We start from the raw sequence: 242,564 nt of genomic DNA on the forward strand, positions 1-242,564 counted from the left end.
TCCCTAGTACGACAATAATTTTCCCAACCGATTCCATACTTCCCCTATTTCTATCTTCGTGCCTCCATTTTGAAATTAACACACTTGGATATAACTTTTCCTTATTCTTGACAGATATACAATCTCTACAGAAAAAATTCCCTAGTACAAAAATAATTTCCCCAATCAATCCCATACTTCTCTAGTTTCCATCTTCACCATTTCAAAATTGTCACACTTGGGTTTATCTTTTCCCTATTCTTTCAACTGCAAATAACTAAGACAGGTATCCAATCCCTACGGAAAAAAATTCCCTAGTACAACAATAATTTCCCCAACCAGTCCCATACTTCCCCTATTTCCATCTTCGTGCCACCATTTCAAAATTGTGTCACACTTGGGTTTATCTTTTCCCTATTCTTTCAACTGCAAACAACCAAGACAAGTATACAATCCCTAAGGAAAAAATTCCCTAGTACAACATTAATTTCCTCAAATTTCCATCTTCGTACCACCATTTCTAGATTGTCACACTTGGGTTTACCTTCTCCCTATTCTTTCAACTGTAAACAATCAAGACAGGTATACAATCCCTACGGGAAAAAATTCCCTAGTACAACAATAATTTCCCCAACCGATCCCATACTTCCACAATTTCCATCATTACACCCCCCATTTTAAAATTCACCCACTTACTTTTAACCTTTCCCTATTCGATCGTGAAACAACATACCCAAACACAAAATCCCTACGAAAAAAAATCCCCCAGTACGACTCTAGCAAAAAATTCACCCGTTTTACATTAACTCCCCCAACCGATCCCATACTTCCCTTATCTCCATCCTCGTTCTTTCTCTATTCAATCGTGAAACAACATACCCAAACACAAAATCCCTACGAAAAAAAATCCCCCAGTACATTACTTCGCTATGTTCGACTCTCGCGAAAAATCCCCCCGCGTTAAACGTTACCTCCCCCAACCGGTCTCATACTTCCCCTATTCCAAATTTCGCGGCACAGTTTCAAACCCCCTCCCCTCTAACTCCCATAAACGATCTTCCGGTTAATTCCTCCAAGCGATCTGATCGCGAACGCTTCCCGGTTCTTCCCACGGTCGAGATCGAACGCCGCCGCGCGGACACGGAACAGCTAACGACGATCGAAGCCGCGGTACCCGTCGACGTGTCGCGTAATTTCGTTTAACGAGCTGGATCAGCCGTCTACGATGTGCGTGGGGCGTGAGAGGAGATAAGTAGCAGAGAGAAGAGGAACCGAGTCACAGTAGTGCCCCTCTCCACTGTCTACCGGGACTAATCCCGTACAATCCGTGACCGAGTAACTATCGTGGTGCTGGTTGTGCCCTCGCATCGGTGTCCTTTGTTTTCCCTTCTCAGGTCGGTCATTTCCAGGATAAATGTTCCAGTAGGTGGACGGGTCGCAGACGCGTCCGGTTTCGGGGACGACCTGGCTCGCGAGAGCCAGCCTGGGCCCAGCTTGCTCAGCCCGGTGACCTTAAATCACGATTTTTCGGTGGGGCTCGTGAAAGAGGGGCCCGAACCGACCAAGACGACGAACAAGACGAAGAAGACGACGTAGAAGCGAGACAGAAGTGTGTCGTGCGAGTCGACCGGGTCCAGTCGAGGGTTGTTTCTCTACCCGACGTCCTCACCGATAAGATAGACGTCCCCCTCTCCTCTACGAAGACTGGACAGGGAATATCCGGTGCCCAGTTTCTGGGCCCTGACAGTTTTGTACCTAGTCGCGCGGCAACAGATAGTCCGTTCGAGGGGAGCTGTACGGGGATGGAGGAGGGTTTAGGACACCGAAATCCTCCGCTCGGGACAGGGTGGTCCCCAGGTTTCCATGAAACCGTCCGTAGGATCGGGGTACGAGTCGCGGCGGGGCACGGACCGCTCGTATCTCGTTTGCGGAAGCCACGCGATACTTTGCGGTGTTGGGGCTTTTCATTAGAACCAGGAAACTGTAGATAAAGGAATGTGTAAACTCGTGGGCCCTATTGATCGAGAGGACCGTTCGACGACTGCCTCCCCTCTACAAACTCCCTCTTGTTTCGTCCTCATCTCCACAGAACCTCACGGTGGGCTTTCGCGCACCGGGAGCGAGCCACGGGGCGCACGATTTGAATACGTGGGCAGCGAACCACCGGTTTGACGTAATTGACAGTTTCTCTATCGATAAGGCTCGATCTCGTTTGTCTCGTTTTTCATCACCCTAACCCCGCTATGGTACGTTCGACGTAGCTGGAGATTTTCTCATTACCTCGTTACCTAATTCGTGCGTTCGTTCCGCGAACTTCGGCTATCCGGGATCTCGCTAATGGCGGATCTCGCGATCTTGTTAGCTTTGCCCAGCACGGCAGCTCTAGTTTTAGGTTACCACGAACTTTTTCCCCTACGATATCCCAACGACCAATGGCCGACTGCTACGCGGACCACTAATTTCAGGTCGGTGCGGAGACCGGTGTTCTTTTTCTTTCTTTCTTTTTTTTCTTTATTAATGTCCGACGAATGAAAATAAACAGGGAAATTATTCGCTCGCGATGTTCACGGAGCTTCATTTTTAAGTTGGATCGATAACGTTGACGAGCATGGTTCTATTCCGCGAATAAACGACGAATGGATACTTTGCACGACCGTTCGTCCGCGATGTTTTAGGTTAGTCACATTTTTAGGTTAGCTCGAGACAGAGACGCGCGAAATTTCGTTCGATCGAACGAAAACTCTGTTGAACTATATTATTTGCTGTTTTCTGGAGCTCTGTTTTAGGTCGACCCAGAAACGGACTGAATTTTATTCAATTAAACCAAGGAAATCTTTCTGTAATTATTAGGTTATTCGGAAAGTCACTTCGTTTCCCAAAATGGAGAGTGTATGATTTAATAAAATGTTTATACACTCTAAACAAAATCGTGTTTCAATTTCACCAAAAAAAAAGAAACTAAATGACTTTTCGACAATAGTTATTTGCAATATTTACTGGATCCTCGATCACTGAATTATTTATTCGTTCAACGTGTAATAGGTTGTTCGATAAGTTTCGTCGTTGGGTAAAACTTATCGAGCAACCTAGTATTATACTGTTCGATAAGTTTTATCGAACGACGAAACATATTGAACAACCTAGTATTATCAAATACCGCGAAATATAATTCGAATAGTTTCATCGAACGACGAAACATATTGAACAACATAGTATTATCAAATACAATGAAATATAATTCGAATAGTTTCATCGAACGACGAAACATATTGAACAACCTAGTATTATCAAATACAATGAAATATAATTCGAATAGTTTTATCGAACGACGAAACATATTAGTATTATCAAGTTAGAAACAATCTAGTATTATCAAATACCGTGAAATATAATTCGAATAGTTTTATCGAACAACGAAACAAATTGAACAACCTAGTATTATCAAATACCGTGAAATATAATTCGAATAGTTTTATCGAACGACGAAACATATTGAACAATCTAATATTATCAAATACCGTGAAATATAATTCGAATAATTTCATCGAACAACGAAACATATTCAACAACCTAGTATTATCAAATACCGCGAAATATAATTCGAATAGTTTCATCGAACGACGAAACATATTGAACAACCTAGTATTATAAAATACCGTGAAATATAATTCGAAGAAAATTTTGCATCGAGAGTTGCATCCGGATAAGAACATTCCCCGTTTCCATGTTGCACCATCTTCGTAGCTAGTTGTCGTGTATAATATTTATCTTCACTGTTGCATTTCCTATATTTACAACGTATATTTCGCGCCTCGTGCATCACAACAACCACATTTCCGTTACAAACGTCGTTATTCGGCCACGAGTACGTTTAGAAAAGTCCCAAGTAAAAATGTCATTCAAATCAATCATTAACCAAAGAACTGTCTCGAGCGTTTAAATTAACCCAAACGGTTCGAAATCGTGCAAATAACAAACTGTTCAGAGAAAGTGTCGTGAAATCGATCCCGAGAACGGGTCGAGAAGGTATTATCGACGTCTAGCTCGAGCTCGATGCAGTGAACGACGTCGTTCGATGCACTTCCTCACTGCACCGCGAGTCAGGTTTTTTTCAGGTTACGAATAATATTGCATTAATTCGTACGGACAAAAAAGACTACACCGTGAGCACGAGTTCCATCTTCCTATCTCTCGGGAGCTACGGTTTACCTTCGAGCTTAATTTTACCATATTAATGTACCTTTACCTCCGTGTTCCTTTCTGCCCCGGTAGCCGTTCTTTATACTCGTCTTCCATTATTTTCGCGTTGGTTACGATAACAGACCTCACCACCGGGCTGTTTCTTTTATTATTTCAATCCAACCCGGTACAATAACAAGACGAATCTTCGACGTAGGTAACCTTTTCGTCTAATTTTCTACGCTCGACGGGGGTGACGATTCGTTCGCGAAATGGCCCCCGGATAAGTGAGAGATTCCTCGTAAAAGAATCCAAGGTTCACCCTACGTGTCTGTATTAACACGGAAGAACAGCGAGAGCTCTGTATCCAGAACGAAAATCAATTATCGATTTCGAAGACGACCTGTCCCTCGATCAAACCGAGAGAATCTCATCCTCTTCAGAAACAGGGTGGACATCTATCGTCCGCGAGCGATAACGAGTTTATTTGACAAGAAACCGAGCGGTGTCGCGTTCTTCTCGAACGATTTTCGTTCGCGTCGCGATCTTGTTAACGGAATAAAAATCTCCAGTGGTTTCTCTAAACGCTCGCTATCTCCGTGGCGTTACGTTCTCATGGATTCCGTTTTCGTCCGGTTGAACGAAATTGGGTATAACGAACAAGTATTTCTGGTCCCCGGCCGACTTATCGTAATATATTAAGGCCATTTAGATACCGTTATCCTTGACTCTGTCACCCTGTTAACCGAATGAAAGAGGAGACTCGCGGTGTCTCACGATTCGTCGCGAGGAGACGCACGAAGATTCAAGAGTGTCCTCTCGCGAAAGTTCTTCGCGAGTAACAGCTGTTTCCTTCTGGTCGCTCACCCCGGTTACAAGAGCGGCCTCGGTGAGATCGAGGATCGCGGGGCGTAACGAACGCGAATCGTATCGAGCGTTTCTCTGGAAGGGGCGAGAATTAATTAAAATATCCACGAGAATCCACGCACGGATAACCGGACGTTGTATCGCATCGATTGGTAACAGGCATGTTTACCAAGCGTCGATGCAAGGAAATATGTTTCTTATCTGCCGTCAAATGCCGCGACGCGCTATCTTTTGTTTTCGTAATGGAATACTTTCCGTTGCGGCACGAATTATTACGCTATCGTTTGTTTTTAAACGACGTTGAAACGCGCACTGTGCAATCAAAACTTTCAATGTCTTCGTGCCGGGCGTACACCGATCGATGGGAATCGATTATCGTCGATTATCGTTTTCAGTCTTCTTCGAACCGAACAACGGATCAGTGGGACGAACACGGTAATGCTGGGGATCATTCCTAATTGGGAATTCAATTTTACCGATACTCGAGATTATTGGTACAAAGTTTTCGATACGATGTCCTCTGGTAAGATTCATGTACCGTGCGTGTATCGTTTGACAGCGAATGGGACAGCGAAGGACCAAGTGATGTGGTTTATTCTCTGAGTCATTGGCTAGTGTTGGTTTGAGTTCCTCCACAAATAATACGCTAATTACTACAACTACTACTTTAATTACACCTGCTATTACTTTAGTTTGACCTACTACTTTAATTAGTGCAACTGCTATTTTAATTACTACTCTACTTTAACTACTATAATTGTTACTTTAGTTCCTGTAGCTACTACCTTAATTACACCTACTACTTTAATTGCACCTACTACTTTAATTGGTACAACTATTATTTTAATTACTACACCTACCACTTTAGTTACTACAACTGCTATTTTAGCTCCTATAGCTACTACTTTAATTACACCTACTACTTTAATTGCACCTACTACTTTAATTGGTACAACCACTATTTTAATTACTACATTTACTACCTTAGCTATTACAACTGCTACCTTAGTTCCTATAGCTACTACCTTAATTACACCTACTACTTTAATTGCACCTACTACTTTAATTGCGCCTACTACTTTAATTGCACCTACTACTTTAATTGCGCCTACTACTTTAATTGCACCTACTACTTTAATTGAGCCTACTACTTTAATTGCACCTACTACTTTAATTGGTACAACTACTATTTCAATTACTACACCTACTACTTTAGCTATTACAATTTCTATTTTAGTTCCTATAGCTACTACTTTAATCACACCTACTACTCTAATTAGAACACTACTACTTCGGTTACATCTTCTACTTCAGTTACACCAACTACATTAATTGCTACACTAGTACTTCGATTACACCTACTACTTTAATTAATACAATTACTATTTTAATTACACCACCAACTACTTTAACTACTACAACTGCTACTTTAGTTCCTACAGCTACTACTTTAGCTACTACAACTGCTAATTTAGTTTCTACAGCTACTACTTTAGCTACTACAACTGCTAATTTAGTTTCTACAGCTACTACTTTAGCTACTACAACTGCTACTTTAGTTCCCACAGCCACTACTTCAGTTACACCTACCACTTCAATCACTACGCTACCACTTTGATTGCACTTATGTACTACTTAACCTATTACTTAACCTACTACAGCTGCTACTTAAGTTCCCACAGCTGCTAGTATATTTCCCCCAGCTACTACTTTAATCACTACAGCTACTATGCTACTCACCACAGCTAGAAATAACAGGAAATAATCCGATCCGCATTCCTTCCGCGTGTCATCGAACGACACACGCACTGTACATACGAATCTAGTAGAACACCATCCAAAGAACACTTGTTGCCCCACGGAAGACTCTCTCCTATAACCAGAAGCCCGATTCAACTCTCCGTTCGATCCTACTCGAGATCCCGTGTCGCGAACGCGAAGGTTTATCGGTTCCGTGTCGAACGGTCGCCGAATCTGCGACGAACAAGGTGGCCATTGTCGAGACAAAAGGCAACGGCGCGTCCCCCGAGGGTCGACGAAAGAGATTCGATAATCGAGACGAAAAATCGTCGGCTGCGGGGCGCGCCGGAAGACCTCCCGCGTCCTGGCCCGGGCCACGAGCTTTCCGACGAGTCACCGCGGACGGACCGACCGTGTAATTTAATTTAAGTTACGAGCGCCGATAACGCCGGGGCCACAAATCAATTAGAGTGGTCCGTTCTTTCGGGGTGATAGTGATAGCGGCGGCGCAGACCGAGCTGTAAACATCTTTACTGCCAGATAAGTATGCGAGCGTCCCTGCGATGTTCCCTCGCCACGCGGCCTGACTCTCTTCCCCTCTTATCTGACCACCATTTTGTACTCTCGATTATTTCGCTCATTGGATTATTACCTTCGTGCGCCGCGGACCGATCGCGGGGAGTCTGCCATCTGCTATCGTTCCCGAGTCATCGAATCGTGCCGGAAGCTCGGCGGAAATTTTATCATCTTCGCGGAAATGTTCAAGTATTTGGGAAACGTGTCAAGTTTTTGGGAAAAATTAGAAGTAAAGAATGACAGGGTAGAGCAAAGGTCTGGAAAATTTCATAGAGTCCACGGAAGGTGGTAAATTTGTGACTGGAAAATATTCGCAAAGATTCCCGCGTAGGTGCGTATACAAGTGCCTTTAATTGACCGAGTTTTATCTAGGTCAGAAGCATCAGATTCTCAAAAGGAACTGAAAGTAGAGTGTAATAGGATCGAACAACGTCTAAAAAATTTCATAAAGTCCAAGTAAGCTGGAAAATTTGTAACTAAAATATATTTGCAAAGATTCCCGCGTAGGTGCGTGTACAAGTGCCCTTAATTGACCATATTTCCTCCAGATCAGAAGCATCAGATTCTCAAAAGGAACTGAAAATAGAGGATAATCGGATAGAACAAGGTCTAAAAAATTTCATAGAGTCCAAGTAAGCTGGAAAATTTATAACCAAAAAATATTCGCAAAGATTCCCGCGTAGATGCGTGTACAAGTGCCCTTAATTAACCATATTTCCTATAGATCAGAAGCATCAAATTCTCAGAAGGAACTGAAAGTAGAGTGTAATAGGATAGAACAAGGTCTAAAAAATTTCATAGAGTCCAAGTAATCTGGAAAATTTATAACCAAAAAACTATTTGCAAAGATTTCCGCATAGTTGCATGTACAGTGCCCTTAATTGCCCGTGTTTTCTCGAGGTCAGAAGCAAAGTAAGTTCGTAGAATTTGCCAGGAGACGATCGGTGTGGTGTTCGGTCGCTGAACGAAGCGATAGACGGACGGGTAACCTCGAGCCAGAGTCGAATACGACACTGTCGTCGAACAGGGAACCTGCCTAAATGGAACTGGACATTCCAGCGCAGCGTGAGTCGACTCGGTCTCGTCCTGGACCGCGCACCCGCTGCTCCATCGGCCTTCTCCCGTTCATTCGGGCCGACTCCTAGACAACGCCGCGCCGTCGGGGGTGTCCTCCTGACCACGTCGATTCTCTCTTCCTCGATGACTCCATCCGGCTCCGCCAGGACGACCGCTAGGCTCCTCTCTAACCGGTTCCGATGCACATGCTTCGGTATTAATTGCCCGGTACACCGGTTACAGGGGATTGCGTCGTCGGTCCGCGGAAACTCGTGGCGCGGACCGATGGTTAGGTGGATTGGATTTGAAAGGGATCGATGTATTCGAACGCCTGAATGCTTCGCGAGTCTTGGAACACCTAGGGCACCTAGAACATCTGGAATACCACGGCGCACCCAGGACACCTGGAACGCACGGTATATCCTCTGGACACCTAGGATACGTAGAATATCTGGAATATCTGGAACACCTAAAATACACGAAGGACGAATACCTGGCGCACCTGGAGCACCTAAGATACTAGAAGTGAGGAGTGTCGTTCAACTTTCATCGAGGACGCAATCGCTCCAAAGTGGTTCAAATAGCCTAGACGTGGTATTCTAATCACGATCGTGATGTGACGCAGCTTCGAAGTGCAAAATTTTTACATCGTTGTTGAGTAAGATCATCTACAAAGAGCATCGTTCAGGAGTATCGTTCAATTTCTCTCAGCGACGCAATTATTCCCGATATCTTCGTGGCATCGTTGTTAATATTATCCGTGGACTAGTCGGAGTCAGTCGAACAATAATCGCACGCTCGAGAAGAGACAGGTTTGAGCGAAAAGTGGCGTCGCGTTTCGCGAAACGAGCCGCGGGTGTCACGAGATCCGCGTCGGTTCTTTTCAGGAATGGGGGCCGCGTATCGGAATCAAAAATCTGTAAGCCAGGTATGCAAAACGTGTGCGTGATTAAAGTGAGTCGCGCACTGGTTCGAATCGGGCCGGATTTGATCGGATTGGATCGGATCAGATCGGATCAGACATTGTATCGCAGAACTAGTTGCGCACTGGTGCGAATCGGATCGAATCGGACGTCGGTACCGTGCACACTGCGTCGGACAAGTAATACCGAATAGATTGTCGCTGGTTGGGTGCAGCGCTCGTAGAAAAAGAAGCGATCGATCTGTCGTTTCTTTCGCGAGCGGCGAAAATTTTCAACCGCGCCGCGAGTAACGGCGGTAGCTGAAACTAGTTAAGACGTTCAACGCAGCCCCGGGAGAACCGGAACTACGAGAATACCTTGGTAGTCGAGCACTCGGGAACTTTTAGAACACCTGCAACGTTCTGGATGAATTTTAATACTCGTCGGTACCCAGTGAGCGTAGAACGCTTGGAACTGTTGGAGCTTTCAGAATTAGGGACACCTAGGACACGTGGAACGGTTGGACATTTTCGAACGCGAGACACTTCGGTGGGATAGGATACACTGGAACGCTTGTAACTTTCAGAGTATTTGGAGTGTTGGATATTTGGAAGTGTTGGAGTATCTGGGATACGTGCAATGCTTGAACATGTTGGATGTTTTTAGCTGGGTAGTTCCTTTTAGGCCTTTTAGAACACATAAACCGTTTGAGATTCTTGAGATGCCTGAGATAGTTGAGATACTTAAAATATTTAAGATATCTAAGATATTATAACCTTAGTAACATTTGAAACACCTAGGATACCTATAACATCTATAACCCCTGGAACATCTGGAACACTTTGAACATTTAGAACATGTAGCACACCTAGAGTACTTAGAAGACCTAGAACACCTAGAACACCTAGAACACTTAGAACATGTAGCACACCTAGAGTACTTAGAAGACCTAGAACACCTAGAACATCTGGAACATCTGGAACATCTAAGAACAGAACACATAGCATACCTAGATTACCTAGAACATCTAGAACACCTAGAACAACTAGACCACTTAGAACACTTAGAACATTTAGAACACCTAGAATACCTAGAACACCTAGAACACCTAGAACACCTAGAACACCTAGAACACCTAGAACACCTAGAATACCTAGAACACCTAGATAACCTAAAACACCTAGAACACCTAGAACATCTAGAACACCTAGAACACCTAGAACACCTAGAATACCTAGAACACCTAAAACACTTAGAACACTTAGAACACTTGGAACATTTAGAACACCTAGATAACCTAAAACACCTAGAACACCTAGAACACCTAGAACACCTAGAACACCTAGAACATTTAGAACACCTAGAACATTTAGAACACCTAGAACACTTAGAACACTTAAAACACTTAGAACACCTAGAACATTTAGAACACGTAGCATACCTAGATTCCTTAGAAGACCTAGAACACCTAGAATATCTAGAACAACTAGAACAATTAGAACACCTAGAACACTTAGTACACTTAGTATACTTAGTACACTTAGAACACCTAGAATACTTAGAAGACCCAGAACACCCAGAACAACTAAAATACCTCTAATACCTAGAACACGTAACATACCTACGATTGTGAGAAGACCTAGAACACTCGGAATATCCAAGATACCTAAAACACGTGGAACACCCAGAACATCAACAGTGAACATCGATCCATCGATTTTTTTCACTCGTCGATACCTCGTAGGGAACAATCATAAAGGCGCGGACGGCCCTCGAACGAGAAGAGCTCGCGGCAGAGACGAACCGAAGTACCAAGAACAAGACGAACAAGAAGAACAAGAAGAAGAAGAAGAAGATGAAGAAGAAGAAGAAGAAGAAGAAGCAAAGGCATAGGAAGAAAATGGTGGTCGGCCCCGAGGGGTGTCCGCGCTCCGATGAAATAGTGTCCGTAATCCGGCGTAAGTTAGCGCGGAGCGATGTCCCACGGCGAGGAAGACGAGGCCCAACGTGCTGCTCTTCATGGTCCTCGCGGGCTGCGTGCGCTCGTGAATACTCGCTTCGTCTCCGACGCGGGGCCGTGGCTCGCGGGAAGTAGCGATGGAAATAAAACGCTTCGAGACACCGAGCTTTCACGGCGGGAAATTTCGAGCGAACCGAACGCGTACAATGTTGAAAAAAAAAAAAACAGAGATCATGCTGAACGTTTACCTCGTCAGACTTTATATCCGTGCTTCATCTGTCGTTGTTTTCCCTATTAGAACCTTACGAATATATTAAATCGAACTCGACGAGTTTTAGTTGTGTATTTATTAATTCTTTTTATTTTATGCATAGATGAACTCGATCGTCCGATAGTACCATCAGATGCTCAGGATGCATGTAAGTGCAATTGTTTAGCCTCTGTCTATGAGAATGCACTTTGTACGCCAAGGACCTGTTCAGCCCTTGACCCAGACATCGTTCTTTGGAAAGTGAAATAGCAGTGGACGACCTTTACTTTCAAATTTTACTTTCTGATCAAAATTCATCGATGATGATATTTATATATGTAAATGAATACTATTCCACAGAATATAATCGACAGACGACAAACGTACCTTTGAGTTAATAAACGATAGCGATTTAGAGTGTTTCAAGTGTTGTTTAATTAGACCTTTCTTTGATTACTTTCCTAACTCGTTTCCTTCTGGTTCTATTCCTCGAAGAAGAAACAATTTTCAATCGTGAAATTTCTCAGGAAGGTGTAACCGAAAAGGAAAATGGCGGGGAATGACCGAGATCGATTTTGTTTAATTTTAAGTAACTTATTTTTAGTAAATCCCACGTAGAAAAGTCCAAGACCAAAAGTAGTACGTGTATAATACATGATTTTAGGAACGTGTAATAATGATTGGTCGACCTTCGCTGATAACGTACATAAATATTAACTACCGATGACGTAACTGCATCGTAACCTTTTCGAGGTCTTCCTGTTTAAAATTAAATCGATCTTGAAAAATAAACGATAACAAGTACATAAAAACGATTGCATTTTTTCACCTAGGTTAAACACCCGTATCTACACATTCGGATGGTAGCGTTATCATAATTAGTACGCATAATCGTGCGACGAATTTCTTATTAGTGAACACATAGGGAAGTACGTGTGGAAAATGCACTTTCTCGGCCGGAATGTTATGCAATAACGTCGCGCAAAAAATCGCGCAGCCGTGTACGTTACAGGCATCGTTAATTTGAATAGATAACTGAATAAATAAAACATGTGTCACAATGGACGGTTCGAACACAGTACGAAAAAGGAAGAGCCGCTATCTCCGCGATACATCGAGTTTTGTTTTCCAGAATTCATGTACATATATTTACCGTGCGAAACGGTAATAGACTTTACAAATAAGCAGGACTTAACAAAACAGTCCTTGATTACAATGACAGGCGACAGTTATCTGGCAAAACAGCTCGGTTGCGCGTGGACATATTGGAACTGACTTTTACCAGTTCGAACATTTTCAGTTTTCCTATTGCACTTCACAAATGCTGCCAAAACGTCCAATCCGATCGACTCGTGAATTTTTTAAACAAAAATCATCACAAAGCAACGACCGAGTCACCAGCAGGTCAACTTTTGTCAAAATTTCCATGGAATCAACTCTGGTTCCCATAGAGGTGCACAGGACCTCGATAATTGCGACTACGACAAAACCTCGATAATTGTAAACTTCGTCTCTCTTCGAAGAACTCCCAAAGATACTCATTTCGAATGAAGTTATTACAATCATACATCTTCTTGCTCCTCGATTAAACCAATCCCAACAAATACTCCAATATTCTCACTCCTCGATTAAAGTCACCGCAACAAATACTCTATATCTCACTCATCCGTGAAACTTATCGCAACAAACGTTTTAGTTTCCTTAAATTCTCATTAAAGTTCTCGCAACAAATGCTTCCATGCCCCCTTTACCCTTCCCACTGTACCTCAAAAAGCACGAGTCCCCCCTCGATCGTCCCTCGACCCACTCCCTCACCCGTAGACCTCGAATCTTACTCACTCCGATGTAGGTTAAATTCTCAGACGAACAACGAGCAGTCCGCTCGCGGGAACAGCGCGTTTTCGTAGGTACGAGCGGTCCCATAGGGCCCCGCGGGAGAAATGGGTGGGGAGGGACCGTGGCGCATACGCAGGGCACCGCGAACGATGCATCACGACTGCACCCCACGCGGTGCATCCCGGTATATTAGTCACCGGGAACGGGCACCAACTGCCGGGGCCAAATTGAGTCTTTGCCATAAAGTAAGCCGTAAAAGGGGTTGCAGTCGCGGGGGGACGCACCGTTCAGGAGGAAGGCGAGCCTCTGCCGCGAAGAAAGAAGATGGCCCTCGATGGTGCTGTACGGGCCCGAGGGCCCAGAGAGAAACAGAGAAAGAGAGAGAGAGAGAGAGAGAGAGAGAGAGAGAGAGAGAGAGAGAGAGAGAGAGAGAGAGAGAGAGAGACGAACGGCGAGCCAAGGTGGAACGCGCGGACATTCAAATTTATGGTAATGTTCGACCGCTCCGCACGGGGTTATCGATACGGTCCTCCTTTGGTCCGTTCTTATTCCTATTATTAATATCGCTATCGTTGCCATATTCGCGTCCCCGTGCTCGGCCCGAGTCGCGGTCCGTGGCGGCTGGGCCCAGCCTCGCGGACCCCGGGCGAGGAACGTTTCTTTGAAGAACGACTCTCGATGGTAACCTTTGTTTTCACGGGGGACAGGGTTTCTTTTGTTCCGTCCCTTAAATTAGTCTCCACTCCCCCCCCCCCCAACCCGCCCTCTCCCTAAGATATCTCGATTTGTAGACGGGTTTTTATTTTCCAGGTACGGTACGAGGTTGTTCGGCGTTCTCGATCTCGGGTATATAGAGACCCACGCCGACGTTCACGTGGTTCGCGATTTGGAGGTTAAGAGCGACCGAATTGTCGGGTATGGTGGCGCGCCCCTTCCATGGCGGTCCGGAGATTCGATCGAGTGTTGCAGAAGGGTACCTCGTGTCTCTGGTTACGGGTGATCCTTTTTTTTATATCGGAGAAATTAGGAGGGAAAATTCAAAGGAGGGACGAGGACTCTTGACTTTCGAGGGTTCTTGTGTTAGAGGGTACAAGCGAGAACATAGGAGGGGGGTAGAAATGTGTCGAATGTATGAAACTTCAGGGTTTTTGAGTTTGTAATGGGATGGGGTGACCTAGAGGATGCCGGAGCACTCGGTTGTAGGTATTTTGATCACTTTAGTTAGGGATTAGTAATGTGTTGGGGGAGTGGGTCGAAAGAGACCCGGGGAACACATTGGGGTTACGATAGATATTCTGCATACACTTGAAGTATCTTATCTCGAAACCCAAGGGTTGTAGGTTTCAATGAGTATGTTGATAATAATGTCAAGATTCAGATAACCGATATGCCCTTCTTCTAAAGAGGATATCCCATACACGGTGCACTCGAGAATATAGAGAGCCCTTTTGAAGGGTTCTATCTCGTAATTGAGGCATCCTAAGGTTCAACTGGTGTCTCTTAGTATCTTGAAATTAATGAATCAAAATTCAGATAACCGGTACGCTCTGCTTCTCAAAAAGAAGTCACGCACACAGTGCACTCGAGAATGTACGAAATCCTTTCGAAGAGTCGTATCTCAAAACCTAGGGATTCTAAGTTTCAAATGGTATCTTCTAGTATCTTAAAAATAATGAATCAAAATTTAAGGAATCCATATGCGTTTTTCCAGAAAAAGAAATTCCCGTATAGAGCATATATAGAGCGTCAAGGCTCTAGAAATCACCCTTATAGTGTCTCATCTCGAAAACTAAAGATTCTAAGTTTCGACAAGTATCTTCTAATACCATAAAAATAATGCCTCAAAATTCAACTAACCCATATGCTTTTCTCTAGAGAAAGAAATCCCACGCATAGAGCACTCAAGACTCTAGAAAACTCTCCCAAATAGAGCACTGAAAACTCTAGAAAACTCCCACGAATAGAGCACACAAGACTCTAGAAAACTCGTGCTGATAGAGCACTGAAGACTCTACAAAACACCCTCGAATAGAGCACACAAAATTCTAGAAAACTTCTGCGAATAGATCACTGAAGACTCTAGAAAACACCCTCGAATAGAGCCCACAAAATTCTAGAAAATTCCTGCGAATAGAGCACTCAAGACTCTAGAAAACCCGAATAGAGCACTGAAGACTCCAGAAAACCCATATAGAATACTGAAGACTCTAGAAAACCCGAATAGAGCACTCAATACTCTAGAAAACTCTCCCGAATATAGCACACAAGACTCTACAAACCCGAATAGAGCACCGAAGACTCTAGAAAACCTCCCCCGGAACAATCCGATCCCCGAATCCGAAGTATCCTAATCCAAAGTTTTTCATCCGAGTATCGTTCCCGGTTTCTCGGAAATCGAGTCACCGAGTCGTTCGGTTCCTCGTCGCTCCGTAGCGTTCGAACGTGGCTCCATACCAGGGCTACGACGTCTGTAGGGTAATAAAACCGTAGCCCCGGGCGCGAGGGTGTACGCGGGAGAGACCCCTCGGGCGCTTAATTCGCGGGGCAACAACGGCCGTTTCCAAGGCACGCGCGGCGCGCGCGTTAAATCATCGCAATACGTCGCGCCGTTTCCCTCGGGGAGCGTGTGCATATTCATCGGTAGGAAACGGACGGGGCACGCCGCGCCGCACCGCCGGGGCCCCTTAGGTGTGTATCGGGAACGGTTAACCGCGGCGGTTGCACACCGGTACGAGAGGTTTCCGCGCACCCGCGGAGCCTCGCGACACGTTCAACAGCCGGCTGCGAGATCTCATATTTCTTTGCGAATGATATAGGGCCGCCGTTGTACGACCGGGTTCTCGTAAACTTGGCCCCGGACTAGCGCGCATCTGCCTCGCCGACGCGGAGCCCGACGCGTAGGGGGCGCCACTGCGCCGCGCGGGAAACACACGCGCGCGCGAGCGAGCCGGTCAGCCACGGAAGAAGAAAAAAAGGGAACAGAGGAACGGGGAGAGGTCGCGCGACTTTACAGTCAACCCGGTGAGGGTGGATCCTTTGTCTTAGCGGATCATCACGACCCTTTCTCGACCAATTTACAGTTGCTGAGTGTCTCGTGACGGAGCTCTCGGTTCGAGCTTTGTGAACTTTCGCGGTCTTTCGGGAAAGTATAAGAGTTTTGTGAAAGTCGGTGCCTGGGTGTCGTTCGAGAAACGATTACCGAATGCATGGTTCTTACGAGGCTAGTAGAATTCCGTCCACTTGGTTTCCGAGAGAGTTGCTCGACCAGCGATTACCAAATGCAGTCGTCGCGAGTGCTGGACGTTCGGCAGTGGTCGATCGTCAGTGGGGATTGTGTTGACGATATCTCTTCGGGGACCACCGCGAATATAGCTGTGGAGACTCTAGAAAACTTCCGCGAATAGAGCGCACAAGACACTAGAAAATTCCCCCGAATGGAGCACTCCAAACTCTAGAAAATCCGAATATAGCACATAAGACTCTAGAAAACTCCTGCGAATGGAGCACTGGAGACTCTAGAAAGTCCGAATAGAGCACTGAAGACTCTAGAAAACTCCCTCGAATAGAACACTCAAGACTTTAGGAAACTCCCTCGAATAGAGCACTGAAGATTCTAGAAAACTCCCTCGAATAGAGCACTCAAGACTAGAAAACTCCCTCGAGTAGAGCACTCAAGACTCTAAAAAATTCCAATAGAGCACTGAAGACTCTAGAAAACTCCCTCGAATAGAGCATTCAAGACTTTAGAAAACTCTCTCGAGTAGAGCACACAAGACTCTAGAAAACTCCCTCGAGTAGAGAAAACAGGACTCTAGAAAACTCCCTCGAATAGAGCACCCAAAACTCTAGAAAACTCCCTCGAGTAGAGAAAACAGGACTCTAGAAAACTCCCTCGAATGGAGCACACAAGACTCTAGAAAACTCCCGCGAATAGAGCACTGAAGACTCTAGAAAACTCCCCCGAATAGAGTACACAAGACTCTAGAAAATCCGAATAGAGCACTGAAGACTCTAGAAAACCGAGATCAATGGAGGTTACTAGGAAGAAACAAGAGGTCACGATGAGTGTCCTTCGATGCCAGGTATACGCTAGAGTATCTATTTTCTAAACGCAACGAACGAAAGATAGTTTCTGAACGTTTCTCGGGACACTTTCTCCCAGGAAGTACACCTATGCTTTACTTACACCCTTGTACGATTCCCAAAAAAATCGATTCAACTCGCGTAGGTACAGACCTCACTATTCTATCTGTACAACACGCTGTGGAACCAATCGACAGATTCTGTTTAGATCGCAATCGGTACACTTACCCGTGACGTTTCAGCGTCGAAAATTCTCCTTACGGGATCACCTGGAACACCTCTTGCAACTGACAGGGTAGACACGCAAGAAAAAAAGACTTTTTCTTTCAGAGAAACCACCGTTCTCTATTCTTGGACGCGCAGATCAAGATGGCGGTCGGAGGCCAAATACATTTGCAATTTTTTTCGTTTCTACTTTGGAACGATTTCGTACCGCGCATAAATCGCCACAAAGTAGACAATTCAGTATTTTTTTTTTTAGAGAAAGAGAGTGGGGGCCCCCCCGAAGGAGAGCTTTCTCCGAACGACGCGCGACAAGCGGCGAAGTGATTTATACGTCACGACGCGGGCGAACCTCGAATCTTCGTGGGAAGTTTTCGCGCATAAATCCGATCCGTAAATAATGCCACGGGCGATCAAAACGAATCGTGCGTGAAGCAACGCCGAACGAGCGCCCCTCGACTGTTTTCAACCGGGACGGGCGCCGCGACGCGATAAACCGGCGCAAAATTGCCCCGTAATGAATTTGCGACGTCGATAATTGCCCGCCGCTCCCGTACTCGCCCATCGATTACTCGTAATTACTCGAGATCGATGTTCGCGATCTTATCGAGGGGGGATGAACGCCCCGCGAACCGTCCCGTACGATTTCCATACACGGGGTGCCATTGGAACCAAACTGGTAAATTTTGTCCAGGTATTTCCGGGGATTGTTGCAATTGAAATTTTCTCTCGATTGTTTTCTTAATCAATTAACGTGCATGGTTATCTTTCATTGTATTGTAAAGGTTGTATCTTGTCAGTGAAATATTAGGAGAAATTATTGTAAATTTCTGAAGGTACTGTAATAATCATTGTACAGTAGATTTTTAAAGGTTGGTGAAGTATTAAGAGAAATTATTGTGGATTTCTGAAGATACTGTAATAATCATTGTACAGTAAATTTTTAAAGGTCGGTGAAATATTAGGAGAAATTATTGTAGATTTCTGAAGGTACTGTAATAATCATTGTACAGTAGATTTTTAAAGGTTGGTGAAGTATTAAGAGAAATTATTGTGGATTTCTGAAGATACTGTAATAATCATTGTACAGTAGATTTTTAAAGGTCGGTGAAATATTAAGATAAATTATTGTAGATTTCTGAAAGTACTGTAACGATAATTGTACAGTAGATTTTTAAAGGTTGTGAAATATTAAGAGAAATTATTGTAGATTTCTGAAAGTACTGTAACGATAATTGTACAGTAGATTTTTAAAGGTTGTGAAATATTAAGAGAAATTATTGTAGATTTCTGAAAGTACTGTAACGATAATTGTACAGTAGATTTTTGAAGGTTGTGAAATATTAAGAGAAATTATTGTAGATTTCTGAAGGTACTGTAACGATTATTGTAAAGTATTATACATTTCTAAAGGTGGTTGAGATTGTTTTCTTCGTCAGTTGTATAATGGTTAGAATTATTGGTGTAAATGATGGGAGGATTTTTGGATATTTTTCACCTTGTCGTCGAATTATCATGTAATTTTTTTTTTAATATTCTTTCAACAGTTGGTACGAGTGATGAAAGAATCGTAGAACATAGTGTGTACACAGTGGGCTGATGGAAAGAGTTATGGGGAGTTCGATCAGGAGAGATTATTTCGGGGTCGTTTCCATGGTGTTTGTCCTTTGACTCGATTAACGATGCACTTAGGGGTGTGTTTAAAGATTGTGCAGTTGATATTAAATATTAGGGAACTGTTGTCAACGATCTATATTCCTTGAACATAGAAACTATTGTACAAAGATGAGGCTTTTGAACAATTTTGCGTAGATTGTTGTGAAAACAATTTCGAATGATCATCGTCGAAAGTCGAGTAAACGAAGACGAATACACAGTGTATATACCACTTTATGTTTGGAACACCCTGTATATAGTGACATCGCGTAAACATTAAATATCAACCGATAATTTCGACAAAATTTAATCTTGCAACGAACCGTTGTAAAAACAGGGGATGACGATGACCTCGAAGGGTGTCGAGACCCTGAAAATGATTCTGGCATTAATTAACACCTCAGTGATAACTTCTGTACCCAAAGACTCGATATTTTAAACAAAAAGTCTAAAAAACATTAAAAAGAGATTTTTAACCTCTCGAGGATTGAAATTACAAAATTATCGACTCCCTTCGAAACCAGAGATCGAAATTTATAGAGCACCCGTTCAAGAATGGTAAAAGATAGTCGTGACACGACCCTAGGTTATTGTCCAACTCCGAACAGACTCGTACTATCACCATTGTCACGCAAAATAATCATCAATGGGTCCTTCAAAAAAAAAAAACTACCAAATTGTCCAAAGAGTCTATACAATACCGACCCAACATGAATTTACGTTTTTTATTCATCGACTGTACGAACGAACAATTTCTAAACATTCTCGACTCTCGTACCGTTCACGAATAAAAGCGCATTCCCATTGACCACGTGTCTTTGTCATTCCACGTAGTTAATCCGCTGAAAGAAATCTTTGTACGATTCGGTGTACCCGAAAATATCGCGCGAACGTTCGTGCACAGATTACCTAATGCGATCGTGTACCGAAAAAGGACGAACGAGAGAGAGAAAGAAGCCACGAAATAAAACGAGGATACACGGCAGTTAATTGCGCGTCCGTCGCGCCTCGACGTCTCCGAAAGGGGGGAGGCTTGTTTCCGTTGGTCGCGAGACACGGGGGGGAGAACTCGCGATCCATTGTCCTCCACGCTTATTTTCGTTGGAACTCCGCCCACCGCGAAAAGTGCCATTGTTCGAATATTCAAAACGCGGACGTTCCCATTGTGGAATGTCGAAGAGGCCGCGAGACGCGGTTTCGGTGTTTCGCGGCGCGCGTGCCTCGACTGGCGATTCGCTCGCTCGCTCGCGCGAGAAATATTCCTCCTTAACGTCCGCACGGTCCCGACTACTCCCCTCGTAGGTCCCGATTATGCGAATTTGGTCGAGTAACCGAATTCTGGTCCGTTACGGCGCTGAGATTACGTCCAGGTGAGCTATTTTTTAAATTTGGGGATTTATATCGAGGAGGGTGACTATGGGAAGTAGAGTTAACCTGGAATTCGACGGTCGATGAAATTGTTTTTCTTTTTTAATTGAATTGAATTTTATCGTGAATGATTGATTTTCATCGTGGAAAGATTCTTATTTCTGTTTTACACGTCCAGGTGCGCCATTTTTGAAATTCGTGTACTTATATCGAGGAGCGTGGCGTGTCGATATCTGCGCAAGGAGATTATGGGAAGTAAAGTTAACCTGGAATTCAACAATCGATGAAATTGTTTTTCTTTTTTAATTGAATTGAATAATTTTCATCGTGGAAAGATCCTTAGTTTTGTTTTACTCGTTCAGGTGCGCCATTTTTGAAATTTGTGTACTTATATCGAGGAGCGCGGCGTATTGATATCTGCGCAGGGTGATTGTGGAAAATTAACCTCAAATTCGATGGTCGATGAAATTGTTTTTCTTTTTTAATTGAATTGAATGATTTTCATCGTGGAAAGATTCTTATTTTTGTTTTACAGGTCCAGGTGCGCCATTTTTGAAATTCGTGTATTTATATCGAGGAGCGTCATGTATCGATATCTGCGCAGGGTAATTATGGGAAACAGAGTGGGTTAACCTCAAAATAGACAGTCGATGAAATTGTAGAAAACTTGTTGACCTCTAGAACTCTTCCAGACCTGTGAAGTGTAATTGTTTCTTTCTTTTTTTAATTGAATTGAATAATTTTCATCGTGGAAAGACTCTTATTGCTGTTCTATAGGTCCAGATGCGCAATTTTTGAAATTCGTGTATTTATATCGAGGAGCGTCGTGTATCGATATCTGCGCAGGGTGATTATGGGAAGCAGAGTGGGTTAACCTCAAAATAGACAGTTGATGAAATTGTAGAAAACTTGTAGACCTGCGAAGTGTAATATATTTCTTTTTAATTCAATTGAATAATTTTCATCGTGGAAATCTGTGCAGAGTGATTATAGGAAGTAGGGATAACCTCAAATTCGATGGTCGATGAAATTGTAGAAAACTCGTAGACCTCTAGAACTCTTCCTGACCTGCGAAGTGCAATTGTTTTTCTTCTTTTTTTTTTCTTAATGGAATTGAATGATCTCCATCATGGAAATATTCTCATTTCTGTTTCATACGGTTTCTAGAGTCTCTATATATAATTAGAGGCGGTGCACTGTACAATGGGACTATCGAGGGGACGATTGCTCGGCAACGAGCAAAGCTGGAAGCGGAAGGAACGGGTTAGAGGTCTCCTCTCGTCGGTTACCTCGATAATTGCACGGATCTCGATACTCGCATCGTCGGTCTCGTTTACCGTGGAATTATCGAGGCTCCGCGCTTCGAAATGCGCGACGACTCATGAAAATTGAACGTGGTATCGTTTGTTTTGTTTCTCTCTTTAATTGCTACAGCGACGATCGAAGTAAATTGGCGGACGAAAGGGGACGCGATACGTCCCGATAAGACTAGGGCTTGCAAAGAATAAAAATAAAATGAAAAATGAAAACGTACAACGTAATAGTCTCCTTTTTAATATAATGAATAATGGTAGTAGACAATAATAATAATATAATAATAATAATAATAATAATAATAATAATAATAATATAATAATAATAATAATATGATGTCGACAATAATAATAAAATTAATATAATAATAATAATAATAATAATAATAATAATAATAATAATAATAGATATATTCTGTCTATATTCACATTCAGAACTATGTACAGTTTAATTAATTTACAATTGAATTCGTACGAACAACCAAATAGAACCTATTAATCATAGTATGTATATATTTATATATTTATATTTATATATCTATATACCTAGTACCTGTATTATGTATATTCACAACAAATAGTTCTCTCTCTTTCTCACGAGGGTGCGATCGTGTACACGAAACTCTCCGCGTGCTCGTTTTCGTTTACCCTTGTGTGCTCGATATATACCGTTTTCTTTTTTTTTTTTCCTTTTTAAATGTTTCTCGCGTTTTGTCGTTTACCTATCGCACCGATCCGCGAGGAAGGTATACGGCTCCGACCCTCGTGTCCCTCGGGGGCTACGCATCGATTATTTACAAAACCGTTATCGAGTCTAGAATTAATTTCTATACGATATTATGTGTCAACGAGTGCACGAGCATCGAGCGTCCTCGTCGTTGGTAAGTGCACCGAGACACCATTAACATCCGCAATATGCCTTTCGCGCAATCCACTTCCTGCTCGCTTCCCGGTCCGTCTCTCACGCACTCTTTCGCATTTTTTTATTTTTTTTATTAACCTTGCCCATTATCACAGATATAAATAAATGTACTCTTTACAAAACAATGTACAATTTCTCTCTCTCTCTCTCTCCCTCTCTAGCACTCATCCCCATTCTCTCCTTAACCTTTACGCTCACCGATGCGTCACCACTCCCCTCCCTCGCTGAACGACGACGCGCGCGCGCACACTCGCTCGCATATGCCAAAGTACAAAATGATAGTCGATTTAGTTTATTATTTTTCGTAATTTTCTTCTTTTTTTTTTCTTTTTCTTCACTTTCTCTCGCTCGTTCGATCACCACGCATTCACACGCACACACACACACACGCACACACGTGCACACATTCTCTCTCTTTCTCTCTTGCCGACACACGAAAAGAACCCACCCAGACCCGATCGTTCGCGACCAAGCGCGGTATCCGCGAACCGGCTTCTCGAAAGGAGGGACGATTCACACGATATACACATAATATATAAAAAAATATCAACAATCTCGAGCACCGCGCGCTCGCACTTCGTTCGCTCCCGGAGCGACGCGACCGGGGCCAATACCGACGCGACCCGAGAAACGTCGAGTCCGCTCCGCGCCTGCGCGCCTCGAAAGCAACGATCGCGCGAGACCCGGCCGATCAACGAACACATACGTCTAAACAATATATTGCACAGAGATGATTGAAAGTAACGAGGATCGAGTACGATGCTAATTGATGGTAGATCGCGTATCGGGCGGTCGACGAGTTCTCGGCGCGCCGCGGTGCACGGAGAGAGTCCAGGAAACCGGAAGTTATTCGTGGATCGCGAGAGTGCACCGCGCGAGAAACGACGAAAATTTTACTCGTAATTGGTTCGCCGTTCCGTTTCGGCGCACTTCCGTGGATCTGGTGTATCTCGTTGGTGGTCGTTCGCTGCGCGCGATTATTAATTCGTTCCCTCGATATTCATCGCGCGAGTTCGGCCACGCCACCGCGAGGGGCGCCACCGTCGAGACGGTCGCCATCTTGACGTACCACGGGACGCTGGAAAGACCTCGATCGAGTCAAATTGCGAATCGAATACATCGACGAAAAAGTCGCGACCGGGGAAAAAAAATTACTCAACGTTGTCCACGTACCCCCGGAATCCTCAATTGGTCTTTCCAGCCCCCAGGTGTACAACGAGGACGATCCAGGGCCCCCGAACAGTGTCGAATTCTCCGACGTGCGATCCACGGGGACGAGCGCGTGTTCGTGTACACGTTAAACGTTCCGTTCGGATAATTAAAGGGTTAGCGGTAGTTTAACGATAGAGTTACTCCTCCGTAGCGCCTACGCGATCCTCAACGACCCCTCGTGTACGGGGGTCCGGAGGACTCGAAGAACTACCCTGCGGTTCGTTCCGTGTCCTCGGGTTCTTGGGTCGTTCTGGAAGGTTCTCGCTAGTTTGCACGTTGCCCGTGGAGTCCGCGGGGTTCTTGGCCCCCCATCGGCCCCCCTCCCGAAACCGACATAGGTAACACGGAACCGGGAGACGCGTCCCCCGAACGGTTCGTCCTTCTCGTAGGTATACGTATATACAAAACGAGGAACGTTTGACTCGAGGGGGCCAGGGGGGCAGGGTGAGGGGGGCTTAAAATCGAGATAAACCCCCGAGTCTACCAACCCTATCTCTCTCTCTGCTATTTACAGAATCGAAGACGCCGTGAAAAATCTCCATCGTTTCGTGAGAAAATCGCAAGGGGGTCCAGGAAAAATGGTGGCAACGTTGTATCACTCCGTTCGGTGTTCCAAGATGGTGAAAAGTAGCACGGTGAACGCGAAAGACGAACACCGAGCCAGGTTACGGTGTCTCGTTCGGGATCGCGAGGTCTCTCCGCCCCACGCTCCCCGCCTCCACCCACCCCACCCCCCACTCCCCCTCTGTCCCCTTCCACCGCGGTTCGGTGAATTTCTCGCCATCCCTGGGACGCGAGAGACGCGATTCGAGGCACGTCCTCTCGGAAGTCTGCTCCCGCTTCCCGTAGTTCTTCCTCCCCTACGTACTCGTGCGTAAGCAGGCACTTCGACGTAATTCCCCTAATTCCTAAATCTCCTCTAAGCCGCCTTCCACTTGCACTCGCTCGCTCGCTAGCTCGCTCCAGTGTACGTCTCTCTCGTGTACGTCTTTCGCGGGGCCAGGAAGCGGAGACGATTTATGTATCCGACGAGTCATCCCCCGGGATTCTTTGCCTCCCCTTTGCGCGTTCCCAAGCTGTCTCGCGTCATCCTTTCTTCGCGCGTCTGGTCTCCCGGTCTGCTGCTTTACTTTTCTCGTTCGTTTCCTCCGCTCCTCGTCCCGCGTCCTCATCCATGACGAATCCCAGGATCCATGCTCGGGAGAGCGTATTTACAGTCCGGTACGTGGGCCCTCGCGTCCTTCGGTCCTGGAACAGAGAAACGGGAAGCGATTTAGCCTTCGATGCGCCGTCATGGCTACCCTAACTCGATACCCGACCATTACTCGGGGGGCCGGGATTGCGACCAACACGCACACGCGAGTCGACAAGGTGCGTCGTTCGAGGGTCGGCCGTAGCCTACCGAAGGGTGGCGCGCGTGTCACGGGAAGGTGAGCCACGGGACATCCGCTTCGTGAGGGGTGGGGAGGTATCGGGAACTGGAAGTGGAATTTGTTGCTCGACCCTTTCGACGTCTGGTGAGTGTACTCTGCTAATCGCACGGGTCTTTCGTGTCGATGTGCTAGACCGCAATTGGTACGCGTGTTAGCAGCTACTGTGACCGATGTGGATCTGAGGGTACACTGTTCGGACGCTGATACGTGCCACGAGGATTCGAGACGTGGAGTGTCCGTGTACGATACACACTCGTCGATAGGGTACATAGGGTCGGAATGGGATGTAACTTCTTGGGAAGAAGTTAGAGCGCTTGATGATTCAAGAACCTTGGGATTCTCGAGGATTGCGCGCAAATCGGAAGCTTTGTTCATGAGAGGTTGGGACATGGAGAGTATGCTTCCGAAAGACTGAACGTTGATTTTGTCAATTTCGTCATCGACTTTCGGTACATTCTTTCCAAAGATCAACTAATTGGAGAGGAAATCACTTTCCTTTGCAAACCCACATGCCTCTACAATTTTGTGTCACCAGGAAGATTACCGTAGAATTTTCCCCCTTAAAGAAAAAAAATCCTTGAAAATAGCCCTTATCTTCCCACTCAATGTTTCCGAATGGAAACAAAGATTCCTCAATGGTTCCTCTGAATATTTCCCAAAAATCGAACTCTTTTCAAAAGTTCACCTCTTCGAGACGTTTCTCGAACGGTTCTTCACTTCGTACTCCACTAGCGTACAATCATCCTTGATTCTCTTTCATCGGGGCTCGGGACTCCGATCGGTTCGAGAGAGAGAGAAGAAGATCTCGAAACGTTCTGGGGCGATCCCGTTAATAATAACAACAACGACGAAGAAGCGCCACGACGAACCGGTACGCGGTCGAGCGCCGCACTGACGTTCCATTTGCAGCGCAGAGGCGTCGTGTAGCGGCGCACGGGAGAAGGCAGAAACGGGTATCAGGCGTGCCGATCGCGGTGGTACGCGCGCACAGGACTTGTCTACCAGGTGAGACACGGTAATCGCGTATCGATAGCCAGCCACGACGTATACAGCTCCGATCCACCGCAACGCCGACGTATATAGCTCCCCGCTAATAGTTAACTATGATCTTACAAGCCGTTTACATCCAGTCGATCTGGCCGCAGTTGCGAAAACCGGCGGAGGCTGCCTACGGCGCGTTCCCGTTGACCAGTCCACCCCTCGACTCGTCGCTACGTTTCAACCGGCGCTGATCGAACGATGAGAACGACGATTAAGAATATTTTTCACGGTACGAGGCGAGACCGCGCTCGAATTCTTCCATTAGCGAAGCGCGTATGACGAGGCCTTGAACGCGGAGGCTATTACTCCGAAGAAACAGTCCTTATGGAAGTGGTTGACGCGTTGGACTCTGTGAGGGTTTGAACAGTGAGGCTGTTGCTCTAGAGAACGATTACTCCGCGTAGGTACCGACGCGGGGACTGCTGGATTAGAGAAGGATTGGTTACAGAGCACCCATTGTACTTCGAATGTGGAGACTACTTGCCTAGGGAAAGTGTGCTCTAGTTGCAGAGGATCTTTGCAATTTAAGCATAGGTGCTACTAGACTAGATAAAGACTACTAGCCTAGAGAAAGAGTGCTCTAGTTGCAGAGGACTCTTTGCAATTTAAATACAGGTGCTACTAGCCTAGAGAAAGAATACTAGCCTGGAGAAAGACTACTCTACACGTGTATGGCATAATGATTGTTGAACGCGGATACTACTTGCCTAGAGAAAGAGTGCTTTAGTTGCAGAGGACTCTTTGCAATTTAAATATAGGTGTTACTAGCCTAGAGAAAGAATACTAGCCTGGAGAAAGACTACTCTATACGTGTAGGGCATAATGATCGTTGAATGCTAGCCTAGAGAAAGAGTACTCTAGTTGCAGAGGACTCTTTGCAATTTAAATATAGGTGCTAGTAGCCTAGAGAAAGACTATTAGCCTAGAGAAAGACTACTCTATACGTGTAGTGCATAATGATCGTTGAATGCGGAGACTACTAGCCTAGAGAAAGAGTGCTCTATTTGCAGAGGACTCTTTGCACTTTAAACGCAGATATTACTATTCTAGAGAAAGACTACTTTATACGTGTAGGGCTTGAGGCTCGTTGAACGTAGACTACTAGTTTAAAGAAATACTATTCTATACGTGTAGAGCCTGACACCCGTTGAAGGCGGAGACTACTAGCCTAGAGAAGAAGAAGAGTGCTCTAGTTGCAGACGACTCTTTGCACTTTAAACGTAGATACTACTATTTTAGAGAAAGACTACTCTATACGTGTAGAGTCGGACGATCGTTGAACGCAAACTACTAGCCTAGAGAAAGAGTGCTCTATTTGCAAAGGACTCCTTGCACTTTAAACACAGAGGCTGCTAACCTACAGATTAATTACTCTACTTGTGTAGGACCTGTTGTACTTTGAACACGGAGGTTACCCTTGAGAAAGACTACTCTACTTCCAGAGGACACTGCACTTTAAGTACAAACACTACTACTCTAGAGAAAGACTACTCTACATGTATAGAGCCAGGCACTGATTAAACGCAAAGACTACTAGCCTAAAAGAAACATTACTTTCCAATTGGTTACCGCGCAAGACCCTATGCACATTAAACACACAGACTATCATCCTCCACTAAACTTACTCCACATGCGCAGGATCCATTGCACCTTGAACACAGAGGCTATTGCTCTAGAAAATACTTATTCTCGACGTACCCAAGGTATCTCAAACACGGGGACTACTGTCCCACAGAAAGATTTCTTTATACCTGGTAGACACGTAGAACCCACTACACCTCGATCACGGATACTACCATCCCAAAGAGCTATACACAAGCGAACCCCATCCACCTAACTCACTCCTCCAGAGAAATGTTATTTCGTAACTGATGGAAAAGTATTATTATTACTTTGTGGCTAGTAAACGACCAGTAGACACCATCGATTCTCGGTGAACCGTTCCACCGATGAACGAGGTCTCAAAAACTAGTAAACCCTGCCGCGAAGTATTCACTCCCCTTTGGTAACGAACCGGACACCGTAGATTCGTCGCAAAATTCTCCGCAAAGAAACGAACGTTCCACCGTATCGGTAACACGTTCGGACGGGCTCGGTGGCTCGCGATTCGCAATTTTTAGCGGCGAGTTGCCAAGATGGTCGAGGTAGCAATGTTCACCGAGGGAAGAAACGACGTCGTTGCAACGAAAAATCGACCCCGGTACGGGAATAACTCGCCACGGTGGATCTCTCTCCCTATTCGGGCGATTCGCGGCTACGGGGCAGGTGTACAGGAAGAGTCGTCGCGCGTTTCCACGTAACGCGCGTAATTCCAGGGAACGAGTCTCGCCGGGGGCCCCCTCCCCCCGACCCTCGGGTCTCTGGAAGCACCCGGGGTACACGTATACACGTATATCACGAAAACCGTTGCGCACTCGCCGTGCGCGAAACCCCCGTACGAACGGCGGCCATTTATCGAGCGATTAGGGCCGGCCTCTAAAATCGTTCTCGGGTCCTGACGATTAGACGGGCCCCAACGATAACGACGACAATCGCCCCGGCTCGCAATTATACGCGTCGCTCGGACCAACCGGTTCCCGAGTCCGCTACCAACGTGGAGACAGGCGAAAAATAACCGTAAGACGGCGTTCGTAAACTCGTAACTGGACCATTAACCGAGCGGTTACGTCGCCACCGCGCTGAATCGACTTCGCCTGTATAAGCTGTATAAGCGGCTATCGTTGCGCGATTACCGTGTCTCAGCCGGTGCACGACCGAGTGTTGCATTTTCACGTGGCATCGACACGGCACCGATACTGCACCTACCCGCTCGGTCGATCGTTTATTCCGTGAAACGGAGACTTTACTCACGGGGCACCGAGCGCACAAACGCGGACCGTGTCTCGGTGGAGGAGATATCGTGTTAAATACCCGTTAGAGACGATCAGTTCGCCGATGGATCAAACCGGTGTTATTGGGAGTGGTGGGTGTTTCTTGTGGATTGACTTGCGTCGTCGAGTAACGAGTTTTTTTGGTATTTAGGGGAATTTTGGTGGAACGAGAAAGTGTAGTGTTGGATACCGGTACGAAATGATTGGGGTATTTGTAGATTACTCATAGAGACATGAGTTTTAGGTATTTATGGAAAATGTTGAGTATCGAGAAAGTGTTGTAATGTTGGATACCGGTACGAAATGATTGGGGTATTTGTAGATTGCCCATTGAGAATCGAGTGTTAGGTATTTACGGAAATTAAAGAGTACTGAGAAAGTGATTTAGTGTTGGATACCCAAACGAAATGATTGGTGTATTTATAGTTTGCCCATTGAGAAACGAGTGTTAGGTATTTATGGAAAATTTCTGAGTACCGAGACGGTGTTGTAGTGTTGGATACCGGTACAAAATGATTGATGTATCTGTGGATTACTCATAGAGAAACGAGTTTTAGGTATTTATGGAAAATGTTGAGTACCGAGATGGTGTTTAGTGTTGGATACCGGTACGTAAAGATTGGTGTATTTATAGATTGTCCATTCAGAACCGAGTGTTAGGTATTTACGAAAATGTGGGAATACCGAGGAAGTGTTGTAGTATTGGATACCGGTACAAAATGATTGATGTATCTGTAGATTACTCATTGAGGACCGAGTTTTTGGTATTTACAGAAATTAAAGTGTACTGAGAAAGTGATTTAGTGTTGGATACTCGAACGAAAAGATTGGTGTATTTATAGATTGCCCATTGAGAACCGAGACTTAGATATTTACAAAAATTTTGGAGTATCCAATTGTTGTAGTGTTGGATACCCCTATTAAATGAATAGTGTATCTATAGATTGCCCATTGAGAACCGAGTTTTGAGTATTTATAGAAATTTGAAAGTACTCAATCGTTGTAGTGTTGGATATCCGTACGAAATAATTAATGTATCTATAGATTTTCCATTGAGAACCGAGTTTCTGGTATTTACAGAAATGAAAGAGTACTGAGAAAGTGATTTAGTGTTGGATACTCGAACGAAAAGATTGATTTTTTTACAGATTGCCCATTGAGAACCGAGACTTAGATATTTACAACAATTTTTGAGAATCCAATTGTTGTAGTGTTGGATACCCCTATTAAATGAATAGTGTATCTATAAATTGCCCATTGAGAACCTAGTTTCAAGTATTTACAGAAATTTTTGAGTATCCAATTACTGTAGTGTTGGATACCCGTTGGAGAACCAAGACTTAGGTATCTACAAAAATTTTTGAGTAACCAATTGTTATAGTGTTGGATACCCCTATTAAATGAATAGTGTATTTATAGATTGCCCATTGGGAACCTAGTTTCAGGTACTTACAGAAATTGTTGAGTATTCAATTATTCTAGTGTTGGATACCCATATGAAATGAACAGTGTACCTATAAATTGGGAGCCTTGTTCTAGGTATTTACGGAAATTTAAATCACCGAGAAGACGATACAGAATTGAATACCTATACTAAACGATTAACTCTATCTTAAATTACTCAACAGTTAACAATCTCCGCGTTTCAGGTATTCCTAGTTATTCAGACCTACAGTGCGTTCGAAAAGTTTCTATGGGCGATACACGAGGCACAGTGAAAAACTCTTCTATGAAACAGTGTCGTACAATGTTGTACAATGTCGAAGTAAATCAATCGTATCGACGATTTATAGTCCACCTAGTCTATTTATTCCAAGTCTATTCGTAACGGTGTATGTTCCTGGAAACGACGGTCTCTCGAATGGTGAAAACACGAATTTTATCAATAACCGAGGTGTTACCGGTTGTTGTGTACGAAAGCAACCGTGTTCACGGTTAAGGACGCGAGTCTCAATCGTTATCGTTGCCTCGATATTTCTCAAGAATTGTCTGCCCTATTTTCCCTCGCTATTCTCGAGGTTCCACCTATGTCGAACATCGGTGCAAAAATCACGCAAATTCACACGGAAGCCAAGCAAACACCGGAGTGTTTTCTCTGTGATGAAAGAAATAGAGATCGAAACGATCGAAAGAAATTTCGGATTGAAAATTTATTTATTTACCGGGCTCGTTTACCGTAAGCCCGTTGAATTCCACGCCGAAGGCGCACGAACGAATGGTCGAATGACTCACTGAGCTACAAACGGTTACCATCGAGCCGTTACATGTGTCACCATTGCGGCGAACCGCGGTTTTATATCACGCAACTGCACAAACGATCACGGTGTATCTGGGCACCGTGATCAAAATCGACGCGCGTTTCACCGCGACAGACACGATCGCGGCCGGCGTAGTCACAGAAATTATTTCAGATCGGGTCGATGTCTTCGGATCTCGAAACGACCGGACAACGTCCTAATTCTAATCGAATTGTTACCAACGGAACGCACTTTTCCCTGTAAAACATTACTCGAGTGTGATACGTATTTACATTCAACGACCACCGTCCGGTGCGTGCCTGTTTCCGCCTAAAAGTGCAACGCTGTCGCCGTGCTCCAAACATCGAGAACCGTACGAGGTGTCCCGAAGATCGAATTACACGAGTTCGCGTCGAAGATCGAGAAGAATCCGAAGCCCTCCGAAGATCGAAGCGTTCGAGTTACTACGAAGATCGAAGGGTTCGAGTTGCTCCGAAGATCGAGATATTCAAACCACTCGGGGGAAATATTCGAGAAGCACTCGAATCGGTTCCAGGATTCGAGTATTCGAAGCACCACGAACATCGACACGTATTCGAATCGCTACCAGTTGTGAAATACTCGAGTCGTTCCAAAGGTCGAAGTATTCGAATCAGTTTGAATAGTCAAGTGTTCGAATTTCTCTGAAGATCCAGGTATTCGAATCGCTGCGAGTTGTGAAATACTTGAGTCGTTTCGAAGGTCGAAGTATTCGAATCAGTTTGAATAGTGAAGTGTTCGAATTTCTCTGAAGATACGAGTATTCGAGTTACTTTGAATTATGAAATATTCGAGTTGCTCCAATGGTCGAAGTATTCGAATCACTCTGAATAGTGAAGTATTCGAGTTTCTCTGAAGATCCAAGTATTCGAATTGCTACGAATTATGAAATACTCGAGTCGTTTCAAAGTCGTAGTATTCGAATCGCTCTGAATAGTGAAGTATTCGAATTTCTCCGAAGATCAAAGTCTTTGAGTTGCTTTGAATTATGAAATACTCGAGTTATTCCAAAGGTCGAATTATTCGAAACACTCTGAACAATGAAGTATTCGAATTTCTCTGAAGATCAAAGTATTCGAGTTGCTCTAAATAGTGAAATATTCGAATTTCTCTGAAGATCGAAGTATTCAAGTTGCTTTGAATCACTAAATATTCAATCTACTCCGAATATCGAAGTATTCGAATCGCTCTGAACAGTGAAGTATTCGAATTTGTCTAAAGATCAAAGTATTCGAGTTGCTCTAAATAGTGAAGTGTTCGAATTTCTCTAAAGATCGAAGTATTTGAGTTGCTTTGAATTACGAAATATTCGAATTTCTCTGAAGATCAAAGTCTTTGAGTTGCTTTGAATTATGAAATGCTGGAGTTATTCCAAAGGTCGAAGTATTCGAATCACTCTGAACAATGAAGTATTCGAATTTCTCCGAAGATCAAAGTATTCGAGTTGCTCTAAATAGTGAAATATTCGAATATCTCTGAAGATCGAAGTATTCGAGTTGCTTTGAATCACAAAATATTCAATCTACTCCGAATATCGAAGTATTCGAATCGCTCTGAACAGTGAACTATTCGAATTGCTTTGAATCACGAAATATTCAAGTTACTCCAAAGTTCAAAGTATTCGAATCGCTCTAAACATCGATGTATTCGAACTTCTCCGAAGTTCAAAGTACTCGAATCCTCTGATTCGCTATATTTCAAAGAGAAGTGTCCACAATTCGTACACACGCGAGGTTCGTCGAGCTTGCAAAAAAAGAGAAGCACCACGATTCGCGAGTAACGGAGCAAACTTCCACGGAGACGTTATCGATCGGTTAGGAAAGCGAGCTGGCCGCTGAGCGTGCGTCGATCTCCGATAATTAAAAATTATAGCGAGCGTCTCTGGCGCTGATCGTCGAGATTAATTAAGCCCGGAGACGAAACCGAAAAAACGGTCCGTGGTTGCGCAACGTTTCCACGAACGAACTTCTCCTCCGCTCGGCTCCCTCCGAGGCGAATTTGCATACGTAACGACAGCTCCGAAAGTACATTCCGAGCGTGGCTCGTTCGAAGCTCCGAAAATCGGCCGAGCATCCGATATTATCGGCTGGAACCAGCTCGTCTCGTTCTCCGAAGATCTCGCGGGATCGAACGTACTTACTCTCGATCGCGATCGATCGATCGATCGATCGTCCGCGGAACGCCGCCGCGCGTTACGCGCGCGATTACGTCTTCTCCGCCCGCTCCGAGCGAGTGAACACACGTCGAAGCGCATTCCACTGGCATCGTGGTCTTCCATCGATACGATTTTTGGTCCACGAGATAAACGAGTAATCGACGCTCCCGATATTCTAATTAAATTACCGTGCCGCATCCTCCGCGAGCTCGGTTGCTTCTCGAGGAGATTTTACTCGTCTCCGAGAACGCGTTTATCGAAGCGATGTGGATGCACCGAACGGGGAGGATTGGAGCGGAGATCTTCGGTCCAATGGAGAGTTAACCGATCGCAATGGCGTAGCTAACTACTTTTTAGTATCTTACGTAAAAATAGTGGCGGAGTAATCGCGACAACGAAATAAATATTCCCGAATATTTTATATACTGCTCTTGTACGATTCAAAAGAGCTCATTGTCACGTAGATGTAGTATTATCAGTGATATTGAACTAATCAAAATTCAAGTATTCGTATTGCTCCGAAGGTCGAAGTATTTGAGTTGCTTCGAAAGTCGACGAGTATTCGAATTGCACCAAATATCGACAAGTATTCGTATTGCTCCGAAGATCGAAGTATTCGAGTTGCTGCGAAAGTCGACAAGTATTCGAATTGCACTAAATATCGACAAGTATTCGTATTGCTCCGAAGATCGAAGTATTCGAGTTGCTTCGAAAGTCGACAAGTATTCGAATTGCACCAAATATTGACAAGTATTCGAATTGCTTCGGAAATCGAAATGTTCGAGTTGCTTTGAAAGTCGACAAGTATTTGAATTGCACCAAATATCTACAAGTATTCGTATTGCTCCAAAGATCGAAGTATTCGAATTGCTTCGAAACTCAACAAGTATTCGAATTGCTCCGAATGTAGAAATATTCGAGTTGCTTCGAAAGTCGACGAGTATTCGAATTGCACCAAATATTGACAAGTATTCGAATTGCTTCGGAAATCGAAATGTTCGAGTTGCTTTGAAAGTCGACAAGTATTTGAATTGCACCAAATATCTACAAGTATTCGTATTGCTCCAAAGATCGAAGTATTCGAATTGCTTCGAAACTCAACAAGTATTCGAATTGCTCCGAATGTAGAAATATTCGAGTTGCTTCGAAAGTCGACGAGTATTCGAATTGCACCAAATATCGACAAGTATTCGTATTGCTCCGAAGATCGAAGTATTCGAATTGCTTCGAAAGTTGACGAGTATTCGAATTGCTCCGAAGGTCGAAGTATTCGAGTTGTTGCGAAAGTCGACAAGTATTTGAATTGCACCAAATATCGACAACTATTCGTATTGCTCCGGAAATCGAAGTATTCAAGTTGCTTATAAAGTCGACAAGTATTCGAATTGCACCAAATATTGATAAGTATTCGTATTGCTCCAAAGGTCGAAATATTCGAGTTGCTTCGAAACTCAACAAGTATTCGAATTGTACTAAATTTTGACAAGTATTCGAATTGCACCAAATTTTGACAAGTATTCAAATAGCTCTGGACTCGAAGTATTCGAGTTGCTTCGAAAATCGACAAGTATTTGAATTGCTCCGAAGATCGAATTATTCGAATTTCTTCGAAAGACAAATGTTCAATTTACTCCGAAAAACAAAGTATTCGAAGCTTCGGAGTAAAGACCGTGCAATGTAGAGTCAACCGATCGCAATGGCGTAGGTAACCACATTTCACTACCTTACGAAAAGTTACTATAGTATCGAAGTGATCGCGACAACGAAATAAATCGTCGCGAACATTATCTTACACACTGCTCTTGTACGATTCAAAAGGGGTCATCGTCCCGTGAATAAAGTACCATCAATAATATTGAACAAATCACCGTGGAAGATTTCCAAATAAATCTCCCGCCAATACAACGGAAGAGAAAAAGTTTTGAATATATTATTTTACCCGTGTGAGGAGGAGAGAAAAAAAAAGAAGATATTCGAGCAGAAGGTTCGATAGCGAGTTCGTGCCACGGTGTTTCGGAGTTTGGTCGCTTTCACGCAGCACAAGGTTGGAGCCGAGATCGTAATCTACGTACGTCGGAATACGCATTAACGTCCTCTGCTGCGAGACACGAGAGAGAAGGCAGGCTTTCGTGCGAAAAAGCCTCGGTGACCTTGCAAATTCAACGAAATACAAGGGAAGGAAATTTATCGTCGAATTATTCACCATTTCGAACCGTTCGAATTACGTACCGAACATTATTTTCTCTTCTTTTCCTTTTCCTTAGAAATAGTGATAATCGAGCGTCCGGTTTCTGGTTACGTTCGGGACAATTAGGTCACGTTTCTCGGTGGGTAGCTACGCGCGCGAAGATTGTCCTTAGACCGACCTGTCGAACATCGGGTATTCCCCTGGTCACAGCGATAAAAGACGTCATAAACGCGTTTCTTTTTTTTTTTTTTTTATTTTTCGTTTCGTGGACACACGTGCCGATGGAAAGATTCCAAACGCGTACAAGATTACTCGATGTCGCTCGCGCGGGATAGTAAAATTTATGCGGTGGTAGATCGACAACGAACATTGAGAATGTCGATGTTGGTTAAGGTCGAGTTTTCGTCTCTTTGCGAGATTCCACGGGCCTCAGACTTCTTCTAACGTGGAACTACGAGAGGTAACTCGCTATCGAATCTTCTGCTCGAATATCTTTTTTTCCTGTAATTCCAACAGGGTAGAAATTTGACCATTCACATCGAGTGAGAGAATTTCGAGACAACAAGCAGAGTTGGAGGAATATTATATATTCGTTAGAACGCGTCTAACTTTTCTCTTGGTTTTTCACCGTACTCTCGTTGCATTGTTTCCAAGATCGGGTTAATAGCGCATAATACCACGCCTTTGTACCCGTACTCTTTTATTTCCATGAGCTAACTTTTTATTCCAATTTTCTTTCCTCTCTGTATCGTGTTTTCTCCTTTTAACGGGTCGAGCGTCGGAATATTCCGGCGAAATGTACAAACTTTAAAAATCGTTGAGAATTTTAATAACGCGCGGTTCGATTATTTTTCTATAAATACATTCAAATCGCAGAACAATTCTAAAATTCACACTTCACAGTTGTGAAGCTCAATTCAAAGTTGGGATATTCGAAAAGAAACAATTTTCTCGTAAAATTTCAAAATACTTCTTCCTCGATTGTGTTCTTCTTTTCAAAACGTGCATTTCGTTCATTGTATACTTTCGAGATTATTAACAAATGCTTTTCGCATACTTTTCGACTCGATTTGTTACACAAATACACCGACGAACCTCTCGTTGGATTACGTTGCTCTCGATGCAACGAAGACGTATTTTTCCATATACTTTCGAAAAAGTTTAATCGTTTATCGACGCGTTTAAAATTTCCCCCTTTTTTTCGCGACTCGTACACGATATTGCATAACTAGAAATCGGGCAGAAAATTAATAAATAATAATTTCCTAAATATCTTGGTTTCTCTTTTCGCTGCAACGAACCTATTCGTAAAATACAAGGAAAATATTATACTTTGAAATCTGTTTATCGCGTGGTTTCGTCACGGGTCAGTAATGACCCTGCCCCGATCTCCACTAGGATCGTTCTTCGAGGGTCGATTGTCACGCGTGACGAAGAGATAATTGGACTAATTATACAATAATATTAATTATACAATGATAATTCTACAATAATAATTTTATAATAAACCTATATTTCCTCTCTACGATAAACCTATTCATAAACTACAAAGAAAGAATTGCGCTTCGAAATCTGTCTATCCTGTGATTCTGTCACGGGTCAGAAATGACCCTGCCCTGATCTCCACTAGGATCGTTCTTCGAGGGTCAATTGTTACGTGCGACGGAAAAGGGACAATTGGACCAATTATACAATAACATTAATTACACAATAATATTAATTCTACAATAATAATTCTACAATAAACCTATATTTCTCCTCTACGACAAACCTATTCATAAACTGCAAGGAAAGAATTGCGCTTCGAAATCTGTCCTTGCCGTAATTCTGTCATGGGTCAGAAATGACCCGGTCTCAGTCTTCACCAGGTCCGTTCTTCAAGTGTCAATTGTCACGCGCGACGAAAAAGGGATAATTGGACCAATCATACAATAATATTAATCATACAATGATAATTGTACAATGAAATTATACAATAACAATTCTACAATAAACCTATATTTCTCCTCTACGACAAACCTATTCACAAACTGCAAGGAAAGAATTACACTTCGAAATCTGTTTATGGCGTGATTCTGTCACGGGTCAGAAATGACCCGGTCCCTGTCCCCACCAGGTCCGTTCTTCAAAGTTCGATTGTTACGCGCGACGAAAAAGAGATGATTCGACCAATTATACAATAACATTAATTATACAATGATAATTCTACAATGATAATTATACAATGATAATTCTACAATAATAATTCTACAATAAACCTATTTTTTCCTGTACGACAAACCTATTCACAAACAGCAATGAAAGAATTGGGCTTCGAAATCTCTCCGTCCCGTGATTCCGTCACGGGTCAGAAACGACCCGGGCCCCTGTCCCCACCAACTCCGTTCCCCGAGCATCGATCGTCGCGCGCGCGACGAAAACTGGATAATTGTACACCCGTTGTCGAAACGTGCGTCGACGTTGTCGCGGAATCGACGCGTTTACACGTCGCGCGGGTTATCGATACGCGATTACCGTGTCTCACCTAGGTAACAAGTCCGCGCGGTGTACGTGCCAGGAGCGATCTGAACGACCGATAGTGGCACCGGCTACCCTGCCACCGTTCCTCCGCGAAGATTCTACGCTCCGGATGGAATGCACGGCTCGCTGGTGATACTCGAAACGGGAATGATACCGGGAATCGGCGCCGCGAGCTCGTCGCGCGGATTCTTTCTCTTCGATTTAGTAGAAAGTCCTCGGGAAGCTGACGTCGAGCATCCGCCGGATAATTGAATATTCTTATCTCGGCGGTCGGATCGGCGAAATTATTATAACGACTCGGCCCCGAACTGTTCGGAATTACACGAAGCCGCGGAGACTGACTTTCACGATTCGCCATCGACGACGACGAAGACGACGAAGACGACGAAGACGACGATGATGATGATGATACTATATTCTTCTTCCTTTTTGGATTCCTCGGTGTGTACGCTTTCGCGGGACGAAGAGCAACGGAGGACGGTTGTCCAACTCGCGGTGACTTTGGTACGGTTTTCAGCGGTTTGTACACGCTCTACTAAACGGCAACAATTGGATCGATCGAGATTACAAGTTGGAAAAATTACAGAGAGAGAGAGATGGAGAAATATAGAGCTCCTTTCGATTTAGAAGATACACGACGATGCTGTGCATACACGCTCGTGAAGCGGTATCTTAAAAGGTGCACGTCCAGAGAGGCTCGATTCGCGTGAAACGTTTCAGTAGATTTCGATCGCTAGTCGTTTCGCTCCGGAGCGGAGCGTAAACGTTGTGTATTCCTTCACCGCGATAAATTGATCCATTACCGCTCCTCGAACGATCTTATCCTCGTGTCGCGTTTTCCGTTCATCCGTCACCGAATTTTCACCAACAGTGAAAAATTCAGTTCACCAACCGACTGGAAAAATTCACCTAGTTTCGTCGAACGAACGTTTCTTTCCACCTCGTACGAACGGACAAACGGTGAAAACGTATTTAGACACGTTTCTTGTTTGTTACTTTTAATTTTGCACGGTGTGTACACGTCGAGACGATGAACGGTGAAAGAGGAGGAAAATTGGAACCGGGACATTGCATACTCGAGCACGACTGTCTAATTAAACGGGATTCAACTTTCGTTCCAACGTGGAAAATATCGGCTCAACCGGGGTAATGTGTAAAAATAAAGCTTCAGGGTTGCGAGAATACGGGTACACCGGACGATATTCAGAAATTTCTAAAGGAAACCGAACTACGGTTGCCAGGCGGCAGAGAAAAACAACGAACAGAGATAATCGAGGAAATCTACGAAGCGAGCGAAACGCAACTGCATCGATTTTAATATTCCCAACAAATGGAACGGTCGAAGAAATCTCTTGCATTCCTACGTATTCAAACGAACTTTAATTACTACTCTACGTCGACATTGACATTAAGTAACATTAGAACCAAAGGGTTCGATATAATCCAGTTTGATTTAATTTTAAACCTCTTTTTAAGATTGCTCAATATTCATATCTCGAAACAGAGACCCGATTCGCGAATAAATTCCCCTTCCACTTTCGTAGATACTCGTACGCTCAATTTCAGCCAAACGACGCATCGAATACAATTACCCGAGCGTGGAAACAATTACCCCGATTCCGACATCGAAATATTAATAATCCATCGCAGTGTCGTGATTTCTGGTCCGGGAGGCGGCACATATTCGAACAAGACTCCGTGTAACCATTTGTTCGACGTTTCAACGGGCGTAACGGTTGTCCGACGAATATTTCAAAACGTTCATGGGCGATCCGTTGGCCCCGCGGTACGCGGTGGGTAGGGGAGGTGAAGCGCGACGGGGGCGAGGCGAGACTAGGCGAGGCGAGGCGAGGCGCGCCTCTTTATTATTTCGTGGTTCGTTCCTCGTGGCGCGGGGAGCTGCGCGCGCAACTTCGCGGCACGGTACGACGAGTCGCGACGAGACGCGACCCGACCCGACGCGACGCGAAACCGGATGACGAATGCCGCGCGATTACGCGAGAGACAAGTCGTTTCGAGAGTTCTCGGCGCGGTGCGCCCGCGTCGCGCGGGCCCGCTCGCTTTCTCGCGCGACGATAACACAGCCCCGCGAGCCGAGAGATACCATTTTCGCGCGCCTTTCCAACAACGACCCCGTTCCGTGTCCCGTACACTTTTCGAATTTCCCTACGGTGATTTCGGAACTGTGGAAGATACCCGTATACCGCGGTCTCCGCGCCGTGCCGGCCCCGCTGGTAATTGCGTTTATCGATTTAATTTCAATTCCTCGAGCGCGCACGGCCACGGTATCACGTCCCGCGGACGTGGCGCCTCGCCGCGCTACTCACCGGCTCGGGAGCGTCGCGTGCCGGCGACGTGCAACGCCTTAAGTCGGTTTTTTCTTTTTTCGGTATCGCCGCGATCTCGCGACCGAATTACAGAGAAATATTTTTCGTATGCGTTTCGTTGATTTTTGTACCCAGCGCGAGATACTTCGTGATTGTTGTCGAGAAGTATCGAGCACGGATTGAAAGGTAGTTTAGGGAAAGATCACGTTTGGGAGACCGAATAAACATTGAACGAAGGGGTAACTGCTCTAGGGAGAGATTACTCCACTTGCGTAGGACATAGGTACTTTAAACGTGTAGGTTATTAACCTAGAGAAAGGTCACTCGCACAGAACCTATTACTCTTTAATTAGAGATACTACTATCTTGGGAGACTACTCTACGTGTGTAAAGTTCTATGCACGTTGAACATAGAGCCTACTTGCCTAGAAAATGGTACTTCGTAATTGATTAGTGAGTAGGGTTACTCTATACAAAGATTACTCTACGTGGGTGAGACCAAATACGTGTTGAACAGGGGGGCTACTACCCTAGAGAAAAATTCCTCCACTTGCATAGGATTTATTGTACTTTAAACAAATGATTTATTAGTACTATTGTACTAGAGAAAGGTTAGTTGTACAGAACTCATTACTCTTTAAAGACAGATACTACTATACTAGAAGAAGACTACTCTACAAGTATAGCATCTTGCGCATGTAACTTAATAGTGAGTAAGACTACTTAGTAATTGAGTAGTGAGTAAGACTATTTCGTAATTGAGTAGTGAGTAAGGCTACGTCGTAATTGAGTAGTGAGTAAGGTCACTTCGTAATTGAGTAGCGAGTAAGGCTACTTCGTAATTGAGTAGTGAGTAAGGCTACTTTATAATTGAGTAGTGAGTAAAGCTACTCTACACAAAGATTACTCTATGTCTGTAAAATCCAAAGCAAGTTGAACACAATGCCTACTAGACTAGAAAATTGTATTTCGTAATTGATTAGTGAGTAAGGTTACTCTATACAAAAATTACTCTATGTTTATGAGACCAAATGCACGTTAAACGCGGAGGCTGCTACTACCCTAGAGAAAGATTACTTGTACAGGACCCATTGCATTTTAAATACAAGTACTACTATCCTAAAAGAGGACTACTCTACACGTGTACCACTCGGCGCATGTAATTGAATAGTGAGTAAGGCTACTCTATACAAAGATTACTCTACTTGCATAGAACTCATTGTACTTTAAACATGGAGGTTAATACTTTAGAAAATGATTACTTGCACAGAATCCATTGCTCTTTAAGCACAAATACTATTGTTCTAGAATACTACTCTACGTGTGAAAATAGTACTTAGTAATTGATTAGTGAGTGAAACTACTCTACACAAAAATTACTCTACATGTGTAAAGTCCAAAGCACGTTGAACACAGAGCCTACTAGAAAATAGTACTTCGTAATTGATTAGTGAATAGCACCCAGCGCATGTAATTGAATAGTGAGTAAGGCTACTTAGTAATTGAATTACTTCATAATTGAATAGTGAGTAAAGCTACTCTAGACAAAGATTACTCCACTAGCATAGAACCCATTCTACTTTGAACACAGAGGTTACCAATAAGTAGTTCAATAATTTTTCTCCTTCGATGAAACTTATCCTACCAACCTAGTACTGCACTCTTCAATAAATTTCATCAAACGACAAAACTTATTAAACAACCTCGTACCTTACAAAAATACTACTTAATCGATTAATAAAGCCCGATGAACCTTACACACGAAGACACTACAGAAAGATTACTCTACATTCAAGAAATCCGTTGCATCTTGAACACGAATGATAATACTCTAGAAAACAATTACGTACATTCCATAATCGCATTCACTCCTCAAGAGATCGTTGTCGAAAAGTATCGAGTACGGATTAAAAGCCGAGTAGTTGACCGACAATGGTGTAACAACGAGACAAGAAAAACAGAGAGAGAGAGAAAGACATAAGCGACACACTCGAGGAATTATATATACTCCGTTTCCTCGATTCGTTGGTGATCGTTATCGAGGTGTATCGCGGATTAGAAGCCGAGCGGAGTAATTGATCGACGCGTCGATCGCGGAGCAACCGGACGAGAGCCAACCAGGTACAAGATATAACTCTACCCGCGGAATTGTACTCCGTTTTCTCGCATCGATCCGAGATCGTTATCGCGGACCATCGACGCACCTACGAGATCCCCGGATCGGAGATCAAAAGCCGAGCCAAGTGGTTGACCGACACGTCGATCGGTGAACAATGAGGCGAGAAGGTACCGGACACCGGTTACGTGTAACATTGTCTATTAGAGTTCAATGGTACCGATGAAATACGAGGTGTAATTATTTCGAATTGTAATCACTTTGCACGAGTGTTCGACGATCGTTCTCCCCATTGTGTTCACCACCAGGGAGAAAATATTCGAACGTAACGATGAAAAGTTGATTGTTCGAATCGCACCTGTCCTTACCACGGCGAAGTTCGTTTATAAGTACCTTTCCTCGGGTCCTTTTCGACCCATCTTCGAAACGCGCACACTTTTTACTTGGCTAATTTCAATACGCGAGATTCAATCTTCGTAATTTTTCGATTCTCTCGTACTATCATAAAACGAAGAAATCAGTTGTTCAGTTGTTCAGTTCCCGGATAAGTTCAACGTTCAATGCGTTAATACGATACTTGTGCAATTTGCTAAAAGAATCTTTACGGTGGTATTTTAATTTCAATATCCGTGGCAACGTTCATCACACCATTAATACTCATCACACTATCTCGTTTCGTTACGTTCTTCCTCGAAATGTGAAAAATGAAGCCGGTAAACGTTAGAGTGTCACTTGCGTTTAACGTGCACGGTTACAGGGTAATAACCGATCCTTCTAACGGTAGAAATTAGAACCGTTCGTTGAGAAGTATCCCATTCGTGGCGTCTCTACTTTATACGCACGAACGGAGCATTAACGAGATTTGAAGTTTCTCGTACGCGTGGAATGACAGTTTCCGCGCGTGTGTTCGCGCCTACGACGATGAAAGATTTCCCGAAGTGTGAACGAGGCTGATTCTCATCGCGTACAGTGTCGAATTCGAGCGTCGAACGGGACGATAGCTCGAGAGGTTCGGTCGGAGCGGAGCGGAGATTAACAACGCGTTTCGTAACGTTGGTTTTCGTGTATCCGTCGTAGATAACGGATAAACGGGTCTCTCGCGCGTCCTCGAATCGTATTAAAAGCTTTGCAATTACGAGGACCGATAACCGGACGCGAGCGAGCGAACACGCTCGACGATTCGTCCGAGTGAAATTCGTTCTTAGAAAGGTGGACGTGAAAGCCGAAATTTCGTGCAGTCGTATATAAGTTTCTCGCTCGATTCGCGGGCATGGACGTATTCATGAATATTCCGCGATCCTGGACGAGAGCGTCCAGTTTGAATAAACGAACGACGCTCGGAGGAGGTACATCGTGTCCGGTGTCCGATGAATTTCGTACAAAGGGAAAACACACGATGGGGGTGACTCTACGGAACGATCAAAAGGACGGTGTCCCCGAGAAATAATGACACGAAGATTTATCGCGGCGAACACGACACTTTGGTACGCGAACCGGCACAGAAGTACAATCGAGATAGAATTTACGAGCCGAATAATGCAATAGAGAGGAAAAGTTTCCAATTTAGAAAGTTCGTCGAGTCTCTTTCGGTCGTTTGTTTAACGGCCGTGCGGCTAGACTCGTGGATTAACTGAACAATGGTCAGCGAGGGATAGATATCTGTTACAAAAAGTTCGTCGAATCGCGTATTTTTCCTCATAGTTTACCGTTTAACGAGCTCGTGAGTTAAGTTACCCCGTTATAAGTTCCATTGTGTACACTGATGTTATTTTAACGTCGATTATCGCGTTCGAGGACCACGGAGAAGGTTCTCTATTTCTTGCAGAAAGTACATCGAATCTCATATTTAACCACAAACGATTTTGCAAGTTGTGTACCCCGTTAAAAGTCTCACCGTGTACAGTAATGTCATCCCAACGTTGATTATCGCGTTCCAGGACCCTGAAGAAGGTTCTCTATTTTTTACAGAGAGCCTGTCGAGTTTCACATTTAATCTCCATTGTTACAATTATCCTCCAACGATTTTGCAAGTTGTGTACCCCGTTAAAAGTCTCACTGTGTACACTAACATCATTCGAAAGTCAATTATAACATCAAGGACTCCGGAGAAGGTTCTCTATTTCTTACGGAAAGCCCGTCAAATTTCACATTTACTCTCCAACGATTTTGCAAGTTGTGTACCCCGTTAAAAGTCTCACCGTGTACACGAACATCGCCCAAAAGTCGATTATCGCGTTCAAAGACCCCAGAAATGTTCTCTATTTCTTACAGAAAGTTCCAATCGCCATATTTGCCCTCCAACGATCTCGCAAGTTAAGCGTACCCCGTTAAAAGTCTCAGCGTGTACGCTAATGTCGTTCGAACGTCAATTATAACATCAAGGACTCCGGAGAAGGTTTTCTATTTCTTACAGAAAGTCCATCGAATTTCATATCTACCCTCCAACGATTTTGCAAGTTGTGTACCCCGTTAGAAGTCTCACCGTGTACACTAACATCGCCCGAACGTCGATCATCGCGTTCAAAGACCCCAGAAATGTTCTCTATTTCTTACAGAAAGTCCCAATCGCCATATTTGCCCTCGAACGATCTCGCAAGTTAAGCGTACCCCGTTAAAAGTCTCAGCGTGTACGCTAATGTCGTTCGAACGACGATTATCGGGTTCGAGGAACCCGGAGAAGGTACGCGAACACACCTCGTTCCTTTTCGATCGTCCCGAATGGACTCCTACGCGTCTCTCCGGCTTCGGAGCCGCTGGTACACCTCCGGTGATTTGAATACCGATTTCCGCGCAAGCAATGTCGCCGAGCACTCCGCCGCGGAAACGCGTCCTCCTCGACGAGTTATTTTTTTTTTTTTTCTCTCCACCGAGTATTCTCGCGCGTCGAAACGCGTCTCCACTACCTCCCCGTTAGGGGATCGTCGGGATAAGTCCGGATTAAGATCTCACGAGAGCGTTCTCCTCTCTCCGCGGAGGCTCGACGCTCGTGACGGTAATTTACGCGTAATCGCGACGATGATCTGGGGGCCCCGGGTGACGCGACCGGCGTATACAACGTGACGTCGTAATTTAACGCGAACGGGGAAGGTCACAGCGGGGGGAGGGGGGACGTTATAGGGAGCGAGGGACTGAGAGAGACTCGGTGAGACGGAGAGAGAAATGGAGAGCTGAGAGTTATTATAGAAGAGAGAGAGAGAGAGAGAAATATAGAGACAGAGAGAGAGAAAAATATAGAGACAGAGAGAGAGAGAAAAATATAGAGACGGAGAGATATTACAGAGAGAGAGAGAGAGGGAGATATTACAGAAGAGAGAAAGAGGGGAAAATAGAGAGACAGAAAGTTATTATAGAAGAGAAAGAGTGAGAAAAAAATAGAGAGATATTACAGAGAGAAAGAAATAGAGAGAGAGGGAGATATTACAGAGAGAGAGAGAGAGAGAGAGAGAGAGAGAGAGAGAGAAATAGAGAGAGGGAGATATTACAGAAGAGAGAAAGAGGGGAAAATAGAGAGACAGAAAGTTATTATAGAAGAGAAAGAGTAAGAGAGAAAAATAGAGAGACAGAGAGATATTACAGAGAGAGAAATAGAGAGAGAGAAACAGAAAAAGAAATATTACAGTGAGATAGGAGGACAGGGAGAGAAAAGGAGAGACATTACAGAGAGAAAGAAATAAGAAGAGGGAGAAAAAGAAAGAGAAATATTACAGAGAGATAGGAAGATAGAGAAAGAAAGACGGAGAATTGCAAAGAATGAGAGAGATAGAATTGGTATACACGATGAGACTTTTAACGGGGTACACTTGCGAGATCGTTGGAGGGTAATTATGACAATTGGGACTTTCTGTAAGAAATAGAGAAAAACAAAGAGATATTATAGTGAGAGAGAGAAAAATAGAAAGACAGAGGGATAGATAGAATTAGTATATACGATGAGACTTTTAACGGGGTAAACTTGAAAGATCGTTGGATGGTAATTATGACAATTAGGATTTTCTGTAAGAAATAGAGAAAAACAAAGAGATATTATAGCAAGAGAGAGGGGTATTACAGAGAGATAGAGTTAGTATACACGATGAGACTTTTAACGGGGTACACTTGAAAGATCGTTGGAGAGTAATTATGACAATTGGGACTTTCTGTAAGAAATAGAGAAAAACAAAGAGATATTATAGCAAGAGAGACGGGTATTACAGAGAGAGATAGAATTAGTATACACGATGAGACTTTTAACGGGGTACACTTGAAAGATCGTTCGAGGATAAATATGACGATAGGACTTTCTGTAAGAAATAGAGAAAAACAAAGAGATATTATAGCAAGAGAGAGATTACACAGAGAGAGAGAAAAATAGAAAGACAGAGAGGTATTACAGAGAGATAGGGAGACAGAGAGAGAAAGAGAGAGGCATTACAATGAAAAAAGAGAGAAGAAGAGAGGTATCACAACGAAAAAGAGAGAGAGAGAGAAAGAAAAAGGCATTACAACGAAAGAAAGAAAGAAAGAGAGAGAGGCATTAGAATGAAAAAAAGAGAGAAAGAGAGAGAGGCATCACAATGAAAAAAGGAGAGAAAGAGAGAGGCATTACAGTGAAAAAAAGAGAGAAAGAGGGAGAGAGAGACCCCGTGAAATCGACACGTGCGCCAGTGGAACGCGTCGACCGCGACGACACCCTGGAGAAACGAGAGACGAGCGGGACGATCTTAGGGAGTAGATAACGCCGCGCGGATTTCAATTCCTCGCGCGCGTTAACGCGACTACACCGCGAGACAAACACGGTGTTTAATGGAAACCCGCCCGTGGCAATTACCGCGCCCCGTGCGTTATCTCGCACGACGAGTCTCCGCTCTCTTTCTCTATCCGCGCGCCCCGTCTCGAGAACGCGAGCGCACGCTAGTTCGTTCGTTCGCTCGCTCACACGCTAGCGGGACCAAGCATGGAAATTATAAAGATCGAACCTATCGTCGCGGTCCCGAGCCAAATTGGCGGGCGGCGCGTCGCGATTTAATAATTATGCGCCGCGATTTAATAATTATACGCCGCGGCGGACGCGGCCGTGTTTTTCCGCGAGATTTCCTATCTGTCCTGCGCTGATAACTCGTGGACGAGACCACGGCACCGTGATACGCTCCTCGTTATTTAATTGTATAATTATAATACGCGGGCCCCGTTGATGGCTGTATCAAGCCAACCACTGGCAACGGTGTTTTTTCCTCGTTTTTTTTCCAACGAGATTCGTCGCGCGATTAACTCTTACCGAGGTACGACGCGCGGGGTAATTAGAAATTATCCCGATAAGCGGAGGAATAAAAAACACCCATAAAGAAACTCATCGGGCCGTTGAGATTTTTCCGGAGGAGTCCCTTTTCCGCCTCTTTCCTCCTCCTCCTCTTACTCCTCCTCCTTTTTCTTCTACAAGCGTTGCGTTAGGTTCGCGCGCGACGTGGGTGCGACCGAGTCGTGTCGTTTCCACGCCCGCGAAAATCGAGGGAAAATCCCGCGCACGGAGAGGAAAAATAGTTACGCTCGCGTAGTTTCAGTTCGAACCAGGAAGGGAACCTCGGAATAATCCTCGAGAGGAACGAGAAACACCAGCTCGTGGAAAATATTTGCTACCTGTTCACCGAAACGATTCGTACCGAATATTAGATTGTTCGAATAGTAGTTTCATTCTCCAAAATGGAGAATGTATAATTTAATCAAATATTTACACGCTCTAAAAAAAATCGTGTTTCATTTTCACAAAAAAAAAAATAAAATGACTTCAATTTCCACGTTAATTGTTCGTTATGCGACGACTAACGCGTCAAGATCTTTCGTAAAATACCTACGAGTATACTCTAACGAGAAATTTTCAAAGAATATTTAAACAAACTTCAGTTCCACCAATGATCTCCGTACCTGAATCAACTGCGTTGTACAGGGTGTTCCATGGAATATCGGTAACGAGATTCCGAGAATAAAATGTTTACGCAGACCTCGGTCGCGTTTAACCTCGTTCGATCGTCGTTCTGGTATAAATCACACGCGTATCTCCCAGCAGGAGGTGTGGTTAAAAAATTTCGAATCCCCGATGTACGATCACGTCGGTGGTAATCGCGCGCGAGATACGAAGTATCGGTTGTAAACGTCCGTGTAGATTTGCTCGCGATACCTCGTCTCGAGGACAAGAATTATTAAAACGAGCGTAATCCGCGAGACAGTGCGTATACGAGCACCGTATTACTATTTTCGCGCGAAGTTAGAGGAAGGCGGTGGCATTAGCTTAGCCAGTGACGTTCTTCCCGCGGTGAACGCGCGTCACTTGTCGTTACTTGTCACAGCTCGAGCCCGAGGAATCGTAATCGCCTCGTCAGCTGCGTCACTTTCCCGTTGAACGGCCACCGTGATTACTCTTACATACCATACAATGTTGCTCACCGTTCGTTATCGATACCTGCCCATCGATGCGTCCTTAAGATGCGCGAATGACACCCTAAACGTCCATAAATTAGGCGCACGCGCATTGGATCGACTTTCGAAGGCAATTTTCTCGAAAACGAAGCACTCGACGCGATTCTCCTCTTCTATGTTTTCGTCTCGTTTCGAGTCACAGAATCACCATTCTACATCCCTTTCGTAACCCTTTGATTCGCGATGTGTATAAGGGTCTTTCTTTATAGTGTAACGGAGAACTTGGAACAACAGAAAGACTTTTCTACCACTTCGATTAGCACTCTTTTCACGGAAAATCCGCGAAGAGGTCAGTGATCGGGTACTGGTAACCTCGGTCGCGAACTTCCTTCTCGCGTCGATAAAATTCGAAGAGTAACACGTTACGAACGTCCCGATGGTAGAATAAGCTCGGCGGTGTTTCGTCCAAAGGAGATACGGAGGAGTCTCCACGGTTTTGGCAAGTTCTCCGGTTACCCAGGTAGCGACGAGGCCGGCGGCCATCCGAGGACGTAAATCCGGGCTACCGTTTCGGCCGTGAAGATCGCACGATCTGCGGCCGCGGTTGTAATAAAGCCGAGGCCACGATCGCGTATCGAGCGGAGGAGGATCCATCCTGGACAGAAATGAGGGTCGAGGACAAAGAAGAAGGACGCCTCGGACGGCCGCGTGAAACGCTCGGGAATTCCAGAAACGCGGTATCGTCGCCGCGACGCGACGCGGCGCGGGAGACCCGCGTCGTATTCGGGACTCACGCGAGCGAACTAGGGCCCGAGGACCACGGGGACGACGGACGGAGGGCCAGAGTGACACATCGAGAGAGACAGAGAGAGAGAGAGTGTTTGTGACACCAAGAAAGTGTGTATGTGTGACACGAAGAGAGGGAGAGAGTTTGTGTAATGTATATGAGGAGAAAGAGTGTGTATGACACCAAGAAAGAGAGTTTATGTGAGACCAAGAAAGAAAGAGAGTGTGTGTGACACCAAGAACGAGAGTGTGAGACCAAAAAAGAAAGAGAGTGTGCGTGACACCAAGAAAGAAAGAGATTGCGTGTGACACCAAGAAAGAAAGAGAGTAGGTGTGACACCAAGAAAGAAAGAGAGTAGTTGTGACACCAAGAAAGAAAGAGTGTGACACCAAGAAATAGAGTAAGTGTGACACTAAGAAAGAAAGAGAGTAGGTGTGACACCAAGAAAGAGAGTAGGTGTGACACCAAGAAAGAAAGAGAGTAGGTGTGACACCAAGAAAGAGAGTAGGTGTGACACCAAGAGAGAAAGAGAGTGACACCAAGAAAGAAAGAGAGTGACACCAAGAAAGAGAGTGTATGTGACACCAAGAAAGAGAGTGTATGTGACACCAAGAAAGAGAGTGTATGTGACACCAAGAAAGAGAGTGTATGTGACACCAAGAAAGAAAGAGTGTGACCCCAAGAAAGAAAGAGAGTGACACCAAGAAAGAAAAAGAGTAGGTGTGACACCAAGAAAGAAAGAAAGTAGGTGTGATAACAAGAAAGAAAGAGAGTAGGTGTGACACCAAGAAAGAAAAAGAGTAGGTGTGACACCAAGAAAGAAAGAGTCTGACACCAAGAAAGAAAGAGAGTAGGTGTGACACCAAGAAAGAAAGAGAGTAAGTGTGACACCAAGAGATAGAGGTAGAGTTTAAGAAAGAGTGTGACCCATCGAGAGGAGAGATTTTGTACAACATATGAAGAAACAAAAAGAGAGAATGCGTGTGCGTGACACCAAGAAAAAAGATATAGAAAGAGTCAGCGTGACATCAAGAAAGGGAGAATGTGCGCGACACCAAGAAAAGGAGAGTGTTTGTGGTACTCGAACAGACGTACAAAATGTGTGTGACGTGGCAAGAGAGAAAAATAACGTCACATCAAAGAAGAGTGTACATTGTGCCAAGAGAGAGTGTACGACACACCGAGAAAAAAAGAAAAATAATGTGTACGACGTATCACGAAAAACAGAAAGAAGAACCGTGTTCCGACATCGGGAGAGAAAGTGTGCTCGCACCAAGAAAACACAAAGGGATACTGGCCGGGTGACGCGTCGAGCGAGGAAGAATGCGCGCGACGCGTCGAGAGAAAGAGAAATGACACGTGTGTATACCCCGAGACACCAAGAAAACACAAAGAGAGACTCACCGGACGACGCGTCTAGAGAAAGAGAGAGGGAGAGAGAGAATGCTCGCGACGCGTCGCGAAAAAGAGAAATAACAACACGTGTACACACGAGACGCCGCGAGAGGACCGCGCGCCAAGAGACAGAGAGATATTGCGCGCGATACACCGCGAGAAGCGCTAAAAATTGCTCGCGACGCGCCAAGGGACAGCGAAAAGGTAAAAGGAAGAATCGGGACGTCCCTCGAGTATTAATCGAGAGGACACGCTCGAATCCTCCCGCGATCGCGAAGCGTATAGTGAACGATCGGTCCGCGTCGCGGGGCGGATTCGACGCTCGCGAATTTTACTCGGATGCCGCGAGATCTTGTAAATATCCTATCCGCGAGCAGGAAGGTTAAACGGACGAATCGGGCCGAGTGGGCCGTACCCGGACCCGGGAGTTCACCACCCGGGCTAATGGCAATTAAATATCCCCGCGCTAATTGGCAATTATAGGGCCACCGTTGGGCGTCCGAGGGTGTGTCGTCCTCTCTCTCTCTCTCTCATTGGTTCGCTCCCCCTGAACGGAGTCATCGTGGTCGTCGTGGTCGCTCGCGCAACGAGATTCCCCTTCGATCTCTCTCGCTGCGCGCCGTGAGCCTCGAACTCGAGTGAAAACGAACACAACCCGCGAAAAAACGAGCAACTCCCGCAGGTAGGTGCAACAAGAGGCGCTCTCGCGCGATTTGGAGCTTATTCGTATACCTGGGCTCCCTGTACCCGAGAGGCTGACCGGTGGACACGTGAAAAAGAGAGAGAGAGAGGGAGAGAGATGAAGAAAGAGAGAGAGAACGTTGAAAGAGGAGAGGGGAGAGACGGGCCATGGGCCCCGGGTCCCGGACCCCGGGGCGGCCGATCGAGATGGTCCAGGAGGGAGAGCTCGGGGTCCAGGAGGCGCGAGCGAGTCGGGGCCCCGGTGAGCAGCGTTATAAGCGTCCAGGCCACGAGGCCCCAAAGGTCCCTCGGTACGCGCGCCCGCGGGACGAGGAGCGAGGGAAGAGGGCCGAGGTGACGACAGCGAAAACTAGTTTATTTGGGACGCGGCTATAAATTAGGATCAGATCGCCGCGCGATAAGAGTACCGGCTAACACCCGGTTCCCTTCGAAAGGATCCCTCTTCTCTCTCGTCTCCGTTGCTCGAACCCTCCCACCACCCTCTCTTTCTCTCTCTCTCTTTATTTCGACTTCTTTCGGCCGACGATGCCACGAGGAGAGGAGACAACGAGGAACGGGTGTCCTCCTCGTCTCACCCACGGTCCGGGTCTCTCGTTCCGGCTGGCTCGTCGTCTCTATCCGAGCGAATAATTCCGGAATGTTGGTTCTTTTGTGCGAAATAAGTGATCTGACGCTAATTAGGGCGTCGGGATACAGAAACGGCGGTAAACTCGCCGCGAGATACCCACAGACGAGTATACAACTGCCTGAAGGGTACTCGTCTCTGTCCATTTCTTCTCTGATAAACGCCGCGTGTACGTTTCTTCTCGATCGTCGATTCCTCGATATCGATAAATATCAAAGGGTAGGAGGGATACCAGTTTCAGGGGGGACCTTCTTCGTTCACCGACGAGACCGCTCCACCGAAACGAAGATTCCGCCCGAAAAATAATTCGAGTCTCGTCGCGCGGTTCGATATCGTCGCCGCGGGATGAAAAGCTCGCAAATTTCGCGAACGGAACGACGCGAGCTCGAAAATTCACCGTTTACGGAGCCGATGTTCCCCGGCGACTGAATTATTAAACCGTCGATGAACACGCTCGGAATGTTCCTCGCGAAATAATATAATCGACCGATCTCCTCGAACGGAGATTCGTATCTATAACGGCGTGTTTTTTCGAAAAACTGGTCCCGGCTTGTTTACACCGTCGAGGAATCAGATAACCTTGAATGGCGCGATACCTTCGAGATGCGCGACGAAAGGAACGAGAGAGAGTGAGTGAGAAAAATCGGAGTAGAAAAGCCCTGGAGATGAATCTGGCGAATCGTTTGTAAGGAAACGAGGGAACAACCGTTTCGAGATCCCTCCCCCTCCCCCCTGACTCGTCCCCCCGCCATTCGTTCGCGATGTTTCTCTTTCTCGCTCGCTCGAGTCGTAACCGTGAATGGAACCAAGTCCCTGGCATTCTGAAGGCGATTTAACGATCGCTCGACTACCACGGATAACCACTTTTCTATCTTCTCGTCGAGTTTTCTTTCCGTTCGAGCACTCGATTAGCGAGTGACGCGCGGAATCGATATTGCCCGCGGAAATGACGCTGAGTCTGGCTCGACGATACCAGCCGCCGAGCTGCACCGGCGAATCGGAAACGTCGCTGTAATTTCGGTGAAAGGTCTACCCGGAGAGTGTAGAGTGTAGCGTTGCAACTGACGTCACTGTTCGGTGGAACGTGTAGCAGCAGTGTACAAATTCGACAGGTGTGCATTGTCCTTGTTCGAGGAATTCTAGGTTGTAGGAGTGTCGGAGTGATGAGGCTAACTATGATACCCAAAGTATCCAAGTTGAATCGAGACACTAGGTTTCTAATTTTGTAGTATAGTCTCGTGAAGGAGTGTAGTGTTGCAACTGACGTCACTGTTAAGCGGAACGTGTAGCAGCAGTGTACAAATTCGACAGGTGTGCATTGTCCTTGTTCGAGGAATTCTAGGTTCTAGGAGTGTCGGAGTGATGAGGCTAACTATGATACTCAAAGTATCCAAGTTGAATCGAGACACTAGGTTCCTAATTTTGTAGTATACTCTCGTGTAGGATGTACCTAATTTTATTTTTTAGCGCAGGGTAGTCTATTCCAGGGTAATTCAAAAGATGATAAACTTTGGGAGACCTGCATCGAGGAATTGTAGACTCTAGGGTTAACTAAGCTGAGTCGAGGCACTGAGTTCCTAACTTTGTAGTATAGTCTCGTGTAGGATGTACCTAATTTCGTTTTCTAGCCCAGGGTAGTCTGTTCTAGGGTAATCCAAAAGATGATAAACTTTGGGAGACCTTCACCGAGAAATTCTAAGTTTTAGGCTTATCCAAGCAATAGATCTGATGACGATACCCAAAGTACCCAAGCTGAGTTGAGACACTAGGTTCCTATCTTCACAATATAGTCTCGTATAGGATGTACCTAATTTCATTTTTTAGCCCAGGGTAGTTTATTCCAGGGTAATTCAGAAGATGATAAACTTTGGGAGACCTTCATCGAGGAATTTTAGGCTCTAGGGTTAATTAAGCTGAGACGAGGCACTAGGTTCCTAACTTTGTAATATAGTCTGGAGTAGGATGTACCTAATTTCGTTTTTTAGCGCAGGGTAGTCTATTCCAGGGTAATTCAGAAGATGATAAACTTTGGGAGACCTACATCGAGGAATTCTAGGCTCTAGGCTTAACTAAGCTGAGACGAGGCACTAGGTTCCTAACTTTGTAATATAGTCTGGAGTAGGATGTACCTAATTTCGTTTTTTAGCGCAGGGTAATCCTTTCCAATGTAATCCAAAAGATGATAAACTTTGAGAGACCTAGAGGAATTGTAGGCTCTAGACCTATCCAAGCAATAAATCTGATGACGATACCCAAAGTACCCAAGTTAAATCGATACACTAGGTTCCCAACATTATAATACAGTCTCGTGTATGATGTACCTAATTTCATTTCTTAATCCAGAGTACCCCAAAGCACGTAAAACTTCGAGAGACCCTAGAGGAATTCTAGGCTCTAGGCCTATCCAAGCGACGAGTCCAACGACACCCAAAGCATCCAAGTCGGTTCTTAGCTTTGAACAGGGTCCAACTCAGGTTGCATCGCAAGCCTAATTTCACTTTTTAGCGTACGATAATCCAGTCTAATCCAGAAGACGTGAAACTTCCAGAGACACGGTTCGACGATGTTCCAGGCACCCCAGCTCGCCCTAGATATCCCAACTCCCCCAAGCATCCTAAGTTCTCCGACTTTCTTGGAACCAGCTACGTCAAACGAAACATCTGCCGAAACGAACCAACGACACAGTATCCGAGCAAAGACGAAATGAATCGCTGGAGGTCGTCTACCGGTTCATCGCGGAGTCTCTTCTCGCGAAACTGACGACGCAGAGACACCTCGACCGAACTTTGAACGTCATTCGCACCCGGAGAATCCTCCGAGTTACCTACCCCGCGAAAGTCCCTCGAAAACGCGAACATATTCGAACCGAGCGAGATCTCGCCACCGTTGCACCGATCCTCGAGAAACTTTCATCCTCGAGTTGGGTTTTTACCCGGTCGGAGTAGTCTTCTCCCCTCGAGTAACGTCCCTGGCGTCGTTCTCGAGCCGCGTCGTCGTCTCGTCCCGTTGGCGAGAGTACGCTCCGCGTCGTCGAACGCGACAGGTTCAGGCGTGTCCGAGGAGCTCGCTCACGGTGCTACGAAGGCGATCCCGGGAAGCCAGCGGTGCCCGTGAGCGCGAGAAAGACGCTGCCAGGCCAGCGGTGATTCCATTCACCGATCGAAATCTCCGTCCATTTGTCACTGTCAAAGAAGGTGGCGATAGCCTCTCCTCTCGCCCGTTCCCTCGCGTCCCTCCACGGCACCGTCCTCTCGCTCGCTCCCGTCCGACGCGGACTGCCCACACGCTACTCGATACACGTATGCCATTATTATTTCAACGCGAGTCCAACGGGCCTAACGACCAATCGACACGTCGGATATTAATTTCTTATCGATTTCCCCGCGGTGGAGACCGACCGATCTCCGGGGTACCAGAAACCTCATCCCCACTCACCCTCCCCGCTGGTCGATTCGCGGGACGATTACGCGCTCGTGTACACTCTCCCCTCTGCTACCTACGTGTTACTTTTCCAACGTCTCGCGGAATGAATTACGACGATCGGTTACCAGCGGTCGCGCGATTAGCGTTCGCGCTGTAATCCCGATTTGTCATCCCCGTTGAACGCCGCGGTGCTCCTTTTGTCACACGAGGGATGATTCCAACGGGGACTTGGACGGTTCTTGGGAGTACGGTCGAAGAAAGACTGGTGGGGGGAGGAGGAGGGGAAAAAAGAAAGAAATATGGGGGATTTCGATTCGACGAACCGAAACCGGTCGAACCCGAAGGCAGCTTCCACTCACCTCGAGAGACGGTGATCCGACGTTGATCCAGCGCGCCTTAAACGGGCGACACGAACCCGCTACCCATGGACTGCGACCTGGAACGAGCAGTTTCGAGCGTTATCGTCGTTGACTCGCCGCTACAAGGACGAGTGTGCCCGATCGCGTTCGCGAGTTCCGAACCCTTTATCGAGGTAGGCCTTAACGAGCGACCGATCGTTAGGGTATTGAGTTTCTTTAGAAAAGTTTCGGTTCGTAGGCTCGAATCGATATTAGAATCTTTCCGATCGAATTTTTCCCGAGGCCCTCGAACGATTAAAGGGTTTGGAGAAACACTGTTTGCGAAGGATCTGTCGTTTTCAATATAGTTGGAGTGGTACGTGCGCGGGAAGAAGGCTAGTGTTCGCTTCTTTCGGTTTACTGTCTACTAGTTCCTCTAGGTATCCTTGCACGAGGATCAATAGAGACAAGACGTGCAGTAGAGGAACTAGTACTAGACCCGATGGTAGAGGAACCCCAACAGACCATCAACAAGAGGATGTAGGCACTCAGCCTTCTTCTGGTGGCACGGACAGTAGTTTCACAGGAGAAAAAGTATTCTCAAGGTGCGCTCTTTCTGCGAAAGGAGACACCGAGTCTCTAATACGTGTATACTACGAGGATCGAGGCGTTAGAGTGCGGGAGAAAGTCACTGATAAAGAATCTTCCAAAGTGGAAGATTCAGAGTGTTTCGGTGTGCACGTATAAGGTACTTGAAATTTTTCCGTGTACGCGAATTTACCATTCACCTGCCTCTAGAGTATAGAGTTCTACCTATCCCGTGAATATAGAGGTCCATTGCCTCTCGAATATAGAGATTCACCTGCCTCTAGAATATAGAGATACACCTGCCTCTAGAATATAGAGATTCAGCTGCTTCTAGAATATAGAGCTCACTGATTGTCGAATATAGAGATTTACCTGGCTCTAGAATATAGAGATTTACCTGGCTCGAGAATATAGAAATTTACCTAGCCCTCGAATATAGAGATTTACTGACTCTCGAATATAGATATTCACCTGCCCCTAGAATATAGAGGTCTATCTAGTCCGCGAATATAGAGTTTCACCTGCCTCTGGAATATAGAGAAATCTACTCAGCTTTCGAATATAGAGCTTCACCTGCCTCTGGAATATAGAGAAATCTACTGGAATATAGAGATTCACCTGTCCCTAGAATATAGAGATTCACCTGCCCCTGGAATATAGAGATTCACCTGCCTCTATAATATAGAAATCTATCTAGCCCTCGAATATAGAGGTTCACTGACTCTCGAATATAGAAATCTATCTATCCCTCGAATATAGAGGTTCACTGACTCTCGAATATAGAAATCTATCTATCCCTCGAATATAGAGGTTCACTGACTCGAATATAAAGATTCACTTGCCTCTAGAATATAGAGATTCATCTGTCTCTCGAATATAAAGATCTACCTAGCTCTCGAATATAGAGATTCACCAGTCCGTAGAATACAGAGATCTACCTACCCCTTGTAGAACGGTTTGAACGCGGTGGTGGCCTCCGTGGGCGGCAGACTGGCAGTGGTCTGATGCTGATGCAGTATGGAGTTCTGTCCCGCGGGTGAGAAGTCCTTGTGCGGTGACGCCTGCAGCCTGGAGCCGAACGAGGAACCGCTGCTGGCCGATCCGGAGCTGGTCGATAGGTAACCCGCGGCCGGATGACTGGCCCCGTACGGATTCGGATTACCGTTGCTCGTCGCGTTGCCGTTGCCACCAGTGCAGTAGCCGGCCGGTGGTCCCTGGATCACTCCGTTCGGTGTAGCCACCTTCATGTTGGGCGGTGTCTGGGGTGGAGTGTCCGTACCAACCTCGGGAAACCCCGCCGCCGCGGAGGACGAAGCGCTCGAGCTCGAGCCGGACGAGGAGTTAGGATTGTAATGAAGCTGACCGCCCGAAGACGACGAGAGGAAACCTCCGTACCTCGTGGCAGCGCTCGAGTAAGGCGCGGTCGCTGCCGCGGATGGGCTCATCGAGGCGGACGAGGGCAACGCGAACGAGCCCAGGTTACCACCGCCACCACCGCCCCCGCCGCTTCCACCACCTCCGCCACCGCCACCGGTACCCAGCCAAGGCTGCTGGGAGTGATGATGGTGGCCCTGGTTGGACAGGTGATGCTGGTGCTGCTGTTGGGCGTAGTGCTGCTGATGGTGGAGATGATGGTACTGTTGATGATGCGGATGTGTGGGCGGCGGTGGTGTCTTGCAAGCTGCGGTGTCCGCCAACGACCAGATCTTCGGTTTCGTGGCGGGTATGGGGACACCGGCCGCACTGCAATCGGACTTGATGCCCTCGTCCTTCAGGTGGTCCTCACCGGCGTACCCTTGATGATGATGGTGGTGGTGCTGCATCGCGTGGTGAAAGGGATGCTCGCCTCGTCGGGGGTCCTCCTCGAGATCCAGGTCGTCCTCGTCGTCCAGGTCCTTGTCGTGCTGCAAGTGCTCCGCTTTCACGTGCCTCATCGGCTCTGCAAACAGAACCGTCCGCCCGTCAATTTAGCAAATTGCCCCATGCGCTCCACCACGAGGGAAACGAGAGGAAGTGAACCTTCCACCGACTATTCTGCCCGCGGAATATCTACCACCCCTGCGGATCGAATCAAAGGGAACGTCTAATAGCTCGTGAAACCTCCTCTCTCTCTCTCTCTCTTTCTCTCTCTCCCTCTGTCTCCAGCAGCCCCCGGAGAGCGTAACGCCGCTGGAAAACGTTTTTCCTCGGTCGGGGGCTAAATAGAAAATTCGGGCACGCTCGAAACGACCGTATCGCGTTACTCCCGTGCCCCTCGGCGCACTTCTCGTTACTCGATCCCGGGAGATAGACGTCGGAATTAATGGTTTACAATCCCTGGTGCGAAAGCGAGATCCACGCGCGAGGATCCGTGGGTCCAGCGCGCGCAGGGGTCGTCGACGCCCGGAGAAAAGAGTCTCTCTCTATCTATCTATCTCTCTCGCTCTCCTTGGTCTCTCCCTCGCGCAGTTAAGCCGTAAGGGATGCTGTGAAAAAAAAGGGAGCGAAGCCTTCAACCACTTTGAGGCGCGAGAGATTTTAGCTCCCCCTCGAGGCAGAGAACGCGGGATAAGGGAGCCAGAGGGGGTAAGCGGGAGAAGCTCTGTATCCTTTCTCCCTTTCCTTCCATCTGTCCTCGTCTCCCTCTGCTCTCTCTCTTTCTCTCTCTCTCTCACTCACTCTCTCTCCGGGATCGTCCCGAGCGTCTGCCAGCCAGCCAGCCAGCCAACCAGCCGACCGTCGAGTCGAGCCAGCCAGTCAGTCGGGGGTGAGAATTTCATTAAGAGGTTCGAACGAGTCGGCGGAGGGTTTGCTCGATGGGTCGTCGAGCGATAATTCCCGAGCCAGAAGGGGCCGCTACCACCCCCGCGATGAACGGAGAGAAACGAAACGGGATGGACCGGCGAACGGGACGGGGAAGATACGGGGAAACGGAGAGTTTAGGTTTAGGGTGCGCGCAACCCCCTTATAAAGGGAACCTTATGGCCCAACTAAATAGATACCACCGTCGGAGTCCACAAGTGGCTCTTTAACTTTTGACCCCCTTTTATCGGACGTTAATCTCGTAATCTTCGCGCCATCCGGGGTTTCCGTGTCTCGAATCCGTGCGCGGACACGGTCACCGCCAATTGCGCGGATTACCTTCGAATATTTTCCTAGTTGCCCGCCCGCGGCAAACGGGACGGGAGATCCGTCCATTTCGGATGAGAAACACCCAACCTTCGCGTTCCTGTCTCGTACCGTGACGGAGGAGCCCCATGTGTCCCGGGACGACGGTCACCGCGATGGAAAAAAAAAAAAAGAAAAAAAGCGTACGAGGCCCGCTCGTCGAGTATATCTTACGAGCGGACGGTTCGTGCAACCCTCTTGCGCGCACTCGTGGCCGCTCGAAGTGACCTCCTCCCTTCGGAGCTCGACATGGGAATTCATGAGGGTTCGGTAAGCTCTTGAATTCGGTAAACCTACGGCGAGCTCCGCTACTGCCTTATTCAAAGCACCGCCGTGGAAGATATATTTAATAACCACCCCTACCGGACCGCGTCGAGCGGGACTCGACGCGCGCTCGAATATTTCCCTGGATTCGAAGCTGGTACGCGGAAACGTTTCCTCTAGATCGAAATTTCCCGGACACTCGCTCGACCTTGAACACTTGTTCGCGTTCACGCGTCTGTTCACCGAATTGAAAAGTAACGAGTGAATTGACGCTGCTTGTAGTTGCTCGGAAAAGAAATTCGTCTTTCAATTAACCTTTAATTCGAGTGGACAGTTTCTGGGAAAGGTTATTGTAGAACTACGAAATGAAAGTATAACTTTCTACTGGAAAGTATCAAAATCTCAATTTAGTTATTTAACCCCTAATTCCCATTTCATTCAATAAATTGATATATTTGGTTAAGAAAATTTAATTAATTAATAAATAATTCTTCTCTCGACTATCATTAGAGTTATAAAAATATAAATACTATGAAATATATATACTATGAATAATTAAATAATTGTAGTATATAAATTATTTATGTAATATAAATGATTAAATAATGATTAATCTACAAATGATTGTAGTCCGTAAATCATTTATATAGTATAGATAATTATTATATATATATATAAATAAATGATTATATTTTAATAAATTATTTATATATAAGAACAAGTTGCCCTTGACACCTCCTACAGCTTTGAAAACTAAAAATGCCCCTCGAAATCACGAGAGACACATTTCGTCCTTTTCCTTAGACCAGTTGCCTACCAATACTAACAAAAGATACTAGTTTACCTTTTCAACATTTTCAATCGTCCTCTGAACCTACCATCGAACACGAATCGTTATAGTAATATATTAACTTACTCGAAAAGTCATTTCGTCTTTTTCAGTGAAAATGAAACACGATTTTTGTAGAGTGTACAAACATTTTATTAAATTATATATTCTCCATTTTGGAAAACGAAATGACTTTACGAACAACCCAATATTAAAACTCGTAATCGTTCTCTTGAATCAGTTCAGTATATCTCAAATTCATTCTCTTGAATCAGTACAGTAAATCTCAAATTCATTCTCTTGAATCGTTACAGTATATCTCAAATTCATTCTCTTGAATCGTTACAGTATATCTCAAATTCATTCTCTTGAATCGTTACATGAAAATACGTTAAATAAATCTACCAAGCCGCGCAAAACACGCATAATCGTAAAATTTCCACCTATGAACGTGAGTAGACTTTCCAATCACTTCTCATAGCTCACGAATCAAGTACCCACAGCTCCCAAAAACTTCAACAACCACTCCTCTGGACTCTAAAATACTCCAAGACTCTAAAAGACTCCAAGACTCTAAAAGACTCTAAGGCTCTAAAAGACTCCAAGACTCTAAAAGACTCTAAGACTCTAAAAGACTCTAAGACTCTAAGACTCTAAAAGACTCTAAGACTCTAAAAGACTCTAAGATTCTAAAAGACTCTAAGACTCTAAAATACTCCAAGACTCTAAAAGACTCTAAGACTCTAAAAGACTCTAAGACTCTAAAAGACTCTAAGACTCTAAAAGACTCTAAGACTCTAAAAGACTCTAAGACTCTAAAAGACTCTAAGACTCTAAAAGACTCTAAGACTCTAAAAGACTCTAAACATTGCTCCGGGAGGCAAATCGACGAACGATCGGGGCAATCATCTCAAAAGTTTTCGTCACGATCGAATAAGACCCGGAAAGTTACCCGCTGCGACCCGCTCGAGCGCAATCTCTCGTCTCGGAGCGTTACACGTTGCGTAACCCGTCAGTGGGCCGCTCCTCTTTGTATTAAAGCTCCTCTTGTAATAAATTCGCTCACGGCACATCCGAACGGTCGAAAATCCCCGTGTCATAGCCGCGATAAAGCCCGTGGCGATCGTCCACGAACGCTCGACTCGGCACCGCTCGTGTCCCCGTTTCCAAGATGTCTCCCGATGCCGCGAGAACACCGCCCGGCCCGAATATTCCACGCGCGATCGCAAATCACTCGACGCCTCGGTGGCGGCGCAACCGACGGGAATGGAAAACAAATCGGTTCCCTATGGTCACTCTCTCTCTCACTCTCACATTGAACGCGTCCAATAGACGGATTTTCGGAGGGCTTATTTCCGAGGCCCTTTAAAATTACGAGGCATCGCGGGACACGCGCGTGACGCGGCACCCGGACGCAACACCTAAATGTCCCGGAATCGAGAGGGTGGCGGAGGACAAGAGTGAGAGAGAAAGAGAGAAAGAGAGAGAGAGAGAGAACGGAGAGACGGAGACGAGCGATATTGGCCAATGTGCGGTGGGGTAATGGTGGCCATAGGAGGGTCCGTACCATTCGTCTCGCCGCGGGCGCCGATACATCACCGTACCTCGAACCACCGGCTCTCTCTGCCGTGTATCTATGTATATATGTATATACACATCCACCTGGGGTATGTACGTGCACACATAGAGACATTTGTATGTACATAGGTGCACGTGTGCGTGTACGGTCCTCGGACGGCTACTCGGCCAGACCTAACCCTCTGGCTCTCTCGTCCACAGAGACACGCTCAGGGAGACGAACGCGTACCGATACACCACGAGTGAACGTCACCACCGCGCCAAAGTCCCGGTGAGTGCGAGCGCGCGGGCACCAACACGCGCGAAACGGCCCGCCCGGTCCACCGGGGGACCAAACCGAAGGCCATTAATCTCTTCGCGCGGCAACCCGCAACCCGTCACTGTGTTTACCCACATGTGAACCATTATGTCCGCCTCCGCGATATAGACCCCGACACACGCAGCCACGGTTTCGCAGCGAATTTCTAACTCGCCGTTTCCGGCCGTTGGGCAAAATGCCTGAATAAGTAGCCCATCGAGCGGCCGTCCGCCGATGGTGGAACGACCGCGAACCGAGTATTGGGGTGGGTAGAGGTGGAACGACGACGACGACGACGAAATTGAGAGATGGTAATCGAATTTAGCCGAGATCCCCGGGAAAGAGTGCAACCGAGGCATTCTCGATTTTACGTGGAACGCGACTTTACGAGTCGCGAACCCGAGTGCTCGTTGAGGAAAGGGATTTACGAGAGGGATGACGCGGTTGTGGGGGAAATAGAAGGGCGGTTGACGATGACGCTGTGACGGTGGAAGCGTGGAGAATTTTAGGATGTGGAGACGTTAAATGGAATATCGAGGAGAACTCAACGATGACGCAATGATGAGGGACACGAGGGGAAATTTTGGGATGGGGAGAGTACGATAAAGGCGAGGAGAAGTTTACGATGACGTCGTGATGAAGGAATTGAGGAGAACTCGACGATGACGCGGTGATAAGGGACACGAGGGGAAATTTTGGGATGTGGAGACTGCGATATAGGCGAGGAGAACTCTACGATGACGTAGTGATGAGAGAATTGAGGAGAACTCGACGATGACGCGGTGACGGTGGAAACGTGGAGAATTTTAGGATGTGGAGACGATGGAAATCGATGGAATATCGAGGAGAACTCAACGATGACGCGGTGATGAGGGACACGAGGAGAAATTTTAGGATGGGGAGACTGCAATAGAGTCGAGGAGAACTCTATGATGACGCCGTGATGAAGGAATTGAGGAGAACTCGACGATAATGCGGTGACGGTGGAAGCGTGGAGAATTTTAGGATGCGGAGACGACGATGGAGTATCGAGGGGAACTCAACGATGACGCTGTGATGAAGGATACGAGGAGAAATTTTAGGATGTGGAGACTGCAATAAACGTGAGGAGAACTCTACGATGATGCCGTGACGATGAGGGAATTGAGGAAAATTTTACGACGTGAAGACCACGATAGAATCGAGGAGAACTCTATGATGACGCGGTGACGAGAGAACTGAGGAGAACTCTATGATGATGCGGTGACGAAGGAACTGAGAAGAACTCGACCATGACGCGGTGATGAGGGAATTGAGGACAATTTCACGACGTGAAGACCACGATAGAGTCGAGGAGAACTCCACGATGACGCAGTGATGAGAGAATTGAGGAGAACTCGACCATGACGCAGTGATAAGGAAATTAAGAACTAGATGATGAGCCAGTAACGATGGAAATGAGAAGAATTTCACGTCGTGGAGACGACAATAGAGTCGAGGAGAACTCTACGATGACGCGATGACGATGGAATTGAGAAGAACTCGATAATGACGCCGTGACGAGAGAATTGTAGAAAACTCAACAATGACGCGATCACAATGACCATAAAGAGAATTCGACAATGTGGAAATGATAATGGAATTGAGAAGAACTCGATCATGACGCAGTGATGGTGGAAACGAGGAGAAATCGATAATGGAATTGAGGAGAACTCAACAACGTTGAGATGACAATGAAACTGAAGAGAACGATGACGCGATAACGATGCTAGTGAAGAAAATTTGACGACGTGGAAATGACGCTATAGTCGAGGAGAACTCTACGATGACGCAATGACAATGGAATTGAGAAGAACTCGACAATGATACGGTAACACTGGAATTGAAAAGAACTCAACGATGATACGGTAACACTGGAATTGAAAAGAACTCAACGATGATACAGTAACGATGGAATTGAAAAGAACTCGACAATCAAATGACGAAATCGAGAAGAACTCGACGATGACGCAGTGATGGTGGAATCGAGAACTGAAAGATGTCGAGGTACCAGCAAAATCGAGAAGAACTCGACAACGTTGAGATGATAGTGCAGTCCAGGAGAACTCGACAGTGACACGGTGATGGAATCATGAAGAACTTAACAATGACGCAGTGACGAAATCGAGGGAACTCGACGAAGTCGAAGTGACTGGCGACTGATTTTACCAGAAAGAATATTCAAGGAACGAGAAACGATTTGCAATCGAGTGGATCTGTAACGATGTTATTTCTCCAGGGAATACTCGTAGTGTGACTTTACTATCGTTAGGGTTGTTCCAGGATCCCTCGATCTTTTGTACATACACTCCCCATAAACACAGAGCTATCTTATATTTTTTACAAAGATGTAACAATCGTTCTCACCGTAAAATTTATATATTTATCATTCAAAAGAATATATTTTCCCACCAGAGAGTTCATTTTTCGTAAATTCTCGATTTACATAAAATACACGTTATGGTACCCAAACTAAAATTCGATCCTCGATACCCCCTCTCGTTCCAAGTCCCCGTGCAATCGATTATGGCAATTTTTTCATACACACGTACATTCAACGATAAGACGTAACTATCAATCGTTCTCACCTAGAGCTAAACCACAACGAACCGGTTCAGTTTGTTTGTACACGAAACAAAATTTACGTAATAACGGGTGGTACAACTTTTCTTAAAGTCGAAGCAATTACAATCGACCGACTGGGGAACTTTCTCGTCGATTTCCTCGTTATTTGTTCCTATTATGTCCCCCCGGCGTACAAGACGATAAAAATTCCTCCGTACCGAAGCTACACGCCGTTCTATCCGCGCGGAATCCGTTTTTCTCGCGAGGAGAATGCCAGCGAACGTTTTCGTCCTTGATTTCCGGAATTGGTTCCGTTTCGACGAAGAAACCGCCGCGTGGATCACGCAATCGGAAAGAGAACTCTGGCACCGTGAGCTTCGATGTTTATCCCATCGAGCATCGTGTTCAACGCGTTGCACGTGGCGAACAATTCATCGATATTCCGCGATCGTATACGCTCGTCAACATCGTTGGTAGAAACAAAAAAAAAAAAAGAAAAAAAATACCGAAGAGATCGCGTCATTCGCGAGGATCCGCGTGTCCAGTCCTATTCCACAAGTTGATTTCCACGCTGAGCGCGTGAGATGACTCGAGCCTCGTTGCTCGGTTCTGAAACCTCAGGTGTGTCGAACGTAGCGTGCGTGTACACTGGCGAAACAATGGAGAAAAGTTCCTCTTATTCATCACGGAATCCCACGAGACAAAGGCAATATTCCGATTAGGTTATCCGTCTGGATCCAGATGAGCGAGATTACCTCGCCAAGCTTTAAGATAACACCGTGGCCGAAGGAACGTGTAAACTAACTCGCGAGACGATCCACGAACGATTGTTCGTACTTTTAATCGTGAAATTCCGCGTAACGAAAGTAACTGTTACGATTACGAAACTCGCGTGGACCTAGGTACTCGAGACGACTCCTATGTTGATTATTGGCACGGTGAATCTCTGGAAGTGTGTGTAACGAGACATTTCAAACAATGGACATCACATTCGATGAAAAATAATATTTCGGTATGACGAGATTCGTGTTTAATTAAAAAAACAGTGTTCGTCTCAACGCCAGGTGAGCTACAATTGTACTCGTCGGACTGGTATCGGTCGAAGCGACGCGTAAACTCGCGAAACGATACAGAAATAATCCCCCGCTAATCGCGAAATCCCGCACACGATGAACCTACTGTTCCCACTTTCGTTCTTTCCACTAAATCCACTCCAGCTCTGCCCGAGCGCCGGTAAAACTCGCGAAACAGTTCCCTCCTCGGTCTCACGTTTCTCCTCGGGTACGAGAGAGAAAGAAAACATTCCAACTTCCACCTTTCTTCGAGTTCGCGTGGCTGGAGCACTTAATGAAAGGTTCAATCACGAGCTAGGTGGAATCTATACGTAGTTCACTTTTAGAAGACACGTTTGCACTCCAAGTTTGTACAGGGTGTCCCGAGCGTCACCGGTCGATTTGAATTTCGCGCTATTTTTAAAATCTTTAACCGATCGACCCGAAATTTGATACACATCGTCTGAATAGATGGAAAATTAATCGTGGGAAAGTACACGGTGAAAGAACGTGTGAATATTGTTCAAACGTATTACAAAGAATCGTGTCTTTAACGCTAAGGATTCGGGAAGTTTGTAAAACTTCGTGAAAGATTTTGGGAAAAGATCGGTTATTTGTGAAAAAGCCGAAGCTGCCATTTGGAAGATATCTCATTCTAATATTAACTCCCAAGTTTCTACTTTTGAATAAATTAAGAAACATCAAGATTACTCAAACTGTTTGAGTATCATTCAAAAACCAAACCGACCGGTGATGATTGGGACAATCTACACAAAAGAAAAAGAACGAAACAGATTCGCGCGATATTAATCACACTATAAACGCGTCAATAACATCCATACGCGTCGCGATTATGACAATCCGGAGTAATCACTCACCGTATGATTCTTAAGCTCGCTCTCGATCGCCATGTAGGCTCTCCTCAAAACTTAAACCGAGCACCTTCATCGAGCACCTCGGTGCTCGATGAAGACGCGCCGGTTCTACCAAAGAGATATTTATTGCAAATCGCGGAAAGAGTTGTAGCGCGTCTCGCAAGAGGAATCGGCGCTCCACGGTTCCCCCAACAGCCCCTCCCCCCGAACTGTTTATATGCTCGACGAGAATCTCGCGGCCGATCTACTTGAGCGGTGCGCGATCCATGTAGGGTGAGGTCGTACGGTTCGGCTTATTGCGAGCGGAACGGATGCTTGCGCAATATCAGAAACGCCGACCGATGGGTAGTCGATATCGGGGAAACTGGTCACGCGAGGCGTACACGCTACCGGCATTCCGAGCCGAGGAGACCGGTATGTTTTCGCGGGCGAGTTCACCCTCGTCGGCACGAGTAATTCAGAGGTATTGCACGCCGCGTCGACGACTTCCATTCGAGACCGTCGGTAATTGGCCTCTAATGGCAAGGGTGGAGGGAGGAGGAGGGTGGAGGGAGGGAGGGTGCCGTTCGCGGAGATTCGACGAGGTTATTCCAAGTATTCTCGCGACGGAGAACGCACGAACGACGCACGCGTACTGTTGGCGCGCGAGAAGTTGGTCGGCGCACCGCGAGCCAAGACGGTGATAGGGTGGGGGGTCGTCCACTCGCGGCGCTCCACGCGAACACGGTCACCCGATTGGTCGACGGGTACACCGCGCGACGACCCGTCACGCGTACCCGGACTCGTTGCATCTCGCTTCGTCCCGTTCCGTTTCGTTCGCGATACTCGTCACACGGGGGACTCGCGCGCGCGCAAAATTTGATCGGTAGCGACAATGTACAGTGAGCGATCGCTGTGAATTGTTCGAGAATTGTATTTCAAGCGAATGGAACTGAAAATGCGCTTGAGTTCAATTAAAGTTTCTGTGATGAAATATATAGATATTGATATTTGCAGTGGGTGATTACCGCGAATTGTTCGAGAATTGTATTTCAAGCGAATGGAATTGAATATGTGCTTGAGTTCAATTAAAGTTTCTGTGATGAAATATATAGGGGTTGATATGCAGTGGGTGATTGCTGTGAATTGTTTGAAAATAGTATTTGAAGCGCATGGAATTGAAAATGCGTTTGAATTCAATTAAAGTTGCTGTGATGAAAAATATAGGTATTGATATGCAGTGGGTGATTGCCGCGAATTGTTTGAGAATAGTATTTCAAGCGAATGGAATTGAAAATGGACTTGATTTGAAATCAAAATATTATAATTGAAAAGTAAACGTTACTACTTTGTTGTATTACCTTTCTCGTCTATAATTGTCAGAACGTATCTTAAAATACTACTTGAAGTGAATAAAATTGAAAATGTACTTGATTTAAATTACAGTTTTTATAATAAAAAAAAATGTGTCAATGGTTTGTTTATTACCTTTCTCGTCTGTAATTGTCAGAATGTATCTTAAAATACTACTTGAAGTGAATGGAATTGAAAATGTACTTGATTTAAATTGAAGTTTTTATAATAAAAAGAAATGTGTCAATAGTTTGTTGTATTACCTTTCTCGTCTATAATTGTCAGAATGTATCTTGAAATACTACTTGAAGCGAATGTAATTGAAAATGCACTTGATTCGAAATGAAAATATTATAATTAAAAAATAAGTGTTACTACTTTGTTGTACTACCTTTCTCGTTTATAATTGTCCAAACGTATCTTGAAATACTACTTGAAGCGAGTGAAATTAAAAATACACTTGATTTGAATTAAAGTTTCCACAATAAAAAAAACTAACTGTCAATACTTTGAAATATTACAATTCTCGTTAATAATTGTCCGAATGTGTTTTCTATAATTTTGATACTTTTTAAGAGTGTTTTTATATTTCTGGATCGTGATACCACATAGATGAAACTCTCTCAAGTGATGTTTATTGCACGTGTACACAAATCGTGTTAAGATCAAAAATTGCATTGTAAAAGTTTCAAGATAGTTGTACACAAGAATACATTTTGCAAAAAACAAAGAATCGTTTCAATAGCATTTTCAGTTCCATTACTGACCAAACTCTACGTACCTCTATCTCTATCTCTTTCAAAGTCACTCTAATAATTCGATCACCCATTAGAAGGGGTTCGCGTGACGCGATTGGACGATTCCCCTCCCCTGTGCAGCTTACAGGACACCGGACAGCTTCTCGCGCGCCAACAGTACACGTCGTTCGACGAACGAATTTTCCTGCTCGGTTTTGCGTGGAAAATGTGAAGCAACTGCGCGATAATATTGACCGTGTGGGCGTGGATGAGAAGCGACAGTGACGTAGTTTCTTGGAACAACGATTCTCTCTTCTTCCTCTCGAGTGTTTGTGTTCCACGTTTCTCGACACCGTGACGCGATCGGAAGGGTCTGTATGGGAATCGTGGAACGATGAACCAGTGCACGTGACATCGATTAAGTTCTCTTTCTCCCTTACTTTGTTTCCACAGTCAATTATTTTAGCTACAGTCGCTATCCATCTGAACACGTGCGGACTCGTTGTACGTCAACTTTTCGGTATCTGCTAAATATTTATTACGAAGTAAAAAAACGTCAACAGAAACAACACGTACAGACACAGGAATCGTCGCGACGGAATGCTGTGTCTCTCCATGTTCAACAAGAGAAAGTCAAGTCTTGCGAAACAGTGTATATTTGTAGCACAGTTTGCAACAATTCTTTCAACGGTTGGAAATAGTACAGAATGGTCATTGACGGTATCGAAATACCTACGGAGAGAATTGAACAAAGCTTCCAGCAAATCCGTGCTGTATCCGAGAGAAATGGAGAATGTGAGACACCGTGGATGGTGAAACGTCTACAGGCTTAGGTTCGAGTGCAGGGAGGTAATGTCACCTCTTTCGAAGGTGAGTAGACAGTGTGTCGAGGAACACTAGTTGTAGGTCGAAAACAAGGTCGAATTCGTGTAAACTTCTTTTATTGTTTTCACTTAATCTATCCAGGTGTGTTTACACGTGCACGTGTGTCCATCTGTCTTGTAATAACACGACAGGCAGCTGCCAAGAATATTTTGCAAATTGGACCATCATTCAGTCGATCGCCACTCGGAAACATCGATGACATTGATAATTATCTATGTACAATAATACGTGAAACTCGCCATCCTCTCCATTCGGACTATTTAATATTATGGTAAGTCCGTGAGAGCAATTATTACAAAGGACACTGCTCATCCGTGAAACAATACGCTCGGTACCCTTATCACGATGAATAAACGTGTTGCGAAATCACTTGGCAATTTGCACTGTTCTCTGTCTCCAAACGTGGAATCGAAATAGAATTCAACGCAGAAGACTCGTCGTTTCCTCACGAGAAGTTAAAATTGATTCTTTGGCATCAATCCTTCGATCGGTATCGATAGATATTCGGTTGGTCAATCGCGTGCGTCAAACGCCTATAGGCGTTCAGTAAGCGTGCACAATAGATACACGAGAAGGTTTCCCGCACGGAGGGAACGGTTCGAGTCAAAGTATTCATCGAAGGTTAGTTTCGAAGGGTTAGAGGTACTTCTATTTCTTGAAACTTTACACAACACATCTACGTGTTACCGTTGAGGTATCAACAGCTGGATTTACGTTGAATAATGTGAAATCATCGACTTTTTAATTGATCAACGACCATTCGAACGGAGAATGCTCTCGAAAATGGAACAAAAGCGACAAATGAAACATTCAGCGCGAAAAAGTAAGGAAGGGGGACGATGGAAGAGATTCACGATGGAATACTCGAAAAAGGTGTTACTCACCGTTTTCCTCGAGGCCTCTCCTCGCCTCCTCGCCGACCCTGTCCCCTTGATTGTCCCCCGCGAGATCGTCCTTTTCCTTGTTATCCTCCGAATCCGTGAGAACCGCGTCGTCGTCGTCGTCGGTCTTGTTCTTTGGCTCCCAGGTCATCTTGTTCTCCTTCTTAAGACGCCTCCGCGCGTTGGCGAACCAAGTGGAGACCTGCGTCAGCGTCATCTTCGTGATAATGGCCAGCATGATCTTCTCGCCCTTCGTAGGGTAGGGGTTCTTCTTGTGCTCGTTCAGCCAGGCCTTCAAGGTCGCCGTGGACTCCCTCGTCGCGTTCTTCCGCCGCGCGGCCAGGTCGTATCCGGCACCGTATCTGAAAATATCCGATCTTTATTCCACTTTGTTCCGTTGCTCGTCGAAATCGCGACTTTACGTCGTTCTCGAGTCACGAACTATAATATACCTGTCAACTATTCGATCTCAGTTCGAATTTTTCGAGAAGGGGAGTTTCTTTGTTCGAAAACAATTGTACGTCGTTCTCGAGTTACAAACTATAATATACCTGTCAATTATTCGATCTCAGTTCGAATTTTTCAAGAAGGGGAGTTTCTTTGTTCGAAAACAATTGTACGTCGTTCTCGAGTTACAAACTATAATATACCTGTCAATTATTCGATCGTAGTTCGAATTTTTCGAGATGAAAGTTTCTATGTTCGAAAACGATTGTACTTTGTTTTCGAGTAACAAATCATGATACACCTATTCGATCGTAGATGAATTTCGAATTTTTCGAAATGAAAGTTTCTATGTTCGAAAACGATTGTACTTTGTTCTCGAGTAACAAATCGTAATACATCTCTGAACTATTCGATCATAATTTGAATTTTTCGAGATGAAAGTTTCTTTGTACGAAAACGATTGTATGTCGTTCTCGAGTTACAAATTATACCTGTCAACTATTCGATCGTAGACGAAGTTCGAATTTTTCGAGATGAAAGTTTCTTTATTCGAAACGATTGTATTTTGTTCTCGAGTTACAAACTATAATACACCTCTCAACTATTCGATCATAATTTGAATTTTTCGAGATGAAAGTTTCTTTGTACGAAAACGATTGTACTTTGTTCTCGAGTTAGAAATCATAATACACCTGTCAACTATTCAATCGTAGACGAAGTTTGAATTTTTCAAGATGAAAGTTTCTTCGTTCGAAAACGATTGTACGTCGTTCTCGAGTTATAAATTATAATACATCTGTCAACTATTCAATCGTAGACAAAATTCGAATTTTTCGAGATGAAAGTTTCTTTATTCGAAAACGATTGTACGTCGTTCTCGAGTTATAAATTATAATACATCTGTCAACTATTCAATCGTAGACAAAATTCGAATTTTTCGAGATGAAAGTTTCTTTATTCGACAACAATTGTACTTTGTTCTCGAGTTACAAATCATAATACACCTCTCGACTATTCGATGGTAGACGAAGTTCAAATTTTTCGAGATGAAAATTTCAACAATTGTACTTTGTTCTCGAGTTACAAATCATAAGGTACTTCTCGACTATTCGATGGTAGACGAAATTTGAATTGATCTAAATGAAAGTTTCTCTGTTCGAAAACCAGATTTACTAGGTTAACGAATCAATTAATATTTACTTTGCAATAGATTTCATTTTCTTATTTTACGATAGATCTCATTTTCTCATTTTGCAATAGATTTCATTTTCTTTCCACGTGTGCTCCTTTCTGTGTCACAACCGAGAAAGTGTCTCGTACCCTGTACACCAATGAGTTAATATTGTATTGGTAGTTTATATACATATTCTTTTGTGCTTCATCTTGTGTATACCATCCAATGGATTGGTATTCTACTGAAAATTTATATATATTCTTTTGTGCTTCGTTACGGTGCGATAAGTCGTCGAAACAAAGGGTACTTTCAGGGATTTCAAGGGCTTTGAAAAATATCGGAAAAGGCGAGTGGTCGCGTGGACTTCCGGAATATTTGGACGAGGTGCTCCGATCGACGCGTGGAATCAAAATTACTACTATCTATTATTACTATTATTACTACTTGTACTTTTCGAAAATTTTCAGTAATGTAATTTATCCTCGACCGAATTCAAAAATCACCCCTTGATTTTTATTCGAAAGTTTCTCTACCTCTTCAACAGGAATACCCGAAAAATCGTTTCGGTGTGTTTACACAGCTCGAGAATCGAGTATCATAATATTGTACAAACTTTCCTCTTACTAATTTCACCTAGCGAAACAATGTACAACGTACCGATCCACGAACAATCATTCTCTTATCGCGATACTCTCTCACTCGAGACAAGATCGGTTCACCCTGTTTACGAGATCAGTGTATCACGATAGAATAATTTACACTGTACGTGAAATATATAGTGTATCTCACATTCGAGATACTCGGTAGCGACCACGAGCCAGACGGTTCGAGACGCGAGTAAAAGTAGCGAATCCCCGACGCTAACGTTAAGATCGAGCGCGATTGTATCATAAATAAATATTAATAATTACATCGGTAGAATTTCCCCGAGTAGGAAGCGTGTTACACCTCCGAACGTTTAATCATTTCGCAGATCCTTGTTTACAAAGGGTTATTACCCGTAAAATAAAGCGATTACGATTCCAACCACGAGTGTGTTCCCCGTTTCGTAGTTTCTTGTTTACAAAGAGTTATTATCCGTAAAACGAAGCGTTATAATTAGTAATCTTAGAGCAGAGCTGCCGTGAGTAAACGCGAGGCTACTGCAAAACCAAGAGTGACAAGATATATATATATATATATATATATATATATATATATATATATATATAAATGTTAGTGGACAATTGTTGTGCAAAATGGTCCAGGTAAAATCTCAGGTAAAAATTCCTCGAATTGTCACTCGTGGTTCCGCAGAGTTACGAAATCGTTAGGTACTCGAACGAACGAAGACACTCGACTCGTCCCGATACGAAATCCCATCATCGTCGTTCTCGTCGTCGTCCTCGTCGTCGTCGTCGTCGACGTCATCGTCCCCCGGCTCGAAAAGCGTAATCATTGTTCAACATTTGTCGAGCCGAGGCACTCCGGCTCGAAAAGTGGTATCCTGGCGTGGAGGGTGCGAATTCCCCGCAGATTCTCGCGAGTCCGAAGTGGTTGCGCGCGAGAGACCCCGAGCTTCCTAGATTCGTTCGGCCGCCCTCCGGCCTCTCCTTGTCGGAGCATCGAACCCTCCGGGACAGGGGGCGACATCCTACTGGGTCGAGGGTGATACTCCGGCAAATATATACGGAGAATAAACCCCCAGCGGCGGCGTGATTCCATCGAGCAACCCCGGCACTCACTCGCCGTAATGGCGATTCGATCGATCCCCTCTTCGCTCTATGTGTACGTATACTACTCTCTCTCTCTCTGTGTGTGCTTGTGTTCTTCGCGCTCCCTCCGTGGTCCGCGCGAGGGTGTTATAGGTATGTACTATTATATACCGGAGCCTAAAATACCTATCGACGATCCATCGGTGGTGGTTGGGCGTCGTTGGCGACGCTGGTGGTGTACCCCCGTGTTACCAACGACGTTGTACCCGAACCGTGACGCGGACCTGACGCGCACCGATATTCGGGGATCGGTGTCGCGGTGATCGCGACAGGAGGGGGAAGAACGACGTCCAATGAGAATCGTTTCGGGACGGTTTCACGCTGGATACGAGTACCCGTGGAACGGTACGTACCGGAGACGATGGTCGTCCGCGCGACAAGTTTCCGCGAACGGGTTCCATACGACACGGAAACGAATAATGTCGTGGGATGCGTTCATGGAGCGATGGTGTTGGGTATATAAGTGAGATTTTTCATGGATAGGAGGAATTAGGGGACGAAGTCCTCGAAATCAGAGGGGACTTATGATACAAATGCACGAAGTCTGCATTTTCGATGATACTTGGAACTTTGCGCGAGATTCTTCGATAAGTTGAGGAATTTGCGAGAATGTTTCCAGAGCTTTGAGAAAGGTGTGTAAAATTTTTGTATCGCTTCTTTCCGCTCTTAGGAAATTCGTGTGAAATTTTCACTGCCCCGAGAAGTCGGGGTGAAGTTCTTCATCCCCCTGAGAAGAACGCGTGAAAATTTTAAAGCTTTAGGAAATTCGTGTGACATTTCTGGAGCTTTAAGAAATTCGTGTGAAATTTTTGAAGTTTGTAGGAACTCTGTGAAGATTTTTGAAGCTTCCAGGAACTCTGTGAAGAATTTCAAAGCTTCCAAGAACTCCGTGAAGATTTTCAAAGCTTCTAAGAATTTCGTGAAGATTTTCAAAGCTTTCTAGAACTCCGTGAAGATTTTCAAAGCTTCCAAGAACTCCGTGAAGATTTTCAAACCTTTTAAGAACTCCACGTGAAATTTTTGAAGCTTCCAAGAACTCCGTGAAGATTTTCAAACCTTTTAAGAACTCCACGTGAAATTTTTGAAGCTTCCAAGAACTCCGTGAAGATTTTCAAAGCTTTCAAGAACTCCGCGTGAAATTTTTGTAGCTTCCAACAACTCCGTGAAGATTTTCAAAGCTTCCAAGAACTCCGTGAAGATTTTCAAAGCTTCCAAGAACTTCGTGAAGATTTTTAAAGCTTCCAAGAACTCTGTGAAGAATTTCAAAGCTTCCAAGAACTCCGTGAAGATTTTTAAAGCTTCCAGGAACTCCGTCAAGATTTTCGAAGCTTCCAAGAACTCCACGTGAAATTTTTGAGGCTCCCAAGAACTCCGTGAAGATTTTCAAAGCTTTCAAGAACTCCGTGTGAAATTTTTGAGGCTCCCAAGAACTCCGTGAAGATTTTCAAAGCCTCCAAGAACTCCGTGAAGATTTTCAAAGCTTTCAAGAACTCCGCCTGAAATTTTTGACGCTTCTAAGAACTCCGTGAAAATTTTCAAAGCTTTCAAGAACTCCGTGAAGATTTTCAAAGCTTCCAAGAACTCTGCGTGAAATTTTTGAAGCTCCCACGCACTCCGTATAAAATTTTTGAAGCTCCAAGGACTCCACGTGACATTCTTCATCCCCCCAAAGAGTCCGCGTAAAATTTTTAAATCCTTGAGAAATTCATGCGAAATTTCTGAAGCTTCCAAGCACTCAACGTAAAATTTTCAAAGCTCCGAGAACTCCGCGTGAAATTTTCGAACGCCCCAAGAAACTCATGTGAAACTTTTCATCCCCCCAACAATACTGCGTAAAATTATTCAACTCAAAGACTACAATGTACAATCCACCCTGGAATTTCAATTTCTACTGCACACTCTGCATTTCGAAATGTTATTATACATCTTCACGATAAAGTAAATTTTAAAAATTAATTAAAAAATCGACCCATCGTCATTTCGGATCATTGTAATCCTTGTATCAGTGATTTCAAGAATTGTGAAAAAACAACGTAAAATCAAATTCGCGTTCTACGAGGGTCAATCGTGATACGTGACAAACGAGCAATACAACTAGAAGAATCTCTCGTTCTCGTTGAAATTAATATTCACTGGTTTGGTAAAGCCAACCCTCGAAGACTCCGTTTCGAGCCGACGCTCGGTATACGTTCGTCGATACGACTCTCCGAAAGTTGCTTTTTACTTAAAAATAGGTTTACGACCGCAATTTCGTACAATCCGGGGAGGACTTTTTTTCCGTTACTTTTATTGCAAGAGAGGTTTCACGGTCCGAGTTGTTCTCGCGCAGGTATAAACCGCGTTCGAAAAATAGTCGTTTCGGTGGTATCTTCGTCGCGAGGTTGAAACATCAAAATTTCAAAACTGTTTTTTTCGCGACGCGGGACGAAGCTTCTCGAAAACGGAAGTTTGGAAAAAATTGGAATAATTTTCATCATATAAAAGCATTATTTGCCTGTGTGAATACGAGCGAAGTATTCCGAGAAGGGTCGAAAGGGCCTGAATAATTAAAATGCTTCTTCTCCGAAAAGGAGCACTTGTTGTCTACATAAATCTTAACAAACCGTTCAACTATTGATTGATCGTTTTTACAACGCTTCAATTTTTATAACGTTTCAATTTTTATAACGTTTCAATTTTTACAACGCTTCAATTTTTATAACGTTTTAATTTTTATAACGCTTCAATTTTTATAACGCTTGATATTTATAATGCTTCATTTTCACAATGCTGCATATTTACAACGCTTCAATTTTTATAACGCTTCAATTTTTATAAGGCTTCAATTTTTATAAGGCTTCAATTTTTATAAGGCTTCAATTTTTATAACGCTTCAATTTTTATAACGCTTCATTTTTAGAACGCTACATTTTTACAACGCTTCAATTTTTATAACGCTTCAATTTTACAACGCTTCAATTTTTGTAACGCTTCAATTTTTATAAAGCTTTATTTTTAGAACGCTTCAGTTTTTATAACGCTTCAATTTTTATAACGCTTCATTTTTACAACGCGTCATTTTTAGAACGCTTCAATTTTTATAACTCTTCAATTTTACAACGCTTCAATTTTTGCAACGCTTCAATTTTTGTAATGCTTCAGTTTTATAACCCTTCAATTTTACAACGCTTCAGTTTTATAACCCTTCAATTTTACAACGCTTCAATTTTTACAACGCTTCTTTTTATAACGCTTCAATTTTTATAACGCTTCAATTTTTACAACGCTTCAATTTTTATAACGCTTCGTAATTTTCACAACGCTTCATTTCTACAACTCTTCATTTTTACAACGCTTCAATTCTTATAACGCTTCGTAATTTCCTTCATTCCCAACAAGAGTTCGTCCGGGTCGGAAAAGACCCGACCGCGACAAAGTCCGAAGTTCCCCGTAACTCCGTCGATAAATAACACCAGCCGAGGTTGAATAATGGGAAGTTTACCACGGGAAGATTATAAGTGACGTTTCCTCGAGACACGGTATACGCGAGCGAACAAAGCGGAACGTTGCACGGTTATTTTATCGGGCGCCGTAAATCCGTGGAGGAAACGAATTCGCCGATTCGGCGTTCGCGATAAATAAAAGCTCCACGAAAGAGAAACACACGTGCGCGCGCGCGTGCATACACACACGTCTATACACACACACACACACACACATACGCACACGTGGACCGTACAAATAGAGAATGAGAAAGAGACACTCCCGATGTACCGTCGAAAATTTTACGGCCGGTTTCTGGCTCTCGTGCGCGGGAATCTATCGTGTTTTACGTCCTCGCCGGACGAGATCATCAACGTTGGAGAGGATCCTTTTTACGCGGGCACCGAGTTTATTCGAATGGAGACGTTTTCCGCTTCTAAATCGCGCTTTACGATCGCGCGGGCCCATCCGACCCGATACCGTTCGGCGAGCGCGACAAATGGCCCGATGAAATCTTCCGTCTCGGGGCTATAAGTTTAGACGCGATCTAATCTCGGCGTTTCACCGTCCACGGAACGACCGCCGCTGTCCCCGAAAATATTGCCCGACGTTGCGTCGACAATGCCGCTCAATTTGGAACCTCGAGGACTACTCGAGCGAGCCGCGAACATCCTCGTCCCTCGGTCCTCGTAACTCCTCGGCTAAACGTTTTCCTTTATCTCGACTCTTAAAAATATATATATATATATACACACACGTGCCAACAACGGTCCACGTATCGATGCATACCTATGCACATACCTGTGTACGTGTGTATATAAATCGAAGAAGCCTTGGGAGCCCAGACTGCGAATTAGATTCGAGGAAGAAACGATATCAAAAAGGGGGGAAGAGAACCCGGAGGTAAATCGCGGGAAAAGCGAAACGATTAGGGCTGCTCCGCCTCTCGCTACGTGGAACCTTGAATCGCGTAATTCCCCCTTTTTCGAGTCCACCCCCTCGTTGGAATCGCTCCTTTTCCCTTTCTCTCTCTCTCTTTCTCTTTCCATCTCTCTTTCTATCTATCTTTCTATCTATCTTTCTCTCTATCTATCTGTCTATCTTTCTCTCTCTTGTTGCTCCGTATCCAAGACAGCAGATGACCGCGTCGACGCGAACGAAGAAGCCAGCGATCCCGAGGATCCGGACTCCTGGAACTTCGAGGACGTTTCACCCTCTATTAAACTCCCTCGGACAAGGGAAAGGCGGCTGCCGAGACTCTCTCGCGTCTCGCCAATAAAATCTGTCTCTTTTTTCTCTCCTCCTTGCCTCTTTTCTTATTTCTTTCCTGGGTTTCTTTTCTTTCTTTTTTTTTGGTTTCATCGGTGGAAACGTACGATCGATTCGACGATCGATCGGGGGTGACTTTGGAGACGAATTTTTCACGGAAAGATTCGAGGGTGCAGCGCGCGGGAGTTTTGCGAAGTCAGCGTGTCTCGATTGATTAATCGAGTAGGTTTGAGACTTGGCCATTTTTAGATACATTGTTACGTACACTGTTAGCTGGAAATTTGGTTTTCGTAGTTGGTACGTGTTTTGAAATGATTGGAATTTTCGTTTTGTGTACTTCTTTCGGTTTTTTTTTGTAGAAATAGTAGGTTGTTCGATAAGTTTTGTCGGGTTTTTCTATTGTAAAAAATATTATGACACTTCAACTTTGAATAAGTGTAAATATATGTTCAAGAAACGGTAGTATCATGTTTAACAAAATTAAACGACGAATCTAATAGCCCCGTTTCTTATCGAACGATCAAACTTATCGAGACAAACTTATTATTTCTATTGTAATTTCTACAGTAGTTGAATGACTCGTGAGTGAATGCTGTAGGATAGACAGATACGATTGACTATTTAAATTAACCATACGAATAAAAATTCCACGTTAATAAAATTAAAATATCCGATTGAGGGTACGACGCGTACCACTGACTATCTTAATCCTTTTCTTTATAATTCGTTCAAAATAAACGTACCGCTTAGAAATTTCTACGAAAAGAACTAAATTATGGAGAACTTATTCCCAAAAGTAGAAAGACGAGAAAAAGTATGAAAATTACACCAACTATAATTTCATTTCCACTCAATACTCCAGATCAGTCAAAATTTATTTCTAAAAGTACAAAGACCAGAAAAATTATGAAAATTACTCCAAGTGAAATAATTCCATTTGTAATTCTAATACTCCAACTCGGTGAAAATTTATTTTCAAAAATACAAAGACAAGAAAAACTTACATCAAGAAAATCACACCAAGTGGAACTATAATTTCATTTTCACTCTTAATACCCCAACCCAGTAAAATTCCTGTGGTAATGTCATTTATTTCCAAAAATACAAACACCAAAAAAACCATGAAAATTACTCCAAATTAAATAATTCCATTTATGTTCCTACTACTCCAACTCGGTAAAAATTGATTCCCAAAAGTACAAATACGAGAGAAACTATAAAAATGACACCAAGTGAAACTATACTTTCATTTTCACTCTTAGTACTCCAAAATTTATTCCCTCCAAAAATACAAAGACCAATGAAACCATCGAAATAGTCCCAAGTGTAACTCTATAATTCAATTTCCACTCTAAATACCCCAACCCAGTAAAATTCCTGTGATAATGTCATTTATTTCCAAAAATACAAAGGCCAGAAGAACCATGAAAATTACTCCAAATTAAATAATTCCATTTATGTTCCTACTACTCCAACTCGGTAAAAATTGATTCCCAAAAGTACAAATACGAGAGAAACTATAAAAATGACACCAAGTGAAACTATACTTTCATTTTCACTCTTAGTACTCCAAAATTTATTCCCTCTAAAAATACAAGGGACTACAATATAGTCTCAAGTATAACTCTATAATTCCATTTCCACTCTAAACACCCCAACCCACTCAAAATCAATTCCCAAAAACCCAAAGACCAGAAAAATGATAAAAATCACCCCAATGGAACCACTATAATTCCATTTCCACTCTCGATACTCGAACCCAACGTACTCGTACTTCTCCATCGAGATCTCCGTACCCCGTAACACGTCACTCCTCTCCCGTTATCCAAGATCGAAACGTGAAATCGATCCATGGTAAACGTGCTCTCTTCCCGTAATAATTTCCCGTCCTCTATGGGCGTTATCAACCCCCACGGGTTCGATACCGGCTTGGTAATCCGTCAAACGAGCAGACGCGAGTTCGACGGCCATCAGGCCGGGCAAAACTGTTTCCCGTCTCTGTGGAACTCGCTCGTCCCGTTCGTCCCGGCAATATATCAAAATCACGTGCACTCTTTGATCCGATCAAACAGACGGTGCGAACGAACGAACGAACGAACGAGCGAGCTCGATATAAAGTTGTAAGTTCGACTTTTCGAAAACGAAACAACAACTCGTTCCACGAATGCTTCGGAAGTTAGAAATTGACAGGGAGGCCGTTGCGCGCCTCCAGATTTAATCGACGCCACCCCCGAGGGGTGGTTCCCCCCCCACCTTCATTGATATGCGCAATTTCGACCGCCTCCCACGCGCGGAGACCCCGCTGCCGCGCAATTATCCGCGCGCGCGTACACACACACGTGTGCGCCTCTCTCTCGCGACGGTTTCACGCACACAACGGAGAGACGAACGAGCACGATTTACATACTAAGTGCGACGTTGCGTGCCGCCGGAGAATCGCTCGGATGTATCGACGCCGATCGTCCCGTAGAGACGTACGAGCGTCTCTCGGCCGTGCAACTCGATGCAATGCAGATGCAACTCGTGAAACGGTACGAGAGCGGTGAAGCCAACGGGGCTACGAAAGCTCGCATCCAAACGCTTAGATCACAACGACGGAGATCCGTTCGTAAAACTCCGCGACACCGGTCTTATCGTTTCTTCCGTCGCGATCCGTGCGCGTACTCGCGATGTCCCGGGGCCCGGATCGCGAGGAATCCAGGCTGCGTGGGTTCGACTCGTGACCGCTCGTCTCGATCGACGGTGAACCGCGATACTTCTTCTCGTGATTTAACATTCTCGTTGAGCATTTCTAACATCAGGCTTATTGGGAGATTTTTGAAGAATTTTTCTATTTTCCAATTTTCCAGTTTTCCAATCTTCCAATTTTCCAATTTTCCAATTTTCCAATTTTCCAATTTCCAAACTTCCAATTTTCTAAACTTTTCAATTTCCCAATTTTTCCAATTTTCCAAACTTTACAATTTCCAAACTTTACAATTTCCAAACTTTACAATTTCCAAACTTTACAATTTCCAAACTTTACAATTTCCAAACTTCCAATTTTCTAAACTTTACAATTTTCCAAACTTCCAATTTTCCAGACTTTCCAATTTTCCAAACTTCCAATTTTCCAAACACTCCAACTTTCCAATTTTATCAAACTTTCCAATTTTCTAAACTTTCCAAGTTTCCAAACTTTCCCATTTTCCAAACTTCCAATTTTCCAGACTTTCCAATTTTCCAAACTTTACAATTTTCCAAACTTCCAATCTTTCAAACTTTCCAATTTTCTAAACTTTCCAATTTTCTAAACTTTTAATTTTCCAAACTTTTAATTTTCCAAACTTTCAAATTTCCAAACTTTTAATTTTCCAAACTTTCAAATTTCCAAACTTTCAAATTTTCCAAACTTTACAATTTCCCAAACTTTACAATTTTCTAAATTTTCCAATTTTCCAAACTTTCCAATTTTCCAAACTTTCCAATTTCCCAAACTTCTAATTTTCCAAACTTTCCAATTTTCCAAACTTCCAATTTTCCAAACTTTCCAATTTTCCAAACTTCACAATTTTCTAAATTTTCAAATTTTCCAAATTTCCAATTTTCACCCTTTCCCGCTTTCCAATTTTCCAATTTTTTCAATTTTCCAACCTTTTCAATTTTTCCAATTTTCCAACTTTTCCAATTTCCCAAATTTTTCCAAATTGGAAAATCTACCAAATTTCTTTGAAAATCGGAAAGTTTCACGAATAGTTACACTTTAGGCGGAAGGGAAGTGAGAAAATGGCGTTTGACGCTGTTTCGAGCTTCCGGGGACACGACGGAGGATATTTTCGTATTTTTTTCGAGAAGCGGTGCAGGAAGAGAAACGATAGAGTTATGGGCCGCGAGCGAGTGACGCGTTTCGTCGACGAGGATTTCGAAGCGTACGGTTAACTTCCTTGGGGTTACTCTTGCATTCGAAACACTGCAATGGAGAATAAGTATTCACAGGTCTCCAGATACGATCTTTATAAAATTAATGAACGTTTCGTATATTTTCGGAAAGAATAATTCGTTCCTATGACGAGGTTAGAAATAACAATCTCCCGGAAAATTAACAGACATGATAAATCGATGCGAGTATCTGCAAAGAAAATACTTCTTCTTAAAATTTAATGGGTAAAAGAGCAGACTCTAGTCTCCAAATACCTGAAGATTGAAAACAGCTGAAATCGATACGACAATCTATCTTTATTTAAAATTCCCCCCTGAAATTCAAAAGAATAAAAAAGTACCACGATCTAAGAAAATCTTCCTGAAATTAATTCTCCAACAGTGAAAATCCCAAATGAAATTTTCCCTTCGTCGAAGCGAAAATTCCTCCCTGAAATTCCAAGGGGTTGAAAGAGTGCATTGGTTGCACTCTCGCTTCGCCCCGAATTGCAATTTTCCTCTCGGTTCGTGTTCCCTGTCGGAGCGCGACGCGACTCCGTGATAAAATCGGGTAAAATGGTCGACGAGCGATCGACGATTCGATGGATCGACGAATGGTTCACCCTGCCGTGGGAATTACTCCGTGAGCGGAAGCCCGGTGAAATATTTTTCACTCTGCTCGTCCCCCGAATATTCCGTTCGGCGAGTCGTCGCGATTCCATCCACCCCCGGTCGTCCCGTCGGCGGCGTCGGGGACGAAAATGTACGCAAATTTCGAAACGCGAAACACGGACGGGGTGGACGACGAGAAGGGCGGGGAAAATAGTGGAGAAAAGAGAGGATCGTCGAATATCTCCGTAGTGGAGGTAATAACGACGACCACGCGGGCCAAGGAAAGGGGGTGGGGCCGGGGACGGGGAGCCGCGTAATACTAGACACCGGGGCCACTCGAGCGACTCATTAGGGGCTTTGCATATGGTGGCGTCAACCTCGAAAGGTTAACCAATATTGGCAGAACGCGCGTAATTACGTCCTCCGGCCTCGTATAGCCGTGTATATAGCTCCGATAGTTACGCCCGGTCCCGGATGTGCAAACGCTTCGTACCTACCTACCTACCTACCAACCGACCAACCTACCAACCGACCAACCAGCCAACCTACCTTGCTCGCACCGCGCAACCTACCGCCGCGTCTGCTCCGCCGTTGCATCCCGACCCGACCGACGACCCGCCCCCTCCGTGTAACCGCGACTCCCGCGTTAGACGACGACGACGACGACGACGACGACGACGACGACGACGACGACGACGAGCCACCTCTCTTATCTAATCCGACGCCGTTTGCCCCTTTTTCTCCTTTTTCGCGAGTACGCGCAGCCAAGTCGCCCGTTTCGCACACCGTGTCGGGACGTACGGACAGGATTCCTGATCCGAAGGAACCAAGACCACGATTACGGAACAGGGTCTCCACGTTGCACGGATCGTACGTACGTTTGGGAATTATCGGAACGATTTGCGGTGTTTTCAACGGTTGGTTAGTCGATTGGTATTCGGGTGGATGAAATTGCGGAGGACGATTATGAGAATGTAGACTTTTCACCGAGATGGAGTAACGATGCACGAATGCGGTGTGGGTATTGGTTTCTTGGAGGAATGTGTGAGTGGGTTTTTATGGGGGATACTGGTGTATTGTAGAAAGATTGTTGTGGGTAGGTATGGAAGAGGTTGGTGTATTGTGGAAAATTTGGGTGGGTATCTGTGGACGAGACTAGTGTATTGTAGAAAATTTGGGTGGGTATTTATGGACGATACTAGTGTATTGTAGAAAGGGTGAGTAGGTAGGTACGGACGATACTAGTGTATTATGGAAAAATACGATTGGGTATGTGTACAAGATGTTAGTGTACCATAGAAAATGTAGGTGGGTATGTATGGACGATACTAGTGTATTGTAGAAAGATTGTTGTGGGTATGTGTGGAAGATGTTAGTATATTGTGGAAAATTTGGGCGGGTATGTGTGGACGAGACTAGTGTATTGTAGAAAATTTTGGTAGGTATTTATGGATGATACTAGTGTACTGTAGAAAGGGTGAGTAGGTAGGTACGGACGATACTAGTGTATTATAGAAGAATATGAGTGTGTATGTGTACAAGATGTTAGTGTACCATAGAAAATGTGGGTGGGTATGTATGGACGATACTAGTGTATTGTAGAGAAGTGCGAGTGGATATATATGGAAGATACTAGTGTATTGTAGAAAAGTGTGAGTGGATATGTATGGACGATACTAGTGTATTGTAAAAAAGTGTGAGTAGGTAAGTACGGACGATTACTAGTGTATTATGGAAAAATACGAGTGGGTATGTATACAAGATGTTAGTGTATCATAGAAAATGTGAGTGGTTATGTATGGACGATACTAGTGTATTGTAAAAAAATGTGAGTAGATATGTGTGGACGATGCTAGTGTATTGTAAAAAATGCGAGTGGGTATGTATAGAAGATGTTAGTGTACCATAGAAAATGTGAGTAGACATGTATGGAAGATACTAGTGTATTGTAGAAAAGTGTGAGTAGGTAGGTACGAATGATACTAGTGTATTGTAGACAAATGTGAGGGGATATGTATGGACAATACTAGCGTATTGTGAAAAAAATGTGAATAGATATGTGAGGACGATGGTAATGTATTGTAAAAAAAATGCGAGTAGGTATGTACAAAAGATGTTAGTGTACCATAGAAAATGTGGGTGGGTATGTATGGACGATACTAGTGTATTGTAGAGAACTGTGAGTAGGTAGGTACGAACGATACTAGTGCATTGTAGAAAAGTGTGAGTAGGTAGGTACGAACGATACTAGTGTATTGTAGAAAAGTGTGAGTAGGTAGGCACGAATGATACTAGTGTATTGTAGAAAAACACGAGTGGATGTGAATAGACGATACTAGTATATTTTACCAAAATGTGAGCCTGTACAAACGATACTAATACATTGTAGGAAACTGTAAATGGGCACGCACATACGATACTAGTATATTACACCAAAAATGTGAGCTTGTACAAACGATACTAGTACATTGTAGGAAACTGAAAATGGACACGCACGGACGATACTAGTATATTATACCAAAATGTGAGCATGTACAAACGATACTAGTACATTGTAGAAAACTGTAAATAGACACACATAAACGATACTATTATATTATACAAAACAGTGAATGGGTACGTAAGGACGCTACTAGTACGTTATAGAAAACTGTAAATGGGTACGTATGAACGATACTAGTACACTACAGAAAAATCCGAGCAGATATGTACGACACTACTACATTATATAAAAATGCAAATGTATGTACACAAGGTGTTAGTACACGCTAAACAAATATGTAAAAATACTCCTTCAAACCCAGACCTACGATTCCTCCGGTATTGTGTTCACCCGACGAACGTATGCAAATGTACGTGGGTGTGGTCTACGATGGCGTACGAAATCAGCTCCGTGGATAGTTTCAAAATACCAAGTTGTTTAAAAACATCGGATTGGCCACAAGAAAATCACTCCCGACCGCGCAGATGGAGAACCTATCAAGGTCGCCGGTACCCGAAGGGACGATCGAGGATTCGTTGTACGCTCTTACGAGTGTAACGGTGGGGGTTTCCACGTGGAGGAAATTACCTAACCGATCGTTAATTTTACCATTGTGTAGACAACTCGAGGCTTCTCCGCTTTGTTATACAAATTACGAAAGAAACCCGTTTCTATTACGAAAGCTCGCTATTTGTGTTTTCGCGTCGGTATCGATCAAACCGTGAATTGTGCTCAGACGTGTGCCACGAGACGAACAAAATGGATATTTGTCGTCTCTCACGGTACCGTGGATACCATAACCGATGCCTATTGTGCCTAATGGACGACGAGAGACTCGATAAAGACGCGATATATCGCGATAAAGATCAATGTACCAAGGATGAGTTCACAAAATATCCTTGATGGTGAACTGTGGAGAAGCTTGGGGCACAAGTGAACGAATATTGGGTGGATTTTTAACGAAAATTTCAAATATCCATAATCGATGGAACTGTTGCTATTTGGATAACAACCCTGATCTTGGATCTCGACCATTATCCACTGTATCTAATGAGACAACTCGAGACTCGTTAAAAGAGCTGAAGTTTTGGCTTCCTAAAATCCTAGACAGAGTTTGCAATACCCGACAGACGACTAACACGTGCATTTTTCAAGTGAAAAATGTTAACGGAAGTCTTACCAATTGGTCGACCAATTTTAGCGACCTCGAATCTTACCCATTACCCAATCTGTCTAATAGGATAATACGAAGCCTCGATAAAAAAAAAGACAGAATACTGGTGTCTTAGTATCCCACACGGTAGTATAATTGTACACCGGGTGCATTTCTAACGAAAACTTGAAAATTAGAAACTTTTCGCTATCTGATTCACCGTCACCTTACAACAAACCTCGACCATTATCCTGTATAATTTTTCCAACGAATGACTCGATGGAGAAAGTTACAACACGTAAAGCAATTTCCACAAAAAGTACAGTGTACTCTGTGAATATATGCTAATACAGCCTATGATAGAGTTTAAAATATAGAAACGCTCGTACACAATCTCAACTAAAAGTAAAAATACCAAAAATCGAACAAAATGTTACCAATTGCTATCCAAATTTCAAATCTCAATAATCGAAGAAACTGGACAAAAAATGAGCGATCGAGTGACTTGTTCGGTAGGTAGTTAGGCTCCACGAGCGTGTCTATTTTTAACGAAAGCTCGGAGTAGCGAAAATTAGCGGGAGGGACCGTGACAAATTTCTTTTTTAGGGACGACGAATCACGGATCGCTGGAATCGCAAGATGGCCAAGCCAGGAATCGACCTCGACCGTTAGCCAGGTCCAAGGGTACCGGGTTTACGACCGTGCCTGCCGAAACTCCAAGACAATACACCTTCCGCGTGTTTTAGTTCTAATTACGCGGCCTTTGCGAGACCTACCTGACCCGAGGAACCGATAGCATTGTTTTTTTTCTTCCACCGAGATCGGAAGCGAAGATAAAACCTCGACGCTGAGAGGTTCCGACGATTTTCACCCGGTGATTGTTATCTAGTTGTTATCCGTTTCGTCGCGAACCACGGACTTCCGTATCGGTCCACAAGACGAATTTTCGCGCACGAAACGAACCATCGACGTGCACCTAATATTCTGTGCACCGGATATTCCCAAACAACCGTTCCTCGATCTCCATCGGGGCTACCGATCGCAGAGGATCTCGTTGAAGCAACAAGGATCCTCGTTGCAACGCTATTTTCCACCGACCGGGATATTCGAGAGGTTATCGCGTGGGAAAGTGGCTCAAGGAGACCTTGGAAAATCGATCGACGAGTTTCAGATCGTCCTGGATGAGAATCGAGTCGCATTCCTGCGCGTCGAACCCGCTTGAATCGCCTCCTGGTTCGTTTAGTGTGTAACGGATCAAATATTCTCACGCGCGAGACGTTACTCGTGCTTTTTGTTGTGTGTTACTTTTTAACGAGAGTCCTCGGGGTACGCGGTTTTTTCTAGGATTAAAGCAATTATTATAAACGGTGCTCCCGTATTTACTTCGATCATCTTACTAGGGGCCATGGAGATGAAGAAAAACACGTGGTCCCGTGCGAGCGGGTGATTTTTTCTACCTGAAGACTCCAAGCGTGCACGAGCGGAATAACGCTTCGAGAATCAACATTCTCGCACTGGCTGAGTATACTTGTAATTATTTTGCGCTACGAGCATCTCTAACCCTTTCCACGGGACGAGATGTACGTCTAATATGAATTATTATTTATATTTGCATTATAAACACATGAGAATATTCAACGAATTGATTACTAAAGATTTGTTTCAGAGAGAGAAGTATTTGCAATTGTTGATTAACGTTAGAGTGCACGATACACTATTGAAGAAACAGTGAATCAGCAGAAAGGTCAATCGTTGCGATATCAGCTGTTCACGGGAGAGGCGACGCGTGGGTCAGAACGGACCCGTACCTTAGGAAGATTCTACCATTTTGTCGCGCACTTCTCGATCGCTCGAACGATCCAGCGACGGTGTGATCGAACGATGCGTGAGTTTCCCCGGGTCAGAGATGACCCAGACGTGGCAGGGTTAAAAGTAACGAGAGAACGACGCTCGAGCTTTACGGAGCGATCGTATCGCCGAAGTCGGCGTCTTTTCCGGTCAAATTCTACGCGGACGAGTGAAAGTCTCTCGTCAAGATCGTTCACCTCGGTTGTCGATATTACGAGAGCCTGTCGAACGTCTTAAAACAAACACAACCGATTACCGGAATATCGAGATCGGTACTATTGGGTGCTGGTAAATTGGCGAGTCGAAGGAATGCAGTTGGATGCACTTTTATCGGGGAGACTCTGAACAGTTACGATTTTCCAGAAACTAACGTTTTTGGAGTCTGTTGTACTTTGGTGCTTCGTGGTAAGAAATTAGAGCAGTAGAATTTTTCTTGGTCACGTGACGACACGTTTGTTATTTTATCGATTATTTATAGTACCTAGAGCGACGTGGAGTAGCTTTGAAAAACGAAAGGAACGGTAATTTAATTTGTACTTTTTTTCTAAGGCTACGACGATACTCGGTGCATCGGAAACTAGAGCACCAGAACCCTTCATTCGCCCTTGCGAGGTCACGTTTACTATCTTAGTTTTCTATAGCACCTATGGTGCTATATTAATAGTGCTGATCTATATAGCAACCAATCTGAAACAATTTTTATTCTTTTCTCATGCTACTCCGACGCTCTATCTGCGCTTCTAAAACTAGAGCAATAGAAAACCTAACCCCTGTGACGTCTGCCATCTTATCAACTGTTTATAGTATCCAGAATCCCTGATTTTAATTTTAATTTTTTTCGTACACTACTCTGAAAATTCTTTTCGTAATTCTTTCGCTCAACGCTTCGAAAACTAGAGCACTACAAACCCTTCTAACCCCTGTGACGTCTACCACGCCTTCTCATCAACCTATAACCCTTGATTTTAATTTTCATTCTATTCTCACACTACTCTAACGCTCTATCTTCGAAAACTAGAGCACCAGAAACCCTTCTAACCCCTGTGACGTCTCCCACGTCATCTTATCAACTCTCTATAGCACCTATAACCCCTGATTTTAATTTTCATTCTTTTCTCACACTACTCTAATGCTCTATCTTCGAAAACTAGAGCACTAGAAACCCTTCTAACTCCTGTGACGTCTCCCACATCTTCTCAACTCTCTATAGCACCTATGACCCCTAATTTTAATTTTCATTCTTTTCTCACACTACTCTGACGCTCTATCTTCGAAAACTAGAGCACCAGAAACCCTTCTAACCCCTGGGACGTCTGCCACGCTATCTTACCAACTCTCTATAGCACCTATAACCCCTGATTTTAATTTTCATTCTTTTTTCAGGCTACACTGACGCTCTATCTTCGAAAACTAGAGCACCAGAAACTCTTCTAACCCTTGTGACGTCTCCCACATCTTCTCAACTCTCTATAGCACCTATAACCCCTGATTTTAATATTCATTCTTTTCTCACACTACTCTAACGCTCTATCTTCGAAAACTAGAGCACCAGAAACCCTTCTAACCCCTGTGACGTCTTCCACGTCATCTTATCAATTCTCTATAGCACCTATAACCCCTGATTTTAATATTCATTCTTTCCTTACACTACTCTAACGCTCTATCTTCGAAAACTAGAGCAGCAGAAACCCTTCTAACCCCTGTGACGTCACCCACGCCATCTTAGAAACTCTCCGCGCGGTGCACCGACGGCGAAAGTCTCCCGACGGAACGCCGCGGTGCCGATTTTCCACGACGCGATCGTGTCCCGTCGTCGACGACGAGTAACTACGCGTCGTAAAAATCTCGCCGCGGGCGAAACGACCATTAGCGTCGATTTCGGTTTTTGTCGTCGTCGCGTCGTCGTCGATCAACCGTGGCTCGCGGATACGCGAGATTTTTCTCGTCGATACCGATACCGATCGACCCGATCGGGGAAAAATCGCGGCGGCAACCGGTCCTAGGGGAAAAAGCTCACGAGCGCGGTTTCGCCTATCCGTAGCGGACGTCTGTATCCGACGGCGAGATAAAAAGCGGTATCTCCGCGTTTGGCTCGGAATTGAGTTAGCTCGAGCCACGGTTCCGTTCGATCGCGTCGAGTTTCATCGTTTAACGACCGAAGAGGGAACACGGAGTCGATCGCGAGCCGATTTTCACCGCGCGGCGACATTTTCACCGCGTGCCCCCGATTTTTCCACGCCTGGAACACCGACCACGCGACGATTAGCCACACCACCTCGTTATAAATATTCATCGAGGAGCTTGAAAGCGAGGAGCCACGATCACCGACGTGGAGGGTCGGGAATTTCCCGAAGAAGACCCACGCTTCGCGAACGATTCTTTATTCAACATCTGCGGGTACTTTCGAGCCGTTACGAGAGAAAATGAGCAACGAGCAGGGGTAGGGGGGTGAAGGGTGTCATCTTCGCGAAAAATAGCGCGGAGAAGCGAAAGAACTCGCGGTGTCCGCTCGTTTCGAGGACGAAGATTATTCAGAGTGTCTTAAAAGCGGGGTGATCTTTCCAAACAGACAGGACGAAGTTTGTCGTATCATTGTTTTCTTGAAAACGGGGTGAAGTAGGTCGATCTTTTCAAAAGACACAATGAAGTTTGTCGTATTACTGTTTTCTTGGAAGTGGGGTGAACTAGGTCGATCTTTTAAAAGAGACACGAACGAAGATTGTCGTATTACTGTTTTCTTGAAAACGGGGTGGACTCGGTCGATCTTTCCAAAGAGACACGACGAAGTTTGTCGTATTACTCTTTTCTTGAAAACGGGGTGAACTAGGTCGATCTTTCCAAAGAGTCACAACGAAGTTTATCGTATCACCGTTTTCTTGAAAACGGGGTGAACTAGGTCGATCTTTCCAAAGAGACACGACGAAGTTTGTCGTATTACTCTTTTCTTGAAAACGGGGTGAACTAGGTCGATCTTTCCAAAGAGACACAATGAAGTTTATCTTATCATTGTTTTCTTAAAAGCGGGGTGAACTCTTCTCAAAGAGACACGACGAAGTTTGTCGTATTACTGTTTATCGAGTTTCGTTGCATTATCGAACAATACAGTCGCATCGACAAATCAATTCGTATCGTACAAAATGGCGAGCGTCTTTGTACCAACCTGTACACTTCGTTACAAATTACACCGTGTAAGTTACACACCCAGCAATTCGTTACTCGAAGAAGCTACCAAACGGAACGTTCCCGAGTAAAAACCAAGTACACCATCATGTCGACTTTAAACGTCGTTGAAAATTACATCGAACGGGATCGTTCGAGCGAAAGTCTGCTCGTCGTTCCGCGCGTTTACGACGAAACGAATCCCGTATTTCTGTCGATGGTTTCCTTCTCGATCCACTCGCGAACGAACGACCAGCTCCGTGGCAACGTTCTCCAAATTTCCACATCGTTGAAGAAATGAAAATCCAGACCCTGAAGAAACACAAATCCAGCCCTGAAGAAACGCAAATCCAGCTCTGAAGAAACGAAAATTCGTCCCTGAAGAAAAGAAAATTCAGCCCTGAAGAAACGTAAATCCAGTCCTGAAGAAACGAAAATTGAGCCCCAATGAAATGAAAATTCGTCCCTGAAGAAACAAAAATCCGTCCTTGAAGAATTGCAAATCCAACTAGACTTTCTTCGTTCTGAAGAAACGAAAATTCAGCCTTGAAGGAACAAAAATTCAGTCTTGAAGAAACAGAAATTCTTCCCTGTGAAACGAAAATTCAGCCTCGAAGAAACGAAAATTCGTCCCTGAAGAAACGAAAATTCAGCCTTGAAGAAATGCAAATCCAGTTCTGAAGAAACGAAAATCCAGTCTTGAAGAAACGAAAATTCAGCCCTGAAGGAACAAAAATTCATCCCTGAAGAAATGCAAATCTAGTTCTGAAGAAACGAAAATCCAATCCTGAAGAAACGAAAATTGAGCCCTGAAGAAACAAAACTTCGTCCCTGAAGAAATGCAAATCTAGTTCTGAAGAAACGAAAATCCAATCCTGAAGAAACGAAAATCCAATCCTGAAGAAACGAAAATTGAGCCCTGAAGAAACAAAAATTCGTCCCTGAAGAAATGTAAATCTAGTTCTGAAGAAACGAAAATTCAGCCTTGAAGAAACAAAAATTCGTCCCTGAAGAAACGAAAATCAAGTCCTGAAGAAACAAAAATCTGTCCCTGAAGAAACGAAAATCCAGTGCTGAAAGGAAAACGAGGAGTATCGTAACTCTGACGCGACGATTCCGAAAACAGCTCTCGGTTTCCTCGTTTCCCGTAATCGGGACGGCCTACAGGTTGCCGATCGAGTCGGCTGGAGTTTCGAGCCGGTCGAGACCGGCGATTTCAGCCCCCTTGATGCTCGTCCGCTCCGAAAAGCCTAGCACCGAAGAACAATAGGTCGGCCCGTCGACGAGGAGAGCGTCCGCGGAGCCGCGAGACAAATACACGGGCAAGGGGGGTAGCGACGACAGAGGGAGACGAGAGGGCCGTCGTATTATTAAGCGAGTAAATTAATAGAGGCCTCCGGAATGGAGAGGACGAGTAACGGAGGAGGGTCGCGAATTCCACGATAAACAATGCCTACTAACGCGGTACGGGGGAGTTTTGCGCGCACACACGGCCGTGGATACGCTCGGGGTGTGGAAGGTGGAGAGGAATCAAACTACGTCGGTGGGAGCGTGTACGCGCGTTCGTGTGGACACGAGGGTTGCCGAGCAAAGTAAGTAAAGCACCTGTGGGAGCTGGCTCGCGTTCGAGGGGTGGAAGGAGGTCGCTGGGCGTCCGAGGTGGAGGAAGGCCGAACGCGAGCAAGAGGAGGCAATTGGAGAGAGAGAGAAAGAAAGAAAGAAAGAGAGAGAAGCGTTGCACAGGAGAGTGTAACAGAGCAAACTACCCAGAGAGTGAAAGAGAAAGATAGAGAGAGAGATAGAATAGAGAGTAGAGAGGCCTGGCTGGCGAACAGGCGAGCCAACCCCGGGAGGAAGCCAATCGATAAACTCGCTCGCTCGCTCTCCTACGGAGAGAGACCTACTGCTCTCCCTACGCGAGCGATGCGACTATATATACCAGACCAACCTGGAAGCCTCCATTACGTACGCCCACTCGGCTGCCTACAGCCATTTTGTAACCGTTCGCCGTGCACGGTTTCTCTCCGATCACTCGCTCGCGTTCGCTGGCTCACGCTCGCGTTCGTTGCCTCTCGCTCGCTCTCATCCCCCTCGTGGTCCACGGGTCGAGGAAGAGGGACAGGGGGCTCCCCCACCCCATCCTCCTTCGCGCTACGTGGCCGCGATCAAAGGAATCCGACGAGATCGGAGAGAGTACCCCGGACTCGATATCGGATTCCATCGTTCGCGATTTTTATCTTCGCTCGAGCGGGCCTCCGCTCCGCCTAATTATCGATTCGAATTACGGAATCTTTCCCCGAACGTGAAACGCGATATGAAAATACGACGGGCTCGTCGTACCGTGAGGGGTACTTTCCAAGGAGTAAGTGGGGGGTGAAGAGGCGAAAAAAAAGACGAGATTTAGATTTACGAGCGACGAAGAGGAATCGAGGGCCCCGCGGAACCAAGTGTTTCCAATTACGACCGGCGTCGAAATCCAACGTCGATGTCTCATTTTGTCAACGGCACGCGACACATGGTCCTCCGAAATAGACCTCTTTCCCACGGAAACTCCCCGACCGGCGCGAGTTTCGACCCGCGCGAGTTTCGAACGAGTATCGTTCCCTTTCTCGAGCTCGTTTCGACGAGTACCGTTTCGTACGCGCTGGAAAGTTGCAAGTTGAACGAAATGCGGGTCGGTGCGACCGCGGTGAACCAACACGGAAGCACACTGACGCGGATTTCCGCCGATTGACCGAATTGCTCCGATTCATCGAACGCCATCGGTTTCAAGAGTCTTGAAAGCGGGGACAAATCGGATTCGATCGGTTAAAATTCGTAAAATCGATGAATTTTTCTCTCGATCGATCGAATGGTTCTCGTAAGTGTTCGAAGTGTCTCGCGCATGTTTCGAGGTAAACGTTGACCCCGGATATAGCGACACTCTCGAAGTACACGTTCCCCGGATACAGCGATCGACTCTAGTTAATTTTCACTTCCTGAGATGTGAGATGCAGAGATTGTGTTCCCTACCGTCGCTCACTCTTCTTCTCTGATTGTTTAATCGTAGAAAAACACACTTCTGTAAGGAGACACAAGTCCCTTTGTGTCAAAGGGACAGAATATTCCCCGGATACAGCGACACGGTCGACTCTACTTAACCCTTTGAACTCGAGAAGAGACACTCGGTCACCACTCAATTCAGTGTACTTCTTCCAATTGGGGCAAATTTTGTGACTTGAAATTCAAATTGGAAATTAGGTGTTACACTGTTTTAAGGTGTAAACACATGTATGTCAAGTATTGAAATAAAAATATTCCATTCGGTATTAATTTTTCGATTTGAAAGATTTCATCGAGGCGCCAGTTTCAGGTAGAGAAAACGCTTCGAGTGCAAAGGGTTCATTTTTGTCTCTTCAGAAGTGAAACACAGAGGTTACGTTCCCTACCGTCGCTCACTCTTCTCTTGTCCTTGTTTAATTATAGTAAAACACACTTCTGTAAAGAGACAAAGGAACAGAATATTCCCTTTCGTTCAGTTCGAAGTTCAGTGATAAGTTTCTTCTCTTAGTCTCGTGTAAGACTCATGGTGAATAAATCGTGTCAAACGTAGAAACAAGTAAATCCACGTTTACAAGTTCAGTTATATTCTCTTGAAAATAATAAAAAGTCCTCACTTGTCTTCGAAAGGAAAATTTAACATTCTCGAAGACACTAAGGGTCGTAATCATCGATCATGACCCGTGTTATCCAAACTTGAATCCTAGAGCTTAACTATAATTAATTCTAAGAATCGACAGCCCCAAAATTACTTAGAACCGACCGTTCCCCGGATAAAGCGACTCTTTCGAGGTAACAGTTAACCGGGTAACTCGTCCAACGTTTCACAAAGACCCTGTACGCGTCCATTACGGTCGATTTCTCCCTTTTAATTTTAATTTCTCGCTCGATGAACGATCCGTTCAGTCCCCAACGACGTATTTTGATCTATCGCTGTTGTATCTCGCGATAGAGAGGCGCGTCCACGGCCACGTCGACCGAAATAAATTCCTCGAGTCGTAAATTCACTAGTCGGTGGTTTTTCGTCCGCGGCGGTGCCATTATTAATCAAAACAGTCGGATCGCCGAACGAAAATACGCGCCGCGTCGGGAATACCGGTAGAAAATCACTTACGGACGATAGAATGTTTACGGGATCGGAGTGTCGTCGTAAGCGACGACCTCCTCGCGCCGTCGATATATATTTCCCCGCGTGGAAACCCCCATACCCCGCCCCCTTCTGCCCCTCTTCTTCTTCTTCCTTACGCGAGACGAAGCACGAGGGTCCTCGGCGTTGACAGCACCCTCGTAACTCTTATCCAACGCCGGGAAGAACGAGTATCCGGTTTGCTCGTCACCCTTCTTACGGATTAATTGTCGCCCACCTTGACTGAACGAGCGTCACACGTTGCACAGTTTCCAGGCACGATGACGACGAACGGAGATTAAACGGACGCGCGCGACGATCACCAACCAACCGGCGATTTCGTGTTTCGTCCAACGAGCGCCATCTAACGACGAAATATCTCGTCGAGTGGCGCGAGATCGTCAATCCGAGGTTTGCTTCGTTTAGTTTCGTAACTTGTGACGGAGGATTCACTTCGATGGGTGAAATTTTCTCGGTGTTAATGCACAGAACTTTGGAATTGAAAATGCAGTGCGGAAGAACCTGACACTCGTGGTTTTTTGGATTAGGTATCTCGAAAACTGGTCTTTGGAGTCGTAGGGTCCTTCCATTTGGGGATTCAATTTATCTCGCGACACAGTGTAACTTGTGTATAGTTAAGGTACTGTGAGTAGTTGGAAAGATGTTATTTGAGTCAAGGAGACGTAGTACTATGTGTAAGAGTATTCAGAACTTAATTTCTAGACTCGTAGAATTCTTCCATTCGGACATTCAATTTATCTCGTGACACTGTAACTAGTGTATAGTTAAGGTACTGTGAGTAATTGAAAAGATGTCATTTGAGTCAAGGAGACGTAGTACTATGTGTAAGAGTATTCAGAACTTAATTTCTAGACTCGTAGAATTCTTCTATTCGGAGATTCAATTTATCTCGTGACACAGTGTAACTTGTGCACACCTAAACTACTGTGGAAAGTTGAGAAAATGTCATTCGAATCAAGGGGAGTGTAGTACCACGTGTAAGAGTATTCAGAACTTAATTTCTAGACTCGTAGAATTCTTCCATTCAGAGATTCAATTCATCTCATGACACAGTGTAACTTGTGCACACCTAAGCTACTGTGAGCAGTTGGAAAGATGTCACTCGACTCAAGGGGAGTGTAGTACCACGTGTAAAAGTATCCAGGATCTGATTTCTACACTTGGACAATTTATCTCGCGACACAGTGCAACTAGTGCACACCTAAGCTACTGTCTGAACCTGGAAAGATGTCACTCGACTCAAAGGAAACGTAGTTTCCCCATGCAAAGCGCAAACATCGAAAAATTTCTACACAGACCGTCCAAGACCCTCTAAAACCCTCTAAAACACTTAGCTCCCATCAGATGACATCTTTCCATCTCTTCTCACTACATTACGAGACATCGTGGAACCATTTGATCGTGAACGTCTCTCCTGAACCTGGAAAGATGTCACTCGACTCAAAAGAAACGTAGTTCCCCCGTGCAAAGCGCATATATCGAAAAATTTCTACACAGACCGTCCAAGACCCTCTAAAACCCTCTAAAACCCTCTAAAACACTTAGCTCCCATCAGATGACATCTTTCCATCTCTTCTCACTACATTACGAGACATCGTGGAACCATTTGATCGTGAACGTCTCTCCTGAACCTGGAAAGATGTCACTCGACTCAAAGGAAACGTAGTTCCCCCGTGCAAAGCGCATATATCGAAAAATTTCTACACTGACCCTCTAAAACCCTCTAAAACCCTCTAAAACCCTCTAACACCCTCTAAACCCCTCTAAAACCCTCTAAAACCCTCTAACACCCTCTAAACCCCTCTAAAACCCTCTAAAACACTCAATTCCCGTCAGATGACATCTTTCCATCTCCTCTCACTACATCGAGAGACACCGTGGAACCACTCGATCGTGAACGTCTCTCTTTGCACCTCGTTTCGACGAGTTGGTCCCACAGTGAAATTCTCACCTAAAATTACGCTCTCCTCTCTCTCTCTCTCTCTCTCTCTCTCTCTCTCTCTCTCTCTCTCTTTCGCGAGATATTACGTATTCGCGATAACGATAACCGTTTCTGGCGGTTGATACGCGTAGGTACGTAGAGATCAAGTCTCCTGTTCCAATGGCGGCAACCGGCGCGTGGTAGGGGCACGCGGTGCTCGGGCGGTGGTTTAATCTAATGGAGCCTCGAGACCATGAAACTCGGTGATAAACTCACCCGTAGGCGGCCAGGGTTGGATCGTAGGGGTAGTAACCCGTGGCAGCAGGTTGAAGGGCGGCCGTGCCCCATGCAGCGCCCATATCCGCCGTCATGCCCATCCCCGTCGTGTCCTTCAATCCGTACGGATTTCCCTGCAACGGAATCGTGCGATTGATTATTACCAGGAACTCGACTGTCCAAAAATATTAATATTTTCCTATCGATCGTGTCAACACCTGAACAATCCCCGTACGAGCGTTCATGTCGAATGTTCGTTTAGTTAACACGAGGTACAACGTCTCGAAGGTGCGCGTAAAAATGCGAGTGTCGCGATATTCGATAACACCTCGTCGTCGAACTTCGTTCCAGATATAAATCCAATAACAAGCTGCATTCCTTTGGCTTTTTATAGCGTATCGGATCGGTGGTACGCAGACTCGTGCGACCTGTGCGTAAACGAGTCAAAGGTGTCGATCGTTTCTCGAAAATAATTTTTACCCGCGAGATCGAGACCCAACGCGATTCAAACGATCCTGATACGTAGCACCGTTGTCGTTCAATGTACAAGTGTTCACGCTAAACGATTCTTTGTTGCATCAGTCGAACGTGACACACTGTTCGGTGTTCGAACGCACGGTTCCGACGTTCCGGTTACGTTCGAGATCGTGTTCTCGGTCGAAAATATTTTCCCAACGTTTCGGTTCTTTTATTCGCGACACTCGGATCGTTTACAGCGAACCGGACGAGACACCTGTCCAAGATTCTTCGACGGTCTACAAATTTATTCCGAGTAAAAAAGAAACGTCCGCTCGCGGGACGTTGTCCGGGCAATAAAGCGCGTTCGCTCCTCGTAAATAATTCCGTGTGAAATAAAACACGAGCGATCTCGCGCGAGTTCGCGGGACCGTGTTCGCGCGTGTTGCGCAAGCAGGTGTTATTGTCACGCGACGACACTGTTCGCAAAATGTAAAACGGGAGGAGAACGCGCGCCTAAGACGCGCGCACGACCAGCGACCAAACAAATCGAGACACGCGTCCTTCGGGTGGTTCTCATTTTTGCGAACCACCGACCGGAAAAAATACTCGAGACTTTGGAACGGAGCTGATTGGTTTTGTTCGCGAGAGTGTTTCCATGATCGCTTCGACGACGCGTCTTTCGTTAACAAAAGGGACTGGCACGGTTTGTGGAGCCGCGTTGAAACCGTGTGCAGAAAGACGTAACAATATGCGAGGGTTTGCCAAACATTTCGACCATCCACGTTACAAAATTTATCGTGCACTAGGAATTGAGAATTTTGTACAGTACTCGATAAAAGTAATCTCGACCTCTTCGTTAATTGTCAAGTGTGTCGGGAAACGTAACATTTTCATTGTGACGATGTTTTAACACTTATCGTACACTAGGAATTGAGAATTTTGTCTAGTACTCGATAAAAGTAATCTCGACTTCTTTGTTAATTGTTACGTGCGTCGAAAAATGCAACATTTTCATCGTAACGATGTTTTAACACTTATCGTACATTAGGAATGGAGAATTTTGTCCAGTACCCGATAAAAGTAATCTCGACCTATTCGTTAATTGTTAAGTGTGTCGAAAAACGCAAGAATTTCATCGCAACGATGTTCCAAAACTTATAATTCACTACATATTGAAAATTTTGTCCAATACTCGATAAAAGTAATCTCGACCTCTTCGTTAATTTGTTAAATGCGTCGAAAAACACAACAATATCTGGAGTTTGCTAAAAATTTCGACCACCCATGTTCCAAAATTTATCGTACACTACGAATCGTCGAAAATTTTGTACAATACTCGATAAAAGTAATCTCGATCTCTTCGTTAATTGTTAAGTGTGACGAGAAACGCAACATTTCCATCGTAACGATGTTTTAAAACTTATCGTGCATTACGAATTGAAAATTTTGTCCAATATTCGATAAAAGTAATCTCGACCTATTCGTTAATTGTCAAGTGCGACGAAAAACGCAACACTTTCATCGCAACGCTGTTCCAAAACTTATTGAGCATTACGAATTCAAAATTTTGTTCAATATTCGATAAAAGTAATCTCGATCTCTTCGTTAATTGTTAAGTGCGACGAAAAACGCAACACTTTCATCGCAACGCTGTTCCAAAACTTATCGGTACTGCTAGCGCAGAGTCATCGGAAGTTTTTCCTGATAATCGATAAAACTAATCCCGGGGCGTGCACCGATTGATAAATCGACGTGTCCGTTTCCTCCTTCCAGCCATCTGATCTCCATTTTCTCCTCGCCCCGTGTGGAAACAATATTATACCACGGAAGACGCAACAATTTGCAAAATTCGTCGGAAATTTCGCGTCTCGATGTCCCAGAACTTATCTATACGCTTCTACGTGTATACATTCACCGAAAGTTTTCCCCAATTATGGCTGAAAGTAATCCCAAAGAGTACACCGATCGATAAATCAATGTACAGTGTCTTGCTTTCCCGTTCCTCCAACCTCGAACCCTATTCTCCTCAACCCTTGTCAAAACAAGTCTACCATTTGCCAACGATTTCGCCTCTCGATGACCCAAAAGCTTCTCGCTGAACTTCTGGCACAAAATTACCGAAAATTTGTCTCAATTATCGACACAAGTAATCTCAAGGTGTCTTTCTCGTTCCTTCGACCTGACCTTCGTCCTCTGGATGCATATCAGAAACAATCCAAAGATGCACCGACGCGTAAAATTCGTCAAAAAACGTTCCACCTTAATGTCTCAAAACCGATACACTTCTGCCACCGCGAAATCGTTGAAACTTTTTCCCAGTTATCGATAAGAGTAATCGAAGTTGTACACCGATTGATAAATCGCTCTCTCTCGTCTCTCGAACCTGACCCCTATTCTCCGCTCGATTCGAGCCGGGCTACTCACGGTCGTGACGCAATTTATGCAAATGTCCCGGGCCGAAATAAAATCGACCGATCCATCATCCGAACACGAGCGAGCGATCCGCGCGTATTCACCGCAACGAGGTCAGGAACGCGGGTTCGATCGACCCGTTGGATCGAGCCACGTACGCCCACGAATCGGCGTCGCGACGTTCCTTCGAAGCTTTACTCGAGCGTGACGCGCTACGGGAATCCAGGAACGGTTATCTCCGTGAAATCGCGAATTTCACCGTCCTTTCACCCGCTCCGTGGAAAAGGGGAGAGTCTCGATGGGGTGAAAGAGAGCAAAACGTCCTCGACTTTAACCAGTGCGGCGCACGAGCGGTGTCTCGGTCCCGATACGCGCGCGAGCCATCGAAAAATGAGCCGAATCCCGTGCGCGCAAGGAGTGGGGGAACAACGAGCGCGCGCAGTTGTGGGCGTGCCGCGGAACGAAGTGGGGGCGTACTGTGCTACGGAGTGGGGACGTACCGTGCACCGGAGTGGGAGTAGTAACGGGTGTTCTTATTGCAGTTACACAGAAGCATATGTTACACCTTTTCCAACGCTTTGCGAAAGTCTTCGTAGTGATGCATCGACCACGATCAACGTAACCGGTAAAAATGAACCCAATCGTGAAGTTTGAGAGGGCACCGAGCGACAGAGTGAAGAGAGGATTATTCGACGGAGTCAGAGTAATAACGGGTGTCTCTACTTTAATTAAGTATACCGATACAATTATCTACACCCGTTATTTCTCTCTTTTGACGAAGCTCTTCGTAACCTCGACACCTCGAAAATTAAATCGAATTAAAAGTATCGGAAAAAGATAGCGTAAACGGAGTGGGAGTAATAACGGGTGTAACTAATCTATAAGATACAACGGTACGTATTTCGCGTTCACCGCTCACGCTGTCTTCTCCCGTACCTCGCACAAGGGATTCGGCTTATTTCTTCGGTTACGGTGATCGGTGCTTCGAGATGTCGCTACGAAGAGCTTCGTGGAGACGCTGGAAGCATTGCGAGTGCCCTCGACGATATGGAGAGAGAAAGACGACGAGGGAGGGAAGAGGCCGCGAGACGGCGGCGTGTTCGGTGGCTAATGGTAGCACAATGGGATATTATTAGAGCGAAGGCTTAGAGAGGCGTTTGGCGCCAGGAAGTTTCGCGTTACAGCGATCGGGCCGTCGACTCTCGTCGTCCTGGTTCCCCGACTCTTAATTCCCCAGGGGCCCATCCCCTCGTTTCGATTTCCGAATCCGCCGCCGCCGCGGCTACCCTCCTCGCCACGATGTTTCTTTCCCTGCCGTTTCTTTTTTATTCCGCAGCGTGCAGAGAGCGAGAAAGAGAGAAAGAGAACGAACGAGAGAGAGAGAGAGAGAGAGTCAGCGCACGGTCCTTTTCCCTCCGGTCGATCTCGTCCCCCTCGAGTACCCTTTCCACAGAAGCGACTTTAATGGCTGAACCGCGGGTGGTCCAGCGTCGACGCCTCGGACTATTGTTACGACTGCAGAACGCGCGGCTCGGTCAGCGTCCGATTATACCAGCGAGCGCGCGCCCCGAGAATCTTCCGAAACGCGACACTCGACGAACCTTGACGAACGTTTCACCTCGACAACGGTCTCCAGGACACTTTTCGAAGGATTTGGACGTTGAATTTTTCAGGTAAGGGGTGTTATGGCCAACGAGGAAGCAAAACCTTGAAAATTGTTCGAATACTGACGCTTTAACGAGTGCTGATGATCTTACTGTAAGTTGTAGTGTAACGACAGTTGCTAAATTGAACCCTGTCGAAGGTTTGACCTCGACACTGGTCCCAAGGATACTTTGGAAAGATTTGGACGTTGAATTTTTCAGGTAAGGAGTGTTATGGCCAACCAGGAAGCAAAACCTCGAAAGTTGTCCGAATACTGACGCTTTAACGAGTGCTGATGATCTTACTGTAAGTTTTAGTGTAACGACAGTTGTTAAATTGAACCCTGTCGAAAGTTTAACCTCGACACTCGTCCCAAGGATACTTTCGAAGGATTTGGACGTTGAATTTTTCAGGTAAGAAATGTTATAGCCAACGAGGAAGCAAAACTTCGAAAGTTATTCGAATACCGACGCTTTAAGGAGTTCTGGTGGTCTTCCTGTGGATTTCAGTGTGTTGCCAATTGAACCCTGTTGAAGGTTTGATCTTGATACTAGTCCCAAGAACACTTTTCAAGGATTTGGACGTTGAATTTTTCAGATAAGAGATGTTATAGCCAACGAGGAAGGAAAACCTTGAAAATTGTTCGAATACAATAGCTAAATTGAACCCTGTCAAAGGTTTAACCTCGATACCGATACTGAGGACACTTTCAAAGGCCTTGGACGATGGATTTTTCGGGTAACGGACAAACGAGGTAGCGAAACCTCGAAAGTTGCCCGAATACCGACGCTTTAACGAGTTCTGATGATCTTACTGTAAGTTTCAGTGTAACGACAGTTGTTAAATTGCACCCTGTCGAAAGTTTAACCTCGACACTGGTCCCGAGGACACTTTCGAAGTATTTTTCGAGTAACGGGCGAACGAGAAAGCGAAACCTCGAAAGTTGTCCGAACATCGACGCTTTAACGAGTTCTGATGATCTTCCTGCGAGTTGCAGTGTAACGACAGTCGTTGAATTGTTTTACGATTCGAGATCATCAATTTTGCATAGTTTCTCTTTCAATTAAATATACACACGGAATAATTAACAATTAACGATTGCAACGATACGAACGATTTCATGTAGCCGTTCATGGAGAACGTTTAAACGAGAAACAGGAACTGTTTAAACGGTCGAGAGTATCTCAGAGACGGTTAGAGTTTAACTATTTAAACGAATATCGACCGTCTAACGCGCGGTGAGATTCAGGAATAGAATATAATTTCCCATGTGACATGCAGAAGGACAGAAATTTCGTCGATATACACAGCGACAAATCCACGTTTGGAAACGGTAAGAGTTAATTATTCACGAACCGTCTAATATGTAAACAAGCGTAACATCGAGCGCGGGAAACCTCGAAAAATGACAAACTGTAAAAATCTATGGATAAAAGAGAAAAAAAAATCGACGAAACGTATCAGAAATAATACAACGAAGAAATCTATAACTTAATAAACTCGTACACCGCGGTGAGATAATCGTCAACGAAATCACGCGTGCGCGCGCGGGCGCGCACGCGTGACAATTCCGAGGGTAGGTGGTAGAATTTTTTCCGAGGCGGCCGAGTTCTCGAAGGGGTATTTAAATTTCAGTGTAGCAGATCGTCGGCGTTGCGCGACGATATCGTAAAATTCAACGATAACGGCGCGGACGCGACATTTGTCGCGATCGGATGGCCGGCAATTTACAGATTGAAATTCGCGTAAATTGCAGCGACGCTATCTCGTCGCGTTTCCCTCTCTTGTCGTGACCCGCGAGTCACCCGTTTCGGATCGGAAACGATGCCGCGGCCGATTATATCGGCGGGGCACGTGCACGCGCGGCGTGTATCGCCGCGTCGCTCTGCTTTTGCGCCCGACACGCACACCGCCACGACCGGCTCGCAAAATTATTAAAACGAGGGGACCGTTACCGCGCGTCAATTCGATTAACGACGGATTCCCGTACCCGTGTAAACGCTTCTCGGTTTTCTCGTACGAATCGAGCGAATTCGACTCCGCGATCGTTATTTCGCACGAAAGGGTGCGAAACGCCTGTGTGATTATCACTGACACGAGAAAAGGGGTAGGACGACACAGCCGGCGAACGATCGTACAATTCGTGCACGATTCGCGTGTACGTTTCGTTTCCGCGTACTCGCTGCGGAGTAACTACGGCGCCCGAGTACAGGCAAAATCAATTGGCCGCTCGGGGTCGGTGATGCACTACCCCCACTCTCGTCGCGCGAGCTCGCGTTCTCGAGTCGAAAGAGTTGAAGAATGAAAGTATTATCATCGAGAACACTTTTCAAGAATGAGAAACGAGCGAGAGTCGTCTACAAATGTTAGTAAAAGGAAAGAGCGTACAATTGTGTAAAGAAATTCTGTTGTACAGATAATTCTTTACAGAAGAATATTTATTCCCTTCGCTTCGGAATTCGGCGCCCGAGTTGTGGCAAAATTAATTGGCCGCTCGAGGTCGGTGAAGTACTCCCCCCACTCTGGTCTTCGGTTACCCCCACCCTCGATGCATAAACTCGCGAGCTCGCGTTCTCCGCGAGAACGAAGAGAACATCAACTTCCGAACGCTATATAATCTAACAAGTTTGTATTCTCGACTCGAAAGAGTTAAAATATCGGTTCACAAGGGAGATTATTTTCATATAAAACACTTCTCGAGAGTGAGAAACGAGCGAGAGACGTCCACAAACGTTAGTAAAAAGAAAGAGCGTACACTTATGCAATGAGATTCCGTGGTACGCGTGATTCGTCGCGGTAGAATATTTATTCCGTTTGTTTCTCGGTTCGCGTTCGACGTCGTGGAAAAAACTCGGCGCCCGAGTCGAGGCAAAATCAATTGGCCGCTCGAGGTCGGTGAGCTACTCCCCCCACTACGATGTTCGGTTACCCCCACCCTCGACGCTCGAGCTCGCACTCTCTACTCGACGAAGGGATACAGACAGGACGAAATCTATTCACCGTTGGCGTTCGAGTTGAAAGAAATTGAAACATTCCGCGCGCTCGATATTTCTTCTCACGCGTAGCGGAGACATCGTTCCGATTGGAAACGCCCGTAAATGGAGAAACGAAGCGGAAGACAGCGGTGTACGAATGACTGGTTTAAAAATACCCAAGTTCCCTCGAGAGCCGTCTCCTCGCGCCCGATTAGTATGCGCGTCGAAAAGTTTTCGAAACGGTCGTCGGGACGAGGAAAAACGAGCCCGAGGTAGTAGGAAATTGTTCGAACGTAAAACGAGAAACGTCGCGTTAAATCTTTCGAAGGATACTACAAGTTCGAAGCTCTAGCGGCAGTTGTTCCGTGATAATTTAATTAACCCTCTGCGCCCGAGAGGCGGCTCTCGCCCACCGTTAGAGTCGATGCTGTAACTCGTGTGATTCTCGGTTATCGATAGGTCGAACGCGGCGAGTCGACAATTTTCGATTTCTTCGAAATTCGAAACACCTCTACCGATACAACCACCTGAACATGTTTCTAAAATGTGTTTCTATTTACGTTCAAAATCTCACGCAACGAAATGATTTCGAGTGAGTTTCGAAGTCACGCGTCGCAAATTGCGTAAAATCGTCTCGAGTTGCCGATAGGCCTCAACGTAAAAGGTCTCGAGTGCAAAGGGTTAACGGCACAAACGGAGACGATGGGAGTATCGACGAAACGATGACGAAGCCATAGAGAGCTTTCAACAGCGTACAGCTTTCGAACAACGAACGCCCGCGTGCGAGAACTGGCGCGCTTCCCTCGCAAGATGACGAGAATCGTCGTCGAGGAGAGAACCGTCCGCTCGAGGAGATCGTGCACCAACTTGCGTCCTTTTTCTCTTCTCTTTTTCCCTCTTTTTTTATACGTTCCCCCTTTGTTGAACAAGGACCACCGTGCTCGCCTTAAAGAGCCCCGGTTTTTATTGGTCCCTTTATCGTTCTCCCCGGTTCTCGCGCCACCCACTTCATTCAATGCTAATCCGATTCTTATTATATTATAATGCTCGTCGAAACGACGCCGCGCCGCTCGGATCGTCGGAAGCACGTGCTTCCTGGTTAACGATCCGCCGGTCCACGAAGGGAAGAACGAGGCGCCGCGGTTCGAGGGCGGGAGGGAGAAGGGATTCGCGCGATCGCTATGAGAGGAGTGGAGGGGGTGGGGGGAGGGGGTTGAGAAAACTTCCAGAGGCGCAACGGTTGCGCCGCGACGCCGTGGGCTCTCTCTCTCTCTCTCTGGGTGCTGTTGGTGACCTTATTCGAGTCGCCTCATTATGTAAGAATTTTGTTACGCGCGCGTCGCTGCCAACGGAATCGTGCAAGCGGGGAAAAAGAGTACTCGAGTACCCGATTCCAGTCTCGAACCGTATATCCCCTCGAGACTTCCCCCTTTCGCGACCTTAAGCCGCGTTTACACCTGCGCGACCAACGGAACAACGCGCTCGAGGTCGCCGAACGAACCTAAGAATCACACGAACGAGTGAATTTCATCCGAACGTCGAGTCACGATTTTTGAATAATCATACGTTTTCGGAAATTTCGATAGGAACGTTCGTATGTCACGTGTCTACAGATATTTTAAGCGACGACGAGTAGGATACCGGTAATCGATAGTTCGGGAGGCGACCGACGCTTGCAGCGGCCGTCGGCGGGCACACGTGGGTCAATATAGACCCGTATCTACCTTTCACTATTTTATCATCGCCTTGTCAGAGAGAAACAGTCGCTCAATGTACTCGTCGCGATTCGAAGAAAATAGACGGGGAGTTTTCAGAGCGTGGGTCAATATAGACCCGTATCTACCTTTCACTATTTTATCGTCACCTTGTCAGAGAGAAACAGTCGATCTAAGTACTCGTCGCGACTCGAGGAAAATGAACGTAGAGTTTTCAGAGCGTGGGTCAATATAGACCCGTATCTACGTTTCACCATTTTATCATCGTCTTATCAGAGAGAAACAGTCGCTCGAAGTACTCGTCGCGATTCGAGGAAAATAAACGGGGAGTTTTCAGAGCGTGAGTCAACATAGACCCGTATCTAGCTTTCACTATTTTATCGTCACCTTGTCAGAGAGAAACAGTCGATCTAAGTACTCGTCGCGACTCGAGGAAAATGGACGTGGAGTTTTCGGAGCGTGGGTCTATTTTGACCCACGCTTGGCGAAGAGTCACGCGCGTAAACGACGAATCATTCTACGGTTCACCGAAAATATACCGTACGAAGTATTTTCTCGAGAGTGTTGAATTTATCCACTCCGGTATAATTGTTACAATATTTACAGTAACATCGTACCGTCTCGATTAGGTGTTAATTGGCAAAGTGTATGGAAAATCGACGGATTAACCGTGATCTCGATACCTCTCGATATTTCCTATCTCGTACGTACAGAATTGCTCGAGACTCGTCGATACCTAATCGCTCCCGTCGCTACTTTCGATTACGCGCTGCTCTCGAGACGTTAACCACGATTAGATCGAGTTCAGCGCGGGAAAACGAATCGTACGATCGCGGAGGCGGTATCGGTGAATCCTCCGCGTTCGTGGATTCTTTTTTTCCGACAAACCTGATACTCGAAACGCGACTACAGGACTTTAAATCGGTTCCTAGACCCGCGAGTTCTCGGCCAGCCATTGATTCCTACTTATACATACGTCCTAACGCTGAACGATCCTATGTCTATGACAGGGACGTCTGTGAGTCCATTAGCAGGCACTTCTCTCTCAACCTAACGTTCTTCTTCCCCCCTGGTTCCTTTCCTTTCCCCGAAACTATCCGCAGCCAACCAGAGAATGTATAAAAATTTCTTTCGACTCGATCGCAAAGTGACGAGACTCGTGAAAACTGTTAGGAGACGATTAAAAAAATTTAACCTGGTCGATCGATTGCGAGAAAGGAACAAAAGTATGTAAATCGTGCCTGGAAAAGGGTCAAGGCGAACGTTTCACAGAACGCAAGGCGAACACCTGCGAGAGGCAGAAGTGCCTCGAATTCGTTTCTTATCGAACGTGACAACATATTATTTCACTCCGCGACCAATACACACGTATCTCGGCAACGATAAGATTAAGTTATATTCGATTCGCGTTACTAATAACACCCTCCACGATAAGATTAGTTCCCGCGCGAAGCAACGCGCGAGCAACGACTATTTTCGCGCGATAACGCAGCTTCGTGACTCCGTTCCGCTGTTCAGGGTTGACGAAGGAACGGTTCGCGGTTACGGGACCGCGTGGTGACCTTGGAAGTAGCCCCCTTTTGTTTTGTTGGTCGCTGACAATGTCGTTCAAATTCTCAGTCAAGTAAGACAATTGCAAAAAGTGTTCTTTTATGTTTCTCTCGGTATTTGTGACTCTGATCGCGACCTTGAAATAAGGAACCCCCTGTCTCCCTGTGTAAAAAATTATTTTGGGATAAAGTACTTCGTAGATGGAGGCCTTAAAGTTCAAAATTGCAGGGAACTCCTCCTCGAGTCGATCTTCCACACTTAGTAAATAAAATTTTGAACTCTGGAGTCGTGCGGTGACCTTGGAAGTAGCCTCCTTTTGTTTTGTTCGTCGCTGACAATGTCGTTCGAATTCTAAGTCAAGTAAGAAAATTACAAAAAGTGTTCTTCTGTGTTTCTCTCAGTATTTGTGACTCTGATCGCGACCTTGAGATTGCGAGCCCCCCGTCACCCTGTGTAAAAAATTATTTTGGGATAAAATACCCCATGGGTGGAGGCGTTAAAGTTCAAGATCAGGGGAACCCCTCTACGAGTAAACTATCGACACTTAGTAACCAAAATTTTTAATTCTGAACTCGCCCGGTGATCTTGGAAGTAGCCCCCCTTTTTGTAACCCCCTGGCAACGACTTTAATTTTCAATTCCAGCAGGTAAATGAGCAAGAAGATAACGAAAGATAACGATACAAAATTATTTCACTATAAGGTCCCCCCGTAGGTGGAAGAATTAAAGTTCAAAGCCAAGGGGGCCCAGTTCGATCCGAAATCTACGATTTCGACACAAGTACTCCTCCTGTGCGTCGATAATCTTCTTAGCGAAAAAGTTTCATAATCTAAAATCACGTGATGCCCCCCTTCCTCTAACCCCCACCATCGACAATTTTTTGATCTAAGCAAACACTCGTCGACCCCCTCCCCCACTTAAAAACAATTTTACAGCGAAGCATATCGTTCATGGGAACGTCGAAGTTCGAAGTCAAGGGGAACTAACTCAACCCGGAATCCATGGTCCCAATACGGAGAACTCCCCCCCCCCCCCCCATGTGCGTCTCGCGGTGTCCCTACAGACCCCCCTCCTTCGAGCCAATCCGAGTGGGGGTGGAACGGTGAACTCGTCAAAATTCTCAAAATTCCCGTTGACCAGTCGCTTATGACATTCCGAGGGGGGCAGGGAGGGGGTGGAGGAGGGAGGTTCGGCGTCACGCGGAGGCTGAGAGATCGTCGCGTGCACGAAATTGCACGACGCCGACTGAAATTCCACGAAGGACTGGCCAGAGCGGCCAGAGGGGGCTGGCTTGCAATTTATCGCGATAAAGGTGCAAAGCTATGACGTTCGACGCATCGTCTCACGACAAATGGCATTCCAGGAGTGTCGATCGGTCGACCACGGTCGACTAATAACGCCAACTAGCGAGATAGAGGACCGATCGAGCATTTTTCGCGCGACTTCTCGAGGACGACCCGGTGAATTCGTCGATGGTATCGACCCATCGAAAAACGGACACAGTGTGTGCGTATATGTGTGTCTTTTCTTCGATTCGATCGAGCTTCTCTCCAATTAAGATCTTCGCGAGGAGAGACTCTCGTGCAAGGAGAAAGTGACGCGTCGCGCGAGTCAGCGCCGAATATTTTGGCCGCTCACGGTCACCGACGATCCCCACTACACCGAACACGTCCTAAGTTTCGAAGTAATTATATCACGAGATGGATAACACGCTACTGTGTCGGAGATCTTCTCCTTGATCTCGAACTTTAACAGTTTAATCGATTACTTTGTTGCAAATCATTTGTTTTTTCTAAATTAACTTCCTTCCCCTTGAACTCGAAACTCTTCCATAGACGTGATCTCGAACTTTAACGGTTCCATCGATTACTTTGTTGCAAATCATTTGTTTTTTAAATTAACTTCGTTCCCCTTAAACTCGAAACTCTTCCATAGACGAGATACTCCGTAATAGAATAATTTTTCCACGGGTTCTCATAATCGAAAGCACGAACTCCAAATTGAACTCGTCCCCCTTGACTTTGAACATCCTTCCACCGACGTACATTGTTGCAAAATAATCTTTCACATGGAAGATTCTCGCAAATACGTAAACACGTGCCGCGAGAAAGTATAATAATCCGCGACCGCGCACAGGCCGGCGACCTTGAGCAGCCAATACATTTGGCGCTCACCCGAGCAAGTACCCAAGCCGCTTGAATCGACCCTACCGCTGCTCTCGTACATCCACCCTGAACACTGCACACTATCTAATCGAATTTACCCTAAAACCAACGTTACTCTAGCGTCTACTCGAGTCAACTCCTACTTCTCAAACAATTTCAACCGTCCAATACCATTCTTCGCGGGAAGTTCAAATCTTCCGCACCTTTCGTTTCGACGAAAAAGCAAACACTCCCGAAACCGAGCAATCCCTTCAAGGGTGGTATCCACGTTGAATGTTTCACGTTTACCGGTGCGTTTACGCGCGGATTACCATCCGGCGTGGTCAACGAGCATTACCGGGAGACTCGGTGGCCAGACGGCAGAACGATCCTCGTGGAAGCAAAGAAAAAAAAAAGAAAAACGAATAAAGATCGGTGGCCGCGACGCGGGCGTGTATTTACCCGCGGCGCGGTTTACATACATTAAGTCCGTCGGGCCGAGCGTTCGCGCGGTACGCGCGTTACGCCGAACCGAAGCGTGCAAGGCACATTGTATCGCATGCGAGCCGCGCGTAACTGCCAATTATAAGAGCGTAAACGCTCCGCGATTACGAGCGCTACGTGTGTTACGCTTATCAATGGGCCGTAAACTAACGCATTTCGCGATATCGCGGATCGGAATGCCTCGGCCGACTCTTTCGTACCGGCGGCGGAGTCATGCGAGCGGCCCCGCGAGCGTTACGAGCGGACACGCTCGCGCCTCTCTCAACGTGGCGCGGATTATTAAGCGCCTTCGTTTATTGAACGGATCGCCTGAAATCCCGGCAAGCCTTGTAAACGAGATAACTCGCCCCGAAACGCTCCGGGACGCGCGTAACCGCGATACGCGACGATTCGAGGAGCGAGCGTGCGAACAGATTCCGCTCCGTTTTCACCGCTTGCGATAGTTTTTGTACATCCCTTATTGGAAATTCTCCTCGATCGTTTTTTTATTCTTCTCGATGAGAAAAATACACGAATTTTGGTTACTGGGTTTGAGGTCAACATTGGAAGATGGAATACTAATAATAATATACTGATAGAGTTTTGTAGATTATTATTCGATAGATTGAGGAACAAGAGGAATTTTTGAGATTGATTGTTGGGTGTAGAATAAAATTAGTTATTAGGATAAAAATCTGATGTGGAATTTTAAATAAATTTCTTTGTCAATGGAGTTGATACTAGTGGAAATGGTTGGTAAATTTAGTGTCGAAGGCTCTGTCGAGGGGATCAAGTTGAATCCATTTTGCTTCAGTTAAGAAATTCATGATTGCTGTTTTTACTAGTGTTTTGTGGGAAATAATTTTTATATTGTGTTTTACAGAAAGTAATTTTAAAATTTGTCAATTTTCATGTTACTTCGAAAGAAGCTGAACGATCAGGGGGAATTTTTCTCTAGAAATTGCTTCAGAATTATCGTACAAATCTTTTTTCGAAATCGCTTCAGAGTTATCATACAATTCTTCTCAAAATCTCTTAAGAAATATCGTACAATTCTTCTTGAAATCGTTTCAGAAATATCGTACAATTCTTCTCTCAAAATTGCTTCAGAAATATCGTACAATTCTTCTCAAAATCGCTTCAGAAATATCGTACAATTCTTCTTAAAATTGCTTCAGAAATATCGTACAATTCTTCTCGAAGTCGCTTCAGAAATATCGTACAATTCTTCTCGAAATCTCTTCAGAAATATCGTACAATTCTTCTCTCGAAATCGCTTCAGAGTTATCATACAATTCCTCTCTTGAAATCGTTTCAGAAATATCGTACAATTCTTCTCGAAATCGCTTCAGAGTTATCGTACAATTCTTCTCTCAAAATTACTTCAGAAATATCGTACAATTCTTCTCGAAATAGTTTCAAAAATATCGTACAATCCTTCTCAAAATTACTTCAGAAATATCGTACAATTCTTCTCTCAAAATCGCTTCAGAAATATCGTACAATTCTTCTCTCGAAATCGTTTCAGAAATATCGTACAATTCTTCTCGAAATCGTTTCAGAAATATCGTACAATTCTTCTCGAAATCACTTCAGAAATATCGTACAATTCTTCTCGAAATCGTTTCAGAAATATCGTACAATTCTTCTCGAAATCGCTTCAGAGTTATCATACAATTCTCGAAATCGCTTTAGAGCTATCGTACAATTCTGCTCGAAATTGTTTCAGAGCAATCATACAATTTTTCTCTCGAAATCGTTTCAGAAATATCATACAATTCTTCTCGAAATCGTTTCAGAGTTATCATACAATTCTTCTCTCGAAATCACTTTAGAGTTATTGTACAATTATTCTCGAAATTGTTTCAGAGCAATCATACAATTTTTCTCTCGAAATCGTTTCAGAAATATCATACAATTCTTCTCGAAATCGTTTCAGAAATATCATACAATTCTTCTCTCGAAATCACTTTAGAGTTATTGTACAATTATTCTCGAAATCGCTTTAGAGTTATTGTACAATTCTTCTCTCAAAATCTCTTAAGAAATATCGTACAATTCTTCTCGAAATTGCTTCAGAAATATTGTACAATTCTTCTCTCGAAATCGCTTCAGAGTTATCGTACAATTCTTCTCTCGATATCGCTTCAGAGCTATCATACAATTCTTCTCGAAATCGTTTCAGAAATATCGTACAATTTTTCTCGAAATCATTTCAGGAATATCGTACAATTCTTCTCAAAATCGTTTCAGAAATATCGTACAATTCTTCTCAAAATCGCTTCAGAAATATCGTACAATTCTTCTCAAAATCTCTTAAGAGCAATCGTACAATTCTTCTCTGGAAATCATTTCAGTCCTAGCGTAAAATTTTCTCAGCGAATCGAACGTACATAGCACCGGTGTAATTTTTCCTGAAAATCGATCCGTAGCTCTCGAATCCAGCGGTACAGAATTTCACGTTCCGCGAGAGCAGTTTTGGGCCCACGTCCGCCGCCGAGATCGCCGTGTATCGGTAAGAGGCGGTCACAGGGGGCCCGGAGGGGGCCCGAGTTACACGGTTCGCGGGCAAAAAAAGAAAAAAAAAAAAAAGGTTCGAGCAACATCGATCCGTATCGCGGAGAGTACAAGCGCGCTCCTTTCTACTTTCGCAAAAGAAAACGCAAAACCGTCGCGAGGTACCGAGAGTCGTTAATTGCGATTCGGTGAGATGAAAAAAATTATTCTCGCGAATACGAGGACGCGAACCTCGAACCCTGGTATCGATCTAGCGACTTCGTTTGTTCGAAATTTCGTTTCTCGAAATTTTCCGCTTTTCCGTGCGTTTCGTCGCTTGGTACACGCGTCTCGTTTGTCGAGCTCGCGCGGCTCGATCGTTCTCGATTTGGAGAAATCGGAACGCTCTCTTTCCGCGTCGTTTATCGCGAGCGACACGTTCCTCGATGGATTTTATCTCCGTACATCGTTTATCGGCCGCAACGTTACCCGCGCGGCGATTTTTCCGCTCGGTTCGCGCGCACTATGCCGGTGGAACACGGTTCGCAAAAATCTCCGGTAACGCTTCGCGGAATTTTTCCAAACGCGATCGTATGCGTTTTCATCGGGTCTAATCGGCCGTGACCGACGAACGCGCCGATTTATGAATGGCATTATCGTGGCACGCTGACATAATACGCGTACCGCGTGTCGCGAAATATCGCGGGAGCAATTAAACATCGTGCGTCGAAACGCGGCGTTGGCACCGCGAAACCAACTGCAAAATAGCAGAAATTGAGCCGGCCATTAAATCTGCATTCCTTCCGCGCCGTGTTCACGGTGTTCACGGTGTACGTGCCGATAAAACCGTCGATCTGAATTGATTCGTCGAATCGATGTGTTACGCGTCGAGAATTGTGGGGATCCCGAACGGGGGAAATTGTAGGGGAATTTTTGAATGATCGAGATTTGGGACTGAGTGGGACGAAATTTGGAATCGAGATCAGGGTAGTTGTGTTAATGAGGAATTTTGTTGGGAGTTAAATTGAGGGGAAGGTGGTAAGGTTGACTGTCTTTAATGTTTGTTTTCTAGAAAATGGGACTCAATGGGACTTATTTGGTAGAATTCTGATTTTATGTGTAGAATTATTAATAGGAAAAGAGGTGGTACGGTTGACAGTAACACTATGTGTTGTTTCTTTGAAAATTGGGACTCATCCAGGGATTGGAAGGGCCTTAATTTTATATATTAGATGATTGGTAGGAAAAGAGGTGGTACTGTCGACTCTTCCCAAATTTTTCAGTTCTAAAAATTGGAACTCATCCGAAGATTGGAGAAGTCCCAATTTTATGTGTGAGATAATTAATAGAAAAAGAGGTGGTACGGTTGATTGTATCACTATGTGTTGTTTCTTTGAAAATTGGGACTCATCGAGAGATTGGAAGGGCCCCAATTTTATGTATTAGATAATTAATAGAGAAAATGGTGGTAGGGTTAATTCTTTCCAACTTCTTCAGCTCTAAAAGTTGGGACTCATCCAAAGATTGGAAAAGTCCCAATTTTTTGTCTGAGATAATTAATAGAAAAAGAGGTGGTACGGTCGACAATACCATTATGTATTGTCTCTTTAAAAATTGGGACTCATCCAGGGATTGGAAGGCCCCCAATTTTATGTATTAGATGATTAATAGAAAAAATGGTGGTATGATTGACTCTCTCCAACTTTTTCATCTCTAAAAGATGGGACCCATCTAAGAATTGTAAGAGTCCCAAAATTTTATATATCGGATAAGTAACAGAAAAGAAGATGATCGACTTTCCCTAAATATTGCCTCTCTAAGAATTGGGACCTATCCAGGGATTGGAAGGGCCCCAATTTTATATACTAAATGATAATTTAAAAAAAAACGTGGTACGTTTAACTTTATCTAACATTAGTCTCTCAAAAATTAGAACTCCTCCAAGAAGAGTAGTCCCAAATTTAGAGACCAGAAAATTAACAGAAAGAAGAATCGACTCTTCCTAACTTTTGCATATCTAAAAATAGGACCCATCCAAGCATTGGAAGAGTCCCAATTTTAAACATTTGATAATTAATAGAAAAGAAGATCTTACGATCGACTCTCCCTAAATATTACCTCTCTAAAAACGGGGACCCATCCAAGCATTGGAAGAGTCCCAATTTTAAACATTTGATAATTAATAGAAAAGAAGATCTTACGATCGACTCTCCCTAAATATTACCTCTCTAAAAACTGGGACCCATCCAAGCATTGGAAGAGTCCCAATTTTAAACATTTGATAATTAATAGAAAAGAAGATCTTACGATCGACTCTCCTTAAATGTTACCTCTCTAAAAACAGGGACCCACCCAAACATCGCAACAGTCCCAAAATTGCATAATTCGACATTAACAGAGAAAAATATGACACGATCTCACTCTCCCCAACTTTTGCCACTCCAAAAAAAAATCCAGGGCTTCCCCAGGCGGGAAATTTATCCCCCCCACCAGTTTGTTTTTCCGTGCTCGTTACACTTCTCGACAAGGACACCTCAACGCGCAAGTAGTGGGGAGTACGTCACTCGTTAAAGAGCACCCCTTCCACGTATTAGCTCTCGATCGCGCGATCTCTGGAACAACAAGCTCGCTATCGCGTCGTCTCACCGCGATCTAATCGGGCCAGTTCCTCGAAAAATGACGCTCCACAGATTTTTCGAAGGGTACGCGCTCGAAAATCACGAATCGTTGTTCGTTTCCAATGACAACGAGCCGCGATAACGCTCGACACCGATGTATCTCACGTTATCTCACGCTCTGCCGCGACGATTGCGCGGCAACGTCAATAGCCTCGTTCGCGGAAGGTGAAACGTGCCCTCTCGAAGAAACTGTAACGACGCGAGCGTATTATCGCGCCGATCGATCCAGAGACCGATAACGTTCCGCGCTGGAAAATTCGAATCGACGCGACGTTATGGAAAAAAAAGAAAAGAAAAAATAAATCGAAGAAAAAGAAACTCGAGGGACTCGTGACGCGAACGAGGTGACAAAATGGTCCGTTATCGAGGTGGGGACGACGATATCGTCTCGTTGCGTTCATTTGTCGACGTTCTACAATTTTGGCCAATCGTGAGCCCCGAGTTATCGTCAGTCTCGCGTCGATTGGTCCTCGTGGACGATTTCGCGAGAGTAGCCGGTGGAGGGGGTGGTGTACGCTCTGGAAATTCGTCGCGAATACCGCGCGATACTCGCTCGAACTCTGCTCGCCTCGCGTCGACCACCTTGTCCTATTTATTAGCACGTTAATCGAATCTTAGCGGGGAAGACCGACGCGATAAGACGTTGGATATTTCGTTATTGGAGCGTCTGGTTCCTCAGTCGAAAGCTCGTGAAATTAATCGAGTTTTCTATGAAAATTGCTTAGGGACGATTGGTACCTATTCTTGGCGAATTCGAAGAGAATTACGAAGAGAAGATTACTAAGAGAATTATGAAGAGAATTACGAAGAGAGAATTACGAAGAGAGAATTACTAAGAGAGAATTACGAAGAGAGAATTACGAAAAGAGAATTACAAAGAGAGAATCACGAAGAGAGAATTATGAAGAGAGAATTACAAAGAGAGAATTACGAAAAGAGAATTACAAAGAGAGAATCACGAAGAGAGAATTATGAAGAGAAAATTACGATGAGAGAATTACGAAGAGAGAATTACGATGAGAGAATTACGAAGAGAGAATTACAAAGAGAGAATTACGATGAGAAGATTATTAAGAGAGAATTACGAAGAGAGAATTACGAAGAGAGAATTACGAAGAGAGAATTACGAAGAGAGAATTACGAAGAGAGAATTACTGAGAGAATTACAAAGAGAGAATTACTGAGAGAATTACTGAGAGAATTACTGAGAGAATTACAAAGAGAGAATTACTGACGAATTACAAAGAGAGAATTACTGAGAGAAAATTACAAAGAGAGAATTACTGAGAGAATTACGAAGAGAGAATTACGAAGAGAGAATTACGAAGAGAGAATTACGAAGAGAGAATTACGAAGAGAGAATTATATGAGAGAATTACGAAGAGAGAATTATATGAGAGAATTACGAAGAGAGAATTACAAAGAGAGAATTGTAAAGAGAAAATTACGAAGAGAATTACAAAGAGAATTACGAAGAGAAGATTACTGAGAGAATTTAGGAGGAGCAATGTTTGGAAGAAGAGTGTACTCTGAAAAAAAGAGTGTATTCTGGAAAAAAGAGTGTACTCTGGTAAAAAGATTGTACTCTGGAAAAAAGAGTAGACTCGAGTAACGTACCGTGAGAAATGTAAAATTAACGATAATTAGTCACTGGTAACTGTTAGGTACATATTACAGAACTTGTGTAGACGAAGCGTGTGGTTCTCGTACGGTAATTTAGTCCGTAGGAATACCTTGTATTCCGTAGCGGGGTCAATTGTAAAATAAAAGTTGGTAAAACCTTATCAGTTCCACTCCGTGGTAACTGTGGTGTAATATCATACTTCGACACGAGATGTTCGTGGTGTAATACACACTTACGGTTTTTCCGTTGCTCGAGACACTCTACGACTCTAATACACCGAAGTGTTTTTTTTTTTATTTTTTTCAAACTTTACATTCGCGTTCGTTGCCACTTATCGCAAAATTCGGATTGTTATAATACACACGAGCCTAGAAACACGTCGAGTTTCCTTCTGATGGATGAGTATCGCCCTACATGGTACACTGTTTTATTTATTTATTTATTCATGGGCAATGAACCTATCGATTTACAAAGAAAAGTAAATATAGTGTGTAAAGTAAAGGAAAAGATTGCTAAAGATTGTTTCACCGACAAATTTAGCGAAAGATACTTTAAAAAAGTCGAGAGGTACAGAGTATTTATTAATTCCTTGTTCTACTATTTAAATTTTGATAACGAGTGTTATAAACAATGTCAAGGTCGCAACTGAACGCTAAATTTTCTTTTTAAGAATATTATACACGAATTTCTTTTTAATATTTCCGAGAAAATATACCTAAACGTATAAGTATGGGGAAAATTCACCCTTCCTTATCACAAGTCTCACAAAATATTGTAGAGACTTTGTTAACCAAAGTGCAAATGTGAGAATCAGAATGAAGGAAACTCTTTCGAACGAAAGAATTAAATGTGAATAAACAAGAAAGATCTCGAGAGAGATCAAATTTACACAATTTAAAAACTTCACATAGCCAATTTTCCAATTTACGATTTTGAGCAAAAAAAAAATAAGTCGACAATAGTTCTACTAGATTGCTCCATAACTTGGCTACAGTCGCGATTAGCAACCATAAGTGTATCTAGTTTATAAGATACATAAATCTGAAGTAACTATTGGGTTGTTCGAAAAGTCATTTCGTTTTCCAAGATAAAGAATATATAATTTAATAAAATCTTCCTACGCTCTAAAGAAAATTGTATCTCATTTTCACCACAAAAAAAAACCAAATGACTTTCCTAATAAATTGTCCTCTCTCGATTAACCGTTTATACACAATTTATTCAAACAACGTTGTAACCAACAAACCAGCTCCGAAACATCATCCGTCCTTATTTTCCATCTGGAAGACATTTCTCGTCTGAAAATGAGTTCTCCATGGACGAAAGACAACATCAAAAAAATTCCATCCTGGAGCCAGGATTTCCAAACTGCAAAATCTATAATTTAATAAAATGTTTCTACGCTCTAAAAAAAATCGTATCTCATTTTCAAAAAAAAAAAAAAACGAAATGACTTTCCTAATATCTCCCACTCTTCTTAATTTCCCATTCTTTCCATTAACCGTTTATACACAATTAATTCAAACAACATTGTAACCATTCGAGACGTCATCAGTCCTTATTTTCCATCTCGAAGACATTTCTCGTCTGGAAATGAGTTCTCCATGAACGAAAGACAACATTAAAAAAATTCCGTCCCGGAGCCAGGATTTCCAAACTGCAAAATCTATAATTTAATAAAATGTTTCTACGCTCTAAAAAAAATCGTATCTCATTTTCACCAAAAAAAAAAAAAAAGAAAACGAAATGACTTTCCTAATATATTGCACTCTCTCGATTAACCATTTATACACAATTTATTCAAACAACATTGTAACCATCCAAGACGTCATCAGTCCTTATTTTCCATCTCGAAGACATTTCTCGTCTGGAAATGAGTTCACCATGAACGAAAGACAACCTTAAAAAAATTCCATCTCGAAGCCAGGATTCGAAACCGCGCGCGGACGAGCGGATCGCCGCGGAACTTCAGGAACTTGAGCGTCTTGGCACGATCCGATCGGTCGTATCCGGAGCCGTTTCGACGGGCTAGATCGCCAGATCGCCGAAAACCGACCAATTAGTATAATTACGCCGATAAATTCAAATTTAATTGGCTCCGCTTCCTTCCCGCCGACTGAGAAGGTCCGCGGCGAATTCTCGTACAGGGTACGCAACCCGTTGGCCAATAATAACGCGGCTCGCTTCGTCTCTGCATTCTCGTGCAAGAAAACAACAAAAAAAAAAAAGAATCTTACATTTGTAATTACACCGATCATCGATGACGAACATCCCCCGAGACAACCCACGTAAGTTTGCACATTCGATGACAAACATCACCGTATCCAACCCAGTCAGATTTACGTACAATAGAATTCGCGCGAGCGTTGCACGGTTGCGATTCTCACCGTGGAAAAAATCCCGCGAATCGACCTTTCGCCACGGTACGGGATTAATGCACTCACGGGTGCAACGAGAAAACGTCGCGAAAGGGAATAAACGCGGAATTTAATTACCGATCGTCTCTCTCTCTTCTTTCCCGTACTGGTCCCCGCTAGCGAGAACTCACGGGGTCGAAGTCGCTTCGAGTCGCTCGGCAACATCTGGTGAAACCCATATGTATGTATATTTGTGTGTACGTGTGTGTTTCTGTATGTGTATGTATGTGTATGTATGTGTATGTATGCGTATGTATGCGTATGTATGCGTATGTATGCGTATGTATGCGCATGTATGTGTATGTGCGCGTGTGTTTCCCGAGCGAGCTTTTTATCGTTTCTACCTCCCGGTGGTGAGTATCCACGCTCGAGCGCGGATAGAAATTGGCCCGAAACCGCGATACGATCGAACGTCTATTTCTACACGTCCACGTCAACCGGGTTTTATCAACGTATCGTCGATGTGTCCGCGATTAGGGAACGCGTTCCTCCGCGCGCGATTCCGGTGGTGGCCCGAACGCGGTGTCCCCGAGGAGACTCGCGTTCGTTGGCTGCGAAACGCTCGCGAGATCGGGTGGAAATTTGTATCGTGAGAGATCGGTGGTGGGGGGTGTTCAGTTTTCGCGAGGTGAGAGCGAAACGCGTGCGTTGATGGGGGTTTTACGCGGAACGCGTGTCTCGTGGAGGAGTTATCGGTGATGGTGGATTCTGCGTACGATACGGAACTGTCGTACGTAGAATTGTGGTGGGACTGTGTCTCGATTATCGCCTCGTGGTATCGATTGTACCGATACCGAGAATTGGACGAATTTGGACGGACCCTCGAGAAATTAGGAAATTAGGATGAGTTTAATGTTTGAGTCTTGGACGATTTCGTGGAGTAGGCGCAACGTTGGAGAATTCTACCCTTGTGAACTATGTTTGGGGTATAGTTCTATTGGAGAATTTATCGCTGGGAAGAACTATCGAGGTGGTAGGGATTATTTGTTATTTAGAGGAGACGTTACTGATTATTTGGGGGGTTATTCTAGAGTAGAAGTCAGAGAGGGGGAAATTGTCGGTGAGATGTTCTACTGGCAAGTTTGAGACGATGTTACCAAGAGTTTGAGAGAGTTTTTTTAGGTAGAATGTGGGGAATTATTGATGATAGATTCTACTGGTAATTTTGAGAAGAAGTTACCAAGAGTTTGGGAGATTTTTTTTAGGTAGAATGTGGGGAATCATTGATGATAGATTCTACTGGAAATTTTGAGACGAAGTTACCACCAATTTTGGGATATTTTTCTACTGTAGAATCCATCAATGAGAAGAACTATCACGATAATAGATTCTATTGATAATTTCGAGAAAAAGTTATCACCAATTTGGGAGATTTTTCTAAGGTAGAATGTGGGGAATCATTGATGATAGATTCTACTGGTAATTTTGAGAAGAAGTTACCAACAATTTAGTGATTTTTCTAAGGTAGAATGTGGGGAATCATTGATGATAGATTCTACTAACAATTTTGAGATGAAGTTACCAACAATTTGGGAGATTATTCTACTGTAGAATCTATCAATGAGAAGAACTATCACGATAATAGATTCTATTGATAATTTTGAGACAAAGTTACCACCAATTTGAGATATTTTTCTACTGTAGAATCTATCAATGAGAGGAACTATCACGATGATAGATTCTACTATTTCAAGAAGAAATTACCACTAATTTGGGATACTATTCTAGTGTAGAATGAGGGGAACCATCGATGATAGATTCTACTGATAATTTCCAGGCCCAGTTATCACCAATTTGGGATATTTTTCTACTGTAGAATCTATCAATGGGAAAAACTATCACAATGATAAATTCTACTGGAAATTTTGAGACGAATACACCAATTTGGGATACTACTGCAGTGTAGAATGAAAGGGACCATCAATGATAGATTCTACTGATAATTTCCAGGCCCAGTTACCACCAATTTGGGATATTTTTCTACTGTAGAATCTATCAATGGGAATAACTACCACGATGATAGATTCTACTATTTCAAGAAGAAATTACCACTAATTTGGAATATTATTCCAGTGTAGAATGAGAGGAACCATCGATGATAGATTCTACTGATAATTTCCAGATCCAATTACCACCAATTTGGGATATTTTTCTATTGTAGAATCTATCAATGGCAGGAACTATCACGATGATAAATTCTACAGACAATTTCAAGAAGAAATTACCACCAATTTTGGGATATTTTTCTATTGTACAATCCATCAATGGGAAGAATTATCACATTGATAGATTCTACTGACAATTTCGAGACGAAATCGTCCCAATTGGTATTACTGGAAGATATAAGGCGTTTGAAACGATTGGTAGTCAAATTGAAAAATTGAAAAATTCTCCCCTACCTTCTCCGTTCGGAGTATTATTGTGCATTGTATGTGTAATCGTCGACACAACGATTTCCCAAGATTCTACGAACAATTTCGAGACGAAATGCGCGTTATCGCGATTCGTATCGGTCATCGAGATACGTCGCGTTCGAGACAATTTCAAGAGCATTGGGACGTCTTCGAATAAACAACGTAGAAAAATTCTCCCTTACGATCTCCGTTTATACTACCGGAAAAAAATTGTCAATATTCTCATAGTAGATTTCACGAACAATTTGAAAAAGAAATTACACTATCATAGATAAAACAACGTAGGAAAATTCTTCCTTACGATCTACGTTCATAATACCAAAAAAAAGTGGTCGATATATCGATAGTAGATTTTATGAACAATTTGAAAAAAAGTTACACTATCATAGATAAAACAAAGTAGGAAAATTCTTCCTTACGATCTACGTTCATAATACCAAAAAAAAGTGGTTGATATTTCGATAGTAGATTTTATGAACAATTTGAAAAAAAATACACTATCATAGATAACATAAAGTAGGAAAATTCTTCCTTACGATCTATGTTTGTCCTACCGGAAAAAATGGTCGATATTCACATAGTAGATTTTACAAAAAATTAAAAAAAAAATTCACACTACCATAAAACAAAGTAGGAAAATTCTTCCTTAGTATCTACGTTTGTACTACCAGAAAATATTATCAATATTCCCATAGTAGATTTGACGAAAAATTAAAAAAAAGAAATTACACTACTATAGATAAAACAAAGTAGAAAAATTCTTCCTTCGTATCTACGTTTGTACTACCAGAAAATATTATCAATATTCCCATAGTAGATTTTACGAAAAATTGAAAAAAAAAAATTCACACTACCATAGATAAAACAACGTAAAAAAGTCCTCCCACCACAGCTTAGAATACTACTCTCCATCGATATCCTAATAGTACACCAACCAAACAATTCTCCCAAAGAAATTCCAATAAATCTCGTCTCGGATACTCCACAGCTGTTCGCCACAGAACGAATATTCGATACCTCGATAATAGATTCAACGGACAATTCTCGAGTCAAACAGTACATTATCGCGGTTACTATCGTTCACGTAGATACACAAAATTTTAAGAGCTCTCGAGCCAGCTCTAGGTACACTCCCCCCTCGAACACCTCCTAACGAATAAACAGAATCGGTAAATTCCGTTCGTCGATAACACCGGTTCCCTTCTTCCATCCTCGCCCCTCGCGCTATATCTATCGATGCAATTTCAATGTGGCCCCTTAAAAAAAAAAAAAACTCAATCACCCTCGTCTTGAACGACTCTCAACACGTTCGCGCGTGCGATTCGAGCGTACCACGTTCCATCGTCTCCGCGACATTATTATTAGCCGATTTTTCGTTAGCGGGGGCGTGTACGAATCCAATGTCTGACGCGGGTTTCGCAAGATTCTCGAGTGTTCGCGATCGTTGAATATCGCGAACAACAGAGAGAGAAAGATATACATATATATATTCTCTATCCTGAAATATAACCGCGAATCCATCACGTAGTCCTCGTTAGAGGCAACGAAGACGACGCGTCTTCCGCGAACCGAAACTTAAACGAGATTATCGCTCCGCTCTCGACAGCCGGCCGTGAATAATTCGACGCGGGCTGCGACGCGAAGCGTGATGAAGAGAAAGAGGAGAGAAGAGGTACTACACACGCGGCGAGAGACGCGCGGACACTCGCGCGTAGAACCGAGGACGATCGCGCTCGAGCTTCCAACTCTTCGTCGTCTTCGTCGTCTTCGTCTTCGTGGTCGTCATCCTCGCGCGGATCTCCCATCGTCGAGATTCCGAGCTAATTCGTGGCAAGACCGCGCGCTAATCCGTCTTGAGTTAAGGCCGCGCGGGCAATAATCGTCCGGCACGCCTAGCTGGACGGGCCGATCAATCTGCGGCCACGAGCGTATTTTACGCGCGAAACGTTACAAAGCGTCGCGCGGGACCACTAATACGCGTCTAACCCGCCGAGGCTCAAAAGAGACCGAGCTAATAAACCGTTTAATGATTGGCGTTTATAAATACGCTCGTGCCGTAACTCTTCCGATTAGTCGTGGGACGTGTAATTTGCGTTATTTATCGTCGAGGTTCTGGCCACCGAATCCTCTCTCCTCTCGCCAGTTCCCGACCGATTTCACCGTTTTGGGGTATCAGGGTTGGAAAAATATCCAGGAGGATTTCTCGATAGTGTTTTCTACGTCGAGCGTTCAAGAGGACACTGAGTGTATTCGTGGAAGGGAAAAAAAAGAGACGATTACGCGAGACGATTACGCGAGACGATGTTTGTCCGCGCTTGTTTACCCGCGCGAAGACGAATCGACGTTGGCAACAGCGTGACGATTGCGTTCGTTGCTTTCTAGCCCGTCGGGGCAAAAAGTTTCGCGGGCAAGGGTCGAGACCGCGGGCGAAAGGAATTACTATAAATAACGTGACATTAACCGGGATTAAATTGCGAACGATATTAAATACGTAGAGCGGTAATTGACGTTGTACGTGTACGTTCGAGTTTCATCGTGCACGGCACGTTCGATTACTTTTGCGATTCAACGGGCTGGTGGGTGGTAGGTGAGTTCGTTTCGTTTGCCAAAATTGAGGATATATGATTTAAGGAAGTGTTTGTACACTGTAAAAAAATTGTGGTTCATTTTCACCAAGAGTACACGAAATTACTTTCCGAGCAATCCAATACTTTGGATTTAGTTTCGTTGAGTTTGGATGGAGAATTTTGTGACAATAAGGGAATATTCTGTGAAAGTATGTTTCTTTTTTCTTTTGAAGAAGTTTGCATTTTTAGAGATACTGATCGTGATTGACGATGATCTATATGAAATAATAAGGTGATAATTGGAGTTGGATGAACGTAGATTTCTATGTGTCTGGAGGAGGACACTTTTTCTTTGGATTTGATTTTATTGAGTTTAGAATTGAGAATTTTGTGACAATAAGTGAGTATTCTATGAAGGTATGTATCTTTTTTTTTTTTTTGAAGAAGAAATTTGCATTTTTAGAGATACTGATCGTGACTGACGATGATCTATATGAAGTAATAAGCTGATAATTGGAGTTGGAGGAACGTAGATTTCTATGTGTCTGGAGAAGGACACTTTTTCTTTGGATTTGCTTTCATTGAGTTTGAAACAGATCCCACAGGGAACTTTTTTTATTCTAGTATAATAGTAAAGGTATCTTTCGATCTACTTTCATCGATTTTGGAACACTATGCATTATACTCATTGTGTAGATCACTTTCTTCGAGGAACAATCTTTACACGAACCATAATTAAAGACGTTCGATACGAAATAATTTATAGGGTGATAACTGACATTGGACGAACGTAGATTTCGTCGTACCTGTAAAAAGACACTTTCTCGATTTACTGTACTTCTTGGATTTGCTTTCGTTGAGTTTGAAACGGAGCCTAAAAGGAACTCTTTATTCTAATGCAGTAATAGCAATATCTTTCGATCTACTTTCATCGATTTTGGAACACTGTGCGTTATACCAATTGTGTAGATGACTTTCTTCAAGGAACAATCTTTACGCGACACGAACCATAATTAAAGACGTTCGATACGAAATAATTTGTAGGTTGATAACTGAGATTGGACGAACGTAGATTTCGTCGTGCCTGGAGGGAACCTATTTTCTTTCAATTACACTTCCTTTGATCTACTTTCATCGATTTTGGAACACTGTGAGCGTTACTAATTGCGTGGATCGCTTTCTTCGAGGAACAATTTTTACATACTTTCGCAACATGAACCGTAATTAAAGATCAAACAATCTTTAGACTAATAATTGCGATTGGCCGAGCGTAGATTGCATCGTACTGCATTTCTCCAATGCACTTCTCCGGACCTACTCCAATTCAAAACGTTGCATCCGTGTTGCTAATACGTTACTTCCTTCGTACTTACTCCACGAAAATAACACATTTCCCGTCATTCATACTCGACATCACCCGAGATAAAACCCCACTAAACAACAATAAAATTTACAAACAATAATCGCCTTTGGGCGAAGCACGAATGACTGCACCGTACCAGAGGAAATGCTTCGCGCCTTGATTTTCAAACACTGGGTAGGTCCACGTTGCAAACGCACTTACCTTGTTACCAAACAAGAACTCTCGTTACCTTCTCGCCAAAAATACTCAGCTCGGTGAAAATAGCGAATTTTCACGTTCGATCGCAACGAGATCCGACACCGTGTAAAGCTGTGTTCCCATGGGAGGAAACCGAAAGAGACGTCGAAGCTCGCCAATGGCGACACGGAAGGTTCGCGATCTTTAATTTCGTCAGCTTGCCGAAGGTGAAACGACGCGTTGCTCCCGGTTGCGCGTAAACACCAACAACTTATCGCTCATGAATTATGCATTGACGGTGTTGCGCGAAAAACTCGTCCATTAACGTCCTCGGGACAATTACGCGCGACCTTCCGCGGTAACCGGAGCGTAACGAGGAAATAGACTCACCAGAGGAGGATAGAACGCGGAGCTGTCCATGCTGATGCTGGGGTAGGGCCCCTGGTCGGTGGTGGACGGCGTCGGGGTGGGGTAAGAGGAGTAGGAGGTCGCCGTGGGCGCTAGCCTCGGGTAAGCGCCCAAAGCGAGCCTCGCCGCGCTGTCGTACTGACAGCTGCAGACCGTCTGCCCGGTCACGGGGTCCGTCATCATTGGCCTGCCGTTCTCGCAGCAACCGGGGCCCGTGGTGCCACCGACGGGGGTGCTCGCCCCACCGCTGGCCGCCGCGGCCCCTGTCGTCGTCGCCGTCGACGACGGTGACAACGCGCCCGGGCTCAAGGCGCCGCCCGACGACATCGCCGGCGACGTCGCCGTCGTCGGTTGTCCACCGCTCACCAGCAGCTGAAAATTGTGGAAATTGTACCGTTAGTATACTGTGATGCTGTACGTGAGGATTTGGTCTTGGAATCTTTTTTTCATTTGGTAACCAGCAATGGATAGATTCATTTCTATGCGTTGCTTTTTTGAGGGATATTAACGTTTGGAGCAATTGTCGATTAATACGGTGTTCGAGTTCTCGTGTTAGTATACTATAAAGCTGTTTATGAGAATCTGTTCCTGGAATTTTTTTTAATTTGGTAACCAGCAATGGATAGATTCATTTCTATGCGTTGCTTTTTTGAGGGATATTAACGTTTGGAGCAATTGTCGATTAACACGGTGTTCGAGTTCTCGTGTTAGTTCACTGTGAAGCTGTTTATGAGAATCTGTTCCTGGAATTTTTTTAAATTTGGTAACCAGCAATGGATAGATTCATTTCTGTGCGTTGCTTTTTCAAGGGATGGAGTAATTGTCGATTAATACGGTGTTCAAGTTCTCGCGTTAGTACACTATGAAGCTGTTTATGAGAATCTGTTCCTGGAATTTCTTTTAATTTAGTAACCAGCAATGGATAAATGATTTCCCATCCATTGCTCGTTGGAGAAATATTAACGTTTGAAGCAATTGTCGATTAACACGGTATTCAAGTTCTCGGGTTAGTCTACTACAGAGTTGTCCATGATAATCTGTTATAGGAATTTTTTAAAATTTGGTAACCAGCAATGGATAAATGTCTTCCCATCCATTGCTTGTTAAAGCAATATTAACGTTTGAAGCAATTGTCGATTAACACGGTGTTCAAGTTCTCGCGTTAGTACACTATGAAAACTGTCCATGAGAATCTGTTCTTGGAATTCTTTTAAATTTAGTAACCAGCAATGGATAAGTAATTTTCCATCCGTTGCTCGTTGGAGAAATATTAACGTTTGGACCAAGATCCGCTAATATGGTATTTAAATTCTCGCGTCAATTCACTATGAAGCTATCCGTAGTAACCAGTTGAAGGAATTTTTTAATATTTAGTAACCAGCAATGGATAGATAACTTCCTATGCGTTGCTTTTTTAAGGTATATTAACGTTTCGAGCAATGCGTAGAGTAATACGGTGTTCGAGTTCTCGCGTTAGTACATTATGAAGCTGTTTAAGATAATCTGTTCTTGGAATTTTTCTAAATTTAGTAACCAGCAATGGATGAGTAATTTTCCATCCGTTGCTCGTTGGAGAAATCTTAACAATGTGTAGATTAACACGGTGTTCGAGTTCTCGCGTTAGATCACTCAGAATCTCTGAATATTCTGAAACACGATCATAAAGGAACAATTATTGAGAGACAATCGTTGTAAACGATTACTTACTATATTGGAGTAATACCTCTCTCTGTTACTTATTGGAGTAATATCAAAATTTGAATCAATAGATCGACCAACACAATGCGAATGATTCTCAATTTCCATAAATTTTTTCTTTTACACACTCGCCAGGTACTACAGCGAATTTGTCGTTTATTTTCCAAACGAATAAATAATCTACGATACCGGTTTCTATTTTTCTTCCAATTTGCCCGCTATTTTATCGGCTCGTAGGTGGAGTTAACTCGTTCGACACGCGATGCAACGAGGAACGAAATATCTCGCGACGAATAAAAATTTAATCGATCGTGCAAATACGCTGTATTCTATTCGCTGTATTCTATTCGAACACGTGCAAGGGTGATTCCGAAAAGAGGTAGAATTTTGAACCAAAAATGGACAGAAACTTTCCCAAGAAGAACTCGACCGGTCGAATTCTTTCTGTACTCGAGTATTCGAACACTGACTACCGACTCGATACGAGTACTATTCGACGTTGGACTACTCGAGTATTCGAACCCTGACTACCAACTCAATACGAGTACAATTCGACATTCGAGTATTCGAGTATTTGAATTTTGACTACCGACTCGATACGAGTACGATTCGACGTTGAACTACTCGAGTATTCGAACACTGACGGTCACAACTCGATACGAGTACGATTCAGCGTTTGAACACTCAAGTATTTGAACACTGACGACTGACTCGATACGAGTACTATTCGACGTTGGACTACTCGAGTATTCGAACACTGACTACCGACTCGATACGAGTACAATTCGACGTTCGAGTACAATTCGACGTTCGAGTACTCGAGTATTCGGACACTGGTGGCCAACTCGATACGAGTACGATTCGACATTGGACTACTCAAGTATTCGAATACTGACTACCGACTCGATACGAGTACGATTCAACGTTTGAACACTCGAGTATTCGAACACTGACGACTGACTCTATACGAGTACTATTCAACGTTTGAACACTCAAGTATTCGAACATTGACTACCGACTCGATACGAGTACGATTCGACATTCGAATACTCGGGTATTCGAACACTGACTGTCGACTCGATACAAGTACGATTCAACGTTTGAACACTCGAGTATTCGAACCCTGACTACCGACTCGACACGAGTACTATTCAACGTTTGAACACTCGAGTATTCGAACATTGACTACCGACTCGATACGAGTACGATTCGACATTCGAATACTCGAGTATTCGAACCCTGACTACAGACTCGACACAAGTACGATTCGACGTTCGAGTACTCGAGTAACCCAAGTACCCGAACGACTCTACCGTACCGAGATGCTTGACCGCTTCGCGAGTCGCTGCGTCCGTACGCGTTCGTGTGCGCGCGTATCATCGATCATCTTCTAAGAATCATCGATTTCTCTCGCGGCGACGATTCGTCCGTACGCTACCCGATAATCGACCGCTGCCGAGACGCAATATTTAAATACGTCGCCGGTATCCGCTCGCGTACGATGTAAACGTACGAATGCTTTCTCGTTTGAATAATGTACGAACGACGCGAAAACACGCGTCGACGATAAATAAATAACGAAAATTAAATACACTCGAGAAAATTACATACTGAACGATATCCATTTCGTCGATACAATTCTGCTTTCCCTCGATACAATTCTGCTTTCCATCACCGCAGCAATATGTACTGTTCACAATTCGAAAGAAGTCGTTCGTAAGATTGGTCGTTCCGATCCTCTCCGATACAAATTTCGAAAAGTATCGCGCAATCGTAAATAATAATAAAATCCATAAAAAACGAAGAAAAGTTGCCCAGATACACAAATACACCACTCTCCTCTCCGTTCTACCAAACATGACTTCTCTTCAACCGTGCACACTACATATTTCCAAAATACGATTCGCCTGATATTTCCAAAATACGATTCGCCTGATATTTCCAAAATACTACGCTCGAGTATCGTGTACCATCGTTCGTATCACCCGGTACGTTTCCTCGCCATTTTGCAACGCGAAGTACACGATTTACGACGAACGAAGACGACGTACGATCGGTGAAACGCGCGCGACTCGAGGCGCTCGCGCCGATTGTACAGTCGCGGCGTTGTTTATTGCGTTATCGCCGGTTTATCGTTAACTATCGTGCGATAGGTCGACGTCGAAATGGCACGCGTACCGTTCTTCCGTTACCCGACGAACGATTCTCCATCACGGACCCGCGAAACTCGAACCAGTAACAAACACGAGTTTCGATGATTCAAAATTGACCCCGATCGATCGGTTGCGTAACGATCGTCTCGTTGAACAATTCGGGAAAAATTCGACTCGATTCGACGATTCTCCGTATCGCGATCTCCCCGCGAGAAACGAACGTTGGGTTCTTCTTATTATTATTATTGTTACTACCATTGCATCCACGTATCCCCGTGCGTTATCGCGGTCGAATAGAACCGCTATTGCAGAAGGAATACGTCAGTGGTACGACCGAGGATTCGATAACGTTATACTTAATGAAACACTTAACGCGCGATAAGATCGGCACGGATCTTGTCGATGGTGCCTTAAGTACCGGTATAATGAAACGCACAACGAGACGGATAACAAATTTCATTTAATCTATATTAAAGAGGACACGGTTGATAAACTTGAAAATAAATACCTTTCGAGTACGCCCGTGAAACTACGCCGACGTTCTACCGTCCAATAATATTCGTTCGCGTTGGTACACAATTATTTCGATACCTCTCGAACGTTACCACGCGCGAAAAATTCATTATACACGTGTAGGTGTCGTATACGTGTAACCGGCAACGAGATAAAATACAACGAGCAATCCACCGGTAACTCGAACCGAATTTGTACGAAAACTTGTACGCCCTTTATCTCGAAACCGCGGTTTCCGTTCTTCTTTCCACCACCCACACACACACACACACACATACACATACACACATATATATACACATACACCTCGTTTTCGCGTCTCTCGTATTCTTAATTCCGGTCGTTCGTTATTTCAGCGAACGGAATGCATCATCTCGCGGCGAGATACGCACAACGAAACGGAACAACCGTCGCCGTTGTGAATAAATAACGAGTGCCCGTAACCGGCGGCGAGCGGGTTTTTAAAAATAATTCCAGCGTAAAGGGTTAATGGCGATAATGACGGTAATTTCGAAAGCAGGTGATACGTCGCTTATCGCGCCGGATCCGATTATAAATGCGTGCTCGATAACTCGATAGCAATTTCGTGTTACTTTAATGGACGATAATCGGAAAGGAGTAGCGGTATCTCTCGTTATTAAACAACAGATGACACTCGACGATTAATTCCCTAAAAGGACCGTGCGAAGGGGGATAGAGACCACGAGAGAGACAAAGAGAGAGAAAAAGAGAGGGAAGCGAGAGACTAATCGGTTCCGAATTTTTCAACCGGACCGGAATTGAACATTTTTCTTCGTCTGTTCCCTTTTCTCCGTAGTTTCTTCTCTTTCTTTTTTTTCTATTTTTTTTTTTCAATTCTTTCTCTTTTCCTTTCCTTCCCCCCTTTTCTCCCCGCCGCGACGTCGGCTCGCGAGGCAGGTGAAATTACTCGGGCGCGTCGAGGTAACCTCGCGCGATCGCGCGGCTTCGATAGCAATAATCGTCACATAATTTCGCGTAATGACGTCGGAATAATATCGTCGATACCGTTCGGCCGTTTCGAGACCGGCCCGAATAAATTAAACGGAAATTTATCGCCGCGCCAAGTCGCCGGCCGAGGAAGTCAAATTGCTGCCAGCGAGTTCATATATCAGCGAGCCGTGTTTGCGCTTTCGCGCAGCCCGGCCGTACACGCGTATATCGCCGCGGAAATTGAACTCGTTATATGTTAATGCGGGAGTAAACGAGCGTCTCTCGAGCCGCCTAAAACGTTCCTCGTCAAAATACACCCATTTGTCACCGCTATCGCGCCCGGGGTAAGGAGAAAAGTGAAAGAAGGAGGAAAAAAAATTGAAAAGGGGGCCAGGGGATAAAAAAAGAACAACGAAAACGAAAACGAAGAGTGAAAGAAAGAACTCCGGACACGCGAAACGAACGACCGACTCGGAACGAGCGCGAATGTCTCGTCGTGTACGCGTTTTCGCGCGTAATTGGTACAAGCAACCGCGCACTCGGTGGGGAGGGTGGTGGGGAAGAAAAAAAAAAAAATTGTGCTTTCGAACAAAGGATTGTTACGTTGCGTCGCTAACCCGCGAATACGGGAACGACGGGTACGCGCCATTTTCCTGGAATTCCACCACCCGGCGGCACCCGCCTCGGACGCCTGAAATCGTAACCGGTGGGGAATTCTGGGAACCGAGCGCGCCAATTAGCTGTTTTGCACGCGGAACGAATAAAAAAAAAAAAAAAAGAAAAAACGAGGAACGCGCGAGATCGAAAAAGGCGCGGTTGGTTCTCGCGGTGTGCATCTTTCGACGAAATATTTACCTACAATCGGTGGAAAGATCTCAGAGATCGTCGAACCGTGTTCCCGGTGGAAATTTCACGCGCGTTTCGCGATGGAACTACGCGTTCGTTGGATTTTTCCTAATGGTGGCTTGTTTGTTACGTTTTGTCTTTCGATTGAACTTATTGAACAGTACTAGGTTGCTCGATGAGAATTATTGAACAGTATTGTAGTCGATGAAACTTATTGAACAGTATTGTAGTCGATGAAACTTATTGAACAGTATAGTACTCGATGAAACTTATTGAACAGTATAGTACTCGATGAAACTTATTGAACAGTACTAGGTTGCTCGATAAAACTTATTGAACAGTATAATACTCGATGAAACTTATTGAACAGTATAGTACTCAATAAAACTTATTGAATAGTATAGTACTCGATCGATTGAACAGTATAGTACTTAATGGATTGAACAGTATAGTAGTAGGTTGCTGGATAAAACTTTCTGAACAGTATAGTAGTCGATGAAACTTTTTGAACAGTATAGTGCTCGATGAAACTTATTGAACAGTATAGTACTCGATGAAACTTATAGAACAGTACTAGGTTGCTCGATAAAACTTATTGAACAGTATAGTACTCGATGAACGTTATTGAACAGTATAGTACTCGATGAACGTTATTGAACAGTATAGTACTCGATGAACGTTATTGAACAGTATAGTACTCGATGAAACTTATTGAACAGTATAGTACACGATCGATTGAACAGTATAGTACACGATCGATTGAACAGTATAATACTTGATCGATTGAACAGTATAGTACTTGATCGATTGAATAGTATAGTACTTGATCGATTGAACAATATAGTACTTGATCGATTGAACAGTATAGTACTTGATCGATTGAACAGTATAGTACTAGGTTACTGGATAAAACTTACCGAACAATATAGTACTCAATAGAACTTATTGAATAGTATAGTACTGGATGAAACTTATTGAACAGTATAGTACTCGATGAAACTTATTGAACAGTATAGTACCGGCTCGATAAGTTTCCTCGTTCAATGAAACTTATTGAACAACCTATTAGAATCCCATAAATCTAGGTCCCAATTTCTCGACAGACTGATTTACACGATATTTTTCAATCCACCGTGAAAAATTTAAATAACTACGTACAAGTTGCACGCAGAGACTGTTTATATTCGTGATTAAATATTTTTTCATTGTTAACACGTCGAACGCCAGGGTGGTCACCGGCGTAATACTCGTAAACCATTCTCGTTGGCAATGTTGTAAAATGTTACGAGTGGCTCTAGAAATTAACGTATATTTTTACTCTCTACGCCACGGTGATCACTGGTGATTATACTCGTAAATTCTTCTCGTTGCCAATGCTGTGCAGTAATACGAGCAGATCGACAAATTATCGAATATTTTTACATTCTATAATACTTTCAACGAATACCGTGTACATCCTTAAGTATGGAAAACCGGCGCGGTGAACGCGTTCGTATATATTTCGGCCGTAGTCTACGGGATCGATCCATCTCGATCGAGATACTGGCACTGGAAAAGTATCGGTAATTAATGTCACCGTGGAACATCGTGTCTACGTAATCGAACACGCTCGTAATTTGCATCGTACGCGCGTCTAAGAAAACGAGATCGGTATCACGCAAGGAGAACGAGACGTTAACGCTACCCCGGTAACCGCTTAATTAAACTTAATAATCGCGGCGATATACAACCGCCAAACAACGGAAAAAACCGTCTATCTTGCCGATCATAATAGCGTCGTACCTGTTGCGCGCGAGTATAAAAACGATATATATATATACATATATTTATAAAAATAAAAAATAAATAAATAAACGAACCAACGTCGCAACAAAATCAACACGATCCGTAATAAATATGTCAATGGGTTCTTAATTACGGGCCGCGACACGGTTTACATAATAATCTCGCGTTAATAACTTCTTTCCAATCTCCCAGCGATGGAGATCGCCTTAAGTGTCGCTCACCCGATTTGCTCTTAAGCGTATCGAGCAATCTCCGTTTACAGCGAACAATTAAACAACTGAGAAACGTTGAACGATTTCTCGACTCGCGATCGTGAGCTTTCCAGTGCTCGAAATGTATATAGAAACCGCGAGGATCGTAAGTGAACGCGTTCGCGCGCGGGAGGGGAGTCACTCGGTGACCTTGAGCGGCCAAACAATTGCGCTCGCACCATAGATGGATGCTATCCGCGTTCGAGCGCTTCGTTACGCGTTTTGAAGCGTCCGAACGATTCCAACGATTTTAATTTACGATAGGTGGATTGTTTATGGGTACTGTTAGCAGTTAGAAACGCGTCACACGTTTGAAACTTACCGAGAAATCGACTACAAGACCGGAATTGAGCCATGTAATTTTTTATCGATTCGGTCGATCGAAATTCAAATGTTAATTTTAACACGAGTTATTTTGTAGAGGGAATTTAGTAGAAATTAACGGTGAATACCGCGAATATTTTTTCTATTTTGTTACAGAGTTGCAAAGGTTAGTGTTATCGTTGGGTTAGAGAACAATTTCTGTCCTATTTCGATGCGTGTATCGCTCGGTTGAAACACAAGTGTAAATACGTCGTTTGGGGACTTGTTGTTCTACCTGTACCTCGTACGATCAGACAGAACTGTTTTCGATAACCTTCGTCCGTTACTTGCCATTTGGATGTTAATAGAACGTGACATGTTTTCTTCGAAACACACGTTCACCAACCCACTGGGAATATTCCGCGAAAATAACCGCGAATTTCAAAATCGAAAATACATTTCCCAATATCTGGTTTATCATACTACACAGGGATCTCACCTATCCTGTATTATTTAACCAAATGTGTAGGACGATAAGTATCGTGTGATTTTTCCTGTAACTGACTAAAGAAAACTGCAAAGAAAGTAACGACCGAACTAGCGGACCTTTTTTGTCAATAGAAAAACACGGTCCCTAAAACCGAACGTGGCCCGTTCACCATCAACACGTGGCACTGGCCGAGTCGTCGTTGCGTTTATCCGAAAACTAACCCCCGAAGTACGCGAAACGTCGCGTAAATCATTTCGCGGACGGTATTTTCCACGACGATCCTTTGATCCTGATCCTAACTCGTAAACGCCACCGCGATCTCGCTATTAATCGTTCCGTGAGCCAGTCCTCTCGAAGTCTGCGTCGCGAAGGGCCCACGGGAGACAGAGAAGGAGAAGGAGGATGAGGAGGAGAAAGAGGAGGATGAGGAAGAGGACGAGGGATGGGTTACGCGGGCATATATCGCGACGGAACTTCTCCGCGGTAAATTAGCTCGCGGTAAATGAGGATGAAATGAATCCCGGTAATTAATACGGCAGGGGAGTTACTTCGAGAGAAGAGAGAGAGAGAGAGTAAGGGAGAGAGAAAGAGAGAAATAGAGAAAGATAGGTTAACCGCGCGTTGTATCGTCGCGAAGCGCCCTCTTCTTCCCGCGCTCCGGTGGAAAATGGTGGGGTGAGCGGGAAACGGTTCGCGCACGTAGCGGCCTTTCTATTCGTAGAGCGTGTCGAAATCGTTCGGGTCCAGGACGCCCACGGGAAACGCGATAAATAGGATCAACGAAAACGGTGCGTCTCACGGCGGCGAGATTTTCCCGCGACGTTTTGTTTTCTCGCGTGGGAGCTCGAGAAAGACGTATTGGAAAAAGAGAAGAAGAAGAAGAAGATGAAAAAAAAAGAAATAAAGAAATAAAGAAGCAACAGCAACGAAGAAACGTACACGAGCCGTGTGTCGCCACCGTTTTGTTTCTTCCTCTCAGATTTCTTTTTTTCTTTTTTTTTCCGTTCGCTCTACCCCGTTTATAAGCGTCCATATTTTTCCCGGCGCGGACGTGTTTACGAAAAACGGGATTCCACGTCGCGCTAAATAGTCGTAAGATATTTCGACGCCTCCGTCGACCGGCTACAAATTTCGTCCCGATAATTTACCGCCGATACCTAAATAGCGTCCCGTGAAATTGGACGAGCTCTATCGTCCCGCACGGGGTATAATCCTCGCCACGGGTCCACGATGGTGGTGAGTATCGCGCGTTCGTTCATTCCTATGCGAGTTTCTTAATTCATTTCGGATCAACGACGGCGTAACTCTCGCGCGGAACGAGACGCGCGGGCCCTCCGGGCCCCATAGTCGGGGCCTGGCCGCGGACGCGCGCGCGCTGATCCCTTCCTCCGTTCGTGAGGTGGCTATCGTCGCTGTAGATGGCGGTTCGGGCGGATCTTTAATTAAATCGACGCGCGGTTCGGGCCTTCGTAATCGTTCGCGCGGTACCCGGGTTCGTTTCTCTATTTCTACGGGCGTAAACGAGTCCTCGTCCGGTTGGTGAGCTTCGCTCGCGCGCTACGGAGCCGGCCGATGCAAAAATAGACGAGAAAAAAAAGCAGCCACACGGACCCTGGCCTCGGAAGGGAACGAGGTAAACCGAACTTTCGTGAACAAAGAGTCGACGTAGACGACGACGAAGATGGTAGCTGGTGGAACACCTCGAGGCCGTGGGACACGCGCGTACGTGTACGTGTGTATGTGTGTGTAGGCTCGTGTGCGTCCTCCCGCACGCACTCACGCACTCACGCCTTTTGCCTTCGTATCTCGAACGCCTCCCCTCCCTCGACCCTCCACGGTCGTTTCGTTTCTCTCAGGGAACGTTCCGCGTCCTCCGGGCCGCGTCTGGAGCCATTCACGCCCTGCTGGGTTTCCCATCGGAACCTTTTAAAAGCCGCTTTCACCCCCGCGGCACCGAACCACCGCCGCGAAAACCCTACGAATCCCAGGGCCTGCAGGAAAGGCTCCTCTCGGCGACGACGACGTCCCTTATTCCTCGGTTACCTTCCTACGATGTTTGCCACCCCTGGGCTCTCCCTCGGCGACTCGCCTCGTCGACGATTCGGTGACGCGAACGCGTTCGCAAATCAACCCCTCGAAGGGTCGAACGAATTCCCGACGGATTTTCCAGACCAGGCTTCACTCGTGCCTCCGTGTTCCGACGTACGACTGGCCTCCAAGAGGTTTTCGGAAATCGGGGGACCGTGGAGAGCACGCGATCCACCCGCTTCGAATGTAACCATTTCGAGGTTTAAAGAGACTTGAACAGTGATCTTTTTTATGCCTTGGGTTCTCTAGTTTGAATAGAGCCTCTAGAGAAGTACAAGTATTTGTAGAGGTGGTAGAGTTGGATTCTTTTTGTACTCAATTTGTATTATTATCTAGGGGATCCTTATAAAATTTATCATGAACAATGTTGGAATATATATAGCGAACTCGAGAGTACAGCGATGAGTGCACGCTCTGATAATAACGATTTCGAAATTGGAAGATTCTTGAAAAGTGATTTTTCTTATGCCTTGTGTCCTCTAGATTGAATAGAGCCTCTAGAGAAGTACAAGTATTTATAGAGGTGGTAGAGTTTGATCCTTTTTGCACTCAATTTGTATTATTATCTAGGGGATCCTTATGAAATTTATCTGGAACCATGTTGGAATATATATAGCAAACTCGAGAGTACAGTAACGTTTTGAAACTAACGAGTTCAAATTTGGAAAATTCTTAAAAAGTGAGTTTCTTCATGCCTTAGGTCCTCTAGATTGAATAGAGCCTCTAGAGAAGTACAAGTATTTATAGAGGTGTTAAAGTTGGATTTGCTTCGCACCATTCTCAATTTATAGGTATTATTATCCAGGAGATCCTTAACAATTTATTTGAACAATGTTGGAATCTAACCAGCGAACTTAAGAGTACAGCGATGAGTGCACGTTCTGAAAGTAACGATTCGAATTTGGAAGATTCTTAAAACGTGATTTTTTTTATGCCTTGGCTCCTCTAGATCGAACTCAACAGCGAACGAGAATACAGCGACGAGTGCACGCTTCTCGAAAAGTTTGTTTTCGTTTGAGCCCTCTACGTTGAATAGAGCCTCTAGAGAATTCCAAGTATTTATAGCAGCGGTGAATTTTACACTGGATTCTCTTCGCACCATTGTCAATTTGTATTATTATCAAGCAATTTATTTTAAACAGTGTTGGAATCTGAACAGTCAACTCCAAAGTACAGTGACGCTCCAAAAGTAACGATTTCAAATTGGGAAGATTCTTCATAAGTTTTTCTTACGTTTGAGTCCTGTAATGAATAGAGCCTCTAGAAAATTCCAAGTATTTATAGCAACGGTGAATTTTACACTGGATCCTCTTCGCACCATTGTCAATTTATACCTATTATCACAGGGATTCTTAACAATATATCTCGAACAGTATTGGAATCTAAACAAGCAACTTGAAACATTCTGGAAAAATTATTTTTCCTATAAATACACCTTCTAGCGTATACCAAGCTTTCGCAACAACGTTGAATTCATCATTGCACCCTCTCCACACAAATTCTTAACTCTGACTATCTCACGTCGATCCATCCCCCATCTTTACCTTAAGAAACTATCAAAAATGGTTAATTTTACAACAGAAGATTTCAAGTCGCGGTTACGATATTCCTTCCGCAATCGTCCGTATTGCTCGTGAAGATTGGATCACTCGTTACTCCGGAAAAGTTGAATTTCAGAGAAAGCGAACACGCTCCAAGATACGTGCGATCGCCGTTTCTTTGAATTCCTTGTATTTTTTCTTTTATCATTCACTCGACGATCGTAACGAAATTTCGTAACGCGCGCGATGGTGAACGGTGAACGAAACGGTGAAACGTTCCTCGTTCGCTAAATCCCGCGTCTCGTGGAAACGATCGGACCCGTGACGCCACAGACACGCACACACACACACTTCCACTTTCGTTCGATTCTTCGAAGTGGTCGGGCGCGCACGGAAGCGATGAAACCCGATGGAATTAAGAAATAAAATTCAAATCCCCCGGCAGGAGAAACGGCCGGGGCGAAGATAGCCGGTTGATTACAAGTATTTGTTTTAATTGGAAGATGCTCGAGCCCGGGCGATCCGCACGACGGTAGGCGAGTTAAGGAGAACGTTCGTGGAAAACGTTAAGTATGGTTTATCGATGATCCGATACGGGGTGTAGCGGTGCGTGACGCAGGTGTAAAGAGAACGTAGACGCTTCCACCGATCCCGATGATGAGGAATAATTTACCGGTACGAACGTGTAATTTCGACGTAAGTGCCCGGGGAAGGGCCCCCAACCCCCTCTACGTTCGTTATGGCCGCGAATTTACAATGTTGCGATTCCGCGTTCGATACAACGAAGAATTAGGCTCGCGCGAGGTGGCCAACCAAGTATCCAACCAATGGCCCCGTCAACACGTGATCGTACACGGAATAGTTTGGAATCACTCTATTGTATCATTATCCTGGAAATCCTTAACAATTTATCTTGAACAAGGTATTATTGTATAAATTAATAGGTATGTTAATAAGTATAAATCGAGAATGGTGCGAAGAGAATCCGAGGTAAAACTCACCGCTATAAATGCTTGGAATTCTCTAGAGGCTCTATTCAATGTAGAGGACTCGAACGAAAGAGGAACTTTTAAAGAATCTTCCCAATTCGAAATCGTTACTTCTTAACACTGTTTCAAATAAATTGCTTGATAATAATACAAATTGACAATGGTGCGAAGAGGATCCAGTGTAAAATTCATCGCTGCTATAAATACTCGGAATTCTCTGGAGGCTCTATTCAATCTAGAGGGCTCAAACAAAAACAAACTTTTCGAGAAGCGTGCACTCGTCGCTGTATTCTCGTTCGCTGTTTAGTTTCCAACATTGTTCAAGATGAATTGTTAAGGATTCCTTGGATAATAATACAAATTGAGCGCGAAGAGAATCCAACTTCACCACCTCTGTAAAATTCATCGCCGCTATAAATACTTGGACTTCTCTAGAGGCTCTATTCGATCTAGAGGACACAAGGCATAAGAAAAATCACTTTTAAAGAATCTTCCCAATTCGAAATCGTTCCTTTCAGAACGTGCACTCGTCGCTGTACTCTTGAGTTCGCTGTTTAGATTCCAACATTGTTCAAATAAATTGTTAAGGATCTCCTGGATAATAATACCTATAAATTAAGAATGGTGCGAAGCAAATCCAACTTTAACACCTCTATAAATACTTGTACTTCTCTAGAGGCTCTATTCAATCTAGAGGACCTAAGGCATGAAAAAAATCACTTTTCAAGAATCTTCCAAATTCAAAATCCTTAGTTTCAAAGCATTACTGTACTCTCGAGTTCGCTATATATATTCCAACATTGTTCAAGATAAATTTCATAAGGATCCCCTGCATAATAATACAAATCGAGTGCAAAAAGAATCAAACTCTACCACCTCTATAAATACTTGTACTTCTCTAGAGGCTCTATTCAATCTAGAGGACACAAGGCATAAGAAAAATCACTTTTAAAGAATCTTCCCAATTCGAAATCGTTACTTCTGGAGCGTTGAGTTATTACTGTACTCTCGAGTTGACTGTTTAGATTCCAACAAACGTCGAATAGTCGTCGTTTTATTAACCGGCACGTCTTTCCACGAACGATCGCCAATATATTCGATCATCCGGCGAACCGAACCGTCTTATCTGGCGCGCGCGTTATCGGAGAAATCGAATTTTAACGCTCGCGGTATCGAGCGATCGGCACTCGACTCGATCGTGAGAGCGAAAAAGAAAAAAAAATAAAGAAAGAAAAAAAAAGTGAGAGAGAAAAAAGAAAAAGAAAGAAAAGTGACCGGAAACGAGCACTTGGAACCGCTCGATTACGTCACATAAACGACCATCGTGGCGTACGATCGTCAGGTGATACACCGGCAAAAAACAATCTCAATATCGAGGCCCGATAAAAACCGAAACTCGGTCGACTACTTCAAAAATTTTCTCCGCCCCGCCACCGTTCACGATGATCGTCGGATAACCGGTACGCAACGATCGTTTCCACGAATTTCGATAACTCGCACCGTGTATATATCTCGTTGCTCGTCGAGACTCTCACGAGGATCGACCGCGACCACGACGAATCCGAGTGAGCAGCCTAATAGAGAGGAAACTTTTCGAAAGTCATTTAATTCTTTTTTTTTTCTTTGGTGAATAAGAATCGCAATTTTTCTTAGAGTGTACTAACTTTTTATCCAATTATAAGAGTGGTAGGTAAAAAGGGTACTCGCGTATGCAAAAAGGGTACTCCTTCTTGTATACTGAATTACACGTGTTCGACGTTTATATACAGAAACATAGCTCCGATCGCGAGTTATCATCGTGCAAAGTAACCGGAGAAACTTGACAACGCGACTCTTCTAAACTGCTCGCGCGCTAGCAAAGAACCGTGGTACAAGATGGCGCGTGTTTCGCGTTTTGCGAATTCGATTTCGTAAACGAAGCAACTCGGGCTGAGATTCCAACACTTGAGCTTGTACCAAAATCACAGAGAAAAATCATTCGAGTCGAAGAAGGGACTTTGGTGTCGCGCGGTACCGATCTCCATCGAAACGCAACTTTACGCAAGAACGTCGACGAAATTCGAAAGAAAAAGTACACTCGCAAAATTTCGCCGACCGAATTGCAACGACAAAGTACGCTTACTCGTAAAAAGAAAGAAAAAAAAAAGAAAAAAAATAATACCACCAGCCGAGGTATCGTCGTTTATCTGCGCGGCGTATAAAAAATTTAAAGCGAACGCCGCGCGATAAGATAAATCAACGCGACAATGTTTGCAATTATATAACACGGTGTTACACAACAATGAGTTTTTCGTGCGATGGGAACAACAACAATAATAATACTTACAATAATAATAATAATACTAATAATAAGAATACAAATAACAACAAAGATACTCGTCGAAGAAGCACGCGGATAAACATTCTAAATGTAACAAACAAAACGTTTCTTCCGTGCTTACGTAAACGAAAGTTAGTCGCGCGCGGAAGAGACGTTGGTTCGTTCGCGAACAAAGGGTACAGTTGAACGAAGCGGCACCTAACCTCGAAACGCGCGCGATTGGCGCCCTCGCGCGTCGCCTCCTATTAAACTCGACCCTTTTTCGAGGATTTCGTGCGCGTTCTTCCGAGACCGTACGCCGTGACGTTGCGGTAAACGCGTCGCCCTAAACGCGGCCCTAGGACCACGGGAGAGCAATACGCGCGCGCAATTCGCGCGAAAAAAAAAGATGGCGGACTTGGAGATACGAATGGACAGTCTCTGCACTCGACTACTTTGGAACGATCCCCCTCTATGCTACGTTTCTACTCGTCTCGGTGGTACCGCGTCCTTTCGAGCTGAACCATGTGTCTTTTCCTCGGCGCTGAAATCAACGAGCGTCGCGAAATCAAATCGTCTTATACATCACGGTCCAGACCTCGATCGCGGTTCTTTTTCGCGAGAGATTACAGGTTAGGGTGAGTCCACGCTGCGACACTCGAACGAAACTTAATAACGCACCGCGCATGCTCCGTGGTGAGAAACAAGGTTAAGGTCTGCGAGCGCGGGACGACGAATTGCGAGTGCCGCGTTCGATACTTATCGAGAAGTTTCGAACGCTCTCGAGATCGAGGTTGCACTCGATCCAACGTTTCCGAGAAATTCCAACGATTCCGTATCGTACGAGGAAACATTCCTACCGGTATTGACTCTCGATCGAGAGTTTGCGGTGATATTAAAATAATTCTCCGAGTAATCCTCGGTGAAGTTAAAATCTGTGTGTTCCTCGAGCATGGGGCACTATGGGTACCTCTGCGAACCCTTTACGTTTGTATTTTCGAACACACGTATAGTAGATCTCTTGGAATTGTATCGAGTCTTTCAGAAAGTCATTTTACTTTTTTTTTTTGGTGAGGATGAAACGCAATTTTTTTTAGAGTGTACTAACTTTTTATCAAATTATGTATTTTCTATTTGGGAAAACGAAATTACTTTTCAAATAACCCAATATTTGAAAATATTGAGTGAGGTCTATTTGAAAATATTGAGTTAGGTCTGGGTTGGGTCTATTTGAAAATATTGTGTTGTTTGGAAAGTGATTTCGTTTTTTTTTTTTTTTTGATGAAAATATGGAACACGCTTTTTTTAGAGTGTACAAACATTTTATCAAGTTAAGTATTCTCTATTTGGGAAAACGAAATTGCTTTACGAACAACTCAATATTTGAAAATATAGGGTTAGGTCTGGGTTAGGTCTATTTGAAAATATTAAATTAGGTCTGGGTTAAGTGTATTTGAAAATATTGGGTTCTTCGAAAACTCATTTTTTTTTTTTTTTTTGATGAAAATGAAACACAATTTTTTTAGAGCCTATAAAGATTTTTTTAGAGTGTACAGAGTGCACTATTTTCGATCCGGGAAAACTTCGCGGTTTGGAATTCAAATTTGAATTTAAATATTACGTTCTTGTAGAGTGTAAACGTGTGTATGCGAAGTATTAGGTTGTCATTTCGTTTTTTTTTTTTTGATAACAATGAAACACAATTTTTTTAGAGTGTACATTTTATCAAATTATGTATTCTCCATTTTGGAAAACGAAATCACTTTCCAAACAACTCAATATTTGAAAATACTAAGTTAGGTCTGGGTTAGGTCTATTTGAAAATATTGAGTTAGGTCTAGGTTAGGTCTATTGAAAATATTGAGTTAGGTCTAGGTTAGGTCTATTGAAAATATTGAGTTAGGTCTGGGTTAGGTCTATTGAAAATATTATGTTCGGAAAGATACTTCGTCTTTTTTTGGTGAAAATGAAACACGATTTCTTCAGAATGTATACAAATTTTATCAAATTACATATTCTCCATTTTAGAAATCCGAAATTACTTTCCAAACCACCCAGTACATAAAACTGTTCCATACCAGATAAATTTTACAACTTAAAGGATTTTCTCGAGACAACGCTTTCCGATAGCAAAGAAGCCTCGAGTACAAAGGGTTAGGTCTAAGTTACGTCTATGTTAAATCTAGTTTAAAAACAACCGAATATTTAGAAATTTCGTTAACCCGATTGGTCTCCGTGCGCCCTGAATAGATTTCAATCGGTGCGCGCGAACCTTGACGTCCGCGCTGCTATCTGCTCGGTATCTGCCGAGTAGAAGACACTTTCCTTATCTCGTGCGTCGATGTTCGATAAGCGCGTGCGTTTTAAATAGGTTTTAACGCGCGTTCTCCTCGCCCGAAATCGACTCGACCGTTTACCGGTTATGCGTACACGCGCGACCGGAATGGCGGTTTGATGACATTAAAAGCGATTACCTAACCGTTGACTATGTTTGGACATTGCACCGCGAGTAAGTATAGAACACGGTGACCACGTTGGTAGCGACACCGACACGAGCACGAAACGTAGACCGGTGAAAAACTAGCGGTGCTATTATTGAAGTTTCCCTCGTGTGTCTCGTTCGCGATATTTATTCTAAAAGATATACTCTCGCGAATACTGACGACGCGTCTACAAACGTAGTTCTCGGCTCTGTGTACGAAACGAACCGACGATATACGTCCTCTTTGTTTGTTCGTCGGTAACAAGTTCAAAGGAAACGGTGATTTTTCTAAGGATACTTATTAATAGTCACCGAGAATCGCGAGTCTCGATATATGTGAACCAGCCTCGTGACAATGAAAACCCGTGGAAAAAGATCCGGTAGTAAAGTTCCCGAAGAGTCACGATTCGACGGACAGACACACACAAATACACAGGCGTACACACCAGATGGCGGTGAAATATCGTATAGTAATGACGGCAACAATTTAACGTTAATTACCTCCGGGCTAAGGGCGCCATGGGGGAACACCGGTCGCAGTTTCGTGAGCGTCGGCTTTAAAAACGTCTAGATGGAAAAGGATGCCAGTCTGGCCACGGCGAGATCTATTTGAAGCCCTAAAGACTCCGTTAAAGCGGCAGTAACTCGACGTTAAGAAGGCGTGAACGTTAACGGTACGAGTGACGGGACACGTGGTATTTTTATGCGCTCCGCCGAAACGTTTCTTACCGGCCGAGTAAATTTTTACGAGGAATTTCGCGATCGCGGCATGGTTCACCCTCTCGCACACAAATCGCGGGAAATCTTCCGAAAGGATGCCGGTTTCTCGCTTTATTTACCCCGTGTGGATTTTACACCAGCCGTGAAAGACAAACGAGACTTCTACGATAGCCCCCACCCCTTTTCTCGCGAGTGCATCACTCCCCCCGCGAGTGGATCACTCCCCCCGCGAGTGGATCACTCCCCCGCGAGTGCACGCCCCTCCTACTGCTGCTTCGTTCTAACCGTTTGGAAAAGACGAGCCACGGGGAAATATTCCCCACACTTTGCACGTGATATTTGCAACACGTTCGCCAGGACCGCGTTACAAGTGTCGGTAGGAAATTTTTATACCACCTTTTTATTCGGCGGATCGATCCAAGTCGGCGAGAAAAGCGGCCTCAGGTGCCGCGGGCGTTTCGCAATTTATTTCGCAATAAATCCTAGTACCGATAAACGTATCCGCGCCCGGGAAATAAAAAACGAGGAAAAAATATCTACTACACATTCCGGCGAGAAACTGAGAGGTTTCCACACCTGCTGTTTACTTTGACCGAGGTACTGTATCGTTTCGTACTGGTTCAAAGGTTAACGTAAGGCTCTCGAGTGTGTGTCAATGAAATGATACGCTTTCTTCGTCGTACGTTCGATTGTACGTTGTTAATTAAATTGAAGGAATAGAGTTTGATAAAATGTTTATAAGTTATGAAGAAATTGTTTGTTCCTTGCTGTGAATGCGTCGTGAAACGATTCGCGAATGAATGAACACTCTTTGCACTGACAGACTGGTATTACGTTGTTTGGAAAGTTGTTATTGAATGGAAATGAGAGTCATTGTTAATTAAATGGAAGGAATAGAATTTAATGAAATGTTTATAAGTTATGAAGAAATCTTGTTTCGTTTTCATCGATGAAAAAATGAAATTTTGACGCGCGAAGTCCGAGTGTTCTTCTTGATGCTTATGTTGGGTTGTTCGGAAAGTAATTTTGTTTTCCAAAATGGAGAATGTGTAATTTAATAATGTTTATAGACTTTGAGGAAATCGTGATTCGTTTTCACCAGAAAAAAACGAAATGACTTTCCGAACAAACCAATATTTTCAAACAAACCTAATCCAAACCTTACTCAATATTTTCAAAGATTGTGTTGCTCCAAAAGTGATTTCGTTCTCCAAAATGGAGAATCTATAATTTAATAGAATGTTTGTACACTCTAAGAAAATTGTGTAACATTTTCACCGAAAAAAACGAAACGACAATCTAATATTTTACATACACGCGTTTACACTCTAGAAGAACGTAATATTTAAATTCCAATTTGAATTTCAAACTGCAAATTTTCCCGGATCGAAAATAATGCGCTCTATACACTCTAAAAAAAATGTTTATACACTCTAAAAAAATCGTGTTTCATTTCCACCAAAAGAAAACGAAATTGAGAATATATAACTTAATAAAATGTTTATACACTCTGAAGAAATCGTGTTTCATTTTCCCCCCAAAAAAAGACAAAATTTTCTCGCTCGAAATCCAAGTGTTCTCTTCGATGCTTCTACTGGGTCGTTCGTTCAAGTAATTTTGTTCTCCAAAACGGAGAATCTACAATTTAATAAAATATTTACACCTTCTAAAAAAAAAAAAACGAAACTTTACACGCGAGAAATCCGAGTGTTCCTCAATGCTTTTACCGTGTCGTCCATAAAGTAATTTCGTTCTCCAAAACGGAGAATTATTCGCCCAATAGAATCCACAATTTACTAAAATATTTACACACTCTGAAAAAATCTCGTTTCATTTCCACCAAAAAATTAACCTTTTGCACTCGAGGCTTCTTTGCTCCCAGAAACCGACGCCTAGGGAAAATTCTTTAAGCGGTAAAATTAATCCAGAATGGAACATTTTTATATATTTTGCATACATGCGTTTACACTCTACAAGAACGTAATATTTAAATTCCAATTTGAATTCCAGACCACGAAGTTTTCCCGCTCGAAAATAGTTCAATTTTAATACACTGAATTAGGTGGCTATCGAGAATCTCCTCTCGAGTCCAAAGAGTTAACACTTCCCAGCGACTATAGTTGTTCCTCAGAGGACACCACTTGCGTACCACAGACGACTATAGTCGCTGCGTAAATTTTCCTTCCCCGTAAATTTTCTCCACCCTCCAGATTCTCAATATTTAATCAAAGAACGAGTACATCGACACATTTGGAGAATAGTCTCAGCGTCGAATAGTATAAACGTTCCATAAACGGAGCTCGTACCGAACAAATGATAAAATGCAGTATACATCGGCAGGAATAACGAACGCCAATTACTTGAAAAGAAAGTTTTATTTCTCGAAAATCACTGCGAGAGAAACAATTCCTAACGTTGACAATTACTAATCATCGAGTCCACTCTTCGTCTCGAAATCCGCGACCGAATCTCTCTCGCGCGTCTACGATCGAGAGATCCCAATCGATCGCGTAAGACACGTTTCGAACGTTCGAAATCTCTGCACGAGGAACCGTGGACAACCCGAAGGACGTGCCCGCGATATCCTAGCACCTTGAATCCCGTCGGCGGAGAACCACTGTCGTTGGTTGATTCGTTCGCGCGAGCGAATCGAATTGTTGTCTAGATCGCGCCGCGCGACGAAAAGTTTCGTTCGGTACGGTTTCGGGTGGCAACACCCTCGTAGTCCTGACGAGTTGTCGAGGATGCGTCGTCCTAAGCGCGAGAAGGGTGTCCTTGTAACCCAGACGTCGAATAGTATAAACGTTCCATAAACGGAGCTCGTACCGAACAAATGATAAAATACAGTTTTCCTCGATTGAAAACAGTACACTGAATTAAATAGTGACTGAGGATCTCCTCTCGAGTCCAAAGGGTTAACTTTCCAAACAACGCACTAGAAACATCTAAAACACACAAACCTTCCACATAAAAAATTCGACCAACTCTCTCCCTCTCTCACATTCATCCCTGACTGAAATTCAATCTTCACGATGTACATACATCCGGATGTATTCTTTTTCTCAGAAACGACGTTCCCGAAACGTGTCCGTAATCGGTCCACGAGCACCGTCAATGGCGAACCGAGCTCGAGCTCGAGCTCGAGTAAGCTCCAAATTCGCGGAGTTCCACGCGGATGAGACACGCGTGCACCTTTAAAGAGCGTCGGGCAACCGGTTTCCGCGATGTTCGTGTAAGGTCGGTGCAACAGGACAGGGGCCCGGTAGGCGAGTACGTGCGAGAATCCGTGGCGTAATTGCCGATTCCGTCAATCATCGGGGCCAACCATCCCCCTCCTCTTCGTCCAACAGCGCCGAATCGGCCCGCGATGTCGGTTAAACACACCGGATAATAACAAAGTATGACCGGCTAACGACGGTATAATAACGCGAGTTAACCGACCGAACGATCCTCGAAGAATCCCCTAAACCCCTGCTATTTTTTCTTTTTTTTTTTTTTTTTGCGCAGTCACGCGCGAACAACACACGAAACGTAACTCTCCGCGATGTCTCGGCGGGCATTATTGTAACCGATCCGCGTACCGAGCTACAAAGTAATAATTTCGGCCGGTAATCGTGTAATCGTGTATCCGGGGCCAGACTTCTGTGTATCATTAACCCGGGGCAGAAGCGCCCGGGGAACGCGGAGATTTATATTTAAATCGGCGCCGATGCACGCCGTGCTGATGTTAAACTCCCGATAAACCGCAATTAAGTTTCCCGGTAAATTCGTTGCTCCGATCCAAGGTGTATTTGGGTAACGGAGAACTGTGTCCACGTGACGTTGGATTAAAAGTTACACGGTCGGTTTAACGAATACCGTTCGGGTCGAGAATACCTCCGAACGAGAATTCATCGATGGAGGGATAAGCGAGTGTCTCGGTATAGTTATTTTTCTCGCGCGAAAGGACACCGTCTGCATCGAGGACGTCTCTCGATTCCTCGTAACGCGAAACGTAACGAAAGAAACCTTAAAGAATTCCACGCTTTGGCAATTATTATTCTTTTCTCTCTCCACGTGACAAGTTTTTAGATCTCTACCGATCAGCTAACTCACAGTGTATCCCTGTTTCGTTCAACGCGCGAACTTTGTCAATTCGACGAACCCTATATATTTCAATCGATTGAAATTCGCCTCGTGGCAATGAAAACGAGATTTCACGAACGTTGTACACCGATCGGGATACCCCGACAATTAGAACCCGTCCGTGGATTTGTCACATCCAGTGATTATTATTATCTCGCGACAACATCGGACGAAAAAGCGTTCGGTAGATCACCGTGTCTCCGAGGCGAATCGGAAAACCCTTTCCAGTCGTTGGAATTGAGTGCTCGTCCGAGGACGGTGTTCGTGAACGGTAAACAAAAAGATAGCGATGCGGAGAGAGACCTGGTAGGGGTCTCGGAGCGAAAGAAGCACACGAGGGGGGGTAACGAGGCGAGGGACGAGGGGAGCGTAGGCCACGATCCTGAAAACCGATATTACGGAGATATCGAGGCGCTTCCGTGTCCAGGGCCGTAATTACACGAAGAGTCGAGGCGGCTGGCGGTTTCGCGCGTTATTGGCATTACGCGAGCGTACGTAAGGTACAGATGCTCGGGCAACGAAATCGAGCGAGGCCGTGCCGGGTACGTCGTGGGGACGCGACGGTGACGCGGAACGAAGACGCTCGTAAATTTAGCGATACGCGCGGGTCAATCGACGTCACTCGGATCGGCCGAGAGTCCCAACCGGGGTGTGCCTCTTCCGTGGCACGAGCGTGCCATTTCTCGGATCGAATTCGAGTCGCTCGAAGCACGCAGTCTCGTCTCTCTACGGATTACGATTCTCCGCGTTCGATACAGGTGAACGAGGAGAACGCGATACAAGTGAACGAGGAGAACGCGATACAGGTGAACGAGGAGAACGCGATACACCGTCCTTCGCGTTCTTACTCGGTTTGGGACTGTTCTGTAACGTCTCGAAGGTCGTCACGGTGTATCGCGTATCGAGCGCGCTTCGAGGTGCGACTTCGCCAGCTGGAAACGAGCTAGCCTAGAGCCACACCGGGTAACATCTTGAGGAACAAGTGGACGAAATTCGATCGGTCTTATCTCCCCTCCTACGCGCGGCGTGGCTCGCATCGTGCAAGTGAATAACGAAACGAACGGACCGAGCGTGGAACAATCACCGCGAGCGGGAAACCAGCGAGAACGAGATACGGTTAACGTTTGATAACCATCCGAGAACTATGTAATTACATACACTTCGATAGTATATTTTTTTTCTTTTTCTTTTTCTTTTTCCCTCTCGCGCAATATTTGATATTTTCTCGGTGGGCACCTCATCGTTCGCGGTGATAGCGATTTTCCAATCACGGTTGAACGTTGCGCGTAGAAAATGATCCGGAATCGTACGACCGAATTAGAAATCGTGTCCCCCTAGGTCCGATGGAACGTAGAGGGACGCCTACCGGCGGCGCGTGATCGCGTCGAGCCCGAGCAAGAGCACGTACGATCGACGTCCACGTCGTATTAATAATCACCGTCGCGCGTACGCGTTCCCGCGGGTTCGAGAAAACTCTTACACCGTGCGCATGCGCGCACCGTTTTCGCTTAAAGCTCAATTAATGCGCGATCATCGTTCACCCGGTAAATAAGTACCGCAAGAACAGTGGTAGTAATAACTTTATACTAATTATTCGCCGAAACGAAAAAGTAATTACCGTCGTTACGGCGCGCGCGTATGTATAATCGGTGAACAGATGTTCCAGCGTTGAAAGTCGACCCGTTCGACGTGTTTCGCCGCTGACAAATAACGGAAGGATCGCGATCGATGCGTTCACGGTGAACTTAACGAGCACCGGCCAATCGTTGCTTCTCATTACGCGTAACGAACGAATTCCCGAACCCGTGTGCGCTCCGAGCGATGCGTGCGCACCCTACGCGCGCATCCCCCACTCCCCGCCCCGCCCCGCGCCGCACGGGCTCGCTCGTCAGTTAATTGTTCGTCGCGCGCTCGTCGGTAACGTCGCGGGGAGAACCGATCGTCTCGAGATAGATCGCGTGTACCATCGCGATGCATTCCCGCCGCGGGGACGCGATTTCGTTTAACGATCGTTTCGTAACGATTATCGTTGCTCCTTCGACGACGAATTAATTAATATCGTTACGCGGGTGACTCGGGAACCGTAGTTACCTACACGAACCCATCCGACGCGTAAACGTACCGTTTATGCGACGCGTTTCACAGGTGCACGCCGGCATATCATTAACATCGTATTAGCCGGATCTATGTTAACACCTTGCTCGCCCCTATACGACGCTCGTCGGATACAAAAGGCGCTTCTACCTTAGTCCTCGTCACCACCGTCTGCCTCTATCGGTGCCACCGTACTCCCTACTCTATTCGCCTCCGCCCTCTGTATCACTCCGCGGCCCATTACTCATTTCCAGCGGTCTTTTTTATTGCCAACCGTGGAAACGTAAATCACGGGGAATATCTCTCGGCGATTCTATTATTTTCCACGACTTCCTACTTTCTTCCGCGAAACGAGATCGTTTCAAGAAAGAGAGAGACTACGGTGCGTCCCGGATAACAGGAACGTAATCAAATTCGCAAGATTGCAGTTATCCGGGTTCGTTCGAGTTCTCGCCAATCGGACTCCTTTATCTCCAACGAATAACCAGCCACGCGCGAACCGTACGACGAGAAGAGGGTACGAGATGCTCGGAGAGCAAAAATTACACCGATCATGCCTCCTCTTATGCGAGAGAACTTCAAAGCGACCGAAAACTTTTGCATTCGTTGCTGTACCCTCGCGAGAGCGTTCGCAGCGGATCGTCGATGTTCCCCGATAAAAAACGAGACGAAACGCGACCGTATTCGGAGCGCGTTTACTCGGACGTTCGTACGGATCGTTTTTGTCATACTTTCGACCACGCGTAATTAAAAGTAGTCCCGATAAAGTCATGCGCGCTCTTAAACGGTGAAACTGTACCGATCGGCTGAACGATACTGATGTAAAAGTTTCTTCGGTAGCTTTGAAGTTCGAGGAGCGCTCCATTCGACGATTTCGTTTCAGTTATCCGGGTATTGGAGCAGAGCCGCGAGAGCGACGATATGGAACACAATACACGAAACGTCAACGTAAAAACAATAACGCTCGGTATTTTGCGTTGGTTCCCTTCCGTACGTACTGTTACGGCCGTTGTATAATTTATATCGGTAGCAGGTTGCCATTCGTTGGCTCGTTTTCAGCGAAATATCCGACATAACTTCAGGCATTCCCCGAGCGTTCGCTCGTCCATAAAACGAACCGAACGCTGTTCCAGCGCGGGAATCTCATTAATGCGTAACCTTGAAAATGCCGGAAAATTTAATCGACGCTGCTTAGCGTGCACGGTACACGATCTCACGGGAGTCGTTCGAATTAATCGACAGAGTTTAACGCAAACCGTCGAGTTTTTCGCGTTAACCAGGTGTTCCGTGAACGCAAGAGAATAGGTACACACGAGCCAGTCGGCGGACTCCATAAAAACGTTTATAACGCACTAGCGGTAATTTCGTCCGGGTTTCTTAATTCGAGACCGCTTTTATAGGGATTTCTTCTTTTCTTTTTCTTTTTCTTTTCTCTCTCTCTCTCTCTGGTTTCAATCGAGCGAACGATAAGGGTAATTTTCTGCGAACGAAAAATTAAGTGCCACCGCGGTTTAACGCGCAATAACGTTCGCGCAGGGGAGGTAAGGAAAAGGAAAGAAGCGAAAAAGAAAAAAATAATAAAAATAAAGACACAGTCACCGAGAGGGAACCGACCGAACAAGCGGAATTTACTACTGGAATCCCCCTGGTGGCAGTAAATATATTAACTGCCTAATCAGTAATCGCGGATTTTACGATTCGGGACCGTCGTTGCTGCGACGGACAGTATTATAAATTTACGTAAGTAGGCTATAAACTCCAATTATCGTTACTCGCGTTTCCGTGGAAATGATCCGCGTAAAATATTTATTATCCCGCGCGACGGGACCTGGCGACGCAATCGTAAACCACTCGCGGATACGTGTAACGTTATTTAGACGGATCGGGGACCACGGGCGCGTTTAGGCGATTCGAACGCGCAATTAAGGCGGTCACTTTACTCTCGTTTGTTCCCTAGCGAACCTCCAGGCAACCTTCCATTTCGCGTCGTACGCGCGCGTGTAAACGCGTTGTAATTCGTCGATCGGGAATACGTTGAGATAGCAGCGAAGATAAACCGTGCATTATCGTTGTTTCCCAGCGTTGCTAGCAACACGCGAGACGTACAAACCACGTACTCTCGAGTAACCAGGAAACCGAACGACTCGGTTGTTAACGATTCCGGGTGTTAAATTCCAAACGGAAATTCTGATACTGTTGCACGAACGTTTCGGGGACAGTGGCGAGTTCGCGATTTCGAGAGACTTTGTGATCTTTCTATTCAGAAATGAAGAAAGTCTGAGAGTGCCTGGTTAATTGTTCATTTTTATATGTTCATTCATATATGTACAAGTTCGCTATATGTTCATATTGTTCATTCGATTGTTTCGATAAACCAGCGAGGATGCGTTTAAATTCTTGATGAATTGTACACACGTTTTCAAGTTAAGATTTAGAATATTTCTAAGGATATTTCGAGCATCACTGGAAATATTTTAACGTTTTTAACGATTTTTGTCGCGTTACTGTCGAAAGAAACATTTTTGCACGCGACTGGTTAATTGTCCGCTTCCTCGTTGATATTATTTCAATAAACTAGGGAGGATGCGTTTAAATTCGTAATGAATTGTACACACGTTTTTAAGTTAAGATTCACAATCTTTCTAAGGATATTTCGAGCATCACTGGTAATATTTTAACGTTTTTAAGGATTTTTGTCGCGTTACTGTCAGAAGAAACATTTTTGCACGCGTCTGGTTAATTTTCCAGTTTCCACATTGATATTATTTCAATAAATCGGTGAGGATGCGTTTCATTTTGTGTTGAATTGTACGTAGATTTCCAAGTTAAGATTCATACTATTTCGAAGCATATTTCGAGCATCACGGGAAATATTTTAACGTTTTTAATGATTTTTGTCGCGTTATTGCCGAAAGAAACATTCTCACACGTATCTGATTAATTGTCCATTTTCTTGTTGGAATTATTTCGATAAATTGGTGAGGATGCGTTTAATTTCGTGATGAATTATACACACGTTTTTAAGTTAAGATTCACAATCTTTCTAAGCATATTTGGAGCATCATGGGAAATATTTTAACGTTTTTAATGATTTTTGTCGCGTTATTGCCGAAAGAAACATTCTCACACGTGTCTGATTAATTGTCCGCTTCCTCGTTGATATTATTTCAATAAACCAGCGAAGATGCGTTTCATTTTATGATGAATTGTACGTACATTTCCAAGTTAAGATTCACAATCTTTCTAAGCATATTTCCAGCATCACGGAAAATATTTCAACGCTCTTAACAATTTTGTCGCGTCACTGTCGAAAGAAACATTCTCGCACGCAAAAGTGGAGATCAACCGATCGTCGAAAGAAACTCGAATACTTGTCACAAGTCTATCGAGATACTATTTGGTCGTTCGGGAAGTTTCGTTCTCCAGAATGGAGAATAAACAATTTGGTAGAACGTTTGTACACTCTGAACGAAATCGTTTCATTTTCCTTCCCGAAGAAAAACGAAACGATTCTCCGAATACGACCGAACGCAACGTGGAAACGTATTGTTTCCATCACAATCGTTGCAAGACGGTTCACGCGATTATCAACGACGATTTCGATCAACGAATCGTCATTGTTCGAGGCATCGCGGAATTAGTCGCGGCGGAAACGATCCGAGTTTCCCCCGATTGCGCGTGGAGAAGCGTATTGCGCAAAAAAGCGAGGCACGGTCAAAGGCTACTTTTAAATCCAACCCGAGAGCGACCCGCGCGCAATCAAAGGTCAAGATGTACACTAAATATCCAAGCTAACCTTTCGCTGCCAACTGGCGTGTACTCGCGAAGATGTAACGCGAGTAATTAACGCGAGAAGGTCGTCCCGTGTACAAATTCGTATTAACTGTTTACGTTCTTGTTGGTACGGCAGCGTCGGTACGACAAATATGTGCATAACTTGAATAAATTAACGGACTGTTTGGCAACAGCAATAATTAGAGGTTAGTGGAATACGCATTTGCATTTTTTATCTACCGTAAGTAACTACAGTTCCGACGAGTTTAACGCAACGAAATTCCCCCTACTCGAGTACGGAAAGTGTATCGCGTTATATAAATTAATCTACTTACGATCGGGAAACTAACTTACGAGAAAACTCACAACCATGTATATTCCCATTTCTAGGTACTTAAAAACAATTTCCAACCCCGTACTTAAACATTCTCCAACCCCTATACTTAAAAATTTTAAACTTTCTCAACCCCCTGTCCACTTCCCTTAAAAGATTCTCACCTGTACAATACGTGACGCGTATTTTCCACAAAACTAAAAACAAACATGGCGTACATACCCCGATACGAGATCCAAATATCGCGGTAAAATGATCGATACGATAAAAGATTCTCACCTATACAATTCGTCGCGTGTATTTTCCACAAAACTAAAAACAAACATGGCGCACATAGCTCTTACAAGATCCAAATATCGCGGTGAAACGATCGAGACGATAAAAGATTCTCACCTATACAATACGTGACGCGTATTTTCCACAAAACTAGAAACAAACATGGCGTACATACCCCGATACGAGATCCAAATGTCGCGGTGAAACGATCGAGACGAATTGGCGACGAAAGGACGCAACCCTGTTAAACGAGAGGAAAACTCGAGAGAGGAGTGTTTTATCATCGCGTTGATCGAAACGAGGGAAAGCCGACGGTTCGTGGACACGTTAAAGTGAACAATACGAGCCGCGCGGCTCTCCGTTGCAAGTTGCTGCACCTTTCTCGCGGGCCATGCGGGCCGAGCTAACCCGTATTATTATCATCTAGCCTCGCGGCTGCACCTGCGCGTACGCGCTCCGTTTCCTCCCGTGTTACTTTGTTTGCTCTCCTTCCTTTTTTCGGCAACGGGAGAGATCACCCATCCGCGCCTGCGCCCCGTGTTCCGATTCGAGCCGCCACTGAACCCCTAAACGTCCAATGCCCGGTCCCGTCGCTGGACCGATCGTAAATCGGAATTTTCTACACGCATTTCCACCTTAACGTTCACAATCCTTCTAAGGGTATTTCGAGCACTGGAAATATCTGTGTAATGTAGTTTTTATATAATATATTTTTCACCGCGTTGAAACGAATTTCGCGAACGAAGAGCGACTGGACACGTTTCTGGAGATCGTTGCACGCGTACTGATCGGGAAAAAGGAATTCACGGGCCATGGCTGGTAATTACTGAAGTGATTCGTGAAGATGGATCTTCGAACGGTTTATACGATCTCGCAACTTTCTCGAACGCGGTGGTCAAGAATACCTGTCCACGACACGAGAATTTTAATCACCCGACGATTAATCCCACTCGACACCACTATGAACGATACATCTTACGGATACCACCGAACGGATGAATATCACACAATACAATAGTATTGTATATCTCTCGATAAAAACCATTCGGTGTCTAAGTATATGCTATAAGTATTAAAGGGATCTAGAAGCAGTCTGGGCGATCTTCGAGTCAATTAACTAGTATCGATTCCCTGCTTTTGTACCTCGATCTTCTATTGAAGTTCCACATCCAGAGTGTAGGAAGAAAGTTTGGTGAAGTAACGATAGTATCGTGCAAGGGGCGAATCACAGTCGATCGAGTAACGAAGAAGATAGTATCCGTGCACGAAACTGGTAATTTCTCGGTGAGTTTAAATTTTGAACAGTTTGGTTGCTCGTCGAACGAATGGTGCTCGTTCGAGAGGTGTCGCACGCCCGAGCGACGGCCGTCGGTAAACATTTACGCGAAACAGGTGCACCTATCCGGGTAGCTATTGGTCGCGGTTGGCAAAATTTCACTCTCGATCGGAGAGCAACTTTCTCCGCGAATAACGCGCGAGACGTCGATCGTTCGATAGGCGTCGTTGGAATCGTTCGAGCGTTGATCGTCGCGAAAATTGATCAGAAGAAGGGATCGATCGCGTGCAAAGCGGGCAATCTTGACGATTTTCTCGTTTTTTCGTCCGACGTCGAGGTGAAGAACGAATTGGAGCTTCGAGATCGCGATTGTGACGAGGAAATAGGTGATTGTTTACGTTAGAGAAAGCCCTTTCGTGAAAAAAAGAAACACGGAACGAGCCTTGCACCGCGATGATTCCGAAATCGTTACCTGACGAACGACCGAGTCGAATAATCGAGGGACGACTTTACGAACAATGGAAACCCCCGTTACTCGTGCCGTCTTCGTTTCTCCGGGACGATCGTCTCTCTTTCTCTTTCTTTCCTTTTCTTCTTCTCTCTCTTTCTTTTTCTCCCTCTCCGTGGATACTTTATCGACGATACGACGCACTGCGCTGACGAAACACACCGACGCGATCGGCGGTCTCTCGCGAACTTCGCGGCGAGATCGAAATAATAAATGGTAGAGGCGGTCGCGCGCGTGTGGACTCACCTGGGACGCCGACGGATACGAGTATCCGAACTGCGCGTACGCTGACATCTCGTACGTTTGGAGGATCGTCGAGGCTGGTTGCCGTCTGAAAATGATTTCTCGCGCGTTCGACAACGAGGTATTAGGTCACAACAGCACCTGCACGCACTGCACTCTCTCACTAAGTCAGTAAGTACTACTCCCGGGTACGACGCGACGTGTGTAACAGGAACGTGTCGTGTGGCGGCGAACGGTGTCTCGCCGGTGCGGTGACTGCCATCAGGGTGTCTTCGCGTCCTGAGCGTGGAATCCGAGTGGCGAGCACATGTCGGGGCTGTCCTGTTTCCGTGGTGTACGCTGGTGGGCCAGGAGCGTGGGTTGCCAGCTTCGTGGACGGCCGTCGGGACGCTCGACGGGCGATCTCACCGCGGCGAGTCCCAGGACACGGTGGTGATCACCGCGACGAATCCAGCCAGCCGGCGAACAACCGCGTGCAAGACGTACGCCCGCGGAGGAACCCGCGGCTCGCGGAACGCGGCGACGCGAACGTTACGGGACGGGTGGAAACGGGACGAGACGAGACGAGACGAGACGAGTCGAGACACGATGCACTTACGGGTTACCACCACGCGGGCAGGACGGTACGATTGGAAGCGCGCGCGCGACGCGACGCGACGCGTCACACCTCGGCGGGTCGTCGCGTCACGACGAGAAAAAGAGCAACGGGAACGGCGGTACGACGTCGTCTGTGCGGCGCGACGGCCGATAGGACGGACATTAGGACAGACGACGCAGCGTCACGAGCGATTAGTTATAGAGAGTTCGTTCGTTCGTTCGGTCCGTCCCCTGCTCTCACAGGGCACTCCAGTCTGCGACTGACTCGCCACCACTCACACCACTTCATCGGCCTTCCTGCTCCGCTCCGTCCCAGTTCCCCCTCTGGCGGTGGAAACCCGAACGCACCGGTTACCCCCACCAACGCGCGTGGGACGTGGTTCCTACGGAACCGGCCAATAACGTCGCGGCTAGCGGCCCCGCGGGCGTGTCACGTGGGACGGGACCGGACGCACCATTGGAGCCGCGTTTCGCGCGCGGGCGTCCTTTCGATGAGTACGTGCCCACCGACGCGACGACGCCTACTATACCCCCACCCCCTTACGGTGAAACTACCGTGAAACGATACTGCCCCGCCACCCGACGCCCGTCGAACGGCGCCCGCGACAAACGGCCACGGCGGAACAAGGAGAAACGAGTATGTTTACGCGAGTCTACTCTTGTCAACCCGACGGCGAGGGACTCGAATAAATCTGCCGGCCTCTCTCGCGCTCTCGCGATCACCCGTCCCCACCCCACCCCTTTCCACTACTCCACGGTACACCCCACCCTCTACTATACCCTACCCTACCCTACCCTACGCGGCTCGCTCTCCCTCCCATCGTCGAGCTACGGCTCAGCCACTACCAGAGCTCCGTCTTCCTTTATCCAACGACGGAGCCACCTTCTTCCGGCTTATATCGCGCCATTGTCCGGCTCGTGAAATCGCCGAGTACCCGCGATGCGTCGTGCCGCCCGTTTCCACGCTTCCCGGCCTCGGAACTTTGTTACGGCTACGTGACAGGAACGAGCAAACGTCTGGGTTACAAGGACACCCTTCTCGCGCTTAGGACGACGCGTCCTCGACAACTCGCCAGGACTACGAGGGTGTTGCCACCCGAAACCGTACCGAACGAAACTTTTCGTCGCGCGGCGCGATCTAGACAACAATTCGATTCGCTCGCGCGAACGAATCAACCAACGACAGTGGTTCTCCGCCGACGGGATTCAAGGTGCAAGGATATCGCGGGCACGTCCTTCGGGTTGTCCACGGTTCCTCGTGCAGAGATTTTGAGCGTTCGAAACGTGTCTTACGCGATCGATTGGAATCTCTCGATCGTAGACGCGCGAGAGAGATTCGGTCGCGGATTTCGAGACGAAGAGTGGACTAGATGATTAGTAATTGTCAACGTTAGTAATTGTTTCTCTTGCAGTGATTTTCGAGAAATAAAACTTTCTTTTTAAGTAATTGGCGTTCGTTATTCCTGCCGATGTATACTGTATTTTATCATTTGTTCGGTACGAGCTCCGTTTATGGAACGTTTATACCATTCGACGCTGAGACGTCCTCCAAATGTGTCGATGTACTCGTTTTTTGATTAAATATTGAGAATATGCAGGGTGGAGAAAATTTACGGAGAAGGAAAATTTACGCAGCGACTATAGTCGCCCGTGGTACGCAAGTGGTGTCCTCTGAGGAACAACTATAGTCGCTGGGAAGTGTTAACTCTTTGGACTCGAGAAGAGATCCTCGATAGCCACCTAATTCGGTGTATTAAAATTGAACTATTTTCGAGCTGGGAAAACTTCGTGGTCTGGAATTCAAATTGGAATTTAAATATTTCGTTCTTCTGGAGTGTGAACGCATCTATGCGAAGTATATAAAAATGTTACATTTCGGATGAATTTTACAAGTTAGAGAATTTTCTCGAGGCGTCGGTTCTTGGTAGCGAAGAAGCATCGAGTGCAGAAGGTTAACATGACCTAACCACTCGGTTAACAATATTTCGTGTATTGTATAAATTGTGTACAAATGTTTGTACATTCTAAAGAAAACGAAATGAATTTCTAAACAACTCAATATTTTCTATCCGGGAAAACTTCGTGGTCTGGAATTCAAATTAGAATTTAAATATCACGTTCTTTTAAATTGTAAACGCACGTATGCAAAGTGTACAAAAATGTTCCATTCCAGATTAATTTTGCGGGAAAACTTGATGGTTTAGAATTCATATTTAAATTTAAATATCACGTTCTTCTAGAGCATACTATAAATACATCTATGCGAAGTATTTAAAAATGTTCCATTTCAGATGAATTTTACGGGAAAACTTCATGATTTAGAATTCAAATATAAATTCGAATATCACGTTCTTTTAAATTGTAAACGCACGGTATGCAAAGTGTACAAAAATGTTCCATTCCAAATGAATTTTACAGAAAAACATGATGGTTAAGAATTCAAATTTAAATTCGAATATCACGTTCTTTTAAATTATAAACACACGTATGCGAAATCTATGTACAAAATGTACAAATGTACAAAAATCTTCCATTCCGGATGAATTTTACGACTTGAAGAATTTTCTCGAATCGTCGATTTCCAGTAACGAAGTATCCTCGAGTGTAAAGGGTCAATTGATACCCGTGTCTCGCGATCTGTGCGCAGGCACCGAATTTTTTAAGCCAAACGAAAGATTCGAACACCGATCGGTTAGAATTTTCGTTAGATTCACGCGAGCGGGTTTTCCAGAGAAATTCGTTCGTTCATAAATTTTTGAACGTTTGGTTTGCGACTGGATCCGATGCATTGAATTTTTTTACACATTGAATGAATGTCCAATCGGCTGGAAACGAATCCTTGAGAAGTGGTCGGCGAACGATGGAGTTTTTATCGCGTTTTGGTCACGATACGGATCACGAGGCACGGGGTTAAGCGTAATCGGGATACTTGGGACATTGAACAAAAGAATAGTATGTAACTTGTAGTATTTAACTTAACGAGAAAATTCCTTAACTTGTAAAATTCATCTGGAATGGAACAATTTTATATACTTCGCATAGATGAGTTCACACTCTACAAAAACGTAATATTTAAGTTCTTTCGTACGAGTGCCTTGACGCGTTCATTTCTCCAACGTTTCGTCGCGATTGGAGTACTTTTATCGAGGTGTCTACTATCCGACATCTTGCTCGCGAAACGGTACCGTGTGGTGCGCGAAAACTCTCTTTCATAATTTCGAATGCAAAATAGAAACGATATATAGTCTTGGGAACAATAAACACACTGTTCGACCGAAATTTGTTTCATTTGTATTCGTGCAAAATTAAGAATTTGTGTGAGATTATATACACACGTTATATATTTAAGAGCAGCGACCTATTTTGCCAGTGACAAGGACAAACACTGCTCTAAAAGAGTCTCTCCTCTCAAGTTCGCGGAACACAAGACACCAACGGTAAATCCGTTATGGTCAACCGCTAATAAACATCGTTACCAGCGGTATCCTTGTTTTTTCGTACGAAACTTACACACTGCACTCTTATGACCTCCCACGTGTGCAATTCGGAGCAGAGATCGCAACAAGTGCACTGAATCTTTAACCGATTCGTATCCACGATGCACGGGACGCTTTTAGATTCGTTTGGATAGTGAAAAAGAGTGTTATGAAATAAATTTTCTTTCTTATTGTTTCTAAAAGTCAATCTTCTGTTTCATTTTTGGTGAAATGATACTCGAGGAAGTCGATCGCGTATTTTTTACTCGGTTTCGTTTTAAATTTTGGTAACTATAGCTCCATTTTCGAGTTGTTAATCTCTTGCTCTAGAATTTGAGTTTTGATGACGTGTGTTATAATCAACAGCAAGATTATGACACTCACTGTCCTCGTGAAGGTTAAATTTTCTTTGAGAAGACACGATAGAAGGGTTTCTTTCTTATATTTTCAAGAAAATTTATTTGAATGTGGAGTTCAAGTACAGTTGAATTTCCAACACAATGATACAAAAATCATCAACTGTAAATAGAGTAAATATAAAGTGTCTATGATTCATCTAGATCATCAATTCTACAGACCCATGATGTTCATTGCACAAAGATAATAACTGCAATTCGCATTTATCTACTTTGTTGGATGAATCGCCCAGTTAGTACAAAAAACAATCCCGTATAGAACACAAACAAATTCTTCATTAGAAATCAAAACAGTTTCTATTCCTGAACGCGTTAAATAAACATAATTACAACCCGACCAGGGATATTTTTGATCAATGTTGCGAAATTTTCGGAGCAAATCATAGTTTCACATCCATCGTTTAAAAAAAAAAAACAATTATAGAAACTTTACTAATAGAGTAAGTTGAAATCGATTCAAATTTAAAAAGATTAGTCAAATTATAACATTCAATCGTCGATTTGAAACGATTACAAATTCAATAATTTTCACTCGTTAAACACACCACTAAGATGTACCTTTCCAAAGATAGAACAATAGAAATTACTAATCGAGTAAATTCAAATCGATTCAAATTTAAAAAGATTAGTTAAATTATAACATTGAATCGTCGATTTCAAACAATTACAAATTCAATATTTTCCACTCGTTAAACGCACCAAGAAGATGTACCTTCCCAAAAATAGAATAATAGAAATTAATAATCGAGTAAGTTGAAATCGATTCAAATTTAAAAAGATTAGTTAAATTATAACATTGAATCTTTGATTTGAAACGATTACAAATTCAATAATTTCCACTCATTAAACGCACCAAGAAGATGTACCTCTCCAAATTTAGAACAACAACAACGAAATATCAAAGTTCGATTTAATTACAACCATGAACGATAAATTCCAATAAATACCATAAACGATGCGCGACGATTGGATGAACGGCCGACGGAGATGCTCGTAGCTCCGCGAGGAACAAAGCGGGCTCGAGCGTGGCTGGTTGGTCTCGAAGACGCGCTCGTCCCGACGCCGAAAGCGAATGGCTCGCGAACGACGGACGTCGGAAGGATTAGCCACGGGACGATTTCCGTTCGGGCAATTTCACGGGTTATTAGGCGGCGAACCTCCGCCCGTTCACGGTCGAGACGCATTTATCCGGGCAATTAGAGCGTCAGAGGATCGGAGCGGGCGATGCGAGCGCGCGCGTAAAATACCGCGATAATAACGCGCGCGGTGGTATCCGCCGGCGGGTTACGTGCCGCTCGGCGCTGAACGGTCGCGTTTTCCTCGGTATCGCGCTTGGTCGGCCATGTGTCTTATTCGTGTCAATGCGGCACCGCGTGGCGGACGATTTTCCGCGACGGTGCCCCGCCGAGCAATTTGCAAGCGTAATGCGAGCGGCGCGTCCGCGCGAAGTTGCACGGGTCCCGCGAAACCGCTCCGACGGGTCGACACTCGCGCGCCAGATACTCGATCGGGGCCGATCTATCGCGCGGACGGGAAACGCTCCGCGGACTAGAAAGATACGCGCTCGACCGCGAGAGAATTCCCCCTTTACCCCCCTCCCTACATACACACCCTCCTTGCGGAACCGGAAGCGTGTTTCTGGACGCGAGGGGATCGGAAACGGGGACGAGAGATCCGGGGAGGACGAGCGGAGCAGAGTGGAGGCGAATGGAGTCGAGTAGGAACGAGCAGTGTGGAATAGAGGTGAGTGGTGATGAATAGAGGTGAGTAGAGACGAGTAGAGATGAGTAGAGGTGAATTTATACGAATAGAATTGAGTAGAGATGAATAGGGACGAGTAGAATGGAGTAGAGACGAGTAGAATAGAGTGCAATATAGTAGAATAGAGGGCAATATAGTAGAATAGAGTGCAATAGAGTAGAATAGAGTACAATAGAGTACAATAGAGTACAATAGAGTACAATAGAGTATAATAGAGCAGAATATAGTGGAATATAGAGGAATGCTGTATAATAGAGTACAATAGAGTACAATAGGGTACAGTAGGGGTACAATAGAGTAAAATAGAGTAAAATAGAGTAAAATAGAGTACAATAGAGTACAATAGAGTACAATAGAGTACAATAGAGTATAATATAGTAGAATATAGTAAAAAATAGTGGAATATAAAGGAATGCTGTATAATAGAGTACATTAGAGTAGGTGCGAATGGATATGAGTAGGTACTACTGAATGTGAATTGATTGGAGTAGAACCGAATAGTTCCAAGCAGAGTAGGATAGAACATAGGAAATGGAGTGGAATAGAACAGAGTAGAGTAGATACGAGTAAAGTCAAGTAGACGCGAATGGACTCAAGTGAGTGTCACTGAATGCAAGTAGATTAGTGTAGGGTGGAGTTGACGCAACTAGATCAGAGTGGATACAAGTAGATTGGAGTAATGTAGTGTAGACGCAACTAGATGCAAATGGAGTAGATACTGATGAGTGCAATTTGGTACGAGTAGATTCTAGTGGATGCAAGTGGATACGAGTGGATACTTGTAGACAAGTGGACAATAGTAGGCGCTAGTGGACGCAAGTGGACAATAGTAGCGGATACGAGTAGATACTAGTGGGCGCAATTGGGTACAGATAGATACTAGTTGGTGCAATTAGGTACGAGTAGATACTAGTGGGTGCAAGTGGATACGAGTAGATACTAGTGGACAATTGGACAACAGTAGACGCTAGTGAACGCAAGTGGACAGTAGCAGCGGATACGAGTAGATACTAGTGGGTGCAATTGGGTACAGATAGATACTAGTGGATGCAAGTGGATACGAGTAGATACTAGTGGACAAATGGACAACAATAGACGCTAGTGGACGCAAGTGGACAATACTATCGAACCAGCGGACGCATCTGAATGCAATTGGATGCAAGTGGATGCAGGTGGACGTTGGCGTACGCGAGTAAACGCGAACGTACTCGAGCGTACGCGCGAGGAAAAATGTTAGTCGCGACGCAAGATTCACCGCCGCTAATAGGATTAGCCGACAGGTCGACGAGGTCCTCCGTAGAGATAAGGATCCTTCCGAGGACCCCGTACCCGACCTCCAGGGATCGTTCCTCGCCCCTGCGAGACGCAGGCCCACCGTCGGATGATTTATTGCCCCGCGTAAACCCGGTGACCTGCCGATCACGCCCCCTCGACGAGCAGACGACCGCGCACAATACGCGCGCGTTTTCCGGAAAATCTGCGACCGAGTCTCGTGTCGCGAGGACCACCTTTCAAACCTCACCGCAACCCGTTTAATCCCGTTTCTCCTCCCACTCGCGCATCCTTTGTTTACGGTTCCATCGCAAACCAGGACCGTGTACCACGTCTTGTTACGAATATTTCGCCGGTAGCGAGATCAGGCGCGTGGAAACTTCCACTGGGACGAAATTTGTGGCACGCGTGACTCTTGAGGAGACCTTGGAAAACGGTACATGGAAGGAAATTGTTCCACTTGGGACGATTCATTCGCGACCTGTCGACTAGCACGTTCTTGGAAGTATAATTCCAGAAATCGATGGATAAAAATAACGATGATGAAGGGACAGTGTGAATTTTTCACGTGGAGATTTTGTGCCAATTGATCTAACAAACCTTACTCGTACAAAATTGACACTTTTGGAGCGAGTTTAAGGGCAAAGAAGTCTCGATCCATGAAAATGGATCACAAAGGTACACTGTGGATTTCTCACGTGGAGATTGTGTGCCAATTGATCCAACAAACCTTACTCGTAAGAGATTGACACTTCTTGAGCGAGTTGTTCCGTGAAAACGGATCACAAAGGTACACTGTGGATTTCTCACGTGGAGATTGTGTGCCAATTGATCCAACAAACCTTACTCGTACAAAATTGACACTTTTGGAGCGAGTTTAAGGGCAAAGAAGTCTCGATCCCTGAAAATGGATCACAAAGGTACACAGTAAATTTCTCACGCGGAGAATGTGTGCCAATTGGTCCAACGAACCTCACTCGTAGGAAATTGGTAGTTTTCGAGTGTGTTCGCGCGTAACGAGGTCTTCTAAGCATTCCCCAAGTGTCGATGAATAAAAAAATCGACGACGAATACACGGAACGTTGAACGTCGACTTTTTTCACGCGGAAGCGGCTGCCGATCGATCCGACGAACCTTGCTGGAAGGAAATTGCCACTTTCTCCGAAGGTTTACGCGTAACGAGCCGATGGGCGAGCGAACGAGACCTTGTAAGTACGCTCGACCTTCTTACAACTACCTCGAAAACACGGTTTCGATGCGAGACCGTGCAAAACTTTCGACCGTCCTACAACACGATATTCTTCTAACGCGATTTCCACGTAACGGGGCACAATAATCTCGAGACGACTCCAGTAGGTGTCTAGGTTATGCTCGACGCAAATTCGAGCCGACGCGTAACTAGTTGACCGCGTTGTACGAGGGTCGGGCGTATTTTCCAAGAGAAGAACCGATAACGAGTGCACGTACGATCGAGTCGCGACTCGTTCGCGCGCGAGCTCTGGAAAACGAGTGCCACGATAGATCGTACTCGATGAAAATTAACGTTTCGGTGCGCGTAACATCGTGCACGGGCTTTTTCACGCGGAAGTTCCAGAAAATGAGCCGCGTTGGATCCGAGGAGGCTTGTACGAGGGAAATTAGAGCTCCCTCCGTAGGTTTACGCGCGTCGAGCCGAAAGGGGAGAGAACCAGTTCTTGCGAGTGTTTCCAAGAGTCGAGGAATCAAAAAATTAACAACGAAGGTAGCTGGGTAACATCTGAGCCTCGACTTTTTCATACGGAAGCTAGTGAAAACCAGTGCCAACCCAGCTGAGAATCCTTGCTCGGGAGAAATTAGTCCTTCGTGTAGTAACAAAAGTACGCGGACACGAACATCGGATTATTTACACGAAAGCTCGGGAAAAAGGGTGCCGAACAACCTGGCGAACCTCGCTCGAAGGAGACCAACCCTTTGGGTAGCAACGAAGGTAGGTAACATGGAGCGTGGTTTTTTTTTTATATGGAAGCTCCTGATAATTGTTATCGAACTATACGACGAAACTCGCTCGAAAGAGATCAGTTCTATGATCAGTACTTCGTTCTGTACTAATGAAACAATGTGAATTTAAATATTGGATCTTCTTTTGCACAAAAGGTATGGAAAACTGTGTTGACCTCTTCACGAACCTCGATGGATAGAAACTTGTCCTTTGTGTGGTAAAAGGAATTTTGTACACATCGAGTGTCGACTTATTTGGACGAAAGCTCCTGAAAATGAGTGCCATTCGATATAAGATACTGTATTCGAAAGAACTTAGGCCTTAGATAAATTTAAGATACTGCATTCGAAAGAACTTAGGCCTTAGGCCAATCTGAGATACTGTATTCGAAAGAACTTGAGCTTGTAATAACAAAAGTGCGTAACATCGAGTGAGCTTTTACACAAAAGCTCCTGGAAATCGAGTGCCAACCTCTTAATGAACTTTGCTCGAAAGAAACTACTCCTTTGTCTAATAAAAGAAATTATACACATATCGAGTGTCAACTCGAGCTTTTTTACACGAAAGCTCCTAAAAACGAGTGCCAATCATCTAAGAAACCTCATTCGAAAGAACTTAATGCTCTGTAAAATAAAAAAAGGGTGTAATATCGAGTGTCACTTTTTTTTTACACAAAAGCTCCTGAAATCGAGTGCAAATTGATCTAAATAACCTTATTTAAAAGAACTTAGTCTTCTGTGTAATAATAACAGTGTATAATATCGAGTGTCACTTTCTGTTACATGAAAGCTCCTGAAAACGAGTGCCGAACTCTTAACGAACCTTGCTCGAAAGAAACTATTCCTATGTCTAATAAAAGAAACCATATACAGATCGAGTGTCGGTTTCTTTTACACGAAAGCTCCTGAAGATGAGTGTCAACCAATCTGAGAAACCTTATTCGAAAGAACTTAGTCTTTCGTGTACTAACAAAAGTGTGTACTATCAAGTGTCACCTTTTTTACACGAAAGCTCCTGAAGGCGAGTGCCAAGCAATCTATGAAACCTTATGCAAAAGAACTTAGTCTTTCGTGTAATAACAAAAGTGTGTAACATTGAGTGACGCTTTTTTTTACATAAATGCTCCTTGAAATCGAGTGCCCACTTCTTAACGAACCTTGCTCGAAAGAAACTAGTCCTTTATCTAATAAAAGAAAGCTCCTGAAAACGAGTGCCAAGCAATCTATTAAACCTTATTCAAAAGAACTTAGTCTTTCGTGTAATAACAAAAGTGTGTAACATCGAGTGACGCTTTTTTTTACACAAATGCTCCTTGAAATCGAGTGCCCACTTCTTAACGAACCTTGCTCGAAAGAAACTAGTCCTTTATCTAATAAAAGAAAGCTCCTGAAAACGAGTGCCAAGCAATCTATGAAACTTTATTGGAAAGAACTTAATCTTTCGTGTACTAACAAAAGTGTGTACTATCAAGTGTCTTGATCAACCTTTTTTACACGAAAGCTCCTGAAGATAAGTGTCAACCAATCTTAGAAACCTTATTCGAAAGAACTTAGTCTTTCGTGTACTAATAAAAGTGTGTACTATGAAGTGTCACCTTCTTTCCACAAAAGCTCCTGGAAAACGAGTGCCGACCTCTTAACGAACCTTGCTCGAAAGCCACTAGTCCTTTGTCAAATAAAAAAAAAACCTCCCGAAAACGAGTCTGTAAACAAACTCGAGCAATCGTCCCCGAAAGAAACGAACTTCCATCTCTCTGCGCTAGAAAAAGGCTACGGGAACTCGATCATCGACTTTGATCCGCGAGCCGTCGCGAGCGAGTAACGAGGACCGTTCCGGCGAACGCTTAGTGATGGCTGCGCGCGCAGCCCTCCCCGTACGGTGGATTCCCCGCGAATGAGTTCCCGGGCGATCGTTCGATGCGCACAGGTTACCGAGTGCCTTCGACTCGAGTCCCTCGCTAGCGATCCGCGCATCCCGTGTCCCCGAAGCGACTCGCGAGGTCCGTTTCGTTCCTCGAACGCGATCGTCGTGGTCGCGCATCGGTCAAGGGTGGTGAAGGAGAAGAAGAAGAAGGGGGGGGCGGTGGTGAGGCGAGGCGTCGCGTCTCGTCGACGCTTAAATATATCCCGGCGCGTAGTTAACGCCGTTTAAAGAAGCATTGTAAATCTCGTGGCCGGAGTACCTATCCGGAGGCCAGTCGCAGGCGTCGTTTCGTGTTTACAGCCGTCAAGTTTTTCAGCGCCGATAAGGGCCTCGTAGGGTTCGCAGCAAGGGCCCCGAGGGTACCTCTCGGACGGAGAGTCCTATCTCGCCGGTCGGTGTGTCCACTACTTGTTCGCAGGTCGAGTAAAAGTTAAACGGCCGTGTCGGGGCAGCCTGTCTCCGACGATAAGACCGCTTAATAAGGCAGCAAACCATCCACCTACCTCGCTACTCGTTCATCTCGGCCCGTCCCTCTTCGACCGTTCCTTCTTTGTTTCACCCTCGACCCAGTTAGGCGAGGTGGCTCTCTCCCTCCCCTCTTATCTGTCGTCCCGTTGCCAGGTTCTCGTAATTCGTCGCTCTCTCTCTCTGTCTGTCTCTCTGTCTCTGGTACGCTGCGGTGCACGGTTCGGGCGCGGCCTTAACGAGGGAAAGATTTCGAGCGTCTAATTCGAGACGGAACAGGGAAATCGGCCGGGAGAGGTGGGCCCGGTGGGCCCGTAAACCGTCGTCCCACCCAAATTACGGAATCACGAGCTTATCGTCGTTCGTTCGTTCGCATTCCGCGCAACGAGAACGAAACGATCGTTTGTCCATCGAGGAATCCTAACACCTCTCTCACCGGAAACGAACGCGTTCCTTCTAGACACGATTACCCTCTTCGAAAGGGGCGTTCATACGGCGCGGTGATCGCAAAGGCAGGTCGCTAAGTCGTTTTACGGCGCGATATTCACACCGTTGGATGAAACAAAAGGTTGTCGCGGGGGGATACCAAGGTAGATGGTAAAAGTCTCCGAGAGGGGAGCTAATAAGAGAGGTCCAGACTGCCCTGGCGCCTTTGGTGCACCTTCGAAGGAGCACCGCGGTTTTATTGGCCCGGGGAGTCCTTGTTTCTCGTCCTCTTCTACCTTTTCTTCTTCGTCGTCTTCACCGTCGTCGTCTTCACCGTCGTCTTCTTCACCGTCGTCTTCTTCTTCTTCTTCTTCTTCTTCTTCGTCTTCTTCGTCTTCGTCTTCTTCGTCTTCGTCTTCGTCGTCGTCGGTTTCGTCGTCGTCGTTTCCTCCGTACAGCTCCTCCGCGGCGACTTCGTCTTCCTCCGCGGCTCTCGGTATGGCCGACCAGTATGTTGCCGTAAAAAAGCCGGTCTCCCCTTGTCCGTCCTCCTCCTCGCGTTCCCCGTCTCTCCTCCTATACGCTGGAACGACGAACGAACGAACGACCAACGAAATGTCAACCGTAAACCTCGCGAGGCAACACTAATTAACCCGACCGAAATAAACTGCGCCGCTCAGCGGCGCTCTCTTGCCTTCTCGTTCGCCCCGACCCTCTTCGCGTCTCCTCTCCGTTCCCTCGCCGGGCCGAGCCGCGGAGCCTACCGCGGCCCTCCGAAACGATCCCGGCGCGGTTTCGAGACGCTCGCCAACCGAGCCGTGATTCCAATTCGAAACGTACAATTTTCTAGCGACCTGATTTTTCCAACCGCTAAATTCTTGGGGAAACTTCCGGGGTAAGAAGCATTTCGAGCAGTTAAAAGATCCTCTGGAGTCTTTTGGGGCAGTTCACTCGGGTACTCCGAGATTTTAATTTAATTCTAGGTGAAATTTGAATTTTCTGACTAGGTGCTTCCAGAGGACTCTGCAAGTAGCCGTTAATGTTGATTCGCGAGTTAACTGAGAGCATAGTGTGAGAGAGTTCAGAATTGAGGATTTGAGATAAAACACTGGGTAAACATAGGACTAGTACTTCCTAGTGTGGGAAGGAATCCAGTGGGGTATTCAAAGATTGTGATTTTGGGAGTTTTCTTAGTTTTGGGTTGATTGCAACTGACTGGGTGTTTTGAGAGAGAGTGACAAGTAGCTGATGCAGGTCGACGAGTTGGCAAAAATCGTAGTGTGAGAGAGTTTAGAATTGAGGATTTGAGATGAAACACTAGGTAAATATAGGACTAGTACTTCCGAATGTAAGAAGGAATCTAGTAGGATATTCAAAGATTGTGATTTTGAATAATTTTCTAAATTTCGAGTCGATTGCAATTGACTGGATGCTTTGAAAGAGAGTGATAAGTAGCTAATGCAGGTCGACGAGTTGGCAGAGATCGTAGTGCGAGAGAGTTTAGAATTGAGGATTTGGGATGGAACACTGGATTAAGTGTACGATGGGTTTGTGTAAACACAGGACTAGTCTTTTCAAGTGTAAGAAGGAATCTAGTGGGATATTCAAAGATTGTGATTTTGGTAGTTTTCTAAATTTCGAGTCGATTGAAACTGACTGGATGCTTTGAGAGAGAGTGATAAGTAGCCAAGGCAGGTCGACGAATTGGCAGTGACTGTAGTGTGAGAGAGTTTCTAGTTGAGGATTCGGGATTAAACACTAATAACGGTCCTTTTGTGTGTGGGAAGGAATCTAGTGGGTTATTCAAAGATTGTGATTTTGAATAGTTTTCTAAATTTCGAGTCGATTGCAACTGACCGGATGCTTTAAGAGGGAGTGACAAGTAGCTAATGCAGGTCGACGAGTTGGCAGAAACGTTCGTAATGCGAGAGAGTTTCGAGTTGAGAACTCAGGATTAAACACTGACGATGGTCCTTCCTAGTGTAGGAACGAATCTATTGGGTTATTCAAAGACCATAACTTTTTTCTCAAATTCGAATCGATTGCAACTGACTGGATGCTTCAAGAGGGCTTCGCAAGTAGCTAACGCAGATCGATGAGTCTACAAAAACGAGTACCACGATTTCAACCGTTCCTTAATTTTGGTATACGTAGATATTTTCGTTACTCCTGAAACCTCCTTACCCAAAGTAGGCTCAGTTCTCCGAATGATATCCAGGAATCGACTCGAGAACCCAAATCCTACGAAACTTAGATCTCTCACAATTTAAGATCGTATAGACGTCTAGCGAATTTTCTCCACAGGCTACTAGAAACTATCACAAAACGAGTCCACGAAGACTTTCGCAGTCCAGCAGCGTGGGAGAGGTTCGGAGTCAAGAGCTCGGTATCGAACGATGACGACAGTTCAGGTACACGCCTTCCTGAGAAAGGGACGGTCACGATGCTCGAGGTTGACGCAACGCTTTCGATGTTTCGACTCTTGGATATCCGGTGTTTCGTCAACGTTTTCTCCAGGACCCCTGTCCGAGTGTTGTTCTCGTTGCGCAATTTTTTTCACATCGAGTATAAAAACTACTACCACGGTACCCACCCCGATGGTGGTCGAGATACGCGACTCGAACTCGTAGCGCGTTCACCATCGTGGAAACATCGATCGTAGATTTTCCCGATCGATCGAGAGAGTCCCCTCGAAGATCGAATCGACGTTCGAAGTCTCGGTCGACGCGTTTTCTGTCCGAAGAGGAACGAGGACCCTCTGTGGAAATAAATCGCCCGGTTTTTTCGACGACGCGGACCAGGAACGGGTGTTTTCTCCCAAAAGGGCTCTCTCGCGGTGTCCTGGGCCAGAGTAGAGAAAGAGAGAGAGAGAGAGAGAGAGTCGAAAACCGCGGGGTTTCGCCGTACCGCCCGCTGCCACGCATTTCCATTTTTACCCCGCGGACGAAGGGCGTCGCGATACCTCCCCATACTTTATGCGGTGGACACCTACATCGACGCCCACGGATATCCCCCGAACTTTATTTATAAACAAAGAGGACGGTCGATACCTCCGTAGATTGCCGGGACATCTCCCTCCGGTGTCTTCGGCGACCGGTGGAAGCGATTTCCTAGAACCGAGTCACCGAAGCGCGGTACGCTCGCTCGAAAAATAGCGGCCCGAGAGGATCGAGCAACCGTCGCGCTTTCGACGAAGATCGATCGATCCTACACGAAAACAGCCTCAATTTTCGCTAATTAATCGTACACCGAATCGTACGGGGACTCGAGTTCGTTGGGTTGCTTCCTCGACGAGCGGTGCCAAAAGTTCGTCGCGCAGCTACCACGATCGCCAAAAATATGTGTCGCGCGAACGTGGACAAATTTTATCGTCGTTGACTTACAAAACGATTCGTTTTGCAGCATGGATCGGGAACTGTGAGAAAATACGCGCCGTGGACGAAAGAACGCAAGGGTTCTAGAAATCTCGGTTCTATCGAGAATCTATGACTTGGAACTACGATTGTCAAAGATCCGTATCGCGCGAAGGTGGACAAATTTTATCATCGTCGACTTATAAAACGATTCGTTTTGCAACATGGATCGAGAACTGTGAGAAAATATGCACGAAAGAACGCAAGGGTTCCAGAAATCTCGGTTCTACCGAGAATCCATAATTTGGACGATCGTGAATGGAACGATTGCGTAGGTTTTACCTCTAGAAAACTAAGGTTCGTGTTCAATGGATCGTTCTGTATTTTGTCGCGACGATACTGAACATAACACTGATATTTTTTCAAGGAACATCATTTGTCGTTTTCTTCGGTAGATTCGAAGGAATCGTAACCATGTTGTCGCGCGCTGATTTGGAAACTTTTCATTCGATTTTCATGCAATCTTTCTCCATTATCCTCTCGAGAATTTCTTCGTTGGTAGAGCAATCGTGAGAATTCTTACGTATTGCGTCAACTAGCGTTATTTTCACGAGGAATTCGTTTTCCTCGCGGGAAGAATGTCCATGTACAGATACGAGAATGCCATTGGCTGACTATCGGCGACGACGAGTCGAAAGGAACAAAGACGGTTCGATCGTGAAAGAAGCTCGGATCAAAATCGTCTCGCGGATCTAAACTCTTCGACACCGACTTTCACGACATTCGAGCAAACGCCCCGAGGAGAAGCGACACCGCGAGTAAAAATACCAACACTGAGGAAACACCGTGAACGAGTATCTCGTTGGTCCGATCCCTGTACAAATTATGGAACGCGAACGAGCTGAACGTATCTCGACGACGATCCGACCGATCTTCTCGATACGTGACACGCGCGCGTCGTAGCAGCGGGAAGCGTTCAACTCGAACGACGAAATCGCGCGTGTCGAGCTCGGACGATTTTGCAACCGTTCGAATCGTCGTTTCGGATATTGCGACTCGATCGTCCGAATCGAGGAAAGAACGAACGTTTCTGTGCGATCTAATGCGGAAACAAGAAGTCCAGAGCTCATTCGAGTATTGGGATGGGGTGAATGGAAAAATACTCGGATGAGGTAGATCCGAGAACGCGAAACAACCGAGTCGCTCGAACGAATCGGTTAAAGTGTATTTAAATTGTACGTGATAATGCTGTTTTAGATATTTCTAATTAACTTGTAAGATATTTTAGTAGATCTCCAGGAATGTTTTTTGTATGTTTAAACAACGTATATAAAAATTAATTATTCGAAAGACGAGGGTGGTTAAATATTCATTCTATCGGGAAGCTCGATTCTTTCGAGCAGTGTGGTTCTTTCGAGAAACTCGGTTCTCTTGAGAAACTCAGCTGTTTCGGGAAACTTGGATCTTTCGAGAAACTTAGTTCTTCGGAAAAACTCGGCTTTTTCGAGAAAGTCGGATCTTTCGAGAAACTTAGTTCTATCGAGAAATTCAGCTCTTTCGAGAAACTTAGTTCTTTTGAGAAACTCAGCTCTTCCGAGAAACTTATTTCTCTCGAGAAATTCGGTTCTTCCGAGAAACTCAGCTCTTTCGAGAAATTTAATTCTCTCGAGAAACTCGATTCTTCCAAGAAACTTAGTTCATCCGAGAAACTCAGTTCTTCCGAGAAACTCAGCTCTCTCGAGAAACTCAGCCCTTTCGAGAAACATAATTCTTTCAAGAAACTCGGGTCTTTCGAATTCTCGGATCGACTCGAAAGCCCCGATCTCTTCCGAATAATTACCCGCGAGTCGATCTCGCGAGTAAACGCGTTCGTACGCCAGACACGGCGATACGCACGCTACCGTTTCCCGAATACTCGCGCGAGTCTCCCGACGCGGGCGCGCACGATCGTGGCGTGTCACGGGGAACGATGCGCACGCGTAAAAACCAAGCATAAAAGAGAGATAGCGAAAGCGTTGGCGCAAAAAGAGCGTCTAACGAAGCACGTGTCCCGCACGGTATCGCGATTAGGCGTTCATCGCAGTGGCTATTATAAACTGTTTGTAATGGTTAGCGATACGGTGACCCGCGACGCGAGTTACGTTCGTTCGATGCTCGGTATCTGGCATCTGCAAACGTCGACCGGTGTCGAGCGACGCCATCGCGATCGATATTTTCGCTTCGTTCGCGGAGGATTCTGCACGACTCGCGTCACTGAAAATGCGAAAAAACCATATTCTTATTTAGTTTGGACCACCTTCTACCTAAATTATACTTAACTATACTACTTAAGCCAAGTAGCTTCGCTGTATCATTAAATTACTCAAACCTGACCCAAACTTTGTCCATACCTAACTCGTTTAGACAGAGTTCACCTTCTTTGGTTCCAGTATAATTATTTAGGACAATCTTGAGGATTGAAGAGAATTAAACTTGGTGAATTTTCACCTTAGGAGTGGACCGATTCTGCGAACCTTGGATGCAAAGAAAATGCATTGCACTCTGACAAATGAATCGAGTAGACAGGTAGGAGAGTAGGTCCTACCAAGTTCGTTCTACTACGAATCGTAGCTACCAAGAGCTAAGTTCCTTGCGTCAGGAATCAAGGATTTGCGCTCTGAGACCAAGTAGACGAAAGAGGAAACAACTGTCCAGGATCCTAGTGGAGCGACGAGTCCTTCAACGCAAACAGTTCGACCCAGAAAGGCTCTATGGATTCAGATTCGAGATTCGAAATGCTCGTTGGGCAGGATACACGAACAGTTCAACTTGGGGCGATAATAACCCAACTTCCTCTATAAATCGTCGATCCTACAGCAAGTTAGATTCATACGGGGCAGCTTCTTCGTCCTCTGTCTGCCATCGAGTGCAAATCGCAAGCAACGCGATGTTACGTGCCCGTGGAAAATGAATAGGTGATTATAACGCATCCGTGATGCGGCTGGACATGGTCCTGGAGTGTTTCGTTCGGGTCCTCTTCTTAGAAAGGGCTCGAGGCGGAGGATCGAGCGAACATCGAAGGAAAGTCAACGTGGATCCTTGAAATTCGTTCCCTTTAGCTGGAACCAACAACTGAAGGGACGAATCCTGGTTCAAGGGGAACCTAGTGCAACCATACGCGTTCTATCGATTCTTTTTTCACGATTAATCGACTTAGAGTTATCCAGAATACCTATGTCTACCACTTGGAGTTAACAGTTAATGAATGATCTCTAACATTTCCTGGAACTTTGGGTCGAGTCTTTGTTTCACTCGTACTCCATATTCCTCGTTCTTCGATGAAACACGATGATACGATCATCTTCAGAACTCTTCCCTTGATAACTGTCCAGATCATCAGTGAACTCTCTCAGGATGACACGCAGGTCTTTCACCCGTCGAGGAAGTTACTTATCGCTATTTTATGTTAATTTTTCTATCGTGAATAAAAAGAACTTAAAAAATGATAATATCTGTATCATAGAGGATACAGTCTCCCTCCGTTAACTTCTAAGAAAAATAAACCTACCCGTCACTCGGATAGGAAAATTACCCCTTTGAGAAAAAGTACGTCGCTCGGCTATGACAGGTGTCTCTACGATGACGTACATCTACGTCAACCATCTTGGACGGGTTAAGCGTATGCTACTGTGTCTAAGGGGAACGTAGATCGAGTGATTTTTGCTCGTGCGTTCATTAAAGCTTCCGTCCGCTTTGAATTATAATTATTTAAGCTAAGTACCTTAGGTGTATCGAGAATTGAATTACCCAAACCTGAGGCTAACTTTGTCTATGAGTATTTTGTTTGGATAGAGTTTATGCAGTTCCCTCCAGAGGTCAACTTCTCAATTCTGCACAGTATATTTGTGGACATGTCGACTGAGAATAAACTGAAGAACTTACCCTAATTTGTCCATCGAGAGTGAGTTAGTACTAGTATTCGAGTAACAGAGAATAGAAGTATCAACTCTCCAGTATTTACAAGTTCTTTAATTACCCAAACTTGGACTCAATCTTTGCCTATGAGTATTTTGTTTAGATAGAGTTTATGCAGTTCCCTCCAGAGGTCAACTTCTCAACTCTGGACAGTATATTTGTGGAGATGTCGACTGAGAATAAAGTAAAAAAGTTACCCTAATTTGTCCATTAAAAGTGAGTTAGTACTAATTACACGAAGTCACGAACTATCATTCAGAATCCACTGACTATACCTAATCCACTCGTATTGGGGTAACAGAGAACAGGACTATCGACTCTCCAGTGTTTCTAAGTTCTTTAATTACCCAAACCTGAGGCTAACTTTGTCTATGAGTACTTTGTTTGAATAGAGTTTATCTTCGTGCTATAATTCCCTCCAGAGGTCAACTTCTCAACTGTGCACAGTACATTTGTAGAGACATCGACTGAGAATCGATGAAAGAAGTTACCCTAATTTGTCCATCGAGAGTGAGTTAGTACTAGTTACATGGAATCACGAACTATCAGTATCTATCGCTATCTGACTATACCTAATCCACTTGTATTGGGGTAACAGAGACCAGGAATATCGACTCACCAGTGTTAGCGAGTTCTTGAATGGTTATTTTCCAGCACGGTGATAAAACAAACAATTCAATCGTGGACACGATCCACGTACCAATAAAGCGTCCTTAATAAAGGTGTTCACCGTGTTGAACAATGTAAAACTTTTAATTCGACGTTTTTACTCGCCGGTTGCACGGTTATCTCCCCCTCGTGCGAGTCCCCTCGAAGATGGCGCTGCTCTTATAATTGGACTTCATCGGGCGTCGCGGCGATTAAAATCAACGAGAGCCATTTCGACGTACGTGCTCGCCGATTTTCGTGAATTCGACCCAGCGTGATGTTACATCGTTGATAATCGACTTCCGGGAGCGAACGAGTTTCTCGTACGGGGGATCGAGACATCGTTTCTACGCGTTCGAGCGAAAGGGGAGATGATACGTACTGAAGTTTACACACAATACCGAACCTTATCCCCCCTTTGGAATAGGTAACAGCCATAGTCGCGTAAAAACGCGAGAAACGTACCGTTTTCTCGGGGCGCTCGTATCGGATCAAAAGTCGGCTTGTACTCCTTTGTTAACACAGTTTTTCTTCCGGAAAAATGCTGGAATTAATCGACCACCGTCACCGCATAATGGATTCCCACATTATTATTCTTTAAGGGGGTCGAAGTGGGGTTACGAAGTCGACTCGAGTTTCGGAGAGACGTTAACACGCGAGTCGCGTCACCACGCACTTTTACTCGAGCACGGGAACGAACATGGCGGGAAAATTGAACGAAGAATCTCGAGAATATTTCTAATTTACCGATTAGGCCTAATTAAGTAACTTAAAATCATTTTTCGTCGCGGATATTGACGATGATCGTTGTCGAGGGAACTGTTCGTACGGAGGGCGTCGCGACGTTCGAACGGCGAACAAACGAAGAAACCAGTTCCCCACGGGGAAATAATTAATTAACAATCTCGCGTTATCTCGAATGGAAAACATTGTTTCTCCTTTTATTTCCCCGCGTGGAATCGGCTCGTTCTTATTCGCGAGGACTGTTAACCTCGATGAGTTCTTCCGTTTCGACAATCGTGGTCTTTATATCCGATGTTTATCAATCGTGGACGATGTGTATCGAGAAGACGGGTCGAGAAAGACCCGAGAAACTCATCAGCTTCTTACAATTATGAAAATTCAGAGCGGAAGAAAATCGTCTTGAAATTAAATTCGCGAGAATTCTCGTTCGTAAATAGTTTGGAAATTTAATTCTCGATGATTTTTATCCGCGCGGTAGTAAATAATTTGGAAATTCAATTCTTGACAATTTTTATCCGTGCGGTAGTAAATACTTTGGAAATTTAATTCTTGATAATTTTTATCCACGCGGTAGTAAATAATTTGGAAATTCAATTCTTGACAATTTTTATCCGTGCGGTAGTAAATAGTTTGGAAATTTAATTCTTGACAATTTTTATCCACGCGGTAGTAAATAATTTGGAAATTTAATTCTCGACAATTTTTATCCACTCGGTAGTAAATACTTTGGAAATTTAATTCTTGATTAATTTTATCCGCGCGGTAGTAAATACTTTGGAAATTTAATTCTTGACAATTTTTATCCGCGGTAGTAAATATTTTGGAAATTTAATTCTTGACAATTTTTATCCGCGCGGTAGTAAATAATTTGGAAATTTAATTCTTGACAATTTTTATCCGCACGATAGTAAATAATTTGGAAATTTAACCCTCGACGATTTCTATCTACACGGTAGGAAATAGTTTAGAAATTTAATTCTTGACAATTTTAATCCGCGCGGTAGTAAATACTTTGGAAATTTAATTCTTGACAATTTTTATCCGCACGATAGTAAATAATTTGGAAATTTAACTCTCGACGATTTCTATCTACACGGTAGGAAATAGTTTAGAAATTTAATTCTTGACAATTTTAATCCACGCGATAGTAAATACTTTGAAAATTTAACCCTCGACAATTTCCATCCACACGGTAATAAATACTTTGAAAATTTAACCCTCGACGATTTCTATCCACGCAATAATAAATAGTTTGGAAATTTAATTCTTGACAATTTTTATCCGCGCGGTAGTAAATAATTTGGAAATTTAATTCTCGACAATTTTTATCCGCACGGTAGTAAATACTTTGAAAATTTAACCCTCGACGATTTCTATCTACACGGTAGGAAATAGTTTAGAAATTTAATTCTTGACAATTTTAATCCACGCGATAGTAAATACTTTGAAAATTTAACCCTCGACAATTTCCATCCACACGGTAATAAATACTTTGAAAATTTAACCCTCGACGATTTCTATCCACACAATAGTAAATACTTTGAAAATTTAACTCTCGACAATTTCCATCGGCACGAAAGAAAGAAATCAGTATTAAAAACGGAAATTCTCGAGAATTCCCGTACACTCTTTGTAAAATCAACGCATCGAAAACGTGCCGGCCGGCCGTTCTCTCGACTCGCTTGTCTTTATATTCACGGATAATCGAGCACAGGGACCGTTAAATTTCACGAGCGTACCGATCGGATCTCCTCGATCGCCGATTTTCCCTCGTCCCCGCGAACGAACAGAGCCGTTTCGCCGGTAGCTCGCGATTCGCGCCGCCGACGGCCGTATTCGTCGCACCTCCGTGCTTTAGTTCTTTATCGGGCCGGATAAGTGGTGCTAATTATAGTTATTACAATTAAGCGCGGCGTTCGTGGCCGTAAGGTTCTTATAACGGTGACCCTACGAGCCGCGTTGTTGCGAACAGGTTGGAGAGTACCGTGCGACACGGGGTGGCCGCGGTGGTGTTCCCTGCGTGTAGATAAAACACACCGATACCTACGCTCCGAGAAAATATCTCGCGGCCATCAACAGGTAATTTCGAAACGAACGAATCCCGCGGCGGCCACTTCCTCCGTAATTTCGCGTTGCTCTGTTTGCGCGGGGACGCGAACCGTTTCGGCCGGCTGTTATTAAATCGCAACGGTGTACGCGATCTGATCCACTCGCGACAGCTACGATCGATCTTTGCTACTTTTTCCAGTGTTTCTCGTCACAAGAGATCACTGTCTCTCACTCGTGACGAGAACGATCGAGTCGGTCTCGTCGCTGGAGATCTATTCTTCCAGGGACTCGTTTATCGCTCTCATCGGGATATTATTAGGATTTATTTATTCAGGTGTTGGTAAATTCTTTTAAATCGCATGGAGAAACGCAGATGGTAATTGTATGTTAAATTGCTCGCGTTTTTCGATTTACGGTCATCTCGACGCGTCTCTGTGGATTTTTCTCTTCTTTCGACACTTTTCGAGAAGATAAGTGCGATTGTATATTGAGAAATGTGATGTGCACGCTTCGGAGAGTCGATTTTTAGTTTTCTTAGGGTTTATCTGGGTGTTTCGAGCGACAATTGTTGTTAATCTTTCGAGCAGCGACGATTTTGACGTGGAACGTACCCACCGTGCGGAAAGTATTTTTGCGCGTTGAATGTGCACGCACTTTGAACGCCTATGGGCGTTCGCCGCACTCAGTGAGTGTACCTGTATTATAGCTGTATATACTATATATCTTGTAACGGGTAACGGAACAAGATTTCAATTGCAACTATATCCAATAGTGGTTTTTATCGCGCAAGATGAATTTTCCTCTTTTCTGTGCCCATTTTTCGAGTATCGACTATTTCGACGTGAAACGTACTCACCGTGCGGAAAACCTTCTCGCGTACTCAGCGTGTACGCACTCCGAACGCCTATAGGCGTTCACCGCACGCAGTAGGCCTACCTACACTATAGCTGTAAATATTATACCAAATTGCAACTATATCTAGTATCCACGATCTCGTTTTCTCCGCGTAAGATGAATTTTCCACCTATCTTTGCTCATTTTCCCATAATGACTATTTCGACGTGGAACGTACTCACCGTGCGGAAACCCTTCTCACGCACTCATCGTACACGCATTCCGAACGCCTATAGGCGTTCACCGCACACAATATTCCTATCTACACTATAACTCTCAATACTATACTTTTTGCAACGGGTAACGGTCAAAGATTTTAATTGCAACAATATCCAATATCCACATAGTCGTTTTCCCCGCGTAAGATGAATTTTCCACCTCTCTTTGCTCATTTTCCCATAACGACTATTTCGACGTGGAACGTACTCACCGTGCGGAAAACCTTCTCGCGTACCCAACGTGCACGCACTCCGAACGCCTATAGGCGTTCGCCGCACACAATAGGCCCACCTCCACTATAGTTATAAATACTATACTTTTTGCAACGGGAAACGGCCCAAAATTTTCATTACAACCATATCCAATATCCACATAGTCGTTTTCCCCGCGTTAGATGAATTTTCCACCTCTCTTCGCTCATTTTCCCATAATGACTATTTCGACGTGGAACGTACTCACCGTGCGGAAAACCTTCTCGCATACCCAACGTGCACGCACGTCGAACGCCTATAGGCGTTCACCGCACACAATAGTCCTATCTACACTATAACTCTAAATACTATACTTTTTGCAACGGGTAACGGTCAAAAATTTTCATTACAACCATATCCAATATCCACATAGTCGTTTTCCCTGCGCAAGATGGATTTTCCTCCACTCTTTGCTCATTCCCCAAGGAAATAGTAAACGCGATAAACGCGCGCTCCGTAGACCCATTTTCCCGGCGTATTTCCACGGACGCGGGTCAGAGTGCAACGATTTCCCATCGCACGGATCGCGTGGCGTCCGTCGAGCGTGTGTGTAGAACCGCGCGCGACAAAAGCGGCGCGCGGGCTCGGATAACGATCGACGGAAGTTTTCGTGCTAAAATATGCAGATCCGGCTAAAATTACCGGAGGAGTAGCACCTAGTCGAGCGAGCGGCCGCCGATACCGTCGGTGTGCATCGTGCGCGTTTCGCTACACGAAACGACGCGCGTAAGCCGTGCGTGTCGCCGCGACTTTGAACGCGATGTCGCGCGCGAGATCGCGAACCTCGCGACGACGAAACGTCGAACGAACCGAACAAACGCCAGCTTACTTTCTCGCACGTCGTGGACGAATTTTTTAATGACAAATTGGAGCGATTGTTGCACGATTATCGCTCGCGAGAAGATCGTTGGTTTACGAGAAAGAATTTTTATTTTTTGGAGTACTGTAGAGAAGTAATTAACGAATGGATCGTTGTGAAAGTATCTATTCAATGTTGTATAATATTGACTAACATTGGTGTGTGTGTGTTTTTTTTTTCGTGAGATGAATGAATTTTGTGTGGAAAAACAGGAGTTGAGACGATGGGAAAGAATTTTTATTTTTTTGAGTATCATAGAGAAGTAATTAACGAAGGGATTGTTGTGGAAGTATCAAGCTTTTGGTCCAATACAATATTATACAATATTATATAACATTGGTGTGTTTTTTTTTCGTGAGAAGAATGAATTTTGTGTGGTAAAAACCACTAGTTGATACGATGGGAAAGAATTTTTATCTTTTGGAGTACCATCGAGTAGTAATTAACGATTGTTGTGAAAATATCAAGCTTTCGGCTCAATACAATAGTATACAATATTGTATAACATTGGTGTATTTTTTTTTGTGAAAAGAATGGATTTTGTGTGGAAAAAGCAGTAGTTGATACGATGAGAAAGAATTTTTACCTTTTGGAGTACCATCGAGTAGTAATTAACGATTGTTGTGAAAATATCAAGCTTTCGGCCCAATACAATATTATACAATATTGTATAACATTGGTGTATTTTTTTTTTTTGTGAAAAGAATGGATTTTGTGTGGAAAACGCACTACTTGATACGATGGGAAAGAATTTTTATCTTTTGGAGTACCATTGAATAGTAATTAACGAAGGGATTGTTGTGAAAGTATCAAGCTTTCGGCATAATACAATATTACACAATATTATACAATACTGTATAACATTAGTGTTTTTTTTTCGTGAGAAGAATGAATTTTATGTAGAAGAAGCACTAGTTGATACGATGGGAAAGAATTTTTATTTTTTTGAGTACTATCAAGAAGTAATTAACGAAGGAATTGTTGTGAAAGTATCTATTCGATATTGTATAATACTGACTAACATTGGTGTGTTTTTTTCTTTCTTATTAGAAGAATAAATTTTGTGTGGAAAAAGCACTATTGATTATATAGGAAAGAATTTTTATCTCTTCGAGTATCATCGATAAGTGACCAACGAAGAATTATAAAATTATCTATTTAATATTGTAACATCGTCAAGCTTTACACTGACGTTTGGTTACTAGAGAACAATGGACTCCATCGAAATCTCTGCGAGTGACCAAGGAAATTAGTGACCAAGATTGCATCCCTTTCGCGTGTCTAGAGAACAGATGATTTTTCTTCTTTAATAGTGGAAATGACTCGAAGATCGAAAGGAAAATTCACGAGTTCGAACACGTGAACGTCGATTGCTTCGCGTGGAAAAATCGCTGATTAGTAGAAAAGAATTTTTATCGTCTCGAGTACCGTATTACTCGCGAGTTACGTTTCTCGTGGAAAAGAAGATTTTTGGTACGCGAGGCAAACGCAGGAAGCGACAACGAGGTATGCACATATTTATCGAAAGTGTCGCGTCATAGCCACCGCGTACTTCGGAGGAAGCACGCTTCTCGTAAACAATGTTTGCGTTCGTGTCTTCTTTCTTAGAAATAATATACGATCCTTCGAAGCTCCCACCGAGTGCCATCGAGTTACACCGACAGACGCACACTTCCTCTTTCCTGTACCGAGGTAAACACTCGGGGAAAATTACGATGAATCTTGGAAATATTTACGATAAAGTTTCCAAGGAATTACGTTACGAAATTTGGTTAATTTTTGCGGAAAATTTTAGGAAGAATTATAACAAAATTTGGCATAGATTGTGCAAGAGCTTGGAAACATTGTGTACAAACTTGGAAAAAATTACGTTAAAATTACGTAAATATTACGTAAATATTACGTAAAAATTATGCAAGAACTTGGAAGAAATTATGCTAAAGCTTGATGAAAATTATGTTAAAGCTTGAAAAAAAGTTACGCAAAAACTCGGATAAAATTACACTAAAGCTTGATGAAAATTACGCTAAAGCTTGAAGAAAAGTTAAGCAAAAACTTGAATAAAATTACACTAAAGCTTGAACAGAAGTTACGCAAAAACTCGGGAAAAATTACTCAAAGATTCGACAGAAATTACTCAAAGATTCGACAAAAATTACGCAAAAGTTTGTGAAGAATTACAAGAATTACGTAAAAAAATTTGACATATTTTACGCAAAACTTTAATCAAAATCACGTAAATATTTCCCAAAAATTATGCAAGAGCTCGGAAAAATTATGCAATACCTAGGCAAAAGTTACGTAAAAATTACACCAAAGCTTGAAAAGAATTACACAAAAACTCGGAAAAAATTACTCAATATCTAGGCAAAAGTTATGCAAAAATTCGGCAAAAATTACGCAAAAACTCGGCAAAAATTACACAAAATTCCGAAAAGAATTCCACAAAAGCTTGAAAAGAATCTCGTAAAAGCTAGTCAAAACTTGCGCAAAAATTCGGCAAAAATTACACAAAATTCCGAAAAGAATTCCACAAAAGCTTAAAAAGAATCTCATAAAAGCTACTCAAAACTCACCCAAAAACTGTTCAAAAATTCCTCAAAAGCTCGGAAGAAAAATTCCACGAAATCTCGAAAAGAATCCTGTAAAAGCTACTCAAAATTCGCCCAAAACCTGTTCAAAAATTCCTCAAAAGCTCAAAGAAGAATTCCAAGAACTCTCGAAAAGAATCCCGTAAAAGCTAGTCAAAACTCGCCCAAAACCTGTTCAAAAATTCCTCAAAAGCTCGGAAGAAGAATTCCACGAAAAAGAATTCCATAAAAGCTAATCAAATCTCGCCCAAAAACTGTTAAAAAATTCCTCAAAAGCTCGGAAGAAGAATTCCACGAAATCTTGAAAAGAATCCCAGTTAAACCTACTCAAAACTCGCGCAAAAACTGTTCAAAAATTCCTCAAATTCTCAAAGAAGAATTCCACGAAATCTTGAAAAGAATCCCAGTAAAAGCTACTCAAAACTCGCCCAAAACCTCTTCAAAAATTCCTCAAATTCTGAAAGAAGAATTCCACGAAATCTTGCAAAGAATCCCATAAAAACTAATCAAAACTTGCCCAAAAACTGTTCAAAAATTCCTCAAAAGCTCGGAAGAAGAATTCCACGAAATCTTGAAAAGAATCCCAGTTAAACCTACTCAAAACTCGCGCAAAAACTGTTCAAAAATTCCTCAAATTCTCAAAGAAGAATTCCACGAAATCTTGCAAAGAATCCCATAAAAACTAATCAAAACTCGCCCAAAACCTCTTCAAAAATTCCTCAAAAGCTCGAAAGAAGAATTCCACGAAATCTTAAAAACAATCCAATAAAAGCTAGTCAAAACTGTCCGAAAAGCTCGGTAAAAAATAGAAATCTCTCAAGAATCGTGGCAAAAGTGTCCCGACTTGCATATTTCTCTAGCGTTGGGATCGCGTCTGGTCGGAAAGCGAATAATTTAGACGCAACTCGAGCTCGTCCTGTTACGAGCGAGCGACGAGCGGTGGGACACCGGTTCGGTCGGTGAAAATCGCCGAGCGGGAACAACGGTATCGTACGGGAGTATGCGCGGAGTGGCTTGTCGCAGGAACCAATTAACTTCTTTACAAGAAACGACCATTACCGGCGGGGGGATCACCGTACAAAATTCCACGAGGATTTCCCAACCGGCCGGAAGACGCGTTCGTAGGAAGCTCGATGAATCGTCGTAATCCCGCGGCGATCCCGCTGTCGAATGCAAAACGTTGCCATTCCACCTCCACGTTCTCCTCCCCTTCCTCCCTCGCCCCTCCAGGTGGCAGTCGAGTTACTTATTCAGGTGCACCGTATAATATTTCACCGGGTGCGCGAACCGCGTTAACCCGCGGTTATTAATAGCGGGCAACATTAATAATCAGCGCCGCGGCGATAACTTAAGTTAAGCAGGGAGTTACGGTCTCCCGCTACCAGGCCTCCGTTTCCGCGTACAGATCCGCCGATCGTTCGTTGGACCGATATCGTGTATAATACGGATAGACGACGTCCCTCGATATATATCACGATCCGTGGCTTTTTCGGTACGGATGGATCGCGCGCGGGGTCGTACGGGTTAAGACTCGCGAGCACGACCCGGGAACCGTTCTCGCGATCTTACGTGGCTCGCGCGTAACCGACACGGTGATTAATAGGCGGAAACACCGCGAGGGGAACGAAAATTTGAAAACGAAACTATCCGCGGTTGTTACGCCGCTGCGTTACTCCGAGACGATTTTCACGAGATTGGTTCGATGGGGTATAAGTCGACGGGATTGTGGATTATTGGGCTTTGGAGTGTGAGGATTGTGTTGGTGAATGAAGTGTATAAGTGAGTGTATTTGTGAAGTGTGCTGATTTTGTGGTAAGTGTGTTGTGAAGTAAGTGTGCTGATTTTGTGGTAAATTTGTTGTGAAGTTAGTGTGCTGATTTTATGGTAAATTTGTTGTGAAGTAAGTTTGCTGATTTTATAGAAAGTGTATTGTAAAGTAAGTGTGCTGATTGTATAGTAAGTGTGTTGTAAAGTAAGTGTGCTAATTGTATAGTAAGTGTATTTGAAAGTAAGTGTACTAATTGTAAAGTAAGTGTATTTGAAAGTAAGTGTACTAATTTTATAGTAAGTGTATTTTAAAGTAAGAGTACTAATTGTATAGTAAGTGTATTTGAAAGTAAGTGTACTAATTTTATAGTAAGTGTATTTGAAAGTAAGAGTACTAATTTTATAGTGAGTGTATTTGAAAGTAAGTGTATTTTAAAGTAAGTGTACTAATTTTATAGTAAGTGTATTTGAAAGTAAGAGTACTAATTTTATAGTAAGTGTATTTGAAAGTAAGTGTACTAATTGTAAAGTAAGTGTACTAATTTTATAGTAAGTGTATTTGAAAGTAAGTGTACTAATTGTAAAGTAAGTGTATTTGCAAGTAAGTGTATTGTAAAGTAAGTTTACTAATTGTATAATAAGTGTATTGTAAAGTAAGTGTACTAATTTTATAGTAAGTGTATTTGAAAGTAAGTGTACTAATTGTAAAGTAAGTGTATTTGAAAGTAAGTGTATTGTAAAGTAAGTTTACTAATTGTATAATAAGTGTACACAGTGATGTAACGTTGTTATATATTTGCAGGAAATTAGATGTGTCTTTTTCGTTAGAAAAAATTTGAAGTTTAAATAACAATTTAGATAACCACCCGATTGAGAGTTACCGAAGGACTTACTCTTCGAGATGTGTTTGTAACTATAAATTTTCTACAAACGTAACTAAGCGTTAACGTGTATTTTTTTGTTAATAAAAATTCCAAAAAGATTCCTCGATGTTTAAGTAATACTTCGAACCTTCTTACCCTGTAAGTATTTTTCTATTTACATTTTTCTTGATAACTACCCCGATTGAGAGTTACCGGAGGATTTACTCTTCGAGATGTGTTTGTAACTATAAATTTTCTACGAACGTAACTAAGTGTTAACGTGTACACTTTCGTCAGTAAAACTTCAAGAAAAATTCCTCAATGTCTAACATACCAGAACTACCGACAGATTTCACTGTACTAAAATATTCTTTATATATCGTCCAAGAAAATCGATGATCCAAAAAAAAAGAAACTTATAAAATTGATAATACCGCATAGAATAGAAAAAATCGTAACGTCTTTATCAAATATGCTATACAAACCAAACTAAATTTCTTTATAAAAGTAATAGCAATCAGTCCTTTTAACTCGGTAAATCTAGTATCAATTAACACTTCGATCCTCGAATCCCAGTATTTCCCTATTTCCACTTCTCTCGCAGACAAGCAGTAAACCGTTCTCTCAAATTCGGTAAGGAGTACCCTCGGTTGGAAACCACTCTCGACGAGCTCAAGATGGACGATCCGGTATCGAAATATCGGTTATCGTTCGAAAATCGTCCGAGCGCTCCGGGCAGTCCCCACCTCCCCTTCGAAGGGTTCTATCTCCGATCTTTTCGTGGCACATCTGCGAGCGCAGTTTGTCCGTCACTCGAGCGAAGAGATAAGAAGACTCGGCTTGAAACAGGGCTGTCCGCTTTAATTGCCCTTATTACGAACGCGGATAAAAAAAGTAGGGGGCCTGGATTCGCGGTCGCTGGGCCAATTACGACCGGTAGCGTACCATACGCGCCAATAACAACGGTGATCTCGCGGTTGGTGTACAGGCCGCGTCTAATATCGCGGTGACTGGGAAACGCGATAACGAGCCGGGAGAGAGCCGTGTCGAAAAGTGGAAACTAGCGTCGAGAAGCGCCGAATGAGAGATCTCGTGCCGAGATCTACTACTAGTAGTTTTCGACTACTCGAAAACTACTGGGCCGCGTACATATCCGAACCCGCTCGAGCCCAAACAAGTCCGCGAGGGCGTGCATATTTGCCAGGTTCATAGCTCTGCTCTAGACCGTGTCGGGAAAAATATCCCGACGATATTCTTTCCCTATTCTGCACGCTTCTTTTTTCTCGCTTTGAAAGGTCATCGAGGAGTTTAATCATCGTGGGGTGTCTTCTTTCTGTTCGTCTATGCTGGAAGGGTTCGATTCGATCGTGGATGTAACTTGAGGATTGAGTGTACGCTGCTGAGTTTGTAGGGTTCCATAGTGCAGAGTCTGGTGACTGTATCTTCTTTGTTCAGAGGAGCAGGAATTTGGAAGGTATTTCACTCGATGGAAGACACATCAAATTCTGGGTTTGTGTAGTGAGAGTGCTTTGAAGTGGGTGTTTTATGTTAATGCAAGTTAATTCGTTGAATTGCTTGGGATAACTGACGAGGGACACTTTGGAGTCTAGTTTTTAAGAGTAATAAAGGTGCTTTCTTTTGTGTCTTGTGTGCTACCATTAGTTTATTCCATTGTGGATGGACTTAAGATAACTAACGAGAGACACCTTGGATTCTAGGTTTTAATAGCTGTGAGGGTGTTTTCTTTTGACTCGTCTATGCTACCATAAATTAATTCCATTGTGGATGAACTTGAGACACCTGACGAGAGACACCTTGGATTCTAGGTTTTAATAGTCGTAAGGGTGTCCTCCTTTGACTTCTCTATGCTACCACAAGTTAATTCCATCATGGATGTAACTTGAGACACTTAGGACTCTAGTTCTCAATAGTTCTAAAGGTGTTTCTCTTGAGTCTTCTATGTTACCACAAGTTAATTTCATCATGGATGTAACTCAAGACACCTAGGACTCTAGTTCTCAATAGTGGTAAGAGTGTTTCTCTTTTCAACTACTTTTCAATAGTCACAATGGTGCTTTCTCTTGAGTCTTTCGTACTACTCGTACCATAAGTTAATTCCATTGTGGATGTAACTCAAGACACTTAGAACTCTAGTTCTCAGGAGTCCTAAGGATGTTTCTTTTGGATCTTCTATGCTACCACAAGTTAATTTCATCATGGATGTAACTCAAGACACCTAGGACTCTAGTTCTCAATATTCCTAAGGGTGTTTCTCTTGACTCTTCTATGCTCCCACAAGTTAATTCCATCCTAGATTTAACTAGCAATAACTAACGGAAGACACCTACTTTTCAATACTCACAATACTGCTTTCCTTTGAGTCTTTCGTACTACTCGTACCACAAGTTAATTCCATTGTGGAAGTAACTCCAGACACCTGACGAGAAGACACATCTGACTCTAGTTTTCAATAATCATAAACACGTTTCTCTTGGGTCTTCTATGCTACCACAGGTTAACTCCATCAAGGATACAACTCAATACACCTGACAAAAGACACCTTTGTCTCTACTTTTCGATAATAAAGGCTACTTTCTCTCGACTCAGTTGTGCTACCAGATATAATCCAACGATCGAACGTAAGTAAATCAACAGTGAGTTCTGCACGAGACTCGTGCCTATAACCTCTTTCATTACCAATCAAGAACGTAGAAGATACTTGACTCGAGTGCCAGAACACAGACTTCAGTTTTCAGCAATTGTAAAGTTGTTTCCTTCCTGAGGTGTCTATAATAAAGAAGTCTAACCCTATTCTGGACACAAAGATATTTGACTCGAGTGTCAGAAGACAGACTTCAATATTCAACAATTGTAAAGTTGTTTCCTTTCTGATGTGTCTATAACAGAGAAGTCTAACCCTATTCTGGACACAAAGATATTTGACTCGAGTGTCAGAAGACAGACTTCAGTTTTCAACAATTGTGAAGGTGTTTCCTTTCTGATGTGTCTATAACAGAGAAGTCTAATCCTATTGTGGACACAATGCAACGATCCAACCCAAATCGAGAGTGAGTTCTAGGTTCCCTGGCGCAAGTATTCGTATCTGTTTACTATAAATCAAATCTCACCCCTACCAATGGGAACTATTCAACCACGGACGACCAGTCCACTAGTGTCTACCCGAGATGACATCAAGCGACGAAAGAAACGTAAAGAGAAACATCCCGACGACCTTCTCTCCTCCACGCTTCCGGTTTCTGTTATCGAACGGTCATCGACAGGGGGATGAAAAGGAGAGGCGGACTCGAAGGCCTCTCGAAGACGGAAGGAGAGCGAGGAGAGACCTCGCGGAGCCGATCGTAACCGGCCGCGTTTTATGCGCGTATAAACGTACGTGTAACGACGGAACGAGAGTACACACGCGCCGCCTACTCTAACCTGTTAACAAATATCCAAGTCGGCCGGTTAACACGCGTTTACGATAATTTATCGCGCGGACGCGGCACCGAGCGGGCATTATGCTCGGTACCGAGCACGTGCACGCGTTCCTCGGCGCTGATATCGGGTCACCGAGACGAATCGAAAAGAAGACTTCTTCCTAGTTTCTCGATCGGTCTTTTTCTTTGGCATCCGTTGCTCGTTTTTCGTCACGATGGCGTAGAAACGAACGCGCGAATGATAGAAAAATTTTGAAAGAAATGCGCGAACGATAGAAAAATTTCAAGACGAACGCGCGAAAGATAGAAAATTTTGAAAGAAATGCGCAAACGATAGAAAAATTTCGAAAGAAACGTGTGAACGATAGAAAATTTCGAAACGAACGCGCGAACGATAGAAAAATTTTGAAAGAAATGCGCGAACGATAGAAAAATTTTGAAAGAAATGCGTGAACGATAGAAAAATTTTGAAAGAAATGCGCGAACGATAGAACAATTTTGAAAGAAATGCGCGAACGATAGAAAAATTTCGAAAGAAACGCGCGAAGGATAGAAAATTTTGAAAGAAATGCGCGAACGATAGAAAAATTTTGAAAGAAATGCGCGAACGATAGAAAATTTCGAAACGAACGCGCGAAGGATAGAAAATTTTGAAAGAAATGCGCAAACGATAGAAAAATTTCGAAAGAAACGTGTGAACGATAGAAAAATTTCGAAAGAAACGCGCGAAGGATAGAAAATTTTGAAAGAAATGCGTGAACGATAGAAAAATTTTGAAACGAACGCGCGAATGATAGAACAATTTGGAAAGAAATGCGCCAAGGATAGAAAAATTCGAAACGAACGCCCGAACGATAAAAAAATTTTGAAAGAAATGCGCGAACGATAGAAAATTTCGAAACAAACGCGTGTTCTCTTTGCGAGAATATTATCCGCGCGGGTAAATCCGCGTCGAATTCCGCGCGTAACGACGAGTATCCGTCGCGCGACAAATTCGATCGGACGTAATCGCGTTCGTTCGATCGAAATCTGACGTTTATCTTTCGTCGATTCGAGTTGCAATGTTGCACGTGCAACCGTTCCGCGGAATAATGAAACGCAATGAAACGTTTATCGTTTGCCACGGTGACACGGGACAACCGTAGCGGAACGTGCGTCGATAATAATATTTAATTACGCAACGTACACGGAGATCTACGATTTGTACGTCGGCGCTGTTATTATAACGAGTGGCGCTCTGTTATTAGATCTAACCTCGAACGATCGACTACGCGACTTTCCGCGTTGTGATACAGAACGGACACTTTTCGCGAGCTGATGTCGTTCTTGGATTGAGATTCCGCGACGATTTTAATTTTGAATTGATAGTACTGTGCGAGGATCGAAAGAAGTCCTACGAGAGGAGGAGGGGACTTTGTTCCCACTCGATAGTTACTTTCTTCGAAGGTTTACTAGATAATACACTACAGAAGTGTACAAAGATTTTAATTTCGAATTATAGATACTGTGCGTGACTCGAAAGAAGTTCTACGAGAGGGGGAGGGGACTTTCTACCCTCTCGATATTTACTTTCTTCCAAGGTTTACTTGGTACAGATAGTTTTGGTCGATAATACACTACAGAAGCGCGCGAAGATTTTAATTTCGAATTATAGGTACTGTGCGCAGCTCGAAAGAAGTCCTATGAAAGAAAACGAGAACTTTGCACCTTCTCGATATTTACTTTCTTCAAAGGTTTACTTGGTACAGATAGTTTTGGTCGATAATACACTACAGAAGCGCACGAAGATTTTAATTTCGAATTATAGATACTGTGCGCAGCTCGAAAGAAGTCCTATGAAAGAAAACGAGAACTTTGTACCCCATCAATATTTACTTTCTTCGAAGGTTCACTTGGTACGGATCGCTTTGACCTATAATACACTACAGAAGCGCGCGAAGATTGTAATTTCGAATTATAGGTACTGTGCGCGGTTCGAAAGAAGTCCTATGAAAGAAAACAGGGACTTTGTATTTTCTCAAAATTTGCTTTCTTCGTCGACCAACTTGGTATGGATCCTTTTGGCCGATAATACACTACAGAAGAGCACGAAAACTTTAATTTCGAATTATAGGTACTGTGCATGACTCGAAAGAAGTCCTAGAAGAGAAGACAGAAACTTTGTACCCCCTCGATATTTACTTTCTTCGTCAACCAACTTGGTACAAATCCCTTTGTCCAATAATACACCACAAAATCGCGCGAAGATTTCAATTTCGAATTATAGCTACTGTGCACCGCTCGAAAGAAGTCCTACGAAAGAAAACGAGAACTTTGTCTCAATATTTCCTTTCTTCGTCGACCAACTTGGTACGAATCCCCTTGTCCAATAATACACTACGGAAGCGCGCCACTCAACATTGCCACGTCCAATAGAACCACGCGTTCCACCCGCAGGACATCTTCTCAACCGCGCGCAGTACCTTCCCTGGTGTATCGGTCGCGCGGACGTTTCGCTGACTCGTCTCGGTTATCGGGAAGCCACGACCGCCCGCGTTAAGCGATATTAATTCGTCATCGTGAATAATAATTACCCACGGTCCGGTTCGTAGCGATCGCGACGACGACTCGATCGAGAGAAGCGATACAAATTATCCCGGGTGGACCCCGGTTTCGCCTTCGGTCCTCTTTTTCTTTTCTTTTCTTTTTTTTTTCTTTTCTCCCCGATCGGGGTCCCCGACTCGTCCTCTCTGTCTCTCCTCCTCCTCCTTCTTCTCCTCAGTCCCCCACCTCGTCGATCCAGGCCCGCGACGAGCGGAGCATCATGATGGATCGGTCCGGCAGCTTTTATCAATCGTTTAAGCGCGATCGTGCCTCGATTGTCGAGGAGCCGTGCTCGCCACCGCTCGATTTCGCAACGGCCGTCGATATTCTTTGTCAATTGGGCATAGAGACTGCGAGCGTTCCCAGAGTCGCTTCGCGACGATCATCGATCACCGGGGGCCGGGCCGGGGCGTTGTGCGTGATCGAAATCGCTACGACGCGCTTATGCGAGCCAACCGAGGACGCGAACGCCCTCGCGCGATACGAGGCTGATTTTTTGTTTGCAACTCCCCGCGAACGTTATCCAGAAAATCACCTCTATTTATAGAAAGAATCCGCCGCGTCGGCGAATCGCGCGAGAGTGTTCCACGCGCGGGATGAGACCACTCGGCGAAAGGAATGCGCGACGCCAGCGAGAGAACCGGAGGAGCAACGAGATCCCTCTGTTCGATGATCGCGAGAGGGAACCTCCCTTCGTGCAAGGGTTCTGATCGATGGTGTCCGAGTTATCGAGTCGTACCGAAGACACGTGCATTCTGGTTTTCTACGGTGAGGATATCCTAGCGCGGGATCGGTAGACTGGGTCTACTGGTAAGTGGAGGGTGATTCCATTGTGGATCGAGAGTGAGTTCTATGCTGGGATGTTCGGTAGAACCGAAACTTGCGTATGTAAACTCTTTGATTTGTGGATCAGGGATCAGAGCGATGTTTGAGTTGGGATAACTCTAGATTTAGAGTTCAGTAGTTGTAAGGATGTTTTGTCAAGGGAGGTACTAGTAGAGGGTGATTCCATCGTGGATCGAGAGTGAGTTCTATGCTGTGATGTTCGGTAGATCCGAAGTTCTCGTATGTAAACTCTTTGATTTGTGGATCAGGTATTAGAGCAATATTTGAGTTGGGATATCTAACTTTCTGGATTTTAGAGCTCAGTAGTTGCAAGAATGTCTTCACACGGGAGGTATTTACTAGCAGAGTGTGATTCCATTGTGAATGAAGAGTGAGTCCTATACTGTGATATTCGGTAGAACCGAAATTCTCATCTGTAAACTATTTGATTCGTAGATCAGGGATCAGAGCGATATTTGAGTTGGGATAACTGACTCTATAGATTTTAGAACTGAGTAGATGCAAGACTCGATCGACTCCACTTTCCGATAACTGATAAGACACTTCCCATTGAGTCCCTCTAACATTTCTCCAGACCAACTCTCTCAACTCGTCTCAAAGCTACTCGACTCAAGGTATTCAATTTTGATCAAATCTCTCGACTCGTCTCAAAGCTACTCGACTCAAGACTCGATTGACTCCAATTTCCGACAATTGGTAAGACACTTCCCATCGAGTTCCCCTATCACCTTTCCTGATCAAATCTCTCGACTCATCACAAAGCTACTCAACTCTAGACTCGATCAACTCCACTTTCCGACAACTAGAAGACACTTCCCATCGAGTCCCCCTATCACCTCTGCTGATCAAATTTTTCGACTCGTTTCAAAGCTACTCGATTCGTCTTAAATCTACTCGACTTGTCTCAAATCTATTCGACTCATCTCAAATCTACTCAACTCGTCTCAAAGCTACTCGACTCGTCCCAAATCTACTCGACTCGTCTCAAATCTACTCGACTCGTCTCAAATCTACTCGACTCCTCTCAAATCCACTCGACTCGTCTCAAATCTACTCGACTCCTCTCAAATCTACTCGACTCCTCTCAAATCTACTCGACTCGTCTCAAATCTACTCAACTCCTCCCAAATCTACTCAACTCCTCTCAAATCTACTCGACTCCTCCCAAATCTACTCAACTCCTCTCAAATCTACTCGACTCGTCTCAAATCTACTCGACTCACCTCAAAGCTACTCGACTCACCGTATCCAAACCTCAACGCAAGATCGACACCACTTCCCGACAACTGGCAAGACACGTCCCATCGAGTCCCCCAATCCCGTGCAATCCCTCCCAAGGGATCGCGGAACGCTCGCAGCACTCTTGCATCGTTGACGCGAGGTTATTTCAACAGCCCGTTGGATCCACGGCGAGAAATCGGTCGCCACCGAGTCCAGGAGTGCTCGAGTATCGGAACAGCCTGTACGCGTTAAGCGAGCGAGATACGGGGGCCTTTAGCAGGCGAACCGGGAATAATAATTTCGAGCGCTCCTCGCCGGAGAGATAGATACGAGCACGGAAGAAGCGGTAGAGAGAGAGAGAAAGAGAAAAAGAGAGAAAGAAAGAGAGACACCGATAACGTGGCACCTAGGTGCGACGAAGCGGGACGAAAGCAACCATGAGGACGAAGCAGAGCGGGGAAGGGGTTCGAGATATACGTTACAGGTGAGAGCGCGAGTATCGCGTGCTGCAAACGAGCCGGCAGCTGCCCGCTCCTGGCTACACGGTCCCGGGTATTAATATGCGACTGACCGAGTGGGACCGATGCTTTCAGTTGTTGCACCGAGCCATCGTATTACGTCGCGTCGATCGAGCCGCGGGCCACCCTTTGATTTTCGCGATCCTCTCGCGATTACGGTATATAGTACACCTCCGGGCCAACTATCCACGGTTCGCCTTGAGAATCGGCGTCGGTACGCTCCGGGTCGCTTTTCGCCCTTTTCCAACCATTTCGACACTTTTATCGCAACACTGCCTCGAGACGCGTCATTATCCTCGCGTGATTCCGCGGGCAGGTGCGATCCTCTCGCGTTGTCGCGGAACTGTGTCGCTTCGAGGGATAAGGCGCCGTGATCGAGTCTCGGTGACGCGGATCTCGAACTGTGGTTTAACGAGGGTTTAGAGTAGAATACTTCGATGGTGAACGTCAATTTCCGTTTCGTTGACTCTGTGATCGCGTATCGATACTTTCGGATTACTCTGTGCGGAGAACGCCTATGTGCGTTCCGAGTGTACGTGTTGTTCATAGGCGAGATGGTCTTCCGCACGTGGAGTACAGTTTGTGGCGAAGGGTATCACAAAAGAGGTAAGAAAGGAAGAGATTGGGCCCTCGAGTGAATTTAAAGATCGGGAAGTGAAATTTATGTTTGGAGAAATTTTAGGGAAGATTTTTGTACAATATGTCGCGATTGTTTTAATAGATTTGCGTCTTTGAGACTTAGAATGTTGAAATTGGATTCTCAAGGATCGATGTTGTGTAGTGGAAGAAAGAAAGCAAGTTCTGGAGACGTCGAGAGGAAGTTTCCAGCAATGGAATAGTTTCACTATTTCATCTGGGATGGTAGTTTCTGGATGATCGATGCTTGGATAATTTTCGAGAGCAAGGTAAGAAGAAATACAGCGCTCAGGGTAGAGTGGAGACTGTTCGACGAGAACGTATTTGTCGTTGGTGCGTGGAAACGCTTATATCACAGTTTCGATCACCCCTATTTACTTCAAAGGATTGTGTACTATGCCTTTCCTTACTCGTGTAAGGCAGCTCTCGGGACAAGTACACTCGCCTTAAACGATTCTCCGCGTGCCACGGATTCACAGAAGGCGCGACACGCGATCCGACTTCCAATTGGTAGAACGAGATAGGCGATGCGCGTCCTGCCAATCGGGGCTCAGAATGCTCTTACAGACATCCGTGCACCTGCGACAGGTTCGAGGCGAGTGCGCGGGAATCTGCCGTGGAAGGTGTTCAAGGTCGCCGATGGTTGAGGACAAAGTTCTAAAGTTCACCGATCCTGTCGATCGTTTCCCCGATCGAGGTCTTTCAGGCGAGGATCGCGAACTATCGTTGGGATCGAGTACGTTCGAATATTTCTGAGCGTGTACACACCAATCTGTATACGAACTTAGGGGGTTAGGGGTCACCAATGGTGGAAAACTAAATTGTCGAGTAATTCTTCCATCTTGAACTTATCATTTCTATCTACTCTGTATGCAGATCTACTGACCAAAGATTTTGATTTTTAGAACACTATAATGCGAGGGTCTACAATAGAAGGGGTTCGAGGTCACCAATGGTGGAAAATTAAATTGTCGAGTAATTCTTCCATCTTGAACTTATCAATTTTATCTACTCTGTTCTTTGATCTACTGACCAAAGATTTCGATTTTTGGAACGCTATAATGCGAGGGTCTACAATAGAAGGGGTTCGAGGTCACCAATGGTGGAAAACTAAGTTCTCGAGTAATTCTTCCATCTTGAATTTATCAATTTTATCTACTCTGTTCTTTGATCTACTGACCAAAGATTTCGATTTTTGGAACCCCATAATGCGAGGGTCTACAATAGAAGAGGTCCAAGGTTACCAATAGTGGAAAACTAAATTCTCGAGTAATTTTTCCATTCTGAATTTATCATTTCTATCTACTCTGTGTTCAGATCTACTGACCAAATATTTTGACTTTTGGAACTCTATAATGCGAGGGTCTACGATAGTAGAGGTACAAGGTCACCAATGGTGGAAAATTAAATTCTCCAGTAATCCTTCCATCCTAATCTTATGGTTCCTATTCACTTTATATTCCAATTTCCTGACCAAAGGTTTTGATTTTCGAATCTCAAACCTTTGAAATTTGCAATAAAAAAAAATTCCAAGGTTACCAACGACAGACAATATAATTTCAGCGTTCAAAGATCGTAATGACCGATACTCACCCTCGCGAAAGATCTTCAAAGCGACGATCACTTCTAACAATACTGTACTCCAATTTCCTAATCAAGAATTTCAAATTTTGAAACCTAAACCTCTGAAATTTGCTCTAGAAAAATTCCAAGGTCACTAACGTAAAAAAATAAAATTCCAAAGATTGCAATAACTTGAATCTTACCTTCGTGAATGATCTTCAAACCGACGACTATTCCTACCCATTCTGTACTCCAATTTCCTAATCAAGAATTTCAAATTTCGAACTCCAAACCTCTAAAATTTGCTCTAGAAAAATTCCAAGGTCACCAAAGACAAGAAACAAAATTCCAAAGATTGCAATAACTTGAATCTCACCCTCGTGAATGATCTTCAAACCGACGACTATGCCTACCCACTCTGTACTCCAATTTCCTAATCAAAGATTTCAAATTTAGAACCCCAAACCTCCGAAACTTACTCTAGAAAAATTCCAAGGTCATCAATGCTAAAAAAAAAATTCCAAAGTTTGCAATAACCCGAAACTCACCCTCGTGAAAGATCTTCAAACCAACGACTATGTCTACTCACACTATACTCCAATTTCCCAATCAAAAATTTAAAATTTCAAACCCCCAACCCCCCAAAACTTCACCTAAAAAAAATCCCAAGTCCACCATCAAAAACCAAAAATTCCAAATATCGCAAAAACCCGAATTAACTCAACACACCCTCGCGAAATCTCTTCCAAACTGAAGATCCTCCATCGACAAGATACCCAGCTCGTCTTCGGGGCCTGAATCATCGAAAGAATCCTCTCCTATACTCAAACGTTTAAAGGACGATTTAAAACACATCTCGGAACCAGAGGCGAGCGATCCGCCGATGGTACGCTCCTTTATTTCGCTCGATCCGCGTGGTCGGGACCGCGCGGTAATTTCAAGGCGGAACAAGAGATTCCGGCGTTGTTACGATTGCAGCGGCTGGTACTCGCGCGTGTAAAGGACTGGCCCGCCGGCGAATATACGTTGATTTACACCGCGTCGCGGGCCGAGTTCGCGATATACTTTGTCGAGCGGCCCGTAGCTAGGGTGGGGGTATCGTGCGGCACGGGCGGGCCCGGTGTTCGATCCCGTCATTACGGTTCGTCGCGAAAGGGGGTGCTTTCTCGTTCCAGGGGCCCGAGACCCCGCCGGCTGAATACACGCCCGCTTCGCGACACCGCGATCCTCTCCGTTCGCGAATGGCGTTCTAACGCGAGCTTCGAGCCAGTTTACAACGGGACCGACGATCCCTACGGGCGATCCACAACGCGAAATAACACTTGATTTGTCCAATTACTACGCGTTGTAAACGTTCAGGTTACATTGGGTCGTTTGGAATGTCGTTTCGTTTTCCAAAATGGAGAATGTATGATTTATTAGAATGTTTATACGCTCTGAAAACATCGTGTTTCATTTTTGTAGGTTCAGATTGTTTGGAAAGTCATTTCGTTTTCCAAAATGGAGAATATATGATTTATTAGAATATTTATACGCTTTAAAAAAATTGTGTTTCATTGTGGTAGGTTCAGGTTGTTTGGAAAGTCATTTCGTTTTCCAAAATGGAGAATATATGACTTAATAAAGTGTTTTATTTTATTAAGTCACTTTAAAAGAATCGTGTTTCATTTTGGTAGGTTCAGGATGTTCAGCAAGTCATTTCGTTTTCCAAAATGGAGAATATATGACTTAATAAAATGTTTATACGCTTTAAAAAAATTGTGTTTCATTGTGGTAGGTTCAGGTTGTTTGGAAAGTCATTTAGTTTTCCAAAATGGAGAATATATGACTTAATAAAATGTTTATACGCTTTAAAAAAATTGTGTTTCATTGTGGTAGGTTCAGGTTGTTTGGAAAGTTTTTTGTTTTATAAAATGGAGAATATATGACTTAATAGAATGTTTACACACTCTAAAGAAATCGTGTTTCCACCAAAAAAAAAAAACGAAATGACTCTCCGAACAACCCAATAATAGGTGTCCTAATAGTCGATTTACTTCTTGAACGAAACTCGAACGGTTTAAGTAATCTTGATATTTTTGCTTTTATTTAAGAGTACAAATTTGGGAGTTAACAACGGAACGAGATATCTGTCGTGGATTTAAGGTTAAGAATATGCACAGTTTACACGTGTTTAGTGGAATAGTAATTTAGTTTAGAGTTTATTCAAACCCTCGCATTCATCGACCATCTTCTATCGCCATCAAATCTCTCCACAGGACCTCCTCAATATTTATTCTCATCTAAGCTCGAAAAATAAAAATTACAAAAATTCTAAATTTATAAAAACACTGTCTCAAAGTTCCCATCAGAGTTCCGTCCTAGCGATCGTTTTAAACAAAAGTTACCACCTGGAATATCTTCACCTTTCCCAACTCTTGACCACTCACCTCCTAAAATTCCCTCTTATTCAAAAATAAAAATTTACCACCAAACATATCCAAAATTCCCCTCTCCAGCTCCCTAAGAAACTTTCAACCAGCCTTCAATATTATTTCTCTCTTACTCCATCGTTTGTGCAAAAATTACCTCGAACGAACTGCTCCGAATTCACCGATGAGAAAGGGTTATCAGACGAGGATCCAGGACAGGTGAGAGGTTTCCGAGTGGTGTGGTCGAATCAAAGGAACGACTTGTTGGTTGGCCGGAGCCCCGATTCTCGCTTTTTCCCCGGAGAGTCTCGGTGAGCGAAACCTAGGACCCGAGGGTGATAAAGGAGGGGGTTTGCAATCTGTTCTCAGCCCGGGATAAGTTCGCGTCGCGTTCCCCTACCACCCACGCCCCTCGTCCTTCGGGTTGTCGTCCCCTTTCCAGTTCCCCTTTTCGTTCGTCCAGACCGCGTCTCGGTAACCTCCCATCGACGTTATCGAGGCTCACCGCCGCCACGTAAAAAGCACATCCGAATTGAATCATTGCTGAATAAGCGGGAAAGTGGCTCGGCTGGAAGCGAGCAACGAAAGCAAGGAAACCATGGGGGGGTTGCTCGACCAACCCCCACACGGACGAGGGTTCGTTTTCCATTCGAGTCGTCGGTACACCTCCTCGGTCGTGTCGAGAGGTTCCGCCTCGCTCTATCTAGCCTCGTTTTCCAAGACCACCACCACCACTATCACAACCACCAACACTATGGTAGGACCCTACGCGCGTGTTCTCTCGCTCGAAATGATCGAGAGAGCGCGTCAGAGCCAGCGAGCGGCGCTTCCCCGATCCGGAAGCCTCTCGAAATCATAAAGAGCTTTAGAGAATCCGGAACGGGGATTTCTAGGTTGCGAACGGATCGAGTCTCTACGCGAAACCGGTTCACTGCGATAGAGACCAGCAACGAACAACGAACATTCTCGGATACGACCGTTCGTTTTTCCTTTTCTGAGGTGTATACCAACCAGCTGGAATTTACGAGTTTTCAGAACGAGTGATCCAACTCGGCCGATGCTGCGTCAGTTTTAGAGGATACGGTGGGGGAGTTGGTGAGAGGTCAGGAGACGATTTTGGGGTGGTTCTTTTGGGACCTGTACGCTTTTTGAGGTATCGTTGAGGATGTTAGGAAGTTTTGGTCTTGGGACTTTGTCTTGAGGTAACTTGGTGGAAGTTACTCGTTAGGTTTTCAAAGATTATTTTGAAGTAATATTTTGTTGAAATATAGTAGATTGCTCGATAAGTTTTGTCGTTTGGTAAGAAATGGTGTTATTAGGTTTGTTGGTTTTTTTTTTCTAAGGATGTGACATTTTGTGGGACTCTTTTTGGGACCTATACGTCTTTCGAGGCATCGTCGAGGAAATCAGAACCTCTATAATACGTATATGCTCTCTTTTTTGATGATTTAGGGTAAGTAATGTCAATGGTGTTATTAGGTTCGTTAGTTTATTTTTCTAAGAATGTGACATTTTGTGGGACACTTTTTGGGACCTATACGCCTTTCGAGGCATCGTCGAGGAAATCAGAATTTTTATAATACGTGTATGCTCTCTTTCTTTGATGATTTAGGGTAAGTAATATCAATGGTGTTATTAGGTTCGTTGGTTTATTTTTTTAAGGATGTGACGTTTCGTGGGACACTTTTTGGGACCTGTACGCCTTTCGAGGTATTGTCGAGGAAATTAGGAACTTTGTGGGTTGTGGGTCTTGGGACTTAGTCTCGAGGTAACTCAGTGGAAGTTACTTGTAAGGTTTTCAAAGATTATTTTGAACTACTTGTATTTTGTTGGAATGTGATAGGTTGCTCGATAAGTTTTGTCGTTTAATAAAAAATGGTGTTGTTAGGTTCGTTGGTTTATTTTTCTAAGGATGTGAAGTTAGGAAGGACTTAGAAGGAAAGATTTAGAAGAGAGAGAGAAAGAATTAGGACACTTTTTTGGGACCTGTACACCTTTCGAGGCATCATCAAGGAAATTAGGAACTTTGTGGGTTTCGGAACTTTGTTTCGAGGTAACTTGGAGGAAGTTACACTAAAATGAAGAGTATATAATTTAATAAAATGTTTATACACTCTACAAAAAATCGTGTACCATTTTCACCAAAAAAAAAAACGAAATGACTTTCCCAACAACCTAATACTTGTATTTTATTGAAATGTGATAAGTTACTCGATAAGTTTCGTCGTTTGATAACAAATAGAGCTATTAGGTTCGTTGCTCTATTTTCTCTAGATGAACTGTTTAACGAACATGTGTGAAGTTTCGTGTAGATCTGTCGATTATATATTACAAATATACAATTGTATTTATACTTCTTCAAAGTGGAAGTGTCATAGTATTTTTTCACAATGGAAAAAACGACAAAACTTATTAAATAACCTATGATATATCGGTGGAGATGTTCGATGAGAACTAGCTGAACATGTTTTTACTAATTTACAATCGTTACCGCCGGTCGTTGTTGAGCGACGGTAAACGAACCTCGTTTAACCCGACTCGATTATCCAGTTTCTCGATAAATCAGATTTTGTATTATTCACGGTCTCGGTGAGTAGAAAAATAGGTACCTGAAAATAATAGAGAGACCACCGAGGTAAATATAATCGTTGCTAAAAACGAGTCTGAGAACGAAGAAATGAAAATTAGCAACAAAGAGTGTTCCCATTTCGAATCGTGCTCGATGTTCAGAACAAGAGAACGATAAATCGAGAGAAAATTGATCGACGATGGCGCGATTTTCAATTTGCGGTACTCACGAGTGGAAAATTAATCACTTGCCCTATATATAAAACGTGTCGTAACCAACAGCAAGGTTTGGCATATAGTAACTCTCACTATCCTCGAAGACATTATACAAGTATCTTTTTTTAATATTTTTAAGAAAATATATTTGAACGTACGAATGTAAATTCATTCGTTCTTACGTTTGGCTCGATTTTCTCACCACGAGTCTCTATTGTAGACGAAGGGGTTAACAAAGTAAAATTTCCACAGATGTACGTTTCGGTTGTTACTAAGAGGAAACGTGTCTTCTAAGAACAAAGAGCTGATTTTGTAGAAGAAACACGTTATTAATTTTCCCCCGGAGGCTCGATTTATCCAAATTACCCAAGCCGATCAATCGAGGTCCCGCTCTATCGCCCCTTTCTCTACAAATGACGTCTATAGCTCGATCGATCTATCGCGTGCCTTAAACTACGAGCGTTCAGCGTGTACCCACCCTCGATGGTCCTCCGCACACAGGGTCCTTTCCGCGTCAAAGTCGTCGGTAATCAAACTCTCGACAAAGTTACGCGACGAAGAAACCCCCTGTCCTCGAAAGCTTCGAACCCGCTTCCACGACTCCGTCGATCTCACGTCCAGGTGCGAAGAAGTACGTGGATACTATCGAATATAAATCGGTGGTACCTCGATCTAATCTGTCGACGATACGAGTACATAACCACGAGAGGGTGTTTGTGAAAAGGAGTGTAATATCGCTTAGGTTTAAAATTAACGTCGGTACAAATGAATATCGGTACGATGTTACGTAACGCGAAGACGTGGGTACTTAATTGCAATAATGCATTAAGGTAAACCTGGTGAATATGATTTATATAATAGAAGCATCGTGTAATTATACGTGTATTATAATAGTTCGGTAAATTTTGTCGTTTGATAAAACTTATTCAACAGTACTAGATTGAACAGTTGGATAACTACATTGAACTGTTCGATGAAACTTATTGAACAGTATTACATTGAACAGTTGTATAACTACATTGAACTGCTCGATAAAACTTAACGAACAGTACTATTCAATATAGTACTGTTCAATATAGTACTGAGTACTGTTCAATATAGTACTGTTAAATATAGTACTGTTCAATATAGTACTGAGTACTGTTCAATATAGTACTGTTAAATATAGTACTGTTCAATATAGTACTGTTCAATGTAGTATTGTCCAATGTAGTACTGTTCAATACAGTACTGTTCAATGTAGTACTGCTCAATGTAGTACTGTCCAATATAGTACTGTCCAATATAGTACTACCCAATGTAGTACTGTTCAATATAGTACTGTCCAATATAGTACTATCCAATGTAGTACTGTTCAATATAGTACTGTCCAATATAGTACTATCCAATGTAGTACTGTTCAATATAGTACTGAGTACTGTTCAATATAGTACTGAGTACTGTTCAATATAGTACTGAGTACTGTTCAATATAGTACTGAGTACTGTTCAATATAGTACTGAGTACTGTTCAATATAGTACTGTCCAATATAGTACTATCCAATGTAGTGCTGTTCAATATAGTACTGAATACTGTTCAATATAGTACTGTCCAATATAGTACTATCCAATGTAGTACTGTTCCATATAGTACTGAGTACTGTTCAATATAGTACTGTCCAATGTAGTACTGTTCAATATAGCACTGTTTAATATAGTACTGTTCAATGAGGTACTGTCCAATATAGTACTGTTAAATATAGTACTGTTCAATGTAGTGCTGTCCAATATAGTACTGTTAAATATAGTACTGTTCAATGTACTACTGTTCAATGTACTACTGTTCAATGTAAACCTTATCGAACAACCTAGTATACAACGTGTACAAAATCCTAATATGCGAAGCAAAGGCGCCGAAAAGAAAAATCCTCTCGAATCGGGCTACCCGCGCCACGGGTCCCGAACGAAATCCTCGAGGACCGCAAACTGTTGCGTTAAGATCGGCCCTGTTCCTTGAAAACGCCCGAAGAGTAACTCTCTCGCCGAGTCTGCGACTATCCCCGCGTCCAGGGCTCACCCTCGCGCGATACGGAAGGGGTGGTTCAATTAAGAACGAAATCCCCTTTGGTTGGTGAGACTCGGCGTTTAGGGTCGAAAAAGTTCTAAAAGGAGCCAGAAGTCGGTAGACTGCCGGGAACGAGTGCCTCGTCGACTACAAGGGGAGAAAGCGCGTCGCGTAGTGTGTGTCCTCGGTGTGCGTGGCACGGCCGGCCGCAACGACACGGAAAAGATTTTTACCGCTCGTTGGAAAGGTCGCGAGGCTGAAACCGCCGCGTGTCACGGTTCGCGGAGCGTATTCTCGCGTGTACCCGTTTCTACGGACGCCACGGAGTTACTGTCTACCGACCAGGGAGATTTACATCCGGTAATCGACGATTGCTTTCTCGTGCTTCGACTTCTTCGCTTCCTTTGGTTTACTTGGATGGCTAGTACGTAGAATGGTTCACGAAGGGAGCGATGGTCTAGTCGGTCTCAACGAGACGGGAAGCGGTAAGCTTCTAAATGGAAAAGTAACTCGAGCAAACAGGCGCAAACAGGAGCAAACTTTCTTCCAATTGTAACAGAATGGAGTCATGATCGTTCTTACCAGATTTCGGTAAGTCAAATACTATGAGAGGTTATTTCAGAGGATGATTGCTGAGGGGAATGATAGTCTAGTTGATTTTAATGTGGTGGTAGACGATGAGCTTCTAAATGGTAAAGAAACTCGAGCAAACAGGAGCAAACTTTCTTCCAATTGCAACAGAATGGAACAATGATCGTTCTTACCCAATCTCGATGAGTCAAATACCATGAGAGATTATTCCAGAGGATGACAGATGAAAAGGGCGACAGTTTAATTGATCTCGAGCAAACAGAAGCAAACTTCTTTCCATTTGCAGCAAAATGGAATAATAGTCGTCTGTAACTGACCTCGATGAATCAAATATGACGAGAGACTAGTCTATAGAATGGTTACTGAGAGGTGTGATAGTCTAGTTGATCTCAACGAAGTAGTAAGCTTCAAAACATAAAAGAAACTCGAGCAAACAGGAGCAAACTTCCTTCCACTTGCAACAGAATGGAGTAATGGTCGTTATTACCCAATCTCGATGAGTCAAACACCATGAGTGATTATTCCAAAGAATGACACCTAAAGGAAGTGCTAGTCTAAGTAATCTCCGGATCAACGAGACGATTCGAGCCTTCCAAATCCACGACCACCAAATAGAACTCGACACATCGTGTGATTCGACATAAACCCCGAGGCATTGTCCCCTTCGAAACATCTGCGGTTCATTTAAATCAAAAGTGTCCCTTAGCACTCGGACTTCTCATTAAGAAACCCACCATGAGGACCCAGATATCTACCAAATCTATCTACCAAATCGATGTTTTCGCAATCCGGTCCTATGACCACTGAACGTACACTTCCTTGGCGAGCAGAGATGCCGGCCAGGAGCCGCGAATCTTTTTTAGCAACAAGTGGTCGGCCTCTACGATCCGTGGACTCGCAACTGCGCGAAAGCTTCATCAGCGATCGGCCCCCTACGCGAAACGACGCCATTTGGGGGTGTTTGTGCGAGCGGGGGGACGCGATGCGCTGCTGGACGAGCACGTCGTGCGGTCCCCGGCACGGGGGCACGGACCGTAACCACGGGGGTTGCACGGGAGCGTGGAAACGTCGACGGTGCACGTGTCCGTTCGATCGCGGGATGCACGTGTCGCGTCGTTTCCTCCCCGACGGGGGGGTTCGGGGCCACGTCGAGGACCAAGGGGCGGCTGGAAGGGGACGCGACAAGTGGCCCGGGGTGAGACAAGTGCGCGAACCGCGCGAGCCCGTGCGAACCCGAGCAACGCGAACCTACTTTCGGGAAAAGGAGACCGGCGTGCGTCGCGCTCGGTCCTCGTCTGACCGACGTCTCACCCCCACCCTCGGCCGCGAGGGCTCCTGCGTCTCGCTCGCGCATGCGCCGGCACCGCGTGGGACGCTAGATTGTGGGAAGATAGCGCGTCCGTCCCGCGATACGAAATTTAGCGTCAATGGGGTGGGGTGGGGGGAGTGGGCTCGGGGAGGGGGGACCACGACGATGTATCGTATCGTGGCGCGAATCTCGCCGCGGACGAACGATAAATTCGCCCCGATACGGGGCCGAAGATCGATGTCTCGGAGCCGCGGCGTGTAATTTTTTTCGCTACAACGCGCGCGCCCGTCCCGAGATCCTAACGCTCTCGTATTTACGCCCGTAGGCGTCGCGCCGATTTTCACGTCGCGCGGAAACACGCCGTGGCCGTGGAAGCTGTCCCGTGGCTCGCTCCGAGGAAAGCGCGCCGAACGAAAAACAATGTTTCATTTCTCGGTGGAATTGTCCGAACTTGTACCGACCGCACGGACGATTATATTTATGTATATATACGGAGGTACGAGTTTCCATAGTTGGGAGTGGGGAGAGCTAGGTGTACGGGACATTGGACGATTTGTCGAGTGACCATAAGCGAGTCAAGAGCACGAGCGACGAGAGAAAGTATTATCGTTAGTGGATTGGACGCGTGGAATGAGAAACCGATCGCGACAAGGGCAAACCCGAGCAAACGGGTGCCAACTTACTCGCGATCGCTAAGTAACGAAGCCTAGGTGTCTGATGTTGCTCCTTGGATGGGTATTCCACGGAATGGTTCGCGAAATAGAAGGCGGTAAGTTTCTAAATGGAAAAGAAACTCGAGCAAACAGGAGCAAACTTCCAATTGCAACAAAATAGAGTAATGGTCGTTTTTACCCAATCTCGATGAGTGAAATACCATGAGAGGTTATTTCAGAGGATGATTGCTGAGGGGAAGTATAGTCTAGTTGATCTCAACGAGGTGGTAAGCCTCTAAATGGAAATGAAACTCGAGCAAACAGGAGCAAACTTCCAATTGCAACAAAACGGAGTAATGGTCGTTTTTACCCAATCTCGATGAGTGAAATACCATGAGAGGTTATTTCAGAGGATGATTACTGAGGGAAAAGATAGTCTAGTTGATCTCAACGAGGTGGTAAGTTTCTAAATGGAAATGAAACTCGAGCAAACAGGAGCAAACTTCCAATTGCAACAAAATAGAGTAATGGTCGTTTTTACCCAATCTCGATGAGTGAAATACCATGAGAGGTTATTTCAGAGGATGATTGCTGAGGGGAAGGATAGTCTAGTTGATCTCAACGAGGTGGTAAGCCTCTAAAGGGAAATGAAACTCGAGCAAACAGGAGCAAACTTCCAATTGCAACAAAATGGAGTAATAGTCGTTTCTATCCAATCTCGAAAATAAGTAGATTGTTCAGCTCGGTAGCTTGAATTGCGAAAAAAGGAATAACTCGATACGGGTCAGAAAAGACCCGTAGGATGATCGCTACCGCTTTTCCTCCCATCGAGGACACGAATATCCTTTTCTTGGTTGTCGAGTAAATTATTCCAGAAATATCATAAATTGTAAATTGTCTCGAGAAGATGAAACACAACTTTGTAAAGTTCTTTGAAAGGGGAGTACCTCGATATGGGTCCAAAAAGACCCAGAGGAGCGTCGTCACTACTTTTTTTCCCACCGAGAACCCAAATATCCTTTTCTTCGTCGTCGAATAAATTATTCCAAAAATATGGTTAATTGTAAATTGTCTCGAGAAGATCGAACACAACATTGTGAAGTTTTTCGAGCCTTGAGAGATCGTTGAGCTTGGTAGCTTTGATCATAAAAGGGGAGTACCTCGATATGGGTCCAAAAAGACCCAGATAAGCGTCGTTACTACTTTTCCTCCCATCAAGAACCCAAATATCCTTTTCTACGTCGTCGAGTAAATTATTCCAAAAATATCATAAATTGTAAATTGTCTCGAGAAGATCGAACACGAGACAAAGTTTTCCGAGTCTCGAGAGATCGCTCAGCTCGAAACGGGTCAAAAAAGACCCCGAGGAGCGTCGTCACTACTTTCCCTCCCACTGAATAGGCGAATATCCTTCTCCTCGTCGTCGGGTAAATTGTTGGAGAAATACCGTAAATCGTTCCGAAAAGATCGAACACGATGTTGTAAAGTTCCCCGACGCGGGCACTTATCGCGTAATATTACAGTCAGTCGAATCGTAAAGCGCGGCGTTAGCTTGTCGTCGGTTCGCGTTTAACAGACAATAGTCGCAGCGCGCTGAGACATTACGCTCCGAGGAATCGTCGAAATAGGTCGGTTAGCGAGATAGCCGGTATTAAGCGAGACAGGCGTTATCTGTCTAGTTCCAACGACCTTCGAAGCACGGCGAACGATGGCGGTTGTTAAATACGCTCGGAGACACGTGCCGCCAACGAAATTCCGTATAGCCGACGCCTCGCGGAACACGATCCACGGAGACCGGCCACGGAGTTTCGTCGTTTCGAATGCAATCAACGGGCCGTGATTAATCGCGTTCCAGAATGTCCGGGACGAAATGGTAAATCGTTGCCCGGATAGCCGCGACGGAATTCCAACGAAACGGTGCGACAAGCGTCGCGGAAACGCGGCGAGTTTTCACATAGCGTGGGAAAACTCCGAGAAGAAATTCGGAGGGATCTCGAAACGAAGTTTCGTGATTTTGACTCGGTGGACGAGGAAACTAGACGAAGAAATACTGATCGAATTAGGTGTTTGTTCTTGTTTGGAAGTGTACGGAATTATTTCCGTTTCCCAGGGTGCTATCGTTTTAGGATACGTTGTTATCGAAATTGCGAAGATTCGAGTCGAAACTCACCTTCTGGGATTGAAAATCTCACTCTTGTGACTGTAAAGCATTCAATTCGGTTTTCTAATCGGATTAGATGTTTGGAATTGTTTGGAATTGTGTGGAATTATTTATGTTTCCAGGGTGTTACTTTTTTACAATCTATTATTATCGAAATTACAAAGATTCGAGTCCAGTATTTAAGGTTCTTCTCACCTTATAGAATCGAAAATCTCACTCTTGTGACTGTAAATCATCCAACACGGTTTTCTAATCGGATTAGGTGTTTGGAATTGTTTGAAATTGTTTGGAATTGTTTGGAATTATGTGAAATTATTTATGTTTCCAGGGCGTTACTGTTTTACAATCTATTGTTACCGAAATTACAAAGACTCGAGTCCAATGTCTAAAGCTCTTCTCCCCTTCTGATATCGAAAACCACACTTTTGTGACTATAAAGCATCCACCACGGTTTTCTAATCGACTTAGGTGTTTTTTCTTTTTTAAAATTATATAGAATTATTTCTGTTTCCAGGGGGTTACAGTTTTACAATATATTGTTATTGAAATTATAAAGATTCAAGTCAAAACTCACCTTCTGGTATCGAAAATTACACTCTTGTGACTGTAAAGCATCCAACACGGTTTTCTAATCGGATTAGGTGTTTGAAATTGTTTGGAATTGTTTGGAATTGTTTGGAATTGTTTGGAATTGTGTGAAATTATTTGTTTCCAGGGCGTTACAGTTTTACAATTTATTGTTATCGAAATTACAAAGACTCGAGTCCAATGTCTAAAGTTCTTCTCCCCTTCTGATATCGAAAACCACACTTTTGTGACTATAAATCATGCAACACGATTTTCTAATAATTCCTCCAAAATTCTACAGAATCGTTCTCTCAATTTCCAATGGACTACAATCTCCCTAGTACTTCGATCCGTACACTACATTATTCAATAAATTTTATCGAACGACAAAACATATTAAACACCCTATTACGATTAACAAAGATCCAAATTCAGTTTCGAGTTTCTTCTAACTTAGTAATCAGATCGAGAACCGTGCCCCCGATGACAATCTTAAAATCAGTCCTTAATCCTTCATAAAAAAATACACCCGGAATCGTTCTCTCGATTACCATCGTGTCGCGATCTTCACAGTCCTCTCCTCCGTGACTGTCAAAGTGACAAAAAATCCAAGTACAGTCTCTCGTCTCGTCTCACCTGGCTATCGAAAACGATAACCCCGCGATTACAAACATACCTAACCTCGTAATAGCCAATGTAGCTTATTTCATCTCGTAACAGTTAACGCGGCTTGCGTTATCCCTTAACAACCGATGCAACATTTCCTACAGAAAGTAGTACACGAAATCGTTTCCAGGATTTCGAACCCTCTTTCTCGGTGGGTCTAGAAAGTTGGATGCTAGAAAATTCGGGTCCAGTTTCCAGCCTCTCTTCGTCTCTTCATCTCTCTCGGTTCAAAGGCGGCATCGTTCGATTTCCACGCGAGTTTAGAGGCCCCTCAGCGGCCTAAAAACGTCCCGAATACTCGACGAGGTCCCCGAAAGCGATCGCGATCCGTGTCGGAGGTCCCGGACCGTCCGTTAATCAGGCCCTAATTAATACGCTGCGACGAGATCCGGTCCTCCGTTGGAATTAAGAGTCGGCGTTCGCAGCTGGCGGGGATTAAAGAACCAAAGGTGCGACGTATCCCGTGGACTGCGTCGAAACGTCAAGATGGAGCGGATAACGCGGCCGCCGCCTCTTCGTGGCCGTTCGAAAGTACCGAGAGGATTCGAGCAACGATATCGGGCACGGTCAAGGGGTTCTCGGCTGGCCGGAAGTAGAAGTCGAGGGCTATAAAGACACGCTTCGGGGTGATCGGGCCCGAGACAAGTCTGGACGCGGGTAACGCACAGGTGTACCGCGCCATAATTTATCGCTACCTAATAAATTTCAACCGGGGAGAATCTTGTTCGTCGCTCGAATACCGAGCCGTATCGCGCCGGTTACGCGACGGGTCTTCAAGCCTCCGCGGCGTTATTTAGAGACGGTATACGGGGAAAGTATCATCCTCGCGGGCGTCATCGATAACGAACGTGACCGTTCAATGGTTTGGGGATTTTTTGGGAGCGTTTTTGGCGCGTATTGTCGTGGAAACGCGCGAAGTGAAGAAAGGATTACTCGTTTATGTATCGATCGAGAGTTTTGACGATTGAGGATGGAGGATTGAGGATGGAGGATGGAGGATGGAGGATTGAGGATGGAGGATGGAGGATGGAGGATGGAGGATGGACGATGGACGATGGACGATGGACGATTGAGGATTGAGGATGGACGATGGAGGATGGACGATGGACGATGGACGATGGACGATGGACGATTGAGGATTGAGGATGGACGATGGACGATGGGCGATGGATGATTGACGATGGAGGATGGACGATGAACGATGGACGATTGAGGATTGAGGATGGACGATGGACGATGGACGATGGACGATGGATGATTGAGGATTGAGGATTGAGGATGGACGATGGACGATGGACGATGGACGATGGACGATTGAGGATTGAGGATGGACGATGGACGATGGGCGATGGATGATTGACGATGGAGGATGGACGATGGACGATGGACGATTGAGGATTGAGAATTGAGGATTAAGGATGGAGGATGGACGATGGACGATGGATGATGGACGATGGACGATGGACGATGGACGATGGACGATGGACGATGGACGATGGACGATGGACGATGGACGATGGACGATGGACGATGGACGATGGACGATGGACGATGGACGATGGACGATGGACGATGGACGATGGACGATGGACGATGGACGATGGACGATGGACGATGGACGATGGACGATGGACGATGGACGATGGACGATGGACGATGGACGATGGACGATGGACGATGGACGATGGACGATGGACGATGGACGATGGACGATGGACGATGGACGATGGACGATGGACGATGGACGATGGACGATGGACGATGGGCGATGGATGATTGACGATGGAGGATGGACGATGAACGATGGACGATTGAGGATTGAGGATGGACGATGGACGATGGACGATGGACGATGGACGATGGACAATGGACGATGGACGATGGACGATGGAATATTGAGGATTGAGGATTGAGGATGGAGGATGGAGGATGGAGGATGGACGATGGACGATGGACAATGGACGATGAACGATGGACGATGGACGATGGACGATGGACGATGGACGATGTGTTGGTAATATCACCACCTAGCGCGGAAATATTAATTATCGATCGTGTTGGTAGATCTACTGATTTATTAGTAAGATTATTAGTAATTATAAGATTGATTAGTAATTAGTAGATTTGCGACGACATTGGATAAACTTTCGTTTTTTTTTTCTTCTCTCCTGCGTGTAACTATGTCGTAATACAATATTGTTGATTAGATATGATTTGAGCGAGTACAAAAGGGTTGTAATTATTTAAATTTGATAGTTCGATTGGGTTTCTTTGTATCATCACGGGGAAACTTGCAAAGAAAAGGAAATAAGATTATGAGTGATTGTTTAACTGAGAAAGAAATTTACTGAAAGTACGTTGTAAAAGTCGAGAGGTGCAGAATATTTATTAACCGAAGTGATGAGTAACTCTTTGAGACGAAACTGCGAATAAACTTGAAAGATCTCGATTTACAATAATTAAAAACCTGCCCAAGATAAATTTCATAATTTAAGATTTTGAACAGAAAAGATAAGTCGACGATAGTTCTACCTGAATTCGAGTGAATTCAGATTGAGCGTGAACTTGGTTCAATTATCAACATCCATACGTCTACCTAGTTCACAAGACTCAAATCTGAAATGTAAAATTCTGAAAATTATATACTGTCCTCTCTCGTTGAACTCTCCGTAGAAAATGGAACATCCCTCGAGAAAATACTCGCGAAACAATCACATAATCTTCCATACGTTCTTCACATCCAGACACTCGATCCAGTCACTCATTGCACCACATCCTATCGCACCGAATTCGAAATCATCCCTCAGTGTCTACTCTGGTATTCCACATCCCTGGAATATTCACCTAACTACCATGTATGGGGGGCGAGAAAAAAAAATCGTATCGTGGAAGCGAGAACCTCGCGCAGAGAAAGTCCGTGTTCCACGGAGAATGTCACGGCCGCGGAAAATGGCGATCCGTCGAGAGAAAGTTCCTTTCGCGAACGAGGTGTCTCGATAATCCCGTGTACACTACCGCGAATTTTCCCGATCGATTCTCGGTCCCGTTTCCTCGTCGAATTTCCCGCGCCTCGTTGGACCCGCGTGACGGTTTCGTATCTCGACGAAGCCGAGAACGCTCGATTCCTCGTATGGAGTATCGCGATTCGTCTTGGAAATCGCGGTGGAATTCCGTGGACGTGGCGCGGAGTTCGCGTTGCCCGTGTCAGCCTCGTTCCGCTTCTCATTTCATTTTCACGACGATGCCCGGCCGGTGTCCGAGCGAAAGCAGCAATTCGGAAGCGGCTCGTACGCCGTCGTTATCGTACGAATCGGCCGAGTTCTCTCACGAACGTCGCGTACGTGCCCTGACCGCCGAGACCGGCTCGCGTTTTTCCACGCGGATCCATCGGTTTTCGGTGCGAACGGGACCCGGAGCGCACCGCCTCGAGCACGAAGGAATGTCGCGCGCGATCGGGGGACCCTGAGGAGGGTCCTCCTACTTGGATGGTTTGTTTCAGGGACTCTGGACGCACCGTGTTCTGGATCGGAGGGAAACTGGACGAGAGCTTCCAGAGTGAAAAGGTGAAGAATTAGAGGGGAGAGAAAGAGATTTTGGGAGTGGTTTGAGTGGGAGAGGTTTTTTGGGGATTTTTGTAAGAGGGAAGTTTCTTGGGGGGATTCTTGGATGAGGAAGAGTGGAATTTTTTGGAGAATGAATCATCTGTTAAAAGGAAAAGGTGAGAGGACGAGAGAGAATCGAAAAGGAGAAGAACCAGAGGGGAGAGAAAGAGATTTTGGGAGTGGTTTGGGTGGGAGAGGTTTTTGGGGGATTTTTGTAAGAGGGAAGATTCTTGGGGGGATTGTTGGATGAGGAAGAGTGGAATTTTTTGGAGAATGAATCATCTGTTGAGAGATAAAGGTGAGAGGACGAGAGAGAATCGAAAAGGAGAAGAACCAGAGGGGAGAGAAAGAGATTTTGGGAGTGGTTTGGGTGGGAGAGGTTTTTGGGGGATTTTTGTAAGAGGGAAGTTTCTTGGGGGGATTCTTGCATGAGGGAAGTTTCTTAGAGAGATTCTTGGAAGAGAAAGAGTAGAGTTTTTCAGAGAATGAATCATCTGTTAAAAGGAAAAGGTGAGAGGACGAGAGAGAATCGAAAAGGAGAAGAACCAGAGGGGAGAGAAAGAGATTTTGAGAGTGTTTTGAGTGGGAGGAGTATTTTGAGGGATTCTTGCAAGAGGGAAGTTTCTTGGGGAGATTCTTGGATGAAGAAGACTGAAATTTTATGGAGAATGAATCATTTGTTGAGAGAAGAAGGTGAGAGGATGAGAGAGAATTGAAATGAGTGTGAACGAGTGGAGAGAGAAATATTTTGGGAGAGTTTTGGGAGAGGGAAGTTTCTTGGGGAGATTCTTGCAAGAAGAAGAGTAGAATTTTCAGAGAAAACACTATCTATTGAAAGAGAAAGGTGAGAGGACGAAGAAGAATTGAAGAGAGTGTGAACGAGTGGAGAAAGAAAGATTTTGGGAGTGTTCTTCAAGGGAGAAGATTTTTGGGGGATTCTTGCAAGAGAGGGAAGTTTCTTGGGGAGATTCTTGGAAGAGGAAGAGTAGAATTTTTTTGAGAATGAATCATTTGTTGAGAGAAGAAGGTGAGAGGACGAGAGAAAATTGAAAATAATGTGAACGAGTGGAGAAAGAAAGATTTTGGGAGTGTTTTGCAAGAGGGAAGTTTCTTGGGGGGATTCTTGCAAGAGGAAGAGTAGAATTTTCGGAGAGAAAATTATATATTGGAAGAAGAGGACGAGAGAATGAAAAAGAATTGACGAGAATGCGAACGAGTGGAGAAAAAAATAGATTTTGTGAGAGGGAAGTTTCTTGGGGAGATTCTTGCAAGAAGAAGAGTAGAATTTTTCGGAGAAAACACTATCTATTGAAAGAGAAAGGTGAAATGACGAAGAAGAATTGAAGAGAGTGTGAACGAGTGGAGAAAGAAAGATTTTGAAAGTGTTTTGCAAGAGGGAAGTTTTTGTGGGGATTCTTACAAGAGGGAAGTTTCTTGGAGGGATTCTTGCAAGAGGAAGAGTAGAAATTTCGGGAAAAAACACTATCTATTGAAAGAAAAAGGTTAGAAGACGAAAGAGAATTGAAAAGAATGCGAACGAATAAAGAAAAAAGAGATTTTGAAAGAATTTTGCAAGAGAGAAGTTTGTGACAAGATTTTTGCAAGAATAAAAGTAGAATTTTCGAAGAAAATCCATTCGAGAATGCGAACGAGTACAAAAGAAGCAATTTTGCGAAAGTTTTGCAAGAGAGACATTTTTTAGGAGGGATTGTTCCAAGAGAAAGGTTTGTAAAACCGAAAATAATTTTGCAAGAGGGTAGTTTTTCGAACTGAAACGAAATCTCGCAAGAAGAAGGTTTTTGAAGGGGAAAAGAATTTTCGTCAAAGAGAGATTTCGAAGGAGAAAGAGGTTCTGTCGAGGGTAGGTTTTGGAAATCGAAAAGGATACTCACAAGAGGGAGGTTTTTGAGGCCAAGAAGGATTCTCGCGTAATCCCTACGGAGGACTCTCGGAGCGCGATGTTTCGCGATGGAGTAGCGTTCTGATATAGGTACGCGTCTAATCGAATAAAATACATAGGACTGGAGAACTCGTCGGTAAAATCTCTTGTACAAAAATAAAGAAAATCTTTCTAGAATACGATTAAAATTCCACAGAAGATCTCTACATTGCTGGAAATCTTCGTCTCATCGAGATCGAAGAATCGAGGCAATGATAGAAGTGAATTAAACGAACTCTTGTTGGTAAAATCTCTCGTACAAAAATAAAGAAAATCTCTCTAAAAAACGATTAAAATTATACTCTTTTACGGATCTCTTCACTAGATCTCTCCGTCGCTGGAAATCTTCGTCTCATCGAGATCGAACAATCGAGTCACTGATAGAAGTAAGTTAAACGAACTCTCGTTTTTGCCCTCGTGTCATCGAGTGATGCACAGTAAAATTTCTTAAAAAATAAAGAAATAAAGAAAATCTTCCTAAAATTAAAATTATATTCATCCACGAAAAATCTCTTAATCACTGGAAATTTTCGTCTTACCGAGATCGAACAATCGAGTCAGTAAAGGAAATGAACTAAACGAACTTTCGTTGGTAAAATCCCTTACATTATACAAATAAAGAAAATCTTCTTAAATTGAAATTATATTCATTCACGTCAGATCTCTCCTTCCCTGGAAATTTTCAATTTATCAAGATCAAATACTCGATCGAATATTCGTTCGATCGAAACGAGCAACCGAGTTCAAGACACTTATCGAATCTTAGCTTCTAACGTCACCTTCTCTAATATCGTAATTCGTGGTACTAAATGAACTCTCGTTGGTAAAATCTCTTACAGAAATAAAGAAAATCTTCCTAAAATTAAAATTATATTCATCCACGAAAAATCTCTTTATTGCTGGAAATTATCGTCTTATCCAGATCGAAGAATCGAGTCAGTAAAGGAAAAGAACTAAACCATCTGTCATTGGTAAAATCCTTTACATTATACAAATAAAGAAAATTTTCCTAAAATGAAAATTACATTCAACTCGGACGAATCTCTCCTCCCTTAGAAATCTTCGATTTATCGAGATCGAATACTCGATCGAATATTCAAGTTCAAGACACTTATCGAATACAACCTGGAACCTCAGCCTCTAACTTCCTCTCAGCCTAACAACCTCACCTTCTCTAACGTCGTCCTTCATAATACTCTCTTGCAATTTTCACCTCAATATCGTAACGACCATCGTAGCTCCAGGTGTGATTCTTTCGATTAATTTTCCCAAAGTTTTCCACGGTGGTCCGATCGCTCCTCTAGAAGTACACGCTCTAGAGGAGAGAAGAGAAGGTAACAACCGCGAAGCCGCGAGAAGGGCCGGATATTTAAACCGAGATCACCGAGAGAGAGTCTGATGAAGACGGGAGAGGTGAAAGAGGCGGAGGAAGGAAACGGTCTCAAGGGGAACGGTGTAGGAAGAAAGAAGGGGGGGAGAGACACTCCTGGGCCTTACTCGGCGAGGAGAAAACGCACACGAGGAAGGAATACGAAAATCGGCGTCCGATCGTCCGATCGGAACGCGCCGCGTTACCTATGCGCGAGTAATAAGCCCCGATATTCCCACACGGGCCCCATACTGGCCCGCCGTGGGAAACTCATACGTGATAGGCCGCGACTCGCGTCCAAAGGGGAACATTCTCGAAGCCGAACTATTTTCGACGCAGCTGCGTCGTCTGCTCGCGAGTATTTTTCACGCTGTCTCGCGCATCGAGTCGCGAATCGGTCCCGATCGGTCCCCGTGGACGTTTCCCCGCCACGAGTCTTCGTTTTTTCTCCCACCCCCCACTCCTCCTCCTCTTTTCCATCCACGGCGGCGTCTCGTCGCAATTTGCACCGTAATCCGTTCGTCGATCGTGGTCGTTGTCTACGTCGTGCTCTTTCGCGAGCAATTTCGCGTCGCGTTGGACCCCGACCACTTCGATCGCTTGTTTAATGTTTTAATTCCGTAGCGCATTAAAATCTCCGGCCAGTCCGCCGGCGACTCACCGTGAGGGGCATAGCGGGACGAACGCGGTCCAAGCCGCGGCGCGCGTCCACCGCGGCTCGATCGGTTGTTTATAATTCTTCGCGGTGCACTAAGGAAGCAATTTAATAATAATAACAGCCGCAACACGGATTCTACAACGGCCGTCGAGCGCAATCAACGCGACTACGTGTGCACACACCGGCGTGCGCGCAACTGTAATCGTTTACGGTAATAACCGACGTGTGTATATTGGTACGTACGTGTTCCGTTCGTACACCGACGGATCCACGGCCGAGGAGAAACGGGCCGTACACCGCGCAACTCGTGTTGCCGCGGTTATTACGAAACCGTTCGCCGTGGGGACGGTTCAACGTCGGATACGGTTTTTCGTCGTGTCCCAGAATTTCTGGCCCGCACGCACGACCGCCCCGCTCGCAGACCGGGGCAAAAGTGGACGCGTGTGCGTGCGTGCGCTCCGCCAAGGTGAATCTGGGCCTCGATCGGGGCTGCGACGCGGCCGCAGGTGCGCGTAGAAATTGCCGCTCCTCGTACGTAGGAGGGGTGGGGGGAGCTGGGGAACCCTGACGGCCGAGAGCTGCTGCACGCGCCTCGTACGCCGCGGCCGATGCCACCGATATCTTCTTAAACTTTCCTAGCCGCTCGTTCCCGACCCTCTAAATGCCTATAATCATAGCGGTGATTACAGACCACCGTAACGGACGCCCTATGGACCGCGAGGAGCTCGTTACGCGCGAGACCCACGAAATTGAAACGGAAACGGAGGGGGCGCAACCGTCGTCTTCCGTTTCTCCTCTCTACTTTCGAGTCCGCTACTCTACTGGCAATTGTGCTCACCCTCGAGAGACACTTTGGTATTTATTTACGCGCGAATTGTAAACCGTGTGTCGATGAACCGTTTGGAAGTTAGTAGACTTTGACGAGAGTTTGGATTTTTGTTTAAAAATTTGGGCGGGAGAATATTCCAACGTGGAAGGACTCGAGAGTACACGAGGGTTGACTAAATTTATTCTTTGCTGGTCGAGAACCAATTTGGAGGTTGCAATGTCTTTGGCAATCTTTGATGAGTATTTTTATCTGAACGTAACATGTGTGTTGACGCTCGAATAATTTGAAAGTTACTAGACTTTGATAAGAGTCTAGATTTTTGTCGGAACATTTCGGCGGGAGAATATTCCAGCATGGAAGAACTCGAGAGTACACGAGGGTTGCCTAAATCTATTCTTTGCTGGTCGAGCAACAATTTGCAGGTTACAATGTCTTTGGCACTCTTTGATGGGTACTTTTATGTGGAGAGAACGTGTGTGTCGATGCTCGAACAGGTTGGAAGAAGTTACTAGACTTTGACAGGAGTCTAGACTTATTTGCTTTTATTGAAAAATTTTGTTTGGGAAAAAATTGAGTTTGTGGAAAAGATGGAGTGTATACGAGGGTTGTCTAAATCTATTCTTTGCTGTTAGAGCAACAATTTGTAGGTTGCAACGTCTTTGGCACTCTTTAATAGGTATTTTTATGCGAACAGAACCTGTGTGTTGGCGCTCGAACAGTTTGGAAGTTACTAGATCTTGATAAGAGTCTAGATTTTTATCGAAACATTTGGGCGGGAGAATATTGCAGCGTGGAAGAACTCGAGAGTACACGAGGGTCGACCAAATCTATTCTTTGCTGTTCAAGCACCAATTTGTAGGTTACAACGTGATACCTGTGTGTCGATGCTTGAACAGGTTAGAAAAAGTTACTAGACTTTGATAAGAGTCTAGTAACTATTTGCTTTTGTCGAAACATTTGTGAGAGAGAATATTCCAGCATGGATAAGCTCGAGAATACACGAGCTAAATCTATTCTTTGCTGTTCGAGCACCAATTTGTAGGTTCAACATCTTTGGCACTCTTTGATAGGTATTTTTATGTAAACATAACCTGTGTGTCGATACTCGAACAGGTTAGAAGAAATTACTTTGTTAAAAAATTTGTGAACTCTCGAGTTCACAAAAGTCACTTGGGTCTATACTTTGCAATTGAAGCAATAAATACCGTGGTTTCGGATTCTTTGACAATTATTTGTGTATAAATATAACCTATACGGTCCATCGGAGAAATGACTGAACTTTGTTAAAAAATTTGTTTCGTGAGTCCACGAAAGTCATCTAAGTTATATACTTTGCAATTGAAGCAGTGTGTGTCGTAATCTCGGATTCATTGACAACTGTTTGCGTATAATTATAACCTCCAAATTGCTGAAGTTCTACAGAGAGCTCATCTGCGTTTCTTAGAAAATTTATTTGGGAAAATATTCTATTCGAGATCTGTTCTTAGGACTATTCTTCACAGTTGAAACATCAGTGTGTATCGTGGTCACGATATCTTCGATTCCATTCGATAACTATTTAGTGTCCATCATGTTCGTTTGGAAGAAATGGCAAGACTTCTATGGGGACGTTGTCCCCCGCCCTATTCCTCCGATCTCTTCCTATCCGATTACCATTCGCTCTCGTTACAAAATTCGTTTCGTGAGACAAATTTCTGGTCTATGAAATAACCTCCAAAGTCACCTGGATTTTTTCTTCACTGTTGAAGCAATGTGTATCGTGACTACGACGTCTCTGACCTTCTTCGACTACCCTCATCGTCTATTTACGCCTAATCCGTGCGTGAGTACGCGTGCGTGTTTACTTCCTCGCCAACGTTATTTCTAAACCGTAAACTTGTACCTACTAAATTCAAAAGTATTCTTGTACGCGAGAACAACGCAAATTATTCGACAGAGGGCCACGATTCAATCTGATAATTTATCATTTAGAAAAGAAGAGTCGTCAATAGTTCTACGAGATTCGAGTGATTTAAAATTCAGCGTGAACTGGGCTATAGTCATAACTGACTATCGATGACGAATACACGATTGACTTAGGTACGCCTATGGATATTGCCATAGGCGTATCTAGTTTAGAAGACACAAATCTCAAGAATCTATATTAAATCTAACTCTCTCGATTAGCTCTTCGTACATAATTTGATATTCGAGGAAATATTCACGTACCTACGCTTATAGATATTGCCATAGGCGTACATAGTTTAGGAGAAACAAATCTCAAGAATCTATATTAAATTTAACTCTCTCCATTAGCTCTTTGTACACAATTTAACATTCGAGGAAATATTCACGTATCTACACCTATGGATATTGCCATAGGCGTACCTAGTTTAGAAGACACAAATCTCAAGAATCTATAATAAATCTCTCGATTAACTCTTCATACACAAATAACATTTGAGGAAATATTCATCGAAATATTCACGTACCTATGCTTATAGATATTACCATAGGCGTACCTAGTTTAAAAGACACAAATTTCAAGAATCTATATTAAATCTAACTCTCTCGATTAATTCTTTGTATACAATTTAACATTCGAGGAAATATTTACGGAAATATTTACGTACCTTTGCCTATGGATATTCCCATAGGCGTACCCAGTTTAGAAAATACAAATCTCAAGAATCTATAATAAATCTAACTCTCTCGATTAACTCTTCACATACAAATAACATTTGAGGAAATATTCATCGAAATATTCACGTACCTACACTTATGGACATTCCCATAGGCGTACCCAGTTTAGAAAACACAAATCTCAAGAATCTATATTAAATCTAACTCCCTCGATTAGCTCTTCGTACACAATTTAACATTCGAGGAAATATTCACGTAGAGGAGCTAACGATCGTTGAGGTTTTCGATCGCGGGTCGAAAACCGTCGATGGCCGAGCGAAATCGAAGAGGACAGCTGCCGCTCTCGTTTCGATTCGAGGGCTACGAGAGGATTTTGTGCACTCGCGTCACGTCCTACGGTTGGAAACTGCTCACGGAGGAGCGATCGAGTCAACGACGAACGCGCGAAACGATTCGTCGGGTCGAAGTTCGGTACGCCGAACGAACCGATTCACGGATCGGTGTACGGTGGTCGATCATCGGATCGATGTACGTCGGTTTGGCGTTTAATCGCGCGCGACGACGACCGTCGTTCGACCGTGTCGACTTACTCGACGAATTACGAGACAACGCGTGTGTTCGCGTACGCTGCGTGGGCTCCGCCAACCGGGGTCATTTTTGACCCGTGAGAGATTCACACCGCTAACGATCGATACGGTGTCGTCGCAACGATTGAAACCAAGAAATAGAGAATATATAAATCGAACTGGACGTAAATGTTGCGAGGATGACTCGGCAATACTGTCGAGTAGAAGTAAAACAGGGAAGTGTTAATAATTATGATTATTAACAGTGACTTCTTTATCCACTCTCGTGTTTTATATAGAATTATGTACAGTTTTGCAATGATTCTTTTAATATATCGTACCGAATAAGTTTCACGTTCGTTGTCCACTGGTAATTCTTAAAGTAAAATCTCGATCGAAATCCTAATCTATTCGAATAAAATTTAGGTCCGTGTCGAGAACGGACACGGAGCTCCCGTTCGGGGGTTAACCAACTATATTTTGATGTTTTTCAACGAGGGACCGAACAAGACGAAGTTTCGCGTGTCGTAGATTGGAGGTAATCGGTTCCTCGAGAAACGAGAAACTTTTCGACTTCTTTTTCGTTCGGGCGATATAATGTGTCTATTTAAGGGGGAAAAAGGATCGTGACTGTCCGGTTGCAATTTAACCGTGACAGTTTGGGTTACCCCGAACTCTGTACCGAATATTTACAACACTCCAACGATCCATTTTCTGGATTCGAATCGTAATGCAAAACAAACGTTTCCGCAAAGTTGATCACGATGTAAGTATCAGGTTGTACGATAAGTTTTGTCGTTTTTTCCATTGTAAAAAAGATACCGTGACGGTTCAACTTTGAAGAACTGTAAATATACGTATAAGTCGACGGATCTACGAGAAACTTTACACATGTTCGTACCAAACGGTAGTACCGTTTCTTATCGATCGATAAAATTTATTGAGCAACTTATTACAGATTTATTCAAATTCGAATGTCTAGAAGAGACGATGATTGCACAACTATCGTGACGAAATTTAATCTCTTGACACTACAGAGTCGAAGGACCATTAACAACCTATGCTTTCTTTATAAAATTGTTAACGGATCCGTCAACAATTCCTGGTTATCCTACAAACAAAATTTTCAACCTTAACTAACGATCGTTTCGCTAACGAGTAAACTAACGTTTATTCCTTCGTTAATTCATTCGAAAAGTTCAAAATTGCAACGTACGAATCTTTAATTAATAACCTCCTCGCTTGGTGATTTGTAAACAAATAAATTCTTCGTCTCAGTATACGACTAAAATTTATTATACAACTATCTTCGCTATTATCGTTGTTTCATTTACGATCTACCAGTACCGTAACTTACGTTGAATTAATCTCTACGAGACAGCGTGCGACTCGGTCTATTTTCTTATTTACAACATTGTTGTAGATATAAAAAAAAACGACCTAGGGTGCGTTTAATAAATATATAATAATAGTAACAACTCTGGAAACCTTCGTTTCGCGCCATTCCGTGTTAAAAGGTTCGAGATATCGCGAGCATCGTGGGAATCGAATACTTCTAGTTTCATACAGCAATGCAAGTTCAACAAATTTCGTATCACAAATATTAACAGATGCTTGCGTACAACGTATGAAACGATCGAATTTTTGAACCGATAATTCGAATACGATCGATTACGAAGAACAACCGATTCCAAACACACAATACGCAGAGCAACGTGATTATCGTGTGCGTTTGTAACGAAATCGTTAGTTTCAGTTAAAATAATAGTCAGTTAATCAATCGTTAAAATATTGGATTGTCCAGAAAGTCATTTCGTTTTTCTCTGGTGAAAATGAACCACGATTTCTTTAGAGTGTACAAACATTTTATCAAACGATATATTCTCCATTTTGGAGAACGAAATGACTTTCGGAGCAACTTAACACATAAGAATTTCATCTCGATCTTGAACGTTCCGAAGAAATTCGATCGGTAGGAAATAGATTCAAAAGGAGATCGTTGAATTCCGCGAACTAGTCCGCCATAAACGACAACTAACGTGGAATCCAGCGAATAATTAACACCGTGAAACTGATTCGATGTCGTTCCGCGTATTATTACAGTAACGTTGCGACGCCAATGCACCGAAACCCCGATAAACGAACTCGATGATCGCGTGCGCATTAAAACGGTTTTAATTCATAATACGCCAATTAGAGGCAAAACAGCGGTTTGATTTCGCATCTACGATCGAACATCGTTAGCGATAACCCGTTATATAAAGCCCCGTTTCCAAGAATAGAAAGCTTTTTACCGATCCTGCTCTCGCGCGTCCGAAATATCGATTCCACCGCGACGAGTGGAAAGTATTCACGGTGAAAGTTAAATCGGTTTACGAGACCGTTGTTATCAATTTTGAAGACAGTTTTGGAAACGCCAACCGGGGGGATTTTCACAAGGCACGGTGAATATTTCGTTGGAAACGAAGTCGTCGTCGCGTTATTACGATAACAACGCGGAGGGACAGTCCACCGTGCGCAACACGGATTAATCGAGTAACACGGAGATGATAGTACTCGGGCGGAAAACTACGTCCAAGTGGTACAGAATCTCGAAACGATTCGCGTCGAATCGCGCGCGAGAGTGTCTTAATGTTTCGAAATGTTTTTACTGATCTTTGTACTTCGTTCGAGCGGGTCTGGTCGCTTCGAAGTACGTTTTCGTTCGATCAGACCGGTCGCTTTGAAGTATGTTTTCGTTCGACCGGGTCTGGTCGCTTTGAAGTACGTTTTCGTTCGATCAGACCAGTCGCTTTGAAGTACATTTTCGTTTGACCGGGTCTGGTCGCTTTGAAGTACATTTTTATTCGATCAGATCGGTCGCTTCGAAGTACGTTTTCGTTCGATCAGATCATTCGCTTTGAAGTATGTTTTCGTTCGACCAGACCAGTCGCTTTGAAGTACGTTTTCGTTCGATCAGACCGGTCGCTTCGAAGTACGTTTTCGTTCGACCGGGTCTGGTCGCTTCGAAGTACGTCTTCGTTCTGACCGCTTCAAATCGTGCGCGAGAGTGTCTCAATGTTTCGAAACGTCTTTACGGATCTTTGTACTTCGTTCAATCGGGTCTGGTCGCTTCGAAGTACGTTATCGTTCGAACGGTTCTGGTCGCTCCGAAGTATGTCTTCGTTCGATCAGACCAGTCACTTCGAAGTACGTTTTCGTTCGACCTAGTCTGGTCCATTCGAAATACGTCTTCGTTCGATCAGACCGGTCGCTCTGAAGTACGTTTTCGTTCGATCAGACCGGTCGCTCCGAAGTACGTCTTCGTTCGACCGGGTCTGGTCGCTCCGAAGCACGTTCTTGTTCTCAGATAACAACGTGGAAAGAAACACGAAGAAATTCAGTGTTACAAGTACCAACGAAAATAATGAAAAGCTATCCAAGTTTAACTTCAGTCGGTTCTAACTCACGCCAGTCCGCACGGAAACAAGCCTGATCCTCGAACGCAATTTCCAAGATCCGATCATCGATACGACTATTTTCCTACCCTCTTCGTCCGACGTACGACATCTAGGTTTACCTTCGCGAACGATACGACGAGTAACTCGTTCCATTCCGCGCGTAGAATCTTGTCTATTTCCTTCAATCTCTCCCAAACTATCGCGTTCTCGAGTACCCATTTCCCGGATCGTCGGTATGCATCTTCGCGTCGGGATACCCGCGAACGAACCAATTCGGTTTTCGTTGCTCGCTTAGGTATGGTCCGCACATGGTCCGGTTTCCGTCCGGAAAGAAACCGTGAGTGTTTCGGTGGGACGCGCGTTTTCCCGCGCTTTTTCTCCGGTGTACCCGCGAGCGGAGTTCACCCGTGTGGAAAATAAAAATAGTCTGCTCACCTCCTGTTGCTGGATCAGGAAGTCGGGGGCGGTCGTTGGCGGGGGTGGTTCCGTCCCGGAGCACTCTTGTAGGAGTCCCACGTGCTCCCAGCAATCTTCCGATATGTCCATGATCGTCCCTCCTCCTCCTCCTCCTTCTCCTCCTCCTCGTCCTCCTCCTCCTCTGCGTAGCGTCTTCGCGACGAAACGGGACACCGAATCCGCGCGCCGGGGGTTCTCTCCTCGCTGTACCCGGGATTCCTTCGTTGGTTCTCTCCCGGGACGTCTTCTCGGGGTTTCTCACGACGGGGTTGGGCGGGGTAAGAAAAGGTGGAAATCGTCGGGTCGTGGCCGGTGACTCGTCACGTCCCGGTGTCGGCCGTCGAATCGGCTACCCAACGTTGGCGGTGAGGTTGGAGGCGGTGGTGACGGCGAGCGTCGGGAGGCGGAGGCAAACGGCACACACGGGTGGCGCGCGATAAAAAAAAAAAAGAACCCGTGAACGCACAAACACACCGCAACCGTGTCGACGCACCGTGTCGCGTGACCCGCGCTCTATGACGACGACGACGACGGCGTCGAGGACGACGACGGCCGTCGGTGGTGGTCAGTCGGCGTGGAATGAAGTTGGCCCGCGGGTTAGGTTGGGTTAGCCGAGCCGGAGTTGCAGCATCAAGCGGCGGAGAGGGACGCGAGGGCAGACCGCGCGAACGAGCGAGCGAGCGAGCGACCGACCGACCGACCGAGTCGCCCGACCCGAAAGAGGGGCGCGCGAGGAGGAAGAGGGAACACCGGCGTGCTAGCGAGCGAGAGGGCGAGCGTCGCGAGGGGAGAAGTACCACGGTGGGAGCGAGAGACCGATACGCGGGACGAGGACCGACACGGGTGAAAGGGGAAACCGGCCGGTGGGAGCGAGACGTACCACGAACCTGCACGAGCGTGCACGAGCGAGAGACACAGGGTGGGGTAGAGCGAGAGAGGCGTAAGGCGTAAGTCTGCCCTAGTCGCTCGCTTAACCGTGCAGGAGGTGGCGCCAATATAACCCGTACTCCACCTCCGTCCGACAAAGAGCTTGCGTATACCTGTATGCGCCTGTTGGTAGGCCATACCGCCTATCCGACTACCGTATTGCAGGATTTGCGAGCCGTGCCGCCGGTAATTATTGCGATTTCGCTTATACCGCTCCGTCGTACACCGTCCTCTCGCTTCGTACATCGAGATCGTTCTTTTTTTGCGATTTTTCTTTTCTTTTTTTTCTTTTTTTTCTCGAGTCTATGCGCTCGAGTCGGTGACATCTTGGGGCGCGTCGGGTACCTCGCACGCTCGACGCGCTCGCCAAGGGTCGTTCGCGATCCAGCGCGGAGGGACCAGCGCGCGATTCGCGAGATATCTCACCCTGGACGATGGAATCTCCATCGACGGGCGTAGGCGTGTTTTCAATGTACAAGATACGTTCCTCGATAAGTTTCCTTCCACGATTGTTGACCTATCCGTTCACCATTTTACGAAGAGAGCATTGGTTGTTTACGGGTTCGATCTTGTGTGAGAACTTATTGTTTTGGGAATTATCAAGCCAGGAGGTTATTTGTTGCAGATTTGTACGCCGGAATTTTTTAATTTTGGGAAGAATTAACGAAGATATCAACTTTCGCGAAACGATCGTTAGTTGAGGTGGAAAATTTTGTTTGTAGAATACGTTAACAATTTTATAAAGACAGCATTGCTTGTTTACGGGTTCGATTCTGTGTAAGAATTCATTTTTTTGGGAATTATAAAGCCAGGAGGTTATTTATTGCAGATCTGCAATTTTCAAATTTTGGAAAGAATTAACGAGGAAATCAACGTTCGCGAAACGATCGTTAGTTAAGGTGGAAAATTTTGTTTGTAGGATAACTTGGAATTGGTGACGGATACGTTAACAATTTTATGAAGAAACTATGGGTTGTTCATGGTTCTTCGATTCTGTAGTGTCAAGAGATTAAAGTTTGGTCACGATGGGTGTACAATCATTGCCTCTTCTGGAGATTCAGATTTAAATGTATAATATATAATAATAAGTTCGATAAGAAATGGAGATATTAGGTGCGTAGTTTTATTTTTCTAAAGATGGTATCACTGTTTGGCGAATATGTAGATGAAGTTTTACCTAGATCTTTCCACTCGTTTGTATATTTACAGTTGTTCAACAACTTATTTTTTTTACAGTGGAGAAAACGACAAAACTTATCGAGAAATCTAGTACAATTGATCATCAATGGAGTTATATTGGGTTATTCGAAAAGTAATTTCGTTTTCCAAAATGGAGAATATACAATTTAATAAAATGTTTACACACTCTGAAAAAATCGTGTTTCATTTTCACCAAAAAGAAACGAGACAACCTAATAGTTTATTCGAACGTACATCGCGAATAAATTAACGTAGGGTTGTTGTTCGTTCGATGATAATTTAAATATAATATATAAAGATAATAAAAATTTCACAGGAACATCCCGAATAAATCGACGCGTTACAGTATTCTTTTTACAATAGAAAAAACGACAAAACTTATCGCCAAACCTACTATAATTAATCGTCAATGAACTCATACTTATCTTATAATAATACTTTATTCGAACATAAATCGAGAATAAATTATAGTAGGCAAGTTTCTCCAATAATAATTAGAAAATCACATTTATCGTCAACTGAATAAAAATTTCCCCGAAACATCCCGAATAAACCAATGTAATAATCAAAGCATCATAGTATCTATTTTACAATGAAAAAAAGCCACCCAAACTAATCGAACAACCTACTAAACACTTATTCGCGTGTCAAGCGTACCTCTCCGAGACTTTGGAAGCGCGAAAAGCAATTCCCATTAATTACCAACGACTGGTGTCTAAAATTGTTACATTTCTATTAGCCACTCGTCTCATTGTCCACGAGTGTAGCCCAATACGACCAATTACGCTCTCTTCCGCTCGCGAAGAACTCAGAGATCCCTCGAATCCATCCTCTCGGTTGCTATCCAATCGGAACTCTTCGATTTTCGAGCGTACAAGGCTCGATCGTGCTCGAATCCTCGCGGAATATTTCATTGGCGCCATTGGTGGATCGAACTGGCGCGATACCGATTCGCCTCGTAGATCCTCGCTGGTGGAATTAACACCTATCCACTCTGGCGGTACGATCGTCCCTGGTGGACGCGTATCGCGTTACTTATCGCAATTACCGCAATTCTCCATTTCCTTGAATCGATCTGTCGACAAGGGACCGGAACCGATACCGCGTTGGCGCCGATAAACGATCGTTATCCACCGATCGGCCGCCCTTGCCGTATACCACCCGATAATCGGCTACGACGTGGGCGGCGTGGCGGCCTCTACGCGACAAAGCGGACCTCGTGCGCGAACTCGCAAAGAAGGGCCGAACCGTGGACAACCAACGCTCGATTTCTACCATGGTTCCACGATCATACGGATGTTCCTCTCCGCGTGAACGAAACTGTCGCGAATACGTGGCTGTGGTACCGAACGATGCGCGTGAATCTCGCGCGGGTAGCTTCGCGAGCACGCTCGCTTGCCACGGGACGTGTTCGCGAGCTGGCGATCTCTGGAGCGTTCGACGATTGTCGGAGAGAAGTGCGTTCGGGGAGTATTTATTTATTCGCGAGACGCGCGACCCTTGATTCGAGGGGAGGGGTAAACACGGTGCGTGGATCGAAGGAGAAAAGATTGCGAGAGATCGGTTTAGAGATGTGCAAGTTCGAGGTAGTTTGAAAGAGTTGGGGGTGGATGAGGGTTTACCAGCTGATGTGTGAATGTGAGAGATGGGATTGGGATTGAAGAAAGGAGGAGGGTGTTTCTTGGGGGTGGGTTTTTGGAAGTTTGATTAATTGGGGATTTCGACTTGCAATGTTTGCAGAGGTTACGGAGGTTACGAAGCTTGCAAAGGTTACGAAGGTTACGAAGGTTACGAAGATTACGAAGCTTGCAAAGGTTACGAAGGTTACGAAGGTTATGAAGATTATGAAGCTTGCAAAGATTACAAAGGTTACGAAGGTTACGAAAGTTATGAAGCTTGCAAAGGTTACGAAAGTTACGAAGCTTGCAAAGGTTACGAATATTACGAAGCTTGCAAAGATTCCGAAGGTTACGAAAGTTACGAAGCTTGCAAAGGTTACGAATATTACGAAGCTTGCAAAGATCCCGAAGGTTACGAAACTTGCGAAGGTTACAAAAGTTACGAAAGTTACGAAGCTTGCAAAGGTTACAAAGGTTACGAAGGTTACGAAAGTTACGAAAGTTATGAAGCTTGCAAAGGTTACGAAAGTTACGAAGCTTGCAAAGGTTACGAAGATTACGAAGCTTGTAACGATTACGAAGGTTACGAAGCTTGCAAAGGTTACGAAGATTACGAAGCTTGTAACGATTACGAAGGTTACGAAGCTTGTAAAGGTTACAAAGGTTACGAAGGTTACGAAGCTTGAAAGGTTACGAAGATTACGAAGGTTACGAAAATTACGAAAGTTATGAAGCTTGCAAAGGTTACGAAGCTTGCAAAGGTTACGAAAGTTACGAAGCTTGCAAAGGTTACGAAGATTACGAAGCTTGTAATGATTACGAAGGTTACGAAGCTTACAAAGGTTACCAAAGTTACGAAGGTCACGAAAGTTACGAAAGTTACGAAGCTTGCAAAGATTACGAAGGTTACAAAGCTTGCAAAGGTTACAAAAGTTACGAATATTACGAAAGTTACGAAAGTTACGAAGCTTGCAAAGGTTACAAAGATTACGAAGCTTGTAATGATTACGAAGGTTACGAAACTTGCAAAGGTTACAAAAGTTACGAATGTTACGAAAGTTACGAAGCTTGCAAAGGTTACAAAGATTACGAAGCTTGTAAATATTACGAAGGTTACGAAACTTGCAAAAGTTACAAAAGTTACGAAGCTTGTAAAGGTTACGAAGGTTACGAAGGTTACGAAAGTTACGAAGCTTCCAAAGGTTACGAAGATTACGAAGCTTGCAAAGATTACGAAGGTTACGAAGCTTGCAAAAGTTACAAAAGTTACGATGGTTACGAAATTTACGAAAGTTACGAAGCTTGCAAAGCTAGCAAAGGTTACGAAGGTTACGAAGCTTGCAAAGGTTACGAAAATTACGAAGCTTACGAATGTTACGAAAGTTGCATACCTATTTTGCATTCTACGGTCGAAGAATGATACCGATTCACCGATTACAGTGCACTGGAGAAGAAACTACTTTCCCGGAGGATAATTCGTTCGCGTTTGCATTTTGTTTGTACTCTCCGGGTCGTTTCGTTCAACCGAGCTCTTCTTTGGCTCTTCCAGGTATCGAGCTCTTCGCTCGATCTCTGGAACTCGTGTTCGCAACATTGGCGAACATCGTCGTTCCAAATCGCTGCGATCGCACGATCCTAACCTTGTTTTCCAAGGGCCGGTGCAGATGTGCGATTCTTCAACCGCGATCCTTGGTCTGCCTTCGTTCGATCGTACGTCTCTCTTCGTTGTTTTCGATTGGAAGAATAAATTAAAAACGCTCAATCGTGACAGGAAAAATCATCGTATTCCTATTTTCGATATTTACGATCGAATAAAAAAATATCTTCGTTTGCGTGTGTCTCTCTTTGTTGTTTCCAATCTGAAGACTAAGGAAAGAAAGTTACGATCGTGTGTCTATTTTCAATATTTTCAATCGAAAGAACAAGGAAAAAAAATGTCATCGTTTATTTATCTCTCTTCAATATTTCCAATCGAAAAACTAAGAAAAAAAATCTACGATCGTGCCTCGAAAAATCATTGTACATCCATCTTTGTTGTTCTCGCTCTGCAAAATAAGGAAAAAACTTACGATCGCGAAGAAAAAATTATCGCACGCCCATCTTCGTTGTTCTCACTCTGCAAAATAAGGAAAAAAAGGTACGATCGTAAGGAAAAAATCATCGCACGTCTATTCTTGTTATTCTCACTCCGAAGAGTAAGATAAAAACTTACAATAGCAAGAAAAAACTCATCGCACGACTATTCTTCTTATTCTCACTCCGAAGAGTAAGAAAAAACTTACAATAGGAAGAAAAAAATTATCGCACGTCTATTCTTGTTATTCTCACTCCAAAGAGTAAGATAAAAACTTACGATCGCAAGAAACAAATAATCATACGCCATTTTCGCTCTACAAAATACGAAAAAAAAAAAAAAAAACGTACAACCGCAATTAAAAAATCATCTCACGTCCATCTTCGCTCTACAATCTTGTTCTCGTTCTACAAAATACGAAGAAAAACCTTACAATCGCAATAAAAAAATCATCTCCCATTCACCTTCGTAGTTCTCGCTCCAAATGTTTAAGAATAAAATTGCACACTCGCCTGTGAAAAAAAATTACACGCGCGCAATTGCAATTCTGGTGTCCCCGATCATCGCTCGAACCGGTACTCGCTTCCGGGCGCGGTCCATCGCGGCCATTTTCACCAACGAGATTTCCGCGAACGAGGAACATCGGTCGACCCGTAGGCACCGCTCACGTCCACCGTGTACACACTGTGGAAATATCGCGCTGGAGAAAATTGCGGGAGCGTATTCCAGCGGGCAAATTGACGTCTCCGGCGTTGTTATTACACGTTGTCACCGTGGCTTCGGCGGGTGATTTTCTTCTTTATTTTTTTCCTCGGCGCGGGTTCTTGGCGCTCGTGGTTCGTTATTCCGCGACAAATTGCAAGATACTCGCGAGGAACGGCACACGCGATAGGTGATCGCCGCGCGTGCACGCCGCGCGTCACCGAAACGCGTGTCCCACCTCGGGGCGTAATGGCACCGCGTGTACGTCAACGGACCCCCCCTATATTTAGCGACACACTTTTTGCACCGTGCCCGCGTGTACGCGAGTAGGTGCGCGACGAGCAAAACGTCCTACAGGGCCCTGCTCGCGAGCTCACGGACCGAGGTTGCGTTTAACGCCATGTTCGATCGCCTCGAACGCTCTTCTTCGCGTGTAAATCGCGACCGTAGCGTGGACCTACCAAAAGTTTCGACTCGATGCTCTACGAGTTAATTTTTGATGAACAGTCGACATAATCGAAAGCTTTATTTTCCTTTTCGAGGATATCTTACGAAGGTTTGTTTCTAGGGAAATTATATTTATATGATTGTATAGGTATTAATTAGATATTGTATAAAGGTTTATTTCTAGGGAAATTATGTAGATGTAATTGTATAGATATTAATTAAATATTGTAGAAAGGTTTATATCTAGGAAAATTATATAGATATTAATTAGATGTTGTAGAAAGGTTTATTTCTAGGAAAATTATATAGATATTAATTAGATATTGTACAAAGGTAATATTTTTAGGAAAATTATATACATATAATTATATAGATATTAATTAGATATTGTACAAAGGTTTATTTCTAGGAAAATTATATAGATATTAATTAGATATTGTACAAAGGTAATATTTTTAGGAAAATTATATACATATAATTATATAGATATTAATTAGATATTGTACAAAGGTTTATTTCTAGGAAAATGATATAGATATAATTATGTAGATATTAATTAGATATTGTAAAAAGGTAATATTTTTAGGAAAATATGTGTCTCTAAGGTTGGTCAACTCTCGCTGTTCTTGTGAACGACGAATTTTCTCTCTGAAGAAACTATACAATGGTTTCTTTTTAATATTTTTAAGAAAATGTATTTCTCTAAGGTTGCTCAACTTTCACTGTCCTCGTGAACTCTAAATTTTCTCTTTAAAGAGATTATATAATGGTTTCTTTTTAATGTTTTTAAGAAAGTGTGTTTCTGTCAATTTTCGCTGTCCTTGTGAATGCTAAATTTCTCTTTAAAGAAACTATATAATGGTTTCTTTTTAATACTTTCAAGAAACTATATTTCTCTTTAAAGAAACTATATAATGGTATCTTTTTAATACTTTCAAAAAACTATATTTCTCTTTAAAGAAACTATATAACAGTTTCTTTCTAATATTTTCAAAAAAATATATTTCTCTAAGGTTGGTACTCTCATTGCCCTTTCGAACGCTAAATTTCTTTTTTAAAGATATTATATTAGGCCTATCTCTCTAATATTTTCAAGCAAATATATTTTTCTAAGGTTGGTCAACTCTCGCTGTTCTTGTACACTCTAAATTTTCTCTTTATAGAGACTATATAATGGTTTCTTTCTAATATTTTCAAAAAAATATATTTCTCTAAGATCAATGAACTCTCGCTCTCCATTTATACTCTCCTAAAGGCTATATTAAGGGTTTTTCTCTAATATTTTCTACAAAATTGAATGTGGATTCACTCATGCTTCTTACATGTGGCTTGGTTTCCTTACCACGAGCTTCACACGATATTGTAAGCGAACAGTTTGACTCCTTGAGGCACAGTTACTAAGCGTGTGAAATGATACAAAATAACTGAAGCTGAAAAATAGAATAATTTGATATTTAATTACGAGAAGGAATATTAACAGAGTTATTTTAATTCTTCATGGTAGTTTGAAAAATATCTCACCATGCATACCAGACCAAACGAAATTACCCTCAGACCTAACACACTATACCCCCAGAATCTTATTTGCGTTCGTTATCAACGAATGTTATTAATGTTAGTTATTAACGAACTTAAATTAAATTCGAAATTAATTTCCAACGTCCAGAAATCACACTGCACTTTCGATTAAACACTTTTCTTGTAATATACTCTGTACGACAAAATGCATCGTATATTCTACTAGTAAATTACTAAGTAATCTTCAGTAAATCGACAGGTGCAATTTTGATACATTTAACAACGTTACGAACATTTATCCATCGCCTAATATCGACGAAACCTCGAAGCTCGATTTTCCTATCTCACGAGCTACTTTTACAACCGGTCTCTCCTATGCGTTGTTTACCTACAGCTGTCTCTGTATTTCTTTTCATCCGTGCACCAAGAGGTGTCCCTGAATAAATAAATAATACTCTGGTCCGTCCACAGTGACACTCCAATTTACGTTCGACGTTCGTCCAGCCCTTATTTTCGTATCTCCCTCCCCTGCTGTTCGACCCCGTTTTAATTCAACCCCCATAGCTTTCGTGTACCTCGCTCGAGGGGATACCTCTGTGAAAAGAAAAAAAAAGAAAAATCGAAAACATCTTTGTTTCGTTGAACGACGTTACGAACCCTTGATAGGGTGAATTAGGTCGGTGAAATAAGTCAAGGTAGTCGTAAAAATATGACACACTTCCTTTTCTAATTTTACACCCAAAATCTCGAGTAAATGGATTTCCTCGAAGTTTGGATTATTTCTCATCCAATGTAAACATTAACGATAGCATAATAAAAGTTTCTTACAAGAAATAACATCTGCAACAACACCTCATCGATTAAATTCCACAGACTCGTTCAAACAATTCTAATCCCTTCGAAACTAAAAAAAAAAGAGTAAAAAGAACTCCACAATATTTCCCAATTATCGATATTTCACTTTGAGACTATTAAGTGATTAATGAAAAAAGAAGAAATATACCACTGAACGATGGTAACGAGCTAAAACAATGGAAAATAAATCGAATTAGATTGTCGAAAGGTTCTCGGGGTCGTAATCGACGAGATCGTGGATCGTATCAGCGCCATTTTGCGCGCTGGTGTGTAATGTACCCGCGCGAAATTCCACGTGAAAGCTTCGTACGTGTTCCCTTCGCGAAGTAAAACTCGAAATGAAAAGCTCGTAAAAATGTTCTACGTTTTGTCGTTGTCGAAGTGTCCTAACCCCTTAAAACGCTGGTAATAGTCGCTGGTTGGCAGTTGCTATTATCGCGCGGACGCGCTCCGAAATAGCACGAGCTGCCACATCGACGTCAAAGATTGATCGCACCAGACTGCGGACATTCTCGTGGAACGTCGCTGCATCGATAAACGCAGCTGCCGTTTAATCGGATGCGCTCGAAACGAGCCCTTTACCTTGTGTTTTAAAACCTTTGCCTTGCGTTTTCAAACCTTTGCCTTGTGTTGTCCGTTTTAAAATGTTTCCAGACGTTTACGATCTCTTGAGGCTCGATTCGGGGACTATGGGAACTTGGAAAATGGAATTCCTCGAAGAGTGTGTCTTGATGGATGGAACGAAGTTGTTGATTAAAAATTTTGGAGCTTAATTGAACAGTGGATGGAGAGTTCTAGTTTTCGTTCTACAATCGAGGAGAGGTGTGTGAATATTTTCGAAAATTAAGGAAGGGTTATAGTTTCTTTTAGTTTTCGTCCTCCAAGAGGGAAAAATGTTCTCTTTAAGTTTCGAAAATGTTTATGGAAATTTTGATAGATAAACGAGAAGTTTGTCTACTATTTATGTTAGTAATATTTGTATTAGTAATAGTATAGTATCTATGTTAAGATGGTCTTTGTTTTTTGGTCGAATGGATTGTTCTCGATAAATTATTCATTGGAAATTAAAATGGATTTTCAAAAATTAACGAGAGATTCTAGTCTTTATTTTTCGATCGAGAAGAATGTTCTTGTTAAGTTTCTAAATTGTTTATGGAGATTTTTGAAGATAAAGGAGAAATCTTGGTTTTCGTCTTTCGATGGAAGAGATCCTTCTTGAGAAGCTTATCAACTTTCTGTGAATATTTTCGAAAATTAAGGAAGAGTCATAGTTTTTTTCTAGTTTTCGTTCTACAATTGGGAAAAATGTTCTCGTTAAGTTTCTCAACTATCTACGGAAATTTTGAAAGATAAACGATAAGTTCTAGTCTTCGTTTTTCGATCGAACGGATTGTTCTCGATAAATTATTCATTGGAAACTAAACGTGAAGATTTTCAAAAATTGACGAAAGATTCTAGTCTTCATCTTTCGATCGAGAAGAACGTTCTTGTTAAGTTTCGAAACTGTTTATGGAAATTTTCAAAAATAAACGAAAAGTCCTGGTTTTTCGAACGAAAGTCTTTCGTCTTTCGAACGAAAAGATCAGTCTTGAGAAGCTTATCGTCAATCGTCCGTGAATATTTTTAAAAATTAACGAAAGATACTAATTTTCCTACTTTTCGTTTTCCAATCGGGAAGAACGTTCTCGTTAAGCTTCTACGGAAATCTTTAACTATTTATGGAAATTTTCAAATATAAACCAAAAGTCCAGGTTTTCGTTCTTCGATCGAACATACCGTTCTCGATAAATTATTCATCGTGGACCATCCACGAAAATTTTCAAAAATAAACGAAAGATCCTAATTTTCCTAATTTTCGTCCTCCAATCAAGAACATTCTCAATAAGTTTCTCAACTATCTACGAAGATGTTCAAATATAAATGAAAAGTCCAGGTTTTCGTTCTTCGATCGATCATATAGTTCTCGATAAATTATTCATCGTGAACCATCCACGAAAATTTTCAAAAATAAACGAATAATCCTAGTTTTCCTAATTTTCGACTTCCAATCGGGAAAAAAAACTTCTCGTTAAGTTTCTCAACTCCCTACGAAAATTTTCAAATATAAACAAAATTTTCTCTCTCTTTCTCTCTCTTTTTCTTTCTAATTTTCGTCCATCGATCGATCCATACAGTTCTCGATAAATTATCCATCGTAAATCATCCACGAAAATTTGCAAAAATAAACGAAAGCTCCTAATCTTCCTAATTTTCGTTCTCCAAACAGAAAAAAACCCTTCTCGTTAAGTTTCTCAACTCCCTACGAAAATGTTCAAATATAAACGAAATTCTCTCTCTCTCTCTCTCTCTCTTTCTTTCTAATTTTCGTCCATCGATCGACCCATACAGTTCCCGATAAATAATTCATGGTAAACCATCGGCGAATATTTTCAAAACCGATCGATTCCACAAAATCCAAAAAAAAAAAAAAAGACCAAGCCCAGTGTTCGCCTCGAGGGTTTCACAGTCGCGTTTTCCGCTCGCGGGTCAGAACGTCTCGCGTAGAGGGTTGTTCGTTCGGTGCTGTTCGTAGCCGGAGCGTTTG

The 242,564-nt window shown here is 44.1% G+C and overlaps 1 protein-coding gene across 3 annotated transcripts; it reads right to left on the reverse strand.

The window, feature by feature from the left end:
* Positions 1-25,230: 25,230 nt before the first annotated feature.
* LOC143148321 (homeobox protein caupolican) lies at positions 25,231-230,728 on the reverse strand. 3 transcript variants are annotated; one of them, XM_076314567.1, is made up of 7 exons: positions 230,618-230,728; positions 128,905-129,294; positions 99,397-99,530; positions 71,760-72,118; positions 58,238-59,234; positions 56,729-56,805; positions 25,231-25,369 (listed from the first exon to the last, which is right to left on the reverse strand). In XM_076314567.1, exons 1-6 carry the CDS (start codon positions 230,726-230,728, stop codon positions 56,766-56,768), a joined length of 2,031 nt encoding a protein of 676 aa, XP_076170682.1. In that variant the 3' UTR covers positions 25,231-25,369; positions 56,729-56,765. The 3 variants fall into 3 exon arrangements, with proteins under 3 accessions (XP_076170682.1, XP_076170684.1, XP_076170683.1); XM_076314569.1 differs by lacking the exon at positions 230,618-230,728 and adding an exon at positions 172,588-172,644; XM_076314568.1 differs by lacking the exon at positions 230,618-230,728 and adding an exon at positions 160,665-161,623.
* Positions 230,729-242,564: the final 11,836 nt, after the last annotated feature.

This window comes from Ptiloglossa arizonensis, chromosome 6 (genome assembly GCF_051014685.1).
Source record: "Ptiloglossa arizonensis isolate GNS036 chromosome 6, iyPtiAriz1_principal, whole genome shotgun sequence".
NCBI lineage: Eukaryota > Metazoa > Arthropoda > Insecta > Hymenoptera > Colletidae > Ptiloglossa > Ptiloglossa arizonensis.

Excerpts from the sequence above, each read along its gene's own strand:
- LOC143148321 (XM_076314567.1), bottom strand. The coding sequence starts at position 230,728 with ATGGACATATCGGAAGATTGCTGGGAGCACGTGGGACTCCTACAAGAG. Across the intron at positions 99,531-128,904 it reads CCGCGTTCTATCCTCCTCTG|GGAAATCCGTACGGATTGAA; the intron begins GTGAGTCTATTT and ends ATTCCGTTGCAG. Across the intron at positions 56,806-58,237 it reads TTCAAACCGTTCTACAAGGG|GTCGCAGTCCATGGGTAGCG; the intron begins GTAGGTAGATCT and ends TGCTCGTTCCAG.